Source organism: Mustela putorius, unplaced genomic scaffold (assembly GCF_011764305.1).
Source record: "Mustela putorius furo isolate JIRA1106 unplaced genomic scaffold, ASM1176430v1.1 tig00003972_pilon_pilon_pilon, whole genome shotgun sequence".
NCBI classification, from domain to species: Eukaryota; Metazoa; Chordata; class Mammalia; order Carnivora; family Mustelidae; genus Mustela; species Mustela putorius.
Window position 1 is genome coordinate 25,906,862 of NW_025422115.1, and position 247,612 is coordinate 26,154,473.

Genomic DNA, 247,612 nt, shown 5'->3' on the forward strand with positions numbered 1-247,612 from the left:
AAGTTGCATCTGAGTTGAAGGGCCGCCCCGTTCCTCCAGAGCCCCGTCGGTGCAGGTCCTTCCAGACCAGCCCCGTGACACGCATGCGTCTCTGTAGGAAACGCTCTGGCCGAGCGTCGCTCACCCCCCGTCCTCTCGAGTGCTGCCCGCTCCCGGGGCTGCCACAGGTATGATGGGGACTGGCTGACCCCCGTGCCGGACGTCCTGCATCCTCTTGCGTGTCAGAGGCTGGTGTTCTGGGGTGACTGGTCTGGAGAAGACTCCCTGTGTGCACGATGGGTGCCCAGGGAACCCCGCCGCACCCCCGCACCGTGTGTTTCGTGTGCCGGCTTCAGCCTCCGTGCCTCCAGCCTCTCCGCTGCCTCCCTGCCAGCCTGGGCAGGCGCTTGTCGCCAGCCAAGCCTAAGCCACCTTTCAGACAGACCTGGAGGCCACTGCCCTTAGTTCTCTGTTCTTGGAGGAGCCCAGGTGTGACCAGGGGGACGTGACAGCGTACAGGCCCGCACGGCTCCCTCGGGCACCCGTCCGTCCTCCGCTGGCCTCCCTGACGTCTGACTCTCCCTTTCAGAGCCCCTGGCCACCCGCAGACCTCGACCTCCTCCTCAGACAAGGCGTTTGAAGACTGGCTTAACGATGACCTGGGCTCCTATCAGGGGTGAGCCCACGGGCAGCAGGGGGCTCGGGCCCTCGGGGCGGGGGTCTCCTGCTTTCTGTGAGCAGGACGCGTGGAGCCCACGTGCGTCACGCGGGGCTGGTTGTGGCATCCCTGAGCCAGCCCAGGTTTGCGGAGTGGTTTTAAGTGGTAAGAAACCTAACGTTTAGGGGAAGAAAGAATAGTGTTCCTTCTTGGGACCAGCCTGACCTGCAAGCGGGTTTTGTTCCCAGAGCCGTCAGACTGGATCTCTGACGTTTTTCATGGTAGCCGGCTGTCGGCTTTGGGCCCTGCCGGGGTTCCCTGGGTAAACGCAGAGCTCCCGGAGGAGAGCCTGACCTGTGTGCCCGCCTTGCTGTGGCCGCACGTCCTCCCCGGGGCCCTCGCAGCTCGGCCCGGGATCTGGGGGCCTCCCGCCGTGAGGCTTTCAGGAGCTGCTCTTTGTCCCCCTGCAGGGCCCAGGAGAACCGCTACGTGGGGTTTGGGAACACGGTGCCGCCCCCAAAGAGGGAAGAGGACTTCCTCAGCAGCGCTGTGTCCTCCCTGTGCTCGGTGAGGACCGCGCCTGCCCCACAAGCCCATGCCGGCTGGCCGCCTGCGGGACGCCTCCCCATCCCTCAGGAAGTTGTCTCTGCGACCCACGCGCTCGCTTGGCCCCCGCACGTGTACTTGTTCAGTGACCTCAGTATAGAGCGTGGGTTGCCGGTTAACCGGGCCCATGTCCTCCAAGCACGACTCCTGTGCGGGACCTGCCCGGCCCTCCCGTCCTGCGAGAGCACTGGGCACAGCCGATCTGGGCCCTCTGCCCGCCAGCTCCGTGCCGGCGAGCTCTCGAAGCTGCTCGCTTGGGCTGTCACACCCTCTGGGTTTGGCGCTCGCGGCCCTGCGCTTTGTCCCCCGTCCACCCTCTGCCCCCAGCACTTCAGGTGAAACCACTGTTTTCCAAGGCAACTTACTATGGCCTTAGACGACGTGCGCTCACTGCTGTGCTGTCTGTGGGGCCCGCTGCAGCCCCAGGGCTGTGGCCGGCGACGTCCGGCAGCGGTCCCGGCCGTGTGCTGCGCCTGTGAGAAGGCGAGGAGACGTCGTCCGCGCTCACAGGACAGGGTCTGCGGGGCACTGTGGGGACGCACAAGCAGACGGAGCAGACGGGAGGGTGGAAACAGGAAGCACTGGGAGTGCCCGTGTGTCCGCTGTTGCTGTAGGGTTCTGCGTCCCCAGTGAGGGTTAGGGGATCTACTGAGCACCACTGTCGGCTGTCCCTTCTAATCCGTGCCCATGCGCTATTCCCGAAGTGCTGGGACTTCGTCAGAAGCTATGGCCGTGACTCCAGAGCCACGTGGTGGCGGCTGCTGGAAGGCCTCCTGAGGCCCCGGACCGCCAGGCTCCCCTCTCCAGGGAGGAAGGGCTCGCCTCCAGCCCAGAGCCTGCTGCCTGGGAGTTTATGAAGTCAGGTGCCACCAAACACAGCGAGTTTGTGTTGGTCTTCCCTTCCTGTGGGTCTTTAATTCACCGAAAAAGCCGAACGTGGTAGTCTGCTAAGCATAAAGGTTCCTCTGCTTCGTCGTGGGTGTGGGGGCTGTGTTGGGAAGCTGGGCTCTGAGCGAGATGTGTATGGGTGTTCGTAGTTTCCGTTGGCTTTGGGGGCTTAGGGGAAGATCTCAAACTCAGAATAGGTCTGCCTGCAGATTAGGTGTCAAGCCCCAACTCCTCCAAGGGGAGGTGGAGGGCCCAGGGCGAAGGAACGAGCGGGAGCGTGCACGTGGGGCCAGCTGTGTGGTCAGGCAGAGCACGGCATGGATGCGCGTGCTGTCCCGGCTGCCGCAGCGTTCGGATGTGCCCACGGCAGGGGGGCCTGTTCTCCTTGGGAGGTGGGGTTGCCACTGTGGGAAGGGACTCCGGAGGTGGCCTTTCTGCAGCGCGTGGGTGCAGAACCCGTCAGCCTCTCACTGAGCGGCAGACGGCACGGTAGGCAGGGCCTGCCTGGATGGTCACCCATGGACCCTCGACGTGGCCTCTCTGTGGCTTCTTCTCAGGGCTGGAGCAGTTTCACCACCGGAGCCAGCAAGTTTGCCTCCGCCGCTAAGGAGGGGGTGAGTAGCCCAGTCCAGCAGCCTGCCCGCGCGGCCCACATGGGCTGTGCTGCTCAGGGCTCCGGGGCCAGACGGGTCTTGAAGGGGCTCTAACGAAGGGTGGAGGCCATTCCCAGCCTCAGGGCTTCCTCCTGGGCCCGGGCCGTGCACTGCTTCCCCTAAGTCCCCGAGGCTGCGGCAGATCTCAGGGCAGCCCGCACTGCTTCCATGCTGGGCGTCCGTGTTCGTGTTGGAGACGAGCGCTGTGCAGAGGGCCGGCTCCTGAGAGGAGAGCTTGGCTGTGCCTGGGTGTGGCCTGTCGGTCCTGCAGGCTGAGTGGTCCCGTGGCCCTCCGGTTCTGCTGCTGGGCATGGGGCAGGCTCAGGCAGTGGGACTGCTCTCTGCCTCTCGCCTCCTCCGCCCAGGCGAGGGAGGGTCGGGGGCTTAGTCGGGACACAGAGGTGGGGGGTGAACCTTGGAAAGGAAGAGGCAGAAGCCTGTCTGGGGACGTCAGCTTGGAGGGACCCTGTCGGGGACGTCCAGCAGGTTTCCAGGCCTGGGTGGCCTTGGTGAGGAAGGTGACCTGGAGCAGGGAGGGCCCGGGGCCGGCTCCAGGCGGGAACAAAGGCGCTGTGGACGTCTCTCCGTGCGCTCCGTGGGCCCTGGTCCCCTGCATCCTCTCCTGCCAGCCCGGAGGAGCCCGGCCTTGGGCACCAGGCCCAGTGGCACCACCACTCTGGCACATGGCGTCTGCTGGCTCTCTCTGGGCCTCATCTCTGCAGGGCCCCAGCCAGGAGGTCCAGGCGCCTTTCCGCAGGAGCACCTGTGGGTGGGCTTTCTTCCTCGGTTCTGAAAGTGTCTGGGGGTGCTGTGCTACAGGGAGCTGTGGGGTGGGGACCTGCTGGGCGCCGAGCAGGTGGTGTGGTCTGGGCCGCAGGGTGGCTGCCCCTGATGCTGGACCTGCTCCCCCGGGCCTGTGTGCCATGGGGCTGCTCCTCCAGTGGGTGTGGCCTCGTGTGCAGCTCCCTGGGCCCCTCGGAGCTGCTGGGAGGGGGTGGCTGGCAGGGGACGGGCCTAGGGCCCAGCATTTGTCGGGGTCTGGGGATGTGCAGCCAGGGGTCCGGCGTCGGGACTGGTGATCTCAAAGCCTCATGTTTCTTTCCAGGCAACCAAATTTGGATCTCAAGCAAGTCAGAAGGTAACAGAGGAAGCTTTCGTGTCTCGTGCTGTGGGAACTTCTAGTCCTGCCCTGTCGGTGTTTGGGCTAAGGCCAGAGGCAGAAGCCCTGGAGGCTGTCCCGGGGTGGGGGTGGCAGCTGGTGTGCGAGCCTGGCCTGTCCCTGTCTCGGGCCCCTGACTTGCTCGTGTGTGTGGTTTTGGAAGTTGTACGTTGGGAGTGGAAAGCAGTGAGGTGTGGCAGTAAGCGGACACCTGAGGTCCCTTTTGAGGACACCTGCTGGGGTGATGCCACGGGAGTGTGAGGCTAACGAAGCTACCGCCCGCCGCTGCTCCCGCTGTCTGTACTCGTGCCCTCTCTCACTCAGTCTCTCCCTCCTCCGCCCCAACCTGCTCCCTTGCTGTCTGGGTAAAGTTTTGGGGCTCCAAGCAGCAGCCCGAGCTGGTAAGGCCCAGGTCTGCTCTCGTGCATGCCTTTCCCTGTCTCTGTGCCGACCACATGCTTTGCCCTGAGCTTCCCTGGACCGTGGCCTGTGTGTGCCTCGCTTACGTGCGTTCCCCCTCAGAGCGCCTCGCCAGCCCGCTGGGCTCCCACCCGGCCCATCTGTGCTGCTCGGGGACCTGAGACCCTGACGAGGGGCCCGGGGTCCAGAACCGGGGGGCACGGCTCCTGCTGGGCAGGAGGTTCATTTCCCGGCTCCGTCAGCTCGGGCTGAGTAAGAGGACGGAGGGTCATCCCTGTGGCGTGGCGCCAGCAGGTGCGGGCACCCCGTCCGTTGAGGCTGCTGCTCGGCACTTTCCTCCTCAGCCGCCCCATTGTCCTGCCGCTGCCCCAGCCCTCAGCTCTGTCCTCTCCTCTCTGAGGCAGGTGCCTGCTGGAGGGCAGCTGGGCTCCCACTGCCTCCGGCGGCCGGGGATGCAGCTGCCTGCGCCCTAGCTAAGGGGGGTGGCATGTGCCCTGCCGGCACGTGGCTGTGCTCGTGCGATGCGCTTGCGTGGGCGCTGACGGGAAGACTGGCAGATGGCCGCCGGGTCCACTGCCGCTCTGGGCTCCTTCCTTCCGGAGACCACGGCTCCAGCCACCCCACAGCCAGGGGCCTTGGGTGCCGCGGCTGCCTTGAGCGCAGGGGGTGAAGGGGTGCCAGTGGGCTGCTCACCGTCTCCCGCCTTCCCTTGCTTGGCCAAGCTCGCAGCCACCGTGCTGACCAGCATCCTGGGCGACATGCCGCTCGGGCTCGCCTGACTTCCGTCTCCTCGCACAGGCTTCAGAGCTGGGCCAGAGTCTGAACGAGAACGTCCTCAAACCTGCGCAGGAGAAGGTGATGCAGCCCCATGCCGTGCCCCTCTCTTCCCCCCACCCCCGCAGGCGCGCGCTCCAGGGGAGCAGCTGGTGCAGCTCCAAGTCCCGCCAGGGCTGTGCATCCCGCAGGGCCCCCGCCCCTGGCTCTGGGAGGCCCAGCCTTGCTCTCTGTCCCTCGGGGTGGGGCTGGTGTGGGCAGTGTGGAGGTGGCTGGCGGGGCCAGGGAGGACGCCCGGCGGGCCGTGGCCTCAGGAGGTAGTGCCCACCCCCGCGGAGGATGCCGCACTACAGTAGCCCCGGCTGGTGTCGGCGGCCCCTCTTCTCTCCCGGGGCGACGGGCTTGCACACAGCTGCCGCCGCGGGTCTGTGCGGCGAGCGCTGGCCTCTGTCGACGGGCCACGGGGGCTTTCTGCCGCTCGGCTGACGGCGCTGTTCCAACCCACGCAGGTGAAAGAGGGGAGGCTTTTTGACGATGTGTCCAGTGGGGTCTCTCAGCTGGCGTCCAAGGTAGGGCAGGCCCGCCTGGCGCTCGGGCGCGGCCGGAAGCCAGTCTCCACATTCCAGGGCCCGGGCTCTCCGTCCCCACGCGCTCGTGTGGCCACAGGGCCCGCAGAGTGGCGAGGAGGTGCTGTGAGACGCTGCCGTGGGCGCCTGGGGAATGTGAGGACAGCTGGCCGGGGTCTGTCCCGTCTGCTAACTGTCGCTTCTTTTTCTTCTGCCCTCGTTCTGTTGCCGCTGCTCTTCCCTGGTGAGTGCCGCCTTCTGACGAGCGGGGGGTGGCCGGGCTTCGGCTGCTGTCTTCCTCCAGGCGGGTTTGGGTGTGCGCGGGCCCCTGCAGCCCAGCCCGTCCTGTCTGCGTGGGGAAGCCTGCAGGGGCTTTGCACACAAGCTGTTTCCTCGAGCTACTGAGTCCCAGAGCCTCTTGCCGCCGCGGCCGCGTGCACACAGGGAGGGAAAACTGTAAAGGCCGCGTGCCTGAGCCCGGCCGTGCTGTTCATGTCTCAGCTCTGCCGGCTCTGGCGCGGGACCCCGTGTGTGCCGCGTGTGAGAACCCGGCCTGAGCTGCCGCCTCCTGTCCCCTTCTAGGTCCAGGGGGTAGGCAGCAGGGGATGGCGGGACGTCACCACTTTTTTTTCTGGGAGAGCAGAGGACCCTTCAGACAGGTACGCCGTTTTCCTGGGTTTCCTCACACGAGGTCTCTGGGAGGCAGTTGGCATCCCCCCTGGGGACAGGCATGTCCTCCCTTTGGGGAACAGGGATCCCCGCAGCCCCCAGAACCCTGGAGATGCCAACTCTGTGGTAACTGCTGCTGCCCAGGGCAGGGAGGGAGGGAGGAGGCCTGGGAAGGAGGGGTGCCTGCACCGATCCCTGTCTCCGGTCTGGGCGGGTGGGGCCCGCGGGGCCCTCAGCAGCCCTGTCCCCTCGCTCACGCTAACCGTCCGCTCTGGGCTTGCCTCCTGGCTTGTCTGCGGGAAGCCTGGTCTGGCTGTTTGCCGTTACCAGCTGCAGCATGGGTGGGGTGGGGACACATTTCTTGTGCTCAGGGAGCCCCACGGCTTCCTGGCACAGCATTTAGTGGTTCACGCCATGTGGCTGCACTGGCCAGGGCACGGCTCCACTGAGGGGCTCTGCGGGGCCCCCTCTGTCTCAGCGCAGGCAGGGCCCACGCGCTCAGGGCTCCCTTTTCCCTTAGTCACTGCAGAAAACCGGCCTCGTACGTTGTCTTCACGACAAGCTCTTTTTGGGGTGGGACTGACCCCACCAGACTAGGGTGGCAGGAGGCCCAAGTGCTTCCAGCAGGTTCTGTGCCCCTTGGCTCTGAGGAGGAGTGGCATGGAGCCCAAGCAGACGGCATCTCCCAGCCCCGTGGGCGTCAGGGTCGGGGGAGAACACCGAGGGACAGCCTGGTGGCTCGGGCTGTGGTTCAGTGTCCTTCTGTCTTCCCAAGACCCCTGGAGGGCCAGAGCTACCAGAACAGTGGTGGGGACCATGCCCTGAACCGCACCGTGGACCAGAGCTTCTGGGAGACCTTCGGGAGTGCCGAGTCCACCAAGGGCCACAGGTCCCCAAGCAGCGACAGCTGGACATGCGCGGACGCCTCTGCCGAGAAGAGGAGCTCGGACAGCTGGGATGTGTGGGGCTCGGGCTCTGCGTCCACCAATAAGAACAGTGACCACAGTGATCTCGGGGAGGCCTGGGCGGGCAGCGGGGAGGGCAGAGCCAAGACGGCCAAGAAGGCCACACCGCCCGTCCTGCCGGTGGACGAGGGCTGGGACACCCAGGACTGGTAGGCCTGCGGCGCCCCGGCCCCTGCGTCTGCACTTGGCCCCACCTCCTCCCGTCCGACCCCAGAAACCAGCCGTCGCGTGAAGATGGCACTTGGGTGGGACCTGTGGGGGTTGGGGGGAGGGTGCCAGCTCGCATGGACACCGGCCTTGCAAGGCCACGGTGCAGCGGAGGCCTCATGCTGCCCCGCGGTCCATGTCCCAGCTCCCCTACAGAAGCCTGGCCGGGGTGACACGGGGTGGGGGACCAGGTCTGCTCCTAAGCCATCGCTCCCGTGATGCTTTCCCTAATAAACCCTCCGAGTGGTTGCCGCGCAGCCGTGCTGTGTTGGGTGTGAGGCACGTGTGCTCTGATAGGTCAGGCCCAGGCTCATCCCGGGCCAGCTTTTCTGCGTGAGGGATGTGCCCGGGGCCCTCCTGGCTCTGTGTCACCGCCGGGCTGCTCTCCTGTGTTGCCTCTCCAGATCTCCGCGCAGGGCCATACAAGGCCCCTGACACCTGGGCCCTCTGTCCGTGCAAGCACGGGCCTACCGGAGCCAAGGTGGCTCGCCGAGGACACCACAGACAGCTGAGAAGTGGGGGCGTAAAGTGAAACAGGAGGGGTGGCCGGCCAGCACGTGTCTCCTGAGCCCAGGTCAGGGTGCGGGTCCGCGGGGTGGTCTCCCCAGGGTTCATTGAGGAGCCCCATGGTGTCCAGGCCTTCCCACCAGTCTAGAGAGAGGAACGTTTCCGTCGGGCTGGGTTGCCACCCCTGCGTCTCTGCCAGCACTGTGCTCTGCTCCCAGGGCTTGGCTCGTGGTGACGTGGGTCTCCTCGTGTGCCCAGAGACCTCCTGGCGCCCCCCGTGCCACCACCCCCTTGTTCACAGTCTCAGTCCAGTATGGACAAGGTGCCTTTCCCCCACCAGTCTGATGGACTTGCTCGCAAGCCGCAGCCGTGCTGGGTCCTCCATCCCCACACCCCTCTCTCTGGTCCCTGCATTACTGTCAGCTGCTCTTGGACCAGGCAGTGCGTGTGCCTGGGTCCTACCGGGTGATAGGTGCCAGATGTGCCCACCACGAGCTCCGCTGCCACCAGCCGTTCACGTCCCAGGACAGGCCCTCCCAGCATGGGTGCCAGCAGCAGAAGGGTCAGTCTGCGGTGTGTCTGAGCTGGCCGTCACCAAGGGGCTGTCCAGACCAGTGCAGTAGCCCACAGCTCTGCCTGGAGGACACCCCGGAGGAACAGGGACACCCAGCGTGGAGCAGCTGCACGTTTGCTGCCTGAGAGTCTCGGTCACTGAGCTGGCAGCCTGCTGGTCTCGAGGGAGAGGCCCCCAGGGCAGACAGAGAGCTGAGCCCAAGGTCAGTCTGCCAGCCCGTGGCCGAGCATCCCAGGGTGACGGTGCATGCAGGAGCATCAGGTGTCCGCCCCCAATCAGTCAGGGCTTGGTTTCTACTCCGGGGCCCTCCCCCGTCGGGGTGGGAGTTCTGGCTCTGCCTGCAGCTCTGGTGGGTTCAGTGGGGCCCCGGCTGCGTTCTCTTCTGTAGTCTCTCGTCCTGGAGGCCGTGGTACATTGGGAGTGAGCTGCCTTTGGCCTGGGAGCCCCCTTCAATACCAAATGCAGTAGCCAGGGTGGTGGAGTGTTCAGATGTCTGCGGGCAGGGGTACTGTGCTCTGCGCCCTCTTCTGGGGTGCCGGGACGTGGCGTTCCGAGGCCCCTCGCGGACAAAGACAGGTGCTCCTGTGCAGGTGGGGTCCAGGGTGGGGCCCCGCGTGGGGAGCTGGGGCTCGAGCATCTCCCTGGTCCTCTCCTGGGCAGGGTCATGACAGAGCGACGCAGTGATGCAGGTGAGCTTCCAGCGCAGTTGCAGGGGCAGGGGGTTCCCGGAGATGCGGGCAGGAGGGCAAGGAGGTCTCCAGCGGGTGTCTGCCTGGGACCCAGTGCCCACAGCAGCTCACCTGGCCCTGGGCAGAAATGCTCGGCAGCCCCACGCCGTCCATTTCAGCCTGCGCGCGCGCTGCTGAAGGCCCCCGCGGGGGAGCGGTCAGACGCAGAGCGAAGGGACGCTGAGTGCACTTTCCAGAGCTCTCTTCTGGGTGGTCTCCCGTGGGTCATCTGGTCTCGGGAGGCAGATCTGGGTGGGGCGTGGGCCCAAGGGGGCTGGGTCCTACACGGGACAGTCCCAGGGTCAGTTCTGGCTGGAGCACGGGTCGGTGAGGACAGCCCTCTTTCTGGCCAGCTTGGCGGGGAGTTGGGCCAGTGACCAAGAGGCTGCCCTCAAGCCCTCTGGCCTCCTGCATGCAGTTCCACCCAGACCCCGGCTCCAGGATACTGGGCCGACCAGGGACTTGTATGACCACCATACGGCGAGGGTCGCTGGTTGCTGCAGACCCCTCGTGGAGGGTGCTGGCACGGGCCGGCCGGCAGGTGCTAGAAGGCCGGCCCTGCTCTCTCTGGGCCTCCCCGTGAGCTTCTGCACTTTCTCTGGGCCATGCCCCTAACACAGGTCGGCCTCTGCCACCCCGTTCAGTCGTCCAGCAAGCTGCTGTGCCTCCAAGCCCTGGTGCTGTGACTGTCCTGGCACCTCACGCCCGGAGCTGGGGCCTTCCTGGGGCCCTCCCCTCTGCACGGTCTGGGGTGCACCACCCCCATCCCACCGGTCCTGCTGGGTCTGACCCAACTGATACGGTCAAGGGGGCTCACCCCCTTGCATCAGCTGGGGACTGGGGAAGTGGGACCTGTGCTTGGGGTGCACACGGGGTCCCTGCCTGCACGCTGGCTGAAGGCCAGCCAGCACGTGCGGCTGTCCTGTTCTTTCTCAGTGACCCGGGGCAGCCCTGACGTTGCTAATGAGTCTCTGGGGCTTCTGAGGCTCTGCAGGATTCCAGGGTGAGCACGCACGGGAGGGTGGACAGCGCCCAGCCAGGGGTGCTGAGTTGACTGACTTATGTGTGTGGAGGGTGGCACCCCGGTGGGGTGCGTGTGAGTGTTTGCGTGTGTGTCCCCAGTGCCCACGAGCCACAGGTGGACGCGGTGTGTCCAGTGTCTGTCTGTGGCTACTAGATCCAGTCCTCTCTGCTGGTGCACACGAGCATGTGGGGCTTGGCTGCGGTGTAGGTCCCAGGGTCGGGCAGGTGCCCAGCACCCCGAGCTCTGCGTCCATCAGCACTGGTGTCCTGGTGTCCAGTCATGGGTCCTCAGGCTCTGGCAAGTCACGGAGACCCAGCTGGCCTAGGCCTGAGGCCCTTCCTGGCCACAGGAGCACTGTCTGCCCAGGAGAGAGCAGGGCTCACGAAGCGGTCAGGACAGGGCTAGCGGGGCGGGCTAGCGGGATGCACAGAGGGGCGCTGTGGCACCTACAGCAGGGCCATCTTGGTCTTCTGGCCCAGGTCCGGGACCGTGCACCCTCACCGCCCAGCAGTGTTACCAGGTCTGGGGCTGGTAGACTGTCAGTGGCGAGGCAGTGTCCTCCCTATGGACAAGAGTGTGGGGAGGGTGCTGAGCTCCCGTGGGAGTCGGGTAAGGGCCCTCCTCCCCCAGCAGCATCCGGACCCAGACCTCTGCCCACTGAAGTCTGCCAGCCTCCAGCATGCACCGTGTCTCCAACTGTGGCCTCCCAGCCCGAGAGCCCCTGCTGTGCCAGCCCCTCCAAAGTGCCCCTGTCTCCAGAATCTGGGGTCAGCACAGGCTACCAGCCCTGTGGGCTTCCTGGTAGTCAGCTCCCCTCACCCCTCAGTGACCTTGGGTGGATGATCCCAGGTCAGGTAGGTCCAGGGCTGGGGCTGGAATGGGGTCTGGTCTGGCCAGTGTCCCCGCCTAAGCATCAGGCTTTGGGCTGTCCTGGTGGCTGGGAGGGGCTGCACACTTGTGTGGCTCTGTAGACCCAGAGGGCAGTGGAGACGCCGTTACTGCAAGGAAGGGTTCCTGGCGGGGCCAGTGTGGGCCTGGGCACTGGGCCAAAGATAGGGGAGCCCGAAGGAAGTGTTCCCCGCCACTGGCCACCAGAGGCACCGGCCCGTCATCTGTCCGCACACAGTGGCCTTGGTCCCTGAGGTGCCTGCCCCGTGATCTCCGCTTTGGGGCCGACCATGTGGAGTGAGGGATGAACGTGTTTGGTGCTGTGGGATCCCCACCCTGAGGCAACTGTCCTTCACGCAGGAACTCTATACCCCTACTCTGGGGCTGTAGCTGGGAACGGGGAGAGAGCCCCGCGAGGGGAGGAGGCCAGGGGTGGGCAGTGACGTGGAGGGGAGGAGGGACGGGGACCTTAATAAACCCTGGCTCTCGTGGCTGCAGCAGGACCGGAGTGGGGGAGTGCATGGGGGCCCAGGGATGCCACCCGCGCCCAGGAGGAGGTTAGTGACTCACCTGTGGTCCTGGGGGGCTGGTGGTGGACAAGGAGAGCCACCAGGGTCTGCCCAGGTCCGCGATCAGAGAATGATCTTGCCTTTTCCAGGAGGACTGGGGCAGGGAGAGCAGAGTGCAGAGGGCTGCCCGCGAGGGTCCCACCAAGCCCAGTTTCTGGGGAGCAGGGGGGTCTGGCTTCAGAATGTGGATCAGGAGGGGACTCGGGCCCGGGGGAGTCCAGAGCCCATGCACCGGCCCCCAGCCCTTCGCAGCCCTGAAGATGCCTGCAAGCTCAGCAGCTCGACTCTGTAGGGCTGATGCCCCCCTCCCTGGGTGTGGCTGGGGTCCTGAGCTTCTGTGCTGGGCGTCCCTTCTGCCCTGTCCACAGAGGCAGCCCCCCAGGCTATGTGGGGCTTGAACCTGTGTGCAAGGACTTCCCAGCCGAGAGGCCGACTGGGGCCAGTCCTCAGGCAGGACACACCCTCCTGGGGCTGGCGGAGGGCTTGCTGCGCTGCCCCCAACGGGTTGTGCCCAAACTGAGGTCCCAGCTCTGATGCCCCTCGGGCTGCAGACAGGGTTTGGCCCTACATGGCTCTGTTCCCTCCCCAGGCCCCGTGGCCCTGGCAGAAGCTGTCCCAGTCCGTCCTAACGACGATTGCGTGGCCGGGTCAGCAGTCAGGGCCTGGGCCGGCCCGTGAGAATGTCCTGAGAGCGGGATGCAGAACCAGAGGCTGCGACAGCCTGATGCCTCCGGGGTGTGCAGGGGAAGGGCAGCTGAGCACTCACCCAGGGAAACACCTGCACGGGCTGTGCGGGACACAGGTCCACTGTAGGGGGCAGCTCCAGATCACGGCATGTGGGATGCCTGGTACGGGTGGCTGGCTGGCTGGACTGATGGGCGGATGGTGGACGGACTCTTCCCACAGGCCGTGCTCCATGAGTGCCCTCACACGCCCCCATCTTGGGCTTTGCCTCTGGCTGTGGCTGGGTGTCGCCTTGGGACTTGGCCAGGGACAAGGTAAGGACGTGGTGGGGGGCACTTCCTGGGGATGTGGCACCGGTCAGTGCCCGGCCCCACCCCAGGGCAGGGCACAGGCCCCACTCGAGGGGTCTCCGCCGTCTACTCCTGACTCCCCTGGAGTTCTGAGTTGAATGTGTGCTCGAGGACCTGTGTCCTCTGCCCCAAGTGCTACCCGCGGCTTTTGCTGGACCTTCAGACTCGCTATCTGTCGGTCCCGCGTGGGGACACTGCTATGTGCTTTCTGACACTTACTAGCACACGCGGCCCTGAATTCTGTCTTATGTCCATGCTTTATCTTGCACTATTTCAGGACACCACTTTTTTTTTTTTTTTTTAAGATTTTATTTATTTGACAGAGAGAGCAAGCGCGAGAGGGAACACAAGCAGGGGGCGTGGGAGAGGCAGAAGCAGGCTTCCCACGGAGCAGGGAGCCCGATGTGGGCTCGACCCCGGGACCTGGACCGAAGGCAGACGCATAGTGACTGAGCCCCCCAGGCGCCCCATCAGGACACCTCTTCAGTGTAAAATTTCCAAGCAGCAGAAAGCCAGAGTAAAACCAGGAAAACCCCCTTTCCCTCCTGGTCTCCCAGCAGAGCAGCGTTCTCCGCCGCCTGCTCTCGCCCTTTCCCTGCTCACTCTGAGGCACAGGGAGAACAGGCTGCCCGGCCCTCCCTGCAGTGCCTTACGGCCCACACTGAGGGCTTCCTACCGGGCTGGCTGAGGGACTCGTCTAACTGACGGCCCTTACCTATGTGACACTCATCACCGTGTCTTCGGAATAGCCCAAAAGGGACGCGGCTGCGGAACGTGGCTGCGTCCTCGCTGAGCTCCCCACGAGGGGCACCGGCCTGCACTGTTCTGGGAAGGTGGCTGCCAGCGCCCTGGCTTGGCCCCCAGCCCGGGCGACTCCCAGCGAGTCCTGTGAGGGCAGGAGACTGCGACTCCCCCGTTGGAAGATGCCACTCCTGGGCCACCGCCGGAGTCTTGCTGTTTCTGACTCCCAGTCTCTGTTGAGAACGCGTGCCCGGCCCGAGGGGTGCACCGTGTGGCCACACCTCGCGTGGTGGGAGGCACAGGTCTGCTGACCACTCTTCCTTGGTGCTGGCTTGGCATGCAGACTGGCCGTGGTCGTGGGGCATGTCCCCGGGTCCCCGTGGCTCTGACAGGTTCACGCGATGGTGGGGCCAAGTCGCTCGTGAGCCCACGGACAGCCTGTGCTCCGGGTTCAGCAGGGCCCCTGCAGACTCTGGGCAGACCTGGGTCTCCGGGACCCTGGGAGGGTGGAGGATGGGGTCCTGCAGGTCCGGGCTGCCTTCCCTGGGGATGGCCCTGCTGAGGAGGCGTTCCTGGGAGGCTTCCCACCAGCAGGCCCCCGGCCGTCTGCCCTGTGCCCCACTGAGGCCCCTTAACATGCAGAGCCCCAAGGCAGCTGGGAATGTCTCCCCCAACATGTCAGAGGCACTGTGAGACGGACTTGGGAGGGTCCTGCTTACAAGTGGCTTTTCATGGCTCCACCATGAGACGTTCCGGCCTTTCAGCCTGGTGCTCCTGGGAGCCGCTGGGCACATCCGGGGGCCCAGTCCAGCTGCTTCCCCCTCTGAACCATTGGTCATTGTGTCTGCCCTGGGCGCCCCCAACCCTGCTCTCATGACCCAGCTCTCACTGGGGCAGCCAGAAGAAGCCCATCTCTGTCCCCCTGTTCCAAAAATACCCACCCTGCCACGGACCTCCCGGAAGCTTCCCTGATGACCAGGCCGTGCCCCAGGCCTCAGGCCCCCACGCCCCCTCTTCCTCCCAGGACAGGCACGGCACCCCAGCAGGGCTCTTCCTACTGATCCTGGATGCTGGTCTGGGCCCCGGTCAGCAGGGCAGGGGCGCCCCTCACAGAGCCGTGCGGGCCTCCCTGGGTGGGGGCCGTCTCTTCACTGGACACACCATGCGGCCTTGGCACCTGGGACCCTCGGAGGGCCCAGTCCCCCTCCAGTCCCAGATAAGGCCTCAGGTTCTCCGGTGTCCCCCGGTGGGTGGGGCTGGGCCCCCACGGCTGCCAGGTGCTGTGCAGGGGTCAGCGCTGATCCCCCAGTCTTGTCTCCCCAGCGAGCAGCTGCCTGAGGCTGGCCGTGCTGCCCGAGCACCGGCTGCAGACGAAGTGGAGGGAGGCGGAGGGAAGCGGCTTTGGCTTCCTGGGGCAGGTGAAGCCCGCGGCAGGTACGGGGCTCCGGCAGGGCCAGCGGCTGGCACCCCGCTCTGGGCCCAGCTCCTCCAGCCCAGCACCCGTGTGTCCACGGGAAGGAAGGACAGCGTGGACAGGAGCGGGAGGTGAGGTCCGTGAGGCGCCACTGCTCCCCTCGTCAGCTCGCACCGAAGGCTCTCCCTGCTCCGTTGCCTCTGGTTCATTCTCCTGTGTTTTTAATTCCTTTATTTCTCCATTTTTAAAGAAGATTTATTTATTTATTAGAGTGTGCACAAGTAGGGGGAGCAGCAGATGGAGGGGGAGGGGCAGACTCCCTGCTGAGCGGGGCGCCCTTTGCGGGCTTGATCCCAGGACTCCGAGGTCATGACCTGAGCCGAAGGCAGACGCTTCGCTGCTGAGCCCCGCAGACGCCGTATTTCTCGTCTTCCATCCTGACCTGTACCCCTGCTTGTCTTCATGGACATTTAAGAGGTGGTTCAGGTTTCGTTCTCCCATTCTAGAATTTCCATCTGGAAAATGTCCGTTTGGTTTTTACATTCTAGGATTTCTTTTTGGTTGTTTCTAGTTTGATGCCTGAATCCATAGGCTCATCTCTAGGTCTCCTAAGTGGGTAGCACAGCTCACTTAAAGCCCCGCGCGCCGTTGTCTGGACGCCCAGTGGGTCTCTTCCCACCCCCTGCTGTTTCTCCTCACTTCCCCTTGTTCCTTGCACGCCCGGTCGCCCGTCGCTGGGCGGCAGCCGCTGTGCTGAGGACCTGACGTGACATTGTCTTCCTTCAGAAAAAGCTTGTGTTGGTTTCTGACGGAGGCGACGTGAACTAGCAGTCGTGGGGAATCTTTTTAAATTTAGAGGTTGAAGGCCCTCCCCACTCCGCAATGTGCACGGCCACGAACACACGTGCGCCTGGACGCACGCCCGGCCTCGGTCTCCCTCCCCACCCCCGCCCCAGGGGACGCAGAGCAGGAGGTGGTTCTGACCACCAAGGCCCCAGTGGGGCGCTTGAGCCCCTCCAAGGGCTACACCGTGCAGATCTTCAAGCTCACCGGCTCCGGGAACGCCCTGCTGGCGCAGAGGGAGTTTGTGCGGAAGTCTGTGACCTGCACAGGGGACCTGGCCGCGGAGCGGGGCTGTGTGGGAGGAGCAGGCCCCGGGGGTGGGGGACGCTCTCGGCCCCACACGTCCCCCTGAAGCCCAGGACCTGAAGAGTCACGCGACAAGCGGGAGCAGCCGGAAGCCCCCAGAGGCGGCCGCGGAGCCCACACCCTCCCATGCGGGGAGCCCAGGCCCTGAGCCCCGAGTTGCCTCGTCCCCAGGTCAAGACTCCCCCAGTCTTGGTGGTGCAGAATGGGGAGAGGGAGGGTCACCCTCCGCGGCTCCCGCTCTCCCGCGGGTCGGCCCTCCCGTCCCAGCTTCTCCTTGAGCCAGCCGGCCGCCCTCCGGCACTCACCCCAGCTCACGGGGACAGGCCGGTGAGTGCACTCGGGCACCCATGCCCCTTGCTGCCCCACACCTGAGTGTGGCAGGTGGGAAGTGACCCGGCTGTGACCTCGGCAGGGCTGTCTGGCGAGGAGCAGCGCCCAGCCAGGGGCTTAGGGGGCAAGGCCCCTTCCCAGCCCTCCACAGACCCGGAGTGGGAGAGCCAGGCCCGGGGCTCTGCGGGAACGACAGAGACGCCAGGTAAATGCCGGGACAGCTGCCGGGACACCTGGTTCTGTGGGCCAGGGGTGGGGGCCGGGGGGTTGGCCGGGGGGGTCGGGGGGGCCAGGGTAGGGGGGGGTGCTGTGTGACCCAGGGCAGACAGCTGTGGTGTTTCTGCCAGCCAAGCCTCCTCCACCAGACCAGGATGTCCCTGAATTTGTGTCCCCACCAGTCACAGTAGGGACAGAAAGAGGTATCTCTCTCCTCAGGTGGAAACGTCCCCTCTCGCACCCTCGCTGTCTCCCAGTGGGCTTGGTGACTGCTGGGACAGTCTCCACAGCCACATAGTGCTTTGAGCAGGGCTGTGCCCCACATCAGATGGGATTTCCTTGTACTCACCCTACCCAGGAGTCCTCACAAGGGGTCTGGCCTGGGTCCGAGGCTCGGCCTGGAGGCACCGAGTTTATAGACTTTGTGTCCAACGAGCTCCTAGGCCATCAGGACAAGCCACTGTCCCAGCCAGTGAGGCCTGAGGCCAGAGCTGCCGGCCATGCTGACCACCCCGCAGTCGACACCCCTTGGCTGGTCTCTGTCCGCTGGTCCCCACATCGACAGCTGCACCTGGGGACCAGCCCTGCTGAGGCCACTGGAAGGCAGAGGTGCTGGGGCACCTAGGGGTCTCATTAGCCCTTCCTGAGGGCACTCAGAGGGCTGACACCATAGACCAGGGTTCACATAGGGTGTTCTGAGTCCAGTGAGGGTCCCCAAGACCTGGCCACTTGCCTTACTTGAGGCCAGAGCCCCATGGCCCCTCTCTGTCCACCAACACAGGAAAGGAGACCCTGGGGGCTGAAGCACAGCCTGGAGCCGTTCGGGAGGGGCTTTAGAGTGGTGTGGCCCTGGCCCAGCTCCTCCCTCCCAGCCAACCCCCAGTTCTGCGGCACACCCCCCACACCCGGGGACATGCTCTTCCTGGTGGACGGGTCCTGGAGTGTTGGCCATAGTCATTTCCAGCAGGTCAAAGATTTCCTGGCCAGCATCATTGAGCCCTTTGAGATTGGGCCAAATAAAGTCCAAGTCGGTGGGTACCAACCCCCTGCCCCACCGCCCTGCCCGAGGTGTCCCCACAAATCCTACCCCCACCCAGGGGAGGCCCAATTCTGAGAAACGGCAAGTTGGGGAGGAGGCACAGAGCCTCCTGGGGAACCCGGAGGACAGCCCTGCCGATTGTGGTCCCTGGCCACCCACAGGCTGAGCCCCCCCCCAGGCCGGGCAGGTGGGGGCTCCTGCAGGGGCTGGGGGACGATCTGGTGACCTGTCCGGGTGCAAACGTGTACCCTGCCTGGTGTCCCGGTGAGGCCGTGTGTGCACTGGGCAGCTCAGCACCCAGAACTGCCCCTGCCCAGGCCTGACTCAGTACAGTGGAGACCCCCAGACCGAGTGGGACCTCAGCGCCTTCCGCAGCAAGGACAAGGTGCTGACAGCTGTCTGTAGCCTCCGCTATAAAGGGGGAAACACGTTCACGGGTGTGCCTGGGCCCCCAGCAGTCCCAGCCTTGGGGGTCTGTCCAGGTCTCTGTCCCAGAGTCCCCCCGACTCCATCCCACAGGGCAGCCTCCCAGACTTGAAGCCGAGGGCAATGTGGGTGCTGAGTCTGACTCACACCTTCATAGAGAGCAGATCATCCCTTAATGACCTCGGGTGAACACGGGGCTTCCTGTCAGCCGGCCTTGCTGGAAGCGAGTGGCTCCTCTGATGGGTGCAAGCTCCCGGGAGGGGCCGCCCGTGGAAGCAGCCCCCAAGCAGCGTGTCCCGCAGGCAGCCCCCTGGGTCTTGTGGTGGGTCCTGCCTCTGGAGCCCCCACTGGCGTGGCGGGACAGACTCGGTGGGCCCTGTGCTGGGGTCAGGGGCCGGCGGAACGGTGTCGGGCAGGAGGGTCGCTTGGGCCACACGCCTTTACTCTTGACTGCCCAAGGCCTGGCCCTGACTCACGTGCGGGAGCAGAACCTGAAGCCAGGAGCGGGGCCCCGCCCAGAGGCAGCCAAGGTGGTGGTCCTAGTGACGGACGGCAAATCCCAGGACGATGCCCATGCTGCTGGCCGCGTCCTCAAGGACCTGGGTGTCGCTGTCTTTGCTGTGGGTGAGCAGCCCCCATCCTCGGCTGGGTTTCTCATGGCCGGGCGGGCAGCTTCCATTCCCACCCCTCCGCCCTGGGCTGGAGGAGACCGCTGGGTGACTCAGGCCAGGGACCCCTGGTCGTGCTAGCCGGATGGGACAGATGCGTGGTGGGTGGGGCCGGGGGAGTCCTCGCTGCTGTACCCTGTGAGCAGGTGGGCAGAACGCAGACGAGGCCGAGCTGCGGCTCCTGGAGTCCCCCCCGCTAGACATCACCGTCCACAGCGTGCGGGACTTCCCCCAGCTTGGCACCCTGGCCGGCTTGCTCAGCCGCCTCATCTGCCAGAAGGTCCAAGGCGGGAGCCGGGGCCCTGGTGAGCAGAGTCCCCCTCACTGGCCACAGTCCTGCCTGGCCCCCCTAGGCAGAGGGAGAGGGTGGTTGTGGCCCCCAGATGGGACGCCCTGAGCCCCCCTCCCCTTGGCTCCCAGGGATCTGAGGGTATCTGCAGCCTGGGGGACACCTGTCCCTCCGGGAAGTGGCCCCTGGGGAGAGCAGGGCAGCTGCTAATGCAGGCCACCTGCTGGGCCATTGACCGGCCTCCTTCCCTCCCACAGTCACACCAGCTGTGGCCACCCCGGCCCCGGACACGTCTTCACTCCCGCCAGACTCACCTTGACCCAGGCGACCCCCTCCAGCATCCACTTGTCCTGGACCCCAGACCCCCAGCTGCCGCTCAAGTATCTGGTCACGTGGCGGCCTTCCGGGGTGGCCCCCCACAGGAGGTGAGGGGCTCTCTGCCGGCCGTGGACAGCGTCGGGGCCACGCGTGTGCAGCCGTCCTGCAGGACGGAGGGCGCGGTGAGGGTGGTCCGCAAGCGCGAGTGGAAAGGGGGAGTGGGCGTGCGTCCTCGCGCCACCTGTGGCTGTGTGGTGGCCGAGGTCACCGTGGGAAGCAAGGACTGACCTCAGCCCCACCAGAGCTGATCGTGTGCCTGCCCCACACCCCTGCGCTGCCCCGCAACCCTGTGCCCTGCACCCCTGTGCCCCACACCCCTGCGCTGCCCACCCCACAGGCTCAACTGTGGCTCCTGTTCCGGGTGGTGCTGGACGGGCCTGCCTTGTCCATGACGCTTCACAACCTGACCGTTGGCCCCGAGTACTTGGTGTCTGTGCTCCCTGTCGGCGAGGCCGGGGTCGGCAAGGGTCTGGGGGGCCTTGTGACCACAGGTGGGTGGGGTGGCATCATGCTGGGGTTTGGGGGTCACGCCCGCCAGCAGGGGTGGTGCAGAGCCTGGCCTGGTCTCAGCCCACCCGCGGTGTCACTGGGCCTTCCTGACCCTCGGTGTCCTCTTCTGAGTTGCTTGCGCCTGCTGTGGGTCTCCTGCCCTCTCGGGTGGCCACGAGCCCCCTTAGAAGCTTTCTCAAGACGTAATTCCCATGTTACAACAACTCAGCCGTGTGGTGTGAGGCTCCGCGGCCGTGGGTCCTGCCGTTGTCCACAGTTGGCTGTGGAGTAGCTCCTCACCAGAGTAGCTCCTCACTCCCAAGCTGCTGCCGCCGGCCCCCCAGCCCCTCAGCCCCTGGCACTCCCCTGTCTGCAGCGGTCCGCGTAGATTTGCCGTTTCTGGACCCTACGCCGTGTGGCTTCTCCGAGGGGCTTCTCACCTGGGGGCCGGGCACGCCCACCCTCAGGGCAGGCAGTCTTCAACAGAAACCCGCAGAGCTGTCCACTGGAAACGCGGCCCAAAGCGAAGTCTGGGGACAGAGTCGGAGGGGTGTGTGGGTGACCCCCACCCTCCCGCCTCCGTCTCCACTGAGACCCACCGCAAGGTCGGCATGGCCCGGGGCCCTGTCACTTGAGTGAGGCCCCTCCGTGTGTGTGCGTACGCTTTCTGCGGGGTGCTGCGTCCCTAAAGTGGCCCCCGCCCCCAGCACCTCTGCCTCTGCCCCAGGCACTGACCCTGGCTGCAGGGACACCCACCACCGTCCGCCTCACCTGGCGGCCATTGGCGAGGCCACGCAGTACCTGGTGCCTGCTCGCCAGCCTCCCCGAGCCACCAGGAGGGGAGGCAGAGGAGGGTGCTTGCCAGCAGGTGCAGGTGGGGCAGCCAGAGGTGCTGCTGGATGGCCTGAAGCCTGGCACGGACTACGACGTCCAGGTGCAGAGCTTGCAAGGGCCGGAGAAGTCGGTGGGTCTTGGCGGAGCAGGGAGGCTCCTCATGGGCCCCCAGGTCCCGGGCGCCGTGGCGGGGAGCGAGCCCACCCCGTCTGTGGAGGGGCAACACTTCCGTGGCAGAACACAGACAAATGAGAGCAGAGATGGTCTGGGGTGAGGGGCTCCGGGGACGTGTCCCCTCCCAGATCTCTGACCCAGGACCCAGGAACCACCTGACGCTCCCGTCCCCTCCCAGATCTCTGACCCAGGACCCAGGAACCACCTGACGCTCCCCGACCTGCTGGCAGCCACCAAATATAGGGTCCAGGTCTCGGCGGTCTACGGAGCAAGGGAGAGCGCGCCAGTGTCTGCTACAGGCCGGATGAGTGAGTGGGCACCAAGACCACCAGACCCAGACAGACCCCACACTCACACCTCTCCAGGCCCCAGCCAGGCCCAGACCCATCCAGACCCCAGCTGGACCCCAGACCCTCATGCCCAGGCAGCCCCCAGTCAGACCCAACGAGACCCCAGACCTAGGCAGGCCCCAGACCCAGCCAGGCACCTGGCCGCCTGGGCCCTGGGGACCTGCCAGCAGGGTGTGCTGTCTGCTGCACGCCGCACGTCACCCAGCAGCACAGAGGTAGCAGAAGGGCGCTCCGGGGTTTTAATGGAAACCTTCCCTGTTGTGCAGCGCGGACAGAAAGCCCACGGTTAAGACCGTATCAGTCCAATATAACGGGTGCGGCGTGGTGCGGCTGGGGGCCGGATGGAGCCCTTGCCCGCAGCTACTCGGAACTGCGGAGTGGGCTCGTGGTTCTGTACGTGTGTCCAGGAGGTCAGGGCAGACATCCAGCCCGGCAGGAGTCCTGGGCCAGCCGAATGCAGATCACAGAGAGGGCAGGTGATGGTCACAGGGGCACTACTTGCGGAGGCCCAGGCTGACCTCCCTTGATGTATCAAGTTCATGGACAAGGCCTCAGTGGTCCCTGGGGGACTGCCACCCGCAGGCAAGGACCCTGCTGGTTCTGGTTTGTTGCTGGTTTCCTTGGAAAATTAGACAGACACTCAGAACAGAGGACCCTCAGAGGCCATTCAGCTCGGCCGCTGCAGCTTCCTTCTGTGGCCCTCCACAGGGCCGTCCAGTTTTCGCTTGAATGCCTCTGGGGATTGGGTCCTCCCTCTGTGGTGCCTTTACCGGCCCGCGGACCACTTCAGAGCACCTCCTGTGCCCCTGGCTGTGGAGGAAGCCTGCGTGGCCAGGTTAGCACATACCCACAGCCACGCATCTTCCTGGCCCCTTGGCACCTTAGGTGGCCAGTGTCAGGGTGCAGCACCCAGTCGGAGCCCCCATGGCCGGGTACTGTCTTCCGGGGCTGGAATTGTGGCCACCAGGGGAGCAGGATACCATCCCTGTCCCTTCTCTGTCCCGCCCCCGTGGTGTGGGGCCCCCAGGCCTGGAGAGCAGCAAGCTGGTATGGATGAGGCTGTGGCTCCCATGCACTGTGGACTTGAGGACAGGGTGACCACCAGGGGCCCCGGATGGAGTCGAATCTGCCACTGATCCTGACTCCCTCCCGGCAGCCTGCCCCACCCTCAGCCCAGGTAGGGACCCTCCCATGTCCCACCTGTCCCTCCTGTTGCGTCCTCGTGGGGAAGGCAGCCGGGGACCCCCACCTGCCATGAAGGGGCAGTGGCTGCACCAGGTCATGGGGTCACTAGAAGCAGTCAGGCAGGGGGTCCCCATGAGCTGGTGTTCTCTTCTCACGTCACTATGGAGGTTATAGAGAGGACGTGGCCATGCAGAGACCAGGCCGGGGCCGTGTGTCCTGCTCGGCCTCCCGCAGGCTCTCTGCTAACTGGGAGCTGGGAGAGGGGCCAAGGCTGGGGTCACCCAGGGACGGGCCCTGACACGGGGCTGACATGTGAGTGGCAGATCTGCCCGCAGTAAGGTGTGGCTTCTCCCACCTCCCCCTGCTCCCGCCCCGGGCCCAGGGCCACACTGGACACCCAGGGAGGCAAGGTCACATTCACTCGTGCCCCTGACGTCAGAGCAGGTGCAGACGCCGTGAGCTGAGTCAGCCCAGGTGCGGTGGGGGGGCGCCCTTGCCGCTACCAGGGGTGGCGTCACCCTGGCGTCACCCAGCCCGACTCCCACCCACCGCGGGCCCCAAGGGTGCGTCGGTCCATGGTCTTCGCAGTCACGGTCTTCCCGTCTGTGTGCCCTGGGCTGCTCCTCTCCGCCCTCCCTGGACCCCTGGTGTTTTCTCTCCTTCCCGAGTCTCTGATCACGCCCACCCAGGCTTCCACCTCGTGGCCGGCTTCGACCTCGTGGCCGGCTTCGGGCTGGTGGAGCAGGAGCACGCGTCCCTCCGAGGCGTTGCCGTGGAGCGTGCGGCGTCCAGCTGCACCCGGACCTTCACGCTCTTGAAGGACGCTCGGCTGACCCGCTGGGCCAGGTGGGGGGGCCCGGGAGCGGCTGCGGAAGGTGCGGCTTTGCCGGCTCTGAGCTCGCGCTCCCTCAGCGCCCGCTGACTCCCACCCACCCCAACCTGCTCCCGCACTAACGTTTCTTTCAGGGGGTGACAGGTCTTCCCTCTGCGTGTGGGTGGCTGAAGCCGGTCTCTTTCTCAGTGGCCCCTTCCTCCCGTCCGAGCTTGAATCTGGGGTCTCTATCAGGGCGGGCTGCTCGGAGTGTCCGGAACCCTGAGGCTGTCCTCCCTGGACGACGCCTGGTCTGCCATCCTTGTCCCTTTTCTGCAAGCGACAGACTGTCTCAGGCCCTCACTATCCACCCTCCGGAGCTCACGGTTCTGCCGGTGTGGCCCCCACCCCAGGGGAGGTCACCCAGCGCCAAGTGCCCCCTGCCGTGATAGCTGCCAGAGTGGGGCTCCAGGCTGCGAAGAGTTGAAGGGTCAGGAAGGCCTGCCGAGGAAGTGGCAGACAAGTAAGAGCCACCGGGGAGACAACAGGGAAGGGGAAAAGCACTTAGGAAGAAGGAGCAGCCTGTGCCAAGGCCCTGGGGTCCGCTTACTCAGAGAACCTCAAGAATGTGCAGGGCTGGCTCTTTGGGCTCTTGGTCATCCTAAGAGCAAACGAAGGGCAGAGAGTGAAGCTGTAGGCCTGCAGGAACAATGCTACTGGGTGACCTAACACCCTGCTCCCTGCCCTTCCCACCCCTCCGCGGGCGCCACTGGGCGCTGGCACAGACACACCCCCTGTGTGCCTGTTCTGAGCACACCAACAAGCTCGGGTCAGCGGGGGCGACTCCTGAGGGCGGAGCCACCTGTGGGCTTGTGGGCTCCTAACCCCAGGCCGAGACCCTCCTGCCAGGCCCCCGTGACCTGCCCCCTTCTGCCCCTGTAGCGCCCCCAGGGAATGGGGTCTTGGAGGACCCTGCCCAGGAGTGTCGTCAACACTGACTCTGGTAGGGTGAGCTTTGGTCCCGGCCACAGAGCATGTGTGGCTGAACCCCCACCAGCCTGGGGCGCTTCTGTCCCCCACAGACCGCATGTTACTGTTGGGGATGGAGCAGGAGAGGCCCAGCGTGGTCACGGACCCCCGCACTGCAGCGCCGTGGGTCTGGGGGTCCCATGCGCTCCTCCCCCTCCCCTGCAGCTGGCAGGAAGTCTCTGACCTACTTCAACCATGACCCCAGGGCCACCCTGCAAGAGGTGACCTTTGACCTGCCCGAAGTGAAGAAGATTTTCTTTGGAAGCTTCCACAAGGTCCTGGAAGGTTCCCGAACGACTGGAGTGTGCCTCCCCCAAGACCCTCCTCCAGTCCCTGAGTTTGGGGACAGGCCCCCCCAGGACACACAGGACGTGACTGCCTGCCACCCGCAGCCCCCGTCACACACCGCGGCCCGCCCCTGCGTCCCCCGTTTTCCTGAAGAGTCCTGTCTGGCCTGTCTGAGCCCCTGCCCCGCACTCCCCTCTCGACAGATGTCTTCACGTGGGTTCGAGAGCATCCCAGCCCCTGGGACCCCTCCCCTGGGACGGTGCGATTCAGTCCCTTTATAAAGGGGAAACTGAGGCCCCATGAGGGGGTGTCCCATGAGACCTGAGGTGGAGTCAGGGTCCTGCCACCCTCGTGACGGGCCCTTGCTCCCCCTGGCTGGCTGGGGCCGTAGGGGAACCCGTGCTGGTGTCCGGCAGGTGCACGGGGCCGTGGGCCACTCCAAGGTCAGGCTCTACGTGGACTGCCAGAAGGTGGCCGAGAGGCCAATTGGGGAGGCCGGCAGCCCACCTGCCACGGGCTTCGTGATGCTGGGGAGGCTGGCCAAGGCCCGGGGCCCCCGGAGCAGCTCAGCCACAGTGAGCACGGGACTTGTCCTGCCGGGCCAGGCCGGAGGGGGCCACGGAAACCCGGCCTGGTCTGGCTGACCCTCTCTGTTGTAGTTACAGCTCCAGCTGCTGCACTTCGTGCGCAGGGACTCCTGGCAGGGAAGGGCGTGTGCTGCGAGCTCCCTGCGGCGGTGGGTGGGCCCGCGCCTGCCGAGGCTCCTAGAGTCTGGGGGTAGACAGCATGTCCATCACCATGGGGCTGGGGGAGAGCAGGACAGGCTTCCTGGAGGAGGTGGCCTCTGGGCCAGAGCCGGCACCCTGGGCAGCCCGAGGCCCTGGGGGCCAGGCAGGCTGGAATGTGTCAGGAAGTCCCCGGCTGCAGGGGTGCCCACTGCCCTTTCCTGCAGGCACAGCTGGGGTGTACGCTGCGGGCCAGGAAGGGGCTCAGCCAGCAAAGCCAGAGGGACCACCAGAGACTTGGTCGGCCTCTACACCTTGCAAGTGTGGCCGGGTTCCTCACTTTGGACCCACCCTGGGCTTGGCCATGCTTGGGACTTAGGAGGGACTGTGAGATGGCCCAGGCAGGGCAGCCTTGAAGGGTGGCGCCCAGGATGGGGTCCCTGCCCTTCATTCCCAGCCTGCCAGGCGTCCTAGAACCCCAGAGTCTGTGGCTACTCTGAGCTCTAGCTCAGACGAGAACAGCTGGGGACGCTCTTAATGAGTGGCGTCTCCTTTCTCCCAGAAGGATGGAGAGACTGCCTTGCCTTCTCTTCTGCCTGCACCTGTTCCTCGCAGACCCCTGGGCCCCCAGGGCCTCCAGTGAGTCCTCCCCTGGGGTGACCAGGGGCTCCTGGCAACATTCCATGGTCACAGCACCGAGCAGCGGCCCCAGCCGGCCGCACGCGCTCTCACGCCCCCCAGTCGCCTCATGCGACCCCTCCCCAGCTGCCCTCCCCTGAGCTGAGCCCTCTCTGGTGTGGGGGCCAGCATATCCCCAATTTCCCCGTGGGGCTGCAGCACTGTGCTGCTGGGGACCAGTGAGTGTGACAAGGCCTGGCCATGCATCACAGCCATGTGGGTGGACTCTGTCCTGGGTACTCTGGCTGGGGGACCCTGGGAGGCCACTCTCTAGGCCCTGGACCATCCCCCACTGGGCGGGGCCTGCAGTGAGACTGTTGGTGGACAGGCACTGGCTCTGGGCTCTGTGGCCCATACCAGACGGGGTCAGGATTTGAAACAGGACCTGCCAGAACGGGAGCCTGCTCTACGCAGAGGCTGTAGGAGGGAAGGATAGGCTGGGGTTCTCTTGTCCTGGAAGACACTTCCCCTTCTCCACCTAAACTTGGGGACTGCAGCCCAGGCCAATACTGTGGGGCCCTTGGGGGGACTGCGCTGAGCCCTTACCGTGCCCCTGCAGGGCCTCCCTGGAAGGAACGGAGCCCCAGGAGAGCAGGGCTTCCCAGGGCCCAGGGTGAGCAGTGGGGAGTCCCATAGGGCCGGACCCTACCTTTCCTGAGAATGCAGAGGGAGCCCCACAGCTAGAAGCTAGGTGCCCTCCCCAGGGAGGGGCCAGCTCCCCACCCCAGCCCCAGAAATGACCCTGAACCTGAGCGCTCTGACCAGGGGACCCTGTTGCTGCTGGTTTAACAGGCTTTTCTCCTAAAGCAGCTCCAGCTCCCTGTGGAAGTTGCTGGAATTTTCTTGTCGGACAAATGTCCTTTGAACCCTTTCCACCGGGTCGCTTTTCTTACTAATTCTTGGGGGCGTTCACGCTCTGTGGATACTACCACGTGCCTGAGTCCTGACCACGTTTAACCGCCCGTGGCTGTGCAGACCCAGTGCGGGGCGGGCACTGAGGCTTTGGGGTGTGGCTGCCCCGTCTGCACGTCTTGTCTTACTAGACTGGAACTCGAGTGTGGGTGCTAAATCAGGTTCGCTGCTGTGGACACAGCCCGACGACCTCTCGTCCTGGAGCTGCTAGTTTGGTGACTGATCTGAGTGTCCTGCCGGATCCTGGGCTGCCTTGCGTGCGCACAAGCTCATGCCGCCGTTTTTTTTTTTGCAGAGGTCGGTACCTTCCACGCTTGGCTCACGAGCGTTACCTGAGAGCGTCCTCTCACCACCCCCGCAATGTCAAGCAGTGGAAGCAGTGGGTGTCCCCGTGTCCCTCAGAGTCTGGGAAGGATGCTCCAGCCAGGCCTGAGTCTAGCATGTCAGGAGTGCAGACCACCCGTGCCCGGCAGTGGGCACCTGACCCAAGTGGGTGAAGGGCCCTGGGTGGGGGACACGTCCGAGTGGTGCCATGAGAAGCAAACCCTCTGGCCCCGCTGGCCCCGCCGAGACCCGGGGGGCTCGAGTCTGCGGTGCCCGGTGGGCTGGGTGTCTGTGGCCTGCCACCTCCTTCAGACCTGTCCCCCCTTCTCTCCTGCCAGGATGGCCCCCATGCTGCCCACAGTGACCCTGCACCCCCCCCCCAGACTCGGCACCGAGAACGGCTGTGCGGGCGGGAGGAAGAGGCAGGAGCAGCGAGTCCTGGGGGGGACCTGGGGGCCGAAGGGGGTGGTGGGAGCCTTTCCTTTGTACTGTTTTCCGCACTCAGAGGAATGGCATCGCGCTGGCCAAGGGGGACTGCTCACTCCAGGGAGGGGTGTCCCTGGGGCCTGGAGCCCATCCCTGCCGGGGCGAGGCCAGGGCTCCCCACCCTGGGCCCTCAGAGATAAGTGTCACCCTTCCATGGCTTGAGGACCCCTGTCCCACCGTCTCCGTTATGGCGTGACTCCGTGCCCCGGGACACAACTTCTCAGCTGCACTCCGAGCTACGGTGGGTGGGGGGTCTTCAAACGCGGTGCCCAGCCCCCCCCTGACCCTGGCTGATTGGCCTCCTGGGCCCAGCCAGGTGTGGGGTTTGGACAGTCTTGGGGGCTCCTCACCTCCCTAAGCAGGCCATCTCTGACACCGCAGCGGCTAGCTCACCTCTTCTGTGCTCGGGCCTCATGGGGACCCTGACCGGCTGGCCCCATGCCTTGTCAGGCCAGTGCCCCCCGCTCCCGCCCAGCGGCCTGGATAGGGCAGCTGGTGCCGTGCCCCACCCCAGCCATGTCCCACTTTTGCTCACGGAGAGACCTTCCCAGCAGAGGGTCTGGGGCCACACCCGCCACAGCCTGTCAAGGCCGCCCCGTTCCCGGTGCTCGGGAGAGCTCGGGGCAGGCCTCCTTTAGATGCGGAGGCCCACAAAGGCTTCTGAGGGGACATTAGAGCAGAGACAAACCCGAGGGAAGTGGCCGCTGGCAGAAAGCTCTAGCAGGGACGCGGCGTGGAGGCCTGGACCGCGGCACCCCAGGAACGGCGAGGGACAGAGAAAGTGGAGCCCAGGGCCAGGGGCAGGTGGGCTGGGGTCTGGACCTCGACTTAGGAGGCCTCTGGGGCTGCTGAGCTTCTCCCCCTCAGGGACCTCCTCCGTGGACGGAGACAGAGGTGATGAGGGTGGGCAGAGGTCGGAGCTGCCCGCAGGAGGCTGAGCCCTGCGGGGAGCGGTCTGGGCGGGGGAGGGCAGGTTCTGAGGACAGAAGTGTGGGGGCCGCCGTCTCACCGTGAGTAGAAGCCATGCGGCTGGCTCCCCGGGTGTGAAGTCTCGGCCAGGGGGACCCTGTCGGGGTGGGGGGCAGACATGAGGCACCCGCCCTGGGCTGCTCGGTCCAGGAGGCAGGAGAGGGCACCGGCTCCCCGCCCCGCCCGCCCTGATCTGCCGCGGCCCAGCCTGCCGCCTCCGACCCAGCTCGGCGGGCTGGGGACAGCGATCCCGCGCCCTCCCCTGTGGCTGACTGCACGAGTCCACGTGAGGCCACGGTAGCACCCAGAGCCTCCACACACGCGCGGGCTCACGCTCACCTTCCCACTCATGCGCTCCCGGACACAGACACGCGCCCACGGCCGCCGGGTCGGGGAGACGAAGCGTCGGGGAGCCGAGCGGCCGACTGGGCCGACGGCGCGGCCTCCAGACCGCCACGCACACGCGCGCTCTCCCTGTTTACCAGGGTCACGGCGCCTCCAGAGAGGGGAGCGTGGACGGAGCGCCGCGGGGCCGGGGCTCGCAGCGGTAAGGCAGGGGCGGCGCGCAGCCCCGTGCGAGACAAGAGGCCGGCGGCCGGGCGGTCTCGGACACCCCGGAACCCGGGCGGCACCATCCGTGGGGAGGCGTCTCCCGGGGCTCAGATGGCACGAGAAAGAGAGAATGTGAGTGTCGGTGTCACGGCGGGTCCCACGACGAAACGGGGGCAAGAGGACGAGGGCTGCGGAGCGCGGAAATCGCGTCGTGTTAGAAATCCGAGAATCCGGGGCGCCTGGGTGGCTCAGTGGGCTAAAGCCTCTGCCTTCGGCTCAGGTCATGATCCCAGGGTCCTGGGATTGAGCCCCACATCGGGCTCTCTGCTCTGCAGGGAGCCTGCTTCCTCCTCTCTCTCTCTCTCTGCCTACTTGTGATCTGTCAAATAAATAAATAAAATCTTAAAAAAAAAAAGAAAGAAAGAAATCCGAGAATTCGAGGAGACCTGAGACCTCGCACTGCAGGCTCGAAACCCAAACGGGATTGACTTTCTAAAATGCAAGCTTAGGGGGCATCTGGGGCTCAGCTGGTTACAGGTCTGGGTCGGTTTCTGCTCAGGTCATGCTCCCTGGGTCTGGAGACGGGCAGACAGAGCCCTACGGCGGAGCCCCACTCTGCGCTCAGCGGGGGCCTCTGCAGATTCCCGCCACCCCCCCCCACTCTCCCACTGACCCTCCCCTCCCCTGTCTAAAAAAAACCAAAAAATTAGATTCTTTAATGCAAAACATGACAAAGACAATGAAAATTCTCCTGAGAAGTCAGGTCAGCGTCAGAAGACAGGAGTGTGATGACCCAAAGTGTTGAAGAAAAAATACTCAAATTTTACATCCAGTGGAACTATCACTGACATCAATGGGGAAAAACATGCTCCGAGTCCACAGAGTCTCGGAAGGGACAGGAGATCCTCTGGCACCCCAGCTGGGCGGGGCAGAAAAGGGAGAAATTAGAGGCTACGCGCGGGAAACCCCACAGTCACTGGAAGGCCTAATGAGATCTGCTACCGACTGAATAATGAAGCCCTCCACACGGACAAGTCACTGCAATTCTAGATCCTTCTGCGGTGGCTGGTGTGTAGCAGGGCAGGTTCCTGAAGACACCCAAAGCCCTTGCTTTATTTGGTGGTGGGTGGCGGGATATTAATTTATTAAACTCTTAAAACATATAAACCTTGGTCTTAAGTTGGGAGCAGCCACCAGGAGGAAAAAAGTAGAACGTATAACCCTCAAGATGAGTCAGCGAGGTCAAGTTTTCTTTTCTGGGATGGGATAGAACGAGTAAACAGAGAAACCAGAAAAACAGCTCAAACATACCCCAGTGTAGCAGAAATTACAATAAATAGAAGTGAGTTTAACTCATCAGAAGATGAGCTCTCCAAGCTGTGTTGAAAGACAAAGCCCAGGGGCGCCTGGGTGGCTCAGTGGGTTAAGCCGCTGCCTTCGGCTCGGGTCATGATCTCAGGGTCCTGGGATCGAGCCCCGCGTGGGGCTCCCTGCTCGGCCGGGAACCTGCTTCTCCCTCTGCCTCTGCCTCTGCTGCTCCGGCGGGTGAGCTCACTCTCTCTCTCGTGCTCATTCTCTTTCTCTCCCGCAAATACAATCTTTAAAACAATAAACCGAAACACAGAAACGAGAACACAGCTTTCCGGAAGGAAATACAGATGTGCACAGCCTCGGGATACGCAGATTTCTCAGAAAGGCTCTGTAAGCAAGAACCGTCGCCGGGAGCAGTAACAAACCGCCCTCCGTCGAGCTTAAAACCTTCTCTTCAAGACACCACTCAGAAGATGAAAAATACAGTCCCAGGTGGGAAGAAATAGTTGCTCACTGAAAGAAAGCGGTAGGTAATGAGACTCCGTCCACGGTCGACTGAGTGAGACGCCGCGCACAGCCCAGCGCCGCGGGGCCTGAGAAGCGGACGGGAAGCGCGAGCTCCCGTGAGCAGCTCGCAGCCGTGTGACCGCAGCCAAGTGTCGCAGGGGCACCCGGCCAGGAAGTTTCTCAGCTCCTTATGAATACAGCAGCAGCTTCCTACGGCCCCAGAATTCTAGCTATTTGCCCCAAAGACGCGAAACCGCGTCCACACAGACCCATGACTGAGTGTGCGAAGTGGCCCCACCCAGCACAGCAGAACGACCCAAACGTCCAGCAGTGAGCACACACGGTGGCACGTCCGCGGACACCAGCCAAGAGCACAGACTGTGGGCGGGCAGCCGCCACACGCGGAGCCCAGGAGGCCATCCATCCGCAAAGGAGTAGCCTCCGTTTCCGCGAGGTTCTAGAACACACGGAGCCACTGTAGCAGCGGCGGTTGTGGCGGTGCGTCCCGGGGCACGGCAGGGGGGTGCATCCTGGGGTGACACAATGCTGCATTGACTGTGCACACGGCACCCGCGTCAGCAGGAACAGGAGTCAGGTTCGCGGTTCAAGGCGGAAACACCCCTGAAGGAAGCTGACGGGCTATGTTGCTGTCGGGGAAGGGGGAGCGCAACACCCGGAACTCTGCCCAGACAGACGGGGGCGTGCGGTGAGGGGGCACCGGGCCGGTCCTCAGGAGGACGAGAGCCCCAACGCGACAGCAGGGCAGAAGCCAGCAAGCCCGCAGCGGTTCTCAGCGATACCCGCTCGGGAGTCGGGAGGGAAAACAGACGGAGGCCAGTGGTCTGCTGAGCCCAGGCAGACCTCGCCCCTGACCGACCTGGCCGGCACTTCTGGAACATTCCCCACGGCCAGCCACACCTCCCTGTAAAGGATACACGGACCATGGGCCATAATCAACCACACGCTGGGCCCCAAAGAAGCGCTTGTCACGGAAAAATCAAACTGCCCGCAACGGGGTTAAATCAGAAACCCACGCTGGGCACTGGGGCAGCCGGTTCCCGCAGCCGCTGAGGTGCATTGGGGAAGAGCCGGGCAGGCGGTCCCGGCGGGAAGCCCGGGCATGGAGGGACCGGGAGGCGAAGGGACGCGAGCGCGCACACGTCCCGCCTCGGGGCAGTCGCTCCAACAGAAACGCACAAACACCCCAAAACACACCGGAGATGTCCGCAGCAGAATTGTGTCTAACAGCCCCGCACTGGAAACAGCCCTGAGGCCGGGCCGCGCAGGGCGGGTCAGCTAAGGCTGGGGGAGCCGCACTCGGGACGCTGCAGAGCCACGGGGCTGCGGCGCGGGCTGCGCGCGGCGTGTGGACGGAACACGAACACCGGGGAGACCGGAGGACGGCCGCAGGCTGAGGCCCGGGGCGCGGCCCATCCGGTCTGCGAGGGAAGGCCGGCCAAGCTGTGCGCTTGATGGGTGAGCTGGGGAGACAGACGGACGTCCGGGTGCGCCGGCAGGAGGCAGGGATGGGCCCCGCCGTCTCGGCTGAGCCCCACATTCAGGGGCACGCAGGGCCGTCTGCTGTAGCATTTTTACTCAGACTGAGAGACTGTGGACTAGGAAGGACCGGGTCCCAGGACCACGGTCAGGGTAACGGTCACCGCCAGGGGAACGCACACCGGGATCATGGGCTTGCCCTGTGGGGGCTCCGGTGGGAAGCCGGTTCCACTCTGGGGGTCGCAAGGTCTCTGTGGAAGCAGCAGGCCTGCTGCCGTAGGCCATGGCCGGCATGGCCCGCTGGGCTGGGGGTCGTCGAGGGTGGGGAACGCCGGAACCGAGTCCACTGGTGGCAAGGGAGCCGAGGCGCGTGGGGACTCTGGGAATCCGGGCACCAGCTGACCCCCGTGACGGAGAAGCCCGACCACCGTGCTCCGTGCCCGTCTCCACTCACACAAGTGGCCCAGCGAGGCCATGGAGAGGCCAGTGCCACTGAACGGAGGACCTGTGACTTCATTCCCACGCCGTGCCCCCCAGGGCCACAGGACGGGGTGAGAGGAAGGCCCAGACCACGGCCTTGCTGGGGCCTCTGGGGCAGGGCAGGGCGGATGGCCGGCGCCTGGCCCTGGGTGTGTGAGGCCGGGACTGGTGGCTGGGGGACAAGGAGAGCAGGGCACGCAGGGGTGGGGCCAGGCTGCGAGCCGGAGGGGAGGCACACGCCTGGCAGGCTCCAGGCAAACGCCCACCCCCCACCCCACGACCTCCCTAGCTCTGGGAGCCTCCCCTCGCCAGGCCTGTAAGGCCCCCAAGATGTCCTAACATCCCAAGATACCGACCACAGAAACCAGGTTAACACGACAGGAAACGAGAGCGTGTCCCGCACAAAGACCAGGCGGCCCTCATGGCCACTGAGCCAGACCCCGGGACTGGGAGCGAAGGTCGTGGGCAAGGGACCCAGAAGCCCCCACGCTTCCGTTCGCGTAGACGGAGAACGCCCCTCGGCGGCGACCGCTGCCAGTTCACGGGCAGACAGAAGACCATGATGGGTCTTGGCGATGCCACCCTGGCAGGGCGGGGGACGAGAGGGACCCGCCCCATCGGGCTCCCCCCACACCCCGACCACCAGAACAGGCCGGGCGGGCTCCCTGGGAACCGTGGCGTCCGTGTGTGCACCGGGGTCCTGGGTCCTCGGTATCTTGTGTCGTCAGCCTCGCTGACCTGGTCACGGGGAAGTGTTGCCTCGGTGGGAACAGAGTCCTGGAGGCAAATCCGAGACCATGACTGTGGCTCGCCTGGCGTGAGGGGAGCGCGGCACTGAGTGATCCCGCGTGGATCTTCTGACGCGCTGTTCTCTGTCTTAAAGCACAATAACCAAAGCCAAGAATGGGACTGGGGAGAGTCTTGGCGCCGGCCGCTTGGTGTTCTCTCCCGACCCAGAAAAGAGCATCCACGCTGGGCCAGCACCAGGGGCCTCCCCGCAGCCACGGCACGGCTGGACCAGCTTACATAAAGACTGGGCGCTCATATTGGAATCTGTGTCCTGCCCACCACGCAGGGACGACTGCCCCAGGAAGCAGCTGCAGGTCACAGCAGGCCCAATGGGGCCCCAAAAGCCTGGACTTAGACCCTGGGTCTCTGCATCCCAGTCCTGAGCACGGGGACCGGCCAGGCCCCGGTCGGGGTCCTGTGTCACAGACGGGGGCTCAGGGGAGGGGAAGGGCTCCCTACTGCCCTGACTCTCGTCCACCGCAGCGTTGCTGAAGACGGGGACCAGCGATCGGGCCAGGCGTCAGGTCACTCTGTGCTCCCCTCTCCTGACCCGGGCAGCTCCTACCTGCCCCGTGGCACCCCTGAATTAAGGGCTCTGGGGAGGTGGGATTTTGACCGTCGGTAGGGGCACAGGCTCCTTAGCGTCCTGGGCCTCATGCTCTGAACACCGCCCTCACCCCTTCCCTGGCGCTTGCGGCCCAGGGGCTCTGACGATTCAGGGAGAACCTGGAGGCTGCACGTGCCCACCCCCAGCCGCCGCAGGAGCACGGGGACACTGTGAGGGCCGCCTCGCAGAGGATGACACCAGGTCCCCCAGGCGGGGCTCCTGGGCCTCCTCGGCTCTGCTGGTCCCCCACCCCCACGCCAGCCGCAGGGACCACACTCCAGGGGGCCCCGGGGCCAGCCTGGCTGAGCTGCCCGTAGCCACCCCTCACAGGTCGACCACGTCTGTGCATTAGACAGGGTGTCCCAAGGGGCTGTGACCAGAGGGGGTCCCACGGGAGGTCGGGGAGAACCTGGACAAGGGTCAGAGCCCAGTGCCTGCTGGGACTCAGGACATCCCAGGACCTCAGCAAGACAGACATCCAGACTCCCTGGGGCCAAGGGTGCCCTCACCATGGGGCGCGTCTGTGGACCCCGCCACAAGCAGGCCCAGTCCAACACAATCATCAAGAGGCTGGGCACAAGCCTGCTCCAACGTGAACTTACCCGGAAGAAAACGAAACAAGGCAATTCCCGCTTGGGCCCCCCCCCCCCCCCGGCTAGTGAGCGTTGAGGGTTTGCAGCCGGCCGGAGGCTGCTTCCACGATCCCACAGGGACGAGGGGCATGCGGGGCTGGGCGGGGCCGGAGGTCATGGCCCTGGGACGGGTGAGACCACCAGCCTCCTCCTGAGTGGCCAGACACGCGTCCCGGCAGGAAGCCCGCGTGTCACCATGCTCCAGATAAACTTTAATAAGACGCGGGCGGTGACCCCGGCCTCCAGACGAGAACAGGCGTTTACCCGCTGTCCTTTCTGGCCTGGCCGCCCCCCTGCACGTCTCAGCACGACCCTGCCGGCACCAGCTCCCCCAGAGGCGGCGGCCCTTCCCCAGGCCATCTTGCAGTCGACGGAAAACAGGGGGACGATTTGGCAAATGGCAGGAGAATGCAGGAGTCCCTCGGACGGCCGGGCACAGGCCCGGGCGAGAGGCCCGGGGGTGCCGCCGGCATCCCGCAGGTGGCAGGGCCCTCCCTGCTAGATCATGCCGGCCAGCCACGGTGGCAGGAAGAGGCCCGCGGTGCCCAGCAAGCAGACGATGACGAACACCCAGAGGAAGATGCGGTCGATGACCATGGCCACGTACTTCCAGTCCTCCTTGACCTGCAAACACAGACGCGCGCTCACGCCCGGCCCACTGCCCTCGCGCCCCGGGCCACGAACACCTTCCAGAACATGAAGCTTCCTGGGGCAGGTTCTTCGGCCCCCCTGACACCAAGGCCGCCGTGCGAGGTGACCACTTGCCCCAAGGTGCCCGGCAGGAGGGGCTCAGACACGTGGCCTCTGCCCCAGGGACAACCCCCTCTAAGAGTGGGAGGGCAGCAAAGCCACCGCGAGAGGCTTGCAAGGACCCCCGGCGCCAGGGAGGGGGAAACAGAGAGGGCCTGTGGGGACACGGGGTCTGGGCTGCTTCCCAGGGACGCCCGCTCTCGCCTCACGAAGCTGGGGGACGCGGGCCTCCAAGCACACCTCACCTGCACGAGCAGGTGAGGACCGAGGGCCCAGACGGGGCGGCCACCCCTCGGCTATTCAGGGCCAGGACCATCCTGGAGGGGACGTCACAGCGGATGGCACCCAGGCAGCGACGGCTGAGACCCGTCTGCTCCTGCTCCTGCCCCCCCTGCCCCAGGGCCAGATCTCACAGGCCAGCTGCTGTCCTGGGTCATCGGGGTCTCTTAGCTCTGTCCCTGAAGCCCCTCGAGGCAGCCACAGACCCGGGCGCAGCGGCCGACTCCAAGTGGCAGAGCTGCCAGGGGCACAGGGCCCTCAGCAGGGCTGCAGAGAGGTCCCGGCTGGAGGAGGGGGCCTGCACCCCCAAGGCCAGAGGGTGGGCGGGGCCCGTGTCCCCTGGGGTCACCCGCCTAAAGAGAGGCATTGGGTCTGTCCACATGCAGATGGGGACCCTGCGGGACAGGGCAGGGGACAGCCTCAGTAACACATCCCAGCTCCCAGCCCAGGCCGGCCGCACTGCCGTCCTATCTCCCGACCCCCTCCTCTGCTCCCCCAGGGCACGGGCTCGGCGTGGAGGCTGTGGCCACAAGCTCGTCCTGGATGGGCAGCCCGTCCATGTCTGAGGGACAGGAAAGGGTGTGGCCCGCAGGTTCCAGCCAGCGGGGCACCGAGGCAGGACAGCCGAGGCGGGGGCAAGCCCAGCGCGCCCGGGGGGTGTGTCAAGGGTACAGAGGGCTGTCCGCTGTCCTGCTGTCCTTCTCTGCTCTGATTTCCCAAGAACTCACAGGCACCCTGATGCTTTCCAACGGTTCTAAACCAAACTGAAAACGGGGAGCAAGCAAGGTCACTTATAAATAAAAAGTCCCTCCAGGACCCTCCGTTCCAGGAAGGCTGAGCAGCGGCCCGCGGCCTCTTTCCCTGCTTTGTCTTTGATCCCCCGGGCGCGTCCCCCATCCTGGATGAAAGGCCTCGCGGACAAAGCCGCGCAGAGCATCCAAGGTCCACCCGCGTCAAGGCAGCTGGGCCCCCCAGAGCCTGGCGTCACTCCGAAGCCAGAACCAGGTCGTGGTGCTCCATCACGCCACGCAGACAAGCGTGGGGCTGGGCCCCCGCCGGGCAGGTGCGCACGGCCGCCAGAGCCCGTCAGGACTCTGCACACTCCCAAGGGCGTCTGTCCCTCCTCAGCGGGGCTCAGACCTACACGTCGAGTCAGGGACCCGTCTGCTGCGGCTAAATGGGGTCCCAGGAGCAGGGTCTCCCAGGCAGAAGCTTCCGGAAACCTCCCGAATGGCTTCCCAGCCTGGATTCTACAGGAGGTCCTCTCAGGGGTGTGTTGCACGGGCCCAGGGCCCCCGTCCCGTCCAGGGCTCGCTCAGCCACAAACCCAGTGGTCCTGGGGCCACACGTGTCCCCCCCGTAATCAGGGGCCATGACCCAGGGTGCAGGCAGGAGAGACAGGGAGGACCCACGCCCACAGCAGCAGCAGCAGCGGGCATCACCAGGCAGGACACAGCGGGCAAGGGCAAGGGCGATGCTGCAGGACAGCTGCCAGGCCCAGGCTGCCGGCAAGGGACGGCCCCACAGACTGAGGACAGTCCCCACCCCCACTTCTACCCGTGCTCTGACCTGAGGGTCCCCCGTCAGCCTGGACCCTGGTAGACACCCCTCTCTCTCTCCTGGCTCCATGGGGACCTGAGTGTCTGCCAGTCTGTGCTGGGAATCCTGGCCCTCGGGGCCCCCATCCCCACCGCAACCCTGTGACCGGCAGGCAGACATCAGCAGAAGGAAGGAAGACATTCCCTTAGTGGCAGGCAGTCCCCTGCCCACTGCCCACTGCCCGGTGACCTTTCCTCCAGGACCCGGGAAGAGCAGGAGCTCCTGTCTCAGCACTCAGCCGGGAGACTGGGGACCCTGTCCGGGCTCCTTTGATCCCTGCTGGTGGCCCAGAAGCCCCACAGGAGGACCGGCTCCCGGGTCCCCAGGTCCCTGAGGCTGGGCAAGCATTACTGCCCAGACACCCACCACTCCCTGTTCCTTCTCCCTGCCTGACAGATGTGGGCTGCGCCCCAAACCCCAACCCTGCCCTCCCCATCAGGCCTTTCAGTCCCTCTTACTACCCTTCCACTCGTGCACCGGGGCCCAGTGCCCCCCAGGCCCCCCGCCAGAGGCCCACTCCTGGCCCCAGTCCTGGGCCTTCCCCGGGGCCAGCAGCAGGGCCCAGACTTCCCCGGGCAAGGCCCCCCTGCCGCCTATGGGCTCCCGCCGCCCGGACGACACAGAGGACACCCCTGCGGTACGCTCTCACTCGCCACTCCGGCCACCTGCCAGAACCAGGCGCTCCGGCAGAGAGCGCAGGGGAGGGACGGGGCTGCGTGCCCTGCAGAGCTCAGCGGCCCAGGTCCGGGGCCTGGATTCTGGATTTTTCACCAGCCACCCCGTCCTCCGGGGAGGGAAGAAGGGGAGCGATCAGAGCGTGCCCAGCCGCGGGCAGAAACTCACCGAGAAGTCCGTGTCCTCAGCTTTCAGATGGTCAGCAATGTACTGGACACCCTCCACCGCCCGCGCCAGGGCCGGAGACAGGGGCAGGTGCCGGGCCGGCACTCGGGTGCCACAGGCTTTGCGCACGGCATTTGGGGACGGCTCCTTCCTGCACCTGCACCTGCATGGAGAGGGCTGGTCTGGGGGCAGGAGCTCGGCGGCACTGGCCTTCGGGAAGGCAGGGGAGCTGGTCACGGGGCCCCCGGCCACGGAGGCAGCCTCGTCTTGGGGAGCACAGCCCTGGATGCTCCAAGACCGGCACCGAACGCCGCCCTCCACTCTTTCAGCCGCGCTAGACACGTGCTGGAAGCTCAGGGACCGGGCTTCGGTGAGCCCCGGGGCCCGGGTGCTGGGGGGTGGGCGGCAGGAGTCGGGCAAGGGACAGGGGCTCCCGGGGTCACCCTCCGAGGGCTGCGGCGCAGGGACCCGGTCTGAGGGCGATGCGCAGGCCGGCTGGGGCTCGGCCGGCTCGTCCCGGGGGCCGCGGAAGGACGCGGAGCGCGAGGGGCCCCGGCTCCGCTCTCCGCTCACGACGCCAGGCTCCCCCTCGGGCTCGGGCCAGAAGCCGGGGGCGCTGGCCACCTTGTGCATGGACTCGATGAGCCGCCTGCAGTTGTCCTTGACCACGGAGGGCCGCTTCATGAGCAGCAGGCGCGGCACCACGTCCAGGAAGACCCGGCGCACCCAGGCGGGCATGGTGTGCGTGCGCGGGGAGCGGTGGTGCACGTTGAGCACGAAGACGGTGATGACGATGGACAGCGTGACGAAGACCATCGTGAACAGCAGGTACTCGCCGATGAGCGGGATGACCAGCGAGGTGGACGGGATGATCTCGGTGATGAGCAGCAGGAAGACGGTGAGCGAGAGCAGCACGGAGATGCAGAGCGTGACCTTCTCGCCGCAGTCGGACGGCAGGTAGAAGACGAGCACGGTGAGGCAGGAGATGAGCAGGCAGGGCACGATGAGGTTGATGGTGTAGAAGAGCGGCAGGCGGCGGATGACGAAGGCGTAGGTGATGTCGGGGTACACCTCCGCGCAGCACTCGTACTTGCGCGTGTTGTAGGTGCCCGCCGCGTCCACGATGACCCACTCGCCGCTCTCCCACAGGCCCAGCTGGTCCACGTGGCTCTGCATGCTCACCAGGTCGATCTTGGCCTTGTCGTACGTCCAGGAGCCGAACTTCATGGTGCAGTTCTGCTGGTCGAACGGGAAGAAGGTGACGTCGATGCTGCACGAGCTCTTGTAGATGGCGGGGGGCGTCCACTGGACCCGCCCGTCGTGGAAGAGGTGGGCCTTGGTCAGGTGGGTGATCGCGAAGTCCCCGTCCGCACTGTGCGGGGAGAGAGGGGCGTGAGACCCACCAGAACCGCGGCGGCCCTCCGGTGCATCTGGCCTCACGGGTGAGCAGAGAGGGGCGGGCGGCCCAGCCGGGCACCGGGCGCGTCACTCATCTGCCTTAGCTCAGGGTGCCTACCCTGGGGGACGCGCGGCTGGGAGGACCTCCAAGCGGCCCACGCCGGGCCTGACACGCACACTTCCTGGTGACGATGGCCATCACCCGGGGCCCGCACCTGCCCACACCGGGGGAGGGGCACCAGGTCCGGCTCGGTCCTGCGGCTGTGCGCCGTCCGTGCTGCGAGTGAGCGGGCCGCCTGGAGGGGATCATGTTGCTGCAGGGGCCCCAGGCCAGAGAGCTCTGGTCTGTGGTGTGAAGGCAAGTGGGGCCTGACCCTGAAGAACAGAGGTCCACGCTCTCCCGCCCCTGGGCCCACAGCAGAGGGCGGAGGGGATGGATGGTCCCAGCTCCCGCTCATACCCCGCACGGATCCGCACACAGGCGGACTGAGGGCCAAGCAGCCCCGCTGGGCCCATCACTGCGCACCTGGCCGTCCTTCCCCTAAGGACAAGGGCACGGTGCGACACTGGCTGCCAGGCACCACACCACGGAATTCTGCAAGGCCTCCTGGGACCAAGCTGAGTCCCCTGAAGGTGACCCTGGGGGACAGGCCAAACTTGGGGTGAGGGCCTGCCCAGCCACTGTCTCCTGCCAAGAAGGGGTGTGCCGATACCACAGAGCATGTCACTGCTTTCTCTCCGTTACCCCGACTCACAGGCACGGATCCCCCTTCCTGCCCAGGTGAGGACCCCAGGCCGCCGGAGCAGGAGGGGACAGGGCCCACCCCTGGCCATCCGTCCTCCGGCCTTGCCCTCAGCCTCAAGAGTGTTGGCACCTGTCCATGGCCGGGCGGGTGAAGGAATGAAGACCCACTGGCCTCGAAGTCCAGGCTCTGGCCCCGGACTCCCAGACAGCGACATCCGCCCTGGTGTCTCCACAAGGATGCACGTGCATGGGGTGCGCCACGTTGGTGCCCTGTGGAGTGAGGCAGCGTGCCCGTGGGAGCCCGGGGACACTGGCTAGCAGCCCCCACCCTGAGCCCTCAGCGGCTCCTGGCGTCGGCCGTGCTCTGGATGCCGATGGAAGACCCTGGATGCCGGCCCGGGTCCCCAGCAGGTGCAACCTGAGCTGCGTGCATACTGCTCTCCGGGCCTCAGTCTCCCCCCGGGCTGGGCTGTCCACTATATGGACAGATGGTGGCCGTGGCTGGCCCCATCCTCCCCACGGCCGCACGGAGCCCCAGGGACAGCACCCATGGGCCCCATGCTACCATGACCCTGCGGACAGGGTCACCGCACAACGAGCTGACACAGCAGCTGAGTAAGAGAAGCCGCCGGCCCTGGGCTGAGTCAGGTGCCCCGCCCCGGGCTCAGAGCGTGGCCTTTGTGCCTGCCCACACCCACCCGGGCCTAAAGCCCCCAGACATCCAGCTCCGAGGCCCCCAACGGTCTCGGGTGGTGCCAGTCCGGTCCTACGATCTCTAGGCACCCTTCTGGGCCGATGTCTAAGGTCAGCAGCAGGTGGAGACCCACAAACACATCTGCCAGGAGAGTGGTGGGGGTCTGCACGTGGGACCCAAGGCCTAGACTCCAGCGGGGGCCGCGGCTTTCTCCGGGGCGGGGTGGCCCGGGCTGTCCTCCCTCAGCAACCTCGACCTACAACCCAGAGCCCCATCCTCGGAGGCACGGAGCACACATGCAAACACAGCTCAGAAGCACTCTGCAGGGACGCCTGGGTGGCTCAGTTGGTTGGGCAGCTGCCTTCGGCTCAGGTCATGATCCCAGCGTCCTGGGATCGAGTCCCACATCGGGCTCCTTGCTCCGCAGGGAGCCTGCTTCTCCCTCTGACTCTTCCTTCCACTCTGTCTGCCTGTGCTCGCTCTCACTCACTCTCTCTCTCTGACAAATAAATAAAAAATTAAAAAAAAAAAAAAAAAGAAGCACTCTGCAGGCAGGTTTGAGGCTCTGGTCAGCGGCAGGAGCCCGGGCGGTCCTGACCCCCCAGGAAGTGCAGGGAATGTTCCAGAAGTTCACGGAAAACAGCCCCAGGGCCCAGGAGTGTGCGCCAGACCTCCGGGTTTTGATGCTCACAAACAGGGTCCAAGTGTTGTCCTGGTGCACAGACCATGGCCCCCCATAGCTGGGCACAACTGCACCCTGTGCCCCCGCCTGGGGTCTGCTGTGTCCTTGCCCGGCGCAGATCTGGCTCCCAGGAGGCCCCCTTGGGACACAGGGTCTGGACCTGCGGGCAGACGCGGTCCCCGTAGGCAGACTCTCACTTCCACAGCCCAGGTCTCGAGGAGGCAGAGACTCTCAGAAGGCAGCTGAGCGGAGTCCCTAACCCAGCCTCGGGCCCCCCGGCTGTGAAGGGCAGGGCCCCATGTAGGGGAGAGGAAGCACCGCCCCATATCCTGCCCCATGTCCCCCCTCCAGGAAGCCAGGGGGCTCCGGACGGATGTTGGGACCCGACGGTCAGATGGTGAGTGCGCTCTGGCCTTGCCACGTCGGCGCTGTGGCCCCAGCAGAGCAGAGCAGCGGGGCCCCCTGAATCCCCATCCGTGTGGGGGAGAGGCCTCCGCTCCAAACGCCACCATGGAGAAGCCCCCAAGTGGACCACACGGCCTCCCAGGCAGGGGCTCCCCAAAACTACGAGAAAAGCTGCCCATCTCCGTCCTCGCCCAGTAGCCCAGGCTGACCACTCCAGGACACACCGCCATGGCCAGCATCAGGCACCCCGTGGCCCCTTCCTGAAAGAGCCTCTATGCCGACCACAGCCCCACGGAGAGGCCAGAGGCCCCCTCCCCCAGGACCTGGAAGAGGAGAGAGAAGAGACTTTGAGGCAGTGGCCCCAGGCTCCCCGGCCGCAGTCCTGGGGGGTCTGCACAGCAGCCCCCGGAGCTGCTTCTCAGCTGGAACCATCCTGCCCAGGGAGGACAGAGCTGTCCCCACAACAGAAACGCTCCCCTGGACCCAGGAAGCAGACAACACGTTCTCTGAATCAAATAGCCCAGGAGACGAGCTCGGTGGGGTCACGGGGAGCCGGGTGCGGACCCCAGGAAGGCCAGGGAACCCCGGGAACCCCGGGCTGGTCGCTCAGTCGGGGCTGGCTGTGGAGAGCCGGGATCCTGCCCCGCGGGCAGAGCAGCAGCACCAGTTCCTGCTCACGGAGCCGACCCCCACCTAATGCATCCCCGAACACCGTCAAGCTCTTCCCGCTGCCATTACTGGAATCAATTAAGTTGGAAGAGGAGCCCAATCGTCCTTAATCAAATAGCAACGTTTTATAGGTCAGGCCCAGCGCCCGGGGCCCTGGAAGGGGCTTTGTACCAGAGCCCATCGGGGTCTGGCATGGGGAGGGCAGGGGTCCACAGGGAGCTAAGTGCTTCCCTTCGATTCATCTGTAAACACTGCGGGAGCTGCGGCACCGCTAGCCTAAGACCGGGAATCCACATCCCAGCTGGGACCCGGCAGTGACGTGGGGACCCAGGAGGACGTCAGGCTGCCCCGGGCTCAGGAGCCCCCAGCAAGGGTCCCGGCGAAGGACAGCTGGGACCCTGATCTCTGCCACCACCAAGCCTTGCAAACACTGGCTTCCGGCACAGTGATGGCGTCCGTGAGCAGATCCCGGGCGGCGTCCGGCCCCATAGGCTGCTGGCTTGGGACTGTGATGGCATCGGGGCTGGGGAGGGGCCGAGCGCCCAGGAGCAGACGCACGGAAGGGCCAAGGGCAGCGGGCAGGAATGGGGCAGGAATGGGGTGAGGCGTCTGGGGGCTTCCTGCCCCCAGGGCAGGGAGGACCACCTGCCCAGTCAGGGGCTGATCCCGAAAACACGAGAGCCGCTCTAGGCCCGAGGTCCCCTTGCCCCTGTGGGGAGAGGGACTGATGCCTGCACGGGGCTGGCTGGTCCAAGTGGGGAGGGACCCACGCTGTACCCGGGGCCCCTGTCCCCTGCTTTGCTTACCCCTGGACCCTCCACCCCCGCCTCTGTTCCCTCCTCTGCCTCCCAGAGGCTTCAGCACTGGCTCCCGAGGACAGGCCCACACAGGCCCCTGCGTCCTGCTCACCTCGGGACCCCCCGGGTCACTCACACCTGGACACAGGTGCCCGCCGCCCCTGCCCGCTGACCTCCCGGGGCTCACTTGTTGTAGAGGACAATGTCCGGCCGCCAGATGAGCTCGGAGGGAATGCGGATGGAGGTGACATTCTCGTAGTCCGCGGGGTCCCAACGCAGCTTGTAGTCATACCATTCCTGGGGAGGAGGAAGCCACAGGCGGCGAGTGAGGCGAGGAGGGCGCGGGCGCGGCGCAGGGGAGGACCCCGGGGTCGGGCTCCCGTCACTCACCTGCTTCACCCACACGTTCGTTGTCATCATCTGGTTCTTCTCATCCTGGGACACAAAGGGAAAGAACAGCTGTGACCTCCGGGGGACAGACTTGGTTTGGACGTGTGCGCGCGCCTGTGTGTCCCTCCCTTGCTCTCTCTTGGCCCTGAGTCTCCTGGCCCACGAAGACAGGCCTGAGATGGACAAGGGAAGCAGGTAACCTCAGGGAGGAGTGAGGACCTCATCCCCGGAGGCAACCAAGGCCAGGGTGGTCAGCCTGAGGATATTAGATGGGGACATGGCCCCTGAACCTCTCCCGAAGGAGCATGGGGACAAAGCTGGTCTGGCTTGGCAGGTGGCCAGGGCCAGGTGTGGGGATGTCCGAGGGCTCCCAGGCTGCTGGAGCAGAAGCTCCTCCCGGGTCCCCCACCAGCCTGCATCGACCCTCCCGGCTGGTCACAGCAGCCTGTCCGCAGGCTTGCGCAGGTGTGCACAAGGTCCCACTCACTCCCTAGGCTGGGGACCGACGGCCCCTTTAGGACCAGGGTCTCAGCACCTTGAGATGGACAGGTAAGGGGCTGGAACAGGGGAGGTGGGAGCAGGAGACCTGGCTGGGTCCCTCCCAAGGTCACTGTACGGCCACCTGTCCGGTGAGGAGGCTGGACCACGCACCCCAGGAAGCCCTTTCCAGCCACTATCCCCAACCCCACGCCATCCCTTTCTCCCCTACTGGTTCACGAGGACGGGCCAGCTGACGTTTCCCCTGGGAAGCCAGACAGGTCCCCTGGGCAGTCAGCCGGCAGGACATGCTGGAGCCTTTTGAGAAGGGCACCACATTCCAGGTGGGGACGCAGGGGTCTGGGGGGACAGGAAGACCCACACATCCCACCAGCCTCTGGGAGCCACAGCCACAGCCCAGCCCCCTGGCACCGTCTGGAGAGGGGGCACGCCTCGGCGCACGCTTTGCCCAGGGTTTGGGGAGGAGCCCTGAGCCACCGGTGGGAAGGCTCCCTCAGAGTGCAGGCTGCCCGTGGGGTCCGGACAGGCGGGGCCCTGCCCCTGAGGGGAGGGAGGCCAGACAGGGCTGGGGGCAGCATCTGACCCCGACGTGGCCTAACCTTTCCCCTCAGCCACCCAGGACCAGGAACACACAGGCCATTGGCAAAACCCACTGAAGCCAAAGACATCCACGGGGTCCTCGAACAGAGGGGGACCCTGGGCCAACACTGGGTCAGGGAGGCGTCTCGTGCCCCAAAGGCACAGGCCTGGGCACCTGCCCTCCTGCCTCCCCCAGGAGACAAGATGCCCATCGGCTAGTTCAGGAGAGGGAACCGGGCCTCTCGCCGCCACCAGGCACTGCCCTTGGTCCTGCTCTCCCCAGGGCACTGAGGGCAGGCCAACCCCCAAAGGATGCCAAGGAGTAAATATGACCTGAGCTGGCCCTACGGCTGGTGCTGGACACAGAGTGACCTCCACGACCCAGTCCTGCCCCATGCTGCTTGCCCACGACACCCCCGCCGGCCACAGCCTTTCCTGCCTCCTCCATCACTTCCCAGGCTCAGAATGAGCTTTGAGGGGCAGAGCCCAGAGAGCCCCAGGACACCTCGGGCTCCCCTGCCTGTGTGAGCTCGCACACGGGAACCTGCCGCCCGACACTGAGCCCCGGAGAGGGCAGGGCAGAGCGCAGACGGGGCGCGCGGCTCCTTCTGCCCGTACACGCGGCCCCCAACCTCAGACCCCTGCCCAGGACACCAGCAGGACTGCTCATCCACACACACGCATGTGCAGGCATGTCCGGGGCAGAATGCCGAGCCTGGGAGCCTCTCTCTCCCTCCTGCTGTGGCCCCAGGGCCTTGGGCACGGCCCTGGTCATGGCGCCAGAGCCTATGTGCTCCCAGCCTCAGCCTCCTGGGCCAATGGGTCGCGCGGGCATGTCCGGCAGTGAGCAATCCTGGAAGCCCAGGAAGGCCAGACAGTGCGCTGCCGCGGACCCCCACAGGCCCCCAGGGCTGCCACCGCCCACCACGGCTCACAAGCCTCCAGGAGCACTGGGAGCGCTTGAGGGAAAAACCCAAGGCCCAGTTCCAGGACACCTGAAGGTGACCGAGGACAGATGAGACTGACCAGTGCCCCCATGCACATATGTCCCTCCCGCCTCCCAAAGCTCCCCCGAAGCTCCCCTCGGATCTGACAGCACATTTCACAAGTGGAAACTCCGGGGGTCATGGGCAGTGGCTGTGTGCAGCAGCGTCTGGCGTCCAGGCCCCCACGCCCCATCCCGGGCAGCTCCCCCACTCCTAAAGCAGACTCAAGCCTGGGATCCTGGCAGGGGAGCGAGGTGGGCATTTGGGGAGACCTACAGCCCCCCACAGTCGGATGAATTCCACCTCCCTCCCAGCAACCAGGGCTGACTGGACCCTAGTGTGGACCACTTGGGCCCTCCCCCACCCAGCAGGCCGGGGACCTCCTCACAGGCATGAACCAAGCTCCCAAGGCCCTTCCTGGCCGGGCCAAAGCTGGGTCTCCAAGGGTCTTGGGACTCCATAGAGGCATTTTCGGCTCTTTGCTCCTGAAGGAGACAGCCCTGACCTGGTGAAAATCCGGCATCTGAGTTTTCCCACGGGGGTGGCCTCCCTGTCCTCTGGGCTCTGGGAGGGCCAATGGCAGCTTCCCCACCCCTCCAGGCTCCCCCAGCTCTGCAGCCTGCCCTCGGATGGGCCCGCTCCCTCCAGCAGGAGCCTCCAAGGCTGTGTGCCATGGGCCAAGGCTCAGAGCTCCCCCTCCCCACCCTGGGCACCTACCACATCAATGAGCTGGGCGATGGACAGCCCGAAGTGGACCAGAACCACGTCCGAGATGTTGGCCACGGGCCGGGACCACTTGTTGTAGCCGGAGAAGAGTGTCTTCAGCAACCGTTCCTCTGCGTGGGCCCGCGTCTCCACCGGGCTGCTTGCTGCGGGGACAGGAAGGTGGGCTGCTCAGGAGCGGAGGGCACAGTCCTCCAGGCTGCCCCCTCGGGCCTCCCACCAGGTCCTGGTCTCCTCCAGTTCCAGCCACCTCAGGACATTTGCACATCCTGCCCCACTTCTGGCCTCGGTTTCTCTCCTACCCTCTGGATTGAAGCTTTCTCAGGGAAGCCTTCCCAGACCCCTCAGGCACTGAACCCCAAGCAAAAACAAAGGGTAATAGCTGGCTGCGGAGGTGGGGCTTCATCTCCAACATCCGCTGAGCTCCAGAAACCTCCCCCAACGCACAAGGTGAGGGTAACCCACAGAACTCCGGGACAGCAGGACAGCCGGGTAGGCTGTCCTGGGGATGGAGAGCTGGCTCCCCACGGCTGCCAGCGCCCTGAGTTCTCACCAGACCCTGCTGACTCCAGCACCCTGGGGCCGTGGACAGACAGCCTTCCATGAGAAGAGGGTGACCCCCTGCCAAACACAGGCTCTGCTTCCTGAGGAGGGGCCGCTCTGATCCCGTCCCATCGAGCAGTCTGTGGGCTAAGGGCCTCTGTCCCCCTCTGCCCCTGCACTGGGCTCACTGTATCATAAGGGGACTTGGGGAGGGAACAAGGGACCCACTGCCTGCAGGCAGCTCAGTCCGCTCGCCTGTTATGTCCTGGACCGAACGTTAAGAGAGGATTCACAACACCCTGGGGTCAGTCTTAGACCTCTCCTCTCAGGGACCTTTCACTCTGAGTCCGGGGACCCCTCCCAACCTTATGCTTCCGGGCCGGCTGCACCGGGAAGGGTTAGCCCACTCCCCACCCGGAGGCGAGGGGCTGCAATTCCCTCCCCAACCGACGAACAGCGCGGGCGGCCGCCGGGATGGGGGAGGGGGAGGTCGAGGGGGTTAAGACTTCTGTCCCAGGGAGTCTGGGGGAGCAGAAAAGGTGTAGATGGGGCGCGGCCAAGGGCGGAAGTCACCCCTCTGCTCCCCCAAACCTGGAGCAGGCGCGGGGGGGGGTCTGCAGGGAAATTTGGCCGATGGATAAAGACGGAGATCGGTGGGCCCCGCCTCTCTCTACCCAAGTTGGAGCTTCTGGGTCCAGCTCCCAAAACAGCAGCCCCCACCCCACCTCTCCCCAAACCCCTTTCCCGCATTCGAAGGCGAGTTAACTCCTTCCTTGCCCCGCTCAGTCCGCACCGCAGGACAGCCTTTGCGTCTGGGGTGGGGGAGCCTCCGCGGCTGCCCCGTTGCGCGCACCCGCGGCTCGGGACCGTAGCCAGGAGCCTCCCCTCCTCTGGCTCCGGAGGTCCAAATCCTCCTGAACTGGACGAAAGGGGACCCCGTCTAGCGCCCCGAAACTCACCGGGTAGGAAGCCGGCCCCCAGCAGCAGCAGCAGCGGCGGCAGCAGCGGCGGCGGCGGCGCCCCGGGGCCCCCGAGCTCCATGGCGCACCGAGCGGGCTCTAGACGCGGGCGGCTCCCGTCTCCGCCGCGCCCCCGCTCCCAGGCCCGCGCGCGCCCAACTTCATGCCCCCGCGGCGCGCGGGCCGCTCCGTCCACTGGGCCTGGTTCCGCCGCTCCTCCCGCGGGGCGCGGCGGCGGCGACCCGGCCGGGAGCTCGGGGCTGTGGGCTCCACGGCGCGGCCCCGCCCGGCCCTGCCCGCCTCCAGCCGGCGAGGAGGAGACGGAGGAGGGAGAGGGGAGGAGGGGGAGAGGGGAGGAGGGGGAGAGGGGAGGAGGGGAAAGCGGGCGAGGACGCGAGGCGAGGAGGGCGGGGCGGGCCGGGGGCGGACCACCAGCCGGGAGGGGGCGCGGAGGGGGCGCTCGGCCGGCGCCGGGGTAAAGTTTCCCTCGTCCTCCCCGGGGCGGGGGACGAGCCCGAGCCAGGGGTGGGGGCCCGTAGTCACTGCGTACGACTGGGGGATCCTGGCGCCGGGCTGGTTTTCGGAGCGCGACACACTGACCTCCACCCCCGTCCCCAGTCCTGGCGCCCCACCGCCTGCCAGGATGGGGACCGCGCACCCGGGGGCCGGCCCGCACGCGCCTGGTTAACTCCATCAGCCCCGCCCCGCTCCGCAGTTGGGAAATCACTAGCCCCTCGTCGACTTCCCCGGGAGGCGTTCCGGAAAGACCACCCTCTACCGGCCCGTCCCCCGCGGACCGGAAAGCGTCCTGGGGGGAGCCCAGGCGTCGCGGCCGCCCTCCCGGGGAGAGAACCCTACAGCCCCCGCCCCGGGCGCAGCGGCTCTGCGGCGTCCGCTCCGGCCTGGAAGGCGCGCGGGGACCCGAGGGGCGGCGGCGGAGGGTCTCGGCCCGGGCGGCTGGAGAACCAAGCGCCCAGCGGCGCGGGCGGACGCCTCATGTCCGCCGCAACTGGGATGCCTGGCGCGACCGTGCTCGGTGCCCTGGCAGGGGCTCTGCCCCGGGTGGGTCAAGGTGGCCGCTGACCCCGCAGCAGGGGCTCCGAGGAGGGCTGGGAGTGGCCGCTTTGTGCTCGCAACCGCGGTCTGCAGTGAGGGGAGGGCTGCGCAGAAACGCACCCGCGGCCTTCCCGGCGCGCCGGGTTTCCAGAGCCCCCACGCGGGGACCTCGGGCCGGGGTGGCAGCGGAGAAGACGCTGCAGACTTCACTGAGCTCCCCGGCCTAGTGCGCGCCCTTGAAGGGGCAGAACGTGGGTCTGGAGCCCCCTGCCTCGCTCGGCACCCGGACAGACCCCGGGGATGTTCCCGGGTGACAGGCATCAGTCCCAAGGGCCCCCGACCCCTCCCCATTTCTCTCAACCCATCCCCCCTCCCAATCTCCCCAGAGCCCCTCCCAACTGACCTCCCCTCCCCTTCTCTCCTGCCCCCGCCCCCATCGCCCTCTGCCCCTCCCCTCCCCATCTCTCCTGCACCCACCCCCCCACCCCCGCCCACCTGCCCTCTGGCTCCAGGTTGAGCTCTGCACACCTCCTACACCTGCTTTGAGACCTCCAGGGGCTTCTCTCACTGCTGTCCTACCACCAGAGCTTTTAGAATGCTCGGCCCTGGCCCTTAGCCAGTCTGGGCAGGGCCGGCAGCACCCCTTTAACTGGGCCCTTGTCTTCCCTGCATGCCTGTGAGGAGGTGCTAGCACAGAGAGGTTAGGTCATGTGCCCAAGGTCACACAGCAGGGAGGGGGGTTCCAGTCCAGCCCACCTGGCTTCAGGCCTTGAGCAGAGCGTGTCCCAGGACTGGCCTGCGTCCCTACAGAGGTGGCCTCCTGGTGGCACCCCCATGGTCTGCCATTTCCTGGAGCCCCGGGAAGCCTGCCCTCCGGGAAACCTGGCCTGCCCAGACCAGCACATGGCTCTCCTTCCGACGACCCCCCCAGACAGACCCAGTCCTGTTTCCGCAGGCAGGACCCTCACCCCTCTGTCCTCCCTCCCACGCCCCCAGCAGTGCCAGACTCCGGATTTCTCTGGTGTTTACTGGGCCCTTCCCCAAGCAGCTCTGGGTGAAGCACTAGAAGGCCCCCAAGGGACCGGAGAGCTGGATGACCTGGGAGCCAGCGAACAGACCTGGCCTATCACTAGCTCCTTGCAAAGGAGGGAGGAAGGTGCCTCGCAGACCCCCTGTCTCTCTAGGACCAAGAAAAGCCGTCTCCTCCCCCAGGACACAGGCCACAGGAGGCTGAGACCCTGCGGGGGCCTCCCCTCTCATAGAAGAGCCCAGGGAGAATGACAGGCTCTGGTGGATGGGAGAAACAGCCTGTAGCCCCTGTTTTTACCTCCGGTGTTAAGAAACACCTGTTCTGTGCTGTCCCAAAACAAGTAAAGCCGCACCTTGCTTGACAGTCGCCATGTGGTTCTATACTCCTTTGTTCGCAACAGGGGCCGGCCATGCTCTGGGTCCTTCTGGAAGCCTCTTGCAACTATCTCAGCAACCCTATGAAGCAGGGCTCACCATTACACTCATTTGGCCACCTAGGAAGATACCACTAGCTGGAGAAGCGTCCTTTCCTCCTGCTGTTATCCGGCGGCAAACAGGACAGCTCTGGGGATGAGGAGGCTCCCTCAAGGCTCAGCATTTAGCTCACTCCTCCAGCCTCCGTAGGTAGAGTCGGGCGCTCCCCCCACTGTCAGGCTGGGGTCAGAAGAGAAGGAGGTGCACAGGGGCCTGGGCCAATCCGAGAAGGCTTCCTGGAAGAAGGAGCATGCAGGAATGTAGGCCCAAGGACTCGTGAGGAGGGTCCAGCCAGGCCCCCAGCCCCTAGCAAGTGCTTGGAGCTGACCTGGCCTCCTGGCCTGCAGTGGGGGCTGGAATGGCCGTGGGGTGGGGGTGGGGGGCTGGGGGGTGACACACTTGTTCAGGAAGGGAAGCCCTTGGCTCTCAGCAGAGCCTGCAGAGCTCCCAGGGAAGTCAGCTCTACCTTCTGTTGCCCTTCACCTTGGCGGGCTCGAGCGGCCAAGGTGGTGGCTCCTATGGCCATTCTCATGGGTAATTTCCACCAGAGAGCCCAGCGGAGGCCGCAGCCTGTCTCCCCCCATGCCTGGGGCCAGGCTCCGGCAGGCGCGGCCCCGTGGCCGGCGTGCTCACACACATCTGTCCAACCTCATTTGGCTTTCCCTGCAGATGTGCTAATGCGGCAAGATTAATCGGTCTAACTCATTCATTTGCAGGGCCCTCCCTCCCACCCGCACCCGGCTGGAAAGCACTCTTGCGGGAGCCTAGAAATCATCATCGGAGCTGCCGGAGCTGCCGGAGCTGCCGCTGAATTAGACTCTTACTCCAGCCCCCAGACCCCTCCCTCAGCTGCTCCCCAGACTGGAAAAGCCCCAATTCACAAACAAATGAGACCAGCTTCAGAAGAGTCCACCCCCACCCCCAGTCCCACAGCCTTTGTGACCAGAGCCCTGTGTCCTCTGAGGGTGATCCCTGGTGGGGGCCAAGGGTAGGAAGGAACAGGCCCCCCGAGACCCCTCCCCAGCCAGTGTCCCGCCAACAATAGGGATGGCAGAGTGGAAGGTCATCTCCGCGGAAGCGGCCTGTCCCCCTCCCTCCCCTCCCCCCATCCCTCCTCCTCCCCCCTCCCTCCCCCTCCCCCTTCTCCCTCCTTCCCCCCTCCCCCTCCCTCCCCCTCCCGTGGTCCTCTCCACCCTCCACCCTGTCCCAAGGACATTTCCATGGCAACCAGTTGGTGCCATAAACAGGGATTTGAATTAAAGGTGGGAGATTCAGCTGGATCCTAGGACCCATGGTGGGGGCAGGGGGTCCCTCAGCGCCAGGACCCAGCAGGGTTCCAGAAGCCCCTATGGGGGGGGGCAGCGCTGGCTCAGCCCAGATGCAGGGGTTCTGCACATACTCCCACGACCCTAGGGGACCTCCAAACGGTCATTAGCCACATGGTGACCTGCCCACGCCCCGGCTCACCCAGCAACACCGCACACTATGTCCGTCCAGTCTCTTCTGCGGTCGACAACCACAGGCCCTTCAAAACCCAGAAACCCTTGAGGAAGGGGCACATGAGAAGTGGGGTCAGTCTCCACTGGAAAAGAACACTTCAGGGGTGTTCACTCCCCCACACTCCACCCCAGAGCCAGACCTTGCTTCTCTCCCTAGGTCTCACCACCAGAAAGCTTAGCGTACCTTGAATGTGGGTCGCACTCCCCCTGCACCGCTGCCACCGAAGTGAGTTCAGAGGGAGGCTGCAGGCTGTGTACATAGTGTCTGGCTTTTAGCAGGAGTGGGGAAACTTGTGGAAGGCATGGAGGAGTGAATGTATGGCTGGACGGACGGACGGACGGACGGACAGGTGGTGGAAGATGCATGGGCATTTAGCTACCTGTCAAAGGACATAAGGGAAGCCAGGCCCAGGGTGGCCCTACTGTGCCGCCCTTCCTCCCCACCCTACCCTGGGCCCTGCACACTCAGACTGAGAGGATCCGGGCGTGGGGGGTGGGTCCTGGGCTTCTGGGCACGTGATATCTGGGGGGGAGGGATGATCAGGCAGGAGCAAGGACCGAGACCTGCAGACGGTTCAGAGCCAACCCTGTCACCTCATCGATTTTCCTATCGTCTATCAGGAGCAGATCAGGATTTAGTGGATCTCACTCCGCAGGGCCTGGCACCTTGCCCCGCCCTTCCTCAAGTCGGGGGTCATGCCGGCCCCCCGGCTGCCCCTGAAGCACACCTCTCAGTCAGTCCTGCCTAGGAGACCCTCCCTCAGCGGCACAGTGGACCCTGCCCTGCCAGAGCCCCAGGTTGGCCCTGGCTGCCTTTTCCCTGGGGCTACTAGAAGGACCCTGGTCTGGCCTTGGGATTGACTCTCCCATCAGGATCCCTGGTCCAGCACACAACACCAGTGAGGCCCTGAGGGAATGCTGTGTCCAGTCCCCAGGCCATGCTGAGCACTGCAGGGAGACAAGAATCCTCCTGGGCCAGAGGGCTCCAGGGGCGGGCCTCCCTGCTGGCTTCCTGCTCTCGGCGCCACAGACAGCTCTGCCGCGGCTGCCTCACCCACAAAGGCTTCCCGGGGCCCTCATCTCCCAAGGGCCAAAGCCCTGCTCTGTCCCCAGCCGCACATGCTTGCGACCAGACATAAGAGACCGTTGCTGGACCCCTGGCGGCCACACATGCTAGCTGATGGGCAACACTGAGGGAGAGCATAGCCAGGAGGCCCCAATTTTTCCTGAGCATCACAGTTTAAAGACCCCAAAATGTTTTCCTTGGAGGAGAGGAGAGGGCAGTGGCAGAGGAAGACCGGCCCCCGCCCAAGACATGCGCGCTCACCCCGAGCTCTGGGTCTGAGTCATGGACAAGCCGAGCTGCTCCGGGACCTGGACCTGCTGCTCTAGCGCATTCCCCGACCCCTCACCTCGGGTGTCCCGGAGCCGGGTCACTTTGCAGATCCAGCCTGAGAGGGGCTCAGGCCTGCTCCCCGACCTTCAAGAGTACCCTGCGAGCCGGTGTCCTGTGAGCTGGCCTTTGCCCTCAACACTGCAGGATCTTCTTAGACAGAATACCGACCCGCCACCCCCGACTCCGGTTCCACAGCTGAGGGTCTCTGCCCCCCGCCCCTGCCCTGCCTGCTCCTCTGCGAAGTAGTTAGATCTCTACGAACACGCCGCGGAGAGCCCAGCTCCGAGGGGAAGCGTGCAGCGCGAGGGGTCTCTGGTCCTGACCGAGGGGACTGGGTGCTTGTGCAGCAGGGCAGTGACACGAGGGCGCGGACACGGGCTCCGCCCTGTGGGCCGATGCCTGTCCCTCCCTGTTCCCTCCGCGGCTAAGTGGAGGCAGCAACCGTCCAGCTCAGGTCGTTGTGAGGATGGGGGAGGCTGCCAGCCGCGCACGTGGGACCTGGTTCAGGGTCTGGCGGCCCCCGAACTGGGCCACTGCTAAACGACCACTAACCATTCTTCCTCCTCAAGGGAAGGGTCCCTGTGCTGGCAGCCAAAGGGCTGGACCTGGGGCTGCAAGTCAAGCGTCTCCAGAGTCCAGGCGTGGAGCTCACGGGCTGAGCCACGGGCGGCACAGACACGGAGCCTGCACCTCTGCCCTGGGGGCCCTGCCGCCTGCTTAGTGCTCAACTCAGGGGCCGAGGGTCAATACCTGGGGCTTTGTCCAGGTGGCCTAACCCAGGACCCAGACAACAGGCCTCTGGACACATGCCTGCCCTTGAGCTGGTGGACACATCAGGCCCTCGGCAGCCGCTCCGAGCAGGCTTTAGGAAAAGGACTGAGTCCAGCTGTGTGAAGAGTTGCATCCTCATGGCCGTCGGCACCAAAAAGCCCTTTGTCCCAGCCAGCTGGCCGCCGGTGGACTCCTAGCCTGAGCCTTCAGGGTGGATCCAGGCAGTGCTCCTGGGAGGAGGGGCTCCACGGGAAAGGCAGGCGGGTGAACCACAGGCCAGTCGGCTCCTCATGCTGAGGGAAAGCAGGCCCAGTGGGGGACTCCATGACCCCTCAGGGAGAGCGCTCAACCATCTCCCCAAAGCCTCTTCTCTCCTCTCCGAGTCCACGTGCCCTCTCTCGGCCTCCAAACTTGGCACAGGGCAGAGAATAGACTTCTGTGGCTCTAGATGGAGCTCTGCCAGGCTGTGAGACCCTCAAGGCCTGACCCCTCTGGGCAGATGGAAATACCACATCAGGACACAGAGAGGCTCTGATCCCAAGCCAAAACTGATGTCCCCGGGCCACACGTGGGACTTGCCTGCTGAGAGCAGAGCAACGTGTAAGCTTTGGGACTAGACCAATTCTGCTGACCCACAGGGGGTCCCCACATTGCCGGCTGTGGGTATCTCTCTTCCCCCACCAGACCCTGACACCCTCGAGGAGATGTCCTAGAGGAGCTGCTGGGCAGGCCACAGGTGCCTCCTGCCCAGACTGGGCTTGGTCCATGCCCACAAGGCCCCACAGGGCCGGCCCAGGGGCCTTCAAGGAGAGGACAGGACCTCCTGAAGTTGGAAACTGGGACTTGATCCAGGAAAACTGGCCCCATCTGCCAGGAGAGGGGAGAGGAGGTCCAGTTCATGCTCCTGTTGGCCCTTGAAGGTGGGAAGAGGGCTCTGCTCCCTGCAGATCTAAGGCAGAGCTAAGGTCCCTTCCAGCTTGTCACTTCTATCCCTGGGCACGTGCCCTGGGCCCCCACTTTTGGAGAGGCAGATGTGAGCTGTGGGATCACGAGTCAGGGTACCTAGGCCCAGGCCTGATCCCGCCACTTTCAGGCAGAGGAACCTAGGCAAGCCCTTTCTCCAGCTCGGCCTCCCGCCTGTAAAATGGGGTGCTGCCCCTCACTTCCCAGGCTCTGAGAGCAGGAATGTCCTAACCAACCAGAGCTGGCCTTGGTCGCTCCTAGACCAGACAATTGGATTTTCAGATCGGCACATTCCCTCCGGAAGGGCAGCCAGGGCAGGGCAGGCCCTCTTCCTTGTCTTAGGAAAAGGCCCTGGCCTTGTGCTCCAAGCACCACTGGGTGCCTGGGATGTCTGAGACAGCTCAGGAACGGGCAGCAAACCCGGACACTTACCCCCGTGGAGGCTGCTGACCCCTCCCTCTGGGGGACCACCGCTTACAGGGGCCCTGGGCCTGGAGCTCTTCAAAGGGGCGGAAGGGGTATCTGGCACCTCTGGGTCCTTGGGCCCTTTGGTGAGGAACCCCAGGCTCAGGTCAAGGTGAGCAAGCCGCAGAGAGCAAGAGGTGAGCTCCAAGGAGCACCTGGCGCGTTGAGGGTGGTGAGTTCAAACCCACGTCAGGCATAGAGCTTCCCTTAAAAAGAAAGTACGTTTCAAATCTTAGACTGACGTAATGTTTGTTGTACACCCGAGACAGACACAACATTACGCGCGAATTCTAGCTCAGTAAGGCTAGAAACATAAAGAAAGAATAAAATGTAAAAAAAAAAAAAAAAAAAAAACCCAAAGAACAAATAATCCAATCAAGAAATGGGCAGAGAACATGAACAGACATTTCTGCAAAGACATCCAGATGGCCAACAGACACGTGAGAAAGTGCGCCATGTCACTCGGCATCAGGGAAATACAAATCAAAACCACAGTGAGATACCACCTCACACCAGTCAGAATGGCTAAAATCAACAAGTCAGGAAATGACAGATGCTGGCGAGGATGCGGAGAAAGGGGAACCCTCCTGCACTGTTGGTGGGAATGCAAGCTGGTGCAGCCACTCTGGAAAACAGCATGGAGGTTCCTCAGAAAGTTGAAAATAGAACTGCCCTATGACCCAGCAATTGCACTACTGGTATTTACCGTAAAGATACAAACATAGTGATCCGTAGGGTCACGTGCACCCGAATGTTCATAGCAGCCATGTCCACAATAGCCGAACTTTGGAAAGAACCTAGATGTCCATCAGCAGATGAATGGAGAAAGAAGATGTGGTCTATATACACAATGGAATACTATGCAGCCATCAAAAGGAATGAAATCTTGCCATTTGCGACGACGTGGATGGAACTAGAGGGTATTACGCTGAGTGAAGTCAGTCAGTCAGAGAAAGACAATTATCAGATGATCTCTCTGGTATGAGGAATCTGAGAGGCGGGGCGGGGGCCGTGGGGAAGGGAGGGAAAAAATGAACCAAGATGGGATCGGGAGGGAGACCAACCGTAAGAGACTCTCAGTCTCACAAAACAAACTGAGGGCTGCAGGGTGGCGGGGAGGGAGAGGGTGGCTGGTGACGGACACGGGGGAGGGCATGGGCTGGGGTGAGTGCTGCGAAGTGTGTAAGCCTGACAGTTCACAGACCAGTACGCCTGGGGCTACTAATACATTCTATGTTAATAAAAAATAAAAAATTTAACAAAAAGAATAAGGACTGCAAGCAAAAAAAAAAAAAAAAAAGAGGGTGAGGAGGAGCGCTCCAGGGGTTGGGGTGTCCCCAGACAAGGTCCTGGGGCCCCGTGGAGCCCCAAGGCCCAGCCCTCCCTGCCGAGCCCTCAGGCTCCTTCCGGAAGAGATGCCTAAAGTTCTGCCTCCCCGCAGGGAGTCAGGAGCCAGGACTGCCGAAGACACCCATGGAGGGAGACCACGCTGTGATCAGGTCCTTACTGACCAGTGGACCAATTAGGACCCAGCTGGACACATCCTTGAGCCAGTCATGGGCGCCTGTCACTCCGCCCAGGGACCAGGAGCGCCACTCCACCGGCCTTTGTGTCTCGGAGCTCACCAGTGTAATCTGGGGAGCGGGGGAGGGCAAGAAACCGGTGCTCCTCTGCGGCTTGGGGTGCTCTTAATTCCTGGCACGTTCTAACATTTGTCATAGCATCTGGGGCCACACGATTTCTCTGTTGCTCCCGTGATGACAAAGCCGAGGTCATCTGGCCACCTCCCGTATCACGGCGACCCGATGCCCGAAGTCTCGCAGACCCGGGCCCCCGCCCCGCCATCCTCGATAAGCGATGCCCAGAGCTGCCAGCTCAGGAGAGCTCGGAAATGCAGCTCTGCTCCCTGTTGACAAAGACGTGTCTGCAAATAGCGCCTCATGGCTCCCAATCCCAGTCCCAAGAGACCGGAGCCAGCAACGCCTCTGCTACCTGGGCATGGCTGCAGCTCATGAATATTCATGGCCTCTTCCTAAATCGCGTGAATTAAGCCAACTGAGACACCCAGCTTCCCAGCTTCTGAGCCTCCGTGCAGGCCGCACTCCCTCTGACCCTCAGCCTTTCCCTGTCTTCTCACCTCCTTCCTGCGCAGGGGTGGGGCAGTCGGGGACCTCCCTCTCTGTGTACCCGTGGGGTCACGCAGATTTGGGCTGTCCCAGTGCCAGCACCACGCTCCAGTCCATCGTCTGTTGCCAAAGCACTTGACATGTCCCTGGCCTGTGCTCAGGGAGACCCTGGCCCTTGTCCCAGTCCTGGGTGGATAAAATTACCCTGCCGTCCGTTTGCAGAGTTTTCTAGGCATTGGAGACAGATCCGGCCGCAGCCGCTGTGGAGGGCGGTGCGCGACCCTTCCTTGGCTCCCCTCCTTTGGGATAGCGCTTCCAGCACTGCGGGGGCCTCTCCAGCAGGCAACCAGCACGGAGCTCAGTGCTGACCCACAGGTGGCAGTTCCTTATTCTCAGCACCTGCTGGTTGGGGGCGTCACACCCTGCCCAGGGCCCAGACACCCCTACGTGGCCTGTGCCGGCCCGAGAAGGGGGCTGTTCCTGCTCTTTCACACGGAGCCCAGCTGCCCACTCTGCCATGGCGCAGGGGACTGGGATCCAGGCAGACAGGAGGGAGGGAGCTGAGAAGCCCGGCTCCTGGCAGCCCAGGTGCTCCCCACCTTGGTGCGGGTGTCCAAGAGTGTCTGCCGCTTGGATCTCGCTCGGAGGGGCTCTGGGCTAGACAAGTGGCCCCGGGGAGGGCGGGGTAGGGAGCTGAGCAGCAGCAGCTCCTGGAGCCGAGGCCCTTGTAGCAAAGCCCTCGGGGGAGACCTGCAGGGTGTCAGGACCGCTGCTGCTGCTGCTGCTGCGCTGTGTGGGGAGGGAATCTCTGTCAGTCACGTTTGCCCCACCCCGCCCCGCTGGCCCTCACTCACCCGAAGCCTCAGGCACTCTCTGAGCCCCCACAGGGCAGGCGGAACCCCCCCCCCACCGTGGCCTGTGGGAGCCTGATGTCCATTTGGAGGCTCAGGCAGTGCCCATGGATCGAGGGGTCAGAGCCTCAGTGGGCAGGGGATGGCCTGTGTTGTTGGCTGCAGGGAATCGGGACCTCTCGGAGCCCTGGGCATGGCATGCCACTCTGGGGCTGGGCTTTTCCATCCAGGAGAGGGTGGTCGGACAGCTGCCCTCAGTCAGGGACTGGGGCTGCCTCCAGCCCCTCCGCATCGATTTTGGGACCTTACCAGGCAACACCTCATAGTCCCTGTGTGACGAGCTTGTCCTCCTCCTGGATGGTCACCTTCACAAAGTGACCAGGAGAGCAAGACCCATGGTGATGTGAGCCCGGGGCTCTGACCCCATGGGCCAGGTGGGGTCTCCGCCAGTCCGTCCACCCCCTACCCCACCCCCACCCCCACCCCCACCCCCACCCCCGGTGCCTGGCTATCTCAGCAAGTCGGCTAGGGCTGAGAGGGTCGTGCCTGCCTCGGAAGACACCGGCAGGCCGGCCACGGCCACCTCTCCAGAATCAGCCCAGGGGCCTGGACCCCCACAGCACAGACACCCCTGCAGCCCCTTTCTGGGCAGCTCTAGCGGTCTGGGGGGGCGTCCCCCTGAGCCCTTCCTCCAAAGCCTGTCCCGCAGGCCGTGGGGGAGCTGCTGCTGACCGCACTGCCTCCTGCCTCATCTGTTCTGCCCGCTGACCTGCCCGGGCCCACAGCAGCCACTGACGGTGCCTGTGAGCGTCCGCCCGGGGGCACCTGTGCTCCCGCTCTCACCCACATCCGTGGCCTCAGGCCCCTACAGAGACCCCTTCTGCCGCTCCCCCGTGTGGTGAGCCGGACTGTGCCCGGTCACGCCCTCCCTGGCAGGGGCACTGTTGCAAAGATCCCCTCTTCAGGATGACAGCCTGAGAGGGACCCAGGCCCCGTGCTGGCAGACACCAGCCAAGGGGCGGGGGTCACCATGGGAGGACCAGCCGGGAAGAGCCTCGCGTCTAAAGACCGAGGCCACCCCAAGGCGCTTGCCTCAGGTAGAGCGGCCCCATGCCTGCCCTCCCCGCCTCCAGCCGAATCCTGTGAACTCCCAGTCAGGGTGTCGCCTCAGGCCACCGGCTGCCAGTAGGGGCGTGCGCTCCAGATTCTAGAAAAACCTAGCACCCCAAGTAGTGCGCCTTTTAAAATGTAGGTCCATGGGACGCCTGGGTGGCCAAGGCGGTGAAGCATCTGTCTTCGGCTCAGGTCATGATCTCGGGGTCCTGGGATTGACCCCCTGCTCAGGGAGCCTGCTTCTCCCTCTGGCTCTGCCTCTGCCCTGCTTGTGCTCTCTCTCTCTCTCTCTCTCTAAAATAGTTTTTTTAAAAAAACCAAATCAAATCAAATCTAGGTGCAGGGGAGGGGCCCTCCTAGTGTCTGTTCTCTGCTTTCCCTGGATTTCGGGTGCTAAATTCTCAGCCTGGAGCCCCGAAGGGAAACGGATTGCCCCCAACTCCCAGGAGCAGACCTCATGTAGGAAGGGGCCCAACCCAGCTCCCCAGGAGAGGGTTTGGGGTCAGGCTGCTCTCCCGCTTCCTACACATGTCCTTGTCCAAAACACACTTGTGCCAACAAAGTGCCTCCCAGAAACGCCGGCGAGGTGCTCGCAGGGGAGGGGAGGCCGCCGCTGATGGAGGCTCCAGCTTCCCACCTTCCTGTCGATGAGCTGCAACACCCCTCTGGCCATGGGGGCTCTCTCCTGCCGCCTCCAGAGACGCTGGAGGCTGAGCTCACCCGGCCAGGGCCTGTGGATCCTTACCGCCCACCTCAGGATCTGGGGGACACGCCACTTGCTACTAGGCAAGATTACCGACCACAGAGCAAAGAATTTGATGGGATTTCTATGCATGATTCCCCCAGGGAGGAGGGACCTGTCCCCAGGCAAGGCCATACCCCTCGGCTTTGCCATCCCCAGAGTTAGTGCCCAGGCAAGGGCATAGGGTCACGGTGGACCCTGGCCTCGGGACACACCCAGAGGCCTGGCAGAGCACACCCCTCAGCAGGGCCTAGACACTCCCAATGTCCATTCTAGGTCACCCCCGTCCATAGCCTCATCCTTCCTGGCTTCTTGGGAATGGACTGACCAGGCACAGTCCCCACCAGCCTTTCCTCTAGAGCCCCAACCGCCCACCCAGCTCAGAGAGAGGGAAAGGCTCGCACCTGATCCTCACCCCCAAGACCGCTCACGGGCCAGGTGTGGGGGGCGGTGGGCCGGGGAGCGGGGAGATGGTCTAGATGTAAAGACAATGCCCAGGGTGGTCCTGGGGAGGGATGGTGGCACCACGGCCAGACTGTCCCAGTGTGGACGGTGACCCTGTTCCCATGAGACCAGAGGTGATGAGGCCCCTCCTTGTGCTGCCCACTGTGGGGTCTCGGCAGTGGTCCTGTGTCTGAGCCGGTCCTGGCGCTCACCCCATCACATGAGCCACGGACACGTGGCACTTAGAGGGACCACTCAGAACAAGTGCCTCCGATCAAATACGTTCGTGGAACCCAGTTAGAGAAAACTGATTACTCAGCCCCCTTTTCCTGCCTGACTTCTCAAAGGCCTCATTCTTGTGGTTCCTTGGCCGGGGGCAGGGGGCCGAGGGGCATCACAGACCGTACTGACAGGAATGCAGAGCCATCTGGAGGTCTCTTGGGGCACCTTCTGTGAAAGGCTGGACCCTAAGGTAGTGATGGACAGTGGGCTATGACTCTTCTCTGGGGCCCAGGAAATGCGCTGTAGGCTCCAGGGGGACCTGGGGGCCAGAGGCTCGAGACGCAGAGACGGACCCTCGTGGCGCCGGCTCACCTACCATCGGCCCCCGCCCCGCACTCTCGCCCGCCCCCAGCCTTCCTTTCTTCCCCAGAGGCTGCTTTCACAGTGTGAAATCTGGGGCAGTGGGACCCCGTGTTATGCCCAACCAGCTTCCCCGTGTGTTCTGGAGGGCAGGGGACAGGGAGAAGCAGAAGAGGCGCTGGGGCCTGGGATCCAAGCCAGCCCCATCTCAGCCCGGCGTCCGCTGCCGGTCCATCCAGTCCCACCCCGAAGGTCACCCCAGCCCTCCTGACACTCAGGACCTCGGGAGACCACACCTCCGGGCAAGGGAGGGCCCCCAGCCAGCCACAGACGGCAAGGCCCCCACTGCCCGGGCCCTGCCAGGAGGAGGTGCCCTTGGGCGACCTGGCCCACTCAGGCCTCTTGAGAAATCGGAGGGTCTAAAAGATGACGCATTAGGGCAGGGGGGACAGGATGACGCGTCAGGGCGGAGGAGACCGGGAAGGTCAGGGCCGGTGCTTTTGGTGGGGACAAGAGAACACTTCTCGGTCATGGTTTCAGCCTTTGAGCAAACCCCCTCCAGGGAGCAGAGACAGAGGGCAGCCCATGGGACGTGCCCTGGACCTTGGAGGGACCCTGATGTCAGGCTGTCCCAGGCAGAGGAAAGGCCGATGGAGCTGGGTCCCAGTTGGGAGGGCCGGTGGCCCCGGGCTGTGTGCCTTTGACCTGGGGGTGTCTCCGCGGGGTTGTAGCCCACAGAGCTGATGAGCTCCCCCCACAACAGCACACAGGATACCTCCCTGCCTCTCCCCTCAGACCACCACATCCTTGGAGTCAGGCCTCCCAGACCAAGTGCTTGCTTAAGGGACACTGCCTTAAACGCAGAGGCTAGAGGCAAGGGACACCGACTCGTCACTTGAAACAGTGTCAGCCGTGGGCAGGGGGAGGCGGGCCCAAGCGACGCGCCCACAGGCAATCCCACAGGAGGGGCCCGGATGCTCCAGAGGCAGTGTCCCTGCTCATGGTCCCCCGTAGGCCGAGGCCACCATGGGTGGCCAGACCCCTCCCCTCGCAGAATCTCCCTAGTGCCACAGCCCCAGCAGGATGGCCATCTACTCCCCACACGTCTGCCAAGGGCCACGCTCAGACCAGGGCACTCCGGGACACGCCAGAGCTGTGCCTGGGAAGGACGTCTCCCCCTGCAATCTGGGACCAGCTGGCCAGAGACGCGTGGGAGGAAGTCAGCCTCGTGAGAGCGGGGCACAGCAGGGACCTCGTGTGCCCAGCAGAGAGGCTCGCCCGGCGGGCCTGGGCGCGGGGACCTCAGAGGCCCAGGGAGGCTGAGTGCCAAGCAGTCCCTGGCGGAGAGGGGCGAGGAGCGCTCAGGATTTGGGGCCTGGCCTGGCTGGCTGCGGGGGCCCCACTTCTCCAGGCCAGAGCTACCCGTGACCCAGGTGACCAGGCCTGGCGGGGAGAGGCTGCGTGTGTGCGAGGACTCTGGCTGGAGCCCCTCGGCTGGTTTAACTGAGCAGTTGCCGGGAGCCTGGCGTGGACCCAGGTTAACAAACGGCACGTGGGAGACTGTCTCTGGTGTCCCAGAAGGTCGCACGTCCCCGCCCCCCTCCCCGACCTGCTCTTCTCAGAAACTCATTCATCTTCCCTGACCTCACCAGAGACCCTTCGGGACCCATCCTCCAGCCCACAGGGTCTGCGTGTTTCTGTGGCAACCTGCACGTGCTTCCTACTGTGAGCTCGTTGAAGGCGGGGCCCCACCGGGATCATGCAGGCGAGTGGGGGCCAGAGCAGCGCACCATGCCGGGGACTAGTCCGGGCAGCTTGGGCACTGAGCCGTGTGCCTGCTGAAAGCCACTGGGTCTCCTGCCTCATGTCCATGACTTCCCTTGTTTCAGAGGACAGCCTGAGAACAGGGAAACTGAGGCATAGGAGGGGGAAGGAATCTTCCCACATAGCAGCCCTATGAGGGGATTGCGCTGCCTGGCAACAGCCACACCCCCTCCTAGGGAAACAGAAGCATCCCTGGGACAGCCCGGCCAGTGACAGCCCCTCTGAGTTGGGGCCCGGGGCACGCCCTGCTTTTCCCTTGCCTCAGCTCCCGGAGCCCTCTCAGCAGGGCCGGCTTCCCTGCTCGGGCTGGGCGGCACCGTCCGCCTCCTGGTGAAGTGGCTTTTCTGCGGCAGCCGATCCCCCATGGGAAGGGCGTCCCTCTCGAGGCGCTCTGGCGCCCCCGCATCCGCCTTGGAACTTTCTAGGGCGTAGTGGAGAGGCCAGCTCTGGGCAGGGGAGCAGAGGACAGCGAGGACCAGCCCCAAGTGTGACGTGCACAGCCCCGTTCTGCCCAACGCAGGGCACACGCCACACCACGAGCAGAAGGGCTCCCGTTGGCGCCCGACGGCCTTTCCCTGGGGCGATGCCTAACTGGGATTATTTCAGACACACATGGGCCCTACGATTCGGTTTCTGATCATAAAATCATTATTTCTGATGCAAGTTTCTCAGCCCACAGACACTGCTGGAATTTGGCTGAAGAAAAATGGGGACACCTGTCCTTCCGCGATGCCAGCCCCGGCCCAGCTTCCGCGTTCCTCCCGCCCTCGCCCTCCCTTCTGCCCCAACCTCCTTCCAGCCAGCCCCGGGCAAAGTGTGTGGGGACACGTGGGGCGTCTTGGTGCTCCGAAAGCACCTCGGGCTGTGGAGCACGGGGCTCTGACCGCAGCTCCTGGCTTGCAGAAGACCTTTAGGCGGGGAGGAAAGGTGGGGGTGGGGAAAGCCCGGAGCTGGGGCGGGGGTGTGGCTGGGCTGTCCGTGGTGCTGACCGTGGTGCTGACCGTGGTGCTGACCGTGGTGCTGACCTCATCTGCTCGCCCGGAGAGGGAGACGGAACAAGAGGCAGGCCTATAGCGAGGACAGGGCGCCTGACAGGGACGGCCAGGCGGCAGGGGGCAGACAAGAACCAGGGGTCAGCCCCACAGGGGAAGCCTCCTCGGGGGCCAGGCCCTCCTGCGCTCCCTGCGGCAAACTGAAAGGCTTGGGACCACACGCAATGTCTGCCTTTCCGCAGCCCACTCCTGCCCCGTCCACTCACCCCAGAGCAGTTTACTCAGCCCACAGTCTTCAGGCAGCTGGGACATGCACAGCTGTGCCCTGCGGCGCGGTGGGGAGGTTAGGGTAGGGTTCGGCCGCGAGGGCCCTGACGTCCACCAGAAGGGAGGCTAAGACAAGAGCACAGCGGAACAGGGACTGGCAGCCGGCCGGATGTGAAACGTCATGTTCTCGGGCACCTGAGCTAAAGTTCAAACTCATTCGGGTCTCAGGGTCAGCCTCCTTTCCCCGGGGGGTTTTGACACTTATCAGAGAAAGAAGAATCTAGACACAGACGCATCTGTGAACGCAGGGGTCCGAGCGTCTGGCCCTCCCTGGTCTCCACGACCTTCAACTCAGAGAGGCAGCGAGTGAGCTGCTGGCTCCAGGTTTCACCTCCGGCCCCTCCCGGAAGGAAGGGACCCTGGTTTCCCGGGGGGACAGGGCTCCTCCTAGGTGGATCAGAGCGTGGACAGGGCTTCAGGAGGGATAGGCTGACCTGGAAACCTCCTTCCACAGGGAGGCCCTGTGTCATCTGCTTTCTCAGCTGCAGATTCGGCTCCAACTGGGCATTTTTTTTTAAAGATTTTATTTATTTATTTGTCAGAGAGACAGCGAGCACAGACAGACAGAGTGGAAGGCAGAGTCAGAGGGAGAAGCAGGCTCCCTGCGGAGCAAGGAGCCCCATGTGGGACTCGATCCCAGGACCCTGAGATCATGACCTGAGCCGAAGGCAGCTGCCCAACCAACTGAGCCACCCAGGCGTCCCCAACTGGGCATTTCTAAGTCGAAGCCAGTTTCAAGTACAGGAGGAAGTTGGGCTTTCCTGCTAGGCCCCTAACACCTGGCCTCCCTGCTGGACAGGCAGATGCAGATGCCTAACTCTAGAGAAGCCCCAAGGTCTACCCCAGGCTGCTGGTGGGAGACCCTGACTCAGCAGGTGCCAGCCCCCACCCCCACTGGCTCTAGGCCCCCATGTGGCTCCGACAGCCTGTGGCCTCACGGTAGCCCTGGGATGGGGAGCTTGGGGCCAGGTGGCAGTTCAGGGCTCCGGTCACCACAGGACCCTGGGCACACGGCTGGCTGGTGTGTGGGTCCCGACTGCTCACCGCTGTCGGCGGCCGTCTCCTGGGGCTGAAGGGCGTGTGTTGGGCAGACGACTGCCAGAAGGAAGGATGGATACACTGCAGCGTGGGGGCCCTCTTCCTTATCCAGACAGAAGCGCTCCCATCCTGGTACTGGAGGTCTCACCTAGCTCAACCCTGCCCACAGGGGGAGGGCAGCATGAACCAAGAACCAAGAATCCCCATCTGCTGTGCCGTCTGTAGCTGGACCCCTGCCCACGGTCACTGTATGGACCTGTCACCTAGGCCTGGCTTCTCCCAAAGGGGCAGTCCCATCTGGCCTTGACCCAGTCCCCTCCTGCAGCCCATGGTGCCCACTCCCCGGCCCAAGGCCCCCAGGATGCCTAAGCACCCTCCCCCTGGAGGCTTCTGTTGCTGGCCGCTGCCGGCAGAGGCTGTCGGACTATCGGAGTCTCTCTCAGCCCAATTTTCTTAAAAGGCACATAAAATATTTACCAGATCATTTCTTGCTGCCCGCAGAAGATAACGGAGTCACGTCCACAGCGGCCCAGCCCCCCCTGCTCTGGGAGGTGACAGCCAACCCACTGGCGGGGACGAGGGCTTGCGGGGGGCGCTGGCCTGCGCGGGGGCCCCAGCCTCGTCTGCCTCGTTCTCCCACTTGGTTTCCTCAGTGCGGAAACGACCAAAGATTCATCTGGTGTTTAAAATTACAAAACTGGCATCTCTTGCCTGTGAGCATCTCCACAGAGAAGTGGGGCTGGGAATACTCTCCAGCTGCTCCCACTGCCCGTGGCCCACTGCCTGCGCCTGGCGGGCGAACGCACCAGCACCCCCAGTCTCTCGCGGCTGGAGTGCGGAGCTAGGGTGCCCGGTGCACACAGCGTGGGCGGGAGGTCCGGGGCCACCCGATCTCTGCTGCTCACCTGGGCCAGCGGCGTCCCCGCTCGACCTGCCTCGCTTCTGCCGGTGCAGCTGGTGGTGAGACGGGCTCCAACAGCCAGTGGGGCAGGCATGGACAAGCCGTGGGCACAGTCTGGCCCTCGCCTGCCCTCCATGCCAGTTCTGATCAGCCTCCTTGCCACGTGGGACTTGGGAAGCCCGTCTCCCTAGGACAGACCAGCTCCCCATGCACATGTGGGCGGTCACAATCTCCTGAGAACCCCAGGCAGGAACTGCTGCTGAGGGGCACAGAAGGGGTGAGCCCTCCTGGCCAGGGGCAGCCTGGGCTTCACACCCGGACACTCCCCCTCCCCTGGGAGGTGGGGAACGTGCTCCCTGGGCCTCACGCCTTGACAGACATGGCCATGGTGACTTTGAATGTTTCATGCGTCTCTGAACCCACGTGTGAGACCAGGCTCTGAGGCATGTGCTCTAGTCTGACTCTGGGGTCAAGGAGATTCAAGTCTGGGGGTCCCTCTCCCAGCACCTGGACCACCCCTAACTGTCTAGAAGCCCATCTCCACCCCAGCCCCGGGAACACCAACTACACCCCAGACCTCACAGGGGCCAAGCTGCGGGAGGAGCCGTGGGAAAGGGCCTGTCTCCAGAGGTGCGGGACCAGGGGGCGCAGGGCCCAGGTTGGCCTACGTGTGCCCGCTTCTTGCTGCCGCCGTGTGTGCCGGAAGCCAGGCCCAGGATTTGAGACAAGTGCTTGAGCGCCTGCCACATGTTTGGTGCTGTTGTGGACAGTGAGGGGCTGCCCGGCCCGTGGTGGCTCATTGGGCATTTCCTGTCCACCACCATGGCTGCCCATGGCGACCGCGAGATTGCCTGGATGACCAGTGTGGCACCACCAGCCATCTGGCCCGATGGAAGAGTGGCCGTACACAGACACGAGCATGGTGTCCGCGGAGACACGCCGGGTGCCAGGTCGTCACACAAACCCATAAGCCGGGAAGTGGGACGGCCGTCCCTGTCACCCACGGTGCTGTCTCAGAACACGAGGACATGGAAGGGGAAGTCAGTGACAGAATCAGATCTTGAAACCTTCCCCCCAAATGACCCAGGAAAGAGGAAGTCTCGAGGGAAATTTGGAAATATTTTGCACTAAAATAAGAATGAAAAAAACTATCAAACTCTGTGGGAGGCAGGGAGAAGTTAGGGTCTGACGCCTGCGTTAGAGAAGAGAGGTTTCCGCACAGGGGCCTGAGCTCCCACCGCAGAACCTGCAAAAGGCAGGCAAGGCCCCAAGGAAGCAGGAGGAGGAGAAGCAACCAACCAGATCAGAGCTGAGGTCAGTGAGGCTGAAGGCAGAACCACGGAGCGCTGGGGCTCTGAAGCACCCAACAAAAACCACGTGAGAGGCTGAGCCCAGGAGGGAAGAAGCCACCACCGTGGGAGGAACGACGGAGGCCGCGGGCCGTGGGGGGCCGTCGGGGGCTCAGACCCGACAGATGGCATCCCCGCGCACGTGAACCGCCACACCCCGGCCAGAAGCAGACGCGGCCCCGGGCCGGAATGAAAACCGCTTTTGCAGTTAGGAGCCTCTGACAAAGAGCTCAGGCCCCTGCGGCGTCCCTGGGAAACCGTGACACCAGACGAGGCTGGCATAGTGCGACTTACACACTCCCTTTCAGAGAGGACACACTTCCCAACTCGCTACCTGACGAGCACAGACCAGAGTGTGAGCGAGTGCACGGGACCCGCAAACACAAACACAGCACAGCCCTTCCAGGCTGGGCCCGGGCACGGGGCCGGGCTGGCATTCGGGAAGTGCCCGCAGTCATCCCGCACGCGAACAGAGTAGAGGTGGAAAGCTGCGTGACCGGCCAGCGCCGTGGAAGCCCACGAATCGTTTGGCAAAGGTCCACAGATGATAAGAGCTTTCAGCGAGCCGGGAACAGCCTGGCTCTCCGGCGTCTTCCCACCGCCAGGCTCCCGAGAAGACGCTGGCTCGCTCGCTCCCTTCCGTCTGCGCCCACGGGGGCTGCGGCGCCCTCACAGCGCGCCTGGAACTCCTTTCCTGTAAACCCCGTGATTTCGCGTTTGTGTATCTGTTGTTGCCCAACAAACAACCCTGGAACTTCGTGGCTGAGAACAGTGGCCACGACGGGAATCCCTGCCTGTAGCTCAGGACCCCAGACAGGACATAGCAGGGACGCAGCCTCTGCTCCCAAGGGAGGGACAAAAAGGCAGCCATGTGCGAGCTCTCTGTGCAGGCTCTGGGTACACGCCTGGGCTGCTGGGGTCCCAGAACCTCCCCTGCGTGAGGCTGGCGTGGGCGGGGCGGCCCCCCAGATTCTCAGTGCCAGATCCGCAGCAGATCTCCGGCTCTGCGGCTCTGCGGAAGCAGAAGGAAGTTAATACAAACCAATTCCAATGCAAATGTCAAGCCGCCCCTGCATTGAACGCCAGCGGCTCTGAATGTCAAGGAGAGCCCCGGCCCCGCCCGGCCCTGTGGCTCCGGCTGGTGGAGGGGACAGGGCTGGGCTGCACCTCCCTCCCGCTCCTGGGCTGAGGGCCACCGGCAAGCACAGACCAGAAGGGAGACGATCTCTGGACGGTGGGGAGACAATGCCTCTGGTGAGAAGGAGGGGCGCAAGCCGGGGGAATCTGGCCGCCAGGAGCGGTGTTCGCTAGAGCCCTCCCCCGAGCCCAGGACTGCGGAGGGTGAGGTCAGGGTCGGCGGAGTTCACGCGGAAGATGGGAGCTGACAGGTGCAAGGTGACCTCTGATCCAGCGTGGCAGATCAAAACCTGAATTCCCTGCCCTAGGCTGAAACTGGTCACGAGGAAAAGCCTGAAGGTATTAGCGGACACAACCCCCCCAGGACACAGCTGGCCTCTGCAGCACAAGAGATCTCTGGTCTGCAATGCAGAAGGAGACAGGCCATTGTCTTTGCCAGGGAGGGAGCTGTGGGGGCCTGGCCTGTACAGCCTGTATGGCCATGGACCCCATGCTGAGGGGCGCCTGGTGACTACACGGGCTCGGTGCAGCCGTGGCGAGCGTGAAAACCCTCCGGACGGCGGCGACGGCCCCAGCAACGGAGGGCGAGTGACCCGTGGTCAGGGGGCTGCAGGGCTGACTATGTACCGAGTCAGAGAAGGTCAGGTGACATCTGGGGGCAGGGGACAAAGGCTGCCCTGAGCTCCCCCCGCCGCAAGCTCAGCAGGTCTCCTAGCATCCCATGGTGCTGGGCACAAGGTGCGTGCGGCTGCTGCTCCCGCGCTGTCGGCCTCGTCCCGGCCGGTCGCCCTCCTCATCCACTGGCCGTCTGCAGAGCCGCACAACTCCCTGAGCTAGTCCTCACCTCCCGAACCACCCCCTGGTCTGACTCAGGCCGTTTGCACGTGACGCATTCGGAGCGGGCCATGCGCCCGCGTCAGAACTCACACCTCCCTTGGCAGATGCAGAAGTAAGGGCTTGAGTTACACCATTTCATTTTTAAACTGAAAAAGAAATTACTTTTTGCATCTTATAAAACCAGATGATGGCTGCAGACAGGTGGGGATTCCCGAGGACCGAGCACGAGCCTGAGGGCTGGGGTGCCCCAGCCAGGGACAAGCAAAGGGAGGAGACCCAGGAGGGGAGGAGTCCTTCTGGGCCGGATGGAGGGGCTGCCTGTCACCCTAACCCGACACAGATCCAGCCAAGGGAGGGAGCCTTGCGCAGGGCCGCGTGGAGGCCCCGAGCAGGAGGTAGGAGTGCAGGTGGGCCCGGCAGACCAAGCAGGATTTGCAAAGACGGCAGCGGGCAGGGAAGGTGGGGAGGGGGTGACACGGGGGGGATCTGGTGTGCGGGACGAAGGGGCAGCGGACACCCCTCACCGTGACCCCTGGACGTCCCGGACGTGACAAGAGTTAGGACTTTTCCCTACAGACACTAGGGAGCCATGGAAGGCTTCAGAGCAGGGAGTGCCGTGGTCAAAGCGGCAGAAGCCTTGAAGGAGGAGACGGGGGATGGGGGGTTGGGGCCCAGGGGGGGGGTCACAGAAAACCTCCCCAGGCTCGGTGAGACAGGTGCGCACCCTCACAAACGCAGCAGAAAGGGCTTCCCCATGCCGGTGAGGTGTGAGGGCCGTTCCTGGGCCGCGCCCTGGGGTCCCTCTGTGGTGACCCCCCTTTCCTGCCTGTGAAAGCTGCACACCACGTGGAGGGGCCCCAACTTGCCTGGTTTAACAGCTGGGAGCAGGAGTCCCCGCTGGCTCTGGGTCCTGCCCCTGTCTGGTCACTTCCCGGCCAGTCCCTCCCGCCTCCGGCCTCAGTCCCCGGGTTGCGGTGCAGCTGGGGGCTCCGCGCCCTTCCTGAGGCCCAGGCTCATCCCTGCACGGGTGCCGCAGCGAGGACGCCCAGGTGGAGGCGGGCGCGTTCGGAGGGCGGGTGACTTTCCCGGTGGGTCACACGGGGGAGAGGGAGGAATCTGGCAGCAGACGGGGTGACGGGGAGCCCCGAGTGGGCACGGTGCGCAGGGGCTGTGTGGAGAGGATGGGCTCCGCATGGTGTCCACGGCCAGGGCCCTAGATGAGCTCACCTAGGAGGGCCAGCAGACGATTCCTAGGCTGCGTGGCCCTGTGCCCTGAGGGAGCCTCCACGCCCCAGGCCCTCCGTTCCCAATACTTACGCCCACCCTGAGGGCTTCGGGGACTCAGGGCAGGGTAGGGGTCTTGTTTCTGTAACACAGGACACATCGCAGGACACTCTGTCCTGGAGTCGGGCTAGACGACGTTGTGAGCAGGAGCAGGGCAAGTCCAGGCAGAGCAGGAGGGCGAGAGGGGGCGCAGCCCCCTCCATCCCGCGGAGGACCCCCACCACAGGCCAGCTGCACTCCCCGTAACTGGGCTTTCAGAGGAGGGGGGCGGGAGCTTGGAGCACTGTCCTCCGTCCTCCTTGGGGTCCGGCCAGAGCAGAGCCAAGCCCGAAGGGCAGGTGAGCCTGGCGAGCGGAAGGTCGGCAAACACGCTCGGCGCTCCTGCTGGCCTCGCTGGCCTGGCTCGGGGTTAGGAGAAGGTCAGGGAGATTTGAGCCGTGAGCTCTCAGAAAGCCTGTAAGCAGAGGCTCGCTCTGGCAGGTCGGCCTCAGAGCTCAGGGGACAGGGGTTGGTGGGTGCCCCCCCCTTGTGCTCCAGATTCTGGGTCCCGGTGAAGCCAGACATGGTGGCGTCCAAATGGGGCCCGCTTCCTGCCTGTGGCTCCCTCCCTGGGTCTCAGGTCCTCGAGGGCTCCCGGCACTGGACAGGCAGGGTCCAGGCTCTCCAGAGGCCCAGCAGAACGGCGGACCCAGGGTTGGGCCGGCCGCTCAGGCCCGAGGGGCCAGCCTGTGACCGCCCCGCCCCAGCCTCCCCAAGGCCCCTCCTCCTGTCGGTTGCCTCATGGATGTCGCTGGCCCTGCTTCCTGCCGCACGATGGGCTCATGCTCACGCCAGCTCTTGCACACGACACGCACACGTGAGCACACACACGGGCACGCACGGGCACACGCACACGGGAGCAGGAGAGTCGGCTGCTACCCCTCTGCCCGGGAGCGGGGCCTGCAGACCCTCTGGCGGGGCCGCTGGCCGGCAGGAGCTCAGAGCAGACCGTATGTGGAGATTGTGTCTGACTGCTCACGTCGCTCGCGCAGGGAGGGAGGAGCAGGGTCGGTCCTCCCCAGGGGAAGGTTCAGGAATTCCAGCGGGAAGCTGGAGGCTCCCTTGGGCCACCGCAGCCTGGCTCCCACCCGGTGAGTGCTGCCACCTAGTGGGGTCCTGGACGCAGCGGCTCCAGGCCCGGGAAGAGTGAGAGGGCAGGCAGGGGGCTATGGGCAGGGGCTGCGGGCAGGGGCTGCGGGCAGGGGCTGGTACACGTGGGAGTCGGCATTCGCCCACCAGCTTCCCTTGAACCCATGCCATGTCCCCTGTGTCCATGTGCACCACGTCCTGTCCCTGTGCTAACCATGGCCCCGCTGACCTGACTGTGGCCCCGCTGACCTGACCGTGGCCCTGCTGACCTTGTTACAGAGATCGCACCCTCGGGTGCCCCCACGACACCTTCGAACCCTTGGAGACACCTGCACCCTGCCGCCACATTGGAGGACCCCCGGTGGACAGGGGGTCACCGCAAGCAGGGATAGCATGTGTGGGGGGGGCATCAGAGATCCTCGAAATCTCACCAGCCCCTGGGGAATGCTGCTGCCACCCTAAAGTCATCTTCCATCGCCAGGAGGTTCTCCAGGGCAGGAGAGCAAGGGGAAGGATGACGAAGGGACCTTGTGAGCAGATGACCACTGACCTCCCTCAGTCAGCATCCCTGGGAGGGAGAGCTCCGCCGCCCAGGGGTCTGCCGTGGCCCCCGCCCTCTCTTCCATAGGGACCCCCCTCCCTGTGTCCACCCCACAGCCCCAGACCCTGCTTCACCGTTTCCCCCCGTCTCCCAGGCTGCCCAGGTCCGACCCAAACACCTGCAGCCTCCCCCACCTTCCCCACCGAGCGGCCCCAGTCCCCAGGCCGGGACACGGTGGCCCACAGGCCCAGGAGACAGCAGGAGGCCGCTCCGTGCCTGGCCCACCGGGAGGGTGTCGAGATGCACGCAGACCTTCTCAGAAACCAAGACAGCCACGGCAGGGACCCCGGAGGTCAGCTCAGCCGGGGCAGTTCTCCTGCAACTCTGGCCACTTCCCCAGGCGGGCTCGAGGGCCACCTGCTGACCCCTACTTACCTCCAGCCAGGGCGTCCCCAGCTCTCCCACTACGGTTTTCTCCCCTCGGGAAATGCCACCTCACGGGGGTGTGTGCTTGGCCTGATGCGCAGGGGTGCGTGGCTGTGTGACCACGGGGTCACCCCTGCCCCGCCCTTCCCCGCTCTGCTCATCCTGTGCTCTGGCAGTGGGGCCGGGAGCCCACCTGGGAGCAGAATGCGAGCTGCACGGGTTGCTGGGCACAGGCTGCTGGACGGCCCCTGTACAGAACCCCGGTGTGGCCAGGCACGTGGCATGAAGACTGCATTTTCTCGTCTTCCATACAGACTGCGACTCGGTCTTACCTTACAGAAGGGGGCAGAGACCTCACGCGCACGTGGGTGTGTGACTTCAGAGACTGGTCCCTAAAAGGACGGGGTGCCCTTCCCACACCCCCCACCCCACCTTGTTAGCTGAAATGAAGATGTAGCAGTTGGACTCCAGCAGTCACTTTGGTCCATGAGGTGACCCTGAGGAGGAAGTCATATAGGACAGAGAAACAAACCAGGAGGGTCCTGGGTTCCTGGCCCCATAGGTCCGCCTCCCACACTCGTCCACACAGCCTCCCTCTGGACGTGGAGGCCAGCAGAAACAAAGGTGAGTCTACTCTGGAACCCATGCTTATGTAGGGCCTCTCTGTTCATCGCAGCCAAGACTAACCCTAATCCTAGGTAACAATTCCAGAGAAACTGAGGCAAATTTCTCAGCACAGGGAAATAAGGCAGCTGCTCCAAGACCATGGAGTGCAAGCAATGACCTTCTCCTGGGGCCATGGAGGGGACAGAGGTGGCCTGCTGCCTCACTCTATAGCCTCTTCTACACAGAGCAAAGGGACAGTGCCAGGCCCTCTTGAGAACTCCGGGGCCTAGGTTACTCACCAGCACCCCCAGAGCTACACAAAAATCTGGGCAGGGTGGATTGTGCTGGCCCAGGCACCCCGGGCTCATGAAGCACAGGTTGCAGGTTTCCCAGGACGGCTCTAGTGCCCGTGGCCACTTGGCACCAGCAGAGCCTGGCAGGGGACACAGCAGAACAGTCAGCGCTGAGGGGAACAGAGATGCCACGGCAGCTGACCCTAGGCCTGCAGAGAGGAAGTCAGCCGTACCTGGAGCCTGGGTCAGCTCTCCCCAAAACCTGAACACTCCAGCCCAGAACTTTCTGGAAGTCTCACAGCACGAAGACCTCTGATGGGGACCACGAGCCTTGAGCCCCACTGAGGTCAGCAAATCTGGGCACCCACCTGGGGCAGAGCACTGCATCTCAGCCCGTTCACCAATCTGCCTGCTCCACTGACCTCCGGGGAGGGCCCGGCAGGTAGAAAATCCCAGAGGGCGGGGGCAGCCATAGCAACCCGGACCTCACTGCGGCCGGCCCTCACCCAGGACACTGCAGGGCGGGAGACAGGACAGCTGTGCCCACCTAACCTCCAGCCCCTCTTCCCACGGGGCCTGGGCAGTGGCTGGCAGGGAGCGGCCAGCAAGAGCCAAGGGCAGCAGAGCCGAGGGCCAGCAGCACCGTCTGCCTCTGCACCGGACCCACGTGCTTGAAGCTTGCACCCAGGAACCGGGTCCGCGTCCGGGATCAGAGGGCTCACCAGCCCCAGCCAGCGGCTCCCTCCCCCGGATGCCTGCTGCTCCTAAAGGCAGAGGGAAGGGCCACCAGCGGGAGCCTCGGCAGACTCGGGTCCGGGCCCGGAGCGAGTGAGCGTGAGACCCCACGGGTCTGAAGCCGTAAGCATGAGGCAGTGACAGACACGGACAGAGCCACGTACCTTGACCCTGAACCCTGGGTGTCCCACTTGTCCCTGCCCTGGGCGCACCCCCACCCCAAGACCCCACCAAGGCCCTGAAGACGGCGTGTAAGACGGAAAAGGCCACACACCGTGCAGGTTGAATCACCGTGTTTTACTAAGTGCACAGGCCCACTGGGCTTCCGGACAGGTCCCCGCGGCAGTAGAACTTCCCGGAACTTTTCACATGCGCCCCTGCTGCCGGATTCCACCCCTGAAGTCGCCGGGCAAACCCAGGCCAGGCCCCATTCTCGGGGACAAGTGTGAAGCGGACAGTGAGTTGAGAAGTTAGTGTCTCGGCTGGTCCGTACAAAACTAGAGTTCATTCCCTGGGCATCTATCCCTAGAAAACGGACAATGCGCGAGTCGAGGGTCGAGGGTCGAGTGTGCGGTGGTGACACATTCACGAAACAGAAAGGCCCGGCGGCTGTGGTGCAGGGGTGCATACACGTGGTCGGAAGGGCACGTCAGTACTGAAGGCAAATGAAGAATTCTTTGGAGCATGAACAAAGTGCAGACGGCCAAGGCAGCAGCACGGGTGGGGGCCGCGGGGCAGCGAGCGGGACGGGGTGAGGAGGGTCCCGGCGGGCACAGGGCCGGTTCCTGGTCCATTGCCCGCTCTGCGTCCGACCATAGCGCCGGTCCCCTGGACGAGGGGGCAGGGTGCGGTGCCGGGCAGACGCCGGGGGCCTGGGGCGACCTCGGTGAATTTCCGTCCACGTGCATTAAGGCAACGACATTATGAAACCCAGCCAGAGTTGGGCATACGGCACTGGGGGGCCAGAACACAGCGCCACCCCCGGGGGCCCCTCCCCCTGCACCTGACCTGGGCGGTCCCCAGGCTCTTCCTGGCATCCTCTGCCCACCGGGTGTCGAGACCAGAGGCCCCCCCAATTCCTCCAACCCTATGGGTGCCTTTGAGAGGTGGACGGAGGATCTCACCTGCCAGGGAGCGGGTCTTCCTCGCTCTCTCTACCCTGTTTGCTGAAGCCTCTCTCCCCACCGCGTCTCCTTCTGGGGTCTGCCGTCAGTCCCCCCCACAAGATGGCCTATCCAGTGAACCGTGGCCACCGCCCGTGCACGCTCCAGAGGCCACCAGGGCCCTAGCCTAGGCAGCTGGCTTTCCTGGGTTCCAGTCCCACCATGCCGCCTCTTTCAGGAAGTCCTCCCTGGCTGTCTCTCCTACTTAGGGCTTGGCAGGGGCCCAGGGGAGGGCAGCTGGCCTGGGACAACACACAGCCTCCCTGGTGCCGGCAGCAGCAGCCCATTCCTTCCGGGCCCCACCCAGGCCTCCTGCCTCTCGCCCAGCTTCGGCCCATCGAAGCAGGTGGCCTGAAGATCCGCTCCAGGGTCATGGAAGGCAGCCGAGGACGACTCAGGACAGCGTTGGTCGGGAAGGGAGCCATGAGCACTGGGGGGCACCAGGGGCACGGAGTCCCACCTGCTGCTCGGGACCCAGCCACGCTGCTGGGGGCCCCCAGACCCTCCGCGGGCTGTCAGGCTGCCCCTCTGCACACCACGTTTATTTCAAGGGCTTGTGACGTCGGAGGGTGGGACCCTGCGTCTTCACTCCGGTCTTGCAGCGTCACGTCAGGGACGAACCCCTGAGCCCACCGCTCTGTACATTATTTACAATTTGGGGAGAATACGAAATAGATACAAACATCAGCATTTCTACAAAGGCCTCCCAGGGGCCATCCACACCTCTGGGCTTCAAGAAGCGTCTAGAAACGTCTCAGGGCCGATTCCATCCACACCCGGCACAGGCAGGGGGCACCTGCTCTACGGAGGGCCCCTGAACGTGGGGCCAGTAGAGGAGAGAATGTCGCCCCCTTGGCTTCCGTGTTACTGTGTTGAATCGGTGACCACCGGGGGACTCCAGCCTAGTACGAGGGGAGAAGGTCAGTTAAGCTAAATCACCACGTTAAAGACGCCGACGGTGCCCGGCTGGCCCGTGTGCTCTGGGCTCGGGGAGTAGGGCTGGCCATGGGACAGGTCACGACCTGCCCTAAGCCCGTAGGCTTCCACACAGCAGTCCCGGCAGGGCGGGCTCCCGGGGCCTCCAAACCGGGCTGCAGAGCAGCCCCCACAGGTAGGGAGGACAGTGGGCCTTCCACGGGGAGGGGACAGGTGGACGGGCCAGGGGGGCCTCTGCCACGTAACCAGGGCCCCCCCATCCTCCAGGAAGGACTAGCAAGGTCACGGCTCAGAGCATGTGGACAAGAGGGAGATGCAGGGCCTCAATATGCCAGAGAGAGAGGGACAACACCCGCATGGCCAAGGAGGGCAGAGGGAGGTGGCCAGGGCCTGAGGGTCACAACTGGACACCCAGAGCTTCCCGGCCCAGCCCACACCGTGTGGTGGCACACGGTGCCACACGGCTGTCCAGCTCCTGGACAGCTGCCGGGCAGCGGATGTGAGGCCTGTGGGACCCTGGATGGGGCCAAGGGGCCCCTCTGCCTGTGCTGCCCAGGAGCCTGGGCACAGGAGCACCTGTCACTCCATGTGTCCATTCCTTGGGGCTTGAAGTGGGCAGACCCAGACAGAAAGATCAGACGAAAGCCACGGGAGTCAGGAGCGCAGCAAGTGTGCGCGCACGCGTGTGTGTGCCCAGATGTGAGCACAGACTCCAGCTTCCCCCGGACCTCAGGAAACCCTGCCGCACCTGCCAAGGGTGACAGCTGCCCAGAGCCCCGCTCCTGTCACACGCGCCCCGCAGACGCCCCGTGACAGCACCGGCCTCCTCCTGCTCTTACCCCTCTGGAGGCGGGACCCGGGGTGCACACGCTGTCGGGCCTGGCTCTGCGGGTCCCAAGAAGGCGCCTTTACAATACCATCTCTACCGCCTGTACCCGAAACCAGCCTTCCTTCCAAGGGGGCAGAGACTCCACGCAGGAGGCCTCACACACTCCCTGGATGCGGGACCCGCCGGCCCGTCCCGCCCGTCCCTCCCGCTGCAGCCTGCGGGAGCCCCTGCCCCTCCGAGGCCGGCGTCCTCCCAAAGGCGCATGGCACAGGCCCTGGAGCCCCCGACGACCAAGACCGGGCAGCAGAGGGGTCCCCGTTGCTGGCACGGGGCCAGAGCTGGGGACGGATGTGGCCGTGCCACCCCGTGGTTCCTGCCCCGCCAGGGGCCTGCAGCCCGAGTCCCCCGTGGCAGGGGGGTAAAGGGAGCTGAGCCCGGAGGCAGCAGCGACGGGAGGGCCCGCTTGCAGGGCCACGACACACAGGCCACATCAGGGGCTCGCGGTATCTGCGCTGGCAGGGACTTCTCACCACCGTGAGGCCCAAGGCCAGAGAAACACTGCCCTCAGGAACACAGTTCATCGGCGTGAGCAGAGGTCCAGAACGCCTCCCCTCCAGGCCGTGGGGCCACGCACCTCCACGCCTGCCCCTCCCCAAGGCTGGGGAGGGGGTGTCCTCGTGCCGGGTCCCCGACACGAGCAGTGGTTCCCGACTCTGAGCCTTCGTCCTCCCGCTCTGGGAGCCACCCTTGGGCAAACACAGGCCCAACCTCTGGCTGCCCGTCAGGCAAGGAGATGCCCAGAGCAGGACTGGGGAAGGGGCAGCGCCCGCAGCCGTGGCCCCACCTGCTCAACCGACACGAGTCCCCAAGGAGAGCCGCGGGACCCCAGGCCCAGAGCCCGGGACCCTTGACACCGCTTCCTGCGCGCTTCCCAGAGGACAGGAGCGACTCTGTTACTGGCCGCTTCCAGTCCCACTCGGGGCTCTCCCCAGAGGTAGCTTTCTGGGGACGTCGCTCCATAGCGGGCTTGGCTGTGCCCAGCCCTAGTGCACATGAGGTCACCGCCTCAGAGAGCGCCAGGTGACCAGACCCGTGGTCCCAACTGCCAGATGCCCACACACACTGACCGCTGAGGGCCCGGAAGGGAAACCACAGCTGCCGTCCCTGGGGCCAAGGGGCCTGCCCCAGGAGAGATGGGGGTCCCTGCTCCTTGAGGCCAGGGTGGAGATGGGCATCCTTGACTCTCAAGAAGTCCCAGGCAAGGGTCAGGTCAGTGGAGAGCAGGTGTGTGGACGGTCAGCTCCAGTGAGGACAAAAGAGGCTTCCTACAGGAGAGAGCTGCTTGAACCCTGCAGAGGGAGGGGACCCCAAAGCCCTCAAGAGGCTTCAAAGGGTTTTCCCAGGGCTTAAAGCATCACTGTCCCGCCCCGGTCCTGTCAAGGCCCCAGGGAGGGACCAGGGAGGCAAGACCCCCAGTGAAAGACACCATGTGAATCTGGTCACCAACCCACTGGCCCTGGGACCTGGAAACAGGAGCCCAGCCTGGCTGTGCCCCAAGCCACCCAGTGCGCTCCCTGCGCACGGGTCTCCTTTTGGAGCTGGTCGTGGCCTGGTGGCTGGTGTCCAGCCTGAGCAGAACAGACAGAACACGGGCGGCCCATCCCCAGATCTCCTATGGCTGTGGGAGCCTCTGAGGACCCTCTTCCAGAGGCTTAGGGAGCAACCCGCCCCCCAGGAGCCCACGCTGGGAGGTGCTGGGGCCTCACCTCAGCCCTTCCCGTCCAGGCCAGCATCCTGGACTCGGGACTGGTGCGGACCCAGGGGTGGGGGGAGGCGGTGCTGACCAGCAGCTCTCTGGAAGACGGCCCATCATGCACGCCTGCCGTGCAGGGACAGCGGGGACAGGGACCGAGGGACAAGGATAAGCCACACTCAAGGGGACAGCCGTACCTCCTGCCGCCGCAGGCACAGGCCGTGGCTCCCTCCCCACTAAGCCTCAAGGCCCCGGCCCTCCACAGCAGCCGCCCTCACCGGCGCCCTGTGCCTCCTCCCCACTGCCGGGGGCCTGTCCTACGCGGTCACCCCCGCAGCACCCGCGCCAACGGTCTCACAGTGGGCACGGCCGGCCGGGCTGCCCCTCGTTAGAAAAGAAACTCTTGTCAGCCTTCGCCACGTGAGACCCACCCCCCCCCCGCCTGCCGTCACCCCCACAGGCCCCACCCGAGTCGCTCTGAGGAAAGGGCCCGGGAGAGTCGCGTCCGCACACCTGGAAGGCCGAGAGTTAGGGAGAGGCCGGCGGGCGGCCTCACTTCCGGGGCCCGGCCCAGCCCACGTCGCCGAAAGGGCCTTCCCCGGTGGCGGAGCGTGGCGGGGGCCCGCAGGGGGTGCAGAGGTCCGAGTCCGTGTCCGACTCGCCCTCTGCGATGTAGGGCCGGACTTTGGCGCAGGGTGCGGCGGCCGCACCGCAGCTGTTGAGGGCGTCCAGGTTCTCCTTGGACTGGGAGATGCTGAAGCCGCTGAACGAGCGCTCCAGCTCCTCGTGGTCCACTGACGGGATGGAGATGGATGTGTCGCTGTCCCGCAGGGCCCCCTCGTGCCTCAGGAACTCCGTGCTGGCCCGGGGCCCCCCGCTGTAGGCCGAGAGCGACCGCTCGTGGGCAGGAGGGGGCGGGATCCGCACCAGCGAGCCGGGGTCACCCACGGGGGAGGTGCCGTGGCCCTGGCGCGGGGGGCACTGCTGCTGCCACGAGGTGGACGGCGGGCACTGGGCCGGGGGCGCCGAGAAGTTCTTCTGGCCCGTGGAACTGGCTGAGCGGATAAGCTTGATGATGCAGGCGCCTCTGTCGCCGTGCTCCCGGCTGTCCTCGGGGCTGTGGTACGGCGGCGCGGGCTCTGGCTCCTTGGCCCCAAAGTAGGCCTCCGTCTCCGTCGGGGGGATGCCCATACGCTGCATGTAGATGTTCACCAGGAAATCCAGCTTCTTCTCCATGGACAGGACCTACAAGGGGAGCTGCTGGACCAGGCCTGGCGCGCTCCGGGCAGGGTGGTGGGGGGACCCGGGCCGCGCCCGGGATGTGGGGGGCCCAGGCTGCTCCAGGACGTAGGGGGACCCTGGGCTGCTCCTGGGAGGTGAGAAAGCCCTGGGCTACCCCCGCCCCCAGAGGTCCAGAAGCAGCAGGAAGCAGACACAGCAGCTTAGCCTCTGAACGCTCCCTGCAGTGTCTGGTCCCTTTGAGGAGCCCTACAGTTCCTTTCCTTGGCTCCCAGAAGCACGCCCCAAGTGCTTCTTACACACGGGCCCCAAGGACCCACTCCCCAGAGAGAGCTTTGACCCACCCCCGGAGCCCGTCTCTGCGCCTCCTACCTGCTTCTCCACTTTTCCCAGCCGCCCCATCATGCTGGGGTCCTCGGGCAGCTCCGCCTCGGCCGGGCCCTTGGTGCGGTCCTTGTCGGTGATCGCCGGGCCCCGCCCCACGATCTGGTCCACTCTGCCGGGAAGAGACCCCAGCCCCCAGCATGAGCTCGGGTGGGTGCGGCGGGGCCCGTGGCCCTCTCCTCCTGGGCCAGGCCACAGCCCCCCAGGTCCAGGCTCCGGGCTGAGCCCAGAGCTGACTGGGGTGCCACCAGGGTGCTGGGACAGGTGGACGCGGGGCACCTGGTCTCGCCCCGCTCGCTGAACCTGAGGGGCCCCCCTGCCGATCCAGTGGGCTGGCACATTAGGAAGGAGTAAAGTGGTGGGGATGGGCGCCTCGAGCCCCCCAGGTCCCCTCTCCCGTGCCCGCCCCACCCCTGAGCTTTACTCCTCCATAATGTGCCATGGGGTCCTCAGCGCAACGGGGGTCGGGGGCGGGCAGAATCCCACGTGTGCGGCAGGAACAGAAGCAGACATGACAAGAGCCACGGCTCCATGCACACGGGACAGGGTGGGGCACAGACGGACAGGAACCCGCCAACGCACAAGGGAGGGGCAGACAGAGCCACTGCCAAACGGGGGTCCGTGAGTGCTTGCGTGGGGGCGATGTGTGCGTGTGAGCGTGTGTGCACGCGAGCCCGTGCGAATGCATGTGCAGAACGCAGCTGCGCTCGGCTCCAGGGCACGACTGGCGACAAGACACACAGGTTTTCTAGAGGGAAAGGGGACCCAGCACAGTCCCTGCGGAGCAAAAAGGGCCACCGGAGGGCTCAGAAGGGGCCACTGCTGCGGCGTGGGCTCTAACACTCGCACCGAGACCACGGGCATGTGGGAACTTGGAAACAGAGACCCCGGCTGCCTGTGAGCCACAGTGCCGAACCCCCAGGCCTGCCGGGCGCACGGCTCTCCCCCCGGGCTGAGGCCAAGGAGCCCTGCCTCGTCTCTGGCCCCAAACACATTCCTCGAGCTTTGGGGTGCAGGAGGGCACGGCTCCCACACCCGGGCAGGGGGCCTCGACTCAGCGTCCTTCCACACCGACAGGCTGCCCTGTCTGCCTCTGGGGGGGAGTGGGGCTCGGGGGGGCTTTTCCTGCCGTTGCACGAAGCGGAAGGGGGTGGGGAGCCGCGTCAGCCACGGTGCAGCCTCATGCCCCGAGAGCCGCATGCGCCACGGACGAGGAGCGTGGGGGGGGCGCTCGCCGCATGCACCACGGACTGACGAGGAGCGAGGGGGGCGGGCCTCAGACTCCAAGCAGACCCGGTAGGGAGCGGGCGGGGAAGCGCTCTCTGGTGTTTCCGGGCGTCTGCACAGGCACCGGTGCTCAGCGCCTTCACCCCTGCCACATGACGGGCCGCCTGCCTGGCCGGTCCCGTGGGGAGCCTGGAGCTGCCACGGGTGGGGGTCTGGAAAGGGACGTCCAGGGGGCCCGGGCCATCCCTCCCCTGGCCTCAGGCCGAGGAGTGAGGTTAACCCCATGTGCACACGCCGTCCTTCTGGTGCCTTCTCTGGGTGACCCTGTGTGTCCTCTGGCTGCAGTGGTCCAGAGGCCTGGGGGGCCCTGAGAGCCGCAGGACCTTTCCAGCTCCTGGCCTGAGGATTCAGCCGCTGCCCCCCGAGCAGTGCACGAGGGTGGTCTTGGGTGTCCAGGCTGCAACACTCTGCGCTGCCCTGGGTCAGGCCTGCCCCCTCCCCCAGGGACTCCCTTCTCACGGAAGAGCCACCGGGTGGAGACGACCCGCGTGCCGACCCTCGGCCTCACAGGTAGAAGTCCTGGCACACGGGGAGGGCGAGGCAAACACACAGTGCCTCCACCAGCCAGCTTGGCCAGCATCCCTGCTGGTCTCCGGGATGCCCTTGGGCCCCTCTGCCCTCCTCCCTGCCCCCGGGGGCTCTGCTCTCCCGCAGGTGACCAGACCCGCTCCGGGGGCATAGGTCACAGCGGTCCTCTGAACCGTCCCAGGGAGGCAGGAGGCCCTGGAGCTTGAACTTCACTACAGAAACTTCTGCTAGCTCACCACCTAACCGTGCCCTGGCCTTCCTCTCTGCCCGTGAGCCAGGGCCAGCTTCGATGATGCTAATTCTGATGGTCGGAAATAAAGCTCCAAGGTCTCGGGCTTTCCCTGGGAGCCTCACCCAGTGCTGGACGCCTGGCAGGACATTCCCACTTAGTCTCCATGGAGTTTCAAGGCAAGAAATGCAACAGGACCTACTCAGATCTCTGGAGCAGCCCAGGTCAGCCTGAGGGGAGGGCATCAGGGGAGAGCCCCAGAGGGGCTGGGAAAGTCGCCACTAGCCACCGAGGCCCACAGCTCTGAACACACTGGATCCTCGTTGGGGCACCCCTTTGCTTCTGGCCCAGAAGCGTCCCCCAGGCAGACACCACGCAGAATGTTCGTGGAAAGGAGCTCCCGTGGCAAGCTTCTCCAGAGCCTAACAAGAGGAACAGCTCCAGGGCACCCTGGCCCGCCCCCCCCCCGGGACCCCGGGGGCACCACCTTCCCCTAGTGCTGCTTCATGGGGAGGTGCAGGACAGGTGCTGCCGTCATGTGGCCTGGGGCGAAGGGGGCTGGCCATTCCACAGAGACAAGGCGGGGAGGGTTGGCGTCCTGACCTAGGTGAGTACTGGGGTGACTCTCTCGGAGGGGCCGTGGGTCCTTTGGTGGGGTACTTCTTGTGCCGGGGAGTTGAAGGGGGTGGGGGGCCCACAATCATATCTATCCTGGCGAGCGAACAAGAAAAGAGACACCAGCAAACGCATCGTGAGGAGCACGGAAGGGGAGTCGGCGGAGGGGCGCCCCGCACGCGGCACAGGGACCACCACGCTCGCCTGGCCAGGGCGGCGCCCGATCTCTCCGGGGCCCAGCTTCGCATAGGACTGGGGAGCCGCGGCCTCACAGCTTAGCCCAGCCCGCCCGGGCCGGCCGGGGCGTGCACAGGAGCCACCGCCGCCAGCGCACGGGCCCGAGGACACCGGCCGTGGATAGCCGTGCGGCTCTGCCGGCGACAGGGACATCCTGGCTCCCTGGGCCCGTTTGTGTGGCATTTCCAGACAGAAAGGGAAGTTGAGGACAGAAGAGCCTGGTGAGCCAAATCAGCCTCCCTGAGATGCGGGGCCAGGCCCAGCGGCCAAGACCCTGCCCTGCTCTCACACATGTGTGTGCACACTCACACGTGAGCACACACATGGGTCTGCACTGTCCTCGAACACTCGCACGCATACTCGCTCACACACATTCCATAGATTACGCACGTGCAACCGCAGACACCTCTGTCCACACACAGCACAGGTCTAGCTGGTGCTCTGGGGGGGATGGTAAGTGATGGGTTTCCTGGCCATGGCCCCTGTGGAAGAAGGGGTCACCACCCCGCCGGCTCCCCGCCCCACAGAGCAGCTGCGGGTCCAGAGGGACCCCTGCCGGGCATTCCGCTGCAGGACTGGAGACGTCCCCCACGGCAGGCGTTCACGGGTCTCCCCAGAAGGAAGACTTCCGTCCTGCCGTGGGCTGGGGAGCTGGATGGACTTACGACTGTCCCTCGACTGGCCAGACCTTCTCCCAGCCAGGGCCCAGGATCCTGGGGGCAGACAACCTACAGCAGCCCAGTTTAAGGGACCCGGGCCGGGGAGGGAACGTTGGCAGAACCGTGGGGCCCACTTCAGGAGGGACCCAACAACAGTCCCGTGGGCTCCTCCCAGACCCTGCAAACACATGTCCTCACACAGGCTTGCTTAAATGTGGCGGGGGTGCACAGCTGTGCGCACGTGTGTACTTGGGGTACTTGCGTGTCATGGGGGTAGTGAGTGCATGTATGTGCGCACAAGGCTGAGAGTGGCTGTGTGTGCATGTGTGTCTGTGTGTCCGTGCATACACGTGTGTGTCAGTCCGCGTGCAAGGGTATCCATACGTGTGTGCCCGTGGGGGTGCACCCGTGTGCGCCTGTGCCCTGCGTGTGTCCACGTGCATATGCCTAGCTATCTGTGTGCTGGCGTGCGCGTGCAGGGAAGCCCAGAGTGAGCCAGCGGCCTCGCGCGCGCACGGCTGCGTGTGAGCAGAGCACTGCGCCCCGCCGTGCCGCAGCCCTGCTTCCTGCCAGGGGAGGGGGAGCCCCGTGCGAGGCCAGGGCATGGACGAGTCTTTCTGCTCCATGGGGCGCCCTTGCTTCCCGACAGGGCTCGGGACCCTGCATCCTCATCCCCAACACACACACATGCACACGTGACACGACACACGCAGAGGCACATGCGCACACGCACACGCATGCAGGACATGTGCACGCACGTGTGCTCCCGGCACGCACACACACATGCGTGTGCACACACGCTCCCGTGCGGGCGACCAGATGCCTGGAGACGTGCGCTCACGTGTGTGTGGTCACACGACGCGCATGTGCACACACGTGTGCGGTCACACGACGCCTGTGCGCACGGGCAGCGTGAGGGCACCCACACATGCACGCTCACCCCCCACAGCGGGGGCGGGAGGGGGAGGCGACACAAATCGTCACACAGACCACACGAGGACACAGCAGGACGCCCGCACAGGGCCGGCACGGGGCTGGGGGTGGCAGCAGGCAGCGCTGACCACCGTGTCCCCCTGTGCACCCCCACGCTACATTTCACCCCATACTGGCCCCTGAGAGACGCCACTCCACTGGGGCCACACTGGCTTTGGCCCAGACGGACCCCCAGGGCCAGGCAGGAGGGGGTGCTGTCTTGCCTGGACTGCAGGTTTTTGATGCGGGACAGCATGTCCAGGTGGCCGGCCGAGTACTGCTCAATCACGTCCATCACGTCGTATGGCCGCAGGCTCTCTTTGAACTTGCGCTTGGACACCAGGAACCGCATCACACTGGGGGAGCACGGCCGTGAGCCCTGGGCCGACGCCTGCCCTGGGCCCTCCCAGCATCTCCCAGAACATCCACCGGCTGTGCTGCCACGGTGATCCGGGCCCACCCACCTGCCAGATCCACAGGCCACGCCCAGGCCCGGGGTGCAGACAGACCCTCGCCCCCGGGGTATGCAGGGGACAGCTCTGACAGGGGCCGGTGCGCGGGAGCCATCACCAGCTCCCAAAGGACCCAGAGCCCAGGGACAGAGACCGCACCCCTCCTGGACTCCGCAGGGAGGCCCCTTGCCCTGGACACTGGGTGCCTCACCACACGGCCCGGATGCTGACTTTGAGGCCCGGGGTCAGATCTTCCGTCACAAACTCGCAGTTGCAGCTCTTAATGTCTTCTGCGATGTCTTCCCCGGGGAGGCTCGCTTCTGGGTGGAAGGACACGGCCCATGAGGGGCTGAGCTGCGCCAGGCACCGACGTCAGCGGCGGCGTCAGGAGAGCCCCGAGAGCAGCGCCCTGCGCTCTGGAAACCCCCCCTCTGTCCCGCCGAGGCCCCAAGAGAGGCCCATGGGATGGCTGAAAAGTGGACGGACGGGCAGACCCATGGCTATGGCCGCAGGAAACAACGGAGCATCAGCCCGCCGGAAACCGGCGTGAAGCCTGATGGTGGCCCGGCGTGGAAACACCTGGAAGCAGGTGCACACAGCATGTGGTTCCACACGTGGGAAATGTCCAGAACAGACTGGCAGTGGCCAGGGGTGGGAGGGACTGCTGGCGGGCACGGGTCTCCTCTGGGGCATGGAAACCCCTAGAACGAGAGAGGTGATCTGGGCTGTGCCGTGAATGTGCTCACGGCTGCGGAGCTGCTCGCTTGAAAGCGGCCGCTTTCATGTTACGTGACTTCACCTCAAAAAGAAGAAAGGGAAAGGGAAGCTGCTGCTCAAAGAGGCTACAGGGCCCCGAAGGTGCCCGGCGGGGGGCAGCTGGACCGCGGGAAGCCCGCGGCCTGACCCACCTTCCGAGTTCTGCCGGGACGCCGCGCCCTTAATCCGGAAGGCCTGCCTCGCCCGGCTGCGGTCCCCAAAGCTCCAGCTCTTCGGCACCTTGCTCGGGCTGTCCTCCAGACTCTGGTCGGCGCTGGGAGACCGCCGGACGGTCGGGGCCTGAGGGGACCCCTTGCCCTTGGCAGCCACACCTCGGGGGCTGGAGAAGACACGGTCTTTCAAACTGACCTTCTGACTGCTCCCACGAGGGCCGACAGGTGGGCGGACAACACAGAAAGACAGCAAGAGAAGTCACTCTGGAAGGAACGCGCATACCCCACTGTCCGTTCACCGCGGACGCCTACACGTGGAGGGGGTGGTGGCGGGGACACAAGGAGCGCAGGGGGTGGGCGCTCCGACGGCCACTCAGGGACTCGGCCTGGCTGGGGAGGGGTCAGCGGACACTTAAATCACTTTCGGTGCTACGGGAAGGTGCCAGGGTCCTCTCCACACGGTCCTGTCCGGTCTCCCTCTCCAACAGCGTGCCTCAAACACCGTGCAGGTACGGCTTCTCCCTGCACACCTTCTGTGGGTCCCGCCAGTGGTTCCCCTGCCAGCCCCTCCACGCCCCATCCCTGCCCGCGAGCCTCTTCCCCTGCCGCCTGCCCCAGGGTCCGGAGGCCAAGCCCCAGGAATCACCCGGAGGAAGGGTCTGGGCCAGGAGCGGGAGCCTGGGAATCACGGAGGGGGCAACTGTCCCCTGTCAACTCTGCAGGGCAGACCTGTCCAGCCCTCTTGCCCCAGGGCCAACACAGGCCCCACACCCACACACAGGAGGTGTCTGGGGACCGCAGTCCCACACCACCAGAGACACAGAGTAGACAGGCTCCCTATGCCAGCCGCCTCGCAGGAACAGACCCTCCGGTCCGAGGCCACAGTGGGCGCAGGGAGCAACGCTGGCTGGCCAGCCGCAGCCCTGTCGGGGTCCCCAGGCCCCCCCCCCGGGCCTGTATCTCTTGGAAACTGTGAAGTCTGGCACCCTCTGGGCCACAGCCAGGAGGCAGGAGGGGGTCACGATGGTCCGGGAGCTGGTCAGGCCCAGGGACCTGGGGGCCACTGGCCAGTTTCCACTGTCCACAAGCAAGGCTCTTGTGACCTGCAGACCTGCTCTCACCCAGCCACAGGCAGGAGCCGCAGAACTTCCTGAGACAGCCTCTGAGGCAGCCCTGCGCTGCCCCGGGGTATGGGACAAGCTGCCCGGGGTCTCTCCTCTCACTGGGAAGCTGCCATCACGTGCTGACCCCAGACCTCTCCAGACCCCGCTGTGGCTCCCCCAGGTCAGCCGCCTCCAGCAGCCCCAAGCAGGACCCACAGCCAAGACAGGCCCCTCGGACGGCGCAGACGTGAGTGGGCCATGGAGAAGCGGCCAGCGGCCTGGTCTGTCCAGTCTGGACGCTGTAGTCCCTGCCCCCCCCCGGGCAGCCGAGATCATCCGTCGGCCGGACCGAAGGCCTCGTGGGGTAGCCCCCAAGGGCCGGCAGTCGGCCTCGGTGTGCGTCGCACTCAGGAGTGGGGTGGGCTTCCGCTGGCCCAGCTCACTGGCCCCAAGTCTGGAACAGATGTGCCCAGCACGAGGCCAAGAATGGGCAGACAGGAGCCGAGGGCAGCCCAAATCCAGGTGCCCCGGGGCCCTCGGCACAGATGACCTTCTCCTTCCCAGTGGAGACCAACATCTGGTCCGGGGAGACCATAAGAAGCAATAGCCTCGCCTAGCCCCCAGCAGCTGGACCCACACAGCTGCCCGAGGACGGAGCCACAGGAAGGCCTTGCTGTCACAGCGGCTGGAATGCCCGGGCTGGGGAGGGGCACTTGGCCGGAGGAGGCCACCTTGCGGATGGCCTCGCCTAGCTCAGCCGGCGGGTGCCCTGCCCACTAGAGCTGCCCCCCACCCAGGGGCACACACAGCTCCTGTCCCCGCAGGCGTTAAGGCAGGGCTGCCCTAACCTCATAGGCCAAGGACAGAAGCAAACGAACACGAAGCATGGGGTTCTGGCCGCCTGCTTGGGGAAGAGCACTCGGCGAGACCACCGTGTGTGTGGAAGGGCACTTTCCGGCATCCACCCTTTGGCGTTCACACAGGACCAAGGAGAACGTTCGGGAGGGTCCGGGGGTAAGCCAAGCCCCAGGCTTTCCTCCCCCGCCTGCCACCCCGTGGCGGGATTCTAAGGCCCGGGGCCAACTGCGCAGGGACGGGGCAAGGGGAGGCCCCGCCTGCCATCTGCCACACCCGGGTCCGCACAGCCAGGCTCAGCAGGGAAGGGGCAGCCGGCATCCACAGGAACGGCCCTGCCCTCACCGGACCACTGGACCACGGATGCCCAGGGAAAGTGCGACGGATGCAGTGACATTCGTGGGACTGGCACACAGCAAGGCTGAGCTTGGCCTGGGCTCCTGGACTGGCTGTGGGCCCCGCCGGCCCTTCTGGTCCTCAAGCAGCGTGACCACAGCCCCGACCCGAGGGACCAGCCGGTGGCCCCACAAGCTCTGTACAAGCAGGGCAGCTTTGCCCGGGGCAGGACAGATCTCCGCTCCTGGGGCTGCAAGTCTTCCCCAAGCGCCTACCTCCGGGAGCACACAAGCAAGGTGGACAGGCAGGGGCAGGCAGGCCTCCGAGCCCCTGTCCGGGGGAGACTCAGGAGCATGCAGATGCAGGTGGACAAGCATGCCGCCGCCTGGGCCCCTGGGCCTGTCGACAGCCCCACCCCCACCCGCCGCTCCACCACTGCTTCCGGGGCATGCAGGGGTGAGGGGGGGCGGCGGGCACAGCTGCCCACACGCTGCACTGCTCAGGGAGGGAGGCAGGCAGGAGGGAGACGGGCTGGGGGGACCCAGAGCAAGCAAGAGGACAGACGCTTCCACACACCCGACAGCAGACAGTGGACAGAGAGTGGAGATGCGGACAAGGGGCCCACGGTGCAGAGGGCTGGGGTGGGGGCGGATTTTCCCCCGTCCCGTGTCCAGTCCACCCTAAACCAGGCCTGTGGGGGGAAGGGGGAGCCGAGGGTCTCCGGCTCTGTGGCGTGTCCGGGGAGCCCGGCACACACGGGATGGAGCTGCCTCCCGCAGGTGGGGCGGCCGGTTCGGAGTGGCCGTCCTCGGGTGCGTAGTAGAGGTGCTAGATCGGCGATCCCCAGGGAAGGGGCTCACCAGAGAGCGATGAGGGCCCCAGAGGCCACGGACGCCCGATCTGGGCGTCCGAGCCCCTGCCGGCCCCCCGCCTGCTCGGAGCAGGGCATCGTTTGGCTCGGGGAGAGAAGTATGTTGGTGCGGCCGCCACCGTTGGCGGGAGGCGGTTTGGAATCACGGGGGCGGGGGAGGGGGCCTGGCGCTCTGCGGCGGCCATGGCCGCGGAGGCCGCGCTGCCAATCAGAATCGTGGCTGGGGGGGGGGGGCCGGGGCAGGGGGCGCCGGCCTCGCCCTCGCTCATCTAGAACCTCTAGTAAGCAGAGTGTCTGGCGCGGGAGGGGGGTGGGGAGCCGTGCAGCAGGCGGTCAGTGCGCGCGGCTCGCCCCGCGGTACCTAGTGTGTCCGGGGCAGCATCCACACAGGGACTCTCTGCACGGTCTGCCTTTACTGCAAACGAGGAGAGCACAGTTAGTCCTGGCGCACGGGCGGACAGGACGCACGGGCCCACCCTGCGGCCGCGGCTCTGGGCTTGGGGTCCGCCCACCGCGCCCGCGTCCAAGCAGCGGCCGTGAGGGGGCCGCACAGAAAGTCTCCCGCCGGCCTGGAAAAGAAAACAGTGCCCTATTTTTGGAGAAAAAAAAAAAAAAATCCTGTTTTTTTCCTCCAAAAATACCTTTTCCTTCCAGAGTTAGAGTTTTGGGCCATGTCTTTTTAAAGATGTATTATTTTTTGCTATATTCATGCCAACGAAAAAATAATACATGGGCAAGACTTTGCAAAAGGCTGGTTCTAGCTGGACAGGATTCCGGAAAGCACACATTTTAGAGGAAGAACGTGCAGTCTGGTGTCACAAACCAGTCACCAAGGCTTCGCCAGGCCCTGCCGGCCGGAAGTGGCCTCAGTTTACCATGGAGGGAAGCTCGGGAAGGCAGCCTTGGGGACCCTGGATCTAAGTGGACTGCCGACATCGGTTCCCCTGGGGCTCTGTGCCGAAGCCCTGGGCCAGCCCGGACCGCTGGCAGCTCTTTGGGCAAAGCCCCACCTGGGTCCACACTCCCTGCTCCCCAGAAGCCGACCCAGAAGGCCCTAGAGCCGTCTCTGCATGAGCTCAGGCACATTTCTAAGCAAAACTGAAAACCACACACCAGGACCTTCTGCTTTCCTGGGGTCTCCCTCCATCCTTCCGTCTGTCCCTCCGTCCCCCACCACGGCTGCTGCTCAGATGGCCGCCCTCACACTGTGGGGCCAAGGAACCAGACACGCCGACCACCACTCTCAGAAACCAGCCCCGGGCCTCCGTGCCCAGCATCCACACAAGTAAATGCTGGTGGCGCCTGCCTGTGTCCAATAGGACCTCAGGGTAAGGACACACTCTGCTAATCCCACAGGGTGAGGTCCAGCCATATCAGCAAATGGGCTCACCTGGGGACAAGCGTCCATGTGACTCAGTACCCCAGGCCCATGCTCTCCACTGCCCAGCAGCCCTGGCTGCTCATAGAAACCCCTCAAATTTGGGGCAAATGCTCTCTCCCAAGGCACACCTCACGTCAGCCACAGTTCCACCACAGCCGGAGACGGGACCCTCGTGCCCTCCCCTCCCAGGGCTCCGCAGGCCAGCACGCGGCCCCCACCCCCAGCACCTGGAGGCTCTGTCCAGGGAAAGAGGACATCAGGGGATGGTCTCTGCCTCCAACACCTTAGAAGGGCCCCAGCTGTGAGCAAACCCCAGCCAGCTTTGCTGCCTTCAAAACTCCCTGCACAGACACGGGGCCTAGACGCATGACCCAGGGCGTTCCGAGGCCCGACAGCCTGGGGCCTGGCTCATGGCACTTAATGAAACTGAAACAGCCCCATGTGGCCAGTGGCTCCTGGGCTGCCAGAGCCCACGGCCCTCCCTGAGCACGGCCCCATGGGCTCCAAGGCGCGAGGCTCAGGCCCTGTGTCTGGACCCCAGCCTGGCGCTGGGCTATTCCTGCCCACAGAAGCCGACGGCAGAGTCCCGGGAGTGGCGGGCAGGCAAGACCGGGCCTGGGGTCCACGTGGGAGGAAGAGGCGCCCACAGACACTCACCAAGACCAGACTGAACGGACGGGCACTCAGACACGGCACGCGGCTGCCGCCGACGAGGGGGGACCCACACGGACAACGGGGCAAAGCGGCTGGAGGACGGGGTCTCCTCCAGGCACGGGAGGGGGGGCAGTGAGAAACAGGGTGGGGCAGAGGGCAGAGGGCAGAGGGCAGAGGGCAGAGGGCAGAGGGCAGAGGGCAGAGGGCAGAGGGCAGGTCACAGGCACGCCCAGAGCAGCGCAGCCCGAGCAGCCTGCCGCCCACCCCACCCCTTGACCTGATCCAGGCGGCCTCGGCCTGACACCAGCACAGCCACGGCGGGTCCTGCGGAGCCGAGGACCCCCCATGGCCGGGGCGCATGCCCGTCAGGACCCCAGACCAGGAGGGCGCCTCGCGGCAGCTGGCAAGAGTCTCCGTGCCCGCCCCATCCGCCTGCCCAGACCGGTCAGCGGCAGTGGGATCCTGGCGTGCAGGCGGCAGGCGGCGGCCTGGCCACGACCGCCCAGCACCACACACCGGAGGCAGGGGCATACCCCGTAAGCACTTCCCAGAGCAGGGACCCCTGCCCGGCAGCTCTGGGACAGGCCCAGCCTCTCATGGCCCCGGTGACAGAACAATTTCCTGCCTCCCTGCTCCGCACCAGCTGCTGGCAAGGGGGTCTGCGGCTGCCCCGGGGAGGGGACAGGAACGCCACCCGCCCTCACCCAGCTGACAAGAGTGCCTCGTGGGGTCTCAGCCAGCGTCCGCCAGGAGGAGGGCCAGGCCAGGCTGGCCCTTGGGGAAGCCGCTGGGTCACGGGCAGGCAGGGACACACGGACACACGGGGAGGAGACAGAGGAGCGTGTGCGGAAAGCGGGGGGTGGGGGGGAGCCACGGAACGTGCCGCAGAGCCCGGGGGGGCTCCCGCGTGTCCTCACCTTGAGTCCTGCCTTCAGGGTCAGCCACCTCCTCCCCAAAGACAGACGGACGTGAAAGGACCGAGAAGGGCAGTGACAAGGTTAAAGGCACTTGGGGGGCAGGCAAGAGTGTCCGAATTGGGGGGAGGGCAGGAGAGAGAGAGAGAGAGAGGCTGAGACAAGGGCCGTGGGGGCCACGAGAAGCCGCACCAGGCCGGGGGGCCTCGGGGGGAGGGGGCAGAGCCATGGGCCCGCCTCCCCCGGGCTCAGGGTGTGGCACGGATGCACCGGGGGCCCGAGGAAGGGGGAAGGGGCAGCCCCAGGACCCCCCACACGCCAGGCCGAGCTCGGCATGCGTTCCCCCTCCACCCTGACGGCGAGCACGGCGCTCTCCATGCCGGGGAGAGCAGCCTGGACCCCCGCAGCTTTCTGAGCCGCTGTGAGGGCTGGTCCCCGTTGATCCTCTGGCCAGTTGGGGGCCCCTCCTTGTGATTCCAGACACGGGCTCAGTCCCCCCGGGGGCACTCGGGGGACGGGGGAGGGCAGGGCTCAGCCTGACTCCAGCTCCACAAACAGGGGGCAGCTGAGTCACCGACGGTCCAGAAGGATGGAAGGCAGCGGGACTCTGGCTCGGGGTTGGGGGACTAGACTCAGGCTGCGGCCTGTGGACAGGGTGCCGGGGGGACCCCAGGCTCAGAGGACTCAGCACAGTGACACACACGCAGGCTGGGCTCCCTCAGGCTTGAAAGTCATGAACTAGCCGGGAGTTTCCCTTGAACACGGGCCAGGGGCAGATAGCTGTCCACCCTTCACCCGCGGGGACGGCCCCGCGCAGTCCCTGCGTGGCCTGGTCCCTAATCAGCTCGACAGCTAACCCAGCTGCAGAGGCTAGACAAGCAGCACTCATAGAGCAGGGGCGTCTGTCTCCACCGGAGAGGTGGGACCCGGGGCCAGAGTGGGGGCGTTCGCCGACACCCTCCTGCCTTAGGGCCCCGGGGTGGGCGGGACGGGGGGCAGCAGTCCCTCCCTGTCCACCCTGGAGCCACAGGACAAGGGCACTGAGCACAGGCGAAGTGATTAAAGGGCCCAGGGCGGCCGGCAGTGTCCAGACACACAGTTCCACACGTGGGCACGCACAGGGCCCCTGCTGACACGCAGTGAGCAGACACGGAGGGACCGGCACCCGGCACAGCCGCGAGCCCGGGGCAGCAGGGGACAGGCAGGCACTGACCTGGGAGACGGCTCCGGCTGAGGCTCCTTCCTTTAAATAGAAGCGACAAGACGGTGAGCAGTTGGCCCGCCACGTAGACCCCACCACACAGAGGGCCCAGTGGACCTCCCGTGGCACCCACCACGGTCCACGGCCCCACCCGGCCCCCACCTGAGGCCCACCCACCCCGAGAGCCCCCGGAGCGCCCGAGGAAGCAGTCCTGCAGGAGACAGGGAGTTCTGGAAGTGGTGACAGCCCCGGGTTTTAGTGAGAACCACCAGCGTTAGGTCCCGGAGGAAGCGAGTAGAGACGGGAACACGAGCGACATCCGGCTTCCACGGTCCCCATTCAGGACAGGCGGCCGCTCTGGTCCTCCTTCGGGTCGGAGGGTCACGGCCCCGGGCCCATGCTCTGCCCATCCTGCCCGTGGCCTGATGGTGCCTGACATTCATCACGACAGCAGCGGGAGGGTGGCGCTGGGACCCTGCTCGGCCGATCCCTGGGACCACACCAGGCTCTTCGGCGCATGTTGGAAACCTTCACAGAGCATGTGGTCTCTGATGCTGCTGGCAGAGCTCCGTGTGACCAAGGAGGCAGGAGGGTGCGCCCAGACTTCCTGCGTAGGGCTGCGGTCCCTGAGGACTGGCCCCAACCTCCTGGGCTCCCTTTGCCATGACGTCCAGGGACACGGTGTGCAAAGGCCTCCACGGGAACCCCAGCCCTGCACTGCCCCATCCCGCAGCCGCCCTGAGCCCAGCCACCAAGAGCTGCCCTGGATGCCCTCAGCCCAGCCCAGGGCATCCCTGCACATCTTCTGGGACCACAAATCCGGTGGCTTCAAGCAAGGCAATTCCCCTCTCAGTCCGGAGGCCGGAAGTCAGAAATCGGGTGTTGGTCAGCAGCAACCCCCTCCCTGCCCCCAGGGCTGGAGTCCCCCTGCCTCTCCCAGCCCCTGGGGCCCAGGCGCTCCCAAGCGCTCGTCGTTTTGGGTCTCTGCCTCCTTGTCACATGGCTTCGCTCTTGTGTCTGTCTTTTCAGGACAGGGGCCACTGGACCTAGGGCCACCCTAATCCAGGAGGACCTCGTCTCAGGGTCCTGAACTCCACCTGCAAACCTTCCCTTTCCCCAGGTCAGGTCCCATTCACGGTTCCAGTGCGTGGACATACCTTCTGGGCCACCCTTCAACTCACTAGTCTGTGCCCCCTTACATCCCAATCCCCCAAAGTCTTAACCCAGGACAGCACCAGCCAGCCCTATGTCCAAATGTCAATGAGAACTCGGCAGCTCAGAGTCCGGAATCCCAGCGTCCCGGTCACCTGACCCCGGTGTGAGTGAGACTCTGGGTGGGATCCTTCCTGGGGTAAAAGTCCTCCCCAGCGGGGGACCTGTCATCTCTAGAAGGCCAGTGACCTGCTCCCAAAACACAACAGGGCAGACATACCGTCCAAACGGGGAGGAGTTGGGAGGAATAAAGGTCACCGCTACCCAAAGTCCGAGACCCAACGGGAAACCCCACTTGGCGATAAATGCCTTAGTCACCCCAGGAGCCCTGGGACCCAGGCCCAGCCCCACGTGGGTGAGGCTCCATCAGCCTCTTTCCAGCCTGCAGGCCCCCAGACTGCCCTGCCTTCCTGCCGTGGTCGGTCTCCGTCCCTGCCGGCCGGGAATGACATTTCTGAGGCTCCGTGGGCCGTATACATGCCTCCACACACACCCCGGACCGACGCCCCGTGCAGGAGGGTCTCCGCATCTCCTCCGGGTGACCAATTCTACTCCCCTAACCCGAACCCGAACCCTAACCCCGACCACCCATGGAGCTTTCCAGCACGGCCACCCAGCCGGGCCCGTGGCCCCTTTCCAGAGCAAGCGTCCCCCCAGCCCACCCGCTGTGTCCCTAACTTAGAGTCCCTGTGGCCTGGACCGGCCAAGTCTTCCCGCGCTGGCTTCTCCGCTCAGTTCTTTGAATTCCCCTTCTCTGCCCGCTTTCCATAAGCAGAGGGGAAACCAGACGACATTTTCCACACCAGCTTAGAAGCCGGGCACACCCTAGGTCTGCCTCCTGGCCCACGCTGTCCCAAGGTCCCCCTCGCTGTCTGCCCCTGTCTGACAGGAGTGGCCGTGTCCCCAGGAGCACTCAGTTCCGCACCGCGGGACTGTCGCAGCCGCCCCTCGGTCCCAGGAGCAAGAGCTGCACCCGCTGGCCAGACGCCAGAGCACAGGCGCTTACACGGCAGGGTGCCGCGCTCTGGTTCCTGCCTCCCCCAGCTGCTGGTGCCCAGGCGTCCTGGGCTTGGGCCACAGCACCCGCATCTCTGCCTCCCTTCGTGCGGCCGTCTTTGCTGCCTCCTCTACGGACAGTCGTAGCTGGACTTAGGGCCGGTGCCGACCCAGAAGGATCTCATGTTGACCCCTTTCCTTAGTAACGTCCGCAAAGACTTTTCCAAGGAAGGTTTCGTGTCCAGCTTGCAGGGTGGACGTACCTCGGGGGGGCAAGTGGGTCCTTGCTCACCTCCCACGGCACCTCTTCAGAGGCGGCAAGCCACTGGGGGCAGCCCTTGGCATGGGGCCCCCGGCGGCCATCTCTCTGTCCACTCTCCTGCTGGGTCCCCCTCCCCCACACAGCCGGCTCTGTGCTCCCCACGCTCGAGTTCCAGAGTTCACGATCACAAGGAACCAGCAGGCACCAGAGTGGGTGTGACTGGCCACTGCTCTGGGGAGATGCGGGGCAGGCTCTCCACCGCCCGTGCTCACCCCCAAAACAGCAACCCTCTGGGGACGGGAACCTCCACCGTGTTGGCAGAACTGGAAAGACACCAGGATCTCCAGACCCCAGGGCATCCGGTAGCTGCCGGCCCCTGACCGGGGTCCCCTCGCAGGACGGCGCCCAGCCCAGAGCCCCTCTGCTGACCTGAAGGTGAGCCCGGACTTGCTCTTAAGGTTCCGCAGAAGCTCCAGCTGGTTCAGGGGTGGGATGAGTCTGCGGCGAGAAGAGACTCAGTGAGCTCCTGCCTGCCAGAGCCTGGGGGACCACACCCGGCTCTCGCCAGCATCCACATCACACACAGGCACCTGTGGTGGTGATGCTGGGGCCATGGGTGCGGCCTGTCCCAGGCAGGGGGAGGGGAGAGCTCCCTGGCCCTCCCGAGCCGCTGGAGGCCATCTGCACGCTCTGGGCTGCGCCTCTCAGGGGGCCAAGGCCCTGAGGTGAGCACACCAGCATGCACCGCCCCCGGACTGCCCATGGGGAACGGGGAAGGGGGCCAGAGGTCCTGGAAGACAGGCTGGGGGGCCCTTCTACCCTCCCCTCTCCCTCTCCAATCCCTGAACACCTCCAAGGGGCAGTACAGCACCCTTTCCTGCAAAGCAACGCCCTCTGCGGAAGTCAGGGCCGGGGCCAGGGTCCTAGGAAAGGGCTTTGTCGGGAGCGAGAAGCCGGCTCCTGGTGTGATGAGTTGCCTGGGCGGCTGGAGGAAAAGCCCCTGCATCCTTGGCCAGCCCCGCCCGGCTCCACGCCCCTTCCCAGGCCAGGCCACACCCACCCAGGACGCACTCTCGTCCGGCCCACACCCAGGCCTGCAGCCCCACAGCGGCCCCTGGGCAGCTCCAGCCAGAAGTCCCACGGAAGCCAAGAAGGTAATTAATTCCTCTCCTTGACACCAAGGCCGGGGACATGCAAACCCTGGGCGGTTCCTGGGGGACCCCCAGCTGTCCCCACCTCCAGCCACAGGACTAGGGCCCCTCAGGGGGACTCCAGCCTGCTCCCGACATCTGGGGCTAGTTCTGTCCCTCACCCAGCCTCTGTCGGACTCAGGCCTCACTACTGCCTGCCCTCCAGACACTTGTCATCTCATTTTGAGCAAACACCCCTTGTCCGACTAGACCCCGGCCCTGATCTCCCCTTCTGGATGCAGCCCCCACCCGGCTGACGCCCCGTCACACTCTGTGAGCTCCCCACCCCGCTGTGACCCCCACCCTGCCATGACCCCCCCACTCTGCCCTCAGCTTTGGAATTCCAAGCAGTCCTTTAAAACCACGCTCAAAGACCCCCACCCAGCCGCAGCCCCTAACCCCGTCCTATCTATCCTTGACCCTGGGGACGGCTGACCCACCCCAGCCCAAGGGGCCTCTGTCCAGCATCAGTGTCTTAAGCCTCTCCCTGGTGTGTGTGTGTGTGGGGGGGGACAGCACCTCTACCCTGGGGGCTCAGCCTCCCCTGCCCGCAGGTGTCTGCCTCCTCCTCTCTCTGCCCACAGGCCTGGCCGGACCCTACCCTGACCTCGTGGGACATCACTCGGAGGCTCCCCAGTGCCCCCAGAGTCAAAGGATTGCTGGTCCCCTGAATCCATGGCACGGATGCCAGCTTCCTAGTGTCTGGCTTTGCTCCAGCCCCTCCACACCCCTCCTAGCCTGGCTTCCTGACGCCAGTGCCCCCCACTCTGCCCTCAGTCACTGTGATCTGCCCTCAGTGACTGTGGTCTGGCCTAGCTCAGCTCCCTCTGGAGGAAAGCCGGGTTCCTCCTAGGGGCACCCCGTGAGCTCTCTTGCCTTCCCCTCCCCTGCCCCCCCCTCCTCCAGGCCCAGCCCAGTCCTAGCGGGTCAAGAATGAGCAGGAGGTGAGGGCAATCAGGTTGGCTCACGTCACCAGCCCAGCAGAGGCCCCAGAGCTGGACACGGGGACAAAACCAGCCTCTCCACTCCCCTCAACCACCCACCCACGGGCCTGCAGCAGAGACCGCGGACAGCACCCCCTGTTCAGCACATACACACACACACACACACACACACACACGGGTCCGAGTGGGGGGGCACGCAGATAGGATGTCATGCCTTGGACACACAGCAGCAGGGACAGAACATGGACGGGCAGGGCCACCGCAGGGGCGTGCACACACCACACACGAGGGCCACGCACACAGCCCCCATCACCTGGAGGGCGGTCACGGAGGACGAGGGTGCAGCGTGCCGACGGGAGTAGGGGACGTGTCAGGGGGCATCCCACAGGAGTGAGCAGGGGCTCCTAGGGGACAACTCTCGTCACCCAGGCCGAGGTGGGGAGGGGCTGGGACTGGCCACAGAAGATGGGCCAAGGGAGGCTAGGAAGAGCCTCAAGCAGGGTCCCTCCAAGTGCTGGGGCAGCCTGGAGCCCGAGGAGCCCAGGGCCAGCACCCCAGGGAGGACACTGCCCCCCGCCCGCCTCCTCCTCTGCACGAAGCCTCTGGGGCAAGCGGCCAGTAAACGGCAGGTGCTGGGGAGGAAACACCCGGGGGCTGTGCCCCCCACTCCCATCTGGGAAGAGGGAGAGCGAGCTACACAGCCCCCACGCGGGGCACCATAGGCCAAGAGCTTCTGCCCGGGGAGCCCAGGCTCGGGCTATGCGGGGAGATTGTGGACCCTCGCTCTGCTGGCTTGTGTGCGGATGCACTCATCCCGCATTGTCCGTCCCCGTCCCTCAGGGAAGGACCTACAGAGGGGCTGTGCTGTGCATGGGGAACGATTTCCTGTAGGAGCTCAGCACCCCCACTCTGGGCAAGTGAGCCCCTTTCCTCCCTGCGGGAGGAGTGAGACCTCTGCGTCCCCCCGCCCCCGCCGGTGTGGACAGAGTGACCGGGGACAGCACACAAGGACCCCAGGCTCTCAGCCCTTCCAGGTCTAGAGAGGGAGCCCAAGCAGCGTCAGAGGCGAGCCGCCTGCTGGGAACGGGGTGCCCTCCCCGGCCGGAATGGAGGAAGCCCCCGTCCCCACCAGCTCAGTGCCCTGCATGAGAGGCCAGCGGGTGAGGCCGGAGGGGCGGGGAGGGACACGGCTCCGGAGACGCGGCAGGAAGCAGGACAAGTTGCAGAAGACAAGGGGGGACAGACGGCTCCAGCCCAAGAAAGCAGCTGACGGGGGCGGGGGAGGTCAGAGAAGGAGCCGGGCTCCAGGCAGGGACCACGGAGGAGCAGGGCAGCGCCGGCGCCGGGCATGGGGAACACAGGCTGGGGCACGGGTGCGGGGGTGCTGGCCGGCAGCCCTGCTCTGCAGACCGGGGGACCCGGGGAGGGGGGCTCCGGGGCAGCCCTGTTCCAGCCCCAGACACAGAACCACCACACCACACCACACACGCTGTCCGGCCCATGCATCTCCTACCTGGAGGCCCCGTAGGTTTGAGTTTGCGAGCTTTCAAGTGTTTTCACACACACACAAAGGGGAAGGAACGGAAATTTTAAAAGAACGGGATAAGAAAAAGAAAATGAACCAAATGGTCAAGGAAAGTGGGGGAAACAACAGAACAAAGAAAATTAGCACAAGGTCCACCCTGCTGAGGACCGAGGGCTGGAACGCAGCGCTGGGAAAGCCAGAGCCTGCGGCACTCCCAGAAAGGTGTGTGCCCGGAAGTGGAATATTCCAGAAAGTCCCCGGGGGAATGGTGGGGTCACACGCCCTGGCCTGGTGACGCGTCTCTGTAGGGGAGAGGCAGGGGCAGGACGGGACAGCCCCACCCTGTCTGGCCGTCGCTAACCTGGGGTCCTCAAGGGGTTGCTGCCCAGCCAAGAGCCCTACCCCAGCTGGCCATCAGCCCACCCTCCGGTGAGGGCCCTGGGGGGGGACCTCTAGGGCAGGCAAGGGGCACCCTCGGGCTGGGGAGCCCCAGGGCTCAGCTTGCCCCCCCTGCCCCCACACGCAAGCCGGATGGGGTATATCCCAAGGGCCGTGGGCCATTTCACCTCAGACCTTGTTCTCCACCAGAGCCTGGCACAGACACACCCTGGGGGGCCACGCTCTCTTTCTGGGCTGCCACCCGCCCTCGAGAAAAGGTGGAAAGTTGCGTGCTGGCAACCCCGGGGCCTCGGGGGCCACTGGCTCTGCCTGCACCAACGGCTCCCCGTGAGGGCTTCCCGGCCCTCCGCTCCCACCAGAGGGCACCTGCCAGGGGTCTGTGTGCTCTGTTCTGTGGGGCGGGGGGTTCAGGGGGTGACGGGCTCGTCCCTGCTGCCCTGGGCAGCGCCCTCTTGGCCCTGGAGCCTCAATAGGGCCCTTCCTCAACACAGCGACCCTGGTCCTCGCTGACGGGCAGAGCGTCACAGTTACCCTTCCACTTCCCAGGCTCTGGGGCCGGCCCTGCCGGGGCTCGGTGCCAGGCTGCGGACCCCGAGAAGCTCTCGGGAGGGCCGGTCTCCGCAATGCCCACAACACAGCGCGACCGACAGCAAGGAAGCTAAGCAAAGGGGCGGATGGAGGGGAGAACCACGAGCTATAAAACAAAGAACAAAATTAATGCTGCGGAATAAATCACACACAGAACTCCTCGAAAAGTACACACATTGTTTAAAAAAAAATAAAGAAAAATTAACGAAAATCATGAACAACCAAAAGATGGGGTTTCAGAACAAACAAAATGAACCCCAGGCGATGCAGCGGATGGGGCGGCGGCGGCGGGTACCTGTACATGGGCACAGTCACCGTGCGCTCGTAATACTGCCACGTGGAGTGGAGGTCCGTGCGGGACAGGTTGGTGGCGTAGAACCTCCAGGCCGACTGCAGAGGGAAAGGGGTGAAGGTCAGATGCCTCCCCGGGTGCCCAGCCCCTGCCAGCCTCGGGGACCCTGTGTCCGGCGCACACGCCTGTGCAGAGCCTTCCGGGACCCGCCTCACCTGCCGCTGGCGGTCACTCCTGCGCTCCCCGCCCACAGGCGGGCCTCACGCCGGGTGCACACAGGGGTGACCCCAGGAGCCCGGGCCAGGGGCGGAGCAGGGACACGCGCTTCGGTCCTCCCGGAAGCCACGACCCGGGCGCTCAGTGAGGGAGAGAGCCTGAGTGCAGCCCTGGCCGCTGGGCCCCAGACTGTCCTCATCTGGCCAGAGCTCCCGCCCCCGCTGGTTTTCAGTCCTCACCGCGGTGAAACACACCCAGATGCGCCATTTCAAGGTGTGCGACTTGGGGCAACGGGTGCGCGTCCACAGCCGCCACGCAACCACCGCTGGTCACCGCTGGCCCCGGAAAGCCCCGCGCCCGCCAGCCCGGGGCGTCCACCTGCGTCCCCCCCCCCGTTCCTGATGTCCCCTCAGCACGACCACACCACACCCGGCCTTCGGAGACCAGTTTTCATCACGACGTTTGCAAGGCCCGCCCGTTCTTTCCAGGTTCGAGTGACGTCCCCTCGTTCGCAGACGCCGTAATTGGTTCTTCCACAGGAGGCGCGGGTTGTCCTACTGCAAGGAGCGCCGCGGCAAATGTCCTGGCGAAGATTTTGGTTGAACCCTGGTTTCCAGGTCTTTGGGGTATGCTCATGGGGGCGCTGCCGGGTCCTCGGGCAGTGCACCCTGAGGGCCCAGGCTCCCCGGCTCCGGTTTCTCCGCACCCACCTCTCCCGTTTTCCCACCTCGGCTCTCGTGGGCTCTGGTTTGCGCTTCCCTGATGACAGATGACGGGGAGCCTTCCCTGTGCTCATCGGGAGAAATGTCTGCTCAAATTCATTTCTAAGTTACTTTGTCTTTTCGTTCCCAAGTTGTGGAAGTTCCTTATGTTCTAGATACTAGACTCTTCTCAGAAATACGTGCAAATATTTTCTCCCATTCTGTGGGTTAACTCTACGCTTTCTTTATAGTGTCCCTTGAAGCACAAAACTTTTTAATTTTGATAAAAATCCCAAATGCTTTTTTTTTTCTCTTTTGCTTGTGCTTTAGGTATCCTAAGAAACCAAAGCCATGGAAATTCACTCCTGTTTTCTTCGAAGAATTTCATAGTTTTAGCTCTTATAATTTGGTTTTTGACCCATTTTCAGTTAATTCAGTATAAGAGTCAAACAGTATTCTTTTAAAATTGGATGTTTGGTCGTCCCAGCGTCATTTGTGGAAGAGCCCGTTCTTTCCTGTTGGATGTTGATAATACCATCGTTTGAGACTTGTTTTGTGGCCCCAGAAATGGTCCGTCCTGGGGAATGTTCCCTGTGCTCCAAGCAGGAACGCACTGGGCTGTCCCAGGGCATCTGCGGGTCCAGCCGGCTCCTGGGCCCAGGTCTTCTGTGTCCCGGGCTCTTCCGTCCAGGACGAGCTGGGGTGTCCACGTCTCCAGCTCTTACCACACAAACGTCTATGTCGCCCGATAATTCTGTCCGTTTCTGCTGCATACACTTGGGGTTCTGTGTCAGTGCGTACGTGACTGTCAGGGTCCCTTGTGGACTGGTTTCTGTCAACACGTCCCTACCTCCTTTGACTCCCGTCACAGGGTCGGACTCAGTGCACGCCCTGGCCCTCTGGAGGTCAGGGTTCCCGGGGAAAATCTCTCTCCTTTCTTCTACGTTCAGCCTGTCACTGTCCCCGGGCTTGGGGTGAGTCTCCAACAGACAGCATACAGCTGGGTAGATTTTAAATATTTTCTGCCCACCCCCACCCCCTGCTTTTCACCTGGGAGAGCTCATCCACGTCCATGTGACGTGGTTATGGACAGGCCTCCTGCTGCATGAGCTTCTGAGCGCCCCCACCCTGCCGTCCCTTGAGTTAGGCTGTGTTTTTACATTTTTACATCATCTGGTGTTTGACTTGGACTCCCTTGCTCTTGGCCTTTACTGAAGTTTTAATACAAGCTGTTTTCTGAATGGTTCCCCTGTGGATGAGGTTGGTGTCTCATGCCCACAGTCGTCTAGTCTAAATGCAGGCCCACTTTTCCGCAACAATGCACAGACCCTGCTCCCCACACCCCTGGCCACCCCCGTCCCCATGCTGCCACCGTTAGAGGTCACATCTGATGCCCTGTGAGCCAGAAATGCGGCTCTGTGGCTGCGGTCTCACACACTCATCTTTTAAACCACGTAAAGAAACAGAAGGTGAGTTCTACGTCAAACGTATGCCATTCCTCCTTTGAAATTTGTCCACTGGTGACCTACCGATGTCCATGTGTCCAGGAGCCACTCCAGCCCTGAGACAATGTCCAGGTAAAGTCCTGAGCTGACCCTTCTGGGGGCCATCAGAGCCCAACGCAAACCACCGCACTTCCAGAACGAGGCACCGCTGCCCCTCCCTCCCCGACGCCAGCAGCCATACCAGGAACGTCCTGGGGCCAGGGCCAGGGGTGCTAGACAAGGGCGTCTAGACCACGTGCCCCCAGCAGCTGCTTGCGGGCACACTGCCCTGGCTGATGGAAGGTTGTGATCCAGTTCCTGAGAACTGAGAGGTAAGATACCCCCGGGCAGTCCCCATCTTTAAAAAGGAAAGACCCGGGAGACGGGGCCATGTCCACCGGCTCCCCGGCTTTGGAGAGGGACCCCTTGGGCAGCCTGCTGCTTGGGGGTCCCACTCAGGAAGCCTGGCTGGACCCCAAGGGGATCTGAGCCCCCAGCAGTGGGACAGGCTGCACAGCTCGCTGAGTGGGGTCTCTGTGCAGCGTGGGAGAGCCGGCACACCTGCCCCCAGAGGCCCGCGGCCCACGCAGGGCAGCAGCCACCACCCATGTTGTTACGACTACAGGCCTTGGGTGTCTGCACCGGTTCCCAGCACGTGGCCCTGACTTCCACGCTCCTGCAGGGGCTGCGGCCTGTCCGGGTGGGGGAGACCCGGGGGCGCACGGACTCACCTGGATCAGGCCTGCTGCAGGGTTCCGCCTCTTCTCAAAGTGCTTCTGCCGATGTTGCTCTTGAACTTTCAGAGCAAAGCCAGACCCCAGAATGCCCTGGGAACCATCAGGGTCAGACCATGTGCCTGGGGCCACAGCACCCACTCCCAGCCCAGCCCACACACACTGGGGGGACGCACAGGCTCAGCCTCACCACCGCCTCCGTCCCTAACCACTTGGGACCAAGCTGGGGGAGAACACTTGAACTTAGGGTCAAGGAAACCTCTGGCTTTCATGCGCATGACGATGCGCCCCTGAAACCCGCCTGGGCCCAGAGATCGCCCTCCTTCCTAACCGTGGGCCCTGAAGGGGGAGTAGGCCCAGGCTCCTAGTGGAGAGCGGGGTCCCCCACCAGCCACCCTCTGTCCTGCCTAACGGTTAACAGAGAGCTCGTCCCCTCTGTGAGGTCGCCTAGAGACTTGACAGGGATCTGTGCACTGCAAAGCACTGCTCTTGGTCACAGGGGCCTACTGGCCAGTCCTGTAAGGCTGAGAGGCCAGAGTGACAGACAGAGGCCACAGCTCGAGGACAGAGTGCTCCCACCAGCCCCCGGCCAGGGCAGCCCTGAAAGGGCGAAGGGCACCAGATCTTTGCACCAGACCTGCCGCCCTGAGCTCCCGCAGTGCTGGGGACCCTGCCGGGAGCTGTGCCCCTGTCCCATGGACCCCAGGTGGACAGGAGCCTGGGCCTGCACGTGGCCCCCACCAAAGGCAGGAAGGGGCAGCAGGACTTACCGCGGGAAGAGCGAAGAAGGAGACGCCGATGAGGGTGAAGGTGGCGGCCAGGAGCCTCCCGTTCCAGGTCTGGGGGTACTTGTCCCCGTAACCAATGGTCGTCAGGGTGATCTGTGGGAAGGATGGTCGGTCAGCCAGGCCCGGCCATGACCACTGTGGAGGCCACAATCCTGACCTGGACACTCTTCCCAGCCCCCAGGAGTCTCACACAAAGGCCCGCCCTCAGGACACGCTGGACGGGCACCCAGGCCGCCGCTCCCACGTCAACCACACGAGGCCCGGTGAGGCCGGCGCCCATGCTGCCGCCCTGCGTCCCTGCCCTAGCCGCACACTCTCCAGATCCTCCTCTTTCTCCCCATTCCAGGGCGGGCTGTGGGGTCCCTAGGAGCCTCTCTTCCCACTCCACACCTGCCAGAGCCAGAGGAGCCACCCAGCAAGGGGGCCGAGCGGCTTCCCATGGGGGTGGGGGGTGGCAGGTGGCAGCTCTGGGCTCATGGCAGGGGCAGCAGTCAGAAAGCCCAGGAAGAACCAGCAGCTGGACAGGGATGGTGCCAAGCAGGAGCCCCAGGGGGCAGAGGACAGGGACAGGACGGGACCTTCGTGCGATGGGGCCTTTGGGAAGGTGACTTAGAAGCGGAGGCCGAAAGTTCAGGAAGGGCCCCTCAGAAGTGTAGAGCACGTGAGCTGCCCCAGCAGGACGGGAGGCAGGGCCGGCTCCCTGGTGTGCGGCAGAGAGGACTGTGCCCAGGCACAAGGCCCTCAGGCACACAGGAGGCCCACTGCCCACAGGGTGAGAGCCAGGCGGCCCCCACCCGTTCTGCCGACGGGGCATCCCTCAGCATCCACCTGCAGCCCCTGGGGCTGTCCCCCAGACTCGGGGCACGGAGCCCGCCGAAAGCCCACCGTGGAGTCTAGAAAACAGCACTGGATGAATCATGGCCCCCCGGGCGGGGACTTCGGGGCCTGCGTACATACAGTGAGAAGGGGGACACCGTCCCCATTCAGGCATGCGCAGAAAGTTCTGGAAAGGGACCGGGAGTGAGAAAGAGGCAGCCAGGAGTGGGCAAGGGCCGTAAGGGGACCCGCTCCTCACCGTTAAAACCTCCCTGGTCGAAACTCCACTCAGCGCGGGATTATCAAGGTCTTCAGTATAAATGCATATTTTAAAGACAAAAGGCACTTCAAACCACCATTTCCCCTTAAAATTCCACTGGGCGACCGCTGAGGTTGTGGAGAGGAGACACCAGAGGACGGGGCCGGGGCCAGGAGACATGACGGGAGTCCGGGTGAGAGAGCCCAGCAGGAAGGAGAGGCCCCTGGACCCCAGCCCCAGCGAGCCCCTCCTCCACTCCAGGGCAGGAGCGAGGGACAGACCAGCCTGGGGACGAGCCGGAGGGGGATGGCCGGCGGGGGATGGGCAGACAGGGGGACGGGCCAGCTGGGGGAAGGACTGGAGGGGACGGTCGGCAGGGGGACAGGCCAGGCCAGAGGGGGAGGGACAGACGGGGACAGGCTCCATGAAAAGGCAACAGTATGGGTGAACCCAAGACTTGCCGAAAGCCCTCCAGGGGACAGAAGACCTCAAAGACATCAAGATCCTCTCACAGAGACAAGAAATCTTATCCATAAAACAAAGTAATTTTGAAAATGAAGTTAACATGAAGCTGAGACAAAAAGCTGGGCACGTCTCCTAGGAGCTGGACAAACACACGAGGAAACAGAAGAACCAGACAGACACATCCCAAGGTCCTGAGGTCGGTGCAGGTATCGTCCGGCCCAGACAGAGCTGGGCAGACTGGCTCGGGAGTCCAGGTGGCAAAAGCAGGTGAACAGGAGGACCCCCCACGGCGGCTCCCAGTCCAGAAGCACATGGGAGATGGTTCCCAAAGTGCCCAGAGGGAAAGGCCCTGCCCTCAGTGGCTCCCAGCAGCCGGGTGTGTGGCAGTGGGACACCCATAGACCTGAGGTCTCAGAGACACCGGCCTGCTCCTCCAGAGTGAGGGGAGACTCGAGGGGAGCATCGGGGCGGGCGTGGGAGGGATGCAGGTGCGGACCCCCCCCCCCCCCGCCCTGCAGGCCTGCAGAGCCGAAGGAAGGCAACTCAGAGAGGACGTCGTCTCCCTAGAACAATGAGGACGGCCAAGGTCCTCCAAGTGGGTCACTAAGGTATGAAGCTTCATCGGGAAAGGGCAGTGTAAGCATGTTGCTTGGGATCTGGAGGTAAACCCCCGAGAAAGACCGCAGGAGTTGCTGCCTCTGCCCCCAGGCACACTCACGGCAACACCTGCACACTATTCGTGCGTCGTGTGGGCACATGTGCGAACACGGTCTCGGTAAAACCCTCCAGTAAGAGTTTCGGTTCTCAGAGATGGGAAGACCGGCCCAAGAGCGGGGCCTGGGGGCGGGATGCGCTGCGTCGCCAGCCACTGGCCCAGGGCCCGTGCTTCCCGCACGGCTGGATCAGAGGACACAGACTCCAGGGCTCCCGGCGATCAATAAAATAATTACAGATGAATTGCATTCTCACTGAAATGTGAGGAAAGACTGCACATTCCTTCTCCCCGTTAGATATGAATTATCTGCTAGAGGCCACACAACCAGCATCTGTGGAAGGGGGTCTGGAGTCCTGGGAGACAGCGGACCCATGCAACCCTCCACGCGCCCCCCAGGACAAGCACTCCGCTCCCTCGGGAAGAGCCCCGCGGAGGAGGGGCCCTCCTGCGCCCTGCCAGGGACCTCCGTGGACAGGGGCCGGCGTGGGGGCCAGGCCGAGTTCCATCCAGCTAATGGGGATGAAGCCCACAGGGCACGGCCTTGTCCCCACCAGGCACAGACACGGGGCCGTCCCCACCCAGGGTGGCCCAAGAAGAAGCAGATGACAGGAGAGGGTCCTCCAGGGACCTGGGAGTCGGGCGGCCGCGCCAATGGCTCCAGATCTCCCCTGGATGGGGCAGCCTGGAAGGTGGAGCCCAGGAGAGCCACGGGCCCCGGTGTCCGTTTCTCAAAGTCTCCTGTCCCAACTGCCCCCTCCTGTCCTCCAGCTCAGAGTCCTCATACACCGGGGGCCGAGGAAAAAGGAAGGTCAGTGACTGGCCAGAGCCGGGCACAGGCTCCCCGGAAGCCAGCACACCGATGGGGGCGAAGAGCACCATGATGTCTGGGGGGGACAGCAGTGGCCTCCCCCACCGGGACGCCAGCCACGCATACGCCCTGCCGCCCTGTCCGGGCACCTGCTTCTGACCGGCCAGCAGGTGGCGCCAGGAAGCACCTCCTGCTGAGAGTCCTCCTGTCTCCTGGGGTGGGGGCAGGGGGGGGGGGGGGGGGGGGCACCTCCTGGGGGGGGCTGCAGCGGGCAGGCGGGGGAGCACCCCCAGGGAAGGATGAGGACCCAGCAGCCAGCACTCACCAGGCCCCACCACAGGACGAGGACCCAGCAGCAGCACTCACCAGGCCCCACCACAGGACGAGGACCCAGCAGCAGCACTCACCAGGGCCCACCACAGGACGAGGACCCAGCAGCAGCACTCACCAGGGCCCACCGCAGGATGAGGACCCAGCAGCAGCACTCACCAGGCCCACCACAGGACGAGGACCCAGCAGCAGCACTCACCAGGCCCCACCACAGGACGAGGACCCAGCAGCAGCACTCACCAGGGCCCACCGCAGGATGAGGACCCAGCAGCAGCACTCACCAGGCCCCACCACAGGACGAGGACCCAGCAGCAGCACTCACCAGGGCCCACCGCAGGACGAGGACCCAGCAGCAGCACTCACCAGGCCCCACCGCAGGACGAGGACCCAGCAGCAGCACTCACCAGGCCCCACCACAGGGCATCGGCGTAGGTGTCAAAGTGATCGTTCTCCCCCTTCTCAGCCAAGTAAACCAGGAAGGAGGCCAGGATGAGGCACAGAAAACCGATGTACCAAGCCGTCACCAGCTCCTGGAAGAAGGGCCCCCGTCACGGCTGCCCATCCCAGCAGGCAGCGTCCGGCCTGGCCCAACCCTAGCAGCACCGAGGGTCCCCACCCTGGGCAGGCGTGCTATGGGTTCAGTGACCCACACAGCCCCCAGCATACGCTGGGCCGTGTGGCCCTGGCCCTGGGCACGGGGCTGAGGAGCAGGGCGTCCAGTTTCACAGTCCCAGGGCTGGGTGGTCCCTGGACCTGGGCGCCTCCCACGCACAGGCCAGCACGCCCCGTCCCCCAGGCTTGGGGCGCTCCCCCAGGGGCCTGAGGCATTCATTCAGGCTGTAGCCTTGGGATGACCTCCCTGGGCATGGAGGAGGCTCCTGGACCAGCCGGGGGGTCCTCAGCACCTCAGCATGTCCGGGGACCGACCCCGGCCCTGGCCTGCTCACCAACCCCCCAGCTCCGGGCTCAGACAGGAGGGGCTGCTGGGCTCCTCCTGGGGGGTGGGGCTGCAGGCCCCTGACACAGCCACCTTGACCCCCTGCCTCCGGGGTCCCGTGCCTGGGCAGTACCGGCCCCATGCCCCCACTGACCACACAGCGCGCCACGGACCAGCTGCCGCGGACAGAGCCTCCCGGGACAGCACAGCCGTGGGAGGATGCCCAGGAAGGGGATGGGCTGGGCCCTGTGTGCCCGGACCCCCGGGGCATCTGAGGCAGGGTGTGGGGGCGGGGCTCACCTTGCTGTGGGCGTAGACCACGGAGCCCAGCAGCTTCCAGGTCCCGCCGCGCCGGTCCATGCGGATCATGCGCAGGATCTGCAGGAAACGCAGGCTGCGGAGCGCCGACGTGGCGAACACGTTGCCCTGGGAGCCGGCGGCCAGCACAGCAATGGAGGCGATGAGCACCATGATGTCTGCGGGAGACGGCGGGGCTCGAGGCAGGGCTGGCCCCCTGCACTGCCAGTTCCGGCTGCAGGCGAGGGGGCCCCCAGGATGACGGACAGATGTTCAGGAGCCACATGCAAAGGACCAGCAAGGGGGCCGCACGACGGTTCACCCCGCCCGGCCCTGCCCTGGGCAGCAGCCGTCCCCACGGCTCTGCCTTCTCCCGCCACTCCACCGCGTTCACCACGGCGCGGGCACCAAGAGGCAGGTGGGAGAAACTTCTGGAAGCGGCCAGTCAGCAGTCTCGGCCTGCCTCCGGGGCCAGCACACACCCCCGTCGGTCTTGGGGCTGGCAGCCCGCCTGCACCCTCTCTGGCCTCACCTATCACACAGAAGGGCTTCCGGGCGAACTTGAGCCGCCCCCTCCAGCCGCGGTACCGGCAGCAGCAGCCCGCCGCCCAGATCCGCACAAAGTACTCCACACCGAACACCACGATGGTCACGATTTCCTGCAGGAGAGGCCAGGCTGAGCCGCGCCCAGGCCGGGGTCAGGGCTGGGACCCAGCCGGCCGGTGCTCGTGTGGGAGGTTCCCATCCGGCGTGAGCTGGTGTTAGCGGGGGGGGGGGGTTCCCGTCCAGCGTGTGAGTCGGTGTTAGTGGGGGTGGCGAGGCGGGGGGAGCATGGAAAGCAAAGCTGAGGAAGGGTCCCAGGTTACTGCAAGGGGGCGTGGCCTCCCTGAGGCCGGTGGCCCCCAGGCCAGAGCGAAGGGTGGGGGGGGGAGGGCAGGCTCCTCTGAGGTTCACTCTGGACCTTGCTCAGCCTCCTTCCGTCACCAGCAGCAACAAAGACACTACACGACGGTTGCCATGGTGCGCGCCCCTGCCTGTCAGCGGCTGTCAGCTCCTCAGCCCACTGTGCCCCCGCCCCGCGCCCCCATCGTGGGGACTCCCCACCATCCCGGGGAGGGGGCACCTGGGCCCTCGGGCTCTAGCGAGCACTTGGGAACGGAGTGGGGTGGGCTCTCAGAGGCTGTGGGGGCAGCAGGGTGGACTGTCTGTTAGGGGAGAAGCAGGTAGGGGCACTATGACCCCGGGGGCGGTGGGCACTGCAAGGTCGCTCACTAATGCAGAGGGGAGGCTGGGCGGGCCTTCGTCCACCAAGCTGGAGACCAGAGATCAGGGAACACTGCGGGGGGCGAGTCTCCAGGCTCAGACGGAGCAGGTCTGAGGGATCAGAGACAAGGGGCTGGGGACCGAGCGCCGACCACCGCTCCGCAGCTGGACGTCCCGCCAGGGGCTCACCAAGATGTAGAGCGCTCCCTCCGAGCTCTTCTCGTACTCCTTGATGGTGGAGAAGACCGACAGCACGAGGCAGGAGAAGACCAGCAGGAACCTGGGGCCGAGGCGAGGGCGGTCAGCGGTGGCACAGACGAGGCACGGGGGGCAGAGCCCCGCACCCACGCCCGCAACGCGCCCCAGGGACTGCGCACCACCACGCCTGCCACACTCCCGCGTCAACAGCTCTGGGTTGTGGGAAGGTCCCCAGAATGCTGAGAGGGACACTGGCTGCCCCGTGGACGTCCCTCAGTCAGTCTGGGTCCTCTGCCTTGCATACGCTTGTCCCTTTCTAGGCTCACAAACAGAACACGCCCATCTTCCAGTTAGCACGGTCCTTCACGAACACCCGCCCAGGGCCTTGGCTGCCAGAGCTGGGTCCTGGCTGTGCATGGCGGGGGCAGAGAGGGCCCGCTGTTCCCAGTAAGTGGTGCCGGGAAACACCGTGCCGCTAACGCAGACGCCAAGGCCCCGTCCAACAGAGCAGCAGGGTGTCCAGCTGAAGGGGACAGTGTGAGCCTGGGGTCTGAGAGAGCAGAGTGCCTGAGGCCAGGAGCCAGAGCACAAAGCACACGGTGTGGGGAGCTAGACAGGGGTCCACACACCACGCACCTCCCTGGACGCCCCAGGAATCAAGACCACCAGGCTCCCAGGAGGAGGCCCCCACGCAGTCCGACCTGAGCCCAGCCGCTTGGACGCTAACCCAGGCCCGCCCCCGCTGGGTCCGCCCGTGTCCTGCTGGCGCACTAACTGGGCTGCCCCAGCAGCTCTGAGCCTCAGCCCATCCTGGGGCAACTCGGGCAGCCCTGCCCCATGCACCCCAAAGACCCTCCCTGGGAGCGTGGCTGGGGAGGGGGTCCCGGCGCACTCCCCGCAGATAAAGAAGGCAAGGCCAGCACCCGCCAGCCAGATACGACACGAGCGAAAAAACAGTCACATTTCAAAACCACAATTAATTTCCTTTCATTAGACAATTTATTCAATTAACTGAGCCCTGGAGAAAACGTCCAGATGGCTCATGTGCTGGACCCTCTGCCTGCTGGGGTCTTCTCCCAAGTCAGTCAGTGGGGGGAGGTGGCGCCCGCACAGGGAGGACCTGCCCGGGACAGGGGACGTGGAGGTTCCCAGGTTCTGGGTCAGGACCCTGGAGGCCTGGCTGATGGCAGGGGCTGAACGTATCACCCACGGCAGGAAGGGCACCCGACTCAGCTTGGCTCGGTGCGGAAATGCAGGGAGCCCAGGGAGACGAGCAATCTGGCAGGCCTCCCTGAGGAGGTGTCCACGAAGGTGACGAGGAATGGGCGGGGCCGAGAGGGGAGAAGGGAAGAGCACGTGGGGTGGCCCAGAGATGGGGAAGACGGCGGGCTCTGGGACCCGGCAGGGGGCACGTCTGACCAGATGGGAAAACGGGGCAGGGGGCGCCTGGCGTCGCCGTCACCCGCGTGCGGGCGGGCGGCCTCCACGCACAGACCCGCGCTGTCAGAAAACGTTCCCCTGAAGTGAAGGAGAGAAAGCCCCGGGCCCAAGGCGACCAGGGCTTGTGTGCCCAGCTTCCTGTGGGCGGCTCTGACCGGCACCCTGGAACATTCCGGAACAGCCTGGCCGTGCTCCGTGGACAGGCTGCCTTCCCAGCAGGCCGTGATGGGGAGCTGCAGAGTCACCCTCAGGGAAGCGTGAACTCTGGGAAGGTCCCTCTCAGCCAGGGGAGCGGAGCCAACTCTGACAGCGGCCGCCCTGCACCGGAGGTTCTAGAACGGACGGCCCCCGCAGGCGCCGGGGTGCGCGCTTGGGAAGAGGTGGGCCCGGCCCACCCGTGAGGGGGCGGGGGAGGCAGGCAGCGCGTAAGGCCGCAGCAAAGACAAGCAGAGCCCCAGGCAGAGCGACCACCCGCTGGCCGAGCCACATCTCCAGGCCAGGACGGGGTCCCCCGTTCCGGAGAGGAGGCCCCCAACGGCGATCACCTCCCCGACCCCCAGCGCACGTAAGCTGAACAACAGAGGATACATTTATTTCCAGGCACCTTCCTGTCTGCAGGCACCTGGGGGACCAGGAACCCCGCCAGCCCCCTGCCACCACCCACTCGCACCCACCCTCACATGGGGGAACTGAGCTCAGGAAGCTGCTCGAGGGCCCGAGCACAGTGTCCTCGGCGATGCAGACACCCGAGTGGGTCCAGCCCCGGGATCCTGGGGGAGGGGCTAGCGTGGACACAGGGGCCATCCTCCTGCAGGGCAGATGGGGTCCCCTCGCAGCCCTGGGCAGATCTGGAGCTGCCCGCCGACTCTCAGGGATCTGAAGGGGCCTGTTCTCGCCTCACCTCCCGTGGCCTTTCCCTCTGCTCCTGATGGCTGAGGCAAGGGACCCTTCTGCCCACTCCCGGTCCTCAAGAGACATGTGGGGAGAGGAGCCCAGGGACCACCACCAGCACCCCCGTGGGTCCCCTCAGAGCACACCGTGGGCTCAGAGTGCCCACTCCTCCAGGCCCCGGAGGACCCACACGGCTCAAGAGGAGAAGTTGAGACAGACATCTTTGCTCTGCCGGCCCAGGATGGCTGGTCCCCTTCCTCCTGGTGAGGCCGGGGGGGCTCTGCGGCTGGAGCCCCTCCCATAGCCGCTCTGTGCAGCCCTTCTCAGCCCTCCAGCCTGGGAACCGTCCAGGCTGCCGTGGAAGACAGGAGGGAGGCGTCCCCGGTGCCAGGACCGGGTGGTTCTCCTCCCGCAGCCACAGCCTGAGATCGCGTCTCACGGTGAAATCCCCCGGTTGCCAAGGAGACAAGTATCTCAGCAGCCGGTCTCCAGCCCCAGACTGGGGGTGGGGGGGCAGGATGGGAGGCACGAGGCGGGGGGTGAGGAGGGCCTCAGACAGAGCTCACCCGACCACGAGGAAAGGGGCCACCTGGAGAGGGAGCAGCCGAGGACAACCCCTCGTCTGCCGCCTGGGTGCCGGCCAGCCCCGCCCAGGCCCGCAGCGAGCGGGCGGTGCTCACCCTGCGGCAGACGAGACCTCCGCCGGCGTCAGAAGGGACTTGAGCCACAGCCTGAGCGGGGAGCAGAGAGGCCGGCAGGGGCCTCTCTGGGATTCTGGGATTCTGGGATTCTGACTTACGGGGCGCTGGTGCGGGGCGGCCCAGGGCAGGCAGGTGCTGACGGAGGGACGGGGGCATCGAGCGGAGGGGCTCAGGTCCACCAACGAGCCCCCCGCGGCGGTCAGCCTGTAGCCACGCCTGCCGGTCGGGGGGGGGGGGGGCACCGAGCAGGCGTGCACACGTGTGCGCACGGGTGAGTTCCGCCTGCCCCCGCACGAGGGGGGCGGCCCCCACCCCCGGGGAGACACTCCTCTGCTTTGCCTCCCCCGCCCACACCTCACTCCATCTGAGAGCACAGAATGCATAGTTTCTGGAAAGACAGGAAAGAGCCCCTGCGATCTTGTTCCTGGGGTCAACAGGGAGAGGCCAGCACAGAGGCCAGGCAAAGCCTCCTGGGCCAGGCCCTCACCCTGGACGCCGTCGCTGCCCCGAAGACAGGCAGGAGACAGCCGAGGCTTCCAGTCTGGTTTCCGTCCGTAACAAAACAGACGTTGACGGTACCGGCAAGGACAGGAGAAGGTTTGAGCGCAGCACCGCCCCCCAGCCCCGGCTGGCTGCTCTCGGAAGGAGGGGAAGGCTCTCCCCCGTCAGACTAACATGCACAGCGAGGCGACCACGTGCCGGCCATGACTGGAGGCAGGACGTGCTCTCGCCCATGCTACAGGCGGGAAACGGAGGCTCTGGAGCCGTTCGCGGCGGCCACCCAGGGTCTGAGCACACTCTCCCCCTCGCCACAGTACGTCTGTGCCTCCCTGGGGGCTGGTGGCCCAGAAGCCTGGCAGGGCCCAGGCGGAGAGAACACCAGCCCGCACGAGGCCACAGCGGGACCTCCTGTCCAGACTTGCCACCCGGCCCCCGGGAGACTCTTGCCTGTCTTGTCCATTAGGACCTGGAATCTAATTTCGCCCCTAATAAACTGCTCTGCCTCCCGGACCCACTGCCACTTCCAATCTCCAGGAGTGACGGAGAGCCCAGACTGCTGACAGCCGCTCCAGGCATGAACCAGACGTGAACAATCACTGGGTTCCCGTGACCCTCTTCTGGAGTGGAGGCTCCCCCGTGGGTGCGGCCTCCCCCCAGAGCCCCCAGGCCAGTCAGTCCAGCCCCCCACCTGAGCCAAAGCCCATGGGGAGGTGACAGGTGAGCTCTCGGGACGGTGCCTGGCACTCAACAAGTGATCGATACGAGGCCCGGCCTGACGAGCCACAGCCCAGAAAGCCCCAGCCCCATGGAAGGTCCAGCCTCTGGCTCGGCACTCGAGGCCCCGTGAACAGTCTTGGCCTGCCCCACCCCACTCCAGCCCCTCCCACGCCCGGCCCCCAGGGCCATCCCACAGCCAGGCCTGTCACACCCATGCCCCTTCCTCTCATAACACCCAGGGCAAGAAGGTCTCTCAGGAGACCCCCTGATGCCCCCCCACTGGCCAGTGAACCCCCCAGGATGGCCAGTCCCTACAAGGCCTTGGCCATGGACTCTCTCAGGACTGAGGGCTAAGCCGGTCAGATCCCTGCATCTCTCCCTAGCCATTCATCTATCAGAAGCCCCATGTTCACAGGGACACCCAACGCCCCACCGAGACTATAGGAAGCACACACTCTCCTGCCGATTTCTCAGCCTTCCCAAGCCAGCTTCCCGACCCCAGGGACTTTGCATGCACCGTTCTTACGGCCGGAATCTCTTTTCTGCTTGCACATCCATCCTGGGGCCGCCTCCTCCTCATCTGTGGTTTCTGACAGGCTGCCCAGCCCTGCTATGCTAGTACCCTCCAAGACCACCTCCCCTGCTCAGCTCAGCTGGCCCCTGACTACACAGCCAGAACCCACACACGGGGGTGGGGCAGTCTTCCTGGCCCATGGTGGCCAACACAGCCTTCCTGAGGTCGGACCGGCTGGAGAGTGGCTCACAGCCCCACCCAGACAAGGTTCGCGGTGCAAACTGTGCAGTGTCCGAACACCGCTGGAAAAGACGGGAGCCAGGGCTCAAGCAGGGGCCCGTCGACAGCAGGCCTGTGTCCCAGAGTGACTCAGCGGGCTTCCAAAGGCAGAGCGTGGGGGTCCTGAGACCGGGAGGGGCGCGGCACTCTCTGAGGAGCCCAGCCGCATGTGAAGCACAACGGGGCCAACGCACCTCATGGAACAGGAGGCCCACAAGGAACAGCCGAGGACTGGGAAGAACAGTCCGTCCGCACAATCCCAGGGAAGCCCGGTACAGGAGCGGGGCGGGGGGGTCCCTGGAGGCCACACGGCTGTGCTGTGAGCTCTGGGAACCGGACCTAGTTAGCAAGACCTCATCTGCGGGAGACATCAGCTTTTGGGGGAAAGGTGCTCAACAGTGGGGTTGGGGAACCACGTCCCAGGAAACGAGCCCAGGAACACTCAGGGGCTCAGGGTCGCCTACCCGGCTGCCCCCCCAGAGCTTGATGGGACAGCTAGGCTGCAGCCCTGTCAGTCTCCCCCAGACCCTCCCTGGAGACCGTCCCCCTGGCTGCTGGGCTGGCCCACCCCCCATGCTCCTGGGCTCATAGCTCTGCCATATGGTCCCCTAAAAACAGGCCTAGGGAGCGCTTTCTTGGACGGCACTCCCACGCCTCCAGGGACAGAGGGCTCACCCACAGGCAGGACCTATTTTTATCACAGCCCCCTCCTTGGCCAGTCCCGGTCTCTCTCCACCCGGGTGACCACAGGGCATGTGCTTGGGGTCCACTCTCCAGGTCAGAGCCCACAGCCGCGGTCTGCTCCCGGGCCTCAAGCCACCGAGGGCACAGGTGAGAGGAGTCAGACACAGGCGTGTCCCTCACGCCCCAGCCCGCTCACTCTTCTCTGAGGCAAAGCCCCACACTTCGCCGAACACGGGAACATGCCACAGTACATCGTGAACGCAGGAAAGGATGATAGAAGCCTGCACCCTATCTTGTTAAAAAACGCCGAGATGGGCACAGATGCTTGAAAATAAATCAGGGACACAAACAGTCCTTCCTGAGTTTGTCAGCATCTTCCCGACGTCCTACAATGGGTGCGTCTCATTTCTGTCAGCAGAGAAGCTCACACGCCACACCCAAGGGCTGCTTTCAGAAGCTCAGCCTGGGCCGCCCGCAAGGAAGACCCTGATGCCGGGCCCTGCCCTGGGGACTGGCTTTCAGCTAATTAAACCACGCAGAGAGGACGGTCCTGGATGTGCCAGCGAGAACACGAACGGCGGAAAGCACCTCGGACCACCGGCGGCTGGAGACGGAAGCAGCAGCAGCAGCACCTCCACCGGCAGCTGGAGACGGACGCCCGCGGTCCAGGGAGGGGCCGCCCAGCGCCTTCCCCGGCGCCGGCCAGCTGCTCGGCCTTGGCTGGCGTCCTTGAGGAGCCCAGCCCGGGCTCGCGTTCAGAACCATGGCCAGCGCCCGCTCCCACTTCCCCTGCCTGGGGCCTCCGACTCCCAAAGGCTCCCACGTCCGTGCTCTGCCTTTCTGCGCACGAGAAACGGCCAGGTCAGGCCCGGCCCCCCCGGAGGAGGCTCACTGAAGTCTGCTTCTGTGGTGAACACACTTCGAAACCCCCAGGCCCGTAGCCCTTCCACTCCCGCACCTGCTTCTGCTGACCCGGCGTCTCTCTCTGCTTCCCGAAGCCCTTCACCACCTCCCCCAGCCTGGGGTTCCAGGAGAAACTGGTCTTTTCCTCCTGTGGACCCTTCAAGTATTTTTTCCAAACCTGAATGGAAAAGCAAACTCGGGCGTTCTAAGCTCTCGAGTTCCATGGAAGGAAAAAAAAACCAGACGAGCCCTGGGGGGGGAGCTCGTGGGGGGGCAGCGGCGCTCTGCACACGCCAGGGAGCCGTCGAGGAGGACGCCCCATGGCCAGCTTCACCGCGAGCTGTCAGCCTGCACCATCACGGGTGACTGACGGATATCTGGGGACACTGTGCCCAACGGTTCCCATTAGGACTTTCTGTACAGTGACAGAATTATTCCAAGGAATCCAAAGGATTAGAAACCTGATTTTATTCAAGCCGGGTGATGGGCAGAGCCTAATGACACAGCCCTCCCTAGAGCACGTCATGCAGGCATGGTCAGACTCTGGGCTGGCCTGGAACACACCCTCCCCCACCCCCACTTCCCCCAAAGCAGCTGCCATGGCCCCAACCCTCATGGCCTCTGCACAGAGTGGCCAGAAAAGGCAGGGCTCTGTCCACCCCCCCCCAGCACTTCCTCCCCTCGGCCAAGCCCAGAGGCTAAGCAGTGGGATGTGGGGAGGAGCCGGAGCCCTCCAAGGACAGGTCTCCCCCAAGAGCAGGAGTCCCCGGACCACATGTGGAGGCTGCTAGAGAAGCCACGGTCCCCATAGCTTAGTACCAGCTCGGCCTGAATCCTGGCTGCCCCACTTGTCCCCGAGTGGCCTCGTGCCCAGGACCGCTCCCCAGGGATCCTGACCTCAGCATCAGGGGGCCAACGGACAGCAGGTGTGGGAAGAGCCTGAGAACAACCCTGTCCCCATCCACGCTCACTGTCCGAGACTCAAGGAAGGTTAGAAGACCTCCTTCCCAAGACATGACCGCTTTCATGACCCACCCTAACCAGGGCCCAGGAGGAAGGAGAAAACATTGGCTTCAACTCCACATGGGGTCCTGCGTCCCCACCCCAAGTGCCACCTTCCCCTCCACCAGGACAGGGTGAGGCCAGGTGCACAGCAGGGCTCGGCCAGCGCTCAGACCCGCGGACGGCGCCGGCCGGTGACGATCCGGGCCCTTGGTCCCACCACGTGCTCCCAGCCTCGTCCCCACGGGCCTCCAGCAAGGACCCAGCCCGGCACACTGCCGCGCAAACCCACTCAGAGCTACTCGTGCTAGAAGCACGTCATTCAGGGTGCCCGGGGGGCTCCGTCGTTTAGCGTCTGCCTCAGCTCAGGTCATGATCCCGGGGTCCTGGGAAGCCTGCTTCTCCCTCTCCCCTCCCCTGGCTTGTGTTCCCTCTCTTGCTCTGTCTCTCTGTCAAATAAATAAATGAAATCTTTAAAAAAAAAAAAAAAAAAAAAGGAAACACCTTATTCTTCTGGAAACATTGACCGTCCAGTTGCCCCTGGGAGGCCTCGGGTCTGACAGAACCTCTGGAAGGCAGGTCCCAGCTCAGCCAGAGCGCTCCCCATCCAGGGGCCCTGCCGTCCCAGGCGCATCGGCCCCCGCCCGGATGGATTTAAAGCATCATCTAGACCAGCTTCAAACCACAGAAGCCTAGCCCCCCTCCTCCCAACTCCAGGCAAGTCCATTTGCTGACCAGCCCTGTGCCGCCGCCCCTCCGACTCCGGTCGTGACTTCTTTCTTCACACCCAGCATGGAGTCCAACGTGCAGCCTGAACTCACGGCCGAAGCCTAATCAGGACCCGAGCTGAGACCAAGAGCCGACACACCTACCCAGGCGCCCCTCGCCACAGCGTTTTAAATTGGCATGAGGAAGAGGCAGGCTTTAGGGAAGGCCGAGTCTGCCCCTGGCCCCCTCCTACGCGCTCACTCCTCCACAGGAAGTCATCGAGGACCACATGCTCGCGTCGGGGCCACTGCTAGGCCACCCGCAGAGGGGGAAGGGCACTGAGGAATGGTCAGCAGGACGCATCACCCCTCCAGAGTGTGGGGCCCAGGGTCCAAGGCGCAAAACTGAGTCATTCCCAGAGCAAGGGCTTGGTTCCAAACCCTCCCCCAGCCCAGAAGATGCCGATCTCTAGGGATGACCTCAGGTCTTCTCACACCTCGGATTCCGCTGGGCTGCTCCAGCCTCTCTGGGTGGGCGGACAGGTGCCACACAGCCATGGCAAACGATGCACTTCCTCCTCCCGCGATGGCTGGGGCACCGCCACCAAGGAGGCGCCGTTCTAAGAGGCAGCCGGAGCTGTGGGAAAGCACCGCGGAGCTCCAGGCTTGCAAGGAGAGCAGCCGAGCCCGGCAGCGGCGCCCACACTCTGCGGACAGTGCAGCCAGGGCTGGGCTCCGCCGAGGGGCCTGCGTTGACTGTGGTCCCCACATGACTTGGCTGAGGACAGCAGGGGCTGGTCAGGACACCCAGGCAGAGGCCAGCGGCCTTGGGAACCCCATTAGTACAACCAGCCTGCAAGCTGGGCACATTCTTGCCTCCGTGTTTGGAGGCTCAGGGTGTGGGGAACGTGGCCGTTCCGCTGCGAGCGGGAAGGCGTGTCCAGAGACCCAGGCGGCCGCAGAGCCGCAAATTCCTTCAGGAGAGTGACCAATCCCTCAGGACAGACACACAAAGCAGCATCCAAAGTGCCAGAGGGACCTTGCGTCTTGAAGTGTGGCCTCATTGTCAGCAGCCACAAACCTCCTGATGCAGGCCCAGCCACCGGCCGATGGGACTGCAGGCTTCCACGGCTGGGCTGAGGGGCGGGAGGCCACGGGGGCCGTTCAGGACAGGCCAACCTCCATCCGCCTGGTTGTCCAGCCTCTGTGCCAGACACGGATCTTCACTTGGCTGAGCCACGGCTACAGAGACGAGAGTACCACCCAGGAGCTCTGGGAGCGTCACACACACCGAGCTCTGGCGACGACTCGCAGAAAGTGAACACAGTTATCAGCCCACGTTACAGACAAGGAAACTTGGGGTCCAGGGTCTGGGGCCGGCGGTGGAGACAGGAGTCCAGTCAGGCTGGCCCAGAGCCGGGGGTCTCCACCACTCATGGTCCCTCACCCAACACACCCTCTGAACCATCTCCACCGGATAGCGCCATGCCACGTAAGTGACATGCCTGACAGGCGGTGGGAATTGAGGCCAGGTGGCCTAACACGTGTACCCAGCCACGTCCGTCCAGGAATGATGCTAATTTTGTACCCGAGAATATTTAACGGGGACACGTGCAGGGCAGCCGGCAATCTCCAATAGCCAGAGGTCGGGCACCAACGTCCCTCAAAGCTTCGGCTTTCCAACGGCAGCAGCATCCTGAGCCTTTGAACAGGACAGGGCCTGAACCCCAGGCCTCGGCCCCGGCCCTGCCCGCCCGCCCTATCCAAGGCCCCGTGGACACTCAGAGGCCACAGAACCATGCTGTGTGACCCCCAGTCCTGCAGAGAAGTTCTCCCCTGAGGGGCCTGCCCTCCCCACACCCAAGACCCTGCTGGTGTCTTCCATAAAATGCCCCAAGGAGCTCAGTCCCCCGGGCCCCATTCCTTCCACGGGACAGTTAGGGAGCCCACTCTTGAGGCTCGCCCTGTGGCTCTCACCAGCAGGGACCTAAGACGCCCGCTGGGTGACGGCCATGCACAGAGGCACGGCCAAGACCTGCGGGTCAGATAAACTGAACGACCCGTGAAACGCCCTGGTGAAACCCTCCACCACGTCTGGACGGAATCTGCTACTTCGAAGACGCGTTGGGGCTTATGTCTTGTCAGAACCGGAGCTGGACCTCCCACCACGGGCACCTGGGATCTGAGGGTCCCCGACACACAGCAGTGCTCACGTCACCAGTCCCCTCCCCCCGAGTCTCCAGAGTTGGAATTTTTGGCTTGTACGGATGTCGGATAAATCCGAGAGTCTTTCTGCTCCGGCCCGGGAAACTGACAAGCACCAAGCTTCCTGTCCACCCCATCGGGCTGTAGACCCAGGAGCATGGGGGACTCCACAGCCTAGCAGCTGACCCAGAGGACACCATGCTTAGATGGGACTGTGCTGTCACTGTCCGATTTCCGCTGAAACTACTTGGTGAGGGCGGGGAATCCTGCAAGGAGCCTGAGGTCTCCAGGCCAGTGAGGATGGCCCCTCCGGATAACACGACCCTCCTGGAGTTCCCACCTTTAGGGAAATTTCTGTAAGATTCTCCAGCTCTTGGTGGACACTCCCTCCCCAAGGACGGAGCTCTGCGACTTGAAGGCAGATGAGAACAGAACCACGCAGACCTCCGTCTCCTTCTGGGAACAGAATGCTCCGTCAGCAGAAGAGGGACCCAGCCACCTCCCTGGGCCGCACTCGACCCTCAAATGCAGTCAGACCAAGGAACAGAGCGGCCAACACTCGGGGCCAAGGCTGAGGGCAGAGGCTCCACCTCCCCCCCCCAACCCCAGGTGGCCCACTGATGACAGACAAGCGAGAAGGAGCAGCAGGCAGCCTGCGCAGGCCAAGAGTGTGACCCCACTTGGGTCAGCCAAGGCCATGCAGGGGATGGCAGCAGAGCCTGGGACCCTGGACCGCAGCTGGCTGACACGTAGCAGGAGATCACACTGGGCCCAGCAGCCCCAGCACAGAAAACCCTGAGGCAGGGGCCATGTGAGGAGTGGGAGAGCTTGGTGGAAGCAGTCACACAGTGAGCTGCCCGGTGAGCCCGGCCTCCGCGCTCAGCCCGGCCTCCACACGCTCAGCCCTCCTCGGCCTGTTTTAAACACAGTTTCATATCAGCAACTCAAAGTGGCTTTCCGAAGTCATGCGGCCGCACTCTCCTCTCCAAGGCAGAGACCCCTTTCAGCTGGAGCGGGACAGTGCCGGAGCTCACTCAACCCTGCCTGGCCTCAGTGTCCCCACCAGCAAGGCTCCCAGAGATCTGAGCAGCGGGCATGTTTCCACACCCACATTTAGCCACAGAGAAACCCCGCGGAGAGGAGACCCTCGAAGCAGGAACTGCCCCCAGCTCCCCTCAAGCATGGAGTCACACCCGATCCCGGGGGTCCCCCGTGGACCTGCCCGCACCACAACCCCGACAGGGAGGCCTAGGCCTTTCCTGTGGCTCACATTCCCTCTGAGAAACTCATGAAAACTCCAGAGCTTTGACCCAGAAAACCCCTACACACAGATGCCCCCACTCTCAGGGTGCACAGATCCTCAAGCCTGAGACTCTGGCCTGAAGTGTGAGGGGCAGCAGGAGGGTCTGCTGAGCCGGACCCTTCCCCACCCAACACGGCCCAGCTCCTCAGGGCAGGGCCCCATCCGGTGCTGACGACGCATGCGGGTCCCGCGGCCCCAGCGACCGCCCCCAGGGTCCATGTGCGGCTTGGGCTGCCCACCCGAATCGGGGTGAACCGTCCCACGGGGCAGGGTCTTCCCACCCAGACAGAGGCAGAGGAAGGGGCAGGGAACTTAGAGCCGGGAGGGGCAGGTCCGAGCTGTCTCCCAGCCAGGCAGGTCCACACTTCCCGGCGTGGGATCCCTCCTCCTCAGGAAAGGCTGCTTTCTCCAGAAGCTCGCACCGGGAAGGAGTGACGGCCGACGTGGCTCCGTGGCTCCGTGGCTCCGTTCCCAGAGGCAGGTCCTCAGAGAAAGCGCTTCCCACAGAGGGTCGGCGGGGATGTCGGCGGGGAACGCGGAACCACAGGACAGCCTTGGGCGCCCAGAGGGGTTGGCCCACCTCCAGCTCCCAGAAGCCAGGCTTTGGTGGCAAAAGTGTAGAACGGTGGCCCAGGAGGACTCGGAGTTTCCCCAGCCCTGGGGACCCCCTTTCAGCCAGGACAGATGGTAAGGGCCGGGTCCCTGCCCTCCACGGGCTTCCTCAGGCCCAGCTCAGCACCAGGCAGGGAAGGGGGCCTTGAACTTCATCTGATGAATGAATCCAACAAGCCAAATGATGCACACACACGGGCCAGTCCACGCTAGGCACGGGGATCCCAGGGTGGCCGCAGCCTCGGGCAGGAGACCAACAACGGGGCGGTGAGGGCGTCCTGATTGGGGTCGGGCTGGGCCTGGGCACAGTGGAGAATTCCACGCCTGGGCCCCGGGGGATGGGCGATGAACAACAGTGGCAGCCGTTCAGGGGCAGTCCCCGGCCAGCCCTGGGACAGCAGCTGCCCCACGCAGCCCATCTCCACAACCCCTGGGGGCAAGAAGCAGGCACCCACCGTCCTGAGCGAAGACTGGGGCCTGCAGATTCCGGACTAGACTTCAGTGCCTGACCCGGCCGCTTCCACCATGTCTGGGCCCCTCCTGCCCCCCCACTCCCCAGAAAAGGTCCCCCTGCCAGTGAGCTGGGGGCAAAGGAAGCTCAAGGCATCCTGTGACCTCGGTGGGGAAGCCAGGGAGGGGCCGAGCAGGCAGGAGGGCCACCACATGCTACAGGCCTGCCTGTCCTGGCTCACGGACACACAGACGGACACACGCACGCAGTGGAGCAGCAGCCTGACCCGGACTTCTCTCCCGTGGCGTCCCGGTCTGGAGGCTGCAGCTCCGAGGGGGCACAGAGGGAATGGCCACTTCGGGGCCAGGCAGGAGGAGCCACTCAGGGCTGAAGACAGAACCACACACACGGGACCCTAGGTTGTCCTGTCGGCCAGGGACTTGCAGGGCCAAGGCAAGCAAACCTTCCAGCACCCATACCACAGGTCGGAGAGGGGTGCCTAGCTGCTGGGCTGTGGGGTGGGCTCTGACCTCATACCGGAGGTGAGGGGGGGGGGGAACCTGGCTTCCTAGACCCAGTCCCAGCAGGCAGGAAGGTGGTGACAGGAGGGCCACTGGTGAGGAGACGCAGGGCTCTTCCAAAGATGAACAGCACGCCTGAGCACGCCGACATGGGAAGGGCACAAGTCGGCCTACTGGGGAGGGGGTGGGGAGGAAGCTCATGGCTCACAGCGCCAGGGAAGCCCCTGCCTCCCACGGTGACTCAGCGCCAGCACCTGCCAGGGCTGGGGTCTCCCCGCAGGATAGCATCCCACCAGCAGCCAAGCATTTCCCCCCCCGGGGTCTTCTCCCCTAGCCCCTGGACCCATGGAGGGTCAGTCCAGAGCACACACGCACAGGTCCATGGGCACACACCCTGTCGTCCCCGGGGGCACGTGGCTAGAGATGGTTTCCCAGAATCCGATCCTCACTCCCATCCCAAAATGCCGCTTTCATACAAAATGGCCGAGTTCCGGCCCCCGTCTAGCTGGGGTGGGAGGTTAGTGCCCGTCCGCTCAGAGACTGCACGCCCCGGCACAGGCCACACACAGCAACTCCTGCCCAAACATGCCACCCACGAACGCTCATGTGCACATGGCGTGGGCCTGAGGCCACTGCCCCTGCCCAGGGAGCCAGGCGTTCCCTGCATAGGGCCAGGCCTGGCAGGCTCAGGACAGAACCCCCCTCTGGGGCGTCATCCGGAGCCCAGAATGGGCATCTCCCTCCTCCTCCGGCTCGCAGCCGCACAGAGGGGTCAGGGCTGAGCTGGGTGCAGGGGAGAGTGAGGAATGATGCACTTTGGGCCAAAGATGAACGCAGGCACCTCGTTCAAGACAGCCAGCAGCCCCGAGCCCTGGGCTGGGGGGGTGGGGGTGTAATATTAAGACAGCCCCTACCCCCATTCCTGCAACCCAGAAGCTCCCCCTTGGTGCAGAGTGAGCGGCTTGGGGGTTGAGGTCTGGTAAGCCAGGCCCTGCCCCCACCCCTTTGCCCCCTCCCTGGGGCGGAGGTGGGGGGGTGCCCAGACCAGAGGGGGCCTCGAGGAGTCCAGAGACGGTGGCAGGACTGGCAGCGCCACCCTCCCTCCCGGCTGGCCCTTTGTTCGGCGCAGCGGCCGTGGGGAGGGGCCTCGGGCCGAGGAGGAGAGGCTGGGGCGCCGCACATCCCCCATGCTGCGGGGGAGGGGCTGATGCAACCCAAGCAGGCCGCTGCCGGTGGGGGGACGGCGCCCCCACCCCGGCCGGGACGCCCCGGGCCCCAGAACTCCTTCGGATCCGCACTAGCATCTCCGCCCTTCGCTGGCCAAGGAACGCGGTTCCCCGGACTCAGACCCGGGCGCGGGCGTGAGCGACGCGGGCGCTCGGACGCAGAGCCCCCCCACCCGCCGCGCCCCCGCGCCCCGCGCCCCGCGCCCCCGCCGGCCGCCGCACTCACACGTAGGCGTGGTAGATGAACGCCCAGCCGCGCGGCCGCTCCAGCACGTTGTACAGGAAATTCTGCAGCTTGCGGTAGAAGGCGTTGCGCTTCGGGGGCTTCCCGGCGCCCGCGCCCCCCGCGCGCGGCTTGCTCAGGATGCTGCCGCGCTTGGGAGCCTCGGAGCCGGCGATGAGCAGCGCGCCGTCCCGGGTGGAGTCGGGCGCGCCGGGGTCCAAGCCCACGAAGCCCACCTTGAGCTTCTTCTCCCCGCTCGGGCCGGGGTACACGCCGCCGTTGCGCGACTTCTGCACCATGGTGCCGGCGGCGCCCCGGCCGGGCGCGGGCTCAGCGGGGGAGACGCGCGAGGGGCGGCGCGGGCCCGAGCCCAGGCCCCCGGCCCGGGAGCCGCATGGCCGAGGCGGCAGCGGCGGCGGCTCCGCGCTCCTGCCGGCCCGGGCCGCGCGCGGGGACGCTGCGGCCACCTGGCTCCGCCCGCCGCCTCGCCCCGCCCCCATTAACCCCTGCGACGCCGCGCCGGCCGCGGGAAGGGGAGGGGAGGGAACACGGCAGAGAGCAGACGAAGACGAAGAGCACGGGCTGCTCCGGGCCTCTTGCCACCGGGGCCCGCCGGGCGCCCCTTCCCGCAGCCCCGCGTGTCCTGACCAGGGAATCCGGCCCCCTGGCCGTTCTCTGCTAAGACAGGCGCAGCGCCTGAGCGGCCCCCAGCTCTCCCTTGGATCCCAAAGCTCTGCCAGCGCCTGGCCCCAGCTGGATTCCTACCAGCTGGACCTCTGGACTGGACACCTAGGAGCAGGACGTAGGAATGGGCACCGGCCCTTAGTAGAACCTCTGCTAAGGCCCAGCCCACTGGGACCTTATGTGCTTGGCCTCTAAGTGGGCCAGTTATGAGGACCCCTTAGACCCAGGTCCCTGACTGTAGAGGGAGGCATCTGGGGAGACTTCCTAAGAGAGGGCCTGAACTGGACCTTGGAGGAGTCCCGGAAGGGAGGAACAGAGGCCCCTGAAGCAGGGGGAGGGGCAGAGGTGGTCAGAGAGGTGAGACCTGAGAGACTCACCCCAAGGGGCCTCGACTTCCTTCTGCAGACCCCAGAAAGGACCTGGAAGGATGACCCCCAGGACAAGACAGAGACCTGAGCCCAGAGTGGACACTGGTGCCATAGTCCAGAACAAAGGAGGGTAGGTTCTGGACACAGATGGCAAGGTGTCCTCTTGAGGGGGGGTAGGCAGAGGTTGCCTCCCCTAGCCAGGGAGCCATGGTTGTGTGTGGGGGGGTGTCATTCTGGAATCTTCTTCTGGGAAGCCAGAGGACTCTTTCCTCAGTCATGGAGAGGCCCCTGCGCACTCCACATGGACACTCCTCACCCTGCCCCCACCTCGCTGAAGCCTCCCTCTGCAGCCTCCCTTGGACGGTGCTGGCTGCAGGTGCCTCTCCTGACCACATCCAGCCTCTTCCCACGTTTGCCTAGGACTGTGGGGTCCACTAAGATCAGCCCAGTTTGTAGCAGACTCTGTTCTCCCCAGTAACTTGGCGGTGAAGCAGCCCTGTCCATGGTGCTGGATCAGCGGTGCTCTTGGCCCTTTTTTCGTTCCAAAGTTAGAGGCCATGTGGCCTTTTCCAGACAGAATGGTCTAATCTGTAAGTCATCTAGAATGTTGAGGATGGAGTGCCGCTTATGCCCCATATACAACTGTGCACACAGGTACAGCCCAGGGGCCACACTCCTGACTTCCACCACCCTGCTTCTGTGCCTGGTCATTAGCTACAATCACCAGCATTCAGCCAGTGTGCCCTAAGGTGGCTGCAGTTTCCTTGGGTGTGCACACCCCGCTGAGCCCAGGCTGAGGAAGGGGGAGCCCACCTCCTCAGTTCAAGGTGGGGGGCATGACCACTTACATCACAAAAAGAGAGAGGCTGCCCATGCTGGCTCTCTCCACGCAGCCTCTGAGCAGCCCTTGTGTGCTCTCATCCTGTTAAAAGCCCCAGACTATGGGGTGTCACCTTAGCGGGGCATGTCCCCTCCTGGGGGAGCCCTTCTCAGAGCTCGATGTGGCAGTGAAGTGGGCCCATGGGTGAGGTCGTTTCACAGAGGAGGAAGGAGCAATTCCCAGGTGTCGTTTTTGCAAACATATGAGGGCTGAAATGGGAACACCATCCAGGCTCTCTGGCATTCTGAGACCTTAAGGAGAGACTAGTTGCCTTCAGAGCCTTGATTTAGGATGTCCTTTTAATGAGATGGCTCACTGAACACGCATGTTCTCAGCTTTGTGCCATGCACACCATTGTCCGGTTGTCAGCAACCTGGTCAACAACGCCCTTTACCCCTGCAACACAGGGAACCAGGGTTGCGGGGCTAAATGCTTAGTTGGGATGAATTCCATGCAAGAGATAGGAATTTCATTTATTTAAAAATAGATGGGAGAGCTCTCAGGCTCAAGCCATCTTTGCCAAGACTGCAGAACCCAGAAAAGAGGAGTGGAAAAGTCCAGATGGACACAGCACCCAGCTCCAGTCTGGGGATACCCTTCCCCCTGGACAGGAGGCGGGCCCAGCACCTCCAGCACCGGCCACTCTCCCCAGAGCCTCCGGAGCAGCAGCTCCTGGGCTCCCCTTCTGGTTCCTCCTCCCGCCCCCACATCATTGGCTGCACTAAGCAGCCGAGATCAAACTATTGAGCTGAGAAAATAGTGTGGCCACTGTTGCTGTCTCACGCGAGGCCAACTCCAAGGTCTCACAGACCCCCCCCCTGCCCCCAAAGTGCTCTTCCGTGTTCCCTTCCCATCAGGGAACCCACCACACAGGGCTGGGACCCCACTGCCCCGCCTTTGCATGTGTCCTGCCTGCTCTTGTGTTCCCCAGAGCCCAGCACATGACATCACAACTGCTGGCTGTAGAAACCAAATTTGCAAAACATCTGGACTATTCCCTCTTCCCCAGAGGTACCAGGCTGTGAGTGGGCTTGGCCTTTCCTGGGAGGCAGCCCTGGGGAGCTCATGACTCTAGTCTCACAGACAACATAGGACGGTGGGTCCCACAGAGAAGACATCAGGGCATAGGGGAAGTGAGTCCAGAAGAAACAGGCTTCTGAAAGTTGCTCGTCCTGGCCAAGGGACACCAGCAGTGATGCTCCACGGGCCATTCCGGGGTAGGGTAGGGGCAGCTCTGACACCTGCTCGTGGAGCCCATCTGGTGGTCACATAGAAGATATTTACATCCAGGTTTTCAGCCACACTGAGTTCTCTGGGCCAGTGACCATGGGGACCCCGGGGGCAGACACCGGAAAGCAAAGCTTCCTGTTTCACCAGCACCCACCTCCTCCCAGTAGAAAAGGAGCAAGCTCCTTCTCCAATCATGCTGGCCTCAGGAAAACAGAGGACCCCGGCAGAGGCCAGAGGGCACACGCCACCAGCCCAAGAAACAAGACTTCATTTGGGGAAATGAGGAAACAGGCTCTCAATCCCTTAACCTGGGTCAGGGCTGTCTTCGTCTTGATTGTGTAATTTGGACAACAGGAAGTGCCTACCCGGACAGAAAGTCCCAGCCCTCCCTCCAGGGAATTTTCCGATATTAGGAGGAGGAAGGGCTGGCTTTATCCAGCTCACGGCAGTGGGGGGGTGCGGGTGGCGTGCAGGGCAGCAAGGGAGAGATTGAATATGAAAGCATTGATTTTTTTAAAAAAGTCTCATACTAAAGTCAATAAAAATTTAATTTATAGGTTTTTTTCAAGGATCGGAGTTCGCAACAAGCTTCCCCAGCCCCTGGCAAAGCGACTAATCACATGAGGGAGCTGGTTGGTATTTTGCAGCCGTGATAATTCTTTGGCACCAGTTGTCCGAGGGTGTCCATGACGTGGAGGTAGGCTGCGGAGTGACGGCGGTCCTGGACACATCCAGAAGGGCGGAAACCAACGGGTAGATTCTGGGCCTTCGAGGGGAGCCCCTGCTCGGCCTCTGCCACCACGGCCCCGCCCCCACTGCACCACCCCCCCCCACCGGCCCCAGCCCGGCCTCCAGGAACACACAGGGATGGTGTTTGGGAGGTTGCACATTGTGTCAGTTCTGGTCCACAGAGAAGGCACCCGACACCCCTTTCCACACCTCTGGGCAAATGAAAAAACTATGACCAATGGTCCCTGTTCTGCGGCAGATAAAATCTGAGGGACAGATGGGACCTCACTCACGCCCTGTGACGGCGGGTCTGAGCCGGGCCCCTCCAAGGGTCTGGACCCATCAATGCTCCCGTGGCCCTTCGACCATAACCTAGTGCTCTCTTCACCTCTGTAACCCGCCCCTGCAGCTCTCAGACCACCCCACCTGCACATCCGCGGCTCTGCCCCCATCCCCCCCCCGCTCCTCTCCCTTCCCCCCAACCCCAGGCACACCACAGCCTCAGGGACCCCCGAGCCAGGAAAGGATTGTCCGTATGCACTGCTTCCTGTGCCAGGCGTTCTAGTTCCTCGGCCGGCACATGGAGGTCTCTGCACGTCTTCTCAGGGAGGCCAAGCTTATGGATCTTCCCTGAAGGGGACACCTGAGTCCTTCTCAGTCCTCATCGGGATCTGAAACTGTGGCTTATTTGCTTGCCTCTTGTTCACCCCTCCACTGGACAGGCGGTGCACACACCCTCAGTCCCGTGCACACACTCACACCCTCGTGCCTCACACCCCCAGCCCAGCCCAGAGAGTTGCTCTTCAACACTCCTTGAATGACAGTCACTTGGTTCTAGGGCTCGACATCACTAGGAGCCTCCAGCCAGGACGGGCCCTCAGTGACTGGCCTGGAGCCTGGGTGGCTCGGGGACTGCAGTGCTAGTCCATGGGAGGACATGGGCCGCTGGAGCTCAGTGCCATGGTGACTGGCTCGTGGCCAGCACAGCGGCCAGCTGCCTGCCCACATATAGGCTGTCAGCATCTGGGTCCTGGCTGCCCGCCCATGGCTGGCCCCGGCTCATTGGAGGGCCATGCTTGCTCGGCCAAATGTCCAGTAGGCTTTGGACAGAGGTGCCCAACCTGGGGCAGGGCTCGTGGGCTGTCCCTGTCCCCCACCCACCCCCTCTTCCAGGACAAGGTCACCACATGCTGAGCTAAAGGGACACAACAGGAAGCCTGGACTCTCTGGTCGGCAGACACAAGCTATCGTCAGCCCAGACAGAGTCGGAGCCTTCGCCAGCCCGACGGCCCTGCCGGGATGGCTCCTGCGGAGCCTCGCCACCAGCGAACACCAGGCTCCTGCCCATCGCATCACTGAAGGCAGGTGTGGCTGCTGCAGGACGTGGCCCTGAAGTGACCCACGATCTCGCCTGAGCTCTGAGACCTTGAGGAGAGCCCTGGGCTTCTCACGGGTCAAGCAGAGGGAAGAGGCCCCCACCTCGTGGGGCTGCTGGGACACTGACCTGAGCGGAGCTGCAAAACGTCCCCAGCAACGTCCAGATTGGAGTAGTGTCCAGGGAAGGTCAGGAAGGAGCCATGTGAATCCCAGGCTGCCACTGAGCCCTCTTCCTTGGCGTCCTGCAGAGCCCCTGCACAGGTTGCTGTAGAAAAGAAGACACTGTCCACCCCCCCAGCTCGGACATGCCGACCACCTCCCTTTCTTTTTTTTTTTTTTTTTTTTTTTTTTTTTAAAGATTTTTATTTATTTATTTGACAGAGAGATCACAAGTCGGCGGAGAGTCAGGCAGAGAGAGAGAGAGAGAAGCAGGCTCCTGCTGAGCAAAGAGCCCGATGCGGGGCTCGATCCCAGGACACTGAGATCACGACCTGAGCCGAAGGCAGCGGCTTAATCCACTGAGCCACCCAGGCGCCCCACCACCTCCCTTTCTGGCGTCCCCCCAGCAGAGAGGTCCCCCTGTAGGCCAGGTGCTCCCGCCTAGGCCGACAGCAGGTAATGCCTGGCGCTGTCTGGTTGCCACGACAGTGAGAGTTAGTGGGTGGAGAGCGGCTGCCGTGTACAGGAAAGCCCTCCGGCCCCGCCGCACCCCACCCCCCAGCCAAGCGCTCTCTATCCCCAGGCGGCCGTGGTGCTGAGGTTGGCACACCAAGATTTAGGCTGACAAAGTCTTCTTGTAAAATGCAAATATTTCTGGTAAGTTAGCCATCCACACCTTAGTGTGAAATAGCACACATACATGGATTTTTCTCCCCAAAGCTCCTAATAATACCCAAGCTGAGGGATGAGAATTGTCGTGAGAAAGGAGACAAGAATCTGGGATATTGGGAAGGAGGGTGACTTTCCCCCACCCCGAAGGGCTTTGTGCAGGCAAGTATCTGGGTGAGGGGCCTCGATCGCCAAGGGGCAGCTGGTCAGGCCCGTCACCAGCTCCTCATCAGAGCTCAGCACAGCAGCCCAGCACCGTCCTCGTTGTCGTGTTCTAGCTTGCCGACAGAGCGCTACGTTTACCCCATCACAGAACAACGGAGTCTTTGCTCTGTCTCACGGTTTACAGGCTTAACGCACACACATGGCTTCGGGCGGTTGCGGAACCTCTCTGTACCACGGTTTCTTAGTCTGTAAATGGGTGATAATAATAGTACATACATCACAGGGTTGTCACGACAGCGCAGTGAGTTAAGATTTGTAAAGCGGTTAGACAATGCCCAGCATTATATAAGCATTTAAGTAAAAATAAATGAATCCGTTCCAGGGCCGGCTCTGAGTGTGTTCCATCTCCAACATGCACTGCTTCCTCACCCAAAATGAAGGCCTGGCTGTTGGGACACACAGAGTAAAGGCCGCCGGCAGTCCAGGAGCACCCCTCCCTGAGAGCCATTCGACCGCACCTCAGCCCTGGAGGTGCGAAGAGCTGAGGTCTAAGCCCCGCTCCCTTGGGAGGACACCAGCTTGGCTCACAGGCCAGGAGGTGAGAGGGGAGATGTTGCCCCTCCCTACCGTGGGATTCGGGGCCCGGCCCTCTTCTCCATTTCTTCACCTCCCTCTGTGTGCCCTCTGGCTCCCCGTTCGGTTCAGCACTGCCCTCTGCTTTCCAAACCGATGACCCCAGGAGCCCAGTGACCCCAGCCTGCTTGACTGCTGTAACTTCAAACAGCAGCTGGCAATGACCAGCCCCCAGGGTGCTGGGCCAGGTGTCCCAGCAGGCCCAGCAGGCACACAGGGCTGGCCCCCATGCCCTTCCCATGAGCCTGCAGGAGCAACGCTCCCTTCCCCCCCCAGCCGCCAGCACCCACTTCACCAAGAACGTTCAGGGAGGCAGCCCAGGGACGGATTTGCCCCCCCGCCCCACTGATGTCTCCAGGCCCACCCACTCCGCCCGAGGTGGACACGGGATAAGCACAGCCTGGGTGCCCTCTCACCTCCCCCAACCCTGCCTTGGGCCCCCACTCAGCCCACAGTCCAGGGTGGCTGATGAGGCTGACAGCCACCGCGGCCGACCCCATTCCGAGCCCGCGTCGGAGCTGTTCTGGACTCAAGCCTCCCCACCCCCTCTGCCTCCTCCCCAGATGACCCCCACAGTGAGACACAAGGAGCGAAGCCAGGGAAGGAGCCGGCGCCACACATCGCTCACTGACACCATGCTCCCTCCTGCACTGACTCACCCCAGCGGAGCTGGGAGCACCCCGACAGCCCCGCGGCCCAGCGAGCCTCTGCCTGCGAGGCCACGGGACCGGGTGAGGGCCCAGCACGGCCTGAGTCCAGCCTCTCACAGATGCTTCTCGGGGGCTCGGCTCTGGCACTAGACGGCCAGCTGGCAGGGCACACAAGGCTGAGATGCGGGACGGTGTGTGTGCACACACTTGAGCACACACAGACATGTGCTCTCTCTTTAGCACAAACACGCATCCAAATGGACACGCACTCACACCTACAGCCACTTGTGTACACGTACACCCATGCCTGCAGTCACGGCAGAGCTCAGAGCTCAGCTCTTAGAGCTCAGGGATGCCCCCCTCCCCGAGTTCTCCCCACACCCAGGAGCCCCACACAGGCGTGCCCTGGCTGGGTGCACACCAGAGTTGTACAGATCTGTTCTGGCATACCCGTGGTCCCACTTGTAGACATACCCCAGTACCCACAAGGACAGTTACTCCCTCGTGAAAAATCCCAAAACCCCATTGCTGGGGACCGAAACTACTGTTCAGACACAGAATTGTCCTTGGCAGGGCCACGCTGGACCCTGGGGGAGGGAGAGAAGATGAGGTCTGCTTTGAGGGGAGGGCGCCAGGAGCCCCGGGCAGACAAGGACAGGAGACAGACCTGATCTGGCCGGCTCAGCAGGACCCCGCAGGCTCAACAACTAGTGAAATATTCAGAGGCACCCAAAGAGTGAAGCTGCAAGTTGGGTCCTGGTGGCTCCTGCTTTAAATTATGCACAGCCCAGGGCCGCCTGTGGGGCTCCGTAGGTGAAGTGTCTGCCTTTGGAGCAGATCCCGGGGTCCTGGAATTGAGTCCTGCATCAGGCTCCCTGCTCATCAACCCTGCTTGTGTTCTCTCTCTCTCCCTGACAAATCAATAAATAAAATCTTGAAAAATAATTATCCAGAGACCAGCAGAGAGTGGTGGCACATGACCCCACAGCCCTAGCCTTGGGTGCCGCCATACTGAGCCCAGGCCCCAGACAGCCCAGGGCAGCCAGGGCACCTCTCTGGGCCTCCACATCCCCCTCCATAGCCCAGAAATGTGAACCCTTCGTGAGTGCCAATCTGCGTCCCAGTTTGGGCCCCTAGCCCTGAGGTTGCCGAGTATGGTCAAGCTGTGGTACCCCCTACCGTGTCCCCCTCCATGGGCCCATCCAGCTGCCCACGGGGCTCCCCAAGCTGCCACTCTGGTGTCCCCTACTCAGCTCAGCCTGTGGTGGGAAAGGGCCCACCAGACCAAAGGAATGCCCCCTTCCCCTGCGCTCCAAGCTTGCACCTCCTTCTCACCCCTGCAGGCCATAAGCACAGCCCCAGTGAGCACTGGACAGTGCAGGGGTTGGAGGGGAGGCGGCGGCCGCACCTGTGCGCCCGTACCTGCTGCGACCCAGTGAACCACCAGTTCGGTCCTTGTGCTTTGCCGCCGGCAGCGCTGCTGAGATCAGCAGCTCTCAAAGTTCAGTCCAAGCACCTCAAGTCCTAAGAACCTTCTAGAAGGCCGTAGAAGTCAAAAACTGTTTGCACAATAACTCCAAGGCCTTGTCTCTCTCATGACTGCTCTCTCAGATCCACAGGGTTTTCCAGAGGCCCCGTGACGTGTGATGACATTGTACAAACTGAAGGCCAGGGGTGTCATAGAGGAGGCTGTGCCGGTCCCCAACCCCCCACACACCTCCCCTGCCAAAGATGTGGCCCGGCTCATTGGCCCCCAGAAGCCCCGCCCCCTGAGTGCAGGCCTCCCCACCCTGCCACCAGAGAGTGCTGGAGGCAGCGGGGGAGCCCCCCAGCTGCTGGAGGCAGGTGCGAATGCCTGGGGAGGTGTGCTGCCCCCTCCGTGGGTGCCCAGAGTTGCTGCACCCCCACCAGGCTGAGGCCCAGGTTCCCTGGCCTTCCCGTGGGCCCCTCTCTGAGCCTGGCACCAGGGGTGCCGCGAGGCACCAAACCTGCCAGGCTCCAGATCCGGGCCTGTGGAACTTTCTGGGCCTGCCTTCATCACCTGGCCCCAGAACGGGCCCAAAGTGCTGAGACCCTCCCCAGAAACCCCACGCTGGACCAGAGCCAGCACCCTCACCTGTCTCAGACCCTGGTGGGAAGGAAGAAGTGCTCCCACCTCTGTCTCCACACCCTCCCCGGAGTCTGCGAACCTGGAAGCATCCGTGACCCAGTGCTAGAAATGCACCCCCTCTGGGGGGGACCAGCACGGGGTGGGGGGGGCAGGAGGCAAACACAGACCTCTGCTGGGCAGGACACTCAGCTCTAGCCCCGCCTGCAGGGTCCGAGTGACCGGGACTCCCAGACGGACCCAGAGTTGCCACAGCAGACAGGAGGGGAAGGGAGGGGAGGGGCCCCCGAAAGACCCTACAGTCCCCGAAAGACCCTACAGTCCCCGAAAGACCCTACAGTCCTTCCACCCCCATGAGCTGCTTTTCACTCCCGCCGTGTCCCAGGCTGACAGTTTAATTTGATTTGACCCCAACCCTCACTGGGCCAAGCCGTGAGGACAGCTTCCTGGGGCAGACAGATTTCAGGTCACCAGGTCCCCCCAGCCACAGAAGTCTGGGGGTGGGGGGGTGCCCAGGAGAGCAGCAGGAAGCACCTGGTTTCCTAAGGTAGGGTCGCAGACAAAATACACAGTCAGGTTCGAATCTCCAATAAAGAACAAATACTTTTTCTGTGTTAATACTGTATGTGACGTATTTATATTAAGAAATTATTGGGGGGGGCGCCTGGGTGGCTCAGTGGGTTGAGCGACTGCCTTCGGCTCAGGTCATGATCCCAGACTTCCAGGATCGAGTCCCACATCGGGCTCCCAGCTCCTTGGGGAGCCTGCTTCTCCCTCTGACCCTCTCCTCGCTCATGCTCTCTCTCACTCATTCTCTCTCAAATAAATAAATAAAACCTTAAAAAAAAAAAAAAGAAAGAAAGAAACTATTGGGGGATGCCTAGGTGGCTTAGTCATTAAGCGTCTGCCTTCGGCTCAGGTCATGATCCCAGGGTCCTGGGACCGAGCCCCGCATCGGGCTCCCTGCTTGGCCGGGAGCCTGCTCCTCCCTCTCCTGCTCCCCCTGCTTGTGCTCTCTCTGTCTCTGCCTCTCCCTCTCAAATGAATAAATAAAATCTCTAAAAATAAATAAAATAAATAAAAAATAAAAAAATATTCACCGTTTGTCTGAAACAAATCTGCCTGGGCTTCCTCTGTCTGTATTTTCCTACTCGGGCTCCCCTCCTTGGAGGCCTCTGTGGGTCAGTCCGGACCCTTCCCACGTGGGTCTGCACCAGTGCCCGGGAGCAGGCCACACGTCGCTCTGTCTGGCTGCTAGGCTCTTCCTTCTTGTCCCGCTCTGGTCATGCATCTTCCTTGGACCCAGGCCGCCTTGGGGACAGGCAGGGAGACACCTCTGAGCCACAAGCGCCCATCTCTGCAGCTGGCGGCCTCTCCCAGTGTAGCGGCCTGGATGTGCCCCCACAGATTTCAGGCCCCAACCCCCGGAACTGTGAAGTGGCCTGTGTGGCAGGAAGGGCTCTGCAGAAGCAGCTCTGCTGTGGGTCCCAAGATGAGATGGCGCTGGGCTCTCACGTAGGCCGGTCACCTGCGTCCTTACAAGAGAATGCCAAAGGCCATCGGATACACAGAGAAGTCACAGGACTGTGGGGCAGGGCCTGGAGTGGGCCAGCTGCAAGCCAAGGAACTTTGGCAGCCACCAGAAGCTGCCAGGGGCAAGGAATGGGAGCCCCTGGGGGGAGTACAGCCCCACCAATGCCCGAATTATGTCCAGTCGCGGTGACTTTGGCGGCGGGAGAGGACACCTCTGCCATCGTAAGCCAGTTTGAGGTCAGTTGCAGCAGCCCTAGAGACTCACGTGGTTGGCCTACTGCTCCCCTGGAGGAGAGCCCCCAGTCCCGTCCCCTACTGTGAGCATGGCTGGGTCCATCCTTGCGCCCACGTGGGCAGAGCTCCGGCAGCACCAACCCCTGCACAGCAAGAGCTGCTTTCCTCGAGCAGGGATGGCCGGCCGGGAAGCAAGGTCAGCACCACAGCTCGGGCTTTCTGCAGGGTTTGAGGGACTGGAGGTCCTGGGAGCACCCAGGCTCTCACTGAAGGGCGGGACGCATGAGGGGATTCTCTCCAGCCACAGTGACTGGCTGGGGTGGGGGGAGGGAGACAGGAGAGGCCCTCAGAGAGACCCCCAAAACATTCAGCCCCCTTCTGCGGAGTCTTTGTGTTGGACGCCCCCAGGAGGGCATTTCCAAAGCCCCCGTCCCCCCCACTGCAAACCGGACCCGCTGGACTTAGGATCAGGCCTCCAGGGCGGGGGGCCCAGCGTGGGCTCCCCCCTCCCCCCGGTAGCGCGGCAGGACACCGGCCAGGCCACCGGCATTGGTGGCGGGCGCAGGTGGGACACGGGGGCGGGAAGGGGCTTGGGGAGAGCGCCGGGCGGACGGCCCCCACCCCTCCGCACCCCACCCAGAAGCAGGCGCACACGGGTCTGGGGTCGCTCAGTTTATTGGTAAAACGGGCACTGAGCGCGGCGAAGGCTGGGCGCGGAAGCGGGGGCGGCAGGGGCGCTTTTCCTCTTAAAGAACTTCCACTGGACCTTGATGGCGAGCATCCAGTCGCTGACCGAGAGCCTCTTACAAGCGGAGGTGCAGACGTGCGCCTGGCGGGGGGGCGGGGCGCCGGGCCGGGGGCGGGGCCGGGGGCGGGGCCGGGGGCGGGGCGCGGCGCCGCCCGGGAGGGTCGCGCCGCGGACGCCCGCGCTTCACTTGCCCGCCTTCTGCGCCTTCTGCGCCGACTTGGTGACCTTGCCGGCGCCGCCGCTCTTCTTCTCCACGTTCTTGATGACGCCCACGGCCACCGTCTGCCGCATGTCGCGCACCGCGAAGCGGCCTGCGGGGAGGGGGCGTGAGGGGCCAGCGGGGCCCCGCCCCCCCACCCCCGCCCCGGGCCGGGATGCCACGCGCAGGCGCACTCGAGCTCACAGCATCCTCCCTCCCCGGGCCGTTTCCGGGGGCGGGCGGTGCGGTCCACAGCCCGCGGAGTGGGAGACACTAGAGCGAGAATGTCTATCAGCTCTGGTCTCCTTAGGCGGCAGGCACGACCCCAGGACCGGCCCCAGGCCTTGGGGGGCTTCCGGGACACGCCTGGCCGGGAGTGGACCCTTTCGGCCGGACGACGCGGGCCAGCAACCCGCACAAGGGGGCTCTCGGACACGGGCCTGCGGGGCATCCTAGGGGTACCTGTGGCCAGGGGACGCCCAGCGGGCAGTCCTCATTCTGCCGCCAGACTGGCTGTGGGCCTGGGGTCTTCCTCCCAGAGCTGCCCGGCAGGGCCACCAACGCTCCCTGAGATGGAGGCTGGAGGCCACAGCAAAGTGCAGGACACCCCCCGCCCGCCGCCCCATGCCGCCCCATGCGGCCCTCTGCCGCAGCCCGGACCAGCCCCATCTAGGCTGCGCCTCCCTCCGCCCCCGGCCCAGCTCACCAAGAGGTGGATATTGCGAGAAGCTCTCCACACACATGGGCTTCCCAGGGACCATCTCCACGATGGCTGCGTCTCCCGACTTCAGGGCTTTGGGGTTGTCCTCCAGCTTCTTGCCCGAGCGCCGGTCAATCTTCTCCTTCAGCTCTGCAAACTTGCAGGCGATGTGGGCTGTGTGGCAGTCAATGACCGGTGAGTAGCCAGCGCTGATCTGCCCCGGGTGGTTCAGGATGATGACCTGGGCAAAGACGTGCGCAGGGCTGTCAGACACGCCCCGAGTGGGAAAGGGGACGTCAGCCCCGAGGGAGGCTGGAATCGCTTGGGGCTGGGGGCCGGCCGTGAGGGAAGGTCAGGCCATGGGGGACCCACACCCCTGGCACGGACCCCAGGGTCCTCAGGAAGCACTTGGCGAACCACAAGAGATAAGCCACCGACCGGTGCCCTGTGGGAAGGGCCAGTGGGCAGGGCTTATGCCGTGTGCCCGGGCCAGAGCTGAGGCGGGATGAGGAGCCGCAGCACAAGTCCTGCCCTTCCGGTCCACCTCGCGGGAGCCTGTCGTGTGGGGCGGCGATCAGAGAGGGCACAGGGAGAATGTAGAGGATAAAATACTACGGAGAAGTCCAGCAACAGAAACATTTTCAGGACCCACATGGGACCTCAGGGAGGCTCCGAGCAACGAAGCCGGGCCCGCCCCAGCGTGTGCTGTCCCCGTGAGGCCCCCAGCCCTGACCCAAGCCCCGGACAGCCTCATTGGCCAGGCAAGGGTCCGGTTCTCTTGATCCCTGCCGAGCACTCTGCTAATGCCAAGGACCTCCCTGTTCCTGTCCTTGAGGGACCGGCCGCCCACCTGGGAGGTGAACTGGGCAGCCTCCTGGGGAGGGTCGGACTTGCTGTCCCCACACACGTTGCCTCGACGGATGTCCTTGACCGACACATTCTTCACGTTGAAGCCGACATTGTCCCCGGGCAGAGCCTCGCTCAGGGCCTCGTGGTGCATCTCCACAGACTTCACCTCCGTGGTGATGTTCACGGGGGCGAAGGTCACCACCATGCCAGGCCGGAGGACGCCTGTCTCCACCCGGCCCACGGGCACGGTGCCGATGCCTGCGCGGAGAGGAGGGCCGTGAGGGGCAGGTGGGACAAGGCTGGCACTGAGGTTCGGAGAGCGGCAGAGGCTACCCTGACCCCGGCAGGAAAGGGACCGAACACAAGAGAACCCCCAGGAACGCCTGCGCAGGAGAAGGTGAGGGCAACACGCGCAGAGGGGAGCCCGTCTGGACCTGGAGGCCTGTCCCTGCCCCCAGGTGGCAGCTGTCCCCGGGGGAGGGGCACTGTGGGAGGCCCCTCCGGGTGTGACGAGAACAGGGCTGTGGAGGACCGGCCACCTGGGCCTGCTGATGTCAGGGGCCACCCCAAAGGGGCACAGGTGCCCCCGCACTTCTCACGGATCTGCTCAGGCCGTGTAGCTGCTCGGTGGGCGTCCGGCCCCCTCCGCGAGAGGAGAAGCTCCAGCTCCACCCCCAACCCCAGCTGCGGGATGACAGAGCCTGGGGCTGGTGGCCGGTCTCGGTGCTGGGGGAGTGCGACACCCCTGCACATAGCCGGATTGTGCCTCGTGCTGGTTCGCGGTCTCCCTGTCATCTCTGGTCTAGAGCAAATCTTGTCTCCCACGAGACTGGGATGTCATGGGGGGAAGGGGACATGAGAGTTACCCATGTGCCACCACCTCCTGGCATAGGGCTGAGTGCTTAGCTGAGGGGAAGATGACCCTGGACAGATGGATGAATGGGTAGGGGTGGGTAGGTGGGCGGATGGATGGACAGATGGACGGGCGGGGGTGGACGGGGGTGTGGACAGAGATGGGCATGTGGGTGAGTGGGTGGCTGGGTGGACGGATGGACGATGGCTGTGTGAGGCAAACAGACGGATGGATGACTGTGCGGATGGACGAACGGACGTGTAGATGAATGGATGGATGAATGGACAGATGGATGTGTGGGGGAAAACAGTTGTCTGCATGGAGGGATGGATGGCGGATGGACAGACGGATGGATGGTCCCCCAGAAAGTCTATGGCATTGGGGGAGAGGCAGACAACTTGGCCTCAAAAGCCCCTTGTCGAGGGCCCTGGTCTCAGAGTGGGTGCGAGGGGCAGAGCCCGCCGGGGTCGGCTGGGCCAGGCGCCCGCAGCCAGGGGAACCTGCACCCCCACTCACCGCCAATCTTGTACACGTCCTGCAGCGGCAGGCGCAGGGGCTTATCTGTGGGGCGTGTCGGGGGCAGGATCGTGTCCAGGGCCTCCAGCAGGGACACGCCACTGGCATTCCCCTCCTTACGCTCCACTTTCCAGCCCTTGAACCACGGCATCTGGACAGGAAGAAAGTATCCACTGGAGGTGGAGACCACCTACACCCACCCTGCCCTACATCCTAGCCCCACGGCCTCCCCAGGACCTTCCCGGAACCCTGAAGGAGGCATCTGACCCGAGGGGGTCTGAGGAGCAGGGGCACACAGACCCTGCCGGCCAGCTCTGTACCAGAAGCCAGATCATGTCCATCAAGGTGTGGCCCAGGTGGCCTGTACCCTCCCCACCCACCAGTTCACACTCCCAACATCACAGAAGCCTTGGGAAAGGAGGTTTGGGAAAAGAAGCAGGGCCCAGCCCAGCTCAGCCCCCTTTCCTGCACCCTCAGATCCCTGGGCAGGGCTGGCACCAGAGCGAGAAGGGCCGGAGCTGGGCCAGGGGGCAGGCTCCAGGTAGAGAGTGCAACCTTCCTCCCTAACCACTGCGCCAACTGTCTCCAGGCACGGCTGAACCCTCCCTGCCTATGGCTTCTCCTGACCGCACACCCAATGCCCTCCTGGCACAGGGCCCCCCCCCAGCCCGTTGGCCACAGGCAGAGAGGAGGGGAAGGGGCCGGCGGCACTGCCCAGGCCACTCCAGGGACAGTGTCCCCTAGACAGCACAGATCAAGCAAGAGCGCCCTGCACTTGGGTCGGGAACGGGATGTCCAGGGGCCGGTGTTCTGTCGGGCTCCCCGGGTGGAGGGTGCGGTCAGCTCACCCACGAGTGCGCGCCATCTTTGTGTGTGTGTGTGTGTGTGTGTGTGTGCGCGTGTGCGCGCGCCAGCTTCTGTGGGACCTACCACATGCAAACATGCAGCCCAGCAAGATGGGGGCGCGGTCCCCAGCCTTGCGCCCTGGCCGCGGGGCTCCAGGACAGTCTCCCCTCCATGCCTGCCTCCCTCATTGTGGTGGCCATGGCACCGGCCAGAGCACATGGCCACCCTCCTAGGCCAGGGTGTGCTCCTGTTTCACTGTGTCTAGGTGCCTGGTCTCAGGTTCTGAAAACTCCGCTTCAGGCTCCGGCTCACCATCTGCTGAGTCAGGGTCCCTGAGACACAGGCTGCCTGAGCTACAGTTTATCCAGCTGGGGGAGGGTCTCTCGGCCCTTCCCAAGGCCGAACCTGCTCGGAGCCCCTGGGGAGGCTCCTGGGGGAGATGAACAGTAACTGTCCAGAGACAGGGCCCTCAGGCCTGGCCCCCAGCGGCCGCTGCTCCTGCACTCTCCACCTGACAGAGGGCCCCGGCCAGAGAAGAGCCTCTGGGGGCCTCCTGGGGGGCAGAGTGGAGGGCCCCAGTTCACGCAAACGGGCTCGTCGCCAGGCTGAGCCACCGGGCAGGGGCCCCTGCTCCTGCAGGTGAGGGGAACGGAGCAGGCCGGGGGGAGGCTGAGGGCAGCCTGCGCACGGGTCCTCTGACCCTGGGCTTGGCCCTGACTGAGCCCGACCCACGCATACCCCAGGACCCTGGGCGCCCAGGGAGGGTCCCGGCGGCCCCGCCACTGTCCGTGGGCACTCACGTTGGGCGAGGGCTCCAACATGTTGTCACCGTGCCAGCCAGAGATGGGCACGAAGGGCACCGTGGCCGGGTTGTAGCCAATCTTCTTGATGTAGGCGCTGACCTCCTTGACGATCTCGTCGTAGCGCTTCTCGCTGTAGGCGGGCTCCGTCGAGTCCATCTTGTTGACCCCGACGATCAGCTGCTTCACGCCCAGCGTGTAGGCCAGCAGCGCGTGCTCGCGGGTCTGCCCGTTCTTGGAGATGCCCGCCTCGAACTCGCCCACGCCGGCCGCCACGATCAGCACTGCGCAGTCCGCCTGTCCGGCAGGTCGGGCCCTGTGAGCCCCAGGCCCCTCCAGGCAGCTGCCCGGGGATGGGCCTCGGGGTCCCCGACAGGAGGGGGCGGCAGCAGGGGCTCCTCTGTGTGAATGGCCTGGCGATGTCTGATTGTCTGCGTCTGTCTGTCTGTCCAACTGTCTGTCTGCCAAGGCAGCCCTGGCAGTGGCCGGCGGTCCTTATGGACACCCCTCCTGGCTGAGATGTTGGGGCCCCTAATCAGTTGTCTGGGGGACTCTGTACCGGGGGGGGGCGGGGGACAGCAAACGTCCGGAGCATCACGCCCTGGGCAGGAAGCCAAGGAGACCCAGCTGCCCCTCAAGGGCCCCGGGCCCCCAGGTGTCCCCCAAACGGGTGTCCCGCCCACCTGGGACGTGCCCGTGATCATGTTCTTGATGAAGTCGCGGTGGCCGGGGGCGTCAATGATGGTGATGTAGTACTTGGTGGTCTCGAACTTCCAGAGGGAGATGTCGATGGTGATGCCGCGCTCCCGCTCGGCCTTCAGCTTGTCCAGCACCCAGGCGTACTTGAAGGAGCCCTTCCCCATCTGCAGGGGTGGGGCGCGGCACAGGGAGGAACCCAGGACTCAGCCGGCTGGCCGTGGGAACGCGTCACAGCAGAGGCGCCCCCCTGGGTCCCCGGGGCTCTGAGCCCATCTCTGGGATGAGGGAGCCAGAGGCGAGGACCTCTGAGGGACCCCGGGACTTCAACCCTGCCCTGCCCGAGCCCCGCCACCCTGTGTGCCCAGGTCCGGCCTCCTGCCACCTGGATGGTGGCCATTCGAACGTCCGCCAGTAGGTGGCGCAAGGGCCTGGGAATCAGGCTTGGAGGGAAGCCACCAGGCGATCTCAACGCCTCCCCCCCCCCCCCCCCCCCCCCCCCCCCCCCCCCCCCCCCCCCGCCACGGGTGCCCCTCTATCGGAAGCTGACCACCCCAGCGTCCGCAGATCAGATCCCTGCGTCAGCCAGAGGCGGACAACATCACCGTCAAGGTGTCAAGCCAAAAAAATAACCCTCTAATTTTTTTTAAGGGAAAAAAAGAAGGGATGTGTTTCACGGGAGGGCCTGGCTTTCCAGCTCTTTCTACAGACGCTCCCAAGTGGCGCTGAGGCTCCTCCTCGCCTTCTGTGCTCCCCCTGCAAATGTCGGTGCCCCACCCAGCGAGACCCCCGTGCCCTGGGTCAGAGCTGTGCTCAGAGCAGCTGCCGAGGCCTCTGTCCAGCAGGCAGATCTCCCTTCAGGGCTGTGCGTGGACAGTGCTCTGCCCTCCGGGGAGGCTGCCCAGCCCAGAGGGCCACCCAGACGGGCCCCAGAGGGGACCCAGCTAGACCTGAACCAGACATCCTGCAAACACCCACAGCCTCCCCCAGCTCCAGTCCCGCAGGGAAGCAGGGAGTGACGCAGCTTTTGGGCTGAGGCGCGGAAGGAGACAGCCCAGCGCAACAAATCCCCCCAACACACGCACGCGCACACGCGCACACACGCACACACTCGAGCAGGGTCAGCCCAGGCCAGCACCTGACTCCTCCTGGGCCCTGGCCCCGACCCCCCATCATCCAGGAAAGAACCCTCACAGCCTCCGAGACAGGAGCTTCTCCCAAGCCCAGGGCGGGCACAGAGGTTATCAAGAGCAGACCCCCCCCCACTCTGTGGCTGCTTCTCACCCATAGGTCCCAGCCACTTAAGAGAAAAGAGGTCAGCCAACGGGGCCCTGCCTCTCCTCCCCAGGCAACCAGGACCCCCCCCCCCAAAAGAGTGCCACCCCGGACGGGCAGCCCTCCCCAGCCCAGCACGAGAAAATGGAGCTGATGGGCTAAGTGCCCATCAGTCAGCTATTAATAGCCACCCTGAGGCCTGGCCCGGCCCCAGGACAAGTGAGGGCAGCATCACCTCCAGCCCCAGAACTCAGCCCTGGGGACCCAGGAACCCCACCCTGGGTGCAGGCTTCTCAAGCCCAATGTGGCAGAGAGTTCCAGAGCCTGGTGTGGACCCCTGTGGAGCAGGAATTCCCTCTGCCCACACCAAGCAGGGCTCCAGAGAGAGGCCGCCGCCCCCCACAGCCACTCCAGCTGGGCTCTCTTGGGTCCCTGTGCCCCACGCGGGTGCCTTTAGGGCTCCTGCCTTCCTGCCCTGGAGGAGATCAGCTGAGCCCTGTGCCCCAGAGTCAGGGAAGCTCCAGCCCAGCCACCGTGTGGACCCTGTCCTCTCTGTGGACGGGGGCGAGGGGGGCAGGCTCACCTCCGCCGCCTCCTTCTCAAACTTCTCAATGGTCCTCTTGTCGATGCCTCCACACTTGTAGATGAGGTGGCCTGTCGTGGTGGACTTGCCGGAGTCCACGTGGCCAATGACCACGATGTTGATGTGGGTCTTCTCCTTGCCCATTCTGCCCGGGGTGCGGGGAAGGGCTGGGACGGCCTGGAGCGCTGTGGCTCAGGGTGGGGGGGCTGCTGAGCGCGGATTCTGGGGGTTGGGGTGAGGGGACAAGTGATGGAGAGCCTCAGAGGGAAGCCAGCAAACACACCGGCCAGCACAGGTTGCAAGCACGCCCCTGCCTGCCGACTCTCCCACGGGGCCACGTTCCCACACTTGGTGGGGCAGGAAGACCCCCCCCCAGCCTGTGCCTGGCCCATTTGGGTCAGATGGCAAGCCCCAGCGGTCCAATCTGCCCTAAATATCTGGGTGTCATGCCCACAGAGCACCCCCACGAAGGAGGCTAACCGCCCTCCCAAGAGCTGGGCAAACCCCATGGCCAGTCGGGAGCCGGGTGATGAGTCACTCTGCCCTGCGCTGCAGTCCTGTCCCTGGTGCTTGCTCCCCCACCGGGAGTCCTGGGCCCCGCTGTACCCCACCCCCACAGGCGCTGCTGCTGCTGGGGTGGAGAAATGGTCAGGGCTCCCCACTCCCCTCCTCGAGCAGGGAGGGCGCCATCTTCCCTTCGTCCCTGCCAGGCAGGCTGGCACCAGGGGAGACGGGCTGGGCCAGAGCGCCCACAGGGCGGTGGTGCCCAGATCAGGGGCCTAGAATAGCTTGGGCTCTCCCGGATCCCGGCAGGGGGCCGACTGGAGGGCAGGGAGGTGGGGTCCCTGCTCTTCAGAGTGGGGAGCAATCTGGCCCCAGCAGCCAAGCCCAGGAAGTGCCAGACAGAGATGCCTGCAGCCTGGTGGGGGCAGGGGACCCCCTCCGCCTTTCCCTCCGTGAGGGCCCAGGGCCACAACCCCTGCCCCATCCTGGAGGTCAGTGGAGAAACCTAGGCAGCCCAGGAGGGGGCAGGGCGCTGGGGGAGGGAAAGTAGGCAGCAGTGGCGCACCCTAGGGTGCGGACGCCAAGTGGACGCCTCCCGGGCCACAGGGTGGGGTGGCGGATGCCCCCCGGGGTCTTCCCTGTCTCGCCCTCTGCCCCGCAGCCCCAACAGCCCCGGCACTGAGGGCACTGAGGACCCTGCGGCAACCCCTCAGCACCCCTCACGCCACCGGCCCCAAGGTCACAGCTGCGGGGCGATCGCCGACGCCCAGAAGACCTGTCCCCAGCCGGCACCAGCGCATAAACAAGCGCCACCGCGGGGCCCCCACCCCACCGCCGTCGCCGGGGGACCGAGCGGAGCCCTGGGGCCCGCCGAAGCCCGGAGCGAGCCGCACAGCCTCGCCCGGCGCGAGCCTCGCCCCTCTGCGGGGCCCCCCTCCGCCCCGGCCCGGCCCCCGGAGAGCCGACCCGCTGCCGAAGGCCGGGGGCGGAGGCGGAGACCCCGAGGCCGAGCGTCCTTACCCAGAGCCGAGGTCTCAGCCAGAGGGACCGGCGGCGCCGGCGCGGGCGGTTTTATCTCTCCGGGAGGGGGTCCACCTATCGACGGAGCGCGCGCAGTGCACTGCGCCCTGCGGTACGGCAATGCGGTAGCGGCGGGGGAGGGGCGCGGCGGGGAGGGACGCGGGGCTGCGAGGGACGCGGGGACACGGGCCCCGCGGGCGCCACAGGGACGCGAGGGAAGGTGCGGCGAGGGAGCGAGCGGCCAAGGCGCGGACGCCAGGCGCACCGGAGGGCGGCAGGCAGGGAGCCCCGCGGCCGGGCGCGGGGAGCGGGGCGCGGGGAGCGGGAGGGAGCCGGCGAGGGGGGGGGCAGAGATGGAGAGAGGCAGCCAGAGACGGAGGAGCCGAGTGAGTGGCGGGGCTCAGGCCCCCCTGCACGGAGGAGGTGGAAAGGCTCCAAACCTAAAAGGAGGTCTCTGGGGACCGGCGGCCCCAGGGACAGGAAACTGCAGGTCAGGCCTCAGCCGGAGGGGCAGGGGCTGAGGCCAGGGTCTGGGCCACAGTCCCGGCCCACTTTTCCCAAGCGCCAGGTCTACATGTGGCTGGTGTCTGCCGAGCAAATGAACCTCGGATCCGCCCCCCAGCGTGGCCCAGGTCGTGCAGGTCCTTCCTCCTTTGGGACCCTGACATTGGCTCACCATCAGGCCCCTGTCCCCGTGTGTCTGCCACATGGGCTCACCCTGGCGTGCCCCCCACCACCGTCCCATGGTATGGCCTGAAAACCGTGTCTCCAAGGTCCCCTCAGCTTGGCCAAGTAGCCCGGGGCTCCTGAGCATGTGTACCTCGACTGCTCTCCCTCTGAGGCTCCTGCAAAGGGCTCGCGTCCACCCTGGGCCTCTCTCCACGTTCTAAGTCTGTTCCTAGAGCCCACTGATGGCTTCCCAAGTTGCCCTAATGGGCATGAGTGGGCAGGGGCTCCCCTCACTGCTGGCCCCCGTGTGATCACACTGCCAAGCCACCCGTGGGCTGGTTCTGTAGAAAGTGGGGGCAGGGGCATCTCGGAGGGTCCTGGGCAGACCAGGGTAAAGGCCATCATGGATTTTATGGAGAGGAGTAGGCAGCCCTGTGTTGTGTGGAAACCCAGTGTATAGGCCTCTTGGACCACAAGCCTCTGTCCCCATGGCCACACCTCCCGTCAATGGGAGACCACTCCTGCCTGATTTGTCCTTGTCACTACAATGTCTGGGAGAAGGTCAAGCAAGGTGAGTGGGTGACAGCAGAGGCCGGGTGTCCAGCACCTTCCACCGGGGCACTGGCCGAGAGAGCCCTCAGAGATGTGACCCGCAGCAGGTCGGGAGACATAGAGACCCAGGGCAGTGGCTGGGCTCCAAGCAGTCCTCCCCAGCCCATTGGGAGATCTCTTGGGGAGGTAACAGGCTCTCCCACTGAGTTGTCGTGGGGTGGGGTCTGCCCCCCAGGACCAAGGTCTACATCTGCAGACAGGCACTCCTAACCCTTTCAGGCAGGGAGGGGCTCACAGATGACTCCCAGCACTTCTAAGTGCTGCTGATACCATCAAACCTGAGCCAGGATTAAAAATAAACTCCTGGCAAGCTTGGAGACCCACCCCCACCCCTCCACCCCCTCCGCACAGCTGCCCTCTAGGTTTGATGCGAGTCTCTCCTGCCTGAAGGTTAGCAGGAGTTTAGGAGACACTAAATTGGGGTGGCTGAAGCTGGGATGGGCCAAACCACTGCAGGGGGCCCAGGTCCCTGGGGACATCCACCCAACTTCCCCAGTGGGGCCACCACCCCCTGGGCCCCCAGGCTGCCTGCAGGCCAGCCCCGGACAAGGTCTGAGCTCAACTCCCAGCTCACGGGCTACTGTCGGCCCCATGGGAACCAAGTCATCCCGGGCTCGCCTGTGCCAGGAGGCCATGCTGCCCTGGGCAGTGGCCACTGCTGCTGGAATGCAGCATCCTCCCCGGAGGTCCAACATGCCAACCCCAGGCAGAGGTCTCAGGGGGTTTCTCCAAAGTGCCTCTGTGTCCCCAGGATGTGCCCCATCGACCCACAGCTGGGCGGCTTGCAGGGCCCTGGGACCCTGGCCTCTCAGCCTCCGGGATGCCCTCGAGCTCACTTGGACAGTGAGAGTGAATATGGTATAACCCTGAATGACCACACGCCAGCTGAAAGAGCCCTAACCAGTACGTGGTCCTGGAGACCAACAGCTACTACCTGCTGCCTGGAGCCGGGCGAGCACGGATCCTTGAATAGTGCCGAGTAGTGGCTGCAAAAGCCAGCGGGAGCCTTGTGAGCTCCCCCAGTGCTGGGCGGGGCTGCCAGGCCGCCGAGACCCAGGGACCGCGAGTCCACTGGGCACAGACGGGCCAACCGCGGGGGCCAAGGTCACAGCCAAGGAGGGCCGAGCCTGCAGTCAGCTCGGAAGGCCGAGCCAGCCCAGCGTTCCTTCTGGACAGAAGCCAGCCGGGTCCCACTGTGCCCCCTCCCGCTCCCCTCGCCCTGCTTCTCCCAAACCCGAGCCGCCGTGACAATGGCCCCCACGGCAACCAAGGGTATGGGTGGGGAGGTGGTGAGCAAAGACGGGCCCATCAGCCTCACAGAGCACCTTCTGAGGATAGGGCAGAAGGAAGGGGCACGTGGCCTGCCCCCCAGTCCCCTCCGGGCGCCCCCAGGTGCCCTCAGCCACGAGCTGTTTGGGGAGACACAGGCAGCCCCCTCTTTGGCTGGCTGAGGTTTCATGAGCCTGGGGAAAGAAGATCCAGCTAAAATTAACCGTTATCAAGCTGTCAGCCTGGAAATAAACCCTGCTCCCATTGGCTGCCGGTGACGTCACTCCCGGGTTAATAATAACCTGCAAATGCATAACTGACCACCTGTGCGGGGGCCTTCCTGCAGGGGCCAAGGCCAGTGGTCACCCAGGCAGGGGCTTTGGGGTGGGGGGGCAGGGGTCAGGCCTGAGAACACCCTCCATCCTCGGGGGGGGTGTCTCTGAATGACCCCAGCTCATGGCCTGGGGTCCCAGGCTTCCCTCTGACCCCAGGATTTCTGTGCTCACCCTCCTGTGCGGATCATTCTCTTCTCATCTCCCAGCGCACGGGGACGACACGACCTGATCAGCCTTGGGGACAAGTTCCTCCCGCCCCCAGCTCCCCAGGCTCAGCAGCCAGGGATCTGAGCTGCTGGTGAGGCCTCAAATTAAGTGGTCTCCATGGCGAGGAGGCACTCTTGGCTGTGGAGCTTCCCTCAGAAAAGTGAGCTCATGGCTCGGAATCAGAGAAGCTGCCCCCCCCCAACTCGACACACACCGCAGGGGCACGGGGGGCAGGCTGAGCTGGGGCAGTTTGGCCTGGGGGCAGGGCTGGGGCTGGAGAGGGGGCTTCGGCAAGCTGCTAGAACCCAAGGCTAGGCAAGGGTTCCTCAAAATGGCCAGCCCCTTGCTTGGTTCCTGGGTCAGGTAGCCTGGAGCTCTGGTGACTTCTGAGAGGACCCAGGCCCCCACCAGTCCACCCCAGGAAACCAGCGTGTCTGGGAGGGTATGAGGCCCACCTGTCTGCCAGGGAAGCCCAGGGAGGGGGACAGAGCCCCTCAGAAAGGGAAAGGTCAGCCCAGCCCCGCCCTCACCACAGCCAGCACTTGGGCCACAGGACCCGTCTGTGGCCGTGGCCGGGTACCTGCTGCTTCGTCGTGGCTAGAGCCGTTGCCACGGCAGTGTCCTGCCGACACCAGAGCTCCACCCCTGCCCGGCGCCCACCTACGTCCAGGGAAGGGGTCTGGTGGGCTTTGCCCTCTGAGCTCCCGGAGAGTCCGGGCTCCAGGCCAGCAGCAGGGGAGGGAGTGGCCACCCCCCCCCATTAGGCCACTGCCGGCTGGGCGGTGGCGGGGGGGTGCACTGGAGAGCCCAGGGAAGGGGTCAGCCTCTCCGGCCAGGAAGAGGCAGCCCCTATGTTGGGACAGGGAGACAGACGGAGGACTGTGGAGGGTCTGCAGGCCCACTGCCCACCCCTCAGGTGGCAAAGGGAGAGGCCCCAGAGCTCCGTACAAGGAGGAGCGTCCCCGGTGGGGCTACCCCGGGGAGCAGGCGGCTCCTTGGCAACCCTGGAGCCTAGGTTTCTGCAGCGTGGATAGAGCGCCCTTCCTCAGGGAAATTGGGAGTAACCTTCCTCCTGAGCAGGGACCTCATGGCTGTCCTAGGGGTGAGGGCCCGGGAGGCTGCCTGTGGCGGCGGTCTCCCCACTGGGGCCGCCTCCTTCCCCAGGAAAGGACCCCCCCACCCCCCATGCCCTCAAAGGTGACCGCTGTCCCGACTTCCTAGGCCACAGACCACATTGTCTCTTGCAGACTTCCTGGCCGTGACCTGTGCAGTTTCAACCCTTCCGCCTGGCTTCGCTCACAGGCCACTGGGTGTGTGACATTCACCGGGATGTCACACAGCGGATCCTTGCCTCTGCTCTGTGGCACTTCCAGCCAGGTTCGAACTAGAGCCGTGTGGGTGCGCCTGAGCACGCGTACCCCAGGGCAGAGCTCTGAGCCACGGGCTGTGTCACGGCAGTCCTTGGCTTACGGCCTCGAGGCTCAGTACCTGCTCCGTGATGGCAGACTTGGAGCGTTTCTGCTCCACGGGGAGCAGATCCATTTTGTAGGGCGGGCAGCGAAGGGTAAATTTATAGCTGAGAGAAAATTAATTAATAGCTGGCTTTTTTTTTCCTCGACTATGAGGAAATTTTCCTATTTCTTGAACAACCAGTAATTTTGGGGTGAAGTCTGAAGACTTTGGGTTCTCTTGTCTTCCTCTGAGGATGGTTGTTCTTGTTTTATCTGCTCTTCAGTCACTGGACCTGTGGGGGCCTGTTTTCATGCTTCTCAGCGTTGGTCCGTAGAACACTGCGCAGGTCTCACAAGCCCGCGAGGTTGATAAGATTCAAACCTCGGTCTTGGTCCCCAGCTCTCCATGGGGCTCAGCTTTAACTTCTCTTAGATGATCCTACCCTAGACATTACTGTAGGCTGTCGTCTTTTCTCGCTCTGTGTAAGTTTTTATCTATTTAGGTAATCTCTACACCCAGTGTGGGGCTTGAACTCAAGACCCTGAAATCAAGAGTCATGCGTTCCATGACGGAGCCAGGAGGTCTCTCCACCCTGGCTGGGTCCAAACACCAATGCTGCCCAGCACGGCTTGTCTTCTGGTGTCTAGGTTCTGAGCCCATGGTAGACATCACTGTGCTGTCCCCCGGGACCCATGCCCTGGAATCGCCCCATCCCCGCGAGTGCAGAAGGAAGCTGTGGCCGCCTCTCGCCAGCAGACTGCGACGGAGTGAGCCACAACTCCCTGGGTTGGCTTCCGTTATTGAAGACGATGTCTTGGCAGACAGACCGGAGGGAGGCAATCTCCTACCAGCCTAGAAGACGGAGCTCCCAGGATGTGGGAACGCCAGGGCGGGGCCGACGTCAGGAGATGCTGGGCAGCCCCTGAGAGCTGGGCACCCTCCAGCTGTCCATCACGTAAAGCAGGCACCCGAGTCCTACAGCCCTGGGATCTTAGAAGAGGACCCAAAGCCTCAGGGGGAGACCGACAGCCTGACCTCGCCCTTCTGAACCCTGAGCAGAGGCCCCCGGTGAGCCCAGCTCCAGAGCCTGGCACGTGTAACAAACGCATGTTTTTTAAAGTCACCGAATCTGTGGTAATTTGTTACGCAGCAACAGACCCTAGAGCGGAGACGGCAGATCCGCTGTCTGGGCCCCAGCCCCAGCCCCAGCCCGAGCCACCCCCGCAGGCCCGAGGCCTCGGCCCTCCGCCTGGAGCAGCCTCCTGGAGGCTGGGCGGCCGAAGCAGAAGAAACACACGTCCACTGTTCTTGTGGAAATAACTTCAAACTTAGAGAAAAGTTGCCAGAGTAGCTGTCCCAAGTGTTGCCTTTGTCCACACCTGCTGGCTGTCTACGTCCACCCACCTGTGTGGACTCTCTCTCTCTCTCTCTCTCTCTCTGGGTCGGAACCTCGTCCTTTATCTGAAGCACTTGTGAAGAGCCCACCCAGACCGTGGCCTTGGCTCCTCCGTCCTCGAGTCGGTACTTCCCAGGCACTTTGTGGTCACAATTCAGGCCAGAGTCCTGGTCCCCACTGTGCCGGCTCTGTAGCTGGTGCCGCCTGTAGCTCGGTCTTCCCAATCCGGGGCTACAGGCTGGTGTCACACGGCACGGCCCCCCATCTCCGTTTGCTGGAAATGGTTCCTCTGTCACGTGTGTCTTTTGGGACGCTGATGTGCTTTAAGAGTTCAGACCAGGCGTTTTGAAGACGGCCTTCTTTTGGCTTTTCTGATGTTTGTACACCAAGAAATTCAAGTTTTATTTTTCTGCTGGGAACACCAGCAGGGCCACCTGGGTTCCTCCCAGTGCCTCGGAAGGAAAGCTGCCTGGCCCCAGTCGCACTAACTGCCGCGTGGTCCCGGTCACCCAGTGAAGGTGGTGGCCACTAGCTTTTCCTACAGTTATTATCGGCTAAGTAATGGGGTGTGCCTTGGGTTCTGTAAACATCCTAGTTCTCTTCGAAATCCCTCTCAGCCTCGCACTCACTGATGATTCAACTTTTACCATGATGGGTCTGCTTTCTAAATTATTTCTTTAGGGGCACCTGGGTGGCTCAGTCGGTGAGGCATCTGCCTTCAGTCAGGTCATGATCCTGGGTCCCCGGATCGAGCCCTGCAGTAGGCTCCCTGCTCAGTGGGGCCCCTGCTTCCCCCTCTGCCCCTGCTCCCCACCTGTGCTCTCTCTGTCAGACAAACAAATAAAATCTTTAAAAATAATAATGAATTATTTTTAAATTTTTATCTTTTCAAATTATCATACAGAAAACTGACTCTTTGGGAAGTAGACAGCTATATGAACGTTAGCACACGTCCGGATTCCTGTAGCTTCATCGACCAGGACCTGGGGTGTTCCACCCCCCGGAACCTTCCTTCACGCCGTCTGCCTGTTCTCAGACCTCGTACCCGGCAGCCGCCGATCTGTCTCCACCCGAGGGCTGTCCTGAGACCCTCCCGGAGACAGAAGCGCCCACGATGTCCCTTCTGGGGCTTCCTGCTCTCGGTGCCGTCTAAGCAACATCTAAGATTCCCCTGGGCCGTTGTGTGTCCACCGTTCACCCCTTCTCTCCCGTGAGTAATACTCCGTGTGTGGATGAACCTCAGTTCACTTATCGTTCATCCCCTCAATGACCTTTGGCTTGTTTCCAGTTTGGGCAGTTAGGACTAAGGCTGCCATCCGCCTTCATTCGCAAGTTTGTGGATGAACGTGTTCGGGTTTCTCTGGGACACATGGCAGGCCTGGGGCAGGTGAATGTTTAACCTTCCCAGAAACTGCAAAACCTGTCACCAGACTGGGGTCCTGTCCCTCCTTCCCTGCGGGGCGTGTGAGCCCTGGGGCCTCTGTGCCCTCAGCAGCTCTTGGAACTGTCTGGCTGGACGGCCCTTTCCGTTGTCCCGTGGGTGCGCCCTGCCACCTCGCCGACATTTCTCTGACGGCTGACGACACCGAAGACCTCCCCGCCTGCGGAGGGGTGCGTCCTCGCCCGCGAGGTTCTGTTAGGTCTGTATCCCTTAAACACAGTTTCATCAGGATGTCATTTATGTGCCTCCAGGTATATCCATTCAATGTGTAATTCGGCGGCTTTTCGTCTACCTGGAGCTGTGCGACCATCACCATAAACCGGTTTTAGGCCATTTCCATCACCGCAGAAGAAACCCTGCACCGTGCGGCAAGCACCTCCATCCCCCGCCTTAAACCACACCCGCTCTGGGGCTGTGGACTTGCCCGAGCTGGACCGTCCACACAGACGGGGCCGCACGCCGAGTGGGCGCTCACACCCGGCTCGCCGCTCCCGCGGGCGTCCACACCCCCCGCCTACACCAGCGGCCGGATGACGCTTCTTTGTTCGTTGCTCCCGTTTGTTCATCGATCGTCGATGCTGGACGTTGGGAGGCTGCTGTGAACGCGCATGTCCGCCTTGGCCCTGTGGACGCCCGTCGTCGTCACCCGGGGTAGACCTCTCAGTGTCAGACTGCGGGCCAGCCTTCCCAGCCCCTTGAGGAGCTGCCAGACCCTGCCCGCGGCAGCCGCGCTGCTCTGCCTCCCGGCCAGCGACACGAAAAAGGCTCTCGTTTCTCCTCGTCCTCACCAGCACTGCTCACTGTCTTCTTTTTTTAAGATTTCTTTATTTATTCGATGGGAGGTACAGAGGGAGAGAAGCAGACTCCCCGCTGAGCACGAAGCCCAACGTGGGTGTCAGTCCCAGGGCTCTGAGATCGTGACCCGAGCCAAAACCAAGCGTCAGACGCTTCACCGACGGAGCCCCCAGCCGCCGCTGTGATTGCATCCATCCTGTGAGCATGAAGTGGCCTATCACTGTGGGTCTGATTTGCATTTCCCTAAAACCAATGATGCGTTTATTGGCCACATACGTATCTTCTTCAGAGAAATGTCTATTCAGATTCGAAGCCGAATTTTTAATTGGGTGGTATTTTCCTCATGTTGAGTTTTGAGAGTGCTTTACGTATCCTGGATAAAAACTCCTTGTTGTATATTCAATTTGCAAATATCTTCTCCCTGCCTGTGCTTGTCTTTCATTCTCTGAACAGTGTCATTCCACAGAACAAATGTTTTCAATTTCGATGAAATCCAGCGCATCGTAGTTTTCTTACATGGCTCATGCTTTTGACGTTGGCTAAGCCCCAACTACAAAGATTTCCTCCCATATTTTCCCCTAAAGTTGCATAACTCTACATTTCCCATTTTTTAAAGATTTTATTTATCCATTTGAGAAAGAGAGAGCCCACGGAGGAGGGGTAGAGGCAGAGGCAGAGGCAGAGGGAGAAGCAGGCTCCCCGCGGAGCAGGGAGGCCAACGCGGGGCTCCATCCCAAGACCCCGAGATCCTGACCTGAGCCGAAGGCAGACGCTCAGCCCCCTGAGCCGCCAGGCGCCCCTACCTACATTTCACATCTACATACAGTACCCATTTTTAGCCAATTTTTATATAAGATTTGAGATTTAGGTCACTTTTTATTTCCTGGCATAAGCACGTGCTCCTCCCAGCAGCCCTCCCTGGAAAGGTCCCGCTTTCTCTGCTGAGCTGCACGTCCGCGTCTTCTCACACAGCTGCGCGTGCGCGTGGCAGGGCTGTTTCCGGACACGGATCCGTCATGGTGATTCATGGGTCCCTTTCTTGACCAAGACCACTCCGACCTCGCTGTCATAGTTTCATACCAGTAGCTAAACGCAGGCGGCGAGCGGGGAGACCCGTGTGTCCAGCAACGGTGGCGAGACTGGGCGGGAACTGGGAACAGCCCGACAAGGGTGACTCTGACCCCTACCTCACGCCAAATACGAAAACCAACTCAAGATGGATCCAAGGCCCAATAAAACCGTAAGACCGTGAGAAGCAAACGCAGATATTCGTCTCCAAGACCTTGGGTGTGGTTGCGGCTTCTTAGATGTGACACCGGATACATGGGCAACAAAAGAAAAAGTAAGTAAACTGGACATCATCAGACTTTCAAGTTTTGTGCAAACGAGCACAAGAAAGTGAAAACACAGCCTGCAGAACGGGAGAAACGAGTGACCAATCACAGTGGGTGAGGGGCTCGTACGCAGCACGTATGAGGAACCGTCGCAGCTCAGTGACAAACAGGCCCACGACCCCCTTTAGACGCGGGCACAGGGTCTGAAGAAACACCCACCCGAAGCAGACCAGCAGATAGCCGACCGGCGCCTGAGAAGACGCCCGACGTCGTTGCTCGCGGCGTGCCTCAGCTCCGCTCGCCAAAATGCAGGAAGCAAGACTGACAGGAGTGAGGCCAGAAGACGTCGCTACAGCCACGGCCGGGACACCAGTCCGCCGCCGCCACGAGAGCGGGACAGAGGACAGCTCACCGCAAACTGGGCAGGTCAGAGACGCACGGGAACGCGCCTCCCCAGCCCCAGCCGCAGCCGGAGGTCAGGCCGTAAACTAAGTCTCGGTGACCTGTAGGAGACGTTTCCAGGAAGGATCTCCTTGGGCCACAATGGGTTGAGCTTCGAAACCGGTAACCGGGGAAACACGGAGATCCACGAGCCTGCAGACATCAGACAACATGCTGTGCAAGAGGAGACCGCGGGAATCCCAGAAGGCACGTGAGGAGGAGAGCAAAGGGAAACAGAACCCACGGGGCTCACAGGAGGCGGCAGCGACAGTGCTGAGGCGATACACGCATGTGAACGCCGAGAAGGGCCCCTGCCGGCGCGGCGCGGCTCCGACGCGAGGAACCAGAGGACAAGCACGGACCAAGCTCAGAGCCAGAGGAGGGAAGGAGACCAGGACCAGGGAGCGCGAGGGCACCCTGCCCAGGGAGCGCGCCAGCCACAGCTACGACCACTACCACGTCCACCCGCAGGAGGTACAGAGGCCCAAGGCAGGGGACAGAGGGGACAGGGGGCGCAGGGGCTGTGCTAGCGTTAAGAGGAACGGAGTTCCGGTTCCACGGGATGAATGCGTGGAGGCAGGGGGCGGCACAAGGTTCGGGGCACGTGGAGTGCCACCAAACCACAGGCGGAGACGCGGCTGAGGTGGTCAGCTTTGTCACGTGTCTTTTACTGCAGCAGAAATCTTTGTGAAAAAGAGAAAGTGCCGACCCAGGCCACGATGTGGTGGAACCCCGGCACCACCAGGCCAAGGGAAAGAAGCCGGACACAGGAGACCACGTGCTGCGTCCATGGAGACGGAAGGCAGGCTAGCGGTGGCCGGGGACGGGGCACGAAGGGGCAGCCGTGGGGGACGATGGCGCGACACTGGGAATGTGTACGTTATCCACACACTCTCCCACGGTGACTTCTCTGTTATGGGACTTTTGCCCTCGACGAGGGGATTTGGGTACTGCAATTTCGCCAAATTCTTATCTTCCAGAAACATTTTGGTTATCATAGCTCCTTTGTCTTCTCACATTAACTTTGGGATCCGCTCGCCTAGAGCTTCGGAAATCTTGCTGGAGTCATTATTGGCGCAATTAGGTCTAGACATCAATTTTCAGGGAATGGATGCCCTCATGTCTGGTCTCCATTTACTCCCCTTCTTTGGTCTCCCTCCTCGGCGTTTTACTTTTGACGCACGCGTCTTGCTAGGTTCATGCCTGGGTGCTTCGTGGGCAGAGGGTACCTATCATAAATGGTATCTTTTGAAATGTCCGTTTCCAGTCGTGAATCGCCAGTGTGCGGGGAGACCAGCAGCCCACAGCTCACCACGTTTCCTCCATCAGCTTTCTCACGGGCTCCCGGCGGATGGACCGTCGTGCTGCCGTGGACAGGGATGGCTTCATTCCCTATTGCCAATCCCTATGTCTTTTGCTTCTTTTTCTTGTCGTATCGTACTGGCTACGACTTGCAGCAGGTGCGGAATGACTGCAGCCAGAGGGGACGTGCTCGCCTTGTCCCGGGTCCTGGAGGAAGGAGGCGGTCTTTGCCCCGCGCGCAGAGTGCCGGGCGAGCTCGCCGTCGGCTCTTCCCCGAAGCTCCGTGTTGGGTCGAGGACCTGCTCGTCCGTTTCTCACTTGCAGAGCCGTTACCGTGAATGTGCTGCGTTTGGCCAAAGTTCCTTCGCCGTCCTCTGATACAAGTGCCCACAACCGCCCGCGGACTCACCGTGACGGGAGCTGCTGGAAAGCCTTCCCCCACTCGGCCGGCATCTGGGCAGTTCAGCACCGTGTTTGCTGTGCGTCTCCGCAGCGTTGAGCTTTTCCTGTGCTTTTATGCCAAGTGATTTTGGATTTTATCCTGAAGTTCAGTGTTTGTGATGAATAAACTCTTTTCAGCTTGCTGTGTGCCGTGGGTTGAACTTCAGAGCAGTGAAATGGTTGTTTCTGGTAGTTGTTTCCGGCTTTATAGTTGCGTTTTGGGAAGAATGTTTGCTGATCTCCTCACTTCCTCATGCTGGGACATCCGTAATATCTTTAGTATTCGGTTCGCTCTTTCATCAGATATAGTTAGTAAATGTCTACGGCATGACAGATTCTTTCTTGGCCATGGGGAACACGACAGATACGGTCTCTGTTCCCGCAGGCTGGGCCAGCCGACTAGGAAACAAATTCGGTATCTGCAGCGGTGAAAAGCACTGTTAACGAAGCTCGTGCGTACCTTCGGCTGAGCACCTGCTCTGTGCTCGGACCTGGTCTGCGCACTTACATGAAACATCTTAACCTCGACGTAGCCCATGAACCAGGCTCTGCCTGGCCGCTGCCCCCAGGACATCGTCTGGCCACACGAAGGCCCCCACGTAGTAAGCGCTCACCAAATAGCAGTCAGGAGCTGTATCTTTCTCTGCAGATGGTGGCGTCACCTACAGAGCCTGGTGCTGGGGAAGCCGGCAGCTGCTGCCCCTCAGGAAGGAGACTTCTGACCCTGCAGGTGGGGGGCAGGACTGGTATGCCCTAGGCTCCTGGCTTAGTAAATGCAGTTTTTATGTTGACGCTGGAAAGAAAAGTCACCTCCTTTCCCATTCTCTGTCCTTGAAGATGCTGGGGAGGCTGCGGATATGGTAGCTTGTGTGGGGCCGGCCCCGCGGGTTGCGCAGCCCCGAGAAGTGCTCCTGGAAGGAAGGGCTCGCCTGGCCGGGGGTGGCCGGCCCACAGCCCTCACAGCCCACAGAGCAGCCTTACCCCGGACCCCCTCCCTTGGGGAACTGCTCTGGCTCTGAGTGACAGGAGCCAAAGGCCCTCCCAGCTGAGCCTGAGAGGTCACCTCTGGGGTGCCCTCTTGCTCCAAGGCTCCCCAGGGGCCCCACCGCCCACCCCCAGCTCCCTCCCAAAAACACACACTGTGCGTCTCAGTCTCCGTCCCAGTGCCTGCTCCTGAGACCCTGGCCCGAGACCCTGGCCTGGGATACTTCCCCACGAGGAGCCCCAGATGGGAGAAGACCACAGCCAGGCTGAGGCCAGGTGCCTCGCCTGCCCAGGCTGCCAGAAATGGCCTACCGCAGGGGACCTTCGGCTTAGTGCCACAGCTGGCACGTGTCTGCATCCAGCTGGAGGCGGGGATGGGGCTGGGTTGGGGGACTGTGTCCTGTGGCCTGAGCAGGCTGAGGAAGGGCCTGGCAGGCGGGAGGGGAGCGCCAGTGCGAACCCGCCCCCCGCAAAGCACCAAACAGATCGCCTCCACGTGGTTGTAGGACAGGTTCTCTAATGTGGAAGAGGGAGAAAACCTCAGGAAGTCACAGCCCCAGACGACAGAGGCCCGGCCCGTGGATTCCTCCGGATCTCTGCTGTGAGCCTCCGAAGCGTCTGCCGGGATGGGGCTCTGGAGGAGGGTGTCAGGACCCCAACCGCCAGGCCCCTCCACACTTCTCCTGAACCCTCCACGCCCAGGGGCCCAGGCCTCCGACTGGCCCGAGGAACTCTGGGGCCTGGGTCCCCTGGGGGACAGATACTGCGGCGTCAGGGCTCTCCCGGGGACCAAGCTCTGCTGGTGAGCCCAGCACAAGGAGGAGCCTTGAGACCGCGGGGCGGCCCTACAAGGAGTCGGGGCTCTGCCTGGCGTGCCCGCTGCGGGGGTCACGGGGACGTCTCGCCCACTGCTCCCTACCTGGAGGCAGGACAGAGGCCCGACCCCCTCCCCCACACACCTAGAGCCCAGCGTGCCAGGGATCTGGGGGCCAGGGCCCCTGTACCTCCCAGCCCCAGGGCTGCCACAGCACCTTCTCCACCTCCGGAGACTGAGCTGGGGGCAGCCCGGCTGCCCCCCTGCCCACCTCTACGTACACAGGCCTTGCACTGCCTGGCACATGGTGGGCTTCCCATCAGCTCCGGATGAACAGAGAGATACGTCCCAGCCAGGAAGCCCAACAGCAAGGCCAGATCGGCCTCCAGCCCCCAGCCCCTTGCCTCAGAAGCCCTGGCAGCCCGCAGCTGGCCCCTTCCTTCGGCAGCCCCCAAGTCCCAGCTGTCCTGCTCCCACTACTGCTTTCCCCCCCTCCCGGGAGCATTCTTTGACCCACCCAGGCCCCCAGGGACGACATCAGCCCCCACTGAGCCCCCACCCCCAAGCCGTGCCCCTTGTAACCACCTTGCCCGGATTCAGAGTGGGCACCCCACTGCCTCAGAGATCGTGACCTGGCCGCAAGCCCAAGCCCCCTTCCCGGCCCTGTGAGCTGTCCAAGGCCCTGGTGGCCCTCAAGCTGACCTTTCAAGCTTTGGGCCCGGAAACCACCGTCCTGTAGGAGGCACGGGGAAGACACACCACAAGGCACCCACACACTCAGCCAGGGACCGTGGGGACAAGGGAGTCTAGGGAAGGGGCAGAGCCCCACGGCTGAGGGTCCTTCAGAGAGGAACAAGCCTGGTTCTTATTTTTTTCTTTTTTTAAGATTTTATTTATTTATTCATTCACTTTTATTTGTTATTTATTTATTTATTAGAGAGAAAGAGCGTGAGAGGGGGAGGGTCAAAGGGAGAAGCAGACCCCCCGCTGAGCAGGGAGCCCCACACGGGACTCGATCCTGGGACTCCAGGATCGTGACCTGAGCCAAAGGCAGTTGCTTAACCAACTGAACCACCAGGATCCCAGGGTTTCAACAAGCCTGGTTCTTACCAGAACGTTCCTCCCTTCTGGGGTCAGCGGCACTGACCCATCTGCCTTCTAGGTGACCTCCGCGGCCACAGCAGGCCCGGCTACTTCTCCAGGCTCAGGCCCTGCCACTGGCGCTACTCCAGGCTCAGGCCCCCGTCCCAGGCGCTACTGGCTTCCCTGCTGGTCCCTCCCTCATCTCCCTCATCTCCACCTGCCTCGGACCCCTGCTGTCTCGTCTCCCCAAGTGGGGGCCCTGCCCTCTGGACCGGCCCTTCTGCTGCAAGGGGCTCCTGGCTGTCCGGCTGAGCCATGGCTTAACACACCCACGGACCGAGTGGCACAACCTGCAAGGCCTGAGTCAGGGCCCGCACCGTCCTCCCGGCGGCACGAGAGCCCCTCCCCACCCACACCTCACTCTGTCACCCCCTCTCCAGCATCCCTGCCGGACTCTCTGCTCCTTACTGGACAGTGAAGGCAGGGGCTGTTGGCCTCAGTTTCCCCCACAGTTTTGTGAACCCAGACACCAAATCCCATCACGATTTAAGCCCACTGGGAGCTGCCCCTCGCTCGGGGATGGGGCCCAGAGGCTGCCAGCACACAGTCCTGCTTCTCAGGGGAGGCTGAGTCAGGAGAGACACAGGCACCAGGCAAGCCCGCTGGGTGGATGCTGGCCGGCGGGGGGGGGGGGGGGGGCTCTTCCGGCCACTTCAGGTTAGCATGTGGTCAGGGACTGGCTCCAGAGCTGAGACCAGAGGAGGGAGGCTGCTGTCACCCAGTGGGCGGCTCCAGGGGCCATGAGCAGAGATGGCTGCGTCCTGGCATGGCCCCCGAGAGCCAGGAACACCACGGTGTGGCTTTGGTGCCCTTGACCCACTACCAGACTCTAGGTTGGGTGAGTGCCAGGGTGAGGCAGGGATGGCAGATGTCCCTCAAGAATTAAATTCGATTTGCACTAAAGTCACCCCTAGTTCATGATCCCGAATTAGCCCCCTGAAGGGGCCAGGAAACCACCCCAGAGGTGCTGAGAGTCAATGAGAGGGGAAGGTCCCTGGGCGTGAAGCAGGCTTTGGGGAAGCGGCAGGATGTGAGCCAGCTGGCAGGTACCTGTGGCCATCCTGCCCAGTCAGGTTGTCCCCCTCGTGTGTGAGACCCCCCGACCCTGGTGAGAACCCCTGCAATGGACTGGCCCACCGGGAAGAGATGAAGGAGGCGGAGACCGAGCTGCCCTTCGGGGGCCCCAGACCACACTGCGGCCCAAGCCAAGTCCCGGTCGGGAAGTCTACAGTCCCAACCCTCACCCAGCCCTATGAAGGGTCCTATCCAGGGACTGCCAGGCCCTCCCCTCCCAAGGCCTTGAGGTCCCTTCTGCTGAGTGAGAAGCTGGAGTGAGGCCAGGAGTCCTGGGGGGATCCTTGAGGGGGTTTGAAGACGGGAAGGGCCCGCTGGAAAAGGGCTTCTCCCAGAAGGCCCTGCAGACTTCTCAAGCCCGCCCAGTCAGGGAAGAGACCCCCCCACCCCCAACCAGGGCCTTCTGGGAGAAGGGTGGCAAGGCCCCACGCTTCAGGGTTGCCCGGAATAGGGGGCGGCTCTTGACCACCGCCCGTTCAAATAAGCCTCCCTCTGTGCCCCTGCTGCCCTCCCGCTTCTGCCCTCTCTTGCAGCCTGGGCCTGGCGGGGGGGCTGGGTACCGGGAGGCTGAAGCTGGAGGCCGGAGTCCCCCCACCCCAACTGTGGGGAGGGACACCTGCTTTGAAGCCCGGAAGGGTAGCAGGGCTCCACACACGCACACAGGAGCTTCTGGCTGCAGCCCAGTGCCCACGGCTGGGGCGAGGGTACGCTGCTGGGGGCCCACAGACCACAGTCCCCAGTCTGTCCTGGATGAGAGAGGGACAGGCTCCATTCCCAAGCGAGGAGGCAGAGCAGAGGGACACTGCAGAGGCTGGACCTACCCGGCCAGGGTCCAGCGCCCCCCACAGCCTCCAAAGGGCTGGAGAGGTTGAGACCGGGTGGACCACCTGCAGTCCCGGAGAGGCGAAGGAGCCTCGTTCTGGGACAGGAGAGAGGCCTCCTTTAGGGCAGGAGAGGGGGCGGGATAAGCCCTGCTCCAGGACCTGGTAGGAAGGTCATTTAATCACCCCAATCCCAGGCCAGGCTGCCCCAGCTTGGACTGATGCCGTGGGGCAGGCCCCCACCAGGGCCGGCGGAGGAGAGCGGTCCGAGCGTCCGAGACCCGGCCTCGCGGAGGCGGGAGGCGGGAAGCCGCGAGGGTGGGGGGGTGCGGTCTTGCATGGGCTGGGCGGGGCCGGGATGGGGGCAGGGCCTGACCAAGCTGTGGGCGGGGACCGGGGCGGGGCCTGGCCGGGCGGGGGCGGGGCCTGGCCGGAGCCGGGGGTGCCCCCGCCCTCCGTGACGCGAGCGCGGCGCCGCGATCCCAGCGGCCCTCGGCGGTCTCTTCTGCAAATGGGCTCCGCGGCCTAGTGTCCCCGTCCCCGCCACCTGTGGTCGCGCGCCGAGACCCGCGAGGGGTCGCCGCCGAGGTGAGGCCCCCGGCGGCGCGCGAGTGGGGTCGTGCGGCCCGAGGGGGCGGGGGGACGGCCGCGGCTGGCCGGACCCACCGACGGGCGGACGGACGGACGGCCGGCCGGGGGCGCGGGGCGGGGGCGGTCGCGCGGGCGGGACCGGCGCCTCCCGGAGTCCCAGGCCCGCGGCCCCGCGCACAAAGCGCCTTTGTTGCGGCCGGAGCGGGCCGGTTGGCGCCGCCCGGGACCCGCGCCGCCGCCGGGGCTGGCGCTCCGGGAACCGCCCCCGCGGGTCCGTCTGGCCCGCGGCCCTGACCCCGGCGTCCGGATGGGGGCGGGTCGGCCCGAGGGGGGAACGCCCTTCCCGAGCGGCGGCGGGTGACCGGAGGGGCGCCCCGACCCCTGCGTGCGCAGGTTTCCCGCAGCCCACAGGCGCCGGCATGGCGGCCATCCCCTCCAGCGGCTCGCTCGTGGCCACCCACGACTACTACCGGCGTGAGTAAGCCCCTCGTCCTCCGCCTTACAGGCCTCCTCTGGGAGCGGGGAGGGCTGCGAGGGACCTGTGGCTCTGCCTGGGTGCGGCCAGCCTGGCCGGCGCTTGGTGGACAGGGCAGGGGTCGCGGTGCCCTGCGGAGCTGACCGGGGCCTCTCTTCTCCAGGCCGCCTGGGCTCCACGTCCAGTAGCAGCTCCTGCGGAAGTGCGGAGTGCGCTGGGGAAGCCATCCCTCACCCCCCCGGTGAGTGCAGGTCCACTGCGCCTGGCGGCACCATCTCCCGGGACCCCACCAGCAGTGGACAGCAGCACCACGACTCCACTCTGTTCCTCTCAGGTCTCCCCAAGGCCGACCCGGGCCACTGGTGGGCGAGCTTCTTCTTCGGGAAGTCCACCGTCCCGTTCATGGCTACAGTGTTGGAGTCCCCAGAACGGTGAGAACACGGTCCCGGGGGCCAGCACGGGAGATGAGGGCAGGTGGAAGTCGCCTCTGACCACAAGCTCTCCCCCAGCTCGGAACCTCCCCAGGCCTCCAGCGGCACCATCACCAGCGACCCAGCCCCGGAAGCCGTGAGGAAGCAGCCTGGTGGCCGGCCTGGCAAAGCCAACGTGGGGCCGCCATCCTGAGGGCCGAGGCCGGGCTGGGGGAGGGGCTGCGCTCATCAGAGCCCCTCCTCCCGCTCCCCCCTTCCCATAGACCAGGCCGGCTGCTGCAGGCAGACGCAGTCGGGTGGTTCTCCATCAAAATAGCAAAGCACCAAAAAGGAAGTTGAGAGAGTCCCACTCTTCACTGTCCAAGCCACATGCGAACCTTCCACACACCCTGGAACCCTGTGCCTCGCACCAAGTGGAAAATAAACTCCCAAGCAGCCAGTAGCCCTGACGGTGTGTGTGAGCTGCGAGCCCTGGGAGCCCTTCCCCACCTCAGTTCTCGGCAGGGCGGGAAGTTGGTCTGGCCCAGGTTCACACGGGCAAGGTGCTTCGGCAAGTGCGGAGTGTGTTTGGGGAGGGCTCCCCCAGAGCCTGGGGGCACAGGCAGTTCCGGGTGCGGAGGAGAGGCCTCCAGGGCAGCCGCTAAGGTTCCGGTCCTCAGACTTGGCCCCTGCCACTGGGTTCAGGAGCCCCCAGCGCGAGGGACCTAGTGCCCCCCGCCCTTGACTCGAGGAGGGCAGTAAGGGAATAGGACCAAGGCCGCCCCAGCTGGTGTGGAGCAGCCCACTGGGCCATGCTATCTCCAGGTGCCTTCCTAGAACGGTTCTGCCTCTTCCAGCCCGTTGTAGGACACATTCTGGTCAGGACGCCCCCCCCCCCCGACACACGGACCAGTAATTAACACCGAGTGGTAAGGGGTGTGGGGGCATTCCAGAGGGACCATCTCGCCACAGGTAACCCAGCTCTGGACAGACCAACCAGGGATCTGGGGAGGCTGTGGTTGGGCCATCCTCCACCCGTCTCCTTGGGCAGGCTTGCTTGGTGGGCTGACAGTGTCCACACTCGCTTAGTGGCCAGCAGGGCTTGGCGCAGCCCTGGTGGTTAGGAGAAGGGCTTAGTGTGAGGTCAGGGGAGCCCGGCTCCCCTCCTGCCGGTCTGTCCCGTGGTGTGCTGTAAACAGCTGTGCAGGTCCAGGCCGAGGCATCAGCGGAGCTCGTGGGCCCTGGGGCTGCAGCCGCCTTCCTGTCTGCCCCTGTTGTGTCCAGGCAGGAAGATGGGTGGGGGAGGTCCGCCTTCCCACCTCTCCAGATGGACCCAGAGTACGGAGAGGTGCCCCAGAGTCGAGCCAGAGCAGTCGCCAGCCACCCCGGTGTCCCAATGAGTCCCTCAGAGCTCGTGTGGGCAGCTGCTGGTAGCCATGGCCACAGGCAGGAGACAGCAGTGCCCCACCAGCAAACAGCCCATCTTCACAGAGTGCCGGGAAGTCCGTGTTTCCCCCAAGTCAGGAGATGGGCACGGGCTGGGTGGCATAGGGTGAGCCTAGCCAAAGCCCAGATCCCTCCCACGCACCACCTGCGGAGGTCCAGACTGAGCAGGGGGGCTTTAGTCCAGGACCAGCAACAGCACCACTCCCTTTAGAAAGGAGGGTCGTCAGGCTTCTGGAGAGTTTGAGTTGGAGTTGACCCTGGCGGGCCCTGGCACTTGGCAGGAGCTGGTGTCCCAGGAGCAGACAGGACGACGGGCAGCCTCCGCTCCCCGGCTGCAGAGGGCAGGCTTCCCCTGCCCCAGGAGACGGTGGGCCCCCCAGTGTCCAGCCCAGTTCTGGAACTGCCGGCACCTTCAGTGGGCCTGTCCTCCCGATGGGAGGTCCAGGACGGTACTAGGCCCGTCTTCACGGGACCTGGCCTGGTGGCCTTCTGCGGCGCTGGCAGGGAGGCTGTCCCCCCTCAGAGCGGGTTCTCGTACGTGCTGACACTGGAGAGCTTCTCCGGCACAGCTTGGAAGCAGGGCCGGTGCTCGGGGTCCCTGTGCCAGCATGAGAGCATTAGTTTGTGTGCGGCAGCGGCCGGGCGCTCCGGGGGGCAGGGCATGCGGTAGCCCGACTCTACCCTCTGGAAGGCCTCGTGTCTGGACGTGCCTGTGGCGGGACGGCCAGAGGGGCTGCAGGGGCTGGAAGCTGGTGCCCAGCGAGCCTCTCCTCGCCCCGGGACACCACGCTGCCCTCTGCCCCCTCCCAGGAAGCCCTGGGCTGAGCTCCTGCCTGCTGCCCCCCTGCACACGGATGCTCCCGGAGTGCCACCCCTGGGAGGCCGGCTGTGCAGGTGCCAAGTCAGGTGATGGCACCATCCCGCCCTGTCCGCCGTCGGGGACGCTGTCGGGGGCCCAGTACCTGGATAGGGTATCGAACCCCGACTGAAAGTCTCCTGGTGGAGAATCCTGAAGGACCGTACATCAGTGTGCCCATATGAGCACTTGCTCGGTCTGTGACTGCCATGGTGGCCCCGGGGGCATGCTAGCTGCTTCACACAGCTGCCCCCAGCTCCCCTGACACACTTGGACAGCCGCGGGGGAATCACGCTCAGCCTGCCTTCCCAGCTGCCGCCGAGTGCTGAGGGAATTGCCTCTCTAGAAGCAACCAGCTCACGATGAGGAAGGAACTGCAGCATCAGGACAGCCAGGGAGCAAAGGGCCCCAGAGGCCTGCTCTCAGGGCCCCTGAGCAGAGGGCACCAGGAACAGCCAGAGAAGCCGTCGAGCCCGTGGGAGCTGGTCTGCTCCAGGAGCGAGCTGGTGACTTCGGGGCTTTCAAGAACTTGGAAACAGCTCTGAGGGGGCGTGTGATGACTGTAAGATACCCATTAAGTGTCAAAAACGTGACTGTGACTGAGAACTGAAGTGTGCACACGGGGACTTGGGTCTCACCGCGTGGAAGGAGTGGGGGCCTCCCTGGAGGGTCTGATGGAGACAGAGCGCTCAGGACATTCTGTCACTCCTGTCTTCTGTGTGCGGAGCGGGGGGGGGGGGGAGATGTCTCCCCTGAGCTCCGCTGCCCCCATCACACGGGTGAGGCAAGCCGCCCAAATCCGTGAGCACAGGCACACCCACCTCCCCGGCCGCCCCTGCCCATGTGCAGCCTCCCTTTCGTCCTGCAGCCCCTGCGAGGGCGGACGCCTCCCTTCCAGCCTTGGAGCCCTCCAGAAGCCTCCACTCCCCACTGGGGCACAGCTTGGCCCCAGAGCCCTGTACCTCGCCCTCCGGCCTCCCCGAGGCTGAAGGCAGGCAAGCCCTGGACACCCCAGCTCCAGGCACAGACGTCACCCTGCACCCCCACCTCCCACCCTGGGCCCTACCTGGATGAACCTGGCTAGCCCGAAGTCCCCCACTTTGCAGATGTTGTGGGCGCCCACAAGGATGTTCCTGGTGGCCAGGTCCCGGTGGACGTAGTTCTGTGACTGCAGGTAGCACATGCCCTCGGCCACCTGAGAGGCAATGTCCACCAGCTCTGAGACGGGCAGGGACTTCTCGGAGTCTGCGGGGCAGGGGAGCGCGGTCAGAGGAACTCTGCGTGCCACCGGGCTCAGGCGCCAGGCTGGGCCAGAGGGCAGCTGCCTGATGTCACACTGGACTGGGGGACCCGTCCCCACCCTTCCAGGAGGCGGTTAGGGTTAGAGCCGGAGTGCAGGCAGCACACTCCCTCGGCCCCAGGCCCTGTTTCCTTTCTGGGAACCCGCACTAAGGCCATAGGAGCTCCTCGAAGCATTGTCTCAGAGCCGAAAACCTCAGAGCGGTTCCACACCGGGTAACTCGCGAAACGGGCATCGCTCGTGGACATGGTCGAGGGCCAGCGGGCGCGCCGTCCTGAAGGACATCTGATGGCGGGGACCCGGCGGCAGTGGTCAGACTTTCCGTGAGAAACATTCCGTTCCGCGTTCCAAACATTACCGGGTAAAAATCGCCCGGGTCCACGCTTTGTGCAGCCCACGCTTCTCGCCCCAGGGCCGCTCCAACACGTAGAACCCCCGCTGACCGCAGTGGTCACATTTGGTTTGGGAGGTAAACGAACAGGTCCTGTGACCAGGGTCTGTGAGTCCATGAGATCCTCCATGTGTGTGCAGAGCGTGTGTAGGAGGGGTGTGCACGCGTGTGTAAGTGCTCACACACACATCCGAACATGGTGGGAAGGGCCAGTGCCTTCCAGGAAGCTGTGGCGGGGCAGGCCTCAGTGACCTGGGCTGAAGGAACTAGGGCTGTTCTTGTCTTACTTGTACTTCTCTGTGTCTTCTCCAGTTCCTACAACGAATCGGTGGTGCGTTTTCACAAGATACTTTAAATCCTTTCTCAAGCCGGGCCTATGGACAAAGGCACCAGAGCTCCCCGGTAGCCTGTGCCTGGTACGGGGCAATGTGGGTTTTTCCCCCTTTGTGCAACTTTCCCACGCCCTCCAAAAGCATGGGTCCCTTGGATCCCGGGAAAGGAGCCCCAAGTGCAGCCCAGCAGGCCGGCTCACCCCGCAGCAGCTCCAGCAGGCTCCCCTTGGCCAAGAGCTCCGGGACGATGTAACGGGGTCCCCCACGGATGCCGCAGCACACAGCACCAGGATGTGCTTGTGCTGAAGCTTCTTCGTGGCCTGGATCTCCGCCTGGAAGGTGTGCTGGTGCAGGAGGTTGTCTGCGGGGTCAGGCAGCCTTGGTGGGTGCAGTCCCAGGCCCAGCCCCCCATGCCCCCCGCTGGGGGTCACGGGAAGGGGACGCTGGGACCACCAGTGCTCTCATCACACACTGGACACCATGAGTGTGACACCTGCCCAAGCCCGATGCGAGGCAGAGCACCCCCAAGTGTGTCCCCATGAGCCCCTGATTTCTGAAGGTGGGGGTCCAGACCCCTGATGGGTTTAAAGGAGATTTGAGACGAATCTTCAAATTTCTAGTGGTCTGTTTCTTTTACTGGTTTCTCATTTACCTTAAGAATTTAAAATTCCCTTTTTAAATAAATGCATTAGGTGAAAACCTAGGCATTGAAAGGAAAATGCCGCGGGAAGCTGTTGTAGACGCCACACACGGTGCCCCCCAGGCGGGCATTAGCACGTGGGACCCCACCCCCTGAGCAAGGCCAGGAGGGCCTGCTGGGTCCCTGGAGGGGGCCCACTCACCTCGAGCGATCACCTTAATGGCCACTTGGACCCGGTCCTTCCAAATCCCTTCGAAGACGCCCCCGAAGTACCCAGAGCCCAGCTTCCTGCAGAGCCTGAACTCCTCGTGCGGTCTCTGCCAGTCTGCCCAGTGCGGCGGGGGCTCGGGCTCGGGCTCCAGAGACAGGCGGGGTGCGGGACACCCAGCCCACCCTTCAGGAATTCCCCCACTCTGACCCCACGACAGGCGGCCTCTGCTCTCTCCTCTGATGCAGGAAACCTCTTGCTGAGGTCCCAGGGTCCAGCACGCGGCCGGGCTTTCCAGAGGCCACCCCACCCCGGCTGCTCTCTGCCATGTCCTGCAGATGCCTTCACCGTCCCCGCAGGGACGAGCCTCTGTGCAGCATTGTTGATGCTGTGATGTCCGCCACACACAGACCTCCGGGCCAGAGGGACACAGGACCAGGCAGGAGCATAGCAGACCCTTCCCTGTCGCAGGCGCGAGCACAGCCCCTGAGGAAGGCCGGTCCCAGCCCAGGCCACCTGCTCCCACGCCCGCATCTGTAGGACCGCAGCGTCAGGACAGCGGGAGTCCCTGCAGCCAGGTCTCCCCGAGGCCCCTCGAGCCAGCGAGCACCCCGGGACCCACACCCACCCTATGTGACGGGGAGGAGCGGGAGCACGGTGGGGAGCAAGGGGGAGTGCGGCGGGCAGCTCTACCTTCCGGCAGGGCACAGTCCGCGGCAGCCCGTGGGACAGGCTCCGGCCTTTGTGGTGCCCCAGGAGCTCAGCCAGGCTGGGGTAGGACGCGGCCTCACTGAGGTGCAGCCGGCCAGCGCGACACCAGACCCTGTAATGCCTCATGGCCTGCCTGTCCCTCACTGCAGGGGTGAGGGGGGAAGCGCCTGGGCTGGGGTGCTCAGACAGCTGCTCCGGAACCAGCCATCCTGCCCTGAGGCATGTCCTGCCCCGAGGCACAGTTCCCAGGGAAGCGGGACCCAGGGACAAGCCACCCCCTGGAGGGAAGGCCTGGGTGGGGCCGGGCCACGGGCCAGGAGCTCAAGTGCAGGAGCCACAGACGGGAAAAGGCGCAGGAGGCCATACCTGAGAGAGAGTAGTCGGCGCCCGGCTTCTGGCCGACCCTGACCAGGGAGGCCGCCACCCGCTGCCCTCAGCCTGCAGGCAATGCTGTGCTTCCAAGCGGGAGATGGGCCCGAAGAACCACCTGGGGGCGGGGCCAGTCCTAAGCCTGTGCTGACCTTCAGCCCATGCCCTCTGAGCCACGTCCGCTCTCCCGGCCCACCCTGAATCCCAGCCCCCCTCACCTGACCGGCCACCCCCCATGCCCCCAACCCTGACCCACAGCTCCCCTCTGATACGTCCCTGGCCAGAGGCCACTTCATTGCCCATCAGAGACCCCAAATGTCCCAAGTGGCCAGTGTGGACACCAGGAAAGGCCTCAGTGACCCAGGAGGGGTGCAGGTGCCAGCCACCACCCTGCCCAGCATGTTCCCCGAGTGTAGGGTCAGAGCCACTCCTATCCCAGAAACACACCTCCCATGCCATGAGTGGGACCACCTTGTCCTGTGACCCGGGCCACAGACACTCTGCTCTAGAACCTTAGGAACTGGGGTTCGGCGTCTGAGTGGCAAGGCTCTACACGTGCACACTTACGCACGTGCCCACCCGTGCTCCCACACACCAGCGCCACGGCTCAGATAAGCCTGGACAGCAGGGTGGGGCTGCCGGCTGCTCTGCCCTTGGTCCCTACTCCCTCAGGCACTGCTGCCACTGGAACCCCTCACCCTCCCTGGGGCCCCCTGAGGGTCACGCCCCTCCCTGGCCAACTTAGCGTATCTTGAATCTCATTTGCTCATTCCTGCAAGCACCCTGCCTCCTTCCTGCTGTTCAAAGGCACTAGGTTCTCAGGACCTCAGGGCCTTTGCCTCGCCGTGCTCCGCATGTTCCCTGTCCCAGACCCCGCCTTCTGAAACCATGCTGCCTGTGACGGCACCGCTTGTCTCCGCACACGCATTTGCCACGTTACTCCTCCAGAGCTTGGGGTCACAGGGGCGCAGGCGGGCAGCGGAGGTCCTGGACCCTCCTGGCCCAGAGCTCAGGCGGCTGCGCACAGGCTCACCCCAGGCTGCCCTCTGTGCTCCGAGCCTCCAGGCGCCTCCTTGCGGGATGGGACAGCCTGCAGCCCACGCCAACACGGGCGTGTCGCAATGACCCTCCTGCTTCCTCTAACTAGGTCATGCATCTGGTTTCGGCTGTTTGGAAGGTGAGTGATGCTTTGCTCCCCAAAAGGCCCAGTCCCTGCCTGGGCCTCCCACACAGACCCCCTCCCTGTCGGCCACCCAGAAGCCCCCTGGGGGCCCTTCCTTCCCCTCTGGGTCATCACAAAGTGACTGTGGCGGAGCCCAGGGCAGGGGCCACACGCCTCTTCAGCTCCATATCCTGTCATCCTGCTGGAGCCCGGTCAGCTCTCAGGGGACCAGGATGGTGGGGTCCAGCCCCAGCCAGGGGGCACGGGGAGGTGGGGTCATGGGCCCCCTGTCCTCACTGGCCTCCTGGAGGCCGGCCCAGCGCCCCGCCCCTCCCCAGCGCCCAGCCGCAGTGGCACAAAGCTCCATCTGGAGGGCTGCCCTGCCCTGAGCTCTTGAGGGGCTGCAGGGAGCCGGGGGTCACCTTGAGGGGACCCACAAGGGCCACGGGGACACTCACAGCTCAGACTCTACCGTCTCCTTCTCAGCCAGGTAGTTGTGGGGCATGCAGCCCTCAGTCAGCGGCCTGCCCTCCGCATCCAGTGGCGCGGCCCGCCACCGCCTACCCTCCTTCCCGGCCACGTGGAACAGATGCCCCGCCCGGAAGGTCCGTTCCTCATCCCTCCGGGCCTCGAAGTCCCAGAGGCCCACATGCTGGGGGCCCAGGGGAGCCTGGTCCCAGGACGCCGCGGCAGGACCGGCCTCCTGGCCTCCTGGCCTCACAGCCGGTTCCTGAGCCGCCCACAGCACCCCTTGTGGCTGGGAGCCATGGGCCGGTGGGCGGACCCTGACAGGCGGTCCCCACCCCGCTGAGGAGCCGGCCCACGTCTGGTGAGGAGAGGCCCTGCCAGGCCAGCCACAGCTGCACCTGCCAGGGCTCCCTCCCTGGGCTGCCCCAACTCCCAGGGCTCCCCCCGACCCTCCGACCTGCTGAGGCCAGGGCCACCTGGGAACTGCTCCTGCCCGCCTGCTCCAGGATGTGGGCCCGCCACGTGGGGGAGGAGACAACGGAGTAACCCGGCAGACAGGGCCCTCCTGGGGTCCACCGTAGCGGTGGGGACTCAGGGAGGAGTGGAACCGAGGTGGGGGGGGGACGAGGGATGGAGGCCTGTGGGTAAGTCACCCCTGCCCCCCACTCCGGAGCCTCTGGGACGGCGCGCGATGGAGGGCCAGCGAGCTCACAGGGTCGTGGCTGGAGGCCCAGGGGGCTGCTGCCTCCCCCTCGGTCCCCTGGACCACCAGCCACTGAGGGGAGCCAGGGTGGCCACACCCATCCTAGATGTTGGCCTCCAGGGCGCGGTAAAGGGCAGGCAGGGAGCCCACACGGGGGCTGTGGGCTGGGGGACAGCGGGGGCCAGGGCAGAGCCGAAAGAGCCCTGCGGCGAGATGGGGACGGGGCACAGAGAGGGCTCAGGGTGAGCGCCTTCGGTCCTGGCCGCCGTCTGAGGGGCTGTGGGGACTCTGGCTCATGACGGGAGCTCCGGGAGGACGATGACCGGGGGAATCCTGTACTAAGCCTGACATAAGCACCACTCACTCCATTTTGAGATCGAGAGGAATGTGTATTAGAGCAAGCGTGCGATCATCCTGGTGCCGCTTTCATTGCCCACGAGGGTGGGCAAGGGGCCAGGGAGCAAAGCACGGGGCAGGCGGGGGCGGGGGCTCCGCGGCGCCCAGGCGGCGTGTCCAGCCCTCACTGCTGGGCAGCGTGCTCCGGCCACCCCCGCCCTCAGACCCGGTCGTGAGCTCATGCCCAGGACCTTGGTGTGTCTCTCCGGGCAGACGTCCAGGGCTCTGCCAGGGCAACACAGGGAAGCGGGACAGAAAGTATTGGGACAGAAAGTCCCCCGCCCCTCCTGGAAGCCCAGGACCATACCTGTTGGGCCTGTGGCTGACAGACAAGTCAGGAGTGCACCACGGACCGCCACTGGTCCCGAGCCCGGCACACCCCTTCCCTCAGGCCCGCGTCACACTCGCCTGCCGCTGTGTCCGGGGGGGGAGGGGGAACGTCCAGCTCCATGCCTCGCCGGGAGGCCCCTCAGCGCTCCCAGGGCAGGAGGGTTTGGTCCAGGCTGCCGGTCAAACCCTCCTGCTCCCACCAGCCCCGCCCACGCTGGCACCCGAGGCTCAGCCCCGACCCAGGCTGGTCTGGCCTCAAGGGGCTGGTGCCCACCTCCTCCCTCTGCGTCGCCCTCACCCGTGGTGATCTCGGCACCCTCCCCTTCTCCTCCCGGAAGCCCCCCACCACTCCAGCCCTGCACAGCCTCTGTGCCCACCGCGGGGTCCCAGCTCCCACTGCGCCAGCCCCTGGGCAGGGCCGGTGTCCGTGGGGCTAATGGGCTTCACGGTGCAGAGCTGCCCCTAAACGGTGCATAGAGGCCTGTTCCCTCCAGGGGACAAGAAGCTTGGCTTGCCTCTGCCCTTCCGTCCCACAAGCCTTCCGGGGGCACAGCTGCCAGCAGGGGGTCACAGGACGGTGGGGGATGAGGACCCTGAACACACACCACAGCTGCCTGGTCCCGTGCCCCTCGGGTCCCTCTCGTGGTGACTGGAGCTGGCTGGTGAGTGAGGACAGGCGTGTCCCACCCGGCTCCTCGTTCAGTGACGCCAACGGTGGCTTGAAATCAGCCCGAGCAGGAGCAGGCGTGTTGACCCAACACCATGGGATCCAGCTCCACCCCCGTCTGACCCCGGGCCAGCACCCGGGACCCAGAACCCCTGATCTTTGCCCCACCCCCAGAGAAGGACCTCGAGTCTCTCAGCCCCAGGAATGACCATGCAGCCTGCCCTGCCCGTGGCCTGACCCAGGCTCCCCCAATTTCAATCCCAGCCCCAGGCAGATAGAGTGGGCCGCTTGGTCCTGCAGGGGTCCTGCTCCCTGGGGTATCAGAGTCCCCTGGGGCGGGGCCCTGGGCCACATGGGGGCCAGCTCTGCTTCCAGGGACCAGCTGGTAGACCTCCCCATCCGCTGCAGCTGCTGTTCCGGGTCTGGGCGCTGAGGCCCATGCACGATGCAGGTGAGTCCGTCGCCGCCCGTTTTCCGAGCACTCGGGTCTGCACGCAGCCAGCAGGTTTGCCCAGCCTGTGCCGTGTCGGCCCCGTGCCGCCTCGGCCTGGGAGCCCAGCGTCGGCCATGGGGGAACTTTGCCAAAAACTGGGGAGCCTCTGGCTGTTGGCCCCAGGAGGAATCGGGCTGCCCGGGGCAGCAGGGGTGGGCAGGGGGCCGTGGCCCAGTCTCAGGTCTTCTCTGTCCAGCAAATCTCCACGGCCGGACAACATTCAGGCGCCACCCCGACTGCTGTGCTGAGACCTCCCCTCACCAGGGACACCAGGTCCCGTGGAGCAGAGGACACCAGCCCTCCCGTCTGAGGGGACATCTTCCCCACACACGTGTGCCAGTCCATGTGTCTGTCAGGGTGTGAGGACCGCAGCCAGAGGCCGCTCCAGGCCGCCAGCGCCCCTGGATGTGTTGACGGCCAGCATTGTCCTGGGGGGACACGCCAGGCAGGGAGGCGTGGCCCCAGCCCCTGTGTCCGGCGTCCCCAGTCACGTGTGGGCAGGGGCGAGGCGCCTGTGGGCGGCACTCAGCTTCTCCTGCAGCGCAGCGAAAGCCGGCCGCTCCTCAGGGCTGCCCTTCCAGCACTCCAGCATGAGCGCGTAGACCTCGGCCGGGCAGGGCGCCGGGCGTGGCAGCCGGTACCCTCGCATGACCTGCTGCAGGGTCTCGTGGTTGCTCAGTCCTGTGGAGGGGCCACAAGAGGGGCTGGGCAGGGCTGCCTTGCCGCTACGCAGGGTCACAGTGCTCACCTCCCCCTAGTTCCCGGCCTGACCTGGCCCAGCAGGGGGCCTGGAGGTGTGGTGCCCCTTCTGGAACCGGGGACCCCCCGGGTGCCTCCTCCCCCAGGCTTCCTTACAGCCCACCTTCATAGGGACACTGGCCGTAGGTGAAAACCTCATAGAGCAGAACTCCGAAGGACCAGACGTCCGACTTCTGAGAGTAGATGCGATAGTTGGCCGCCTCAGGGGCCGTCCACTTGACGGGGATCTTGGAGCTGCTGCTTGGGGAGTAGATGTCGTCCTGGGTGTGGGGAAACCAGGGTGGGTGGGCCGAGCGGCTCCCGCCCCTCTGAGCCACGGCGGGGTTGGGGGCTCCAGCCCGAACCGACCTTCAGCAGCCGGGCCAGGCCAAAGTCAGCCACCTTGCATGCCAGGTCGTCACCAACGAGCACGTTCCTAGCTGCCAGGTCACGGTGTACGATGCGTCGACCCTCCAGGTAGCTCATGCCCTCGGCCACCTGGCAGGCAAAGCTCAGCAGGAGAGGCAGGTCCAGGGCCCGTCCCTCGGGGCCTGTGGGGCAAGGTGGACGGTCAGGGGGGCAGGGTCTGCACTGTCACCTCCCCCCATGCCTCAGTGTCCTCACCCCCAGCCCAGGCCACGTGGCGGAGGCGGCCATGCTGTGCAGTGACTGCTCCTGGACCCCCAGAGAGACCAGAGCCGGGGAGGGGCACAGGAATGGGGATGGGGACATCGATGCACCCGAGCCCACTGCTCTTGGCTCCACCCGGAGCACAAGGCTCTGACTGCGCCCCGGGGCCTGAACCCACAGGCCAGAGCCCACCACACCCCTCTGAGCCTCGGACAGTCAAGCCCAGAGCAGCCTCGAAGGGTCACGGTGGTGCATGGAAGCCTGGGCCCCCCGCACAGTCACCAGCGGGGGCGTGGGGGGAGCAGCCACTCACTGCCCAGGAAGGCCTGCAGGCTGCCCTTGCGCATAAGCTCTGTGACGATGTAAACGGGCTGGCCGGCCGAGCACACAGCATGCAGCTGGATGAGACGCTCGTGCCTCAGGCTCTTGAGGGTCTGGATCTCCTTGCTGAGGTCCGCGAGCTTCATGTAGGCTGCGGGAGAGAGCACGGCTCCGGGACCCACCCACACCACTCTGTGGCTGCCCCGGTGCTCCAGGGACCCGAGGGCAGGGCGGCAGGGGCCAGCAGGCCTCACCCACCTGACTTGATGACCTTGACTGCCACTGGAGTGGAGCCAAGCCACAGGCCTTCCCACACCTCCCCGAAGCAGCCTTCACCCAGCTTCCTCCTCAGGGCGAACTCGGAGCGAGGCCGCTCCCACTCGTCCTGCTGCGGGGGCCTCTGAGGGGGCGGGGGGCGCTCCGGGCCTCTGCCTGCTGCTCCCTGGAGAGGGGGGGCGGTGTCTCCCAGAGCGCCAGGCCTCCAGCCCCTCTGCCTGGCCAAGGCCGGGGCAGCCAGGTGTGGACCTCCTGAAGCCCGGCCCTAAGTGGCACCTTTGCTGGGGGTGGACAGCCACCCACGCATAGTCATTCCGGCCCCGGCCAGGCTACCATTAGCAACCGGAGCAGCCGGATTGCTGCCTGGCCCCCAGCAGGACGGCTGGGCCCTGAGAGCCGGGGTGCCGCTGCCCAAGCCAGGGCACACGGCCCAGCGAGCGTCCTCTCCTACGGCTTCTGCCTGGGGCCTGCGGCTGCTGCGAGCCCCCTCCCGGACACCTCCCTAAGCTTGTCCCCGCCCTCATGGCCCCCCTGCAGAGCTGGGTCTGGGACTGGGGGACCCTCCAGGTCCCGTCGCAGCCCAGCCCCGGAATTCCCCGGAGGTGGAGATGCTGCACCATTGAGGGCAAACCCAACCCCAGACAGGGCCCTGGCCAGAGTGTGGAGGTGCGGCCAGGGCTCCCAGTGCCCTCAGGCCTTTTCGGACCCCCCAGCCATGCTCAGAGACTGGCCTGGACCTGCTGCCTGGCTCACAGCCCTGGACGTGTGCTGGCCAGTTGGGCGGGAGGTGCTGCCGGGGCCTGGCCCACCTGGGGCACATGGGGCTGCAGCAGCGGGCTCTGGGTCAGCTTCCAGTTGGCCTTGTAGTAGGCGAGCAGCTCCTCCAGGCTGGGGAAGAGCCGGCCCTTCTGCAGGTAGAGACCGCCGGCCGCCGTGGAGATGCGGTAGTGGTGGACTTTGGCCTGCGCCCGGACTGGGAGTGGACACAGGTGAGGGCCGCGTCTCGGCGGCAGCTTGCCCCAGACCCTCCCAGCTCCCTGGCCGGATAAGCAGCACAACCTTCCCTGGGCCGGGCTCAGGTCAGGCCTCGGCGTCTCACAGGAAAGTGGGAGTGCGGGCAGCTGCAAGCCGGGGGGCAGTGAGGGGGTGCAGGGCGGGCACTCGGGGACACTCAGCGCGTGGATGAGTCGGAGAGTGAGCGGACGTGAAGGGGACGGGGAGTGAGGAGAGAGCCCCGCCAGGGGATGGGCAGGGGAGGGAAGGGGAGGGGGCCTGTGCGTGAGCCTGCAGTGGGCAGACTGGCCGGGGAAGGACACGAGGTGCCCAGGCCTGACGTGGGGCCGGCACAGTCTGGGGAGCACTGACCCCGAGGTCAGCGTGGGGGCAGAGGCGCGAGCAGCCGTCCGGTACCTGAGAGCGAATAGTCCCCACGGCTGCTCTCGCTGGGCCGGACAAGGAAGGCTCCCGGGGCGCTGGCCGGGGACAGGAGCAGCTGCTGGGCGCGGGCGCGGCTCATGCTGCTGAAGTACCAGCTGCCGAGGACGGGTGCGGCGGTCACCACCGGGCCTGGCCGGACGGACCCCTGCCCCCACGATGCTCAGAGGCCCCGATGCCCGAGCCCGACGCCCCCGTCGCTCAGGAACCAGGGGCTCCCAGAGCCCAGGGCAGGGGTCCTGGCCCCCGGTCTGCACCTGCCCTAGCCCTCGGTGCCTCCACTTCTGGATCCATCAGGCCCTCCTGGGCTAACACAGAGCTTCCACTGCCACCAACGGTGACCTGAGTCAGGTGTAACCATCCGTCCACACACCTCAGCCCCGGAGTGCCCGTTAACCCTGCTCCCAGAAGGACCCAACCCCAGCCAGGGGCTGACCTGCCAAGCTCAAGACTGCTGAGCCCTTACTGGAGGGGGTTTCCACCGGAAGCCTGGGCTTCCCTAGCCCGCAGAGAGGTGGACCGTGGGGCCGACAGAAGCTTGGCCAGGAAGGCCCTGGGGGAGGCAGCTGTGCCAGGCTGGGCAGGGACTCTGGGGAGGCTGGAGGAGGCTCAGAGCATCTCATGTCTGCTGCGAAGGGGCCCTGCCTGGTGCGGGACAGCCCGAACCCCTGGCCCTCCACATCTGCAGAGACATGCTCCCTCTCTGAGCACACGGGCAGCAGGGGCTCCCAGGGGCTCCACAGTCTGAGGGAGCTCCCCGAGTCCAGGAGCCCACACAACTGCACACGGACAAGGACAGGGGAGAGCCTGCTGGGCCCCGGCTGACACCCGCCTGGGCTGTGGCCACCCAAGTCACTCCACAGGCATCTCCCCAGGCTCCATGTTCTTAGCAGGAGAGCGGGACAGCTCCTGGCCCCAGGCCATCTCCTGTGTCTGCTTCCCAAGATCCAGGGAGGGGAACCCCACGCCTGAGTCGGCTTCCCAGCCTGGAACCTCCTGCTTCCTGCAGATTCTCGGGACCCTGGGGCAGGAGGCCTGCTCCCTAAGGGAGAGACTCAACCACTCTGGGAACAGCCCTGTGCGCATGGCCCTTGTCACTTCCAAAGTGGGGGAAACCCCGGGCTCGGAGGGCCAGCGGGCTAGCTCTGACCCCTCGGCTGCCGGACCAGCACTTACTCCAGAGGACCTAAAGCATGACTCAGAGTGAGTCAGCATAGAGGGGAGGCCCTGAAAAGACAGGGCTGGGTGGATGGGGCCGCCGGAGCCTGGGGGGAGGCCGCGGACTGGCAGGAGGGGGACCAAGACGCACCTGCTCCTCACAAAGAGGCCCGCGCGCCCCATGAAGAGCTGCAGGGAGGGGCTGGGAACCAGCGTGGCCAGAGCCAACCCTGGGGCTGGGCTGAGGGGCTGCCCAGAGGGTAGAGCTGGAGACTGAAGAGCGAGGCAACGGCAGACAGGCAGAGACCCCGCAGCACCAGAAGGGAAGACCGGCAAGCAGGGCAGAGCACACAGGGTCACGGGTCCCCAAGACCAGACCTGGTTGGGCAGCAGGCTTGTGGAAAGCTGACGAACTCGTTTCAAGACACACGGATTAGGAGCAAGAGGTACAGCTCCCTAAGGCCCCGGGGCTCCATCCGCCAAGGGCCCCTGCAGCCAGGCGCTGCCCTCTGACGCCCAGCAGCCAGCAGAGCTCCCAGGGGCAGGGCCACCGAGGCCCTTCACAGGACAGCAGGGCTGCGGGCGCACAGAGATCCAGAAGTGCCCGCATCCTCAGCCCTCCCCCAGAGCCCAGGGCCAGGGATGTTCTGGGGAGTCTCTCCCTGGGGTGGGGCAGCGGCCAGGATGACACTGGGGAAGCCTCACTAGCAGGGTTGATGGTCCTCCCCCTGCCCAGCCGGTCTGGCCCTGAGGACAGATGGCCAGGTGTCTAGGGCTAATGACACCACCAGTGTGGGCGGCCCTTTCATCCCCCGCCCAGGCAAACAGTCATTAGCACTTCCTCCCGGCACCACCCCGTTTCGACCCTCCCTCCAGAGCAGCTCATGGGATCTGTCCTCCACCTGCACCCACGGAGGGCTCTGGGCCCCTCCCTATCAGGATGGCTGCCTGGTCCCTCCCACCCCTGCCAGCAGGCGGGGCCAGGGGCTAGGGGCCGGAGTCCCCTCAGAAGGGGCCTTCCTGGGACTCGGGCATTCCCATGCCACGTGCAAACCCCCCAGGAGGCTGTGGGAGAGCTGAGGGGCTCTGTCTCCAGGGACAGGGCCCAGGCGGAGACTGCTCCCAGCCGTGCCGGGAGGCCACCCTGTCCTGCAGACCCTGAGCCTGGGCTGAGGGGTCATCTCCTCCCAGGCCCCGTGGGAGAGCCTCTACCCTCTGCCTCCCTCCGTAATTGCAGAGTGGGTGAGCGAACAGCCAATTTCCGCCAGCCAGCCCAGCCTGTGGACTGCCCAGGCCCTGGGGCCTTTGGGCATGTTGGGGGGAATGGCTGAGCTCCCCCTACCTGCATCGCTCGAAACAGGCCTATTTGGGAGCAATTCCCAAGGCCAGGCCACGTGTGCCCCATACCTCCCTGCGGGCTGGTGCAGCAGGGCGAGATCCGGGTGAACGCGGACCAGGGAGGGGGCAGACAAGCCCTCCCCTCGGACTCAGCACATCAGCCCCTGCACCCATTGGTCACCCCCTCCTCCCTCACAGCGTCTGGACAGCCTCTCTTATGTCCTCATCAGGAGCCCTGGGCTCCCTGGACCATGCCCCCGAGGGCCGGCCGTGCTGCATGACCAGCCGGCGGATGCACACACGCTGTCCAGCTGACTCACCACAGGCCCTGACTGCTCTGCTGGACTCATTCCCTCTTAGCCGTACTGGGACACAGTCCCTGGTGTCTGTCCCCCACCCCTGTGTGTTTGCCCGCCGCTGCGTGGCGGGGCCTGGAGGGTCCTGGCCCCAGGAGGAGGAGGGAAGGAAAGCAGGACGCCCCGGACATGCCGTCCTGGGACTCCGTCCTGCCCTTTTCCCTGACTGCAGGGGCAAGTGATACTCACGGGGGGTCTGAGGGCGTCTCCGGGGTGGCCCTGGCCAGGTGGGTGATGGGTACCAGCCCAGTACCGGGCGGGCCGGAGAGTCTGCGGGCAAAGATGTAGTCGCCGTCCTCTCTGAGGGCGCAGAGCCTGTCCCCGCGGCTGACGCTCAGCTCTGCCGAGCACCGCGCAGTGAAGTCATAGAGCACCCTGAAGAGCTGTGGGGGCGCCGGGGGGCTGCAGGGCTCTGTGGCAGCGGGCTCTGGTTCAGCGCCGGCCACAGGGTCGGGGAGCCCCGGGACGCCGTCGTCCGGCGCGGCCACCGGCCAGATCTTGTCCCAGAAGAAGGACAGGAAGGTCAGCCGCCTCCTGAGGAAGGGCTCCATGCTCCCGGGGCCACCGGAGCGGAGCCCAGGGTCGGGCAGGGAAGGGGCCGCAGCGGCGGGAAAGCGGACCCACAGAAACCAGAAGGGCCGACGGCCGCCGAGGGTCCGAGCCTCACTGCTGGCGTCCCTGGTGGCGCAGAGAGTGGGGACAGGTCATTCCAGAGAACCCTCCAACAGGGCGCGCGCAAACCCGCTCCCCGCCCGCCTCCTGGGCTGGGGTTCAGACCAGGTGGGGCGCAAAGTGGCCCTCCAAGCCGCCCCCCACCCCAACGCCACACGACGGCCGCTCCTGTGCTGGGCCTCTGCAGCGTCTTGTCCCCCACCGCTCAGAGCCGCTCTTCGGGGCTGGGGCAGGTGCGGCCCAGGACGCGCCTCGGGGGGCGGGGCCTCGGGGCCTCGGGGCGGGGCTTCGGGGCGGGGCTGTGGGAGCGCCAGTGGGTCGCCGTGGGGATCGGGGTCAGCGCAGGTGAACGACGTGCCCACCCTTGTCCTCAGAGAAAAAGGGTTCCATGAACGGGGCAGCCGCCGTGCAGCACGAGCCCCTGCTTGGCCAGAAGAGAGCTGGATTGGTGTAGAAAACGGCCTGATTTCGGGGCGCCTGGGTGGCTCAGGTGTGATCCCAGGGTGCTGGGATGGAGCCCCGCATCGGGCTCCCTGCGAGCCTGCCTCTCCCTCCGCCTGCCGCTCCCTCCCCTTGCTTCTCTCTGTCTGTCTGTCTGTCTGTCTGCCGCATAAAGAAGACCTTTAGGAAGGAGGGGGGGGAGGGGGGGGAGGAGGGGGGAGGAGGGAGGAGGAGGAGGAGGGAGGGAGACTGTTCTTTAAATGTTGGTCAAATCTGTCAATAGAAAAATCCTGTGTAGGGCAGAGCCTTCCGGCTGGGCCAGGAGACCCTGCGGCAAAGGCGGGGCTGGGACCGCTGGGGGCAGCCTGGGACTGGCGAGGGAGGGAAGCTCCCTGCACTGGTTGTTACGAGATAACGAGATAACGTGGGATGGCGGGTGCTCCGTGAGCCCCAGAAGGGCTCCACAGGGGCTGCACGGGTGATGGGCCATATGCTTTCTGGGCTACTGTGGGCCAGGAGACCCCCCTCCTAGCCCCACAGCCAGCGCTAGGTTGGGGGGGAGGCTGGGACACCCGACTCCCACCTCAGGGCTGGGGGTGGGGCTGCTGTGGCACAGAAGGGTGGCGGCGAGCGTGGGAGGGCCGGCGCCACCCCTCTTACTCAGCTCCCTGGACGGGGCCAGGCGGCTGCGCATGGAGGCGCACTCTGCCTGCTGCCGGGTCAGCGTCTGCCTCCTGGCCAGACGGAGAGAGCAAACTCTGGGGGCCCTGGGGCTGGGGCTGGGGGAGGTGGGCTCCCAGCCCCAGGCCACCTGCATGTTCCTGCCCCTGCTGGCCTCCCCCGAGCTCAGCCCCCTCAGTACCCGTGGCGCCACTGAGCCCATCCGCTTTTGTGAGAGCCTCCTTCCCAGGCCCACCCTGGATCAACCCTGAATGTGCGTGTTCGGTGGCCAGCAAACAGGGGTGATGACTGTTTGATCCAGGAGAAGCTGGACCCCCACTCCCTGCCCCCAGAGCCACAGCAGACCATCTCCCCCTGAAACACCCTGGGGGCTTCCTGGGGCTCACGTCCAGATGGCCAGCTGGTCCAGTATGCGAGCTGTAATGTGGCGATGTGGCCAGGAGCTGGCCCTCCCCGGCGTCCGAGCAGCAATCTGGGGCTCCCATGGCCTGGAGGGGGCAGCCCCCCCCCACCAGGGGCAGGCTCTGTGGAGCAGAGACTCATCCTGGGGGAAGGCGGTCACTGAGAGGAATGCAGGCTAATTACAAATCCAAACAGGGAAGGGTCTACAAGGGCCCCGGAGCCTCTACTCCACCAGCCTAGCGGGGAACTGGTGTGCCTCACCCCACCACGCGCCCCTTCCTGTATACCCACGCGGCTCCTCCCCTGGAAAACCACACTTCAAGCCTCTGGCCCCTTCGGCTGCAGGAAGGCCCTCTCAGGTCATGGGGTGGGGGGTCCTGCTTGTGCTGACCGTGCTTGGTCAAGCACTCAGAGCACTGGGCACGGATTCCTCCTGGACACTCCCAGGCCCTCAGAGCCACAGTGACCCAGCTGCTAGGACTCCACACACCCCACCTGGTGCCCAAGGCAGGCAGGGAGGGTCCTCCTCAGTCCTCAGGCCTCCTGTCAGCCCAAGCAAAGCCCAGAGAGTGAATCGGGGTCCGGAGCGCAGTGGGTTGTGCTGCAAAGCCGCCCCCCGCACCCCCGCCCAGTGCCATCCCACAGATACAAGGTTCTGTGCACTCTCCTTGAGGTCAGAGCAGGGACGTTTTCTAGCAGGAACACATGCTGGGCAGTGGGGGCCTGGCTGGTCCCCAGGTGACGGTCCCCAGAGGGAGAGAGGCTCCTCTTCGCCTGTCCCCGGGCAGTGGGCTCTGCAGGGAGCACCCCACGCACGGCCATGTCTCTGCCAGGGCCCTCTTCCGCCCCGTCACCCCCAAGTCCCCAGAGCACCTCTCTTCACTCATCGGCCCCCTCCAAGCAGCCTACGGCCCTTGTGCACACACACTCCAGGCCAGGGGGCTGGCAGCAAAAGCCATTTTTTTTTTTTTTAAGATTTTATTTATTTGTTTGACAGAGATCACAAGTAAGCGGAGAGGCAGGCAGAGAGAGAGAGAGGAGGAAGCAGGCTCCCCGCCGAGCAGAGAGCCTGACGCGGGACTCGATCCCAGGACTCTGGGATGATGACCTGAGCCGAAGGCAGAGGCTTAACCCACCAAGCCACACAGGTGCCCCCCCCCTTTTTAAAGATTTGTTTGACAGAGAGAGCAAGCACGGGTAGGCAGAGCAGCACACAGAGGCAGAGGGAGAAGCAGGCTCTCTGCAAGCAGGGGCCCAACACGGGGCTCCATCCCAGGACCTTGGAATCATGACCCGAGCCACAGGCAGACGCTTAACCAAGAGAGCCCCCCAGGCGCCCCAAGAGCCCCCTCTGTCTGTCTGTCCGTCTTGCTGTCAGCAGCTATTAGAGTTGCCTCACCCCTGCTGGCCTGCCCCCCAAGCTCCAGCAGCCCTGCCTCGCCTTACGCACCTGGCTCGGCAGCGCCCAGGCCCCAAGGACGACCCTGCCCTGACCCAGCCACTCTCCCGTTAGCCTCGCCTCCTCCATTGGCCCCAACCACAGAGAACCGCGCTGCTGGGGCTGGGGAGGTGCGTGAGGGCGGGGGAGGACCCCCACCTTGGGATGGGGTCAGAGGACAGTGTTTGAATCCCGCTGTCCGTCTCACTGGCCGTGTGACTTCAGGGAAGGTGCTAGACCTGTCTCCGTTGCCTCACCTCTCAGAGCACCGAGCCTGCCGGCCCCGAGTGAGGGTTCCAACCAGTTCTGCTGGGACGAGGAGGGGGGCTTCCTGGGCACTCCGCCAAAGCTGGCAGCCCAGAGCAGCCCACCGTGGTCGACACGCTCTGGGGTCTGTGAGGGATAGACACCCCCCGCCCCCCGGTGATCTCACCACCGCCACCAGGCTCCCACCCTCATGGCTCCTAAGGCCCAGGGCAGCACAGCCGGGTACTGTGCATCGCAGCAGGGGCCGCCGCTTGGAGGTGGGAGGAAATGTGCCCAGCGGGGGGTCCCGAAGGCCGCGTGCTGGCTGCTCCTTCTCACGGTGGCTTCAGAAGCCCAGAGGCCAGTAGTGGCTGCTGGCGGAGAGGAGAGGTTGGGGGCTGCTCGAGGCAATGTGGGGGTCCCTGGGGGACAGACCAGTCCTGTATCTCACTGGGTCACTCTCAGTATCCTGGGTGACCTTCCATGACCAGGTGTTCTGACAGATGTTTCCACTGGGGAAACAGGACAAGAATCATGGGATCTTCGTGGTGTTTCCTACAACTGCATGTGAGTCTATCGTTCTCCTAAAATCAAGAATTTAATCTTTTAAGTTAAATAGAAAAAAGGGGTGGGGCCAAGGAGATGGCAGAGGTCCAAGACGTGCTTGGCCCAGAAGAGCAGGGGGAGCGGAGTCTCTCCATCCCTCCTCATGGGTGGGCTTGCAGGGTGCGGGGTGTCTCCCCACCTTCTAGTGCCAGCCTCCCCCTCAACCCTCAGACAGCACCCCTCTTTCCGCGTAACAGCCAGCATTTACCGGGACCCCAAAACAGGGAGAGGAGAGCAGAAACGGCATCCACCCCCCGCCCCAGATCCGACCTCCCGGGGCCTCCACGCCCCCAGCTCTGGGCCCGAGGATGAACTGGTGCACCGCTCACCAGGGAAGTCTCCGCCCAAGAATGGGGTCACCGGGGGGGGGGGGTGGTACAACTGTGGGACAGGGCAGGCTCTGGACATAAGGACAGACGGCAGAGGAGCTGAGGGACTGATGGCCTACCCTGAGAGGGGCCCACCCCCAGGGCAGAGACATCCATAGGCAGGACACCCCTCCCTCCCCCACCCTCCCCAGGGTGGTCCACCTAGTGCCAGACCACTGCCCCGGGGAGCCCCAACTTGCTGAGAGAGATCCCAGAGGTCCTGGGGCCAGCTGGGGTCTAGAGATGGGGTTCAAGGAGGGAGCACTCGTCTGACGGGCTCCCTGGGGCTGCGGCGACCCCTCTGTCCAGACCCAGGTGAGGAGTGTCTCCCAGGCCAGGTACTGCGGGCAGAAGTGGCTGCTGCCATCCCTGTTCTGCCTGGGTGACAAGGGTCACCCACCTGCCGGTTCATTCGTGAGGTCACTGCTGCTCCCCTCAGTTCTTCCCAGGGGTTCCTGGAGCGGGGCACAGGCTGGGATGGGGAACAGGAGCCCTCTTCCCTGAGTTCACCCCTGAAGCCGGGACTCAGCCCCATGCCCACAGGACCGCGGGACAAGGGTGGCGGCTAAGCCGCCAGCCTCAGTTTACTCGGCTCTGCTGAACCCTACTCTGGGCTTGGCTTTCGGAATAGCCACTTGCGGTGGTTCCCAAGTCGCGCGCGGTTCCCCAGGGAGGGAGCGAAGCCTCGGGACAGTTCGGTCCACCTGAGACCCGGGTGGAGGGCGGGGTCGGGGGCCGGAGGAGGGGCTCCTCGAGTCCGAGTCCCAGTCCGGGTCTCGGGATCAGACAGCGGCCCCCCAGCCCCGCCCTCGCTCCCGCCCCCGCCGCGTGCTCCCGCCGCGCTCGGTCTTCCCCAAGCTCTTCAAGTGGACGCGGGGTCTCCTCGCACCCCGGGGTCCTGGGCTACGGCCCCACCCTGCCCCCACCCCCGGGCCCGGCGGGGCGTCACAGAAGCCGGCGGTCCCCATGGCAACCCGCGGTTCGCGGCGGCGCGCGCTGGGCGCACAGTCAGCCGGTTGGCTCTCTCCGCTCCGGGAGGCAGGGCAAGTGGGCGCGCCTGGAGGCTGGAGGCTGGGCGCGGGCCGGGGAGGCGGGCTGCGGGCTGCTGGCTGCTGGCTGGGCAGGGGAGAGGGAGGTCTGGGGGCTTCTGGAAGGCCCAGGAGGCTGTAGGTCTGGAAGCCGGGCTAGAGCACAGAGCGGCCCCCTCCCGAATGCACGACCAGCCCCTCTGGGATTTTCCAACCGAGAGACTGTTGGCGACTGGGAAACCTCCCTGAACCCACAGTCAGACCCAGGGGCCAAAGCGGAACTTAGGCGAGAGGCCATGCTTCGCCACATCCCAGATACCCTCTCTGTTGAACCCGGGCCTGGTCTGGTTTCTCTGCCTCAGGAAGGCAAAGCCTGGGCCTTTGGGGAGGCAGGCAGACTTGGGTCCCAACCTTATTGCCACTTAACAGTGTGGCCTCGGGCAGTCACCTGGCCTGTCAGCTTCCTTTGTAACTCATCCAACCCTTGGGTTGCTGGGACCACGTGAGCTCTCCAGTGAAGCCGCTGGCCTGGCTGTGTGAAGGGGCTGTCTCGCCGTCCTGGGGGCGGCTGGGACCAATCCAGCCAGATTGCGGGCCCCTTCTCCAAGGAGCCTCAGCTTACAGAGCCAGTCCCCACAGCCCCCCAGAGGTGGGAGCCCAAGCAGGGGTAGCACAGAAGGCGAGTCCGGCCGTAGAGCTGATGGCTGGCCTCAGACCCTGAGCTAAGAGCAAGCTACAAGGCATTTTCGCCTCAGGCCCCCCGTCTGTGAGATGGGGTGACAGGACCTCACCACTGAGGGGCTTCAAGGCATAGAGTGGGGCTCAGTCACTAGAAGTTGGGGCCTGGGGCCGCCCTGCCTCCTTCGCCAGCTCCAGCCACCGCCCGGCCTTCTCTTTGGGTGAGCCCTGGCCCTTCTCTGACCCGCAGTGAAGGGAGGCACAGAAGGTCCACAGGGACATGGTGTCCCCCAGGGGGAGTCCGGTGCCCCACAGACAGGATCGCACTGACCCCTTTCAGCAACGAGGAGCACCTTCACCCCGTTCACACGACGACCTGACGCTGTGGCCAGGCCACACAGCTGGTCAGTGGCTGGGGCTCCTAGAGCCCATTGTGTCAGCCTGTCCCCGTGTCCCTGTGTCATCACAATGGACAATCAGTGGAGGGGCCGCCCCTCAGCGTCCACTTCTATCTGGGTCGGCCAGCGACCCGCCTGGCCCACTGGCAGCCTCTTCCCAGAGAGACGTGCTCTCCCCACGAGCTCTTCCCCCGCGGAGGGACAGAGGGCCCAGTATGGACGGCAGTGGGCCTGAAGCCACACCTGCCTACGCCCACGCGCGCTGTGACTGAGTGAGCCCCGGGGGGGCGGGGGCGGCGGAGCCCCGCGGGCAGCATCCGCTCACACCCCCCCCTCCACCCCCTGCTCCCAGACATGAGCTTCCGGGTGCCGGGCCCGGGCCTGGGCAAGATGAAGCTGGACAGTGCGCAGTCCTCCCTGGACCAGGAGGAGGCCGAGGAGGCAGAGGACCGGCAGCTGCTGGAGCCGGCGGCCTGGCGAGCCTACATGGAGCGCCGCACCGCGCTGCGCGAGTTCCTGACCTCAGACCTGAGCCCGCACCTGCTCAGGCGCCACCACGGGCGCATGGAGCTGCTCCAGAAGTGCTCCTTCCACATCGAGATCCTCCCCAAGCACCTGGCCCTGGGCGACCAGAATCCCCTGGTGCTGCCCAGTACCATGCTCCAGCTCATCGACCCCTGGAAGTTCCAGCGCATGAAGAAGGTGGGCACCGCCCAGACCAAGATCCAGCTCCTGCTGCTCGGGGACCTGCTGGAGCAGCTGGACCGGGGCCGCGCCGAGCTGGGCGCCCTGCTGGAGTCGCCCGACCCGCGACCCTTCCTGGCGGGCTGGGGGCTGGTGGCGCGGAGGCTGGCGGAGCTGTCGGCCGTCATGGACAGCTTCCTGGCCATGATGGTGCCCGGGCGCCTGCACATGAAGCACCGCCTGGTGTCCGACATCGGCGCCACCAAGATCCCGCACATCCGGCTGATGCTGAGCACCAAGATGCCCGTCATGTTCGACCGCAAGGGGTCGGTGGCCCACCAGGACTGGGCCAGCCTGCGCTGGTTTGTCACCATCCAGCCGGCGGCCCCTGAGCAGTTTGAGCTGCGCTTCAAGCTGCTGGACCCGCGGACGCAGCAGGAGTCCACGCAGTGCGGCACCATCCCCGTGGCGGCCTGTGCCTTCGACATCCACAATCTGCTGCCCAACCGCTCCTACAGGTTCACGGTCAAGAGAGCAGAGAGCTACACACTGGTGTACGAGCCGTGGCGGGACAGCCTCACCCTGCAGACGAGGCCGGGGCCCCCAGAAGGGCCCAGCCCTAGTCGGCTAGGCAAGCCAGGCCTGCCCCTGACCACACTTTCTGAGAGATGATTTTCTAATATTTATCCACTAATAAAGACTATAAACACACACACACAACTAAAGAAACAAACCTTACGTTTGACAGGCAGCAGCCGCCATGGGAGTGTGTGCTCAGATGCTGTCCAGCCCAACCCCCCAGTCCCAGGCCCCCCAGGCTCCTGGCCCCTTCGCCAGGGGGCACCCCAGGCTGCACCTTCCAGGACAGCTGCCCCTGGACTGAGATGAGAACTTCTCCAAGGGGCCCTGCTGTGTCTGCCCCTCCCGCATCTCCCCGCCCCCTCTCTGGCACAGTAAGCAGCCCTGCAACCTTGGCACTGGCCCTGGCTACCTTGCCCTGTGTCCCAGTCCAGGGCTCCCCAAGGGGAACAATAACCTCATGGGGGCAGTCGTGCCCCATCCTGTGGCTCCCAGCATCACTGGAGTCAGGGTCGTGGGTGCCCAGACCAAGAGGACGTTTTGTCTTTTAAATGACACAGTCTCCTCCCGAAAAGGAGCTGAACCACATCTGTGCTCCAGTCCCAAGGTGGGTGAGGGCCCGAAGCAAGGGAGTCCGGCAGAGGGCCTCCCCTGGACGCAGGCTGGTGCCCAGCTGTTGTGCGGTGGCCCTCCCCACCAGCCGCCACGCCCAGCCCCCCAGAAGGGGACCAGCGCCTCACTGCTGCCTCCAGAGACTGTCCTTGCCCCGGGCAAGGCCACGCCACCACCAGTGTGCCAGCAGCTCCCTCGCTCCCCACACTCACATCCGCGTCCTGACACAGGTGAGGCGAAGGTCGACATCTGTCTGCAGCTGGGCTGTGTCCAGGTCCAGGAGGGACCATGCCGTGGCCCAGGAGAGCTGCCCGTGCCCTGACCCCTTCTTCACACCCTTGTCCACCTTGGGGGTCACTAGGCTGCCTGAGAGCCGAAGGCCTGGGCAGGCAAGATGACCAGGAACAGGGACCGCCTCCCCCGCTGGCAGAGGGGTGGTTCGGAGAGCGACCAGGTGCCCAGCTGTCCCCAGGACTCGTGTCCCCCCCCCCCCCCCCCCCCCCCGCTCTTGAGAGGTGGGTGGGGTCCTCCCAGGCCTTCCCAGTTCCTGACCCACTCTGCCTTACTGCACGCCACTCTGGGTCGAGCCAGCCTGTCTCACACACTGTGGCATCGTGTGCTATGGGACAGGCACTCCTGGGTGTTCCTCAGGGTCCGGTCACCCCAAGGCATCCTGGGGAGGGGGGAAGGCAGGGGAGGAGTCCAGAGCAGAGCCTGGTGGTGCTCCTGAGCCGCCCCCCACGCCCACTCCAGCGCGGTAGAGAGGGCTGGCGCAGGCGTGGGCGGGCAGGGAGAGAAGCAAAGCTGGGCTGGGACCAGGGATGGGGTTTTGTGCCAGGTCATACCGATCCCAGCAAGAAGGGGGCAGGTTGGAGTCAGGGCTGGTGGAGCGAGGCGTTGGTGGGTAAGGCGACTGAGGGTCCCCCCGGGGTCCCCGCGCCTCCCACCGTCACCAGGGACGGCAGCTGCCCAGAGGCCTGCCCCGCGGGAGGCCCCGCTGTGAGCGTCCCGCTGCAGCAGGCCTGGCGCGCTCTCGTCTTTGAACCTCGCCCGCGCACGAGCCCAAGCGCACCCCTGGGCCGAGGTCCGTCTGGTTCGCTGCCTTGCCAGAGAACGCGCCTGACTTGAAACCTTGAGCCCCTCTGCGACGAGGCCCGCCCTCTGCCTTCGGCCCCGCCTCGCGCCGCGGCGGCCTGCCTCGGCCAGACCGCCCAGCTTCCCCGCCAGTCCGCGCGCACGCGCGTGCTCGGGGCGTCAACGCCCGCTCCTCCAAGAAGCCCTCCCTGATTCCAGGCGTAAGAGGTCCTGACTTCCTGCCTCAGGACGCCTGCTGGTCCTCCTTTCCAATGTTTTTGACCAGATGGTAAAACTCCATGCCTGTGTGGTTGGCCTAGAAGGCCAGGCCTGCCTGTCTGGCTCCCTCAAGAGTCTCACAGGGAACACAGTGGCCTTGGAGAAGGCCTTTGACTCTTTGACTATGTGACCTCCACACCGGTCTGATACTCGTGCAGGTTCCCAGGGAAGCCAGGCCCAGACATGCCTTCCTCTGCACAGCCGGTGCTGTTGGAGGCTTGGGCACAGACCAGACAAGGAACGGCTGAAGTCGGCGTAGAGGAGGCATGCAGCGTGCAAGTGTCCTCGGGAAACACTCAGACTCTGGGCCGTGCAGGACGCTGGCAGGGCTGGCCGCCGCGGGGACTTTGGACTTGGCCTGGGGTCAGCGTTCAGGAGGCTGGGCATGCCTGCATCTCCAGGACCCAGCCCGTCCCTGTCGCCCATCTTCGCCCAGTCAGCCCCACTGGGGCTGTCCGCTGTCCAGCCACAGACCCTGCTCAGCCCACTGGCTGTGCTGTAAGCTGTGACACAGGGACACCAGCCTCTCCCAGAGCACTTGCTTGTCCAGCACCTGGCTAGAATGGGCTCTGGATTCCTGGCAGACTCAGGAGCTACCCTACAACCCAAAACAAGAGGAGGTGCCCCCAATAAAACCTCAAACACGCAGATGTGAGAAACACATCCAGAGTAGTCTTTATAATAAAATTAGTATTGAATCATATAACAGAGTCCAACAAAAGATATAAAAATTGGAATGTAGAAATTGATTTGTAGAAAACATCAGAATATCACTTCCCACCCCACCGCTGGCAGAAAGTTCTGCAGCAAGGCCACAGAAGGGGGGTGCGGGGGCAAGCCCCTCCTAGTGTAAGCAGCTTGTCTGCCACATCCCCCAGGCCACGAGGATGTGCAGAGACTCTGGGTCAGAGCTGCCTTACGGGGGGGGGGGGGGTTGGTGAGGGTTTGCTGAGGTGAGGGCAGATACCAAGACAAGAGTTTCCAGACCAGGCAGAACAGGAATGTACCCTGAGGGACAGGGGGAGTTCCTCAGCCTTGCAAAGGCAGACACAGAGGACAGGTTGTCCCAGAAGCCCTGACCTGGGAGCAGGTTTGAGTTTGCAAAGGGGAGGCAGAGCTCAGGCTGAAGGCACAAGGCTGCCCATCCAGGGGCACGTCAGTCTCGGTCCCTACCCACAAACCCACGGTCCGGGCAAGGTTGTGTGTGTATCTGGTTCTGGTCTGCCCTTCTGCCTGCAAGGGCAGGTGGCCCCTGAAGGACACAGAGCTGTGGGCCCCAGTGAAACAGGGTAGTGGGGACAGAAAATAGACCCTCTCTTCCAGGGAGGCCTCTTTGTCTAAGTTTGGGATAAGGAACCTGTTCCAGTAAAAAAAGACACTGGCGTCTGGTTTATTTTAGAAAATAGAAAACCGGGGGGCCTGGCTGGCTTAGTTGGTAGAACATGCAGCTCTTAATCTCAGGGCCATGAGTTCAAGCACACACTGGGCAGGGAGCCTACTTGTAAAAAAAGAAAAAAGGAAAGAAAGAAGGCTGAGCCCCACAGCCAGCACCCAGCGTGGTCAGGGATGGCACCCAAAGACCACAGAGTAACCCCGCGAGGATTTCCTTCCCCACCCCAAACCTTCCCAGCAACACCAGTAGGTCCAGAGGACCTCGCCTCAGCCCACACCCCTGAGATGATCCCTGCAAAATATCCCAACAAAGGCAGCACAGCAGGGAGACTGGGGAGTCCCTCTCTCCTAAGCGTAGGCACATGCTGGCAGGGCAGGGCCTGGCCTGCCCCCCTGTCCCGGGAGAGGCCGAGGCTCCAGATGAGGATTATTGCTCAGAACCTCAGCGCAGACCCAACCGGGGCGGCGAGGCAGCCAGCAGTACCTAACCCTAACCGAAGGCACGTGGGATTCTGCTGAGTGCGGCCTGACAAGGCAAACTGCGGAAGAGGGGTGCGGACTTTGCCCCGAAGTCCTGGCAGCCCGAGGGCAGTGGGCAGGCAGAGTGGGCTCTTCAGGGAGACAGGGCAGGCCTCCTCCGAACGCGCACCTGGCTGGCGGGCACGAGGCTCTGCTGGTCCTCACAGAAGTCCAGGAATCTCCGCCAGAGAGGGCAACAACGCAGGAGGCGGTGGTCCCCTGCGCAGGTTAAGGGGCAGGGGTCCGCGGTGGACCGCAGCCCCGCCCCGGCCCTCCCTGCCCCGCCCTGGCCCTCCTGCCCCCAGCCATTCAGCCACACCCCCAGGAGAAGCCCCGTCCCGGCCTGCCCCGCCCCAAGCCGTGCAGCCACACCCCCAGGGAGAAGCCCCGCCCCGGACTGCCCCGCCCCCAGCCATTCAGCCACACCCCCAGGGAGAAGCCCCGCCCCGGCCTGCCCCGCCCCAAGCCGTGCAGCCACACCCTCAGGAGAAGCCCCGCCCCGGCCTGCCCCGCCCCCAGCCGTGCAGCCACACCCCCAGGAGAAGCCCCGCCCCCCAGCCGAGCCGCCCAGCAGTCCTACCAATGAAGCAGAGGCCCTCTTTGGCCCGGGTGATGGCCACGTTCACTTGATTGGGGTCCACCACAAAGCCCAGGAACCTCTTCAGCCAGCTCTTCGTCGGCCGCTGGTCCAGGTCACTCTCGGGGCACGTGCGCACGGTGCTCACCAGCACGTAGCGCCACTCGCTTCCTGCGCAGGTGGGCGCCCGTGATGAGGCCCCGCCCAGGTCCGGCACCCACCCGCTGGCCCGCGAGGCCCCTGCCCCAGAGCCGCGCTCACCCTGGCTCTTGGTGATGGAGCACACGCTCACTCCGGTGACACCCTCTTGCCCAAGCCTCTTGCCGATCTCCGCAGCCTGAGCATTGTAGGGCGTGAGAATGGCAACGTCCTTGGGGTCCACGGTCCTACCCAGGGTCAGCTGCTTAGCAATGCGGACCTGAGGGACCAAGGGGTGCTGCTGGAGCAGGCCCTGGAACCTCTCCTGCCCTGGACACCCGAGCTTCACCTGTTCCCTCAGTCTCTCTGCCTCCTCCTCCAGGAAGCCCTCCCTGACCAAGGGGCACCAGGGAAAGTCTCACTGACACTCACCACCTCGGCCACCTCCTCCGGGTTGGCCTTGGAGTTTTCATTCCCTTCATCTGTGGACACCAGTAGGCTCTGCTCATGGCCCTGCACATGGCCAAAGATGACAGAGCAGCTCTCCTTGCCAGCGTGGCCCAGGACGCTGGGCGGCCGCTTCAGGCCCGGCCAGGTCTTCAGCTTCTTCTTGTAGAACTCCGTGGAGGGGAAGGCGCAGATGTCCGCATGCTGCAAGGCAGGGTGCGAGAGAGCTGGGGGTCTTGGAGGCCAGGGTGGACATAGGGGGTCGAGGTGTGGGCAGCAACCCCTTGGGCATCCCTGGCCTCGTACCACACCGCGGCCAGAGACGGCGAGGCTGGGGCCGGCTTACCATGCGGTACTGTGTGTCTAGCAGGAAGGCATCTGCATGATACCTCTCGAAGAGAGACCGGTCCAGCCCCAGATTCTGCAGCTGCTCACTCCTGACCACAGGCCGCAGTTGCTTGTGGTCCCCCAGAAGAACCACCTGCAGACACAGGCAGCCACGGTCCTGACACCTGCAGACCTCGAGGTCCAGCCCATGGTGTGGCCACTCCACCACCAGGAGGCTGTCCTCCGGGCGAGGGTTAGGGTTAGGGTTAGCCGCAACAGGACGTGAGTCACCATCCCCCGGGACCAGCACCATCAGGCAAAGCCCCCACCCACCTGGGGCTCCCAGCTCAGCACCCAGCTCCCTCACCTTCTCCACCCCTGAGAAGGCCACCAGCGGGATGAGGGTCTCGGGCTCCGTGGCCATGCCCGCTTCATCAACGAGGACCTGCCGCACAGCCAGCCTCCTGAGGCCAGCCGAGGCCGCACACGAGCACGTACACAAGATGACCCGGTGCCGCTCCAGCTCGAACCTCCGTGCCTTCCCCAGCACCTGCTTGTACCTGGGTGGGGACAGCCCTCAGTCACACAGGGACCCCCCCCACACACATCTCCACCGTGGAGACAACGGCACAGCCCCAGCGGCTTACCAGTTGAGGTCATCCTTGGAAAAGACCTCCCCTTTCTGCACCCGAGCGTCAAACCCCCTGATGACCGCCGCGTAAGGGTTGGAGGCCTGCCGGACCCTGTGGTGCAGGGTGATGCTCCTGGGGTGGGAGGGGCATCCATGAAGCCCCGTGTCAGTCCTCGCCCCGACAGGACTGTGGGGGTCCCACACCCTCAGACTGCCAAGAGACTGCACCTGAGGCTCTGGTTGGGCCTCCCCTCCCGAGGGGTCTTCCTGGGAGGGCCGCTGCTGCCCACACTGGGCCCCGGGAATTCGGTGGCCTCAGCCTGCTCACTGTACACCCGCAGCGGCTTCAGCTCGGCTCTCCTGCTCAGCAGCAGTCCTGGCGGCAACAGGACGTGAGTCACCATCCCCCGGGACCAGCACCGTCAGGCAAAGCCCCCACACAACCAGCCCAGCGCACCTGCCAGGACATCCACTGACTTGTTAGAGGGACCGCAGTACAAGACGCACGGGCCCCCCAGCAGCTCCTCCTCCCTGGGGGCGCCCCAGGCCATCACCTGCTCCTCATTTGCCTTGTGAAACCAGAACACGATGTGGAAACCCACCACGGTCTTCCCCGTGCCTGCGGGCAGAGCGCGTCATGAACAGAGCCCCTGGCCACCAGTGCAGGCAGCCCGAGGCCCCAGCCCCGCAGCACAGGCCCCACCTGGCGGGCCCTGGATCACTGTGAACGGCTTCTGCAGGGCTGCCCTGACAGCCCGGTTCTGGCTGGAGTTCAGGGTGTGGCGGCCTCCGGGGAGGTCGAACATGCGTTTCTCCAGGAGCCTGCTGTACGTCCCTAAGGAAGGGTCAGGCCTGCCTGAGCAGGGGCGCAGGGCAGGACCCAGGCAGGATGAAGGGACATGGGAGAGCTGGAGGGTCCCAGGACCTACCTCTGTGGAGGGTCTGCTCAGGAGCAAGGCGGAAGGGCGGAGGGATGGGCCGGCCCAGGGCAATGCTGACCACCAGCGGGGACGCGCGGTCCAACCTGCTCACGGCTTCTTCCTTGCGACTGGGAGCAGGTGGCAGTGAACAGGGACCCAGGGACATCCCCAGGACTACCCCCAGGAGGGGACACCCGGCCCGCTTTTCCCCAGCTTCTCCCTGTGGAAGCTACTCACATGTCAGGAAGCTGCTTGGGCAGCACCTCAATAGTGAATCGGGTGCCCGATCTCAGCACCTCTTCTGGAACTTTCTCCATGGGCATGTGCTGGACGAAGAAGTACACCTGCCTGGAGGTCTCCTGCCGGTCGGCCTGGCCCTCCTTCGGGTCCCAGTGTCCTGTCAGCCCATGGGCCACCCAAGTGTACGTGTCAGGGTCGATGCTCAGGAGGGGAGGCCGGCCGGGGCCAGCTGGGGGGTGCAGCTCCCCTGTAACGGGCATGGCCGGCAGCCCCTCGAGCCGGATGCAGAGGTAGCAGTGGCCGAAGCCGAGGTCAATGCCGTGCTCGCTGAGGAAGGACGGCTCCATGCAGAAGGAGCCGCACAGCCGCCCCTGCGCCACCTGCTTTGTGTCCCAGGACACGCTGACCTGCTGCAGAGTGATGGAGTCCCCCTCCGAGACGGCGCCTGCGGCCGACTCCAGAGAGCAGAACGGCCCCCACACGCGGGCGTACTCGCCTTCATCGAGACACCGGTCCTGCGCCGCCCGGGGTGCCTGGTCCAGGAAGCAGTCGCCGGGCCGCTCTACGTGCTGCAGGCAGAGGGTGAGGCCCGGCGCCACGGTGCACAGCTGCAGGCTTGGCACCAGGAAGCCCCGCTGCGGGCAGGCGCTGAGCTGCACCTGCAGCACGTCCCCGCTGCCCAGCTCCCGGGACACCTCCACGAAGTGGCCGCAGCGGCTGTGCCTCACGCGGCCCAGCTCCCGGGGCGGGGGCTCTGCCGTGCCCAGCTCCCGCACCAGGGCCGCCGCCTCAGGCCACCGCTCCGCCTGCACTAGCTCCAGCAGCTGCTCCCACCGGGCGGCGTCCACCCGCCGGGTGTGGGGGTCCAACAGGGTGCCGGGCTGCGGGGAGCGCAGCCCTTCCGCCTGCACCGAGTAGATGCGGCGCCGCCATTCCAGCCGCAGGCCCGGCCGCCCAGCCAGGTCCCTGGGGTGCTCGGCCAGCTGCAGGGCGCGGTACTGTACAGGGCAGGGGTCAGGCAAGGTCTCAGGGTTGGTGGGAAAGAGCAGCTTGAAGCCGCGGGCGCCCATCTCCACGCCCGCCACGATGCCCAGCTTGCCCCGGGGCTGGACCCGGAGCTGTGCAGCCAGATGCAGGCTTCGGGCCTGGCGCTGATAGGCCTGGGCGCGCGCGTGCTGGTGGCTGAATTCCTGGCACAGCCCGTCTATGTCCCTGGCGGAGTAGGGGGCGCCCCCATGGCCCAGCACCAGCAGGACCTGCCGCTGCACTACCACGTCCAGGTACCTGCGGATGGGCGAGGTGGCCCACGTGTACCAGTCCACCCGCAGCGCGTAGTGCCCCGCAGCCTGCTGCTCGCCCTGGCGGGAGCGGCCAAACACAGAGCGGCCCAGGGCCTTGCGGAGGTCGAGGCCCACGGGAGCCAGGGAGGGGTGCACGTCATCTGTGGTGATGAGGTCCGCCAGCAGATTGTGGTCCCCAGCACGGGCGGCGCGCTGCAGGTGCCTCCACAGGGTGGCCAGGAGATAGACCTGTCTGCCGGGAGACCCACAGCCCCGCAGGTGGTGGTGCAGGTGCAGGGAAAGGGGCACCAGCTCCCCGTGCTTCTCCTCCAGTGCCGCAAGCTGGCGCTCACTGGGCGCGGGCTGCCACCGCAGCAGCGTGACCGTCCGCGTGCACTCGCTGCTCACAAGGAGCTCGGCCACCAGCCTGTTGAACTGGATCATGTACTCCTTGACCATGGTGTGGGCCGCACGGAAGCCCAGCACGCAGTCCTCGCTGGGCTGCTCGTAGTGTGCGTCGGTCTCCAAGCGGACTCGACGCAGCACCCGGGAGAAGTGGCAGGCGGCCACGACACATGCGTCCACAGAATCCAAGAGGCTGGGCAGCTCCCCACCGGCACCCGGGTGCTGCCTGATGATGTGCTCGGCCTCCTCGTAGGACAGCTGGCGGTCAGAGCGGATCACCGAGGGCGCGATGTGCAGGCCTTTGAGCTGGTCGCTGCCCTTTTCAACCGTGAGGAAGAGGGAGACGGCCAAGCGATCCTGGCCCGGCAGGAGGCTGAGCGCATCCTGGCAGAGGCTGGCCGGCAGCATGGGCTGCGGCTCCCGGTCAGGGGCGTAGAATGTCACGCCCCGTCTTCGGGCCTCCAGGTCCAGAGGCCCATCCCTGGGGACAGCGCTGGCCACATCGGCAATGTGCACGGCCACCTCGTACCTGGAGCCCAGATCTCGGACGCTGAGGGCATCGTCCAGGTAGCAGGCACCCTGGGGGTCCACGGTGAAGGTCAGAAAGCCACGGCAGTCCTCCCGGCGGTCGGGCGCCCGACTGAGCTCTGCCCGGTACTTCTGCAGGGCCTTGCTGACGGAGGCTGGCTCTGGCCCCGGCGCCCTCAGGCCGTGCTCCAGGTCCAGGATGCGGAGACTCTGCTCCCAGGTGGTAGCCTCAGGTAGCACCTCCAGGATGATGCCCAGGGGGTAGTAGAAGCGGGGTCGCCACAGGACAACACGCACCAAGAAGAGTCGGCTGCCGCGGGCCTCCGCGGGGAGCCGCTCGTACCCCACGCGCCGTACACGGCCCTGCTGGACGCAGTGCACGGGAACCTGCAGCGGGTCCTTCAGCTCGGCCACGAAGATCTTGGTCACGGAGCCGTCGATGGGGGTCATGATGCGAGGGTCCCACTCGTCCGTGCGGCACACGAACACCAGCTCCCGCCGCTTCCTCTTCAGCACGCCCACCACGCGGCCCTGAAGCCTCCCCGAGGGGCCTCTGTCTGCGCCCAGGACCTCCACCAGCACCTCGTCCCCGCTGAAGGCCATCCCACAGTGCAGGCGGCCCCTGATGTGGATGGGGCCGCAGTCCGCGTCGTCCAGTGGGATGGCCAGCGCCCGCTCGAAGGTCTCCTGCATGAAGGCGCAGGGGCGGTACAGCTCAGGCTCCAGGCTCAGCAGCTTCCGCAGCGCGGCCCGCGGCAGGCTCCTGTACTGCCGGGCCTGCTGTGGGGACTCGGGCTGGGCGACGGCGTCCAGCAGCCCGTCTTCCCGGACGGTCACCGCCAAGTTTCGGGCTTCATCCAGGAGCTCCTGCAGGATGGAGTCGTCCGCGTTGAGCTCCAAGTCGGAGGGCCAGAAGTCCGACTCCGAGTCCTCGAGGTCCTCGGGGTCCCCATCTTCCGTGGCCGGCAGCCCGGCCACTGCCTTCCCCAGGGCCACGTCCCCCACCGACGAGTTCCCAGCTGAGGTCCTGTCCTCAGCCTCTGGGGGCACCGTGGCGGTCTCCCTCACCGCCCGGCAGCCCCCCGCCGCAGACGCCGGGGCCGCGTCCCCAGCCTCTGTGCTCTGCGCGGCCTCGCCTCCCGCTGCCCAGGTCTCGGGAGGGGATGTCTTCCCTTCAGCCCCTGGTGCCACCTCGTCCGTGGCCACGTGCTCTGTGGCTAGAGCCCCTGTTGTGCCCTCCTGCGGGACAGCGTCCTGGGCCACGGCAGCCACAGATCTCTCTGCGTGGAGGGCCCAGCGCTGCCTCCTGCTCTGCACCGCACTCTGCTCGATGTGCTCCAGGGACAGGCTCTCGGGCCAGACGCTGCAGTGCTTCATGCACTCGCGGATGAAGCTCTTCCAGAGCTTGCTACAGGCCCCGAAGGAGCAGAGGGCCACGGCGTTGCCCACAGCCACCACCTGGGACTGGGCGCGCGTCATGACGGTGTTGAGCACGCGGGCGTCGGTGAAGAAGCCCAGGGCGGGCGCCCCGCAGCTCAGCAGGCTGCTGCAGCTGTGCACGGTGCTCAGCACCACAGCCCGGAACTCCCGCCCTACGGGGGGGGGCGGTCAAGGGGGTCAGGCCCGGGGTCGGGGGGAGCCCACCCAGCTCCGCACCTGCCCCTCCCCACCCCAGCACTCATCACCCACCTGGCAGGATCTCAAAGCTGCCCACAGACACCTGGCCCAGGTCCCTCTTCCTCAGCTCCTGCCTCAGCGCGACCACCTGCAGACACACACGGCCAGAGCAGCCGGCCCGAGTGAGCCCCTGCGGGGGGACACGAGGCCCACGGCCCGGAGCCCCGGCCCCAGTCGCGGGTTCGAGCCCCACACCGTGGCCTGGCAGATTCCTCCCTCAGCTCCTCTCTCAGGAGGAGCCGCTGAGGCTGAGGAGGACCCCCCTCCGGCCAGAGAGGGACCCGCGCCCTCCTCCGGGCATCCCTGCCAGAAGAGGGGAGGTGGGCTGTTGCGGGCGGCAGGGGCTCACCTGGGCACCGTGGGACACGGCACAGATGTGCCTCTGCTCGCGGCTGCCCCAGCAGGGGGGCCAGGTCTGGTAGATCTCCTGCACCTTCTCCACGACCTGCGCAATCTCCGCCGCGTTCAGCCAGGATGCGCGTGACAGGTCCCGCTCGGGGTTGCCCGCCACGTGGCAGAACATGAGAGGGTAGTGCGTGGGGTGGCGGGGGACCCGGCCGCTGGCGTGGATGGGGCTGCCCTCGGCCAGGTAGAAGTGCCGCGAGACAAACTGAAGGATGGCCTCGGTGCAGCGGTAGTTCTCGTGGAAGATGAGCCGGCTGTGCCGCGCCACGGCGTGGGCCTCCCTCTGGTAGTGCCAGAAGAGGCGGCAGAGCAGCGTGTGGCCCGCGGCCTGGGCACTCGGCACGCTGAAGAGCCTGGGCGTGACCTGCCGGTGGTCCCCTGCCAGCACCAGGCGCGTGCCGGGCCCGGCGTAGCGCAGCGGGGTGAGCGCCTCGCACTCCAGCATCTGGGCGGCCTCGTCGATGAGGATGTGCGAGAAGAACCCGCTGGGCACCCTGAGCTCGCGCGCCTGGGACGCCGTGGCCACCACAATGCGGTGCTGCTCCAGCTCGGCCCGTGTCGGGGCGCGGAAGGCCCGGCGGTCCCCGGTCAGGAGGCAGTAGCGCAGCGTGGCCGCGTCCGTCTGGCTGGGCGGGCGGTCCGTGAACATCACCCGGAGTGGAGTGGCCTCAGGGTGGCCACTGCTCACATAGCGGTGGAAGTGCTCCTCGATGTAGATGTCGGCCGCACTGAGGGAAAGGGCACACGGTCCACCGAGGCATGTCCTGTGAGCCCAGCCCGGCCTGGACGCCAGGAATTCAGCAGAGGCACACAGACCCACCCCACACAGCTTTGACGCCAGCAGAGGGGACAGAGGACAAGGTCAGAGTCGGACAGGAACCGGCAACAGCACAGAGGGTCGGGGTGGGCAGGGAGGGATCCCTGGAGGAGGAGGTGAAGGAGCTGGTCGTGCAGAGAGGCAGAGAGCAGAACCTCAGGGGCCCCTGCCTGAGATAGCCCGGGTGGCCAGAGGCTGTGCTTGGCCCGGAGCTCAGCTCCCGGGGGGCTGCCAGTGGATGCACCAGCTCTGGGAGCAGATGGAGAAGCACCGAGGCCAGGGTATCCTGGGGACACGCGAGAGCCCCCGGGCATCTCTGCAGGGACCTGCTCCCCAGGACCCCAGGGATCCAGGCCCACCATGGGAGAGACCCCTGCCTGGGCAGCAGAACGTGCTGGGAGCCAGGAAGCTCATACCAACCCCAGGGGCTCTGTGAAGAGAGACTGAGGGGCGACAACAACAGAGCCAGCCCTGGAACTGCAGGATGGGCCACGCCAGACACCCCCAACAGCTCTGTCTGCTCTGGGGTCTCTGTGGAGGCACCCAGAGCCCCACCCACAGACAGCAGACCCTGACGCCCCAGGGCACCTTGCACTGGGCCCAAAGCACAAATGTCCCATCTCTTTTAGCCCAGGGAAAGTCCTAAGGGTCAGAGTGACCCTGACCTCCCTAGGAGCTGCACTGTCCCCTACTCCTGAAGCGTCCACGGGGCAGCCAGAGGACGCAGGCCCAGCGTAGACCCTGCTTTGCCGATGGCCAGGCAACGCCGGAGACCCACTCTAGCACAGGCTGCCCAGGCCTCCAGGGACCCTGGGAATGCCCGGCCCCCTCCTCCTCACAGGGACACAGCAGGCAGCGGCACGCTGGCCCCGGCCCAGCAAGCAGGCGGCGGCTCTGGGCTCACCTGTTGGTGTGCGTGCAGATGAGCACCCTGGTGTGGGGCTGCCGGATGACCTCCAGGGAGGCCATGGCCAGCGTGTAGGTCTTTCCTGTGCCAAACGGGCCGTAGATGAGCAGGGGGGCAATGGGCCGGACGCCCCCCGGGCTACTACCCGCAATAAGCGCCACGGCCAGCTTCTGCTTGTGGTTGCCGCGCATCGCGGGGGGTGCAGGCAGAGGCCGGGGCAAGGAGCATGTCGGCAGGTCTGGCACCACCAGTCGCACATCAGGCAGCGCGTCTACCGCCTGGTGCCAGAATCGGAAGGTCAGTGGGTCGATCTGGAACTGCACCTCAAGGAAGGGGCTGGTGTCGGGCCGCAGCCCCAGGGCCACGCAGCAGCGGGCCGGCAGCAGCAGCCACACCGCCCGCTCCGAGCTCGCCCGCGTCTCCAGCTGCACTTCAAACACGGTGCGGTCGGGTGCGGGGACGGGGGCCACCAGGGCTGTGCTGACCGCCCGGCCCAGCAGAAAGCCCTCGTCCGAGTCCGGCGTCCGCGCGGAGGGTGTGGGGACCTCGGCATAGAGGGCCCCTGATGGCGGGAAGAGCATACCCAGGGCCGGCGTCTCCAGGGCTGTCCTCAGGGACACCGGGCCCCGGAAGTTCAGCCTGGAGGGGAGAATCTGGTCAGCGCTCCGGGGCCGGGACTCTGCGGCCCCACAGCCCAGCGGCCCTCACTCACCTGGCCACCAGCCGCTGCTGAGCTGCCTCCTCCTCATAGAGAAACTGGTGCACCCTCGGGCGGTAGTCGGCACAGGACATGGGGCCTGGGACGGAGCCCCCGGGAGAGAAGTCCAGCGCCAGGGCGGGCACCTTGTACTTGGCCACCAGGGCCACCTGCTCGGCCGTCCGCTCCACACCGGGCACCACGTGGCGGTTGCCCGTGTGCCAGCGCTCCAGCTCCTCGGCGTGGCCGCACGCCGGCCTGCCCTGCGGCCCCGGGCAGTGCACCTGGCCCAGCAGCAGCCCCAGCTTTCGTAGCAAGGCCGGCCGGCGGCCAAAGTCGAAAACCACCCACTGCTCGAAGCAGCCGAAGGAGGCGCCCTGCACGCGCACCTCCACCCGGAACCCGGCTGGGGCGGCGCGCACTCGGAAGCGCTCCCCCTTCGCATAGAGCTGGCCCGGCGGGAGGCGGGGGGCCACCAGCGAGAAGTCGGCTCCCAGCTCCTGCTTGAGCAGGGCCACGTGCAGCAGGGGTTCCTGGGGGAGAGACTGGATGGGGAGGCGGCCCCAGACCCTGCCCGCCCATCAGCGTCCAGGTGGACACTCAGGCCCCTCCCCACACTGCTGGGCTTCCTGGCTGTGACCCCAGAAGGGCGCTCGGCCTGTCTGAATCTTGGAGTTCCTCCCTGCAAATGGGGTCCCAGAGCAGCCCCTGTGGAGGCTGAGCAAGGGGAGGGTGTAGCACGGGACGCTCAGGGCACACAAGCTAACTGGCCTGGTCCTCGCTCTCTGAACCCGACCTTCCCACCAGCTCGGCCCAGAGACCCACACATTGCTTCAGACCACACAGGCGGCTCCAAAACCGGGAGCCCAACCACCTCCCCGGCTGAGCTGACGCCTCACCTCAGAGCGGATGTCAAATACCCAGCTGTGCCGAGTCTTCTTCTCGGGGGCCTGATGCACCAAGGGCTGGTTGCAGGTGACGGACACCCCGTCCACAGTCTCCGCCAGCTGCACAGAAGCCGGGCCGTCAGCGGCGGGGCTCTGGCCCCACAACCCCTTGCCCACCGGCCTGGTCCCCACTTACCACCAGGACCTCACTTCGACTTCGCTGGTACTCAGCCAGCAGCCGGGCCTGGTAAGACACCAGCCCCTCCTGCCAGGCGGCCTGCTCCCTCAGCTCCAGGCCCTGCGCCCGCCGCACCCACTCCTGCAGCTCCGGCTCGGAGTGCGCCTTGGTGCAGGCATCCCCGTACTCACAGAGGTCGGGACTGGGCAATGGAAGGTCAGCAAGAAGAGCAGGGGTCAGCCCTGTCAGCCCAGTGCTGGCCTGTGGCCGGAGGCAGGGTCGATTCCAGGCCTGGGGCAGGGCAGGGTGGGAACAGGGCCCCTCCCTCCCGTGCCCATGAGAGAAGGCTCCATGTGCCTCCCTCAAGCGCCCTCCAGAGGCCGGGGCGGGGACCGGCCGATTGCACAGAGGGGATAGAGAGCCCCTGGTCCCGGCTGAAGGGGGGCTTTTCCCCCACCCCCACCCCACCATCCTCACTTGGGGCAGAGCTCAAACGCGGAGAGCCCCGTGGGTGGGCTGCGGTGCTCCCAGATCTCGGCCGGGTCCAAGGCCACCATCTGTGCGTGGTCCAGGGATGAGCAGTGGTTCTCGAAGGCCTCCTGGGAGGGGCAGGTGACCAGGCAGGCACGGCAGTACAGCCGGACGCTGGGAGGCTGGCCGCAGGGAGCTGCACATTCGTCCTCTCGGGGGGCAGTGGGCGAGAGCAGGTCCCGCCGCTGGAGCCCCCCCAGCTGCTCGGCCTCCCACACGGCCATCTCCACCGCACTGTGTGCGTACTGGCAGCGGGAGGCCCCGTGCCGGCACGGCCGCCCGCGCCCCACGTACATGCAGTAGGCCAGCGGCTGGCCATACTGGGGCTGCGGCCGCACCTCCACTACCTGCTGCTTGCGGCGGCCCTCGGCGCTCACGTGAGCCAGGAGTGAAGGGCAGGCCCCGTGCTGGGGGCAGTGGCCCTGGGCGTCCATGGGGCAGAGACGCGGAGGACAGCTCCGGAAGCAGTGGGAGCAGAGCAGCTGGAAGTGACCGCCATGCTCGGCGCGGATGGCGTCCGCGGGGCTGTGCTGCTCCCCCTGGGCACCCCCACCCTGCAGCTCAGTCTTGAGCCACAGACGCCCGACATTGTGCTCCCGCTCGAAGTTCCAGACCAGGGCCTCCTCCCGGCTGCGGGCAAAGGTGCACTGGTTGCCGTGCCGCCGGCAGCCGAGCCCCGGGCTGTAGTACCAGCAGACGTCATAGCGGGCAGGCCGTGGGAAGCTGGGCCGCCGGGCCACCTTGCGCCACACCCTGCTCTTGGTGGCTCCCCTGAAGCGGGCCAGCAGGATCTCTCGCGGACAGTGGTGCTCTGTCCGGCGCAGCACATACGTGCTCTCATTCAGGCGCTGAGTACAGTGAGGGCAGCCCAGGTGCAGGTCCACCTGGGCACACAGCCTGGCCAGAGACTGCTCCTTGGTGGCCATGGGGCTGGTGGGTGACGAACCAGACCGTGGGGACAGCATGCCTGGCCTGGATCTGCGGAGGGCCGTCTGAGGCTCACAGCATCACCGGGTCCTCTGGGGCTGTTGGCTCATGATGAGAAGTCTGGAGTGGGAGGAGCAAGGAGCCGGGTCAGACCCTGAGGCCGGGAGCCCCACAGGCACCCAGGCAGGGGCTCAGTCACACTCTGCCTCTCAGCCAGGCCAGGCAGAATTCTGTGCGGTAGACAGGTGGAGGGGCTTGTTCCTCCAAGGAGCTGGGCCGCACTGACCTTGACCCAATCAAGACCCTTCCCACTTCTGGAGGGGGTCTCTGGGCCAGCCTGTGGGAGGAAGGGTGCCCTGGCAACAGGAGCCCTGGGGGCCCACGGACTCTCTGGGCTCCCCTGGGAGCCTCCCTCTCCACACCCTCCAACCCCCGCTGGCGCAAACACACGGCTGCCCTGCTCCGCGGGACCAGGCTGGCTCCGGCGACCTCGGCGCACGGCGGGGGCCCGCAGGACGGCACCGCGGCAGAAGTGGGGAAGCCCCGCGCGAATGGAACTGGCCGGGGAAACTCTGAGCGCGACACCAGCGCTGTTTTCAGAGGAAGCCGATGCAGCCTCAGCCTGGAGGGGGGACGCCCAGCCCGGTCCGGCTGCAGAGGGACGGCGCTGAGAGCCCAAGCCCGGGGGACGCTCCCAAACCGGACACTCGGGTTCCGGCCTCGGGGCGCAGAGATCGCGGCCCCTCCCCAGGCCGGGGCCAGGGTCGCAGCGACCTGGCTGCCCCGCTGCCCCGGGGGGTGGGGGGACCGGGCCGGGGAGCGCGCAGGTGGCTTCCGGGAGCCCCCGCCGCCCGCCACCGCGCCGCGCGCCCCTCCCGCGGAGCACGGCCGCCCCCTCCGCTCCCTCGCGCCTGGGGGGTCCCACGGAGCCCGCCCCGGAGGGCGGCCGAGACCCCGGCCCCTCGCCCGGCGCTTACCCTGCGCGCGGAGCCGCCCCCGCCACCGGCGCCCGCCCCGCGTCGAGCGATCACTTTCGTTTCTGCCCGCGGGTGACTCGGAGCGCTGACGCCCCAGCGCGGAAATTACCTCACCGCACCCCCCCGCCCCCCCGCGCCCCGCCGCCCTCCCCGCCCCCGGCGCCGCCCCCTCCCCCACCCCCGCCCCTCGGCCGCGGCGGCCAGGTCCCTGAGGTCCACCGCGGCCCCAGGTGCCCCGCGCGCGCGCACATCCGCGGGGCGCCCCGGCCGGGCAGTTTGCAGAAGGGGCCAAGCCCGCGGCGGCGGCGAGCAAGCGGGACAGCAGCGCAGCCGGGAAAGGGGCTCCGGCCGGGGCGCCCCTCGGCTGTGGAGCGGCTTCACCGCCCACCGACCTGTCCGGACTGAGGGGCTGCGGCTCCAGGACTGGGAAGGGGAGGGGCACGGGGAGGCTTTTCTGAAGGATTCCATCCAGTCTAGGTCGGAGGGACCTGCCTACCCTCCTCGCTGGCGAGATTCTTACTGAGGATGCCCTGGGGTTATAGCCAACCCCTGGACAGTGTGCGCTCCCCCATGCCAGATGGCCGGAGGGTCTGGAGCACTTTGCGGCCTGACCCCCCAACTTTCCTGCACGGGCGCCATCCTCAGTCACCCCTGAGGAAACTGAGGCCCTGCCCTCATGGGCTAAGGCCAGCGGGCAGCTAGCTAGCAGAGCACCCTGTCCCCCCACTACCCCCTGATGCAACCCCAAGGATCCTGGCTTCCCAGATTCATAATCTTGTAGAGTCCCCTTGAACAATGAAGAGAGCCAACAGACACAGCAGAAGTTTGACGGCCAAGACTGGGCCAGAGGACACGTTCCCAGCGCGCTCAGGCTGACCGCGGGGCACGCCGGCCACTGTGGCCTGAGGGCACCCGAGCAGCCTGGCCCACAGTCCCCTGTGCTGGGAAGGACTGAGGCCCCCTGCCAAAACCCAGCACCCGCTGTCTGAAATGTACCCTCTGGAGGACTGCAGCCCCGGCTCCACCGCAGCCAGAGCCCCCACACCTGAGCCTCCAGCCAGCTTCCAACTGCAAGAGAACACATGCCCAGTGTCGTTTCAGGCCATCAAGTCTTGGGGCGACTTCTCACACAGCCATGGGGAGCCGGTACACCAAGACTGTTCCCAGTAAGAGGCGGCTGTCCCAGAGCAAGGCTAGCACCATGTTGGGGGGGCAATAATGAAGCATCCCATCGAATTCAGGAAGCTGGATTCATAATGGGTGCACCATCATTAATCATACTGGGAGCCTCAGGATATACAAGCATTAAGTTCGAGGACATAATAAAGTCTTCCATAAATGATAACAACGGAAGACCTAGGGATGAGCTTACCAAGAAGCAGATGTTCCCAAGAGATACAACAGAACACCACCGACAATGGAACGGAATCCTAGGAGATTAATATCACATAAAGATATTAATTCTTCCCAAGCTTATCTAGGAACTTAATACAATCCCAATAAAAATACTAAGATGAACTGGGGGATAGACTAGCTGATTTTAAAATTCATTAAGAAAAACATTATACACAGGGTGCCTGGGTGGCTCAGTGGGTTAAAGCCTCTGCCTTCGGCTCAGGTCATGATCCCAGGGTCCTGGGATCGAGCCCCGCATCGGGCTCTCTGCTTAGCTGGGAGCCCGCTTCCTCCTCTCTCTCTCTGCCTGCTTCTCTGTGATCTCCGTCTGTCAAATAAATAAATAAAATCTTTAAAAAAATAATAAAAAAATTAAAATTAAAATTAAAAAAAGAAGAAGAAAATTCAAGACCCATAGCCCTGACGAATATAGAAGCAAAAATTCTCACCAAAATATCAGCAAACCAAACTCAACAGTACATTTAAAGGATGCTCCAGCATGACCAAGTGGGATTTACCCCCAGAGGGCAAGGATGGTTCGACACCTGCAAATCGACAGAAGCGACACGTCACATTAGGAGAATGAAGGATAGGGTCACCAGGGTGGTGCGGTGGGTTCAGCCTCCAGCTCTTGGCTTCAGCTCAGGTTGTGATCTCAGAGCCATTAGACTGGACCCCACGTCCAACTCTGCCCTCAGCACAGAGCCTGCTGGAGAGTCTCTCCCTTTCCCTCTGCCCCTCCCACTTGTGTGCTGTTCTTTCTCTCAAATAGATCAATAAATCTTTTTAAAAAACAGAATTAAGGGTAAAAATCATATGATCATCTTAATAGATGCAGAAAAAGAATTTGCCCAAATACAACATCCTTTCTTGATAGAAGCGGCCACCGAACTGGATGTAGGAGGAATGTTCCTCATATAATAAACACCGCCTGCGGCAAGCCCACAGCCGACATCCTACTCAGCGGGAAAAAGTTAAAAGCCTTTTTTCTGAGATCAGGAACAAGACAGAGATGCCCACTCCCTTCATTCCTCTTTGACGTAGCACTGGAAGTCCTAGGCACAGCAATTAGGGGAGAAACAGAAATAAAAAGTGTCCATGTCAGAAAGGAAGAAGTAGAACTATTTCTGAGTGCAGGTGACGTGATCTTACATATAAAAAATCCTAAAGACTGCACTAAAAAACTGTAAGAATGTGAATGAACTTAGTAAAGTTTCAGGACACAAAATCTACACACAGAAATTGGCTGCACTTCTATACGCTTACAACAAACTATCTGAAAAGAAATAAAAAAGCGATCCTACTTACAATAGTATCAAAAATAATAAAATATTTAGGAATAAGTTTAACAAAGGAGGTGAAAGACGTGTATGCTGAACCCGTGAGATTCTGATGAAGAAACTGAAAAAGACACACAAGCAAAAATGGTAAGACATTCTGTGCTCATGGATTGGAAAAACTCATGTGAAAACGTCCATTCTACCCAAATCAATCGACAGATTCCCTGTGATCCTAATGAAAATTCCAATGGCATTTTCCATAGAAATAGAAAAAAAAAACTATCCTAAAATTTATTTGGAACCACGGAAGACCCCAAATGGTCACACTGAGAAAAAAAGAACAAATCTGGAGGCATCACACTCCCTGGTTTCAAGCTATAAGACAAAGCTGTGGAAACCCAAACAGTACGGTCTTGGCACACGTATGGACACACAGACCAGAGGACTAGACAGAGAGCCCAGACGTACACCCACACATGTACGGTCGGCTGATTTCTTAGAAGGGGAAAGGACCATCTCTTCAATGGGTGGTGTTGGGAAGACTGGATGGACATCCACCTGTGGAAGAATGAAAACTGGTCCCCGCTCACAAAAATTAACTCAAAATGGATTGGAGATTAAATGTAAGACCTAAAGCCATAAAACTTCCAGAAAAAAAACATGGGGACAAAGACCCTTGACGCTTGTCTTGGCAATGATTTCCTCCATGGGACACCAAGAGCCCAGGCGGCAGACACCAGAACAACCCAGCGAGACGACCCCAGACTACAGAGCTCAGCAGAGGCCACTGTCCGTACAGGAAGTCATCTGCAGGATGCAAACACACAGCCACAGACCATGTCTCTGATGGGGGCGAATATCCAAAACCCACGAGGAACACATACAGCTCAACAGCGAAGAAATAAATAATCAAATTTAAAAACGTGCAAAGGGGGTGCCTGGGTGGCTCAGTCATTAAGTGTCTGCCTTCGGCTCGGGTCATGATCCCGGGGTCCTGGGACTGAGCCCCGCACGGGGCTCCCTGCTCAGCGGGGAGACGGTTTCCCCCTCCCACTCCACCTGTTTGCGTTCCCTCTCTCGCTGTGTCCCTGTCAAATAAATAAAATCTAAATAAATAAAAATTAAAAAATAAAATAAAAATGTGCAAAGGACCTGAACAGACCCATTTTCAAAGAAGACGTACAAACGGCCAACAGGTCTGTGAAAAGATGCTCCACGCCACTCATCAGCAGGGAAATGCAGATCAAAACCACAGTGAGACCCCACCTCACGCCAGTCAGAACGGCTGGAACTGACCAGTCAGGAACGACAGACGCTGGCGAGGATGCGGAGAAAGGGGGACCCTCCCGCACCGTCGGCGGGGACGCAGGCTGGTGCGGCCACTCTGGACAACAGCACGGAGCTCCCTCAGAAAGCTGACAAGAGAGCTGCCTACGACCCAGCAATCGCTCTGCGGGTATTTCCCCCAAAGATGCGGACGCCGTGGCGCGAAGGGGCCCCCGCACCCGCCGCCCATCGCTGGGAGCCACCCCGCCGTCACTGGCACCCCCTCCCTGTGCCCCGAACAACTCTGAGGCCATAAAAGGGGCAGCATGTGAAATGTGGTGAAACGCGTTTTTTTCCAAGATACCTTGTTAAAGAAGAAAAATGAAGTGACCACAATGCATCCTGGGTTTTTAAAAAAAAAGAACAGTAAAATTCATGAAGTTCGGAGGTGGCGGGGGGCACAGTCCGGTGAGCACCTGACTCTCGGCTTCAGCTCGGTCACCGTCGTAGGGTCATGGGGTCGAGGCTTCTGCCTCTCGTACCTAGAGAGAGAGCTCAGAACTCAGTTTCAGAGTCAGAAGAGCCAGGACTGTACGGCCAGGACAGGGGAAGACTTACTTTTTCCCTCTACCTTCCTGGACGTTGAGTTTGTGTTAAGTGCTCATATTCCTTACGCAGATACAGATGAAAACTGTAAAAGGCACCAGGTATCGAATGGTGAACCCTCACCGAGTTTCTTCTGCCCTTTTCCAGGGGCTCTTAAACGGGGATGACAGCCCTCACCTTCTGGCCTCACAGACCCTTTAGAGGCTGATGGTGACAACTGTCCTCTTCCACAGGGGTCCCTCCCTGAAGCCCGGACTCACGCCTCACACGGCACTGGGCCCCAACCTTCCCCACCTGCTCCCGCAACAGCTCCCAGTTCAGCAGATGAGCACCGCACCCTCCCCGGTGCCTGGACCCCTCCCACATCCCACCTCCAACCATCGGCAAATGCCCAGCCCCCATAGCCGAGCAGACACGGAAAGCAGAGAGCCCTGGGCGGCCTCCTCACCTCCGAGTCCACACCCCCACCCCTGCTGGGAGCACAGCCCTTCTTCCCCTGTCCTGGTCGTACAGTCCTGATTCTTCTGACTCAAACTCTGCTTGGCAGAGTCAATGCAGAGGGACAAATGGAAATGGGTGGGGATGACATGTGCTACTGTCACAGTGATAACAGAGACAGGGTGTCCATGCAGCCTCCAGGGCATCGCCCCTGGGAGACCTCGTGCTTACGGCAGACCAACTGTCAGACCTCGCCTGGCCTTGGGATCAGGGCTCCCATCACCAGCAACAGGACAGACTAACATCGTGCACCCCGGGCACGGCACTTGGAAGACGCACACCGCTCCTATAATTCCAGCCCCAAATGCAAAACCTCACACCAGTCCCAAGGAAGAATCACAATCTCTACAAAACAACCACCTCCGGAGAAACGTCCAGACCACAAAAGACGGCGAAAGGCTGGGGCATCGCAGATTCTTGGACTAAAAGCCACATGTGCGTATATGTGGATCTATGAGCAGCGAAAGGAGAAACGTGGCCATGGGCTATCAGGAACGTGGCATCCAGGCCAAGAGTCCTGGTTTCATGAGTCACAAAGTACACGTTCTAGGAAGCCGAGGCTAAGGGGTCAAGGGTCGAGAGCTCCGTGAGTTCCACTCGCTCCCAGACGGCTCAGACTTCGGTTCACTTACGCCGTGAACTAAACGGGACAAGACGTTAGAAATTGAGAATCTAGATGAAGAGTACACAAAAGTCCTTCGCACTATGTTTCCGACTTCAGTGTAAATTTGTTTGAAATTATACCAAAGTAAAGACAAAAAAGGCATCAGCCAACACCCCCCCCCCCACTCCACCAGGCCTTCCTCACCCAGAGAATTTCCTGCGGCTCAGTCCTTGCCCTCCACGGCTCTCTGCCATCCCCTCTGGAACGCTCCGGACACCCTCCCCAGCATCACTCTGGAGAGCGGCGCTCAAGGCGTCCGGGGGCTCAGGTTAACACTTACCCAAAGAGAACTTAATACCCAGATACAGGCCCACAAGGACCCCGCCCAGGGGCCCTTCCCCTCAGCCAGAAAGTGACACCCTGGCCTGGGAGCATGGAGGCCACGGAAGTGGGAGGGTCCCAGATTTGCCTGGGGGCAGGGACACAGCCTTAGGAGGGCCCATGGGGCCATCCCACCTGACATGGGGGCCAGGAAGGGGGATGTCTCCCCCAGGAAAGGTCTACACAGCCGGGTGATCCCAGCTGCTCTTTCCACCCTGACCCTAGGGGGGCTCTACCCCACCCTCCGTGCACCCCCACCCCACACTTGGAACTCTTCCTGGAGCCCCCAGACCAGGCCCTGAGCCCCTGGAGAGTGAGCTTTGCAGAGCTGATGAGGTCGGTCACTGTGAAGATTGAGGACAATCCCAAAAGCCCCCAGTACATCCCCAGAAAAGGGGAGAGGAACTGGCCAGCCTCACTGGGGGCAAGGCTTCCTGCAGCTGGGTCAGACCTCTCCCAGCCAGGGGCCAGGTGGAGGGCGTGTCTGTTCTCCCAACAGAGGGAGGAGTCGCTCCTGTTGCTCGACTGGCGCTCTTGGGGGAGCTACAGACCCAGCTTAGACCCCCAGCCTCCCACCTGGACCTCACCACTCTGTTTGACTGGACATCGTGTGTGCTGTCAAGTGGGCTGTACCCACCTTGGCCCAACCTCCTGGGGCAGAGACGGAAGGAAGCTGAAGCCACCAAGGAGGAGGCAGGTTGAAGGGTGGAAAGAGCTCCTCTGAGGCCAAAGTCCTGGGTCTCCTCTGGGGAAACAGTCGTGGCCAGAGGCTCAAGTCCATATGCCTGACCTCTGGGCCTCCATCCTCAGCACGCAGCCGGCCTGCCTTGTCACTTCCCAGGCAGGTCCAATCCCCGGCCACACCTCTGGTGCGGTCAGAGGGCCCGGTGGTGGAAAGGTGAGTTCAGGACAAGGAGCCCTGACTGCACAGCAGGCGCTGGGGAGACACAGGAAGTCCCCTGCAATCCAGAAAGGTAGAATGTGGATCACAGTGTCACGGCAAAGGTCAGGAGAGCAACTGGGGCTGACCCACAGCCGAACCTTCCGAAAGTCCGGGCTTCCCAGCAGCTGACACGGGAGCAGGAGCTGAGCCCTACCTCACACCACACCAAACTGACTCCCCGTGGGTCATCTCGGTGTCAAAGCCCAACTGTAAGGCTTCTACAAGAACACGGAAGAAATCCTCACAGCCTCGGGGTAGGCAAACATCCCTCTGTGCGAACATGGGGACGCCTGGGCCTTTGGCTCAGGTCACGATCCCAGGGTCCTTGGTACAAGTCCCAGGTCGGGCTTCCTGCTGCTCAGAAAGCTTCTCCCTCTGCCTCTGCTTGTGTGCTCTCTCCATCAAACAAACAAACAGTAATAACAATAATAAATAATAAGTAAACAAAATCTTTTTAAAAATGAGCAAAATATTTGAACAGACCCTTCATATAGGACACGACGCACACACACTCGCGCACCACCACCGCCGGTCACCGGGGAAGTGCAAACCCAGTGAGACGCCGCGTTTGAGAAGATGAACGGCAGGGCCCTGGGGAGGCCGCGGAGCGACCCCACGGTACAGGTGGGGGTTGAGATGGTGCAGCCGGCCCGGTGCTCCCGACGCAGTTCAGTGAGTGTCTGCGTGAGCCGGCGGCTGGAGGCGTCTTCCCGGGCAAGCCACGCGCTTCTTCATTCTCGGGTGCGCGTGTGCGTATTATGTGCGCATGTGTGTCCATGCGCACGCATGTGTGCATGTGTGTGTGCGCGCGTGCACGTGAGCGGGGAGACGGATAGAGACTCTCCAGCACGTAGCCTGAGGCGGGTCTCGATCTCATGACCCTGAGATCAAAACCTAAACTGGAGCCAAGAGCCGGGTGCTCAGCCGACCACACCCGGGAGGGCGTCCTGCGTCTTCCTTCTGAAGGACGCCTGGGCCGGGGGACGCCTCCTGCTGGCTGCAGGGGTGGGAGCTGTCCCTGTACTGGGGCCTGCGGGGCACGGCGGCTTCGCTCACTGTAGCCCAAAACTGGAAACAGCACTAACGTTCACGGTCGCCACGAGATAAAGGGACTCTGGCGTGTGTGTATAATGACCTGCCGCTCAGGACGGCCCCGCACAGCTGGCACGCTCACGACAGCGTGGCTGGACCCCAGGCCCGTTCTGCAGAGGGAGAGCAGCCAGGTCCCAAAGGGTACTTAACGCATGACCCATGTAGACAAAGTCCAGGAGCAGAGAAGGTGTTACCACACCAGGCCAGTGGCACACGAGTTCATCCCGCTCTCTTGGTGCAGGCATCCTGAGCAGCGGGAAGTCACGAGGAATTCGACCTAGAAACCCACAGGTCCTGGCCGAGGGCACAGCAAACCCGTTTTGCAGAAAAGCCTCCCACTGGGCCGTTGCAGCCGACAGGAGACCAGTGGATGGGCCCCTCCCCAGGTCTGGCCCCTTCGGCCACCAGAGAGAGAGAGGAGGACCCAGACGCGGCTTAGAGCGAGAGAAGCTGAGGAAGACACAGCAAGTCCTGCACCACGCGGCTGCACGAGAAAGGGCCCCAACCTCCGCGCAATGAAGCAACCGTTTCCTCTGCTCCTGTGGGCGGCAGGTCGGGAACCGGAACTGGGGCCAGCTCCACGAAGTCCGGCGCCGCAGCTGAAGATCCGTGCTCTGTGGCGGGCGTCATCAGGGGCCCTGCCCTCCAGGTCCAGCACATGGGCTGGGGGCTGGACCCACAGCGGCTCCTCGAGGACCTGTCTCTACGTGCACATGGTCTCCCCAGCCGGCAACCCGGGCTGCAGCCCCGGCGCGTCCGCAAGACAAGGGAGCGCGGCGGGTGGGACCACTCTCGCCTTTGCTGTCAGACGCGTGGCTTCTGCCGCGTCCCGCCGGGAAAGGGGAGTCCCTAAGGCCAGCCCAGAGCAGAGGGAGCAGAGTCCGTCTCCAGCTTCAGTGTCACAGAATCTGTGGACGTTTTCAAGCCACCACACAGAAGAGAGCTCCGTCATCGCCACGGCAGGGAAGAGGGAGGAAAAGACGAGCAGGGCGACCCCGAAGCAAGCACGGGTCCCAACAACCCCTGTCCAGCCCTTCAGCCTCCAGGACAGCTTGGTAAAAGCCTGAACCCAGACGTTCCCGTCATGACAACAAACGTGAAAGGACTGCATTTATCACGACATCGGGAATCGGAGGCTGGAGTTTGGCCCAAGACGGACACAGCTACTGGCTGCCCAGGGACGCACCAGAGCACAAAAGCACAATATGGTCAAAATAAAAAAGGGCGATGTGCGCCGGGCAGCTACCCACCAAGAATAAATAAATGCTGCCATAGCGATCACGTCAGACAATCTGGAATTAAAGGCAAAATAAAGAAAGCCACCCACGAAATAAACAGCTGTAGGAAGGAACGGTGCTTAGCAAAAGAGGGAACCCTGCACAAGGGTGTTCTTGAAGCTGTTTCGACTGGGATCTGCCATCCCGAAACCATTATTGTCACCGTGCTGCTTCTGGCATGTGTGGTGCCCCGGGCAGGGCTCGGGGGAGCCGCAGGTGCTACGGGAGGCTTCGGGGCGGTGCCGACAGCGAGACGCTGCGATGACCTAGCAAACGTCTTTCTGTGCTTGTCCAGATCCACAGGATCCACACCACCAAGAGGGACCCTACTGCCCGCTGTCCACCGATGGTCTCTCCGGGTCGTCTGCTGAGCAGTGATGCCGCCTGGACCCCCTCATGTCCCCTCTGCCCCTGGAGGGAGCTGTGCCCCTCGTTAACATCACTGTGACAGCTTTGCCTCCCGACACTTCTTGCCGGTGGCTCCTGGGACCCACGACAAAGCTGCCAGCAGGAGCCTCCAAGCTCAGGGAACGGACCTGCCCAGGGCAGGCACCCACTGCCCCACAGCTGAGGCACAGGAGTAGATGGCGACTGGGGACAGGGGTCTCCATGGAGGGCCCTACCCCTCCCCACACACCTCCCCGAGAATGAGCCCTTGGTATGGGGGGTTGGTTTCCTCCTGGAAGGAGTGGGGAGCCCTCAAAACCTCTTTAGCAAGGACTCCTAGAAAGGGCTGTGGAGCCCAAGGTGATGGACGACACAAGCAGGCCCCTCAGCCCTACTGCGGAAGGTGCCCCACGTCTGCGAAGCCCCCCCAGGCCTTCCCTCTCCCCCAGGCCTCCTCCCCAGCCGCCCCAGGGGAGGGGGACGCCTCCGCTTCTCCTTGTCCTGCCTGCAGCTCCCAACCAGGCAGGGAGCCCGAATCACAGCCTGGCTCGGACCTTGTCCTGGCAGGCGGCCCAACCTCCCCCATGTGAAAAGGGCGGGGGGGGGGGCCCTTCCGCTTCCGCACTGCGGCCCTGCGTTCCCACTGGGGGACCCTCGTAGGTGGGGCCCCGGGACGCCGGCTCGTGGACAGCCCGAGTGCGGCCAGGGGATGAGATAAACCGGACCACGTTTGTAGGCAAGGAAAGGTACCCAGTCCGCTGGCCGTGGCCTCCAGTCTAGGGCGTCATCACACCCCTTGACTCCCGGAACGCTGCCGGGGGGAGTGTGAGGAAGTCTGTCTGGTGCTGACGAGCAAACAGTTCTGGCCAGAGGGACAGAGGATGGGCTTCGGGGCCCTGACCACTCAGAGCAGGTGGCGGCAGGGCACAGCCCCACGGGAGCGTGGCCCCTCCACAGGCTTTCATCACACGACTCAGACACGTTATGAAAAATGTTTTTACTGTAAATCAAAGTACCAAGCAGATACTTGCAAAACAACATACAAAGTAGAACCCGGATGCTTCCCCTCCCCAGGCTGCCCCTGAGCCGGCGCCTGGCACCGAGAAAAACCCAATCCAGTCCTGCTCCCCAGAAGCCGCCTGTGGTCCCGCCCTGCGGGGAGCAGCAGGGACAGAGCTCCAGGGACCCTCCCCCGCTCAGGGCCCCTCCAGGCACAGGTGTCTGCCCCCAGCCGGGGCGGAAGGAGGGAGGGGCTGCCCTTGTGACGTGGGAAGCTGTGGCTTCTGCGTCTATGGCCCTGAGGCGCACCTCCCCCCCACACCCCTGCGGTCTGAGGGCAGGGCAGCGGCTTCAAAGGGGCCGCAACAACGGCCAAGACCACGTGGTTTCTCCTAGGGTCTGAGCTGGTGCAGACGGACAGGCCAGGCCAGGCGGGGCCCCGGGGGTTGCAGGCCCAACAGCATCGGGACTCGGTGAGGTGGAGGACACACGCCAGCAAGTAAACGTCATGCTGAAACCGGCTGACCCGTGACAACGGCAAACAAGTAGGCAACGGAAAGCGAACAGAAAAAGACCACCTCAGTGGCTTGACTTGAGGGGCGAGGCCCGCTCCGGTAGGTTTGGGGCACCCGAGGGATAGAAGGACACACAGAGCCCAGTTCCCTTCAAAGCACAGTGGGGCGGCAGCTTGTCCTCGGAGCCCCCGCCCCCACCCGAGAAGGGTGTTCAGCAGGCAATGGAACCGGCAGGTCTAAGGGGGACCTGCCTCTCAAGGGCTCAGACGGGCCTTGGGGCCCTGCCGGCGGCGGCCCCAGGCCTTCAGGGGACCCTTGCCTACTCTCCCTCCTGCGTACAAAATCACACCTGCCGATGGCCCACACATGGCCCTACCAGTGAGCATCCTCACCCCCACCACGACTGGCCCTGGCGCAGGCGCAGATGAAGGCCCCAGGCAGCAGCGTCAGCCAGCAGGTGCATCTCCACCTCCAGGCTGGGGCCGGATTGGGGGGAGGCACTAAGGCTGTCATGGTGGCCCATCGACAGGCTGAGCACAGGAGTCGCAAGCCCCCTGGGGGGGGTGGGCAGGAGCACCCTTGGCCCAGGCCATCATCCTCAGTTCCTGTCTGGTTCTGTCCACACCCCCAGCCCCTGGGGCCAAAGCCCCAGGGGCACACGCACAGTCACACTCCCCAGGTGGCCTGCTGGTACCCCACGCTCACGGCTGGAGCAACGGGAACCAACAGCACACACAGCCCCACGGGCCGTCCCAACAGCTGCTTCTGGAAAGCACGCTGGAACCCAGAGCGAATTCAGGGAGCCAGGCACTCAGCATTGCTTGGGCTGAAAAGGCTACAAATCTGCCTCTTCCTAGAAGCCTGCAAAACAATTCACTTAGAAACACCCCCAGTGCTTGTGCAACAGCCCCGGGTGAGCCCCTCAAGCCCCTGCCGGGTGGAGGGGAGGTGGGCAGACGGCAAACCCTGCTGCTGGGGCCCCATGGCCCCCTACTCAGGTGGGTGCCAGGGGGATTCCCTCCAACCCTCCCGGGTGCCCAGGAACCGCAGCCCAGCACGGAGGCCTGTTCGGAGACAGGAGGACAGGGTGCCGGGCCAACTAAACCTACAGAAAACTGTGGGAAGAAGCCAAATCCATAGGATCCGTGGGTTTCCACACTTGGGGACAGTTCCCAAGACATGTGTTAGTGACACACCCTCCCCCAGCCGGCTCAGGCCCCCGAGAGGCCCCTTGCATCGCGGGGTCTGTGCCCCGCTCCCCGGCTCTGCCTCCTCGTCTCTCTACCTGGCTCCTGATCAGGCCCAACGTGTAGACAGTGTCAATAAGCAACAGATGGAAAAATGTATTTCCTAAGAAAGAAGGGGGCGGAGGTCCGAGAGCGAGGCCGGCCGCACAGGTCTGTCATCCGCGGTCCCTTTTACTCCTCTTCGGTTTCGGTGTTTCCTCTCTTTGGTTCAACCCCACGTCACCCGCGGGGTGCCGGAGCCGCGCTCCTGCCCGGCCACGGCCTGAGGAGAGGCGGCCGGCCCTGTGCCCCCGAGGGGCCTCGCCTTCCACCAGTGTCTACTTGTGCTCGGGGCCCTCTGCCATGGCAGCCACCTCGATGGTGGCCGTATGCTCCTCGGGCCCCGAGGCGGCCACGGCGCTCTCAACGGCCCCCGTGGGCACGGTCACGATGGTGCTGCCCCCGGGTGACACCTGGGCCACGTTCTGCAGGGCGGGGCCCAGGCCCGGCAAGGTGAGCAGCTGCAGGGGGCTCACCACCTTGACCACGGTGCTGCCATCCTGCATGGCGGCCGTGCTCAAGACCGTGAGGCTCGATGCGTCCGGGTGGATCTCCACCGCGCCGGGGAAGGCGGTGCCCGATGAGGCCAGCACTGTGTACCCCCCAAGCAGCGGTGAGGCGGGGGAGCTGGCAGGAGCAGCCTGGGGGGGTGCCTTGCCCAGCACAGGGGAGGGCAGCGCAGACACCACTTTGCCCAGCGGCACGCCGGTCAGCTGGGACACGGGCACGCCGGGGCTGAGGGCGATCTGGGCAGACTGACTGAGCACCTGTGAGGCGACGGCCGCCGGCCCGGATGTGGCCCGAGCCAGCCGGGGCCGCTTCGTGGGGGGCGGCAGGGACACGGGGGTCAGCGTCATGAGCACGTTGCTGAGGTGCTGGGACTTGTGCTTGAGCTCCTTGGCCCGGCGACGGTGTTCGTCACACTGCTGCTCCAGGGCTGCGGGACACGGGCAGCGGTCAGCGCGGGGAGCGGGGGGCAGAGGTCACCACAGGGACTGGGGGGGGGGCAGAGGTCTCCGCAGGGATGGGGGCAAAGGTCACTGAGGGGACCAAGGGAGGCAGAGTTCACCGCAGGGGCCAGGGCTCAGACGCAGGGACGGAGGCAGGGGGCAGAGCATCACTGCGGGAATGAGGGTGACGGGGGGGCGCCAAGTCCCAGTGCGGACCCGAGGAGGGGACATCAGACCACACACCCCCGACAGGGCCTGTGCTGACAGTGCACTGATGCTCTGTCCCCGTGCCACCCTGTCTCCCACAGGGATACTGTCTGAGGGCCTGTGGGGACCACCCCTCTGAGGAAGCAGAAATGCCATCTCAAAGGTGGCCTCCACGCCGCCAAGCGAGAGGAATGACCTTCCCCATTCCTACTTTCCACTCCTCCTAACCTCCGCGGGCAAGTGCGGTGCCGGCGCGCGGAGATAAAAGGGACGGAGAACCCACACACGCAGGCGCCGGCTGCACAGGCCCAGCGCGTCCTGATGCCGAGGGGCGCCCGGAGAGAAAAGGGAATCGTGGGAGCCACGCTGGCTCCTGGTCCTCTCTCCCACTTTTCTCCTGCACACAGCGGCCGGGGTGGTGCCACACGCAGGCCCCATGTCACAGCTTCCCTGCTTCCCTGTGTGACAGTGCTGAGCTCCCCTGGCCCTCCCCGAGTCCAGACTCTGCCCCCAGGGCTCCCTCGGAGCAGCTGTCCCACCGGGCTGCGAGCAGGGACGGCCGTGTGGGTGCGCAGCCCACGGGCAGGCCCCGCCCCAACGCACCTGCCAGGTCACGGGCGTACTGCTCCCGCGAGCGGTCCATCTGGCACTTGTGACTCGCCAGCACCTTCTTCACCAGGTCCAGCAGGCCGAAGTTCTGCACGATGTTGTTGAGGAGGACGGCATCTTAAAGGGGTGAGGACACACTGAGAACGGGCTCCCCCGGCAGAGAAGCTCCCCTGGACACACGGCCAGAGCCTGGGAGGCATGTGGCCCCTGCGCGGCCCTCTCCTGCCACCCGCTGCTCAGCCACGGCACAGCTGGGTCCTGCGCCTACGACTCGGCTTCATCCCAGGGGTGCAGCAGGGCGGGACAGAGCACCCCAGCACCCCTGCCCCTGCCCAGAGCAGGAGGGAGCCCGGTGGGTGGTGCCCACCGATGCCAGAAAGACGCTGAGCCCCTCACCTCGGAGCTGTAGGGGGGGGTCCTGGACCCGCTGCTGCAGGCCTTTCATGGTCTCCATCAGCTCCTGGTGGAACTCCTGTATGACCTCGTCCAGCAGACCCGCGTCCTTGAGCCCTCGCCAGAAGGAGAAGGTGTCGTCTGTGGGGGACGGAGAGGCTCAGCGAGCAGGAAGAACCCACAGAGCAGGCGCGGCGGGCTTCTTGCCACAGGCAGGGGCAGAGGGCTGCCGGGGGCCCAGGGTCCAGCGCACACAGGTCCAGATGGGGGCCCGGGCACAGCTCCCCCCTCTGCACTGGCATTTCGTCCAGGAGGCCCCTCGGGCCCGCCTAGCACATCCCCCGCCTCCCCACCCCCAAGGAGCCCACTCAGAAGAACCTGTACCTCCGATGGCCGTGGTCCAGTCACTGGGATCCTCACAGGTCTCTATGGTGATGGTAGCGGGAGACCCGTTCACTGCAACCCAGATACGGCCACCGTGAGCCTCGACAGCCAGCGAGTGACCCTCCCGACCCACTGTCCACACTCGAGCTCTGCACCAACTTCCGCAAGGCCCACAAACACGGGCGCCGGCGCAACCAAAGGATGTACTTGCTTCTGCGGCGCATCTGCTCTTAGACTTAATCACAGACGTCTTCAAACACACACACAGGAGAAAGAACTGCGTCTCCACGACCCCACTGTCAGCTCAACAACCCCAACATCACGCTCCTCTCGCGGCATTTACGGGCTCCCCAGCGCGTGGTGGATGCGGACGGCCATCGGGCCAGGCTCCCTCAGCGAGGAAGGAGGCGGCCGCGCCGGGGCGGAGGCCGGGCCGTGCGCCTCTGTGGCCGCAGGCGGAGCGGGACCCGGGCAAGCCGGCCGGGGCGGAGGCTCAGAGCCGCACGTACCGTCAGCGGTGGCGGGAGTGAGCGGAATGTACTCGGCAGAGGTGGGGCTGCTCAGGGACACACGGGCACCCGAGAGATCGATCTTGGTGCTGCGGCAGGTGTTGGAGCAGACCTTGTCATGCTGGTAGAAGTCCAGCTCCCCAGAGTCCATGATCTTCCTGTGGCAAACAAGACCCGAGACGGAGAACACATCCAGGCACCGGTGGGCACCGCTGGTGCCCGGGGTGCTTGCTTCCCTCCCAACACCCCACTCTCGTGTCCTCAGGTCCTGCTGACAAGGGAGGGGCTGGCCTGGGGGCAGGTCCCAGGACAGGCAGTGGCTGCAGAGTGGCTACCACCGGGCGGGAGGTGGGCGCCACGGAGGCTGCAGACGGGCCTCTCCGACGACCCCAGCCAGCGCTCTGTGCCAGTGAAGGCCAGGAAGCAGACTTCCTGCTGGCAGCACAAGCAGGAAGTCTGTGAGGACCGGGACCGCAGTGGCCAGCGCCCAGGAGAGACGAAGGTCCTGGCAGGCAGTCATCCCAGAGACATTGGTCAGGGTCACGCACGCCTCCGGGACATTCTGCCGCCGGCTGGCCCTGGGGAGCGGGCCCATGGCTACCAGGAGTGCTGAGGATGCCCCCGCCACACACACTGACTGTGAGGCCGAGGGAGACAGAAAACCGTCCTGGAGCAGCCGGGCCCTCTGTGCGCAGGGGAAAAGCAGGACGGTGCTGGCTTCTCGCTCTGCACCCCACTCTCTGCTCTCGCAGGAGGGCACAGGACATCCTCCGCCCGCTGGGGACAGGCTTCCCAGGGAGGCCCTTCACTAAGGCCCCTCTGGAGGGCCCGGCTTTATGTCTGGACATGTCAACTCAGCCCCTCCACCCGTGGCCTCCACGTTGCGGGGCCTCTGCACAGCGTGCGTGCGCCAGCCTCGGGGCGCACTGCAGACCCACGGTGCCCCTCCCCCACAGTGCTCGTCCAAGGAAACGGCCTGTGGCCTTCTCACAGCTAGGCCACCAAGACCCCTTCCAGAAAGCGGGGGGCCCACCTCATGGGTGCGGCCGAGAGAGGAGCCCTGAGCCCTGCACGAGGGAGCACAGGGCCGACCGCAGGACGCCAAGCAGCAGGCACGCTCCAGGAGCGCAGGTTTAACAGGCCGGCTGGGGCGTCCGCCCGTGCCACCCCACACCGTGCTTCACAGGGACAGTGTCACCAAGGCCCACAAAGGCTCCCCTGGCAGCAAACCCACACCCAAGGACAGCACAGAGCTGCTTTTCCCGGGAATAAGCACATGGAGGACAAAGGAGAGCCCCCCCTTCAGCAGCAAAGTGACCCAGTCCCGCCACGCCAGACCCCGTCACAGACACAGCCCTCTGCACTGGCGCGCAGTGAGGGCCGTGGAGCGAGCCCTGGATGCCAGAGAGAGGGGCCCCTGCCTCATCGGAGCGGGGTGAGCTCTCACCACATGAAGATCAGCATCGATGTCCTCCGTCTTCTCAGAAGGGGCATCACCACTTGTTTCACAGGTGATGGGAAAAGGGGCAGACGGCCATCGGGACAGGTCCCCCACATAGGGAAACCAGCAGAGCGGACACTGGCCTTCACGCCGGCCTGAGAACTGGCCCACGCAAATGAGTGGAGGCCCCTTGGGACGCTGGCACAGCCATCGGAGAGACGGAGGCACAAACCCCGATCAACTCTCTTCCGGGATCTGATGTCTGTGAAGGAGCTGGGAGCCAGCCCAGACCTTCCTACAAATTCCCAATGACTCTCAAAGGGAAAAGGAGGTCTGTGCGGAGCAAGGGGCCACTGCACCAAGAGCAGACCGCCACCGACCGCCAGAGACGGGGCGCCGGCCCAGCACCCGCTGGCAACATGGCCAAGAGCGTCAGGGACCGGACTAGACCCTCTGCAAACCCACCCGCCTGAGAGCAGGCCCAGGAGATGGAGGTGCAGCCACTGGACACAGGCGTGGTCTGGACGGGACCGTCACCAGGCGCACAGGCCATGCCAGAAAGGGACAGGTGGCCAGACGGACACGTACTGCAGGTTCAAGACCTCGTGCCCATGCACTCCGGGGTTCGGCGGCTGCAGCGGGAGGCGCGGGAGCACTCTCTCCAACACAGGGATGCACAGGGAGGCCGAGCGAGGGCCTCCAAGGCCAGCCCATCTGACAAGGCCACAGCCAGCAGGGCTGTGAGTGGGAGCCGTCCCGAGCACTGTCAGCACTTTGGTCTAGGATGGGCCTCATCTTAGAAACTCAAAAGCAAACGGAAGGATGCCCGGTGCGGCCCCCACCTAAGCATGATCCCCGCGGGCGCCGGCCGCGCGCCAACACCCACCTAAGCATGATCCCGTTCATGCGGATGGCCCTCTTCCAGTCCTTCAGGGTGGACTTGCCAGCCAGGTGCACAAACTCCTTCGGGCTGATCACGTGCTCGTCATACTGTGGAGGGAATCAGAGCGGGACGGCCGCTGTGACCCCCCAGGACTCCCCTCTCTTGCCTGACCGCTGGCCAGAGCCCAGCCAGTGAGAGGGGTGTGGGGCAGCCGACGGCTGCGGACCGGTCCGACCAGCAGCATCGTCAAGGAGGAAGAGAGTAATTCACGTAACATAAGCCGCTGTGCCCCAGGGCTGGCTTCCAGCTGCCGGCAGTCTGTGGCCTGCACTGCCCCCACACCCAGGGAGGGAGCCCAGAGACAGAGATGGTGCCCCGAGCCAGGGGGAGCGGAGGCGACCACACGGCTGTGAAAGGCAGGCTCTCGCTCCCTCCAGATACGACTCAACAAACCCACTGCCGCGTGACTTACTCTGCTCGTCATACACACATGACGTCACAACAACACAAGACAGCGTGCGGGCTGAGCGGTGACTCAAGCCCTTCACCCCACCCTGCCGACACCCCTCACAGCACACATCTCGGGCACCAATGCACACTTATCTGTCTCAGTGTCAGGGCTTGGGGCCGGTTTCCCCCAGTGTTGGAGCTCAGATGGCCCGAGGAGCTAAAATATCCTCTCCAGTTGTGTTAAACAAGTAATTACTGGAACTGAAGAATCAAAATGAAACTGTATTTCCTTAGGAAACAAGCAGGCAGGAGAGAGAGGTGCCTCCCCCGGGCCCCCGCCGGCTGGGCTCAGGTCCAGCTGGGGTCCTCCAGCACAGCTTGCCAGGGAGCCCAGAGCGCCAGGTCCTCAGATCTCCAGCAGACCCAGTCACTGCCCGTGCGAGCGGCTGATGGGTGTCCTTTCCCTGACGCCCCGAGCACCCACACAGGCTCTCACGGAGTCCGGGAAGCCTCTCGACCCCTCGTCTAGCTGGCCAGGGAAAGGGGCTGTGAGCCCAGGCCGCCGAGTCAGAGCAGCTATCTGCCCGCTGCCACACCCCCCCGCCCCCACTCCACCAGACAGGACACTGTCTCTGCCCCTCTCCAAGGCATGACATCCCCTCTCCCCCACCCCCTGTAACGCCGTCGGGGCCGCGGTCCCTCCACCCCAGCTACACGCACGGATCCATCCCTCCTGCGCGCCCCGCTTCACTCCACTGTCCTGTCTACACGCGCTGCCTCCCCTCCCTTCCTGCCGCTGTCTGGGCCGGCCACCACTCGAGTTCGAGTTTTCTTAGTAGTTGGCACGCCCCACTCCCTTCTCAGGCTGGGTGCTGTGCCTACCTGGGCTGTCGGGAGTCCGGGGCTACGTGACCCCACAGCCGGGGCCACAGGTTTTACCTGGCTAGGAGTCTTCCTAAGACGTGTTGTCAAAGCTGTGGGCCCACCCCCACGTTTCCACTTCCTGGACACCTGCACACCTCCTAGACCTAAAAACTCCCATCCGGGGGCAACTGGGTGGCTCACTGGGTTAAGCCTCTGCCTTTGGCTCAGGTCATGATCTCAGGGTCCTGGGATCGAGCCCCACATCGGGTTCTCTGCTCGGCGGGGAGCCTGCTTCCCTCTCTCTCTCTGCCTGTCCTCTCTGCCTACTTGTGATCTCTCTCGCTCCATCAAATAAATAAATAAGATCTTTAAAAAAACAACAAAAAACTCCCATCTGGGATCACTTTCCTTCTGCCTGAAACACACTTCTTCCCAAATGCCCTTCAGGGAGGACTTGCTCGTGGCCAATGCAGTTTTGTCTGAAATGTCCGCATGCTCCCTAGATTGGAAAGAGGGCTTTACTGCGCGCAGGCCTCTCTCTCAGCCCAGGACCCCACTCCTTCGCCCTCCGGCTCCTACGGCATTTTCAGGAACCCCGCCACCGGCGGGACCCCTGTTCCTGAGGACTTGTCTGCTCTTAGCCCCGCAAGGCCTTCTCGGCCTCTCGCTGTGCGGTTCTGTTAGGACACCATCTGCGGTAAACCTGCTTCTGTTTCTCACCCTTAATTTGCGATTATTTTGAACTTGCAGAATGAGTGGAAGACAAGCACAAAGAATCAGCCTGCGCCCGTCCCAGGAGCTGTTCGCCCGGGGCCCCTTCCCCCTGCTTCCCTGCCGACTGCTCCGCACGGGAGGACTCAGGCCCTGTCCTCCGCCCCTGCGGTCCGTTTCCTGAGGGCAAGGCTCTGCCACACAAGCACCACTCTCGAGAGCAGGAATCGGCCCTGACGTGTGCTGTCGCTCAATGGCCCAGTAACAGCCTCCGTGGCAACCGGACTCCAAGGCAGGACCCAGCCCAGACAGCGCAGCCCACCTGCTCCCTGAACAGTCCACCCTCGTCTCCCTGACCCTGACACTTCTGAAGCACGCAAGTGAATGTCTTATTGACGGTCTCTCGCGTCTCCTCGGGACAAGAGTCAGGCTATGCCTTTCTGGCAGGAATGCCACGGATTTCCCGCCCATTTGATCAGGAGACCCACGACGGAGGCCTGTCCTGACGCTCATGTCATCACCTGGTTAGGGGCCACCTGCCTGGCTCCCCCTCCAGAGTGCTTCCCCTCTCCATGAGCGCCACGCGGGACAGGCACAGAGCCCGCTCCCAAGCAGCTCTCAGCAGCCAGTCCTGGAGTCCAGGCCCCCTCACCCCTGCACGTCTGCTAGCTGGCATTCCAACATGGAGCGTTACTTCTTGATGCGAACGCCACGGACCACACGGCAGTACACACAGCCCCGTGGCCTCTGACTTCACTTGAGTCGTAACCCACACTCAGGGCGATGGCCGCAGTGTCAAACTGCCCTGGACGGAGCCAGCCCTTCGAGCTGCCTCCCACGGCTGTTTGACATGAGGCCGGTCCCTCTCCTCACTCGGTCTGGGATTTGCGGGGCGTCCTGAACCGTGCACGGTGATCTTCTACCCGTTACGAACATCCTCGGATCCTTCTCTCCTTCCAGAGCTCGACTGACGGATCAGCCCTTCCCGAGCCTCTCCCCTCTTCATTCCTGCGGGTTGTGTTCTGGATACCTTTACGTCTGCCTTCCAGTTCACGAACTACCTCCTCGACTGGGTCGGATCTGTTATAAAACCTATCCCTTAAGGGTTCTATTTTAATTCTATTTTTCATTCCGAGTTTTCCTAAATATGTTTATGCCTTTCTCATGTCAGCCCTCTCTTATTTCTTGAGATAAACTAAACATAACGATTTTATATTCCCTCTCAAAATCCTGAGGCCCGAAGCACCGTGAGTCCTGTGCTGTCTGTGGTCTCTGGGCTGTCCCCTCCATGTTCAGCGCTTCCTTTACAATGAGCTGCTTTTCCCTTGAAACTGTGTGCCGACGTCACTCAAAATCTGTGATGAAGAGGAGTTCCTCCAAAAAGGACGTGTGCTCTGGTCAGATTCCTGGGGGAACTGCCAGCCAGGAGCCGCCTACAACCAGAACCGACCGTGCAGCTCCCACACGGGTCGTCCTCCAAAGGGTCCCCCATCCCTCGATGCCCAGATGGGCAGCAGCAGGCTCCGTGTCCGGGGGACAGAGTGGGGCTGGGACCCCATTCTTAGTGGTCTGCCCTGACGGTGAGGGGCAGACCTCTACAAGTAAAAGCATTCCAGGGGGTAACCCCTGCCCTCAAGCACACTCAGGAAGCCCTGGGCTGCACCTTCTGGCCTCCGGCCCTGCAAGGCTGAGCAAGCCGGGGGCAGGCAAAGGCCCCGCAGGCTACAGGTGGCGCCTGGTCTCCCCCACAGCCCACCTTTACTCGGACCCTCAGCTTGTCTGTTTCAACCATTTCTGCCGGCTTGCGGAGGCTTCCAGAAAATGCTTTAGGAAAGTATTTTCAGCAGCATTTTTGGCTACTTTCAGCACAGAGTGAGTCTGGGTACTTAATCTACCTTGGCAGAAAAGGGAGCACCTCTCCCGTCCACCTGACTCATGGCTACTCAATGAGTCTTTCCAAAGCACACCCCTCCTTCAATCCACCACGGTGGCTGCCCCGGCATGATCAGGGCTACTCCCCCAGCCCCTCCCCCGGCCGCACTCCAGAAACAAGGAACTGGAACCTCCTGAGCCTTCCCTTCCCCTGGGCCTCAGCAACAACCCCGTCCGTCCCGGAAGGCCCACCCCCTCCTCCTCTCTTCTCCCAAGCACATGCGACCCCCGCGTCCGCACCCCCCCCCCGCGGGCCTCCAGGTTGCCGGGCCATGAGGGCCCCCCTGCCCCGCAGCGGGCACACATGCGCGGGCTGTGCCCGAGCTGGAGCCTCACCTGAACACACTTGACGTTGATACCCGGGCACACGAACTTCCTCCAGATCAGGTTGGCCCTGCTGCCCCCGCAGGTGATGGGGTACACGATTTCAGCCTCCAGACGCTCCTCCTCCTCGGCCACCTTCACTTCTCACACGGCGTGCGGACAGGAGGGTAAAAACAGAACCAGTTACAACCTTCCCAAGATACTTTCTGCAAAAGCGCAAACAGCCACCAACCAGAAACCGGAAACCGAGACCCAAGAAGGACTAAGACAGGGCGGGGGCACTGCTCATCAGTCCCAGGTTAGAGGCTCAGGTAAAGCCCCAAAGATCAATTTTAGGAGAGTGGAACTACCGTAATCCACATTAAACAGGGGTTCAACGGAAGAACCACGCTTTACTTGAAAGGATTCTAGAGAAGTTTGCTCTTACTCTCGTGAGGGGTCCAGAGGCCGTTAGCCACAGGCCCTCCCTGATGGTCTAACCACCAACGGAGCTGCGGCCCCACCACGGGAAGAGGCTGAGCTGCGTCTGCAGACTCTAGCCAGGCCCCCCCGGGAGGACCCTGGGGCTCGAGCCCATAGGCGGCCTCTCCTGGCCTAGAAGACCATCCTGCAGGGGTACGGAGTGGGCAGGCGGGCTCCCTACCTAACACGGCCTCCTTGAGCTGCGAGGAGGCCGTGAACGCGGCCGCCGCGGCCGCCGCAGCGTTCTCGGTCTCCATGCTGTCCTCCGCCAGCTCAGCCCTGGGAGGGAGGGAGGGAGGGAAGGAGGCGTCAGCTCACACAGCAGGCCGGGCGCACCCGAGTGCCGGCGCGCCCCCCTCCCGAGGCAGCCCACGGTCCCAGCAGTGGCTGTGCAGGTCAGGGACCTTGAGGCGACAGTCACTGCACTGCTGCTCCCAGCAGGCGTTTCCCGGAGTGGCTCCAGGGCCCATGGCCCCTGACACCTGCGGCCAGCAGGACACGTTTGTGCAAACAGTGACACCTACATGGGAACTTTAAATCTCCTCTTTCCTTTCTTTAAGATAGGACTTATTATTTGAGAGGGAGAGAGAGAGAGAGAAAGCATGGCGGAGGGGCAGAGGGAGAAGCAGGCTCCCCACTGAGCAGGGAGCCCGATGTGGGGCTCAGTCCCAGGACCTGCAGATCATGACCTGAGCCGAAGGCAGACATTTCACCGACTGAGCCCCCCCAGCACCCCCTCCTTCTTTCTTTAATAAATTCATTTTTAATTCTGGGGCACCTGGGTGGCTCAGTCAGTGAAGCCTCTGACTCGGTTTCAGCTCAGGTCATGATCTCAGGACGGGGAGCGCGAGCCCCGCGTCCGGCCCTGCACAGAGCGCGCAGCCCGCATGGGTTCTCTCCTGCCCTCTGTCCCTCTCTCCATCCTGCTCACTCGCTTGCGTGTGCTCTAAAACTTTAAACATTTAAAAAAATATATAAAATTTCTTATTTCTATTATAATGACCTCATGTTTCTGATAAAACTACCAGAAAATATAAAATGATAGAAAGCGGAAAAAAATCACCCATGGCCTAACCTCCCATCAAAATAAATTACGTATATAAGTCAAATGTAAACGTAAAAACTAAACCAGAAAAATGTTAAAAGGAAGGAAAAAGAAAAAAAATTTAATGGTTTCAAAGTGGTGAAAGGTTTTCTTAAATAAAACAAAACCTAGGGCCCCGGGCAGCTCAGTCAATTGAATGCTCTACTCTTGGTTTTGGCGCAGGTCGTGATCTCGGGGTCATGCGATCGAGCCCGGTGTCGGGTCCAGGCTCACCAGGGAGCCCACTCGAAGACCCCTCTCCCCCACTGGCCTGTGCATGTGGGCGGCACTCTCTCTCAAAAAATAACACAAAACCCAGAAATAAAAGAGATGATAAATTTCCCTTTAAAAAAAAAAAAAACAACAACAATAAAAACAAGGCTCGCCGGTCCTCCCCGCTTGAGAGACGGCCGCATCTTCTGAGGCAGAGCCTGTCCTGTCCCCGAGACACGACCGTGAAGGTTGGAGTCAACGCATGTGGTGGTGCCGGATGCCTGGTCACCAGCACTGATTGTGGCTCCGGCAAAGTGAATATTGTCGCCACGAGTGACCTTCCGTGGACCTTGACCACATGGTCTCTGTGCTCTCGTGGGACTCCACTCCCAGCAGATTCCGCGGCACAGGAAGGGCCGAATGGGAAACCTGTCGTCCGTGGAAAGTCTGCCTCCTTCTTCTAGGAGCGAGATCCCGCCAACACCAGATGGGGTGATGCCAGTGCTGAGTCTGTTATGGAGTCCACGGGCATGTCCCCCACCACGGAGAAAGCTAGGGCTTGCCTGACGGCGGGGCCAAGAAAGTCATCACCTCTGACCCCACACCCTGCTGAAGCCCCCGTGTTTGGGACGGGCACGAACCGTGAGAAATACAACGGCTCCCTCAAGACCGCCAGCAAAGTCTCCTGCACCACCAAACACGTGCCCCTCTACTCAAGGTCACACACGACACCACTTGAGCACCACGGAGGGACTCGTGGCCACAGTGTGTGCCGTCACTGCCCCTCTGGGAAGCTGCGGCGTGACGGCCGAGCAGCCGCCCAGAACGTCATCCCTGCTTTTTCCGGCACCAGCAAGGCTGTAGCCAAGGTCATCCCTGAGCTGGCTGAATGGGAAGCTCACTGGCATGGCCTCCCGTGTCCCCACCGCCAACGTGTCCGCCATGGATCGGACCAGCCGCCCGCAGAAAGCTGCCAAACACAATGACGTCAAGAAGGTGGTGAGGCAGGCACGGGAGAGTCCCCTCGAGGGCACCCTGGGCTCCACGGAGGACCAGCTTGTCTCCTGCGACTCAGGACGCAGACAGGGCCGTCTGCTCTCCCACCGCCAATGCCACCGCCAATGCCAGGGCCGGCACTGCTCTCAGTGACCACTGCTCCTGGTCTGACGGTCGGTCTGACCGCAGCTACCGAGTAGTGGACGTGATGGTCCACATGGCCTCCAAGGAGTAGAAGCCCCTGGACCACCAGCGCCAGCAAGAGGAAGAGAGAGGCCCTCAGCTCCGGGGGGTCCTTGCCCCACTCAGCCTCCTGGGCACGGAGACTCTCCCAACCTCCAAACGGTTCCTAACCCAGACTCCCGGAGGAAGGGGAGGGGCTTGGGGAGCCCGACCTCGTCATGTACATCCATAAAGTGTACCGTACCCAGACAAAAACGAAGAAAATAATAAAATAAAAATAAGAACTACCCCTATGGGGGGGAACCCCATGAACAATTACTTTAAGAAAGAAAACTGGGGGAAAGGTATACAGCACAAGGAAGACAGCTCATCTCGAATGTTCCCCAAGGAGCCCGGAGAGCAACAGGACTGCCCTGAGGAAAACAGACCAAGACCCAAGGCAGAGACAGGACCCACCCCCAGCACACTCGAGTTGGAGCCATCTCGGGCCTGGCAGGCGGGGGGCAGAAATGCCAGACGGCGTGCACCACTCTGACCTGGACACACACTTGGAGAAACTAACCCAACAGATGACGTATCCCCACACCTGTAAAGCCCCGTGGGGGGAGCAGGTCTGAGGCCTGGATGGGATGCCACAGGTGTACCCCCTCCTGGCCACCGAGGGCCACGCAGGCACGTCTCTGTGAGAAGAGGTTTGGTCACACACAAAGCACCGTCAGGAACGGCTCACAGGCAGCCGTCCACTCAGCCAGCAAACCATCCCCGGCACGGCCCCTCTCGCGGTCCCGGCCCGCACCCAGGGCCTGGCCGGGCCTCTCAGAGCAGGCCTGAGGCTCTTCGCACCCAAATCCTCCAATCTCTCCTTTCTCCAACAGGGTCAGACCCTCTCCCCCGCGCACTGCTTCTCTCCTGCACATCTGGCGCCACCTGCTCCCTGGAGAGCCGGAGCGGACACGGAGCTCGGTGCGGCCCGAGAGCGACACACCTCCACTGGGGCCCGCTCCCCTGCTTGCTGACGGCCGCTCCTGGGCCCCCGCACCACGGACGGTGCCAGGCAAGGCCCACTCTCCCAGTCTCCGAGGCCTTAGTCCACCTCCAGCCGGGTCCGAAGTGAGAGCTGACCAGAAACGCAAACTTGGGAGTCTGCTCTTTGGGCCCCACTGGGAGTGACGCCTCCGTGAAGAAGAACCGGGGGAGAGCGTCCGCGCTCCAGAGAGACGCGCAGGCGCGAAGGGCAAGCGTCGTTCGCAGCCAGACCTGGGAAAGCGGAAAGGGCGATGCCGAAACAGAGAGCGCGCCCGACCCAGGAGAACCAGGCCGACCCTAGGGACCGTGCGTCAGGAGTGGGACACAGGGAGGCGCCAACCCAAGACAGCCACAGCCACGGCCCCACCAAGGGCTGTGTGCACATATGCAGCCAGCCGTCCCTGGGGACCACCCTGGGGAAACCCAGCCACGACCCCACTGCGGCCAAAGGGTCATCCAGGAAGGCAGACACGGGAGAGGCGTGTGCCTGTGTGCCGGCCCAGCGCACACCCAGCGTGGGAACAAATGCCTCGCTGCTTTTAGCAGAAATCAATTGGCATTTGTTCAAATTGCATTTGAAAATGTCCACTTTATTTAAAGCAAACGCTGGGAGGAGCTGTTGGCTACCTACAAAACGCTTTCTTCTGCCCAGCCTTGGCCGTAGCAAAGCCACGATGGGAGGCAGGCTCAGCGGACTTTCTCAAATGAGGAACCTCCCAAGCTCTCCCCCAAACTCCCAGCCAGAACAGAAATCAGCACCCAGGGGCACCTGGGGGGCTCAGTGGGTTAAGCCGCTGCCTTCGGCTCAGGTCATGATCCCAGGGTCCTGGGATCGAGTCCCGCATCGGGCTCTCTGCTCAGCGGGGAGCCTGCTTTCTCTCTCTCTCTGCCTGCCTCTCTGTCTGCTTGTGACCTCTGTCTGTCAAATAAATAAATTTTAAAAAAAGAAAGAAAGAAAGAAATCAGTACCCACAAAGCAGGGAACTGGCTTTTTTGTTACCACACCCTTTTTTTAAACAAACCGCAAGAGCGACTCTCAGCTTCCAACTAGTAGAGTAGTAGCTAAAACTTCTCACAGAACAAGGAGAGAAGTAACTTGAGGCTCTTTGAGAGAAAGCTGCCTCCGCTGAAGGCGTGGGGCTCCTTCCAGGGAGACCGCACAGGGAGCCGCTCCTTCCCCTGTTAGCAGCCGCCGCGCGGCCAGCCGGCAGCCGCGCTTTGCTGCCCTGGCTCCCGGCTACGGGATGCGGCTCCCATGCGGGCTGCTGGAACCGTCCACCATCAAGCCAGCCAGGAAACAGCCCTAAGCAAAGAGCTTCAGCCACTCCAGCTGGTGAGAACACACCAGGTCACCCGGCTGCACCCAGCAGCACAGGCCTATGCTAGAACCATGGGCCTGGCCGGCCAGCCTGGCCCCATAAAGCACCAAACTCACAGCGTAGTAGCCCCCTGAGCCTGGGGCCGCCGTGCGGCAAACCCAACGAAGACGCCGTCCCACAAGTAGGCTGCTGTCACAGAACCCTGGGAGAAAGCAGCTAAGCAGAAAGAGACGGTAAGCGGGGGTAGGCCGAAGACCGGCGTGGCCGCAGCACTCCTGGAAAAAGAACAGTGCACCACACGGCGGAGGAAAAACTAGGGACGCGTGAGCCACAGTCACAAAGAGGAAAAGCCCTGAGGAGAATCTCAGGAGAGCAGAAAGTGACAGCTTCCTGGAGTGCGGACAATGGTGTGTGAAGGGGAGACGATCATCTTGCGGAACACAGGGGTTCAGCGGCTTCACATCTCCAGCTTCCCACCTGGCACAAGATTTCAAAGTAAGAAAGGGCCTCAGGATAAAGACCAAGTCAAGGACCGGCTAGAGGGTCCTCTGTTCAAACTGCAGGTTTCCGGGCCAGGCCTAGCCAAAGGGCTCCCGAGAATCGTAGGGCACCGTCCACGGCAGCCAGCCTCCCAAAGCAAGAGAGGGGCCCACCTCAAGGAACCCACGATGAACGCAGAGTAGGAGAAGAGTTGAAAACATGTCCGTGTGGAAAAGTGGAGATCACGGAGTACCAGGAAACCAAACCAGAACAAAAAGCAGCCCTTACAGTGGGATCCATCTCCTCTGCGGGACTGCAAGGGAGCGGGCGGTGGTTCTGGGGGGCAGGAAACACCGCGCTCTCTGTGTGCACGGCACTGAACGACAAAAAGGCTTAGAGAAGACAGACTTGTGCGCATGCGCCTGCGAGGGCTCCAGAGTGCCGGCGGCCGCCCTCTCTGGTGGCAGGAACACAAACTGCTTTAATTTGTGCTCATCAGTATTTTCTCAGTTTCTGCCACGTATTTTGTAATAATAAATCATTACTTCCGGGCACCTGGGTGGCTCAGTTGGCTAAGCAACTGCCTTCAGCTCAGGTCATGATCCTGGAGTCCTGGGATCGAGTCCCGCACCAGGCTCCCTGCTCCGCGGGGAGTCTGCTTCTCCCGCTGAGCTTCCCCTGGTTCACCCTCTCTCTCACTGTCTCGCTCTCAAAAAACAAAATGTTTTAAAATAATAATAACAATTATAAATTGTCACTTTCAATTTTTAAGAGCCTGTTGTAAACTTCCGGGTCACATGGCAAATACAGGCGAGAAGAGACACTCCACACCCAGAGGCTTGGGCGTCGGCGGCCTCTGGAAGCAAGGGTGAGGGACAAGCAGGGGAGAACACGGCCTCGGGAAAGCCCATCCCTGACACTGTGCCAGCCTCTCCTGGCAGGAGAAAGGGGCCGCCTCCCCCACCCCCAAGTATGGGGCAGGCCCTGTCCTGAGAGGGGAGGAGGGGCACGGAAAGAATCCAAGCGTCCTGGACAGTGGGACTCCTCCCGCCCCCAGCCCAGCCCCCTGAACACGGACAGCAGACAGTCGCCCTCCAGGAGAGGGTGGAAGCGTGAACTGGGCTCAACTGTGTTCCCCCAAATTCGTCTAGCCGGCCCGTCTGGGGTACTCTGGTGCGGCAGCGGAGCTGATGGAGACACACACTGTCGGGGTCCCACAGCCCAAGGACACGCTTACACTGGCCGCTCTGAATCCTGTCAGCCCACTGACTGCGGCCACAGCACAGGTGCCACTCAGAGGACGCCCGTGTGGGGCTGGACACACCCAAGAGTCCCTCTCAGCCCTGCGTGGGGTGGGGGGTACCGCGAGGCCAGTGTGATCAGGACCAGAGCAGACCGGCCAGAATGGCTGTTGGGGGGCTCCTCACAGCGGCCAGAGCGCCATCGGAGTGCCAGCTCTTGAGCCAGGAGTTAGTCACAGTGTGTCCCAAACCCGGAGGGGGGCTCGGGCGCTGCCCGCTGGCGGGGATGGGAGGCGCTGGTGTCGGCCCCTGGGAACCCAGGGACTCGGCAGGAGCCGCGCCCTCCTCCGTCCTGCGGGTCCTGCGGGCGCGGCACGAGCAGGACAGCAGGGCTGCAGAGGAAGCGAAGCAGGAAGCGTCTCCAGGCCCGCGGAGGCGCGCAGCAGCCGCAAAAGACCCGTGCGGAGGAATGAAAACCCAAGCGACCCCTAGGCCAGCAGTGCAGACCGGAGCTGAGCTCGGGGCTGGTCCAGTGCCTCCGGCTCAGAAGTTCTATCAGACAGGAAAAGGCCAAAGCTCATCCCGCTGCAGGGATGTGCAGAGGTCAGCGTGAACGTGCCACACACAGCAAAGACTGCCCCCCGCCTAAATCCCCGTAGACAGGAAGCACGAGGGGACCCCAGCGCCCTGCCCAGGGTGACCTGCTCCTTTATGTCAGCCATTCTGCCCCTACGCGGTGACAGTTCCTTCAGGTCCCATGTGGACCTTTTTGCCACCCAATATTCTTTTTATTTTTTGTTTTTTAAAATTTTTTAAATTTTTTGAGAGCGGGGGTGGGGAGGGGGAGAATCTCCACACCCAGTGCGAGCCCGACGTGGGGCTTGACCTCCCCACCCGGAGACCATGGCCTGAGCTGAAGTCAGGAGTCCAGCCCTCACCTGGCAGCCCCCCAGGCAGCCTTGCCGACTGACGGTCTACGTGCACATTTATTACGAGAGACGAGGGAGAAACAGCTCCCAGCTTCACTCTGAAAGAACAGTCCTCGACCGCTCCTACTGTCCATCTCACCGAAAGAGAAATCACCACGTGTCTGCAGAAAGGAAGACCGCGGGCCCGTGCTGACGGGGAGCAGACACACAGCGCGCCTCCTCTCTGCTCCCTGGCCGATGTCACGTTTCTATTGCTCCTTCGCACTCTCTCCAGACACGGACACTCGAGTCCAGTTTAGAACATTCAGGGAAAATGGGCGCCGGGGGGGGCGCTCAGTCAGTTAAGCCTCTGCCTCCATCTCAGGTCATGATCCTGGAGTCCCCGGATGGAGCCCCGCATCGGGCTCCCTGCTCCATGGACCATCTGCTTCTCCCTCTGCCCCTCCCCCGCTCATGCATTTTTTTTCTCAAACAAATAATCTTAAAAAAAAAAAAAGAAAAGAAAAAAAGGACCACTCAAGGAAAAGAAACTCCTGATGCCCCCCCAGTCCTTACGCGATGCCAGGACCTCCACCAGAGCCCGAGCGGCCCTCCCAGGACGGAGGCCCCGTCTCACCCGTGGGGAGCCAGGTTGGTCGTCACCAGCACAGTCTTCACCTCCTCCACGCTGCTCCCGTCCACTGCGCTGTCCGGCGTTGTGACCACCACCACCTCCTCCATGTGGACACTCACATCCGGGGTTGCCATGACTCAGCTGAAGACGACACTGGAACCAGGACTGTCACTCCGCCAGGGTCCCAAGCCCTACAGGAAATCACAAGGCAGGGCACAGGGTCTCAGGTGGTCTCAGGCTGTGCACAACAGAGCTCTGAGCACCTGTGCCTGGAAGACCCAGCCTTCAGTCCAAGCCCGCTGCTTTTTGAAAACAATGACAAGAGAAGGAGTATTCCAGCGCTGGTTCTGGTGAACTTGAAATAATCACAGTTCCCCCCATCTTTGCCTTTGTAAGAGCTAAAACCCCTGAACAGAACACATGGGGCTGCTGCACGGGAGCCTGAAAACTCAGTGGTCACACAGCAGGGGACAGGACAGGAGACCAGGATCCACACGGACTCCTCTGCAGGTAGGTCCCCTGGTCTCGCTTTCAGGAAGCCTGCGTTCCAGAACTGTGCACAGTAAGCATCTGGAGACAAGTCCAGGCTCTGGTTTGCAGAAATAGAAGGGAAATCCACATGTGACAAAAGAGGGAGAAATGCCCTCCTTTTATTATTCTTTTTTTTTTTTTTTTTTTTTTTTACTGTCTCTGCCTTCTAGCAAACCCTGGTCCCTGCTAAAACCCTGTGATGGTAGTGGCCCAGCTGTCCCCAAAACTAAGAGACTAGAGGCATATAGTGAGACTGGGGGTCCCACTGCTTTCCGTGCTAACACTCGCCCAAGGGAGACCCAGTGCGGGGGTGTCACGGCACAGAGGACACACCTACACCACAGGTTTCTAGACAGAGGACGGGGACCCTGGGCCCAGAGAGTATGTGGGAGACTGTGCAGAGGAAGGAGGTATGGAAGGGGTGCCTGGGTCACCCCACAACCATCTGTGTAGGGGTCTGACCCTAAATGGCAAACCAAAGGTTTGGAGAACTAACCCTACAGGACAGATTCAAAGAGCACCGTGGCGGCTCTAGAGATGGAGCTGATGTCAGGGCCGTGCCCACAGGAGGGGCCCAAAGCTTCAGGCTGAACCTAACCAGGCTGCCTTCCCGCTCCAACAGAAATGTCTACATTCTGGGGCACCTGGGTGGCTCAGTGGGTTAGGCCGCTGCCTTCGGCTCGGGTCATGATCTCAGGGTCCTGGGATCGAGCCCCGCATCGGGCTCTCTGCTCAGCAGGGAGCCTGCTTCCTCCTCTCTCTCTGTCTGCCTCTCTGCCTACTTGTAATCTCTCTCTGTCAAATGAATAAATAAAATCTTTAAAAAAAAAAGAGATGTCTACATTCTGAGATTTAAACAAGACCCAGAGCCTCACAACACGATACTCAAAGCATCCAGAAGACAATCCAAAATCTTTAGACATAAAAAGCAGGAAAGTCTGGCTAGTTCTCAAGAGAAAAAATTATCAAGAAAAGCTCACTCTGAAATGAATCGTCAGAGACCTTAAAGCAGCTGGTGTACCAGGCTTCAGGGAGGAAGCCAGACACTCTTGAAACAAGTGGAGAGATAAAATGTCTCAACACAGAGACAAGACTTATAGCCAAACGGAGATCTGAGAATTAAACAGAAAAAGTTACAGCGCGCCTGGCGCGCCTGGGCAGCTCAGTGGGTTAAGCCTCTGCCTTCGGCTCAGGTCGTGATCTCAGGGTCCTGGAGTCGAGCCCTGCATCGGGCTCTCTGCTCGGGAGGGAGCCTGCTTCCCTTCCTCTCTCTCTGCCTACATGTGATCTCTGTCTCTGTCAAATAAATAAATACAATCTTAAATAAAGAAAAAGAAAAAGCTGTAACAAATAAAAAACTCTCTGGATGGGCTCCCTATCCGAATGGAGACGGGAGGAGGAAATGAGCGCAGGTCAGCACAAATTATCCATGCCGAACACAGAAAATGGGGCAAAACCAAAATGAACAGAGCTTAGGGAATGTAGAAGAATGTAAAAATTGGACATTGCATCACTTGAGTCCCGGGAGCAAAGAAGTGTGAAGCTGAAAAGTTTTTTTTTAAGAAATCATAGCTGACCACTTCCCAAATTTACTGAAAAGTTAAAACTTACAGACCCCATAAATGCAGCAAACCTCAGACAGAACAACCCTGAAAAACCCCACGCCCAGATCATGACCAACCCGCTGAAAACCAAAGACAAAAGGAAAAGCATTTTGAAAGCAGCCAGCCGAATGGAACTAACCACGGGCTGGGGAACCACCTCCACAGGACCCAGAGCCATGGCCAGACAGCGGCGGGCCAGAGGGCAGGGACAGCGGGGACGTGCTGAGGGGAAGAGCTGCCTGCCCAGCATTCTACAGGACTGAACAGACCTACAGGAATAAAGTCAGAACAAAGACATTTTCAGGTGAAGGAAAAGTCAAAGGACTGGTCACAGGGAGACCTGCTCCAAAGGGGTATTATTCTGACAGAAAGGAGAAGACTGCAGGAGACCTGTGACATCAGGGACGAACCAAGAGCAGCCACTTTGGGGAGTATCTGTGTAAATGCACACGAAACCGGTTTCCTCTTATGTCTTTACACAACCGCCTGCAAGCAGCAGACCTAGCCCGTCTGGTCGAGTTTCCAAGGCGGACAGACCAGCCTCATCCGCCGGAGCCGGGCTGGTGCGGGGGTGGGGGGGGTGGGGAGGGTGGGGGGTGGGGGGTGACCCTGCGGCCTCCTCCCTGCCCCACCCCAACTGCTGTTCTGAGCCCACTGGGCAGGACCGAGTCCTTCCAAGTCTCCACACGATGGAGTACCACTCAGGGACAAAAATAAGAGGGCTCTAAAGACTGAAAAAGACACGTGGGAACCTTAACCACAGCTTGCTAAGTGAGCGCCAGCCATCTGCGAGGCCGACTGTGGGCCCGGGGAGAAGAGGAGTGGTCGCCAGAGCGGAACGGCGTGAAGAGGCGGGCACAGGGGGCTTTAGGACGGTGGCAGGACACTGGAGGCTGCTGCAACAGTGGCTATTTGACACCATACATTTGTCAAAACCCCACAGACGTATGGTTGCTGTGACATGTGTAGGCTCGTCCTCGGTCAGATGTGCACCGTCGTGGCAGGGAGATGCTGAAGGCGGGAGACCTCGTCCTGGGCCACACGGTCCTGGGGCAGGACCTCCTGCGATCTGACAGCTGTCTTCAGCCGCCTTTAACCAGAAAAGCTGCAACAACGAATTCACGGACACACACAGATTTCCTGCCTGTTTCTAAAATACAGCTTTTGTGTTCTAGGTCTAAGCTTTGAAACCAAGCCCTTTAAACCAACACGCATAAAAGTCTGCTTCAAAATGGCACTTAAGGGGCACCCGGCCAGCTCCACCGGTGGAGGACACAACTCTCCATCTTAGGATTTTGAGTTTGAGCCCCACAGAGAGTATGGAAAGCAGTTAAAAAATAAACCCTTTTAAATAAGTAAAATTGTGCTTGACGTAACACTGAGCTTTGTGCTGACTTCTCCGGGTTTGGTGCCTCACCAGGCGGGGACCTGTACTTTCAGGGGGTGAGCCCCACGCAACAGCGCGCGTCACACTGCAACCAGACCCGGCCCAAGCAGGGAGCCCCCCCACCAGCGGCTGTAGTCCCCCCATGTTTCGCAGCTTTGCAGAGCACAAATCTGAGTTCCCGCCTCTACAATGCCAACTGTGCTAGGCTTCCCAACACACCGGAAGCTGCCGCACAGAACACAGTGAGGTCCCCGGCACGAGGACGTACAGAACATGCCCCACAGCAAGCACTCGTGGTCCCCCTGCCGCCAGAACCGCACTCCCCAGCGGGCCAGGGCGATCCCCGTGGCCCCCGGCCTGGGGCCGAGGGACACAGAAGCCCTGGCCCCACCCAGAGCTTGCGATTCTGACCAGTGGGAATCAATGTAATCTCAATGTAGGAAATGTCAATGTAAGCATTGGTATTTGTCAAGCATCCTTCTTGAGCACGGATGTGGAGAACAGGGCAGTGATGCTGGTGTGGGCAGCGCGCTGGATTCAGACCTGGCTTTCCAAGCCCCCTGCAAGGTCGCGCAGGTCTCCTTGGATAGAAACGCGGCTAAGAACTCCGCTGTCGCCGCTCGCAGTGGCCCACGGGCACCATTTCTTGGATCCTCTCAGGATTTCAGAACTTTTTAACCAGTTGCCAACTTTGTCCAAGTTCACCGGATTCCCAGCTTCTCCCGCCGCGCGAGGCGACCCCAGCGTCCTCCCTGCGTCCCGGGAACCGTCTGCGCTGCAGCCGCCCTCCCGGGCACGCGGGCGGCGCCTCGGGCTCAGACGGCGCCGGGCAGCGGCCTCCGTTCTCGGCCGGGCCTGAGCCGGGCAGCGCCGCCGGGCCGCGGGTCGGAAGGCGGTTTCCAGGCTCCGTCGCACGCCAACACCTCCCGCGGGGGTTCGCGTCCCCGAGTCCCTCGCCCTCCGGGGGCCCCCGCACTCAGAGCCGCGGGCCAAGCACCGAGTCTGCCCGGGGTGCGCGCCCGGGGGCACGGACGCCGCGGCCGCTCGCTCGCCGGCCTCGAGTGCAGGCGCCGCCCCCACGCAGCCCGCCGCCCCGAGGAGCCGGCCGCGGCGTCCCCAGGCGAGCTCCGCGCTCCCGTGGGCGGCCGCGCCCTGGAAACCGCCGCAGGCGCGCAGGAGGGCCCGGGAGCGCATGGCCGTGGCCGACGGCGCGGGCCGGGGACGGCGCGCTCGGGGCACCGGCCGCGCGCGGGGCCGACGCTAACGCTCTCCGCTCGGGCAGGGCTCGGGGCAGGGCTCGGGGCACGGCCCGGGGACGCGCCGCCCCGCCCGGCACCCGCCGTCCAAGGGCCCCCGCGGCGCCCCCGAGAGCCGAGGGCGGAGCGGCCGAGCGGAAGGACGCCCGGCGCGGCCTCTGCTTCCGCGGGGACGTCCGCCGAGCCACCGGGCGGCCGGGGCCGCGCCGACGCAGTCCCGCCGACGCGGGGCATCCGCAGGCCCCGGAGCGGGCCGCGTGGACGGGGCTCCCGCGGGCGGGCGGAGAGCGGGGCGTCCACACGGTCCGCGCCCGGCCCGACGGCCGCCCCACCGCCCCCAGCCGCGCGCCCGCCGCCGCCTTCCGGCAAGATGGAGGCGGGCGCCGCCGCCGACGCCGCCTGACGCGGGCCCGTGACGCCCGTGACGCCCGTGACGCCCGCCGCGCGCCGCCGCCCCTCCCCCGCTCCCCTCCCCCCGCCGTAACGTCCTGACGCTCCGCAGGGACCCCTGACTGGACGGCGGCGCGCGGCGGAGCGAGAGGCCTCGCCACGGGGGGGGCCGCGGGCGCTTACCTGGGCCGCGGCCGGGCCTGCGCGGGCGCCGGCGGGCGGGCGGCGGCGACGGCGTCAGGCGGGCGGCGGCGGCGGCGGCCGTGGGGTCCGCTCCTTGTTGGGGATTCGGCGGCGGCGGCGGCGGCGGCGGCGGCAGCCCGGGCGCGCGCTTCCTAGTGACGCAGGCGGCGGGGCCGCGCACGTAGGGCGGAGGCGGGCCCGGAGACTTATTTGGCGCTCGTTGGGAAGGCATGCAACGCCGAGAAATAAGGCCTGGCGGGCCCCGGCGCGCGTGCGTGGGGTTCGGGGCGGGGCCCGGAGCGAACGCGGCGGCGCCCTCGCCGGGCCCCGCCCACTCAGCTGCCGGCCGGGGAACTTCCGAACCGAGCGGCGGTTCCGGGAGACGCTTTGAAGGACGGGGGAGGGGACGGTGTGCGAACGGGGCCGCCTGTCCTCCGAAGCGCGTGACGGGTGCGTGCCCAGAGACGGCTCCGGAAGAGCAACTGTCTGGTCCGCTCCTGCGGCCGCGGGGCTCCCTTCTCGCCGGGGCGCGCGCCGCCCGGCCCCCGGGCTCGTCCCCGCTGGAGTTAAGTCGGGGTCAGCTCCTCCGCCCCAGCCGCGCGGTCGGAGACCCCGGAGGTGGGGCCCGGAGCTGTGAGCGCCGCGCGCCCCGCTCCTCGCGGGACTTTTAGTTACGGGTCAAGCCCTCGCGCTCCCGGCCGCAAGAAGGGGCGCGTTCCTCGGGGGTGCGGAGCGCCCTCGGCTCGGGAGCCGCCGGAGCCGCCCCTGCTGCTCGACGGAAGGTGCGCTGGGAGGTCGCACGGTCGCTTGGGGACCTTCGTCCGCCCGGTCTGCGGCTCTGGGCCTGGGGACCGCGGGGCCGGGCACAGCCCCGGGTCCGTCTGTTTGGGGTCTCCCTCCCTGCGCGGCCGTGGGGCGCGCTCAGATCGGGGCCGGCGCGCCCGCGGTGGGGCCCGGGGCAGCGGGAGGACCGAGCCGGGATCCTGGGTTCTCGCTGGAGCAGGAAGATGGCTTTCCAAGCGTACTCGCCTCACTGATGTTAGGGCGCGTTGTTTCCGGTCACTTAGCGTGGACTTGGGCCAGAGATGGGAAGAGATTAAACTGTTCTTTTTAGGGTTGGACTGTGGGGCGCCTGCGTGGCTCCGTCCGTTAAGCGTGTGACTTTAGCTTGGGGCGCGATCCCAGGGTCCTGGAATGAAGCCTCGGCGTGGGCTGCCTGCTTCTCCCTCTCCCTCGGCCCCTGCTCTCTCTCAAATAAGTAAATAAAATATGTTTTTAAAAGGTTAAGCTCTTGAGTATGTGTCAGTGCTGCTGTTTTGTTGCCTGGTAAATACGGGATTGGCTGGGCACGGCCCGTGTCTCTACTTGTCATTTATCCCATGTTCTTCGGGTGATGCCCGTAGAGTCCAAAGGACAGGGCCCAGCAGGGCACCGGTGGCAGGGACCAGGCCTTGTGGCACAAGAGAGTGCACACAACCCCGTGTCTGCGCGTGTCTGCACAGCTGCCTTCCGCTGTGGCCACCAGTCCCGGAGTCTGCGGGTCCCGACTGCCTGGTCTCTGTTTGCAGTGCTGTGTGACCTCCACCTGTTTCTGTCCTGGGACCTCAGGCCCGGCATCGGGACGTGTGCTCCCCTCTTCCGTCTGCCAGACAGCTGAGTCACAGCCAGCTCTGCTTGGCGGACGGGATGGATCACTTTGTCCTGGGGGCGGGGATGGTGATTTCTCCCCAAGAACACCCACGTGAGAGGCCAGCGCACCCCGCGCTCCCAAGAGGAGGGGAGCTTCTGCTCTTGGTTTGTCCCAAAGGAAAGGAAGTCACACTGTCCTGCAGGTCACTGACATCAGACCTTCTCCTGACAATGAGAGGCCGTAGGACATCCAGGCCAAGGATGCTGTGCGGTCGCCATGCCCCACCGTCTATCGGGCTCTGCTTCAGGCAGCCTCTGACCAGAGAGAAGCAAGATAAACGCAGGCCCCAGGTCTGTAGCAATCGCTGTACGCTCTCTCCTGCGTGCGGCAAGCCCGGGGCTTCCGGCGCCCCAGCAGGTGCGGGTGCGAGCGGGTGCAGGCGCGGGCTGCGGGAGGCGCGGCAGGAGAGAGCGCATGCGCGGGGAGCTGCAGAGCCACGCCCACTGCATGCTCTGCACAGCCCGGCTTCGCACCGTGTCCAGATTTGGTTCGATTTTTTTTTTTTTTAAAGATTTTATTCACGTATTTGACAGGCAGAGGTCACAAGGAGTCAGAGAGAGGGGGAAGCAGGCTCCCCGCTGAGCAGAGAGCCCGATGCGGGGCTCGATCCCAGGACCCTGAGATCATGACCCCAAGCCGAAGGCAGAGGCTTCACCCACTGAGCCCGCCAGGCGCCCCGAGTGTATCATTTTAAATGAATTGCTATTGTTTTAATTTCTGAGTTTTAATTCCTAATGTGGTAAATGTCCATCTGTATAATCCACATAAGCCAAGAAGTGGGCGACGTTTTCTCAAAAGTCCCAATTCATCCGTAAAGTAGATGACGGATGACCACGCAGCCATCAAAGCCATGCTTTCGACGTGGGAGAAACGCCGGCGCGTCACTGTGCGCAGTCCTCAGAGGTTTGCAGGTTCCCTCGGCCCTGCTGGCGGGCGGATCCTCTCCGCAGGAAGGGAGCTCTGGCGGACCGCGGTTCTTCTCTTTGTACTTTGCAGTGAGGGCGTGAACACGGATTACATGTATAACCAGAAAGGAATCTTAATGTCATAACAATAATGTACCCTGCTTTCC

At 64.1% G+C, this 247,612-nt stretch overlaps 11 protein-coding genes across 39 annotated transcripts in view; 4 read left to right on the forward strand and 7 right to left on the reverse strand.

Annotated features, from left to right (window-relative positions):
• Nucleotides 1-7,801, forward strand: part of ARFGAP1 (ADP ribosylation factor GTPase activating protein 1) — a 12,181-nt gene extending 4,380 nt beyond the window's left edge. Inside the window, exons 6-14 of one of the 6 annotated variants that reach the window (XM_045070523.1) lie at nucleotides 569-655; nucleotides 1,108-1,204; nucleotides 2,689-2,745; nucleotides 3,890-3,922; nucleotides 4,315-4,344; nucleotides 5,162-5,218; nucleotides 5,647-5,706; nucleotides 6,286-6,362; nucleotides 7,148-7,801. In XM_045070523.1, coding sequence (XP_044926458.1) covers nucleotides 569-655; nucleotides 1,108-1,204; nucleotides 2,689-2,745; nucleotides 3,890-3,922; nucleotides 4,315-4,344; nucleotides 5,162-5,218; nucleotides 5,647-5,706; nucleotides 6,286-6,362; nucleotides 7,148-7,490 — 841 coding nt within the window. In that variant the 3' untranslated portion in view covers nucleotides 7,491-7,801. The remainder of the gene's footprint in view (nucleotides 1-568; nucleotides 656-1,107; nucleotides 1,205-2,688; nucleotides 2,746-3,889; nucleotides 3,923-4,314; nucleotides 4,345-5,161; nucleotides 5,219-5,646; nucleotides 5,707-6,285; nucleotides 6,363-7,147) is intronic. The other 5 variants (XM_045070525.1, XM_045070526.1, XM_045070524.1 and 2 more) reach the window with 5 other exon arrangements.
• Nucleotides 7,802-12,696: 4,895 nt separating this feature from the next.
• COL20A1 (collagen type XX alpha 1 chain) lies at nucleotides 12,697-26,843 on the forward strand. Its single transcript, XM_045070609.1, is given in 21 exon segments — nucleotides 12,697-12,832; nucleotides 14,933-15,043; nucleotides 15,980-16,122; nucleotides 16,226-16,358; nucleotides 16,699-16,707; nucleotides 17,591-17,749; nucleotides 18,075-18,194; nucleotides 18,643-18,807; nucleotides 18,998-19,160; nucleotides 19,407-19,559; nucleotides 19,876-20,009; nucleotides 20,715-21,013; nucleotides 21,194-21,323; nucleotides 23,240-23,425; nucleotides 23,775-23,821; nucleotides 24,444-24,665; nucleotides 25,095-25,253; nucleotides 25,338-25,377; nucleotides 25,380-25,418; nucleotides 25,966-26,042; nucleotides 26,641-26,843. Coding segments are annotated over 21 exon segments (2,712 nt in total). The 5' UTR covers nucleotides 12,697-12,708; the 3' UTR covers nucleotides 26,740-26,843.
• Nucleotides 26,844-35,342: 8,499 nt separating this feature from the next.
• CHRNA4 (cholinergic receptor nicotinic alpha 4 subunit) lies at nucleotides 35,343-49,035 on the reverse strand. The gene is given in 6 exon segments (NM_001310197.1): nucleotides 35,343-35,771; nucleotides 38,619-39,987; nucleotides 44,193-44,302; nucleotides 44,396-44,440; nucleotides 47,176-47,327; nucleotides 48,684-49,035. Coding segments are annotated over 6 exon segments (1,884 nt in total). The 5' UTR covers nucleotides 48,766-49,035; the 3' UTR covers nucleotides 35,343-35,645.
• Nucleotides 49,036-75,888: 26,853 nt separating this feature from the next.
• KCNQ2 (potassium voltage-gated channel subfamily Q member 2) lies at nucleotides 75,889-127,873 on the reverse strand. 15 transcript variants are annotated; one of them, XM_045070671.1, is made up of 19 exons: nucleotides 127,442-127,873; nucleotides 112,550-112,640; nucleotides 111,630-111,756; nucleotides 111,101-111,276; nucleotides 110,268-110,393; nucleotides 106,453-106,563; nucleotides 105,680-105,775; nucleotides 102,551-102,645; nucleotides 101,257-101,286; nucleotides 98,039-98,107; nucleotides 95,152-95,181; nucleotides 91,351-91,404; nucleotides 87,804-88,027; nucleotides 87,107-87,212; nucleotides 86,668-86,799; nucleotides 84,564-84,671; nucleotides 81,905-82,028; nucleotides 80,807-81,538; nucleotides 75,889-77,677 (listed from the first exon to the last, which is right to left on the reverse strand). In XM_045070671.1, the coding sequence occupies exons 1-18, from the start codon at nucleotides 127,735-127,737 to the stop codon at nucleotides 80,846-80,848; spliced, it is 2,688 nt and encodes an 895-aa protein (XP_044926606.1). In that variant the 5' UTR covers nucleotides 127,738-127,873; the 3' UTR covers nucleotides 75,889-77,677; nucleotides 80,807-80,845. The 15 variants fall into 15 exon arrangements, with proteins under 15 accessions (XP_044926606.1, XP_044926605.1, XP_044926607.1 ...); XM_045070670.1 differs by having other exon boundaries at nucleotides 87,107-87,215; nucleotides 127,442-127,872; XM_045070672.1 differs by lacking the exon at nucleotides 101,257-101,286 and having other exon boundaries at nucleotides 87,107-87,215; nucleotides 127,442-127,872.
• An 11,642-nt stretch (nucleotides 127,874-139,515) lies between these two features.
• Nucleotides 139,516-150,685, reverse strand: EEF1A2 (eukaryotic translation elongation factor 1 alpha 2). 2 transcript variants are annotated; one of them, XM_045070689.1, is made up of 8 exons: nucleotides 150,661-150,685; nucleotides 146,922-147,143; nucleotides 145,051-145,230; nucleotides 144,368-144,664; nucleotides 142,722-142,872; nucleotides 141,354-141,610; nucleotides 140,510-140,744; nucleotides 139,516-139,915 (listed from the first exon to the last, which is right to left on the reverse strand). In XM_045070689.1, exons 2-8 carry the CDS (start codon nucleotides 147,063-147,065, stop codon nucleotides 139,788-139,790), a joined length of 1,392 nt encoding a protein of 463 aa, XP_044926624.1. In that variant the 5' UTR covers nucleotides 147,066-147,143; nucleotides 150,661-150,685; the 3' UTR covers nucleotides 139,516-139,787. The 2 variants fall into 2 exon arrangements, with proteins under 2 accessions (XP_044926624.1, XP_044926623.1); XM_045070688.1 differs by lacking the exon at nucleotides 150,661-150,685 and adding an exon at nucleotides 148,446-148,551.
• Nucleotides 150,686-165,411: 14,726 nt separating this feature from the next.
• PPDPF (pancreatic progenitor cell differentiation and proliferation factor) lies at nucleotides 165,412-166,914 on the forward strand. The gene is made up of 5 exons (XM_045070693.1): nucleotides 165,412-165,563; nucleotides 165,960-166,040; nucleotides 166,205-166,282; nucleotides 166,376-166,472; nucleotides 166,551-166,914. The coding sequence occupies exons 2-5, from the start codon at nucleotides 165,986-165,988 to the stop codon at nucleotides 166,663-166,665; spliced, it is 345 nt and encodes a 114-aa protein (XP_044926628.1). The 5' UTR covers nucleotides 165,412-165,563; nucleotides 165,960-165,985; the 3' UTR covers nucleotides 166,666-166,914.
• PTK6 (protein tyrosine kinase 6) lies at nucleotides 166,779-175,884 on the reverse strand. Its single transcript, XM_045070610.1, is given in 12 exon segments — nucleotides 166,779-168,607; nucleotides 168,860-169,174; nucleotides 169,716-169,738; nucleotides 169,788-169,998; nucleotides 170,977-171,030; nucleotides 171,033-171,137; nucleotides 171,619-171,772; nucleotides 172,318-172,478; nucleotides 172,702-172,761; nucleotides 172,764-172,822; nucleotides 174,325-174,623; nucleotides 175,780-175,884. Coding segments are annotated over 12 exon segments (1,737 nt in total). The 3' UTR covers nucleotides 166,779-168,416.
• Nucleotides 175,421-184,055, reverse strand: SRMS (src-related kinase lacking C-terminal regulatory tyrosine and N-terminal myristylation sites). Its single transcript, XM_045070694.1, has 8 exons — nucleotides 183,364-184,055; nucleotides 180,299-180,420; nucleotides 179,698-179,861; nucleotides 178,871-179,012; nucleotides 178,605-178,763; nucleotides 178,031-178,212; nucleotides 177,786-177,942; nucleotides 175,421-177,604 (listed from the first exon to the last, which is right to left on the reverse strand). Exons 1-8 carry the CDS (start codon nucleotides 183,723-183,725, stop codon nucleotides 177,411-177,413), a joined length of 1,482 nt encoding a protein of 493 aa, XP_044926629.1. The 5' UTR covers nucleotides 183,726-184,055; the 3' UTR covers nucleotides 175,421-177,410.
• A 4,960-nt stretch (nucleotides 184,056-189,015) lies between these two features.
• Nucleotides 189,016-191,530, forward strand: FNDC11 (fibronectin type III domain containing 11). Of its 2 annotated transcripts, none has more exons than XM_004760030.1 (2): nucleotides 189,016-189,071; nucleotides 190,485-191,530. In XM_004760030.1, exon 2 carries the CDS (start codon nucleotides 190,487-190,489, stop codon nucleotides 191,486-191,488), a length of 1,002 nt encoding a protein of 333 aa, XP_004760087.1. In that variant the 5' UTR covers nucleotides 189,016-189,071; nucleotides 190,485-190,486; the 3' UTR covers nucleotides 191,489-191,530. The 2 variants fall into 2 exon arrangements, with proteins under 2 accessions (XP_004760087.1, XP_004760086.1); XM_004760029.3 differs by lacking the exon at nucleotides 189,016-189,071 and adding an exon at nucleotides 189,126-190,138.
• A 2,482-nt stretch (nucleotides 191,531-194,012) lies between these two features.
• HELZ2 (helicase with zinc finger 2) lies at nucleotides 194,013-208,864 on the reverse strand. Of its 5 annotated transcripts, none has more exons than XR_006603904.1 (20): nucleotides 208,768-208,864; nucleotides 206,810-207,910; nucleotides 206,351-206,534; nucleotides 206,167-206,274; nucleotides 205,283-205,800; nucleotides 204,568-205,209; nucleotides 202,791-203,574; nucleotides 202,454-202,529; nucleotides 198,549-202,356; nucleotides 198,321-198,439; nucleotides 198,095-198,226; nucleotides 197,849-198,010; nucleotides 197,620-197,767; nucleotides 197,408-197,524; nucleotides 197,128-197,320; nucleotides 196,780-196,914; nucleotides 196,419-196,637; nucleotides 196,110-196,234; nucleotides 195,852-196,019; nucleotides 194,013-195,490 (listed from the first exon to the last, which is right to left on the reverse strand). XR_006603904.1 is itself a non-coding variant. In XM_045070663.1 (20 exons), exons 2-20 carry the CDS (start codon nucleotides 207,826-207,828, stop codon nucleotides 195,366-195,368), a joined length of 8,814 nt encoding a protein of 2,937 aa, XP_044926598.1. In that variant the 5' UTR covers nucleotides 207,829-207,910; nucleotides 208,768-208,864; the 3' UTR covers nucleotides 194,013-195,365. The 5 variants fall into 5 exon arrangements, 3 of the variants coding, with proteins under 3 accessions (XP_044926598.1, XP_044926600.1, XP_044926599.1); XM_045070663.1 differs by having other exon boundaries at nucleotides 196,110-196,266; XR_006603905.1 differs by lacking the exons at nucleotides 194,013-195,490; nucleotides 195,852-196,019; nucleotides 196,110-196,234; ... (1 more) ...; nucleotides 196,780-196,914; nucleotides 197,128-197,320 and having other exon boundaries at nucleotides 197,869-198,010.
• Nucleotides 208,865-219,478: 10,614 nt separating this feature from the next.
• GMEB2 (glucocorticoid modulatory element binding protein 2) lies at nucleotides 219,479-244,970 on the reverse strand. 4 transcript variants are annotated; one of them, XM_045070687.1, is made up of 10 exons: nucleotides 244,851-244,970; nucleotides 239,503-239,690; nucleotides 231,597-231,694; nucleotides 230,966-231,093; nucleotides 226,676-226,779; nucleotides 224,349-224,506; nucleotides 223,840-223,911; nucleotides 223,459-223,596; nucleotides 223,057-223,179; nucleotides 219,479-222,233 (listed from the first exon to the last, which is right to left on the reverse strand). In XM_045070687.1, the coding sequence occupies exons 2-10, from the start codon at nucleotides 239,631-239,633 to the stop codon at nucleotides 221,575-221,577; spliced, it is 1,611 nt and encodes a 536-aa protein (XP_044926622.1). In that variant the 5' UTR covers nucleotides 239,634-239,690; nucleotides 244,851-244,970; the 3' UTR covers nucleotides 219,479-221,574. The 4 variants fall into 4 exon arrangements, with proteins under 4 accessions (XP_044926622.1, XP_004760095.1, XP_012915614.1 ...); XM_004760038.2 differs by lacking the exon at nucleotides 244,851-244,970 and adding an exon at nucleotides 243,565-243,695; XM_013060160.2 differs by lacking the exon at nucleotides 244,851-244,970 and adding an exon at nucleotides 241,774-241,903.
• Nucleotides 244,971-247,612: the final 2,642 nt, after the last annotated feature.

Bases quoted from the DNA above. Each gene is read 5' to 3' on its own strand.
- KCNQ2 (XM_045070670.1), bottom strand. From the start codon at position 127,737: ATGGTGCAGAAGTCGCGCAACGGCGGCGTGTACCCCGGCCCGAGCGGG. The intron at 106,564-110,267 runs GTGAGTGCTGCT...TCCTTCCCACAG, and splicing joins ATGCCCTGTGGTGGGGCCTG to ATCACCCTGACGACCATTGG. The intron at 102,646-105,679 runs GTGAGTCCGTGC...TTCCCTCTGCAG, and splicing joins CTGCAGCAGGCCTGATCCAG to TCGGCCTGGAGGTTCTACGC.
- EEF1A2 (XM_045070689.1), bottom strand. From the start codon at position 147,065: ATGGGCAAGGAGAAGACCCACATCAACATCGTGGTCATTGGCCACGTG. The intron at 142,873-144,367 runs GTGAGTGCCCAC...CTTCCTGTCCAG, and splicing joins TGTTGGAGCCCTCGCCCAAC to ATGCCGTGGTTCAAGGGCTG. The intron at 141,611-142,721 runs GTGAGTGGGGGT...CTCTCCGCGCAG, and splicing joins GGACGTGTACAAGATTGGCG to GCATCGGCACCGTGCCCGTG.
- PPDPF (XM_045070693.1), top strand. From the start codon at position 165,986: ATGGCGGCCATCCCCTCCAGCGGCTCGCTCGTGGCCACCCACGACTAC. The intron at 166,041-166,204 runs GTGAGTAAGCCC...TCTCTTCTCCAG, and splicing joins CACCCACGACTACTACCGGC to GCCGCCTGGGCTCCACGTCC. The intron at 166,473-166,550 runs GTGAGAACACGG...GCTCTCCCCCAG, and splicing joins GTGTTGGAGTCCCCAGAACG to CTCGGAACCTCCCCAGGCCT.
- SRMS (XM_045070694.1), bottom strand. From the start codon at position 183,725: ATGGAGCCCTTCCTCAGGAGGCGGCTGACCTTCCTGTCCTTCTTCTGG. The intron at 178,213-178,604 runs GTGAGTGGCTGC...CTTGCCCCACAG, and splicing joins CCTGCAGGCCTTCCTGGGCA to GCCCCGAGGGACGGGCCCTG. The intron at 177,943-178,030 runs GTCGGTTCGGGC...CCCCACACCCAG, and splicing joins GCCTGGCCCGGCTGCTGAAG to GACGACATCTACTCCCCAAG.
- FNDC11 (XM_004760029.3), top strand. From the start codon at position 190,015: ATGGTGTCCCCCAGGGGGAGTCCGGTGCCCCACAGACAGGATCGCACT. The intron at 190,139-190,484 runs GTCAGTGGCTGG...CCCTGCTCCCAG, and splicing joins GTGGCCAGGCCACACAGCTG to ACATGAGCTTCCGGGTGCCG.
- HELZ2 (XM_045070663.1), bottom strand. From the start codon at position 207,828: ATGCTGTCCCCACGGTCTGGTTCGTCACCCACCAGCCCCATGGCCACC. The intron at 206,275-206,350 runs GTAAGTGGGGAC...GCTTCTGTGCAG, and splicing joins GTCGAAGTGAGGTCCTGGTG to CTGGCGGAGACTGTGGACGG. The intron at 198,011-198,094 runs GTGGGGCCTGTG...CTCTGCCCGCAG, and splicing joins AGTGATCCAGGGCCCGCCAG to GCACGGGGAAGACCGTGGTG.
- GMEB2 (XM_045070687.1), bottom strand. From the start codon at position 239,633: ATGGCAACCCCGGATGTGAGTGTCCACATGGAGGAGGTGGTGGTGGTC. The intron at 231,094-231,596 runs GTAGGGAGCCCG...CCGTGTGAGAAG, and splicing joins GCTCAAGGAGGCCGTGTTAG to TGAAGGTGGCCGAGGAGGAG. The intron at 226,780-230,965 runs GTGAGGCTCCAG...TTCCCTCCACAG, and splicing joins TCAACGTCAAGTGTGTTCAG to TATGACGAGCACGTGATCAG.